This window comes from Caloenas nicobarica, chromosome Z, assembly GCF_036013445.1.
Source record: "Caloenas nicobarica isolate bCalNic1 chromosome Z, bCalNic1.hap1, whole genome shotgun sequence".
In the NCBI taxonomy this organism is placed as follows: Eukaryota; Metazoa; Chordata; class Aves; order Columbiformes; family Columbidae; genus Caloenas; species Caloenas nicobarica.
This window is the reverse complement of record NC_088284.1, coordinates 28375379-28663736: the sequence shown is the minus strand read 5'-3', so window position 1 is coordinate 28663736 and position 288358 is coordinate 28375379. Positions and strand designations below refer to the sequence as shown.

The 288358-nt window shown below is 41.1% G+C and overlaps 1 protein-coding gene and 1 long non-coding RNA gene across 3 annotated transcripts; one reads left to right on the top strand and one right to left on the bottom strand.

Annotated features, from left to right (window-relative positions):
- Positions 1 to 90466: 90466 nt before the first annotated feature.
- On the bottom strand, positions 90467 to 210496 carry ZSWIM6 (zinc finger SWIM-type containing 6). 2 transcript variants are annotated; one of them, XM_065656817.1, is made up of 14 exons: positions 209986 to 210496; positions 141334 to 141690; positions 130463 to 130611; positions 129784 to 129934; positions 115499 to 115678; positions 113746 to 113922; positions 113307 to 113453; positions 110137 to 110283; positions 107753 to 108013; positions 104373 to 104508; positions 99338 to 99495; positions 98646 to 98809; positions 93468 to 93549; positions 90467 to 91342 (listed from the first exon to the last, which is right to left on the bottom strand). In XM_065656817.1, exons 1-14 carry the CDS (start codon positions 210494 to 210496, stop codon positions 90480 to 90482), a joined length of 3483 nt encoding a protein of 1160 aa, XP_065512889.1. In that variant the 3' UTR covers positions 90467 to 90479. The 2 variants fall into 2 exon arrangements, with proteins under 2 accessions (XP_065512889.1, XP_065512890.1); XM_065656818.1 differs by lacking the exon at positions 115499 to 115678.
- Positions 210497 to 211284: 788 nt separating this feature from the next.
- Positions 211285 to 226664, top strand: LOC136002016 (uncharacterized). Its single transcript, XR_010607876.1, has 4 exons — positions 211285 to 211383; positions 222819 to 222944; positions 224992 to 225103; positions 225265 to 226664. It is a non-coding gene; the product is annotated as an uncharacterized LOC136002016 (long non-coding RNA).
- The last annotated feature ends 61694 nt before the right edge of the window (positions 226665 to 288358 follow it).

Sequence of the window (288358 nt, the reverse complement as noted above, 5' to 3'; positions counted from 1 at the left end):
GTCTGTGTTTTCCTTGCCATGCTCACATCACAGTTCCTATGTGGGCACATGTTCCAATCCTGTTATCATTGAATGAGCCATCTGAGATCAGCTTGACAAAGGCGGACAGTGCAGCCCTGGGCCAGGCTAGTGGAAGATACTGGTGATTCTCCATCCTTTCCGGTTTTCAAGACTGCAGTAGAAAAACACTTGGCAGACCTGATTTGGTGCTGGTAAAAGTCCTGCTTTCATCAGAAGGCTGGACTAGATGTCTCAACCAGCATTTCTGTGTATGTAGTATAAGTTAATGATTCATTCACCTTGTGCCATGATACTGGAGAATGCTTTGCAGACGGTTTTTCTGTAATGGTGCTGTTGTCCTTGTGTCTAAGTGGAGCATTATGCAAATTCTTGGAAATTTTTTGAAGCCAAATAATCCATTGTACCACCCACTGGTGGGCACTGTCTTGACTTACTTACTTTGCCATGGTGTGTTCAGCTCAGTGCTAGTTCCAGTTTTGGTCCTGGAACATTTGCTCCGTGAACTGCTGTCAGGTCTTGTCTGAAAGTTTGCCTCCAGAATTCTAAAATTCAGACTCTGGAGCAAACATTTAGCAGGAGAGAAGACACCTGAAAGTTTGCTCCATGAGTGGATAGCATGCCCCTGGAGAGAAGGTAAGCAGCATTCAGCTGGGCATATTTCCCCTGTGCAGTAAATAATACAGTGAACCTGTCACCGGACTCTTCCAAGTTACACTTTTCTTTGATAAATCTAAACTTTATTCTGCAGCAAGCAGAACCCTAAATCACTCCCCTGTTGACAGGATCCCCTGGTGCCCACAGTGTAGAGTACTCTACTTTCCCTCAGCTTCAGGCAGAAGCAGCCAACTACATTTGCCTGACAAATTCTGACTGTCTTGTAAGAGGTTATTTCTTTGCTTGTTCCCTGGAACATAGAATATAGAATAGTTTAGGTTGGAAGGGACCTTCAAAGGTCATCTAGTCCAATATCCTTCAGTGAGCAGGGACACCTGCAACTAGATCAGGTTGCTCAGAGCCCCGTCCAGCCTGGCCTTGAATGTCTCCAGGGACGGGGCATCTCCCACCTCTCTGGGCAACCTGTTCCAGTGTCTCACCACTCTCATCGTAAAAAATTTCTTCCTCACATCTAGCCTGAATCTGCCCTCTTTTAGTTTAAAATGGTTGCCCCTTGTCCTGTTGTAACGTGCCCTGCTAAAACTCTGTCCCCATCTTTCTTATATGTTCTTTTTAAATACTGAAAGGCCACGATAAGGTCTCCCTGGGGCTTTCTCCAGGCTGAACAACCCCAGCTCTCTCAACCTGTACTTACACGAGAGGTGTTCATCCCTCTGATCATTTTTGTGGCCTCCTCTGAGCCCTCTCCAATAGGTCCATGTCTTCCCTGTACTGAGGGCTCCAGAACTGGATGCAGGACTCCAGGTGGGGTCTCACCAGAGCAGAGCAGAGGGGCAGAATCACCTCTCTCCACCTGCTGGCCACACTTCTTCTGATGCAGCCCAAGATACAGTTGGCCTTCTAGGCTGCAAGTGCACATTGCTGGCTCGTGTCCAATCTTTCATCCACCTGTACTCCAAGACTTTCTCTGCAGGGCTGCTCTCAATCCTTTTATCCCCCAGCCTGTATTGATACCAGGAGTTGCCCCACCCCAGGCACAGGACCTTGCACTTGGCCTTGTTGAACCTCACGAGGTTCACATAGGCCCGCTTCTCAAGCTTGTCCAGGTCCCTCTGGATGGAATCCTGTTCCTCAGGTGGATCAGCTGCACCACTGAGCTTGGTGTCATCTGTGAGTTTGCTGAGGGTGCACTCAATCCCAGTGTCTGGCACAATGACCTCAACCCTGCTCAGGAATACTGTTAGCCCCTCCAGCCCAACAGCAAGATTGCCCACTCAGGGTTTAATCATTCATAAGACTTCTGTTTTCTCTCTTTCTTCCTCTTGTCTCTATTTAAAAACATATAAACCATATGCTGAAGAATGTTATGAAAGCAAATACATTTATACAGGGTGCAGGATTTCTCAAATTTATATATGACATAGTTAGCCCTCTTTGCGTTAATTAGCTGAAAGCTATTAAGAACATCAAAAGTCTCAGAAATAAAGCTGCTTGCTGATGATCTGCTACCTCGTTGGTGGTTACAGCTTACAGAGACAGGGAGAAATCCTGTTAAAGCCATCTCCAGCTGTCCTTGTCACATCCAGCATTTTCATGTTCTTTACTGCTCCCTTCTGAGACTCAGGAATTTTTCTGAGGTTCATTTTATAGGTAGTGGCAGGTATCATTCATTGTTTGTTGTGATTTAAACTTTTGTTGTTGTTGTTAGAGGGTTTGGGATTTTTTTCCTATTTAGATGTTGGATTATGTTGTTACAATTAGATCTGAAAATAACTTTGTGACCTTGTTTGGCTTTTCTGGTAGAAATACCTCTTTGTAATGACGTTTTAAGTACTTTATGCTATATTTAATTCAATCAAGTATTTTTGAAATCCTTTTGGTCCTGGACTTTACAGATCTGATCTTGGTGCATCTCACTTTCTAGTTTTTTCCTTACTCACATCACTATCTTTGCTTTTTTTGCCAGTGGGATAACTGCAAGATATTTCTTCTGATTCATTACCTAGCTGAATACCAGGAGTCTCCCTATAACTAGCATACAGTGCATGTTAATAAGACAGTGTATACTAATAGTAGCATTTTTGTACACTGCCCAGCAACCTCTGATGGCAGCCGGACTTTATGAAAACAGCATTATGACTTAGTGAAATGTGTCACCAAGAAAAGGATATGGGTCCACAAGCAGTGAGACTGCAAAGTCCAGAGTTCTTCTGGTTTTTTTTTGCTTACACGAGAAAAGAATTAATTTTGCCTAGTGATGTACTTAGGTCCAGATCAATCCGCTACAGTTTTGAGCAAGCACACTTTCATTATTCCATCATCCATTTTTCTTAAAAAAATATTTTTTAAAGCCTTAAAAGCATAAAGTATCAAGCTGTTGAGATTCTATCAAACAATAAAACACATAGGCCTGACTCATTGCTGATGTCACAGAAATGATCTATGGAATTACATCAGAGATCATCTCAGGTCCTTATGTCATTATGGTGATTACATACTAATTTTAACAGAACTATAATAAAATTGGAAGCAGAAACTATATTTTTATAAAACATAACTTCTTTACACATTTTTTATTAGATGTGTTCTCTAGCTTGCAGTATACTGTAGAATAGTCATTTTATAGATGAGCAAGATGTTCTGCCCAAGCTTGGGCATGTGCTATGTTAACATCCTTTTCTTAATGTTTGCCAACATATTTGCAGCTGTACCTAAGCCTCTTCATTAGAAAAGGAAAAGGTCATATATAAATCAATGAATAATATAACTACTTTGGGGCTTATTTTATTTTTGAAGGCATACTTTAACTGGGAATGTGATAACAAGCACAATATGCGAAAGCATATTGAGATAGTACTTTACCACACGTATTTTAAGGAATGCATGGAGTACTGGAATAGACAAAATGGCATATATGCATATTATGCATACATCATAGTGTCTGTGTATGTATATATAACTACAATTAATTATTTAAAGAAATTGCCGAAATAGTCTCACTTTATGATAGCATGGATTGGTTATTTTAGTTGATAGTGGTTTAAAACAAAACAATGCCCTCAAATAATTCAACTTTAGTCATGGAAGAAGTATTCCAAAATAATTTTCTTTTTTCAGTTGGTAAGGATTAAATAACAAAGTCTGTATTCTTTATTGCTGGTTTCTACTATTAAACCAACTACATATAAGCAGTGCTGATTGCAATATAAAGAATTATTCTCCTGGGTCCTACTTGTATTCATTCTCATTCTACACTTTAAAAACCCATTCATCAATTACTCTGCAGTGGCACCAGAGCTTAGCATGTGCATATTATTTTTCGCTCGTATTACAGTGCAGTCTGCTGGAGAGGAAGAGAGAGACTGTGAGTGTACATACCATGTCTGACTCCCTTGCCATACACACAGCACATGCAGATCTGTGTACACATTCACAGCACATCACACGTAATTGTCGAGAAAGCCTTCACAGGGGGTGGATGTAATAGCCTTCATTCCCCAGTCCCCAAAATCTCTTGTTATGTTTGGAGTCTTAAACCAAAGCAATCTTGTAAATGGCTAGGTGAGCATCAGTGCCAGGAGTTTTTTGATATACAGCATAAGTGAAATGCTGCATAATACAAAATGATGACACTATTAATCCTATAGCACTGATGATTCCCAGCCCCCTCTGCTATTGATACCAACACCATTGTCTCTGGCTTTAAACTTCATCAGTATGCAAACGGAGTGTCACTATGATGGGTGGTAACTTGGTTGGATGCACTTTCTACATTTCTGGCAAATGAGTATAATTATTTTCAGAGCTGCGGGCAACTCATGCATGTTTTATCCTCCATCTGGACCTGCATGGTACACAATAGTGATAAAAGATGATTTCCCCCCTTGGATGTTCATAGGCCATCATTGACACCATCCTGATGAAATGGTCATGTATCCCCTAGCACTTCTATATCTGCCACAGCTTGACAACAAAATTATTTCCCTATAGTACTAAACCACTTCAAATATTCAAGCCCTCTGCGCATATATTTGTGTTTTGAAGCATTCAGCGTTAACGTAATGTGGTAATTTATAAACTGACAAATTAACTATGCAGAAATCTGAGCAGGGCCTTATGAGGTCTGCAAAGTGGCAGAAAAGAAAGCAAAAGCTTTTTGCGCTCTATAGTAATAATCTTATCAAGCTTTGGAGGCAGGCTTTAGTCTCCCATTGTTAGTGATTTTCCCTCCTGGGCTTAGTTACTGTATGCTGAAGCTGAGATGCTTTGAATCAAACTATTGTCATGATTGCAGCTCATGACAAACTGTACCGTCATCACTTGAGCAAAAAGGGGAAATATGCACTTCCATCACTGGCCATTCAAAAGGGAAAGAGATGAAGGCAAAAATCATAAAATATAATTTACCAAAACTAAACAGTCATGTCCACGATAGAAAATAAAGTCTATCAAGGAAGAAGAATCAATGTCTGTAAAGCTGAGATTGCTCACCAGAAGGAAAAGAAGATCAACTTCCTTTGTTTGTTTGTTATGAAATCATTTCAATGATTAAAATCCATCACTGTGATTGCACTCTTTAGTAAGTGCAGGTTGTCTTTACAGGCTTGCCATCGATCCCTAAATAGCCAGACACGAGGATTCGCAGCGCCTCTACCAACCAAGGCAAAGGACGCCCTTCTCACTTTTACTGCAGAAGCCTCATTCTCCTCAAAATAAAGGACTAATTTTGCTGGACCTCTGGGGGAGGATTCAGTGTCTTCTGCCGCCCTGGCTGCCTGGGATGGCCAGGGTGTCCTTGCTGGGTGCAAATGAGTCGGAGGGTGTGGGTGCTGTGCCCCTCGGGGTGTTCCCGCTTTCGCCTGTGCCACCACCCCACACGGGGCCACCGGCACCAGCGCTTCTCAGTGCGGCTGTGCCAGGGTCACCATGGCAACAGTGTAATAGATTTGCCCTTATTCAATCCCAGAGGCCACATTGAAGTGCGATGCAAAATTTGCTGGAGCCTGAATTCCTTTCAAGTCATGGCTCATGTGTCAGGAAACAAGTCAGTGCGCAGACAGCGGTAAACACAGGGACGGAAAGGAAGCTTTACTCTCCTGCGCCATGTGCTCACAGTGACATTCAAACACTGATACCTTTCCAGACCCCATTTCTGTCTCCTTTCCTGGTTATTAATTCACTCATCAGATGGAGGTGGCAGTGGGACATGGGCAGCTGTGGTGGGCAGAGGGCAGCCTGGCAGCCCCCGGTGACCACCCTCTGCCCCTGGCCTCCAGAACCACCATCACCCAGAGGAAAGAAACCCCATCCCCGGGGCACAGAGCATCCCTTGAGGGGCCAGGGCTGTCTCAGTTGCACCCTGGATGCATGGTCAAGAGCAGCTGCTAAGTGAAACCATCCCCTCTGCAAAGTTTGTTTCAGTCATTAGCTAAAGCGCAATGAGTTCGTTAGCAGCTTGCTTGGCCGTGGTAACGAGAATGAAACATCCTGCAGTCCTGATGTCTGCACGCCCTGGCTAGCTATGGGGTTTCTCTACATCACCAGCACAGCTGCGCTCCTTGTCACACCAGGGATATTTCTTTTATTTCGAAGTCTCATGCTAATACAGTTTGTAACACTTCTACAGGCTTGCTCCTCTTTTTTTTCCCCCACAGTTGCTCTGGAGTCAAGGAAGCCATCGCCATGTGGGTGGAGGCCAGCCAGCCCTGACTTGAAGCTGTGGAGGGAAGGAGGCATTCTGAGACAAGAGCAGGTGCTGTTATTGTTGAGACACAAATGCACATGTAAGAAACTTTCCAGTCCTACACCTAGATCTTGCTTACTCATCTCCAGTGTCTTTCCAGACAGGTGCTCCAGGTGCCTTCTGCACCTGCCCCTCAATCATGGGACACACCCCAACAGAAATTTGCCCAGGAGGAAAGCTGAACGCTGGCACGGTGGCAGAGCATCCCATGCTGGTACACCATGCTGTGTTCTCTGTAAACCAACAAGTGACCTGAACACAGCCTCATAGCCCTTCCTAGATGGCTTCTGTTGGGGCTGGACTGCTTGAGGCATTTGCTGGCAAATTGGCAGCCAGGATCTCTGCAGCGACACAGCAGAGCTGGAAGGGACAACTAGCACCTTCCCTATACTCCTTCCAAGACCGCTTGCTTTTTCCACATTTTGCTCAGCTCCTGGCATGCATGGCTATTCTGAGAGCCACACCATTTGCAGGGTGAAGACCCTCTGGCGAAGGACTCACGACGTCTGGCTCACAGTCTGAGGTTGCTCTGCTGGCTGCCATAGGTTTGCCACACTCCTCTCCTCTGGGGCACGTTGGTCACCCTGCAGCAGCCCATCCTGGCCCTCCTCACTCCACTCTGCCCATGGCCAGTGCCCTGAGGTGCAGCAGGCTGCTCCTCACCGATGGCTTCCCAGCAGGGCTTGCATGGAGCACAGAGAGACAGTGAGAGCTTCTGCAACGCAGATTATTCATTTTAAACATGTTTTTATTTCTTTGTATGGAAAGATGGTTTCTTTTCTGTTTTATTTGTCACTTGTCTTCCCTAGCTTGTATGCTGAAATTTGCACTTCATTTTCACTTCAATCCCAGGCAGAGATGTAAGAATGTGAAAAAATAAATCCAACCCTTACACTCCCTGAACCGGGTGATAATGGATTAAACACAATGTATTTTTCCTTATATATTATGGAAATAGTTCTTGCATGTCTGAAGACAGACAGTATTATCTAAAGCACCCTATTCAGACGTGCAAGCTAAGTTGCCTCTGCTGTACTCTGAGCAAACTGGATCGGGCTAATGGTGTTTTGTGTAAATGGGGCACGTGTTAGGTTGAGTGCATTCAGGTCTAGTTACGATTTTTCTTTGCAAGAACCTTTCAGTCTCCAGTTTCCTTGCACAAACGTCACTTGCTCTTTGTATCTAGGGGATGAGGGAAGGTCTAAAGAAGTTCAAGATTTTACAGCTGAATTGAATACTGAGGAAAATGGATACCAAGGTCAGTCTAAGAATAACGAAATTGATTCCGAGGGCAGTGGCACAATGGGAAAGGCCTAGGCTCCAGCAAAACATTTTCCTTATCGTTGTTCTGGTATATAAAAGAATCAGTTGTAATAGAAGGTGACGATGGAGGGAAAATGTTATGGAGACTGAATATAGCAAAATTTTATGGTGATTTATTGTATATGTATTTTGAATGCTCCTATCCTACTGTTCAGCTTCTCTACACAAAACTGCACCGTGACAGACCTTGGTAATGGATTCCTTGAAGCAGACTGCTGCCAGTTCTGGTCATTGATCCAGACATATATGCTGGCTCAGGAGCAAGAGGCTGCATCTACATCCTGCCATGAATATTTTCAGGAGTAAGCTATTTCACGCTTTAGTGTTATTACAGTTTTGAATATGTGTATAATGCAGTACTGTATATCAAACAACTCTCTACATAATACTGCAGATGTGACCCATTCTGTTTCATCTGTGGTACCAAGGAATGGGAGGATAGCAGCACAGAATTAAGAGGTTTTCTATTGTGACTCCCCACTAATTATTACAATATTTTCAAGAGACTAACACAAAGTGCCACATGGAATGTATTTATATTCAGATAGATTTCATATTGTGTTAAAAACAGGCAGCTTCACTTAAATCACATAGATATCTACTATATGCTCAAAAAGTCTCCATATGCAGCAGTCCAGAAGAAATTATGTTGGTTTTTTTTTTTGTCATAGCAAGAGGTTGTGGAGTTTTTCTAACCCATAAGGAAAAACTGAAATAGGTAAGCAGTAGTTTCAGGCATCTGTAGGACAGAAAGCAGTGTCTAAATTTGCACGAGGCACACACAGTCATTTGCAGATCAGCTGATTTCACCTAAACAAACATGGGAACACTTTCAACTAGTTAAAAAGATATTCATGAAGCAGAATGGCTTTTTTTTTAGGAACAGATAGAGCTGCCCAGGCACCAGATCGAAGGTGAATCTAAAAGCAATGTCACCAAACTGGGCAAGGAACCTCCCAGCTCCAATAGGTATTATTTTGCCAGAGCTTCATTCTGCTTGGCTTTGAGTTGGTTGCTTTAAGTTGCACAGAACCACTGTGTTTTGGTGGCTGTTTTCAAGTCACGCAAAAGATTTTTTTTTAAAAGCTCTTATAGAGAAAAGCAATGAGATGTGCTTAATAGGGGCGAGACCAAAAAGCCTGTCTAGAAGTCACTCCAGAAAACTAGAGGATGAGGTTTCATGCAGCAGACCTGAGCCAACAGGAGCGGAGCAGCCTTGCCCGCTGCCAGGCATGGGCTGGGCTGGGGCATCATCTCGTCTCCCACCCCAGAGTCACCCAGAGAGGCCCATGCCCCAGTGGCTGCCACCCACTCCTGACCTCTGCAGCCGTGCTGGATCACAATTGTCTCGCGCTTCTGCAGGGAAAACATCTGCAGCAAAAACCAAAGGCTTTAGGAGCCCTTCCTGCTGTCATGTGAGAGATCCTCTGGGATGAGGAGCTTGCCCGCAGAACCTGTGGGTGGGATGAATCCCTCTCCATGGATCTATATAATCAAACCAGTTTCAGAAGGAAACTATCGATCTTTATTCTTACCCATTCAGAAAACACTTATTGGGCTCAAATAAAGAAAATATAACTTTATTACGTAATTTAAATTCTGTTTGCAGAATTCTTCGGATGGTATCGTTCTCTCAAGGGCCTTTCCTAAATTGATATACCAGTTATACATTGGATATCATATTCTCTGTGAACTAGGTGTTTGCCACAATTTCCAGAATTCCACAAAGTCCAAAGGTTTTCAGTACTGTATAAAAACCCAAAACTCTGTCTTAAAGATAATTGACTTAATTTTTCTGTCCAGCCCTCATTACAGAAAGACTATACCCCTAGACAAGACTGTTTGTGATTACAGAGCACTGCAGAAAACTATTTGCCACTTAGCACTGGATGTTCCTGCACTCTACATCTACTCCTAATTCTGTTCTGAATTCTGCTAAATCTTGTTCAGTTCTGTATGGTGGAAGGGAGTTCTGTAATCTGGCTTATGTGCTGTATGAAAAAGCAATTATTTCATTTTAACATGACACCTTTATCTTAATTAAATATGGCTTTATTAATCTTTCATGCACCTTTTCTGTACCATTTAGTATTTGATGTATTTTCATTGTGTCCCTTTCTTTTGGTGCTTTGTCTGTGGGATCAGCCTGTGCTGGGAAGCTCCAGTGAAGCTGTTTCCAAGGCTGGAGCCACACATGTCCTTTGCACAGGCTCTTGTTCACACGTAGCTCAGTGCTGGTGCTCACTTAGGGGACAGACCTCAGCATCCTATCAACCTTGGGACGCTCCTTGCAGAACAAAACACAGACATGACTGCTGCTGGTCTTTTCCAAACCTCACAGCACAAGAGCCTTTCCAGCCCTGTAAACCTTTCTTGTCTCTGAAGTTGTCCCTGAGTTCATAGAATCATAGAATGTCCTGAGTTGGAAGGCACCCACAAGGATCATTGAGTCCAACTCCTGTCCCTGCATACGAAAACTCCACAGTTCACACCATGTGTCTGAGGGCATTGTCCAGTTTCTTCTTGAACACTGTCAGGCTTGGGGTGGGGAGCCTGTTCCAGTGCTCCACCACCATTTCCGTCACATCTGTTGGGTGGAATGGTGAGAACAGAACACAACCCTCCAGGTGAGAGCACACACTTGATATATATAATTGCATTGTGGTCTCTCATGTGTTATTCTTCAGGCTCTTCATGATGGATTCTTATGCCCTGGTAGGCTTGCTGACTGTTGCTGTTGCTAAGCTAAAGTCTTCATCCATTTGTCCACAGTGATGACTCCCAAGTGACTTTCACACACTTTGGAAAATTATTCTTTGGGTCTATTTTCTTAATATCTGCACCTAATTACTGACATCTCCACACAGCACTATTGGTGAGCACAGAGAATGAACTCTGTTGGGTATTGAATCAGGAAACTCGTTGTGGATTTGCCCTGTAGACATGCCCTTAGCATCTGAAAAATAATGTATGTGTAGGACAGACTGTTCCTCCCTTACAGCTGAAGCAGCAACAGTGAGTCTCACCTGCCAAACTGCTGCCCTGTGTTCATCTTGCTTTTCTCAGCACGGGAATTTCCTCTGAATCTCTTCAGTGTTTGATTAACATTAATTGTGGGTTATTGCAAGAGCTCTAACTCAATTTCCCAGCTTCTTTAGTTTTATTTTAACAAACGGTTTAGGGAATGTTAATTGTACGGTGGGACATGATTCATCTTTTTTATTATTAAATGAAACAAAGTGCCATCCTAAAGAAAATGTCAGTAGTATGAAAGCTTGTGCTCTTTTTATTGTATTTTTAATTCTTGTCCAGAAGCAAAATTTCAATTTCACGCTGAACAAATGTTCTAGGAAAGAAATAGAAAAGGATTTAAGAAAAGTGAGATTTTTTTCCTCTGTAATTTTGATATGTTTAATTTCAACTTTGCCCAAATATTTTTGCTTTAGCAATTTGACTTTTATAGTATATTGTAAATACAAGTAAAATAGTTACCCAAATATTCATGTCATGAAATGAAATTCTAGTTATAATGAAATGTTGCAACGTAATTAAAACTGTAAAGTTCAGATGACTCATTTTGACATTTTCTATAGCAAATCTCATTGAAATTAACACGTTCCTATGAGGCAATGTGATTTAAATAATTTTTCAAACAATTTTTTTAAGCACAAACCTCTTCTATTAAAAACATACTCAAAAGTTTCCAGTGTTAACTTCTGCCATTTCAACAATTTACAGCCTATTCTTCTTTTGTGCCCCTCAGCCAGTTTATGAAGCAGGAGAGGTTTTCCTCTGTGTACTTGGGCACTTGGTTTTTCTTACAGCTTCTCTTGGTGGTCTATACTAAAACCTATTGCAAATCCAAATAATTTTTATCCTCTGTTAATTTATTATTGTATTCTAGGTGATTGGAGAGTCACTGTTTTCCTTTGAAGAAACTATGCTAATTAGACTCCATCACGATCTTTATTCCTTTTTATTGTTTTAATTACAATTCAAACAATTCGAAAACTGTCATACCAGATTTTTCAGGTCATTCACGTTTGAAGGAAAATACAGCATTTTCCATGCATAAATTTTCTGATAAATTTTCCAGTTTCTGTTAGGTTGTGTCATTTCAGTCATTTTGCCTTCAACCCTTCCAGTGCTGCTGGGTGCCTTCTCCTGAGCCAGGTGTGTTGCTCCTTTACAATTTATCACTTTGCTTCAGTGCCAAGTTTTCTGGGACACCTCTACCACCAACAGCACCTCATTCTTAAAATAAAATACATTCTCTGAGCAAGAAAACTACGATTTTCTTTTTTGTAATTATTTTTGTAGAAGCTGGAACAAAAAAAATTTGTTAGACCGATTTTACCTATCCAGATTTCAGATACCATCAGCTTTCGTACATAGAAAGATTGAGCTCTGCTGCTATCTTGTCCAGGACTGTTTTTTGTCATGGTAGGAACACTAATAGCAAATAAGCAGCCTGAGCTTTCTTGGGCTTTTATAGAAACCATGGAAGAGGAGGGGTGAGAAAGATATAAGGGTAATGATAATGTCTTGCAGAAGTTTACAGGTAGCTTCCTCAAAATGTTACACGACATCTTACAGAAAAATATATATTTTTATATATATAAAACAACAAATAGAATGAATACCACAGGATTATATTCAGTTAAGATGGGAAATCACCTAGTCCAGTCTCTTCCAAATTACTGCAATAACCTGACAACTCTACTTTTCTGCTGTGTAAGTACCTGGGCAGTCACAGAGGGATCACATGGGGAGGTGGCAGAAGCAATTGCATATACAGTCCAAATGTCATTTTTTATTAATTTCGTTATTTTATAACTTTAAAAATATGTGCATTCTTACCTATTTGTTAACATTTCTTTGAGAGCAGAACTGAGCTTCATGGGAAGAGGCGTCCTTTGATGAGAAGCAGAGGCCCATCAGGTTAGCTCAAAGAGGGAGCTAAGGTGGGAACACCTGGATGAAGAGGTGACATCACCTCTCTATCCGTTATAACCCAGGAACAAATCCAGCACTGGGCACTGAGTATAAAGACACTGCAGTACACTTGTCTCTGTCCTGATATGACATGGGGTGGGCTCCATCTGTGTTTGCATGGTTGGTTTGGAGCAGCAGTGTTCTTGAGAGGTAAGCAATGCCCAGGCTGTACCCAGTTCAAAGTAAAACCTCTAAAACGCTTATTGTTCTGATTTGGGGCACCAACTGCTTTGATCTATTATCTTCTTGACTTTTTGTTATGTTGACAGAATCAGAAGTGGCTTGAACCAATTTTATTTCAAGAACTGCTCCAGTTTTGTAATCCCATAGTGCCTGCATCCTGGAAAACAACACAAGATTTGGGACTCTCTGCACACTTAGCCTCCTTCTGAATCACTGAGTGTTTAAAATAAGGTGCATGGACCCAAGTCCCAGGTTTTGCAGGGCTACATGAACGAACCATCTTTCTCTTCAGCAGCAGCTGAGTTAAAAAGAATGTGCAAAAATTGAACATTTGCAGCAAAATATGACAGACAAAGCTGTGATACAATGAAAGGGGTGGAATTAAAATCTGAAAGCGGGTACCTCAGATAGAAGTATGAAGGTAAGCAAGAAAAGGTATTTCTTTGAAATGTCTAATACCCATGTTGCTGTAACCCTCACAAGGGCTTCAAATATAAGATCACAGAATCACAGAATGGTTCAGGTTGGAAGGGACCTCTGGAGATCATCTCGTCCAAACCACCTACTAAAGCAGGTTCACCCAGAGCAGATCACACAGGAATGTAGCCGGGTGGGTTTTGAATGTCTCCAGAGAAGGAGACTTCACAACCTCTCTGGGCAGCCTGTTTCAGTGCTCTGTCACTCTCAAGGTAAAGAAGTTTTTCCTCACATTCAGATGGAACCTCCTGTGCTTCACTCTGTGCCTGTTGCCTCTCATCCTATCACGGGGCACCACTGAAAGGAGTCTGGTCTCATCCTCTTGACATCCACCCTTGAAATATTTATAGACATCGATGAGATCCCCTCTCAGCTGTCTTTCTCCAGGCTGAACAGACCCAGCTCTCTCAGTCTCTCCTCTAAGAAAGGTGCTCTAGACCCATAAGAATCTTGGTAGCCTGCCGCTGGACTCCCTCCAGTAGTTTTTTGTCCTTCTTAAACTAAGAAGCCCAGAACTGGACGCAGTACCCCAGATACGGCCTCACCAGGGCAGAGTAGAGGTTGAGGATAACCTCCCTTGACCTGTTGGTCACACTCTTCTTAATGCACCCCAGCATACTGTTGGCCTTCTTGGCCACAAGGGCACACTGTTGACTCATGGTCAACCTGTTGTCAACCAGAACTCCCAAGTCCTTCTCTGCAGTGCTGATTTCCAGCAGGTCCATGCCTAACCTGTGCTGGTGCCTGGGGTTATTCCTCCCCAGGTGCAGGACCCTACACATGCACTTATTGAACTTCATTAGGTTGTTCTCTGCCCAGTCCTCCAGCCTGTCCATGTCTTGGCAAATGGAAGCATATCCTTCTGGTGTATCAACCACTCCTCCCAGTTTGGTATCATCGGCAAACTTGCTGAGGGTGCACTCAGTCTCTTCATCCAGGTCATTGATAAACAGGTTAAACAAGACTGGACCCAGTACTGACCCCTGGGGAACCCCACTAACTACAGGCCTCCAACCAGACTTTGCACTGTTGATCACAACCCTCTGAGCTCTGCCATCCAGCCAGTTTTCCATCCATCTCAGCGTGCATTCATCCAGCCCGCACTTCCTGAACTTACCTATGAGGAGGTTGTGAGAGACAGTGTCAAAAGCCTTTCTGAAGTCAAGGTAGACAACATCCACTCCTTTCCTCTTGTCTACCCAGCCAGTCATGCCATCATAGAAGGCTATCGGGTTTGTCAAACGTGATTTCTTTTTGGTGAACCCATGCTGACTACTCCTGATAATCTTCTTTTCCTCCACATGCTTGGAGATGACATCCATAATGAGCTGTTCCATCACCTTTCCTGGGGTAAAGGTGAGGCTGGCTGGCCTGTAGTTTCCCAGGTCATCCTTCTTGCCCTCTTTGAGGACTGGAGTGATGTTGGCTTTCTTCCAGTCCTCAGGCACCTCTCTTGTTGTCCAAGACCTTTCAAAGATGATGGAGAGTGGCTTTGCAATAACATCTGCCAGCTCTCTCAGCACTTGTGGGTGTGTCCCATTGAGGCCCATGGATTTGTGGATGTTCAGTTTGTGTAAAAAGTCTCTTATCTGATCTTCCTCAACCAAGGGAAAGTCTTCCTTTCTCCAGACTTTCTTTTCTATCTCTAGGGTCTGGGATACCTGAGGGCCAGTTTTAGCAATAAAGATGGAAATGAAGAAAGCGTTCAGTAACTGCCTTCTCTGTATCATCCATCACCAAGGAACCCTCCTCATTCAGCAGCAGACCTACATTTTCCCTAATCTTCCTTTTACTGCTGATGTACTTGAAGAAGCCTTTCTTGTGGTCTTTGACATCCCTGGCCAGATTTGCTTCCAAGTGGAGCTTGACCTTCCTCACAGCATCCTTGCATATGCTAACAGCTTCCTTGTATTCCACCCAGGTGGTCTGTCCCTTTTTCCTCTTTACATAAACATCCTTCTTCCACCTGAGTTTTTGACTGCAGTTCCTTACTCATCGCTGCTGGCCTCTTACTCCCTTTACTTGATTTCTTCCTCATAGGGATGCATCAGTCTTGAACTTGGAGGAATTGATGTTTGAATATTAGCCAGCTCTCTTGGACCCCCTTACCTCCTAGAGACCTATCCTATGCAGTTCTTCCAAGCAGGACCTTGAAGAGGCCAAAGTTCACCCTGCTGAAGTTCACGGTCCAAGATGACCCACCAGTTAAGATCCTGATGTCAGGTGGAAACCAGTTACATGGCTTTAATGGTAAATAAGAGAGTACATAACAAGGACAGGAGCAGACCCATGTTAATTGCCACCTCATGCAGGTGCAAATGAGGAACACTGGATCTGAGTTCTGGCAATCTCCTACCAGTGAAAACTGCCAGTGGCTCATGAGGAGAAGACTGGAGAGCAATCATGTCCTCCACGGGAGCAGAGAAATGTCATCCATTGTCACTCTGACTAATTGCTCTTTTGCCTTCTTCCAAAAAAGCTTTTTTTTTGTCTTCTCCATCTACACTGCTTTGCTAGGATTCAAAAATACTGAAACTATTGAATTAAAGGAAAGATGTTCCTGAGTCTCATTCATTTTTGTGATAGGTCTTTCAGTTTTTCTAGCAGGTGGATTTTTCTGGGCACTGGACATGTCACGGGGTAATTGCTTTGGTGGAAGAATAGACGCAATATCAAGTAGACCAGCAGACTTTGTGGTCTGCAGACTTTGTGTTCTGCACACTCTCTCCTTGAGGATTTATTTCTGCCCATCTGCCCAGACCACAGACTGAGGACCCTGAGAACAGGAGAAGAGTGACTGAAGATTTGCAACCGTTGTATTGTGATAATTGCTCCATAAATAAGCAATCTAAACACGTTTAGCAGGAAAGGCTGTAAACTGCAGTACTTCACAACATTAAAGGAATGCTTCACAATACTAAATTAATTAAAATCCATGGATTACATACACTTGAGGTTATACCTGCCCGTTGTGCACACAAAATCCTCTGGCTTTTACACAGCTGTTGGTAAAACCATTCCTTGGTAATTCCAGTCATCAAGCCTATTTCTCTTGTCTTCACAGGGAATGTTTAGAGTTTCTTTCAATGTAACAAGAATTACTGAATCACCCTTTATCTTGGTAAGAACTTGCCCAACTTAAAATCCTTCTGCATGTTGATTAGTATTAGAGAAAATATTAAATGGTAAACTAAGAAATATACCTTCAAATTAATCATGGACAGCTTTCACTGCATGTTGATTAGTATTAGAGAAAATATTAAATGGTAAACTAAGAAATATACCTTCAAATTAATCATGGACAGCTTTCAGTTATATAACCGGAACAATTTCCAGTCTTTTTTCCATGTTAGTAGTGAACAATCCCTTCAGACGTGACTCAACAGCTAGTCAGTCACATACATTTATATGTTGATACCCATTTATCATCAGCTAATAGCTGCCATTTCCTTGGTGTGCTAATCCATATACATGCAAAAAGATTTTTAAAATGTTATTTTATCAGCCGGTTTTGATGTTGGGGTAATCTTGTCTTTTAAATTTGTTTTCCTAATGTTCTTACATGGTGTTGTCAGTCATAATTTACAATATAAGGTAAAATAAAAATATGTTCAGAAATTTGAGAGTGAGAAGAGAAACAGTAGGGAGGAAGAGAATTTTTTTTTTTTTTTTTTTTTACTTTCAGCTATGCGTTTGCCTAATAAGCCCCAAGACAATCAGGATCTGATGCTCCGAGATGTTTTTGTAGGGCCTGACACAAAGCTTGCTGAAGCTGGTAGAAAGAGCCCAATTCCCTCAGCTCCTGTTTCACTGCACACAGGGCTGGGAAGGTACCAGCCAGGGAAGTCGCAGCTCCTCTCCTCCCATATGCCTGCATTCACTGGAAAAACACAGGAAAGGTGGGAGCACAGAGGAAACTTGGTCTCTTTTATTGCCCTGGGGAAATGCAGAAGACACATATAGTCAGCCTTTGAATGTGGACATACAGGTCTTTTCACCACAAATTCCAGGCATTTCCCTTTTTAATAAATGGAGAGCTATTGCAGAAAGAGGACAGGTTTTTCTTATCTCCCTTTTCCCTCCCTCTGCATTTCCCTCCTCACAGGAAAGCAATAGAGGAAAGGAATTCTCCCTCTCCGCCCCTTTGTTACCCTCCTGCTCCTTCGATTGTCTAATAAACTGATTAGTGTGATGTTCTTTGTGAGATGTGCTGTAACACTGCACCACAAAAGAGTGGGGAATTATTATATGGGGGAAAATATTCATTTTCTTGCTTTGTGTGTTTAATGGTAATAATGATGATGATCTTACATTTCCGTGGTGCCTCTCCTCCCAGAGGACCTCAGCTTGCTTTATAGACCCACACAGACACACCAACCCTATGCAGGGATGGCTTCCTCTCCTATCAAAGCACAGTCATCTTTGTGATGAAGGCAGCAGTGATGCAAAGCATCACACCCCAGGTCTTTAGGACAGAAAACACAGCCTGTCTGGTTCAGCTAGAAACAGCATCTGGGAGGCAGGAGATGTGGAAGGTGAGTGTAGAGAAGACTTCTTGCTGCCAAGACAACCCAGGTTCAGTCACGCAAAACGGCATTACTCTGCAAATAAATATGGTGTGACCCACCTCTGGGAGGAGACAAGGAGATATGCCTCTACACCTAATTGTGTCTGTGTCTCCCACCATGGGACACTAAGTTTTTCTGGGGTACATCACTAGCCATGACAGGACTCACTTGGGGAGGGGAGGAAGCAGCAATGATCAGATAAATTATTGACCACCAAATTTTTGCTCAGCTTTTATTTGGAAAGAAGGGCAGTGTGGGACGGCATCCGAAACTGGAGTAGGATTTTCCAGATGGGAAATTGCTGCTTTCTAGATGTCTGACAGAGGTAATACCAGCCCAGCTGTCACTGCACTGCTGAACATCAGCTGGGGGAGCACAAGGAGGTAATACTGTTAACTGAATTTACCAGAACTCCTCTTCCAGCCAGATCACTTTTTGATGAGGAGGTGGTTGTCACAGGGATCTTTCAGCTCATGAGCAAACCTTTGGAGCCTGGAGAACAGTGAGGTGATTAAGGGCTGCAGGAAATGGCTACAGTAGTAACCTTATTTTACATGTTTATTTTCTTTGGTTTTGCAGCAGATTTTTCTCTAGAGGCAAGCATGGTGTGCTGTGGCTACAGTGGGTGATGAACCTCTTATGTGTCCCAGGCACATCCAGGCTGGCTCCCAGCAAGCCCAGCCAGGTAGTAGGAAAGTCAAGATGGGACAGCATGAAGTTCAGCAGGGGATGTCAAACTAGTCCAGGCAGCAAGTAAAATTTCTGAACAATTAGCAGGCGCTGTGCTTCATGTTGCTGTGATTAGACTGCTGGCATGGCCTTCATTAGCCCCAGACATGCAGCTGGGGCACAGCAATACTGTGTTGTGATGTAAATGCCACGTAGCAGCAAGTTGGTGCCGACAAACTCTTGCTGGCAGGGAGCAGGAGTGTGATAAAAGGGAGAGAGGGACTTGGAAATGATAATTCTGCCCTTCTAACTCCTCCACATCACATCCCTTTCTCCTCTGCAGATAGCTCTGAGCCCCTGCATGGTTTTCTACCTGTCCACAGTCACCCTCTTCTCTCTGCACAGCACCCTGCTCACACAGCCCATTGAGAGCAAGCAAATAACAGCAGGTGAAACAATATAGCTGACTCTGCTTTCACCTCCTTGCACTTTTGGTAATAGTAAATAAAATTACTTCAATATTCTTTTCCTCAACCCACCTGCTGTTTTGTGCCCTGTATGCCAGGATGTGGTTTCTTTTCTGTTTTTATTAGCCCCTAAGTAAGATTTGTTTTATCAAAGGCCATGAACTTGGCTACTGCTATTTAGAGTCAATCAATAGTGGCATATAACCCTCAGGAAAGTGTAATTCTGAAGTGCAGCTGAGGATAAAACTATACAGCCCAGCCTGTTGCCATTTCCCCTCCTACAGAACTGTACAGCTGGGCTGGAGCAGATCTGTGCAGCCGCAGAAAGAGACAAGAAAGTTAAATGCACTATGTCTTGTAGTGTCCTGGAGTCAGCACCTCGTACAAGTCCAGTGTCCTGCACCCCGTTTAACTCCAGGGCCCCTGCTATGCTCTCATACTGGAACCAGTAGACCTTCTGAAGCAGCCCAGGTGCACGGCACGAGCTATAATGAGCAAGATAATAAGCAGTGAAATAATCCCAGCGCCACCCCGCAGCTCCCCAGCCGACCTTGGCTATGTCCTCCCCGCCGCGCAGAGTGCGCAGAGAGAGGCTGTGCAGCACCAAGGCCCGGGTCCCCAACGCCTCTGCCACCAACCACCCCTTGCCTCCCCCGGGGACCAGATGAAAAGCCCGACTGGGGAGTGGGAGGAGAAAGGCCCAGACCATTCGCAAGGAAAGCAGAATTTCTGTGGAAAAGAAAATACTGATCTGCTTCTGTAGTGTCAGAAAGGAGGTAATCCCTCCTCTCTCTTGGTGGGTAGGAGTAAGGTAATCCCACAGAGAAGGGGAAAAATTTCTCCTTGTACTCTGGAAGTGGTTCCCTGGAGATGCTGCGCAGTCATGGTTTTTGAAATTTGGGGCTCAAGATTATTGCAAAGACCTGGTTGGAAAAAGGCAGTATCTTCAAAGATTGGTCTTCACCTGCTGCCAACTGAGCACATGAAGGCATCTGACAAAGCCTCTCCGTGTTAGTTAAGAAGAATGGCATTTACCTGAAATATCGTCCTCCTGGTTACTTACAAAACAGCTCTCAAAAAAACAAAGACTGCAAGGGGAAAATTTTGGACTAAAGATCACTTAACTCTTTCAGCATGCAGCAGATCCACCTCCAGTCTTATAGTTTAGCCACATCCTAGTGGTCCTTCATGAGGACAGAAAAAGTCACCTGCCTAGTCACTGGACAACTCCTTTGTCAATTTTATACTACTAGAGGCCATGGAAGATACAAAATAAACAAAATCCAGGGCTGTTAACAAAACTGTCTCTTGTTTGTTAGCATAATTCTCAGAGCTCACAGAGTGGTGTTTTTTTTTTCTGAAAGTTCAAAAAATAATATTTCTTTTCTTCCTGAAGGAATGTCATGGTTTAACCAAAGCTAGCAATACAACGACAGCCACTCACTCACCCCTCCCCCATCCCTCCTCCCCCCCCAATAGGGGAGAGAATCAAAAGGGAAGGGAGAAACTTGGATCGAGATAAACACAGTTTAATAAAATAACAAAAAACTAAGACATTACTAGTACATATATATATATAAAATAGAAATAAAAGATACTCAAGGCAATTCCTCACGAGCTCTGTCAGCCAGTCCCAGGAAGCCACACCTGGTCCCAAAGCTGATCCCAGAGAGAGAAAAGAGAGGAAAAAGGCAGAAAGGCTCAGAGGCATCTGGAAAATGGCAAAGGGCCGAACTAAATGTCATGCACCAAAAAACTCCCCCGTCTCCAACAAAAATGAGTGAAGAAAAAAAACCAACGCGTGCAAGAGAAAGCGCCTGAGAGAGAGAAAGATCCCCTCTCCTCCTTAAATATAAAGCATGACGCTAATGGGATGGAATACTCTTATTGATCAGTCTGCATGTCAGTCAAGCGCTGCTCCATCTCTGCCCCCCTTCCTCTCTGCCTCACACCTGCGGGCAGAGTGCTCAGAATGTCCTTGGCTCTCAGACCAGAGCAATTAAAAACATTAACTCTGTGTTGGCCTGTTATCTCTTGTTCTCAAACTAAGTCCAAATAATTACCATGTTAGCTAGGAAAAATAAAGGTTTCTAACTGCATGAAGAAAATTAACCCATTTTCAGTCAAACCAGCACAAGGAGGAAACATGGAAATGCCAGATTAAGCCATGGTAAAGCCATGAGAGGCTGAAAAGGCATACCTTTGCTGCAAAGTAGTAGGCAACCTCAGCTATACCAGTGCTTCAGCTCTTGGAGTGACACTGGGCTGAGGCACAGCCTCTGCTGTAAATGTTTTTCTAATGTTTTTTCTCAGAAAATCCTGAAAACTGCCAGTTGTTTGCAAGGTCCAGAGCTGAAAAACAATGTTGCTTCATTGATAGATTTACGTTTGGAGCTTCAATTACTTTCAGATAAAGCAAGTAGTGTATACGACAGAGTGTCCTGTCAAGTAGCAAAGAACTCTTAAGCCCAGAACAAAAAAAAGCGTATACTCTCTGTGTTATTTTTCCCACTTCAAAGTTCTGTATTGACTTTATTAAGCTCTCCCAACACAGACAATTGCAGCAAGCACAGAGGGTGCAATCAGATACACAGGTATTTTACAGGAACATACCTACCACACTCCTTTCTTCCTCCCCACCTCTCTTGTCCTGTGTAGTCTCAGATTTAACAGGTTTTGATGTTTCTTTTTTGTTTGGCACTGGCCGATGGCAGCTCAGTGAGACGGGGCACTCCAAAACTGCCACAGGTGATTGGATTGTGAAACTGGGCAGGCAGGAAAACAAGTGTTTCCTAAAGAAAACAGAGCAGGCACTCATATTTCAAAATGAGTTGAGCATTGATATTGGGAAGAAATTTTTTATTGCATGAGATTGCCACAGGTTTTGCAAATTACTAGGAACCTTGACAACTGGCTATCTTGCATCTAATACATTTTAAATTAAAAATCCAATGTGAAAATGTGCCCTGAAATTAATGACCATTGTATGCCCTGCAGTTTATCTTACCATTTGTAATGCAATAAAGGAGGATCAGATAAACACAGGCATAACCTCTGCCACAACTGATAATGTAAAACATCCCTTGTATCATTTGTCTTTCCTTTAGGCAGTATACAAAAGACATGAAAATGAACAATTCATGCCTAAACAAAGAGGAGCTTGAAAGCAGTGCATGTCAGATGTTTACTCTAGGTCATTATTAGGGGCTGAGTAGATTTGTCTATAAACACAGATTACTTTGTGGGTAGGGAAATGTGAGAGATGAAGTGTTTTCAGAAACAAGACATCTATTTTAAAGGCACAATGTTGCTTTTTCTAGCATGCACAGTAAGTTACAGATAATGTTTTTTTATGGGTTATGAAATGCCGTCTCATGAGCAGTGTAAAACATAATGTGCTGTAGAAAAAAATCCTTTTTCTCTCCACTTTGTGCAAATGCCATTTTTCATTACACAGTAAATCTGAGCTTGCCTGAGATTGAAATGAGATCAGAAGAGCACCCTATGACAGATGGATATGCAAACCTCTGATGTGCTAAAGAAAGATCTAGTTGAGACCACTGGGAGGTGTGAGTTTGGTAGCTTTCCCTTGAATCTAAGTTTGAAACATGGGGTCTTTCAAGAACGTCACATCTTTTTATGTTATCCATTTTAACCATTCTTATTCATTGCTGAGTTTACACCCAGTCCAACCAGAAGCAGCAGAAGAAAAAGGACCTAAACAAACAGAAAGAGCCTGGGGATTTGGTAATGGGTACAGAGCGTGCGTGCCGTAATCATTCTTTTGATTTGTGTTCAGATATGTTTTCTATTTGCCTTGCAAAGAATGCATGCTTTCCCTCTGGATTGCAAATAATGTAAATCTGGATAAAATCATTACAAAGTGCCCTTCAAAACACGAAGCCTGCATTTGAAATGAACATGTGCTAGAAAAGCTGAATATAAGGATTAAAAAAACTTTGGTTGAATGCAGAGAAGCTGGAGCATAGCAAACATCCTGCTGTGGATTTTCTTTATTCTGTCCCTTTCCTGACTTTTCAGTGACTCCTTTAAAGTGAATCACCACCATCTATGAGCATGAAGATGTGGTATCTGTCTAATTAACCAAACAAAGCCAACACACACCAATACAACTCCTCCAGAGAGGAAACCTATTTCCTGGCAGCCCTTGCCGCCTGCTCCCAGGGTCACGGCACGATGTCCTTCCCACACTGCAGTGCTTCCCAGGTCTTCCCAGGTGGCTTTTCCATTCTCCCTGTGGTTCATGCGACTTTTCGCATGAATACCAAGCGAGTCATGTCATGCAGTCACGTTGCTGTAAGTATACAAACAGACTGAAATGCGGTGATTAACATGGTTGCTTGGCAAATATTCGTTACTTCTTGACAGGCATTCTTGCTTAGTGATCTTAGAGCGAATATGAACGTTCCAGTTAAAGGCACGAGAGGCTGAAAGCAGAAGCAGTACTGGTGCCTTCAACATCCTCAAGTGTTGCAGCAAATGCAGGTTGGGTGCACCTCCAAATTGCATGGGCAAACCTTTAATCACAGCTGTTGAACAGGACTTGGCAGTGGCACGTAACTAGCACTAGACAGCAAATAAGTTTTTCCTTCTAAAATTTATTCATTGGGTCTATAAACAACCATTACAACCCTGCTTGCCCTGCTTATGCCTGTGGAAAGAGGGAGACGGGGCATCATGCTTGGAACAGACACCTCAGTGTCATGGTACTTCTGCAAACCCTCCCTCTGTTCAGCTTCCCAGTCCAAACAGCAGAGCCCAAGCCATGTTAGCCATTGTGGGGACCCAGTGGATCGGTTGCTCTGCACAGCTAGTCCCTGGGAAGAGCACAATGAGCCTTCATCCTGGGAGCAGCCCCAGTCTCTTCAGACAGCTGCAAACAGCGTGTCAAGTGTCCCCTGTGCAACAGCTGCTGCCAAGAAGTCCCAGGCTAAGGAAGGCTGGAGATGTTATTAAGCACAGAGGAGGGAAGAGCAGGGTTAATGAGACAGTCCAACTGAGAAATAAAGATGAATGTGCAAGACACTGCACATGGGATATGGCTTGTAAAGGACCCTACCAGCAGCCATGGAAAAAGTATAAGTTTTTAGTCCGTGCCTAGAACTGGATTTTTCGTCTCAAGGGCTTATAGGGAAAGCAGTTTATACAATTTAAAAAGTATTTTCTTCATAGACTCTTTTCTATTGCTTTTGTGATTTAGACAGATACTTGGTCTAGAATAACAGCTTTCTTCCTGAGTTCATTGTCCAGTAAAGTCATTATCCTGTGGCTGTAATATTCAGTCTACTAAATAATTAGTCTACTCAATATCACGGTCATGTCACAAATCCAACTTTATTCTTTCACAACAGGATGCAGTGAGAGGGGAATGTGAGATGAAAACAACAGAGGATGGTGACACATAAAACCTCTTAATCTTTTCTGCTGAGACCTTTCTTATCTTTTGCTTTCCATGGCTCCATCTTTCCTCAGCCTGGGACTCCTCCTTGACTCCTCTACTTGGCTCCTGCACTAAGGCTATCTTGTTTCTCTCTGTCATTTGCTGAAGTACATCTCTTGCTGTCCCTCAAGAACTCACACTTCGGACTGTTTGTTCCTATGCTCACAGTTACCCCTCTGTTAACAGGAGATACACTTGTATATGGATCAGATTATACCTATATGACTGCTAAAACTTGGAGAAAAGGCCTAAACTCTGGATGCCCTGTGTCTTCCTGGTCCATTTTTACCTATAGTGACTCCCCACCCTCCCTCCTGTGGAAATCTCACTGGCCGATGCCTCATTCATGGCTTCCAAATATGATCTTCACCTTACCCGGAGGAAATCTGTCATTGCAGCTGAAATACACATTGAAGAGTGTTGCTTTGGCTCCATCGCAAGTCTCTGAAGCAACCTGGTGGAGGTTGGTGGGAGTGGCAGGGTCTCAGCAGAGGCACAGACAGCCCAGGACACAGCTCCGTCAGAGTTGTGCCAGAGTGGGGATTTATGGTATGCCAAATAAAGACTTCAGGATTTGGTGCCTCATCCAGTTCTCATTAACACGCACTGGTAGTCTCGTCACTTGCTCAGAGAGAAACTGGGCCAAATCTTACACCCTTACAAAGTTATTTAAAGTCTTGTCGCCATCGACATCCATTTGCCGTGCTTTTAAATGTCAAGATTTATAGTTGTTTTCCTTGATGTTATTCAGTAGCTTTCCATGATATATTCCATTTCATACGAAATTAAATTATGCTATTCTATAAGAATGTATATTCTATAGGAACCATTGTCATATTTCCTTCTAATGGAATCAAGTACGAAATTCAATGAGCTTTTAAAATTCTATCTGCTAAAAAATGAGCTAGTAATATGAAATTCCTCCCACATACTCCCACTCTAATGTTTCTCTAAAATCTATTTATCTTAGTCACGACCTTATGAGCATGAACAGAATGTGGCAAACATTTCTCAGCATGAGAATGTGTCTAAACTTTGGAAAAAGTTGTTATAGCTGAAAAGGTACAATTTCCACACAGCATTCAGGTTTTATACTATGATAAAAAATACAGATGCCTGAGAAGATGTTACTTTGTGTTTCAACACTTTATTTGAAATTACTTCTCTGTGTTAGTTTTGATGGAGTACTGCAAGTTACTGAGTGTTCTCAGCCCCCACGGACATTAGTGGAAGCTAAATGTCATCAGGTCTTGTTAGTAGACATTCAGCAACTCACAGGACCAAGCCCTTTACAGAAATAAATAAATTCCAACTGACAAAACTGCTCACTTAGACCAGTTTTCTGCTGATATTGAAGCCAAGGGGAGTTTTTCATTATCTTCAAGGATAAGAGGACAGTGCCTTCAGAAAATGGTCATAAATTAGGAAGGGACATAGAAAAAGAGTGTTCTTAAGTGTGTTTTGGCATTCTTGAGGGAGAAACTGTCAACAATAAACACGCTTAGATGATGATATCATTAAGGATTAATTTGCATCCAAAACAAAAGTTGAACTGCCCACTGAAAAGAAAAAGACTGTCCACAGAAACATTGGACTGTCCCTGTCTATGTTTTGGGACAGATCCAAGAACAATACGTTCTGGAAAAAAGATGATGTGCCAGACAAGTTCACCTCTGGTCAAGCATTCCGTAAACTCTAGAAACGTGTAATATGAGACACCAAAAATATGTCACAGGCATGTTCAGTATTTATGGATGCCATTTAGCAAGCATGAGGTCAGAGGCAATGAACTTGCTACATAATGTTTTTCCATGCTACCACATATGATAAAAATGAACTGACTTTTTTCCACACTAAATGGCAGTATTTATTAAACTACAAACCAACACTGAACCAGGGAATGGTGCCTACTTCTAGTATTACTCTGGAAGGAGAGACAAGTTACAATGCTTCAAATTGAGAAACCTCTCTAAAAGTGCATTTCTTTTTAATTTAAAATCATTACTTTGAAGAGTGTTCCACAGTTGCACGGCCATATAGAAAGTAACATAGTTGACACTCAGTTTGGGGGAGCAATATACTGCGAGAACATTAAAATATTTTCCATTGACTTATGAGTCAGAGAAAGAAATGCAAGTCACGTACCTCTCACTTACCCAAAGTCTGCAGCAGCATGACTCTGCTGAGTTCACTCCAAGATGTCTGTCCAGAGGAGAGGTGTTGGTTATAGATGAGCTGTGAAAGAGTATTTTGAGAGACTTTAGAAAGACTCCTCCTAGGACTGCAGATGTCTCTCCAGACTGAACAATTTGTACTCAGAACTTTGTTTCTGCAGGATAGAAACCTAGAAGTTTACTTCAAAAGCCACCAAACAAGGCCAATCCCTCCTCAGCACCATCCTGAAGTTTAGGTTTCCTTCAGCCGTCCATCATGTTGTACTTGTCATCCTCACGTCAATATCTTTCTTGGAAAAAAAAAAAAGTGTAAGGAAATAAATTTTTATCCCAAATGTTAAGTCACAGCTCAAGATGTCAAGTAGATGTTTCATCCAAGAAAATTTTTACCTCTTCTTTGGATATGGTTTTCAATAAGGTCTTTTTTAAAAAAAAAAATCCATTCTGGATATAGTGTCTGATTTTTCACAGATTTTGTAGGTAGGCTAGACGTGGTGTTAGGAAAATCCATCAAGATTGAGATAAGTAAGGCCAGGGGAGAAGGGAATATCATTAGCCTTAAAAAGGAAATTCTCCTGGGTTTTTTGTGTATGAAGTGGAGGCTGGCACTATGTGATGTCTTTCTCCTCTCTCTCAGCACACAAGTCCAGCAGCCAGCAGCCCATAGGGAGTGTGCAGGATGCACAGCCGTGCACTCTTTTCAGGATGACCTTTCTTATAGCTCAGTCTTTCTGTTCCAGTCCTTCACTAGCTTTCCCAGTGGAAGGCTTTTCCTAGTGTCTCACCTGAACTTAAATTGTTCCAGCTTAAACCTGTCTTGCCTTGATCACCATGGATATGGAAAACAAATAATCACTTTCCACGATTTTGTGTTGCTGTGTTTGTTAGGGTTGATTCCTCCTTCTGTCCTCTACGACATAGGCTAAAATAACCCCAGATGGTTTATTCACTTCCATTCTAGACTCCTGATGAGTTTTAGTGGTCCCCTCTGGACTTTCTACTGTTGATTCACATGTTTTTCAAAAGACATCACCCAACATGGGACTCAGCCCTGCAGCTGTGCAGGCGGTTCAGGCTCACTGGGGCTGGACAGAGTGGAAGGATTTCTCACATGTCTTAAGTTTCTGTTTATACTACTATAACTTTTGCAGGTTTTGCAAGTATTTCCTCATCCTTAGCTCATGATTCACAATGGTGTCATGAAGACCCTGTATTTTGCCAGCTGGTCTCTATCCTATGTTTATTTGATGAAACCTTCCCAAGACTAGTACCTTGCATTTTACATTATTGGCACTCTGCATTTTCAGAGCATCTTCCCCAGCTGTCATGATAATCTTTAATTTTAGTTTTATCTTCCAAATTATCCATGGCCAGTCCCACTGAGATGCCTTTTGAAAATTCAATAAGTGCACTTTATTTCCCCCCATATAGATTCATATTGAAAATATTGAGGGGAACTAGACCAGGACTGACTCCTATGGAACCTCATCACTTGCAATTGTTTTAGTAGTACATCCTGGTTGTTTCTTGTCACCCAGATAATATTGCCCTCATTGCAGAGGCTACCCCTCCTCATCAAGGCCATTCTTACTTATATTAGGAAAAAGTCATATGGAATAGCATGAAAATTTTCCTAAAACCAAAATATTGGATCACTCCTGTTTCTCTCTCTGAAAGCTGCTTACCAAGTGGTGTTAAACTGATTGGCGTTGCTTATTCTTGGCAAATTTATGCTTGCCTCTACTCACATTGTTTTCTCCTAGATGTTTAAAAATGGTTTGTGTTAATTATTTCAGCATTTTCCAGGAACTAAGAATAACCTGAGAGCTCCATAATTCTGAATTACTCTTTATTTTAACCCACTTCATAGATATAGGCACTCTGTTCTTTCCTGGTCTCTGACAACTCACTTTTCCAGAGCAGGCTGTTAACAATACCACTAATAGTGCGGAGACTACATCCAATAGTCCTTGTATTACTCCGTGAATGAAGGTCACCGAGCCCAGAAAGTGTGAAAATATCAGATTTATCTGCAAAAGATAGCTGATTTACCTGCAAACGCCTTGAGCATTTCCTCATGGCAGTTCTTCATAGGGTAAAACCTGGTGGAGTTATATCAGCCAAGAAAAACAGTGTCCTGTGACAGTCAGCATGTGTTTGCTCCTGTGATTGACAAATTGTTCTGCACAGAATCCCTGTAATACTAACACTGTCTGTAGTTTGATTATGATCAACAGATATTGTGATAGGCCTGTGAAAAGTGCTGTTTGATTACTTTTACATGAAGGCAGTACAAAAAAGTCTCTTAATTCAAAGTATCAAAACATGAGCTGAGAAGTTGGCAGATAAATTAGTAGAATATGGTCTTCGCACTCATAAACTTTTGAACTTTCATTGAACTTGTATATTAAGAATAGACAGATTTTCCAAGAGGAAAATTCAGTAGACAACCTACAATTTTTCTTTCACATATTTAAGGAAGATGTTCGATCTGGTAAGGAAATAATAGTAATTTATGTCTTTGACAATTGAGAAGGATCATAGTTCTATACACAGAAAGAAGCAGCCATCACCTGCTCTCTGAGTCATAGTCCTATTAAAGAGTTAGATACCACCTTAACCGAATGAAACCTCAGTAGTTTGGGTTAGGAGACCAACGAAGCTTCCATCTCCCTGTGTAATGAAAACTCACTATCAGCCTCTTGCTGTCTCATTCCTGCCTTAAGATTTGGCACAAAATTATTAAATCCTCCTTCTTCTTCATGCCTTTCTCCTTAAAACAATACAGGCATTTCCCCTTGTGCATGCAGAAGCTCTAGCAGGCTCTAGCAACAGCTGTCCTAATAGTTACTAACCCACCATCTTCAGGGTGGGAAAATTTGCAGTCCTCTGTCCAGCACCCTGCTCTGAACAAACTGGTATAAAGTTTTACGTATAATACATGATGCAGGTGAATTTTTAATTAATGTTGCAGGTGAATTTTTTACTACTGACCCTGCTGTGAAGGAAGACTGAATCCATTAAAAAGCATCATCCACCAGCAGTGCACAGGGCATAAACCGCAAGATTTCCTGACCGTGTTTGTTTCGTCCTACTTAAATTACAGCTCAATGAAATGAGATAAGCAGGAGGACATACATGAAAGACTGATTTGCAGACAAGCCACCGCATTCAGCCACTCAGGGCATGGAGGCCATGCCACTTTGACTCTCATGGAGCAAGCTTAATCCCTTGAAATACGTAAACCATGAGAACTGCAGCTGGGCAGTGATCTTCAGGTGAAAGTGTCACATATAGGCAGTGTGAGCATGGAGCACCTGTTCACTCCATGAAAAACAGCACAGATTCAACAAAAATGGGCTGCCAGGAGTACTGCTTTCCCCACTTCCCTAGGGTCCAGCTCACTTGCAAAACTCAGTGAGGCTAGAAATCTAAAACAAAGTGCTTGCTAACCACCACTCTCCAGACTTTCATTGGAATTTTTGGTGCAAGGAGGCGGTGGATGATCCCACCAGCTCCCAGGCTGGCTACATCAAGACCTTCCCATCTCCACAGAAAGACCATGACCAAGCTCTGCTCCTGCAGCTTCCCCACTTCGTTCCCTCTGATTTGTTGCTCTCTCATGCTTCAAATGTGAGCCTCCTACTCTGGATGCCCTGGTGCTCTGGAGCAGCCTTCCATGCATCTCTTTCTCATCAGAAACATATCCTTTTCCATCGTGGCACTTCTTTCTGGTCCAGTTATTCAGTAATTCCCACCTGTGACCTCAATCCAGACCCTTTCAAAATGGAAATCTCCCACTAACTTAAACAGGCTTCGAATCAGTTCTGCGTTAACTATTTTTAGGATGATGAGCACTGCATTACTTAAAGATATCCTCTCTGACAGCCACTGCCGCTCCACTTTCTCCTGCCCTTATAAATGAAAATTTCTGCAGTTATTTTCTTTACCTTATAGAAGAGAGCATTGCACAGGTTTCTGTGAGGTCAGAGATGTGCGATGATGTTAATCCGGCCAAACACAGATACCTGCAGATGGATTAGCCATCTTAAGGAATCTTAGCAGAGAAAAGAGAGAAGTCAGCACAGCCAACATGGGAGTGCATGTAACCTAAAGCAGATGTGGGGCTGATGAACTGACAGCTTCTGAGATGAAACCCAGCTCTGATGAAGATGCTCCCAAGATGATGATCTTTCAGACAGAGAGTCTTGTGTTGGTCTCCCAAGAGGATCTCTCTGAGTACTGATCTGCCTTTTCCCGGGTATTTTAACTCTAATTTCCAGGACATTATTGTAACTCAGTAATTTGTAAGATATAAAAGAGTGTGTGGCCAGAGAATCCATCTGTTGCAAGATGGCAGACCCAGGGGTATCACACTGCTCCGTCCAGCACAGTAGAAAGGGTTCACAGCTCTGCCACTCCTTGGGAGCTTCTTGTGGAGATCATGTGGTGGAGCAACTTAATGTCCTCTTTGCTGCTGGTCAGGAAACAAGTTGCAAGTTGCACTGAATATTCCCCAACAAATAATTTCCCCGCTGTTAGCTCCGTGGGTAGGAGTCACACTGACGGTACTTTTCCCATTGCTTTTCATGCCATTTGTTTTGCTTCTAGCAGTCTCCTTGCAAGGTTAATGGTTAAAATCACTCGTGCAAGCTGAGGTTTTCCTGTTACAGATAATGTCTTCCTCCTTCGTTCAGTCATGAGTTTTAACTTGGACATACATTTCCTGTCCAATGAAATTTGTTGAAAACGTTCCCATAGGATTGGTTTTTATTGGAAAATGTGGAGTAGTTGGAACCCAAGGCCTCAGCAAGGCTGTGAGTGTATGAGCCACTTGAAATACAACACAAGGGAGAAGTTAAACCCATACATAAAACTCTCACTTCTTCAAAATGAAACAATTTCAGTCCTATCAAAATCAAATGATATACAATGGAGTTGAAATAAAATGTTCTTTCAATTTTTCTTAAATTTCATTTTTGAAGCCAAATCAAACAAAAACATTTGAAATCCCAGCTTTTTCACCTGGTTGCATGTCTGTTATGGTGTTCCCACTTCTTGGGCAGCTGAGAAGGTCTGGCTACTCCCTGCGTGGCAGCTGATGTGCGGAGGTGCTCAGGAACGGCAGGGCAGCAATATCCTGGGCACAAGTGAGATAAATTATTTTATCATCTTGTCTGTAAAGAGATTTGAAGTGAGGCAAGTCTATTAGGTTTGATTTTCCAATATAAAAAATGTTACAGTAAGAGAGTTGTTCACACATGGTATCTGCCTCGTGAAACAGCCCTCACCAAAGACACACTGCAGCCACCCTCTATTACTCCCCTTGTTTTATGTGAGAATTTCTATCTTCTTTCTCCCTCTTCCCCTGCTCTTTCACCTGAGGAAATCAGGATTAAGACATTTCTTTCTGCCTTCTTTAAAGTATCCCAAAACCCCAGACCCAAAAGTCTTTTCCCTTCAACAATATTGGGTACTCCAATTGCAATGTGTACTTTATGTGTAAATTTAAGTGATTAAGTTAAAATTAGTTTCTCCAGGAAGGTGAGGAGCAGTTTGGAAGTAGATCGATAGCACATGAGAAAGTATTGTTAAACTGACAACCTACCTTACTGTGTACTTCTCTGCAAACTTATGCAGAGAAGTTTCAAGACAAGGGTATACTGGAGACAGAGATAATAATGGGATAAAACCAGCATGTGAAATTGTGACAGCAACATTTTTTGTGGAAAATAAATTATAGAACTCAAGCCATTTGGTTCTGACTTGAACTGTGTAGTCATCAGCAGTTTTAGATCACAGCAGAGACTGTCATGAGTGGTTTCATTTCATAACAAAAAGTTGGTGAATCTCTAGCTCTTGGGAGCCAGCAAAGAAGAGACGTGAAAGCAAAGATGTTACTTTTTTTTCTTCTTCTTTTTTTTTTTTTCCTCCAGAAGACAGTTCTAGCTCACTTCTGCAAAACCATAAGCTGTGGCCAGAAATACAGGAGTTTGTGTTCTACCTTAGTTGAGATCAGTGCCTCCTGGAGATGTAGAACACTAAATAAGACACCAGCCACTCACCTGGTTTCCTTTCATAATGCCAAACGAATCTAGGTGAATCAGGCACCGAGCTGGAAGGGTCTTTTTTATTCTCAGCTCTACCTCTAACTGGGCTGAAGACTCTTTGGCAAGTTCTCCAAGTCAGAAATTTCACCTGAAGGGAAGGGCGGCAAGGATCACTGTGTTTAAACGCAGGGGCCAACAGTTAACACATTTAATTGTAATTTATATTAAACCTATGGCATCTGAGAAACACGGAGTACCTCTGAACATTAGATTGTTTATTCAGAAGTTTGAGCATGGATTTATACACCTATGTGGAAGTGCGTACCTCTATCTTCCTATCTGCAAAAGAAGCAGAACGAATGAAATAACCACCACTGTGTGGCAGGCACAGTAGAAGAAAATACTCTACCTAATCTTTCTATGCAGCTAAAAACAAGCTATATAATATTGCTGCCTGAAATAACTGGACTTGCTGGCCTTGGAGCCTTTCCCATTCCTGCATTCTTTAACCAGTCTGAACAGCCTGATGATACTCACCAGAAAAATTCCACATTCCTTATCCTCTGGTTTGGACAAATCCTCATCCTTGCATAGTGCAGTGAATCAAGATGGGCACACACACGTGGAACCCAAACGACTGTGTCCCATTTCACATGCTCCACTGAAGCATATGGAAGATGTGGTACTACAACCCACAATATGTAGCAAAATTATCCAAAATCGAGGGAAGAAAAAGACCTCCCTGGGACTGATTTATCCCACAGCTGAGAAATCCAGTTACAGCAAGGTTTTCTGAAAAACCTCCCTTACCTGCCATATGATTTGCTATTACATATTGCTCTGCATATGCAGAGATATATTTAGCTTAGTTTTTGTAGAACTAGCCTGTCTAGAGCCCTTTTCCCAGTATGGTTTAATGCAACCTGTACAGGGGGCAGTAATTTTTCCCTTATTTAGGGAGTGACAGAAAAGGAGACATGGTATTCTCCAGAAGCCAGGCTGTAGGAAGTGAAATAGCTAGTATGAAAGACAGATCAAGAATGCTCCAACAAAATATATTTTGATCAGAATGCGGGAGACACCTCATGATCTGCTGATTTATGGGATCTCTAGCTGTCTGGCAGGTTCTTGTTCAAGGTCCTGCTCCAGTAAACTTTTTCTTATTTATAGGACTGCAACAGCTCTGATGTGAGAGACTGAGAACAGTATTTGTGATATAGCTTCAGAGATCTGGGAAATCTTTACAAAAATAGTAGTTGTCAGGAGGAAAATAGCACAAATGACACTAGCAAGAAAGAAGTAAAATATCTGCCTTGGATAAGCTTAGAGAGTACAAGGAAAAGCTAAGTGTCTTCAGATCATGTGGCATGATGAACTCTTGCTCAGGAGATGGGCTGAGTCATTACTGTTATCTCTGGGGACTCCTGAGTGAAGGTCCAAAATGATGCAAAATTTGAACAGGGGGAAAAGGGGAGGAGAGGCAGGTCTGCTTGATTTCAGTGTCTGTGAAAAAGACTGTAATGCAAGGTTTATAAAGACATAGGGGTGTTTGATTCAAGCTAGTTTTACATTGCATTAAAGAAGTTTTTGAATATTTTCAAAAAGACCAGAACAGACCTTGACAGCAAAAAGCTAAATGTGTCACAAACTTGTACATTGAGGAAAGCTGTGACTTGGTCATAGCTGCCTGGGTTTGTTTCCATCCCCTCTGTGTTTTTTGTTGGGTCCATGCAGGAAAGCTGCTACACTGGATGACATGCTGGAGAGGAAATCCTCCAGAAAACTCCCCGAGTGCATCAGCGTCAGCCTCCCTGACTCACAGGCATGGGATCGTACACGGGCATCACAGAGCTGCACCACACGGCATACACGTTCAATCAAAGCAACTCATATTTTGAGTGTTAAATATTTAAAACTAGTAACACAGGAACAAGTTGTACCTCATGAATTATTCATAGTAATTTGGTATTTTCAAAAGTGAATATTCGATAAACTGTGACGTGTTTGTGGACTATTTGTAATCAGATGAAAACCATCGATATATTATTCATTACAAAGTATTTGTTCATGTCTAATATTAGGGTATCTGAGCTGTTTACTCACTCCTGAAGCTTCTCTCCACGGTCCTCCCCAATGTCACTTCAGAGAGCCGCACACCTGAGAGAGCCCAGGGCCCGGGTGAACCACGGAGCCATCCCACTCAGCCACCCCTCACCCTTCCCTGCTGCACAGATGTGTGGCACCGGCTGCACCTTCTGCAAATCTGACCTCCTGGGGCTGGCAGTGGTTTGGGAGCAGAAGTGCAGGGTAAATGCACAGTGCAACTTGAGAAGCCAGGAATATGAGAGTAACTCCCTTCCTCGCCCTCCCCTCATCCTCCAAGGACAGAAAGCAGCCCCAGGCCACATCCAGGCTGAGAGGTGAAACAACTGACTCAGTAGTTTTGGGCAGTTCATGGGGTTAGGCTCCCCTGCACGCCAGTGTGTGACTGGCGGTGACACAGGCTGGAGCGGCGGGGCGCCAGTCCTGCTCGCAGCAGCGGAGGGGTACTCAGGTTAGCAGGGCAGTGAAGGAGTCTGTTCCTTTTCCCATTTGGTTATTATCCGTGATTACTCTTCACAGAACCTGCTGGATTCAAAAGAGCAAAATGGAAGTTAATGCACTAATTTTCTGCAAAAATATATTAGCACTTTTTGACCAACACATTACCTCTGCCAAAGCAGGGCTCAAAGTGATCCCCACAGTACACCACACTGTGTGGTGCTGTATACAAGCCCTAAGGGATGGGTGACAACATTTGTCTTTACAGAAGATGCAAGGAATACAGATCTTGCAGAAGGTGCTAGTAAATATATCACATTTTAAAATGCTGGATACTCAGGCCATAGCTCTTCTCAGTTTTGCATTTCAGGAAGTATTTACTTGATATTCATCATTTTTATTCTCATTTAGAGCAAGGAGAGACTGAAGAGAGTGCCTTGGAAGCTGACATTCACCAGGATCTAGGAAGCTGGTTGCTGGCAAAACCTTTCTGTAAATTTGGGGAGTGAACCCCGCTCTTTTTCCTTGTATATTCTATTGTAAGGCACTCGATTCTGTAACTGTCTTTTCTTCTACCAGAGAAGCTGTACATCCTGGCGCCATGCATTACCTACTGTGTGATCAGTAGTGCTTTGTGTGAAATCCAATAATTAAGGCTGAATGAATGCACCTAATTCAAAACTGTTCTCCACGAATGCTGGAGTTGCTTAGGCTCAACACACATAAAATGCTGTAAAGGCTGTACTTCTCCAAATACACATCTCTGTCTCATGGGGCTGTGGGAGAAGAAAACTTCACCACAACAAGTTGGTGTGGGAGCCAGGACATTAGCATGGCTACAGGGAGAGTAAGTAGAGGTTTTGCTACAGGCCATCTAGTAAGCTTTCCTCCCTAATCTACTGGGTCCCATTGAAAGGGATACAATGGGGGCATTCAGGATATTTGACCTGCAGGCATGGAGTAGTCATCAGTCAACCATCTGGGGGTTGTCTCCCACCTCCCTAGCTCTCACCTTTTCTTCCACAGCTGTGGTTGCAGTGGTAGGGGAAGAGCTGGGAACACAGCCAGAGACGAGGAAAGTAGTCTGCTCTCACACCTTTGCCTTCTGGAGGCTCTTATGCACTCCCAGTGCCCAGCATGACTCCAGTCCCAAGGCTGCTCTTGAAGATTGCCTCAGCTGTGGATTTCTTTTTAGCAAATGGATGTTACATACAGAGATGCTCTCAGCAACAACTTAGAATAGTTAGGTGGGGTGTACGATACGTGCAACGTAATGATAAGCAGGTAGCTGCCAACAAACGAATTAAAAGAGCCTGATAAATGCACCCATGTTGAGAAGTATATGACTGTTTCAACCCTAAAGACCAATAGGAAAGAAAGATACCCATTCAGAAATAATGGTGCAGTAGCTGTTCCCTTTCTGAATTAATATTCTCCATCAGAAGCTATACAGACACTGCTCTACTGTTATTTGGTGCCAGCATATGTGTCAAAAGAATGTGGTTGCTGATGAATAGTATTTGTCCTCGATACAAGATTTGAACAGGAATAGATGCAGAAAAGGATGTGAGACATGATGTATTCAGAGGATGACAACTGTGAATTTTGAAGACTGAATGTTAGAAAATACTTTATACAGAAAAAGGCAGATGTCTTAGCCTTGGCATTTCTTTCCATACTAGTATTTTCTAGAAGGATAGGGGGACATATTTAAGAGCTGTATCTGTCTTTTTCAAGGCACTGTCTGTTTTCTGTTTCTATCTCTTAGATCCTATGAGGCAAAGAATAGCTTTGTCTGCTCAGTCGTCTGTCATCATTAAACAAATCATATGAGGACAATACTAATGGCACACAGAAAGAGCTTTCATTTTAATGCAATCAGAACTGAAATTAAACCATTCATGTAAATAAACAAAATACGAGCTGTCTTCAAAATAAAAAACTTATGTATCAGGTCTGCAAATTACAAATGTTTCCAGACTTCCATGCTTTAAATGTAAGTCCTTGTCCAGCACCTCTGGGTGTTTGGGATCTGATACAGGCACTTGGCTGACGAGTGCAGTAGCTAACAATGTCATGAGTTCACTGGCTCTTCGCTGTCACTCCCTGCTGAGCAGCACACCTTGGGGCTGGCAGAAGGAAATGCTTGTCTTAACACACTTCTTTCAGCAGGTCAAGCAAACACAGAGGTACGCACCCTGGAGCAGCCAAGGTAGGAGGACACTGTCTTTCCCACCCACTCTGCTACTGAGAAGCTAACTTCCAGCAAGAAAGCCAAAAGGACAACTGTCTAGTAACTTTCTAGACCTCTGCAGCAATATTTTCCATAGCTTGTCTTTCACAGTTGTAATGCTGTAGATTAATTTCCTAGGTGCCTTTGTTAGAAGATAATGAACCATTATTTATGTCAAGACTATGTGATTTCAAAAGCCAAAGAGATCACCAGAAAACTGAAAAGGTTATATTTTATTTGCACAATTGGTACAATAAGAGAGTAAAATTATCATTTATTTGCCATTTTGATGACAATATTTTTTGAATGTGGCATGGCATAATGATGAGTGTATATTTCGTATAATCTGCCATGTAGCATAGAACGGCAGTCTGCTCTGGGGTGGATTTGAGCCAGCATTCTGCAGAAGCAGTTTAGACAGAAATATTATAATCTGCCTAATGTTATCTAATTATAACCACTTCTGACATCTCTTTTTGTATTAGTAATGCCATTGTGTGACATTTAAGCAAGGAAAAAGACTAAAATTAAGCTGAGCAGTTCTCACCTTGTTGAGCACACAATGATATCTATGATGTGAGAGCTAGAGAATTTATTTATTTATTTATATAACAACTCGCTGAAGAGCCTATTGGATACTCTGTTGGATAGCTCATCTTCTCTAGAGAGGCTGAAACTCATCTGGATATAAGTGTCTGCTTTAAAAGACTTGGAACAGAAGAAAGGCAGGAGAAAGACAATTTCCTCTTCAGGTTTGGACCTGATTAGAAAATCAGGCAAAAAATTTAAAAAATAAAAAAACATGGAGAAAGGAAGTACACAAATAAGAGTGTGAACATTGGTCAGAGAGGCATTACTGTCTGTGAAAGGACTGTATTTGTTTGAACTGCTGGATGGGGATGTTGAGAAACAACTGAGCAGCTTGCAGCTTGTGAAACTTTGACTCATATCAAAGTATCAAGTTCCAAACTTCACCTAGAATAGTATTTGTTGTCAGCTACAGGGTCGCACTTGGAAATGGATGAATATCTCTATAAATCTATTATAGAGATAAACACTACAAGGGATTTATTACTGTTGTGTCATTGACCTCCCAGATGCAGATTAAGAAGTGCAACCACTAATGGTACAGCTTACCTATTCTTGGACGTGATAGCTGACAAATGTCTTACCAAACAACCACCGAAACTACTAAAGATAAAACTATATCAGAAGTAGATTTGGTAGGTATTCAGAATGTTACAGAACAATTGATTAAACTCAGACTGACTGTACGTGAGTATATTTAGTTTAAATAAAATGAAGAGTTAACAAACAAAAACAAGTCTGGAACACAGTCTACTTAAAAAGTGTCACTGTTTGCTGCAGGGTGACAATAAACCGTGGCAGATGCTCTCTGTTAACCCCCCGCCCACCCCACTAAGGAAAGGTAATAGGAGAAAAAGGGGGAGAGACTTGCAAAAGGAAAAAGTTAAAAATGCTTTACTAATGCTACTAATAAACAGAGAAAATAATACAAAATATACAAAACCACTCTCGAATTTCCCAGGGTAGCACAGGGTTGCCCAACGGAGCTGGCGCTGCTCCAACAGCTGCAGGGCAGGCACCCAGGACTCCTGGGCTGGACTACACAGCAAACCAGAACTAGATTCAGGGATGCAGGGTCTGGAACCAGGTCTCAGATCACAGGGATGACAGGCAGGGTCCTCTTCAGATGCCGGCCATGGTCGAAGAGACCAAGACCCTTGTGATCTCCCATTTTTATAGGACGTATGATGTGTATGAGATGGAATATTTAGTTGGTCAATTTTAGTCACCTGTTCTGTCTGCCCCTCCTTGCAAATACACCCCTCTCACTTACGGGACGTGTGAAATTTATCAGCAACCTTGGCTGTCATAGCAATAAGTCCAAGCCTGGGTGTCTTCTGCATACCATTGCTACCATTATCAGCTCCAGAGTAGACAGTGTCTGAAAAATCATGCAGCCAAATTCAGAAAAGTGCAGTTATTAGAAGAACTTAGCTGAAAGGAAAATTCACTAAAAGAGAAACTGGTCTTGTTTTTAACAAAACCAGGACAAAAAGAAAAACTGCAAAACAAACTAAGCAAGTTATTGATGAAGTCTGAAGTGCTGAACAAACTGGACACTTGGAATCCAGGAATATTCTTAAGTAAAAGACACAAAAATTTTTGGAACTGAGAAAAGAGAAAAAAAAATGCTTTGGCCACTTTCAAAAAGCTATTAGGAGTAAGAAAAGAACAACCAAAATAGGAAAAAAACTACTAGGAAAAGCACCTCTAGGAGCTCAAAGTTCAGGTCTAGCTGTAACTTACAAGGAAAATAAAAGTAAACTATGAAAAGTGGATTAGTCATATAAATAACAAGTAAAAAAGAGTGGGAGAGTGGTCTTGCCTTGCAGTTAGAGAAGGGAGAGACTAGGGAAGTATGACTTCAAATTTAAATAGTTTGTTGTAGTTTCAACATAAAGAAGATGTTGAGCAGGGGAGTAAGGATGGCTAATGGAAATGAAGATTTGGGCTTGGAGCTCACCACAGCTGGGATTGAAATAAAACTTAAATCACTTAATGTATTCTAGCTGGGACAGCGTGGAGGTGGGGAGTCAATTGCCACGCAAAGCAGCCACAGACCTGGCACGTGAAATTGCAGGTCCAGGAGCAAAGATTTTTTTAGAAAAAATCTTTCCTGTTAAAGTAATGTTGCATGACTGCAGAGTAGCATACATCGACTGTATTTGAGGACAGAAGAAAAAGGACTTGAACAACAAGACCGTTAGACTCATTTCGGTATTATGAAAGGCTTTAGACACTAGACAGTGCAACAGAAACTTTGGAAAGGTGAATCACAACAGGGCAAATTATTATCCTGTTTTTACTGAAGTATTAGATTTTTCTAAAAATCAGTTTGATTAAATCTAAACTGTATCACAATAAAATGTATTATTTACCTATTATTTAATATTGTGCCACATGACAAACTAGTAGAACGGTGAAACTAGGAGGCAGATTTTAAGATATGCATTAAACTAGCCAAAAGAGAGATAGAGCAACATATCTCTGTGGAAGAGAACTACAGTTGCAGAGATTTACCATAGCAGCCTTTTATCAGTACGTTTCAGAGCAGAATTTATTAACTCTCTTGCATGGCATAGAAAGCAGGGTTGTGGAATTAAGGTCAATCAGAGTATCACAGAGGAAAAGATCTGAAAGAAACTGAGACTGAGACTACAGAACAGGATGAAATTTAAGCACTCAAATGCAAGATCAGGAACTTGGAAATTATACAAATTTCTGCTAAAAACAGGGAGATCATCAGATGGAAATGGTGTAACATGAAAAAGATTAAGACACCCTTATCTCTCTGAGGATGACAATATGCTGCTACTGCTACCACGTGGTCCTGCAAGAAAAGCAAATACAAACCGAGGATGTATAAGAAGCAGCAATGCCATGAGATGAGGCCCTGGGGAGACAACATCCACACACAGTTTTGGCTGCTGTGTTTAAAGGAACACAAGTTAAAACAGAAACAGATATAAGGAAAGACAGCCAGCAGTGCTAGGGAATGGGAGACTCTTTGGGGAGCAGAGGCAAATGCAACTTGTCTAGTTTAGTAAATAAAGGCTAAAATGGACTAGAGCTGCTGCTTATAAGTACTGGGAAAGGAGAGGTGCGATCTAAGCTAAATGATGTGCCAGAAGGAGAGCAAAGAATATCAAATGGCCACAAATACCCACAGGCTGAGAATCTGAGGAGGTGTCTGGCCATCCAAGAAGTGACCTTCTACAATAAACTTCCAGTAGCAATACTGGGAGCAAGAAATCTAACTGACTCTAGGATGGATCAGGATAAACTCATGGAAGTGGTGGTATGAAATATGTTTGTGAGGCCACAGAACTATATTTAGAGTCCCAGAATGTGCCACACAATCTCCCATCTTCCATTGTGAAGGAGAAGCAGAAGCTGAACACAGAGCAGGGTCCTGCCAGATGTCCACACTGTTAACTCCCCATGAACTGATGCACCCACAGTCAGCAGATGGCACCTTCTAGCCTACAGACTACAAAATGTTAATACAAAGAATTTCCATTTTCCAGTTAAAATTAATTTCTTTGTGGAGTTACAGAGCATATTAAAAAGGCTGATTAAGTGTCAGTAATATTTTTTCTGATTTATACCTTCCCAGATTCCCTAACAATGTTTTATGATTGTGTTTACACATCCATGCATGCAAACCCACAAAAACTGTAATTTTTTGCACTGGAGAAAGGGAACTGCTTCAACAAAATTACAGTTTGTTGTGGATACAAACTTTACTGTAATTGATACCGGTCCCCTGATACTTCCCTGTTTAAAGCCCAGGGCATCCTGACCTGGCCCTCACCTTCTGTCAGCCAGCCTGGCTCCCCTTCGCTGCGCTGCAGCTCTGCTGCACATCCCTAGCACAAGGCTGTGTGTTTCTTCCAGTCCAGGACTGGGAAGGCGATGGCTCAGGAGACAGGCAACGTCTCTTTCACAGCCAAAGCACAGATGGGGTTTGATGTGATACCTGCACAGGGTGACAACAAGCATGACAGTCCATGCATACTTACAAGAAGTATCAACTGTCCCACCTTCGGTGACACATTAGTAGAGGTGGAGGATTAAGCAGATGTGGAGTCTGAACCACCAGTCTCCAGAAGTGTTCCACATCACTGCTGAAGCAAATGCACATGCAGAGGTCGCCTTGCACCTGCTCTGCTGCAGACAGAGGTATCTACAGCTATACATTTAGTGCCTTTCCTCAGTTCACTTAAATAATTAAACACCATGTTAGTGCACACAGCATAAAGTAAGACCAACTCCACCACTCCCTTTCCACGTACACAAAACTTTCATTTCTCTCCTGACAGGGAAGTCTCTTGTCATCTAGTTTGATGTAGTTAAATTGACGTATCTTGGTAAATCTTACCTAGCAGCTGACGTTAAACTGGCATGTACTAAAGAGATAATGGCTAGCAATATTGTTTCCTTGATTCCCACAATGACTTATTTAAAAACAGAATAAATATTAACTGATTCTGCAAACCTGCAACTTTCAATTACCAGAGAATTTCTGTACTTTAATTCTTCAAAGAAAAAAATGACGCATAATGCTTCTGAGTGGGGGAATAGTACAGTTTCAATTTTCATATGTTATAGCATTGTAGGGAAAAATCTCATTTCTTCTCGTGTTGTATCTCATCCCAGAACCAATAAATATTTTAAGCATTTAATGCATTTATCAACTCTGTTGTATAAAAAGTACAGAAGAACCTATGCAGTGGTGTCAAAGGCATCTCATGTATTAAGGGAGTCTGTGTAACCTGTTGGGTGCTTCTCCACATTGAAATTTAGCTTTACATCTTATCCATCAACTGAGCTAGAAGTGACAACTGTTCCCTGCTCTCCAAGGTAACTGTGTGCTGGTTTTGCTGGTAGGAATGCAATTCTTTCAGCAGTTAGATGATGTATATTTCCTCGCACTGTGAAATTTCACAGGTTACTCTTATCAAGAAGATACGAGAAAATTATGAAGCATGCAATATCTCATTTAATGATCTAAACTCATCTTTAGTTAAACTGGTCCAGATAACTTGGTCCAGGCAAATTTAGTGTTTACAAATACTGGCCTGCTCCAGTCATTTTATTTTCTTTTCTTCAAGTTTAAGATCTTTAAGAAAGTAACAGAGTTAGACACCTCAGTATGACATTTCATAGGAACAAGCTATCTAATTTATGAACCCACTGAAAAATCCCATTCTGGATTTGTACACTGGAAATTCCTGTATTGAAAAACAAACAAACAAACAACAAAAAAAACACCAACATATTCTTTTTCTTTATATACATGTACAAACAAGCATGTATACAAACTCACAGGCATGGACACACATGAAACAGAATTCAGTATTGTGTTAGATAAATCCACTAGTATCACTATGATGGAAGACATCGTCAGTACAGATGAGGATCACGACGTCACCTCAGAAGTACTAGATTGTCTTGGGGATGACCACAATACAATTAGGATTAGATTTGTAGTCAGAATGAAGGCAATCTGCTGAGACACCAACGACAGGAACCTTGGCCAGAAAATAGAAGGTTACATTGACTGGGGAAAAAAAAAAAAAAAACAACAAAACAACACCACCAGAAAAAAAGTCCTTCGCTATCGGAAAAGCAGGGGTTGAATCTGAACCACCAGCAAGGTACACATCTTTATGAAATGTGGCAGAAAGGAGCTCAATTTATTCAGCAGAGTAAATGAAGTCTAGGAGAGATTGTCATCCATGTTTACAAACAGAAGGATAAGGAATTTTGATTTAAGCAAAGGGACAATGCTGGGCAAGAACATATGTATACATGATTGACAAGAAGAGGTGCAAGACGGAAATAAACAGAGTCTCCCCCAGGGGAGCAAAGTCACTAAACAACCTTCTCATAGGTATAATGGGGGCAAGTAACCAACTATTTAAAGATGGAGATATTTTACAGAAAGATCAACCACACTACAATTCAGGAAAATTATGCAACATTGACAACTGCTATTCAAGAGAGATCTGAGACTTGTATAATAAAGGCATTGTACATGAGGAATGAAGCCGTAAAGATCTGTGAGTAAATTAATAAGACTCTTTATTGTTCTAACCTGAGGAAGATTACATAGAGATTTAATCTTGAGTTTTAGTTTGAAAAAGGTAGTTGGGACTTTCTCATAATTAGATCCTCCTCTATTGAGCACCCTCTGTAACGTCTAGTGATGTCTTTTAGGAGTTGGCTGTTTCATTCGTAGCAATGTTTTACTTTTCCAGCTTCCAGTCAGTCTTCTGTCCAGATGGAACAGGAGAGCTAGGAACTAAAAATCAGCATCTAAACTTTGTTATTTTTAGTTATTATTTTTAAGATCATCCTGTAAGTAGCTTTTCATAGTGTATGTATCAGTTATTAAAACCAGATCTCATTAATTTTAGTCCTTCATTTTTCCTGGTAGTCTATCCGATGACATTTCACTATTAGGAACTGTTTCCATGACTTTGTATGTCCTAAATAGCTCAGACCCATTTCGTTCTTTTTTCCTCTCTTTTATTTTGGATCTAGGATGACTTTCTTGTTACTTAGAGCAATCCCTTGCCTCACACTGTCTAATTCAACACAAGTTCAAAATTCTTGAATTCTTCCATAGCCATTTTTTTGGCCCTGAAGTTCAAAGTTTTGAATGGGACTCCAGACTGGTGAAGGTCCTTCAAGCTGCCCTTGCTGTCATAGCAACCCACCAACTTCATAGAGGAACCAAGTACAATGTGAAAGGTCCCTGCGAGGCCCCATGAGCAGGATGGAGAGGTAACAGGATGGAAATTTTCCACTCTAGCATGCAGAAGGAGAAGCTTGCCCCACTGTCTGGTTTGCATAGGCACTGACACGCCCTCTCGTGCAGTCAAAGTTTGGCAAGCATTCATTATGACATAACAATCCTGCAAAGTGCTGCTTGATTCTTCCTCACTCCTGTGTTTTTCTGTGCTTCTTTCTTCTCTGAGGAATAATTTGTTTTGATTTATTTAATAGGAAGAATCCAGAAGATTTTTAACCTAGGCTTAGCCCAGACTCTGCAACCATTACCAAATTCTTAAATGAACCTGGGCAAAGGTTTTGGGTGCTGTGTCCTGTCACGCTTGACCTCTGTGTGCGCAAGCAACATGCCATCACCCATCTTCAATTTTCACAAAATGAAAACCCAGGAGTGGATAGTAAGAATAGGCAAAAGAAAAAGGAAGAGGAGGCCCTACCTGAAAATATAGTAAAGCTGACTTACTCAGAAGAAATGCAAGAATAGTACAGGCAGCTGAGTAGTTTCTACAGAGACTTCTGTCATTGGCTTTTAATTTTAACCTGCTGCATACTTTTGCTTTTCATGTCCCGAGGCTCTGCAACTAGAAAGTGTCATTTTACTCCAAATATTCAACAGAGATTGGTGAAAAGACCATCATACTAATTGGCTTTACTGGGTCACGTTACACAGTGAAACCCAGGTCACTGGGGACAAAAAACCCTGAAAGATGACCTTTATTTACCTGAATAGGGACTAACATCATAAATGGCAAAATTAGTGTTTAATGTCCAATCTCAAAAGCTATTTAGGAGTGCAGCTGCTCTTTGTACGCAGTCACTGGGAGCCTGCGACAACCTATTTTAGATTATCGGGCCATGGTGCCTTTTTTGCCCCCTGAAGTATCACTTAGTTTATTTTCTCAGGCACAACAAAGAGTGTCTTCTCCACATCTCCTCAGCTCAGGAGCATAACTTCCCCTTCCTCCCGATGTGCTCACTACCGCTTAGACTCTCATGTCATCTCTGCTCCCTGTTGGGGAATGCACAGGAATAAGGGGAAACTGGGCACTGAGGAGGGGTGGCTCTGCTTCCCCAATCAAATGACTACATTGCTGTTATTTTTATATTAATTATACTTGTTTAAGGCACACATAGGTAGAATGACAGGCAGTTCCTTGTTAAAGGGAATTGGAATAAATAATAAACACAACATTATGAAAATAACCCGGGGAAAGAACGAAGCTGCAGGAGCAAATGCAGTGAACTGCTGCCTGCTTCAACCCTTCCTGTCTGTGGAAATCGAATAGCAGAAGGGCTGCAGCTCAGAAAACCCTCCGTCCTCCGGGATCGCAGCAGCGTGCGCGCCGGGGTGGCTCCGGCAGCCGCCCCGTCCCTCGCAGCCCGGCACCGGCTCCCGGCGCCGGCTCCCGGCGCCGCCTCATTAGCGGTACCCTCATTACCCACAAACTCGGCGTTTCCATCTCTCCTTCGCTCCGCGGCAGGAAAGCTTTTTTTTCCGGGATGCGAGACGTGGTCTCCGCTCCCCTCCCGGCAGGGACAGGAGGGAGGAAGGTGGGATTTGGGCTCCCCGGCTGCAGCGGGGTCCCGCCGCACCGCAGCCCGCTCCGCCGGGCACAGCCCTCCCGTCCTCAGCGCCGCCTCCCAGCCCGCCCCGGCACCGTGAAGTTGCTTCGTGCGGAGTCATCATAATCCCCAGGTAAACTCTTGATTTCCTTTTCATCGGGTTTAGGCTGGAAAACAAAACAATCAATTAAAAAAGCAAAACGCAGGAGCTAAACGATATTTATGCCCCTAATTATCTCATTCTAGTGGGTATTTTAGTCCCTGTCTGGTCAGAACATTAATTATCTTCATAAATACAGCAAAAGTTAAATAATAACCACCCAGAGGTACAGAAGCACTGCAATGATCAAGCTTAAATGAACATATAAATTTTATTAATGAATGCTTTATTCAACTCCGTATATTATAAGTCAAAGTCCCAGTTTTCATCTTCTAAGTTTGCAATGAAAAAACTTTAACATCATTGAGGATAATTTTTATTACGTTTAAAACTCCTTTTTTGCCATAATGAGACTGTTATGGGGATGATTTAATGTAGTTTGTCATGAGACACTGCAGCTTGTTAAATAAGTTAATAAATGACTGTGCATTAATCAAAGTGACAAAGCTATGAAGAGCTGAGGATGGCAGACAATTCTGGTGATAGTATTAATTAGTATTTAATTAGAAATTTAGGGGCCATAAATAAAAAAATAATGGGAGAGACACTTACGCAAATTGGTTTGAAAGTGTGTTGGAGCTTTATTTGCGTCAGGAAAAATCCCTTCCCTACCTTCTCTTTTTAATTTTTTTCCACGCTGTACATAGTAGAGTCGCTGTGACATCACATAGATAGCAATGAGCTTTTATCGGTTTTATTTTTTTTTCCAATTATGAGGCTCTGCACTTGAATAGTGTTTTTCACTCTCTGGCTTGAATAGGAGGTGTTTTTTTGAGATGCCTGATTTCTAGATAAGCAAAGAGAAAGAAGAAAAAAAAAAGCCCAAAGAACAATGAAGAGAGAAAAGGAAGGGGATTTCTATTTCTGCCATTTTACTCAAATGTGCGTCACCTTTCTCTAAGGAAGAATTGATGTCACAACAATGCCCCTGCAATTCTCTGTACGCAGCAACCTCTTCCGTTGATGAGCAGGAGCCTCATTCATTATCTCACATTACAGAACAGAAGTAGCATTTATAATTATAGCCTTTTTGTTGTTTCTCCCCACAAGGCGCCCATTTCGAATCAGACAATTCCTGCTAGGAAAAGAGATAATATATCCCTCTTTTACGTATGTCATGCTGTTTTCCAAGGAGCAGACTGTATTTTTAGTTGCATTTATGCAAGAATGTTACCTGCAGTAAAACTGCTTTTTCTCTTCACCAGTCTATCTCTGTCATGGTTCATTTATGTGTGAACATGACTGACTGAAGCCAACATTATCCACAACCGACAAGTGCCAGACCTACAGTTCAATCAGCCCCTTCCTTAAGATAATGCCAAGGGCCAGCTGTTTAAAGTAGTGGAACAATAAAGTGCAGAGAGACAATCAGGGTCAAATTGATCCAATTCCCTGTGTATAAAAGGGATTCTGCCTAATAACACACAGCTCTTTTTGCTCTCCAAACACATTAGACCTTAAACAGGGACCTGGCCTTCAAGGAAATGTGTGACTGACATGAAAATGCTGAAGTTTTAAGGTGGTTTCTTCAGTAATTTTCTTCTAAGGCCTTTCATTAAGAGTATAGTGTAAACCCAAGATAAAATGCACATGGTACCTGGGGTTTTTTGGTTATTTTTAGTGGGATATTTAGACTGAAGAGGCCAGTGATGACATAGAGTTCATTCTCCTTTGTCTTTTGTTTTATATTTGCTTAACAAATAATTTGCATCTGTTAATAACATTAAACCTGAAAAAAAGAATAAGAGGCAGCTCCTTTCAGTGATTCTCCCAATTCCCATTGCCAATATAGTGAACTGAGTTCCTGAATACATTTCTTTATATTAAGTCTCCACAGAACACAGCAGTTAACACAAATATTCCTTCAAAATTACAAGCTGCTTCTGCACTGCAATACGTATCAAGGCTAGAATTTAATACAATATTTTACTGAACTTCCAGAAGATAAAGAGCTGAACAGTAGTCAGTAACAACTCAAGAGAAATTTTGGTACCTTCAAGCATTAAAATACCAAACTTTTGCATATTTCCGTTCTTCCATCCCCTAATTAGTAAGCCCCTGGAGTTGCATCTGAACATCTTTTTTTTTTTTTTTTTGGTGGATGGAGACATATCTACATATTTCTGTAATCAGAGAGGGTTTGGTTGGGGTTTTTTTTGCCTGTCTCTCATTTCCCAGCTACGACCTACTTAACACATTGAATGACCCACAAATATACAAACCCAAAACTAGGAGAATAAGCCTGCTGTGTGGACCACAAGCTGTATGTTGGCTTGTTCTGTGGTAATAGTAGTATTTTTAAAATTTTCTGCTTAACCCAGTAACGAGGATAGCATATTCAGCACTAACTTTGTTTTGCAGGTGCTGGTCTGCTTGGGGGTCTTGCAGCCCTGGCCAATACCCACTGGGGAGTGTGTCCATAGAGCTTGGAGATCTGCAAGCACCTGCCATGACTCCCATCCACTTCAGTTGAATTCAGAAGAGCTGGGTTGTCTTAGCTCTTTTTTTCAGGCTAGCCTTGGCACCGCTCCACACATTCCTAACAAAACCCTGTTTTGTCTGCAGTGTGGCCAAACACAGGTTAATACATAGTGAGGAGCAGAAATGAGATCAAATGAGGATTTGGATGCAGTTTACTGAGCTCCAAATGCCCCTGAAGGTGTTGGGCTGCAACCAACAAGAGGAGGTGTGCTTTGGTGGTAGGGATTCTTAGTAGACATGGCGTTCTGGAAATTTCCCTCACTCTTTTATGGCTTGTTGCATAAGCTTGCATGCTCAATGAGGGTGCTTCCTCTAAAAGATATGTTGGGTTTTTTTGTTTCTTAGTGCACAGGGATTTAACTTCTGTCGTATTCTTGCTCAGCTAATGAAAGGGCTTGTATGACACAGGACTCAGGGCTTGGTCCTGTAGCTCTGCAGGTACTGGGAATATTTCTGTCTCCTAGCCTTAGTGTGGGTCTTTCCATCACAACAAACACCAGAGCATGCAGCCCTCCAGGAGGAAGCACACGGATGGTGGTCACCACTGCTTGTTGGGTGGTAACAAAGACAGTGTGACTATTTTGGACACAGGAAGGCTCTAGGGGGAGGGGGGGCAGTTATGCCAACAGGGAGCATAAATGCACTACTCTGAAAATTTGAAGAAAACCCTTTCTCTCTGTTCATGAAGGAAGGAAACCTCAAGAACTCAGGTCAGCCCTTACAAATATCACCCAGTCAGGAATGTCTGGTGAAAAACAATAATTAGGATAGAAAATATACCTATGCAAGTGAAAAGGATTAACCATTGCAAACACCATCTGAAGTATTTTAATGTCATATTAGCAGAGCCTGATATACTGGAAAAAAGTATTTGCACCAATTGTCTTGGTAATAAAGCATCTAAGCTTTCCTATAAAGCAGCATCAATTTTGAGGACTACACAGAGCACACCACATAAACACAATGCAATACTTACAACTTTTATCAAATTGGATATCCAAAGACTTGCTCTGTACATGTTGTGTACAACATGTACATAGTGCTCTGCACATAGTGCTCTCAGAGAGGTTCCATAATTTAGGACCTGTGCATAGGCACCACACTCTTAGGGAGTCTGTATCTTTGAGTAGGAGACCTTCACGCTACTCTTAATAAGACTAATGATTTCCCAGGTAGAATTTCATTGCATCATTAGTAGGTCTTCTCTAATTAGCTGCAAGAATTAAGTGCTTAACAAATCTAGCCCTATTCCATTTTTTGTGAAGCACTCATTATCAAACAGTGAGCCCACAGCCTATGTCTTTCCAGCAACACCAGGAACAGGAGAAAAATGAAAACAGAGTGCTAAGCTATCCTTAGGATACTACTCAGGCAGTTTGCAGCAGTCATTATATGATACAGTTGCCTTCAAAAGTGGAGAACTGGACATGATGGCAGAGCAAGTACCTCCCAAACCTATATGTTTCTGAATTTATGTTATCAGAACAACTCTAATTATAATACTAGAAAAATTTATCCAGACAAATAAATTATACCTTTCCTGAGCTTTATGTATTTGCCCTGACAGCTAGTAAAAAAATTCTAATTACTCTCAAGTTCCAGAAAAAATTTCAGTATATACTGGAATTCGTTGAGCTTCCATGGTGTTAAAATCGCACTGGAGAACAAATGTCTCATGTACAAGGCATGTAATTGCATATGAAATTGTATGCTCTTCCTTTTAATTTGTTAATACCTGCTTTGATGTGTTTAAATTTCATTTTCATGAGCATTGGAGGATGAAAGCCAAACCTGAAATGCCCAGAAAAAACCTAAAGAAGAACCAAGGTAGTCTCTCAAGTCCTGCACTTTTTTTCCAGGCAAGTGATGGAAACCTATCTGGATTAAAAAAAAAAACAATCCAAACCTGCGTTTCTGCAGCCATTCTAAAGTTTAAGTTAACCAGGGCTCACTAACTTCACCAGGCAGAAGATCTGATACAGTGATCTCCAGGCCTTCAGAGGGAAGGTGGAAACATCACTGTGTTCGCAGCGTGGCTGCCACTTGGGCTGTTCATGTCAGGAGCCAACCTGAGGAGCATTTCAAGATGGGCACCCCTCTGTGCTGTGACGCTGGGGAAACTGAAATGCTCAAAATGGACTGTTTCAGTTCCTCTTGTTAACATTTTTTCATTTTCCATGTTTTAGACAATGAATTCTCATAGCACTTCTTAGGAATTTGTAGAAAGCAAAGTTGGTACATGTGACTCCATGGAAGGAGGAGATGCAGATAGTGGGCATGGACGCAGCAGGACTTTGTCACATACCTAGAGGCTCTGTGTGCCCAGTTACATGTCCCCTTACTCCATTGCACATCCACATATGTGTATATATGGCACAACTCAGAAAAGCCAGCCATTATCTCCCCTTCCAATTGTATATATAGCAATGGGCTAAAGTGGCGTAACACCAGTCACTGCACTGAGCTACTGTGCGTGTTTACTGATTTTGCCTGGTCTGATTATTACTCATGTTGTGAACAAAGTGAACAGTGTTTGAAGGTCAGACAAGAGCACAGAAAGAAGTAACAAAACCACAGAGTCACAAACATCAACTTGCTTTGATAGTTTGCTGATATTAAATTTCTTCACACTATCATGTCATATACACTTTTCCTTACATCTTTTCAGTTTTATTTGTATATGACCCTTTTCTATACTGTTCTTGAACTTGCTGTCCTGTCCCTGAGCATGCACAGAGGTGGAAGAGGGAGTTTGCATCAATTTACCAGGATGACTTTCAGGCTCCTGCTTCTTTCTGTATCACAGCATTCTGCAGCATGCAGCTTAATGCACTGCCAGTTAAGACAGAACATAAAGGAAAACACTGAAAGGGACTGGTGACATCCTGAGTGAAAATGCCTGCTTTGGAATAGAAGAACATTGCTGGAGGGGGCACGAAAAAAACAGGATAGGGAAGGTAGGTTCCAGAAATTACCCCAAATTGCCTTTTCTGGAGGCAGGAGAACTGTTCAAGAGCTTAGTAGTAGTCTGGAGAAAAACAAGTACATTCTGAGAATAAGAAACAATGGATATGGTAAATCTGTTTGCAGCAGCTGGACGGAGGCTTAGGAAGTTGTGGAGTGGGAGCGAAGGTCTCCTACCAGGAGCCCCATGATCTCCACCAATCACACATGCATGGAAAGGGGACTCTGGCACAGTGCAGGCAGCACCATGTGCCAAGGGCAAGTTGGGAGCCCTGCCTGACTCAGCCCTTCCCCTGCATGATGCCATGGCAGGGGAGTTTGATAATGCATACATATAAAATCACTGCGATGATGCATTGTCGACCACTGTTTTAGGGTATGTCCGTGGTGGAGACACCAGTAGCCAAACCTGTGCCTGCAGTGCTGTAAGACTGTCTCTGCCTCCATCCACATGAGCAGCCAGTTTGGAAAGAGGAGAGATTTCCTGAAGCAGATTTGCCATGGCAGTATTTCACATTTCTGAAGGCCTCATTAGTGAGAAATGAGAGAGCAAACTATTAGCCCTTTGAAGACAAATAACGCTTTTCCAAACCACATCAAACAGAGATGGGCTTGAGTAACACTGTTTGCACTTTCTAATTTTGTGTAAACTTCCAAGGTGTCTTGCTCCGGGCCCCTCTATCCTAAAAGGTGGTCAGAAGCCCAGACACTCCCCTTCAGAGAATCACAGAATCATAGAATGTCTTGAGCTGGAAGGGACCCAAAGGATCATCAAGTCCAACTCCTGTCCTTGCATAGGACAACCTCACAGCTCACACCAGGTGTCTTAGGGTGTTGTTACTTCTCGAATACTCTAAGGCTTGGGGCCGTGACACCTCCCTGGGGAGCCTGTTCCAGTGCTCCAGCACTCTCTGGGTGAAGAACCTTTTCCTAATGTCCACGCTAAACCTTCCCTGGCACATCTTCCTGACATTCCATTGGGTTCTGTCATTTTTCACCAGAGAGAAGAGTTTGGCACCTGCCCTTCCTCCTCCCCTTGTGAGGAAGCTGTAGCCACGATATGAGGTCTCCTCTTAGTCTCCTCTTCTCCAGGCTGAACAAACCAAGTGACTTTAGTTGCTCCTCATATGGCTTCCTCTCCAAACCCTTCACCCACTTCACGGCCCTCCTCTGGACACTCTCCAGTAGCTTTATGTCATTTTTATCCAGTGGCTCCCAGAACTGCACCCAGTGCTCCAGCTGAGGCCGCACCAGTGCAGAGCAGAGCGGGACAATCACCTCCCTGCCCGGCTGGCCGTGCTGTGCTGGATGCACCCAGCACACGGTGGCCCTCTTGGCTGCCAGGGCACACTGCTGGCTCATGTTCAACTTTCCGTCAATCAGAACCCCCAGATCCCTCTGTGCAGAGCTGCTTTCCAGCATCTCGTCCCCCAGTCTGTATGTACAGCCAGGGTTGCCGTGTCCCAGGTGCCAAATACAGCACTTGCTCTTGTTGAACTTCATGCATTTGGTGATTGCCCAGTTCTCTAACTTGTCTAGATCGCTCTGCAGGGCCTCTCTGCCCTCGGAAGTGTCAACAGCTTCTCCCAGTTTTGTGTCATCGATGAACTTACTTAGTATTCCCTCCAGTCCTGTGTCCAAGTCATGTATGAAGACATTGAAGAGCACTGGCCCTAAGATGGATCCCTGCAGAACCCCGCTGGTCACTAGTCACCAGCCCGACATAACCCCATTTACTAGAACCCTTTGAGCCCGGCCCGTCAGCCAATTGCTCACCCACTGCACTGTGTGTTTACCCAGCTGTGTGCTGGACATCTTGTCCAGGAGGATACTGTGAGAGACAGTATCAAAGGCTTTACTGAAACCCAAAAAGATCACATTGACAGGCTTCCCTTGGGCAACTAGGTGGATAACCTTGTTGTAGAAAGAAATTAAGTTTGTTAAGCAGGACTTTCCCCTCATGAACCTGTGCCGGCTGGGACCAGTGACTGCACTGTCATTCAAGTGTTTTTCAGTAAGTCCCAGAACAATCTTCTCCACGATTTTGGCAGTCACAGAAGTGAGGGTGACAGGCCTGTAGTTGCCAGGGTCATCCCTGTTGCCCTTCTTGAAGACTGGAACAACGTTTGCCAGCTTCCAGTCAACAGAGACCTCTCCAGATTCCCAGGACTATTGAAAAATCGCGGAGAGAGATCTTGCCGTGATGTCAGCCAGCTCTTTAAACACCCTTGGATGAATCCCATCAGGCCCCATAGACTTGTAGGGATCTAGCTGGAGCAACAAATCCTGCACAAGTTTGGGGTTGATTGGGAGTTTTTCATTCTCACAGCCATGGCTCTCTAGCCCAGGGCTCTGGGAGTCCCAGAGCCCATTTTCAGTGTTGAAAACCAGAGCAAAGAAAGCATTTAACATCTCTTCTCTGTGTGGCGGATGCCTGCAGGGTTGGGGAGATGAGCGAGCTCCCTGTGTCCCCCTGAGCAGCAAATGGGATGGGCTTGGAAATCCCAGAGAAATCTTGGAGGGCTTACCTCAACAAATTTAACTTTTTCTGGAGCAATTGTGATGCTTTTGAGGTTTGGCTTAACTCTGAACTGTTTTATGCACCAGCACTGTGGGACACTGAGCTTACCACGATGCACATGAGAAAGATTTCTCTTCCATGTTTGATATTAAACATCACAACATAGCTACTACCCCTCTCTTCCAGAAGAATGAGTGCAATAGACAAAGCTTATAACCATTTACAACAGCCTAGAGGGTGAGTCATTTCTAAATTTTCAGAAGAAATCAGTGCTTCTTGCAGGATTCCATGTGCTGGCTGGTATTTCATTCAAATACCATACATGTCTGTTGAGAAGGCAGCCACACAAGTGCTACAGAAGAACATACTTTTTCAAAATCTTTCAGAATATTTTGTGTTGGTGAGAGGAATCACTTCACCATCAAGAAAATGCAGGAGGTCTTTCAGTACATTGATGGTCCTGAGACCATCACCAATGCTTTGAATGCTCTGGCAGAGTTTTAACACCACAGACAAGATAAGTAGATTGAGACCTGAATCCATTTCTCTTGTAAGTATTCAAGAGGGCTCATGTTGCCAGGTCATTGTACTAAGGGTCTGAGCCAGATTTGCATCAGTGACCCTGGAAAGCTGATATACACAAAGGGAAAACTTCGGGAAGCACACTTTGGAGCTGTCGGATGTCTTGATCACTGAGCCTAACTGAGTCACAAGTGGATGTTTCACAGACAATACCCAAATAATTCCTCTCTCTTTTGACTCATGGCTGTGTGCTTGCACACATTAACTTTACCCAACCTGTGCAAGGTCAGTCTTGTACCTTTGCTATCACCACAGTAATTCTCTCTCGCTGTCTTGAACGAGTGGTTCACCATGACAAGGGCTGTCACATCCAGACCAGTAAGTGCCTCCTCTCCATGTACAGCTCAGATGAAATACATTACCATGAAGTTACCTGCGGTACTCGGCCCACTGCCACCAGGGTCTGACAGTACCAAGGAAGGAGCTGTATGTCAACTCATAGTTGCACAAGACAATGAGTTTTGGAGGCTTTTTTCTGCAAATGTTGATAAAAAATATAACTTTTCCCCTTGGATAAAATGGGATGGTTATGCATCTGGTTTTAAGTTGGTGTTTTCTTTTAGCTGTAACTCTCTTTTTTTTTCTCTTGACGTTAAACCATTCTGCTTCCCAAGCTATTTACAGAGAGTGGCCATGTCCCTTTCTCTGCCAGCAAAGGCAAGGAGCCGAGAACCCTTCCCCTAGGGCAGGCTCCACTGCCATGGCAGTCCTAGGAGCCTTCCTCTGCCTGACTGCCACCTAAGCACCCTCACTAAACACAGCAAACCAGACCTATACACACATTTTCAGATGGGATCTCTTCAGTGTTGCACCCTCTGGCATGTAGGAGACCTTTTGCTAACTCTAATGATGTCACCTAAGTTTGTACTTTTTTCACAGCTCCATTATATTTATAGCTACTTCATGCTCAGCAGTGGATCTCAGGAATTTCTTCTGTTGCTAGCCAACAACCTTATAGCAGAAATGTTTGTTCCCCAGTGTGTGAGTGACCATTTATATGCTGCAGCAAATTCCATACCTCATCTGTTAGTTCTATTCACAATTTCACCTGGTCCTTCCTCTGAGATCCTCACATCCCCTTAATGCCAGCAGTGCTTCCTACAGCTCCAGCAGCTGACATTGGGATCTCGCTTACCAAGGCTGGCATTTCTCGCTCAGGTCAGTGGCTAAACCTGCCTGCTCGGAGCAGAGTGGGAAGAGGAAGGGACAGAGCTCCTCACAGTGATAAAGCAAAAGTGGAGGCAAGGAAGATCTACTCCTGGAAACTTTTACAGACACTATAAATATGACTCCAGGACCAGCATGCTTAAAGGCCTTCTTCTGCACATAACTTTTTTTTTTTTTAGGTGTTGCTGTATCCTTCAAATAGCAACCTGTGAGGGACAAGGCAGAGCCCTGCCATGCTGGGAGGACAGGGCACAGTTAGCACCAGCTGCACCATCTTGTATCAGCCCTACTTGCACCACCCAGGCTCTCGCTACCTGCCAGCAAACCCCGGTGTCTCTTGCTGCATGCACCCTCAGGACAGAAGCTACATCGGGGGTTGCGATCGGCCACATCCCTAGTGGTGGCTGTACCCCAGGCAGAGTAACCGAGTTGTCATCATCTACCATTTCTGCCCTTGCAGGAAGCGATCTCATGTCAACCTCACACTGCGACAGTTGCCACAGCGGCTTTGGGCAACAACAGGAATCAAATCGAACACAGCGGCTACAGGGGCTTGCATTTGTTGGTCTACGAGGCCTTTGCAGACATAGGCTGATGTTCAGCCTGAACGCCCCAGTGGCAACAGTTCATTCCTCTGCACCTGAACCCCAGCTCCTGTGACCAGCATAAAACAGAGCTTGTGAGACAGACCGAACTTCCCAGGCACCAGATGTGCTTCTCCAAGTCCCACAGCAGCATCAGCCATTCCTGAGACATACATCTGTCATCTTGGAGCAAGTCTTTGTATATGTGGCAAACGGTCATGACGCTGTAATTTCCTTTCTGGGCCCTTGTAGTTATTGTTGTGCATGTCCTGTTTTTCATAATTATGTGATAGCTGGGTCAGTGGGAACCCCAGTCATCAACAGCAGGGCGTAAAACAGCGGGTCTGACACAAAAGGAATACAGTAATGAGATATGTGCATTCAAGGTTTAATTGTTTAGTATTCTTTGTCCAGTGCTCCTGTTATTTTCTTCTGTTGCACAATGGTTGTCTTCACAGAATAGATTAGATTTCCATCAGATAAAAATGGATTAGTCTATAATTAACCACTAAAATGTATATATTATCTCCATATCTACATGTACACAGATACAACAAACCACTTGACAAAAAGGACATGAAGTGCACTGTGTTTGCCACTACATGTCCACTGAAAATACTACAGGAAAATGTATTCCCGTGAACTATGAGTGAAATGAAAGATAATGGCATAGGAAATAAAAACGAACAAAAAATACCTGCTGAGATATGCTAAAAGTAAGGGAATGACACCAGCCAAAACAAAATTCTGAAAGTAAAAACTTATAAAAAAATTTAGACTAAACCTTTACCCCATTGATTTTAGCATGAAAGCCTGAAAAATTGCACCATTAAAACCAAAAAGGCTGTTGTATAGCAAGGCTGACTAGAGGCTCTGTTGCTGTCCTAACTGTGGAGTAGTTGTGTGCGAAATTAAATTGAAAGGACACCCCTGTATCCCATATGCTCCACATATCCAAACTGCTTCCCTGATTATAATTACAGTGCTTGGGAGGAAAAAAAAAGTTGCATAAGGAAAGATAAAAAAAAAAGTTGCATAAGGAAAGATGAAAAAAAATTTTTTCTCTGGGTAATTTTCTCCTGTTGTGTGCGGTTCATTTGAATGATGATGTATTGTGGTTTGTAGCAGAGGATTTTGTGCCTGGAATAATGAATTGCCTCCTAGCATAACATACCTATGTTCACCTTCAGCTTCCATTGAGAAGATGTTAAACACTGTAGTGATATACTGCAGCAGCAAAGAATTTCATATTAATCATATAATGTGATGCCAAAGGCCCCGCTGGCATCATCTGTGACACTGCTGTAGAGCTTCTGAGCTTTTCGTTGTCAGTGTTGATAACTTTTACTGAATTCAAATGTAAGTACTATACATAAATTCCAGATTAAAATATGCCAGGAAATTCTCTCTCTTTTAGAAAAAAGAAAGCTGATATTTAAGTCTTAAACAAGCTATTTTCTTCCTAAGATCTTTGCATACAGTACACAAACAGCTTACCACAGGCTAAACTGCGATGTGAACAGGATGCTGTTGGCTGCTCTGGGTAGCCACCCGTGGGAATGCACTTACTCCAGGGCAGAGTTACACCAGCATCTCTCTCCCCATTCAGGGAAATAGTTGCTCTGCATACACCATGGGCAAGAACATGCTCATAGTCTGTAATCAAGAAACAGCTGATGTCATCTATTGGCACACACAAAATTACTTCACAAGAACTTTGTACTGAAACTGTATTCCAGGCAGAGATTTACCCTGGTGCCAGGGGGCTTTAATTTCTGGGTTTTTTGCTTGTCTATTGCTCCTGCCCTTCCTTCTAGCAGTGTGCTGGTGTTTCCAGTTTGAGACTGCACCTTATTTTTAACTCTCCAGTTTCAGATGCACATGGAATGTGAGCCCAGTACTGGAGACATATGAGGCCCATGCTGTCACAGAGGAGGAAGAGATGGAAAGCGAAGGTACTAACATCTTTCTGGCTGAAGATGTGTGCCACCTGCCCTTGCTCTCACGTCATCCACCATGCAAGGGCACCCCTAGTGTATCATTCAAAACAAGGTGTGCTTGCATCAACACTCGTGCCTTCACAATCTATTCTTATACAGTGTTACGTTAACCTTGGTGTGTCAGTAGGTATCCAGTATACACAGCACAGATTTTAAAAAGCAGAGATGGAGATAAATCACTTGGAGCAGGCACATTCTTCTCTAAGATTGCAGGACGGCTCCTTACAGTTTGGAGCTGAAAAGCACCAAATTATGGGCTTCACACAGGTTCCTGGTGCATTGTTCTGTTTCCACAGACAGGAAATGTTTTTCTAATCTTCATCTCAATTTACTCAAGCTGCTGTTCCCACACTGCCGATAACAAATCTTCGGAAACTAGCACTCTGCAATAACTGCTTTGTAGATTTTCCCCTCCAAACTGCAGGCCTGGACTGTGGTGATGGATGGAAAGATTCCGCCTTAGAAGTGTGCCAGCACGGCAGGATTGTCACTGTCACAATCAGTGCTAAGACCAGCTGCTCGGGCAGACATATGTGGGCAAGGCAGTTTGACAGTAGTTTGATGTGGGTATAGCCAGCAGGATGTTACAGCAACATGGAACTCAACACAGCCAGAAAGCCTGACCGAGAGCCTGGGTAAATGGTGAGGCTCACAGCTAACCTGGTTACAGCTCCTGATTTCTGCAGTCATGCTCCTTGTTTCATCCAATCTAATTTAAATTGGCCAAAGCCAGCACAAATATATTCAAAGCTAGAGGTGAACTGAAGGAATGTCATTACAAAAGAGGTGAGCCCATTCCAAATCTGACAGTGACATTTTTCTGGTGAGAAAAAGGATGATGCTGAGAAAAACTGAGAAAAAAAAAAGTTTTGATTGCTTCAGTTAAAAACAAAAAAAGGCAATAAAATATTGCATTTTTTTGAAGTTTCATTCTTCTTTCCTTTCTTCCCAAGTTATCATAGGTATATTGAACTAGAAGATGGAATATAGTTACAATTGGAGGAAAAGTTTTCTTTGCAACTTTTGCTTTTTAGAAAACAGGTATTTCTCTGTTAATCATTGTGCTGGTTTGACTGAAAATGAGTTCATTTTCTTCATGGAGTTAGAAAACTTTCTTTTTGCTAGCTAGCACGGTCATTATTTGGACCTAGTTTGAGAACAAGAGATAACACAGCAGCACAGAGTTAAAGGTTTTAGTTGTTCTGGTCTGAGAGACAAGGACTCTCTGAGCACTGAGGCAGCGAGAAAGGGGGACAGAGATGGGGCAGAGCTTGACTGACGTCAAGACAGATCAATGAGAGTATTCCATCCCATTAGTGTCATGCTTCATATTTAAGGAGGGTCGCGATCTTCCAGTCTCTCTCTTGCGCACGCATATTCTTTCTTTGTTCTTTTTGTCAGAGCTGGGGAAGTTCTCTTTGGGATGTTTAATTAGGCCTTTTGCCATTTTGCAGAGGCCTCTGAGCCTTTCTGCCTTTTTCCTTCTTTCTCTCTCTGGGATCGGCTGTTGGGACCAAGTGTTGCTTCCTGGGACTGGCTGCTCAGTGTGGATGGAGTTTGTGAGGAATTGCCTTGAGTATCTTTTATTTTATGTTCTATTCCTATTTTATATATATATATTTACTAGTGGTGTATTTTCATTTTGTTATTTTATTAAACTGTGTGTATCTCAATCCAAGTTTCTCTCTTCCCTTTCAATTCTCTCCCCTATTGGGGGGACCAGGGAGGGGGGTGAGTGAGCGGCTATCGTGGTTGTATTGCTAGCTTGGGTTAAGCCACGGCAATCATACACCTTGTTTAGAAGTTTATTTAATTAAAAATCCTTTTGAAAGTGAAATCAGACTATTGGAGGGTTGATATTAAGGATTCCCTACCTGGTGTCACATTCCCATGCTTGTTAACCCTGACCAAATGACCTTCGAAGTTTCATTCAGCAAGCTGAAATGCGTGTAAAATTCTGCTTCGCCTTGAGCTCTGCCAGTTTTCCTCTGTGCTGAAGGTACAAAGAAAGGATAGACTATGCCTTTGTAATTTTCCCTAAATAAACTGTGATAACTTTTGGTTTTCTTCTTTCCCTGAAGCTTCAAATTATTCATCTCTTCTGAAGAGGAACCTAATGCAGAGACTTTGCAAAAGAATACTTTTGGTTATGAAACCAATTTTGGGGATAGAGGGATAAGATATTTTTCTGCACCTCTCTAGAGGACTCATGAGTCATTTCTGGTTTTCTGTAGCGTTCTCAAAGATTGCTGTTGTAGCTCCATTCAGTCCCAGTCTGAGCTGCTCCAAGCAAGGAAACTGCAGAGCTGCTCAGGGTACCACATCTTCCAAGAGGACCTGCTGTCCTCAGTTTTAGTGACAGAGCAGCTGACACCTCTCCAGAACTGGCCATGGGAGCTCTGACCCAAGTTCCTGAGACAACAATAACCTTAGAACCATATGACTGTAGGCAGAAGGTATAGATTTTTCCAAAATCCAAAGCTGTTCACCTCAGACCGCTTTATCCCTCTCTAATAATCCAAACTCCCTTCCCTATAGCTATAGCTCCTCATATAACAATAATTAATATTTTTTGTTATTATTAGTAATAATAATAATAAACACTGGTCAGAACTTTTTCACTACCAAATCCCAAAGGTGGAGGTCACACTTATTCTTTAATGCCACATCAGAATACAATTACCAGACACAGCTGCTTCATCAAGCCACTTTGTGATCAGTTCTTCATTTTGGCATGCCTCTTATAGGCCTGGACATGAAAGATCGCACAGTGACTGCATGGCACTGCAGCCTGTGATGACACACATTCAGATAACAGCCTTGCTCTCTCACAGCAGTAAAAAGTCAGAGATTTGAGGAGGGAAGGTAAAATCAACCAGCTTTTCCCATTCAACTTTGTAGTTCTGGTAAAAACACAACCTGCTCCAGATTTCTAAAGTGTCTTGAATAAAACCTAGCAGCTATACAGCCACAGTACTTTGGAAGTATGTAAGGACTAAAGTAAAATAAAATGTGGTTCATATACCACCACAACATCCCAAAAGTTTGATGGCTTGCACAAAGAGAAACCAGATACTCCAAAACATGATTTCAGATCACCAAAACCTGAGAAAAACAGAACTTCATCAACCTGCCTCTTGTGTTTTTAAAAAAAAATAAAAGCATGTATCAATGTTAAATACCAGCAGATTTTGCAGGCTGAATATCTGAAAGGAAAGCCTTCAGTACAGACCTGGACTTCAGAGCTTTTTGGAAGCAGCAGCTCAGCAGGGTAGTCAATAAGACTTGTAAGTCCATTTACTGCATCTTTTAGATCAATTTCTTTATGACTTCTTGTACAACATTTAAAACCTGTTGAAGTCCCAAGATATTATTCTCCTCTGGTGCCTTTAGAATAAACCTCTCAATCATCAGAAAACACTGTGTATTTTAGCTTCACAGCCATGATGTGTGACTGGTATTTTAAGTGCTATTAAAGCTAAGGATCTGAACCTTGGAAATATAACAGCAAGTAGGTCTTTCACAAGTTCCTTCCTTTCTTTCCATACTATAAGTTTTGGCTTACTTTCAAACGAGTGACTGATTCAATTTCTTGTTACAGTTCTTTCTCCCACTATCAGGTCTTAATTGCAAGCCAGGAACACATTGGCTGTGTGGACAAAATTAAAAATGCAGTCAAAAATCAATAAAAGCATGTGCAACTTTTTACTACAATTTGCTTAGTTGTGTGTGGTTTTATAACAAGTTATGGTATGGCAAAACATTTTCCCATAATATAGTGTAACTATAAATCTGCTGTTATTCCCTACTATCCCTCAGCAACTTTCCTTGGGTTTTGCCTTGCATCCAGTAGGAACATTTTGAAAACAACAGGGAAATTTGACACAACAACTGTAAGGTTTAGCCCCTCTTCTCTAGCTCATAACGTGGGAAATAAAATTCCAAGGTGTTGGTCGTGAGCTATTTTTACCTCAACGGTTCAGGGTTTTTAACCCATATGATTACTTTGGTGGGCATCTTAAGGGAAGAAAGAGTTATCGTTCTGCTCTACTTGAATATGTGTTGCAGCTCAGAATAAAACCACTAAATGTATGCAAAGCTGTCAAATCCCCAAACTGATACTAATAAGTACCTATCTTGCCCACAAGAAGTGAATCAGATGATAACCTGTGTCTTGCCATTACCTCAAGGCTAATCTACACCCAAAGCTCTCAATGCATATGTAATGTGAAGTGGGGGGATAGTCTGGAGTCTGAGTAACCCCAGCTCACCAGCCATGCTGGGACCACCATGTGCTGCAAACCCCAGACCAGTGCCATGGGAGTGCTACTCAGCACCTCCACTGCTTCTCAGCCATCTGTGTTCAGCCCCGGACAAGTCAATGTGGAAAATGAAAACTACTCAGAAGGTAACTCTGCAGTGAAGCTGTAGCCTCTGGGTGAAGCTTGTGTAGTCTGGCAACGGCTTCCTCCCTTTGAAAGATACCTACCACCTACTACAGATTGCTGGACTTGGATTTCTGTCGCTAGTGCACAGTAAATTCAGGTTACACGGACCCACAGGTTTTCTGAACAGCTGCTGCTGTTCTTAACTACAGTTGGGTCAGCTTCTCCTGCTGAACAATGCATTTAATTTTGTCCCTCTTATTATATCTACACACAGATTTTGGTGTTTTCATTATTTAGAATTATTCACTGAATAATGCATGGGAACATCTTGCAGACTGTGTGCTTACTTTTGAATGCTGTGCCATGGTTATTGCTTGCTCACTAGTTGGACTGTGTGATTGGTTGCTGAAGACAAGCAGTATTTTTTCTCCCCAGATCAAGGAGCATTTTCAAGTTGTATGTTTTAAAAATTAGAATAAGAAGTCATGTGCAATTTTTCACCAATACTTCTAACATTTCCAATTCCTTTGCACATTCCTAACAGAATAAATTTTGTGTGCTCACGTGTGCAGTCAATAAAATGTGAAACAAAACTACAAATGTAAATGAATAAATAAAGCCGGCTTTTAGCCTAGTGGGCAGAATGCTTACCTAGGAAATGGGAAATCTCTATTCAGCTTCCTTCTCTGCCTGAAGGCGTTCAGTCAGGTCCCTACAGCTCCCATGGGGCCATCCCTCCACAGCTGAATCCTACAGGTAGAGACAACCCTCCCCCTGCATTTTGAAATTTTCCCTTTCACCAGTCAAAATGATGAGTATTCTAAATCCAGAGGGAGGGGGGAATCCAAACAAAACAAACAAACTAACTAACTAAATAAATAAATAAAACCAGCTCAAGGAAACCTGATTTTATAACTTTGTAGCCCAGCATCTGGTGGGAGAAGGTAGTCCTGACCAGAAGCCCTTTTCCGGAGAACCTCCCTGAACGCAGCAAGAGCAATGGCAGAGGGTAGCACTGGCATGGTGAAAAACACCAGCCAAGCAGAAAGGGCTGCTCAGCCAGCACCAAGGTGGTCGCTGTGCTCTGAGTCCTGAGGGGATGCAGAGCACCCAGGGTACGGCTGTGATTCGGACAGCAGGAGGAGCAGGCATGGAGAAGAACATCTGGCTTCACGTGTCCTGCTGACTGGCTCCAGATTGCTGCCTAGACAGCATTGGGAATTTGGGGGTTACCCTTGGTAGCTGTGTTACCCCTTCCCATCAATTCCACAGGTCTTGCTTTGAAGTCTGAACCACTCTGCTGGGTTTGGACACCTGAATTTTTCAACAGCGCAAGGTCTACATGGGAGGTCCTGAGCAGATGCTCTGAATCTGGCCCCTTGTTTGTAAATTCGTAGAATCATGGAATCATACAACAGTGGGAAGAGGCCTTCAAAGGTCATCTTACTCCAGCCCCCCTGCCATGAGCAGGGACATCTTCAACTAGATCAGGTTGCTCAGAGCCCCATCCAGCCTGGCCTTGAATGTCTCCAGGGATGGGGCATCTGCCACCTCTCTGGGCAACCTCCTCCAGTATTTTACCACCCTCATTGTAAAAAATTTTCTTCCTAATGTCTAGCCCGAATCTCTCCTCTTTTAGTTTAAAACCTTTACCTCTTGTCCTGTTGTAATGCGCCCTTCTAAAAAGTCTATCACCACCCTTCTTATAGGCGTCCTTTAAGTACTGAAAGGCCACAATAAGGTCTCCCTGGAGCCTTCTTTTCTCCAGGCTGAACAACCCCAGTTGTCTCAGCCTGTCCTCACAGGAGAGGTGTTCCATTCCTCTGACCATTTTTGTGGCCTCCTCTGGCCCCTCTCCAACAGGTCCATGTCTTTCCTGTGCTGAGAGCTCCAGAGCTGGACACAGGACTCCAGGTGGGGTCTCACCTGAGCAGAGCAGAGGGGCAGAATCACCTCCGTTGACCTGCTAGCCACACTTCTTTTGATGCAGCCCTGGATATGGTTGGCTTTCTGGGCTGCAAGTGCACACTGCCAGCTCATTCCAGTCTCTCATCCACCAGTACCCCCAACCCCTTCTCCACAGGGCTGCTCTCAATCCCTTCATCCCTCAGCCTGTATTGTTACTGGGGGTTGCCCCAACCCAGGTGCAGGACCTTGCACTTGGCCTTGGTGAACCTCATGAAGTTTGCATGTGCCAACTTCTCAAGCTTGTCCAGGTCCCTCTGGGTGGTGTCCTGTCCCTCAGGTGTGTCAACTGCACCACTCAGCATGGTGTCATCCACAAACTTGCTCAGGGTGCACTCGATAATGTTCAATTATTTCTCTCCCACTGACCCTGGAAATTACTCTCACATGTCACTCTTCACTGCTGGATGGGAGGTGCAGCACATTGCAGGGCATGGGGAAAAGCTAACAGAAACTTTGCTTTCCTCCAGTTCTCTGTGTGCCATGGCCTTGAGAGAGCTGAAGGTACATGGGCAAGGCAAAGGACAGGGAAGGACGTCCAGGGACAGGCCCAAGGAAAGGCATGAGATTGTCCTTCACATTTCCAATGAAAAAGCCAGGTTAACTTTTTGACAGATACCTTTTCAAAGGGAGGGGTAAGGTCTTCCAGGGCTGCCATAGAAACCAACGTGCCAGAGGTGAGGAAAGGCCACGGAGAAGCTGTGAAGGTAGAAGTTTTATAGAGAAGAAGGAGTATAAACAACATCTGATGGGTACGTTTTTAATAAAAAGCAACAAACCAGTGAAATAGGTCAAAAAAAGCCCTGTGCAAGACCCTGTGTTTCTAATAAATGTTATTGATTTTGTAGGTCCAGCGTTTTAGCGTCAAAAAATTATGGTGGTTTCTGCTCTGTAGCCTGTGCTTTGTTACCCAAAATATCCAGCTGTAAGAGACAGTAACATGGGGAGATAGAGACAGATTGAAAAACTTCCTTGCATTTTTTACACCTAGTGTGCCTGGCTCATTTGAACTATAAGATACAACAAGGTGTAAGATTTTTGTGCCTTGAACAACTGAACTCACATACATTTGCCATTGCCTGCCTTCACCTACGGTGTCTATTGAACAAGAAATATTGAAGACGAGGATAACACTGTGCAGCAGAAGATGCTGTCAGAGGAGTGCAGCTACACAGTGAATGGCCCTTGCAGCAAATCCATCCCCCCAGAGATGTTGTCTCAGTCTACCTCCCTCTGTTATTTGGTGTGTTTGTTTTCACAGTCACATCTTTTCTTTGTGGCAGTTACTCCTTCTTTCTGCCACTTTGTCTTACTCCATCCTTTTTTCCTGCCTCGTCTTGTTTTACATCCTTCCTTCTGCACTTTGAGTTTCTCTTCTCCTATTGTCCTTCAGAAGAAAGAGAAGTCTTGTGTAGGGAAAGGCTCGTTTTGTTTCATTTTGCTCTCAGAGCGGATGAGTCGTCCCTTGACCGTGGTGCCCTCCAGCACCCACTCCTCCCTTATCTCCCAAGAGCCAGGAGAATAAGTTGGGTTTCCTCAGTTAAATACACGCTTAACGATATCATCCAGATGTCACAAGGGTTAACTGATATTTGTACAGCCCTAAAAGTGTTGTGTAAGGTGAGCACAGCAATAACCGATCCCCTTCTCCAGGGGTGTTGCTGTAGCCACCCCAGAGTGGCTGCCATGGCCAAGGACCCAGCCCAGGCAAGCAACTCAGCAAAACTGGAAAGCAAGGGGCACAAGAAGCATCCCCAAATGCTCCTCATCTTACCATGGTAACAAAGGAAGAAATCCTTCCCACAGGGAGTGAGAACAGTAGGACAGCCACAACTTCTGCTGGTGAAGCTAGAGTTACCTACTACATATTTCAAGCTCTTTCTGACAATATACAGACTGGGTCCTCCTTCAGCTGAAGGAATCCCACTCAGCCACCTCCCACCTTCCTAGGATGCTCAAATGCATTAGCTTGAGCACGTTCCTCCTGCTTTCTTGGCAGTGAAACCCCTCATGCGTCAGCATGAAGATGCAAGTGCCCATCAAGGCAATTAAGCAGCCTAGATGCTCTCCCACTCAGGGGAAGACACCAATGCTGAGGAGCTGCTTGAGCAGCACACTTTTCTGCCACATCTACTTTGTTTCACATCACTTAGGAAAGTCCTTGAACACAGCCCCTGTAAACAGAGGTGCAGATGCTTTTAAATTGCCGCCTGCGCTTGGTGGCATAACACAAACACGCATTAACGTTCTGAAGTTTGGCCCCTCAAGGCTTGCATTTGAAGACAGCTCCTTGTATATGCCTATTTTCCATCTGTAGCACAAAAAACACAAGCTATTGAGAAGCACAGCCAACAGCAATGTGCACTGAAATTAAAAGAACTTGGAAAGTAAAGCAGCAGGCTCCAGCCTAATAACTGAACACAACACTTGTCGAACGGCAGGCTTCGTTTGGATGCGCTACCTTGGGCCATTTGCTCTGAGAATTAGCATGGCTGGGAGCATTGCCGAGGTAATGATGGTCACCTCCAGGGAAGAGCAACACGCTCACAGCTCCCCTGCACCTGGGCAACGAATTGGAGACTGCTGTGGCAGACCTTACGGGTGGCGGTGTAAAGAGGCGCTCTGGTCCTCTTGTCCACACCTGGCCTGTGCCTAAGGCCACGCCGTCACACTTTGTGCCCCTACCATGCGTGGCTGGGTGCTTGAGGATGTCGCCGATCTACAGCTGACTCAAGCGTCCTCCCTTTCTGAGGATCAGAAAAGTCAAGTGCAACATCACGTCCATTTTCCAGCCCTTGACTCAAAGCAGGTCTTTCCCTCGAGCTGTGTGAATAATGTATTAATTTGGTTTGTTGGTGACACAGATATTATGCATTTTATTATGAGTCAACCTACAACAGTTTATCTGCTTTTTGGCAAGGGAGAATTCACGGTGACCTATAATGTTTAATTTGACTCTAAAACAAGATGTTTAATGTCATTCTTTGGATGAGGGACGAGAACAGTGTCTTTTTCTCAAAATTAGGAAAAAAGGCAGAAGGTGAGTTAAGTAAGCTTACGGTAGATGTTTTAACATGAAACAAACAAAATTGCTTTACAAATCATTTTGCTTCCCAAATTTAATGCAGTTCCCTATTCACTATGAGAAGAAAATGAGTCTTTCTATGATTCATTTTCATATGAAATTCCAAGGGTTTAAAAATATGACTGATTCTGGCAAGTTTCCTATGTTGTTACACAGCTTTATAGCTCAGGTAAGGTGCTCAGTGAGAAAGTCCTGTTCCAGCAAAGGCTTCTGACCATGGGCAGGGAGAGAAATCCCAGGGTGCAGGGTGACCTGGCACAGCATGGTTTGCAGCCTCAGAATAGCACGTGCAATTCTGGACGGGAGTGAGGAGGTGGAAAGAGAAGGAAAGAGAATGGGGAAGTCTGAAGAAACACAGGATGTGCAAGAGGCACTGGCAGAGTGATTCAGTACTATTTTCCAGTAACCATGAAGTTACAGGAGGGGCCATGGGGCAACATCCACAGACAAACTCCAAACTGCTGAAATTTTAAAGCACACGAGGAGTAGTGGGACTAGGGTCATAGATTTGGGGTTGAGTTGTTATCTCTAAGCAGCATGAAGGTTTGAAGGATCCATTAATTCCCTTCCTGCCTTGCTGCCTCAAGGATCCTTATTTCTCCCCTTTTAAGGAGAGATGTTCAACTATATGTGTATCTACACCTTACAAAAAGATGTGATTACGTTAGAAAAAAAATCCAAACCTGTTATAGAAAATTATTAACCATAATAAACACACTACATTATTGCAGTCCATTTAATGGCATACACACAAGCAAGGGATGAGTAGAGGATGCATTCTTGCTTGCCTCACTCCTGGATATGAGGTAAGAGCAGCAGGAGGGTTCCCAGGCTTAGCCAAAGCTACCAAGGTGCCTGAGACAGGCCTGAGGCTGGCTGGTCACTGGGGAGGGTGCACCACAGCTGTCTAGACCATACATGACACTGTAAACACAAGAATGGGGTGTTAGAAATGTGAGCGCTTGGACGGAATTTCAGCAGGAGGCCTAATAGCTGCATCTAGAGAATGTTTCTATCTTCCAGTCCCTCAAAAGCTGCTTTAGCAACACAATACAGTGGGAAAAGGCCACTTGCTGACTAGAAAATAAGTGTCCTCTGAGACTAGGGTAAGGATCTGGTGTAGGACCTCAAGCAAATTACAGGACAGAAATGAAGGATGAAGTTGAAACCGGGGCTACAAATGAATAGAAACACAGTAATGGCAAATAGAGCTATAGTCAGAGGTGTCACCTCTGGGCTGGGCGATTGTGGTTCAGGCTGAGGGAGACTTTTCCTGTTGGCACAGACCAGGAGTACGGCAGTTAGGTGGGTGAAACATGATCACTCCTGCCCCTGAGCCTGCAGGGATATGAGCTGTTTCTCCAAAATGTGTTCCTAAATTCTGTCCTACCTCCTTGACCAAAGTCAAAGCTGATTTTCTAAAGTCCTATTTGCATCACTCTCATTAAGAGATTCCATGCAAGTCATCATGATACAGATCTATGGCCTTAAGTGAAGACTAGAGCAGCCGCAAAATATTTGATGTCGCAGAGGAAAACGTAAGTTTTAGGTAATAAGAAATATTTCTTTATCCTAGATGTTGACAATTTTTCAGTAAAGTAAATAAGAAATTAGCGTGTGAACTAAAGACTAGGAAAAAAGGTGCCAAAAGCAGGTCCTTAAAAAATTGTCATGTTAGTAAATTATCTTTATTTCAAAGCAGTAAGGGGGAAACTACATTATCTGTCTGCCTTTGTGTATAAAGAGTCCTTGTTTGGGATCAATGAATAGGCATGTGCAGCCAACCTTCTGCCAATTGTCTGCAGGTTATTAATTTGGAAGTTGCTGGAAAATTTCAGATTGAGCCTGAACATTCACTCACATTGGACTTTAATGTAACAGCCTAAAGGAAGTGTTGCTCTAAATTTTAAATCACACTGAACTTGATGAAGGGCTTGACACAATCCACAGGAAAAGGTCAGAAAAGCTGTAAATGTTTATTTCAATGAGATTAAACCAGTACTTTCAAGCTTGCTTCTGTACTTCCACCTACGCATTCACTTACAGTCTTTGCAGAACCTTTCTAGTGCATTTCTGTCCTAGGAAAACTTTAGCATACATGCGCCGAAAGGCGATGTATGTGGCATAGGGCCCTGTAAGGGACTGGGGTAGTGAATCTGCAGGCAGCTGCATTGAAATTACTAACTTCATCAGCTCAGTGGCAGAAAAACCAGCTGGGCAAGAAAGAGGAAGCTTGGGCTGATTCAGGAATATTAAGTCCTTTAGCAGGAAGGCTAAGGGCTGGCCTGCTGATGGCAACACATAATGAAAGGTACCTCCACTGCTGAGAGTCTACATAGCTCCACGTAGATCATGTTAAGGGACTGTCCAAAGGGGTGTGCAGCTGGGAAGTCGTCACACTGCACTACAAGTACCTATCATTTGAGGAGGAAAAAAAATCAAAGGAGAAAAACAGACTAGACAAGACAGGCCAAATCATCGTACTTTTCTCACAGAAAAGAGGTGTCAGTATGTGCTGAGGTACTTGTGAAGGGTGCCAGAGACTGCAATGGCAACAGACAAAATAAAAACATTTTATCAACTGTTTGGGCCAGTCAGCTACACACATTGCAAAACACAGATGTGTCTGCCCTGCAGCAGGATTAGGAGAAACTCACTAGGCATTCCTCATCGTCAGATGTGTCTACTCCAGGCTATAAGCAGCATTGTCAAGCTGTGTTGGAACTCTGCTTAAACGGTTGATGATTTCTGTGGCCAAACTGCCAGAGCACGAACTCAGTGCCATGCCCTATGTAGGAATTTGGAACTATTGTGTTTAAAGTCAGCTGACATGTGCACCTTCATTCTTGAAGCTGGCTGCTAAAATTATCTGGCAGAGAGGAAAAAAATGACAGAGGTCTGACAGTAATGTCTAATATTATTAATTATATGTTCTTGCACATACAAAAAATGAGTCATTTTAAAAACAAAGGAACTTTGTGTTCAAAGAGCAAGAAGATGCCACTTCAACTCAAAAAAGCTGAATTTAACCCTGGTTAGTTTGATACAACCATTTTGTAACTGAATGGAGATACTTGACACTGACACGTGGCTCTTGTTCTCCTGCGTTAGATGCCACTTATAGCACTGTTCCTTATTATTTGCTATGTGCACTTTCTTGGTGTTCGAATCACTGAACTGACTTGCACTTTCACTGCTAACTTAATCAGCGTTAGATTTTTCTCCTTCTTACCATGCACAAAGTCTGATCTGCTAACTTTTGTGTGTGTATTGATGATTATTTCCAAGATAAATTCATATCTATGATAATTTAGGGGAAAAGTACTGTCCAATGATAAAATTAAAGAATTTAGATGAACTTTGGTGTTGTCACATAACAGACAGCCACAAACTAGCTCTCCAGCACCTCTAATTTTCATTTGAGCCTGACTATTTACAGTGGCTTGAGGGCTATTTAAAAGACCATAGCAAGCATACTTTGAAAGCATGTGCCCTCTGTTGCTTGGACGCATGACAGGTGATTCCTTGGTTTAGTTTTCTCTATATCCTCTTCGTGTTTCCATCCATGTTCTAATGCATGAAATTCCTAGTCTACAAGGTAAAGCAAAGTGAGTAACCTGCAATGAAGCAGGAGGAGGAAACCATTGAGTGTTCACATCAGAAATGTCAGGTTCTGTAGGATCAAGTCCAAGCACAAATAACTGCATATGTATCATTTGTTAAAGTGATACTGCCTCTCGGGAGTATTTGCTGATTTCCAGTTTAGGAAGTTACACTACTGCTCATTTAGGCTTGCATACAGAAATAATGTTTACAGGTATGATTTGGAAAACATTTATTCAAGTTGGCTCACTACATTTCCATAATGACTACTATATTATATATAATAATGACTTTTTAAAGCCATTGAGTATTTTGTTCCATCCGACCACTTTCTATGCAATGGTTCGGTTTGTACTGGCTACTGAAAGTGAATGATGGCAATATTCTCCCAGGTCAAAGGCAAACCTCATGCAATGCCCACCGTGATCACTGTGAATTAATAGGGCTGTCCTGCTGTGACAAGAGGACCACAAAGCTAAGGTGCTGTAACTAATGTCATTCATCATCTGGGGCATCTCCAGCAAAAAAAGGATGAGTGTAGGGTGAAAGAGAATTTGAATGATTTTTAAATAAAGGTAGGAGGTTTTAGTATTGTGATGCTGGACAAGAATAAAATCTCTCGCCTTCAAAGAATTAATAGTTTTGTATCTCAAGCATTTAAAGCCAAATGTTTGCCAGGATTTTTATCTTAGTCCAAGTATTTACAGTGGCTCTAATGCTGTGTAAAAGACTGTAGCAAGACATCCCCAGGGATTTATATTGCTATTTGGCTTTATACTTCTTTCATCACTTCCAATAAATCATGAACTTCTTCAGATGTGTCAGAGGGCACTCCATTTCCACAACTGCAAATGACAAATTATGAATAATACACATTGCTGACTTTTTTTCCCACCTCAAATTCATATCTAGCTCTTCAGTGACTCCAACTGTTTCATTTGGTCTGTTTTTGCAGATATATCCTACACAATGACTGTGATTCTCTCAGATTTCATGTATGAAGATCATCCTCTTTCAGTACAATATGTGTATGCATTGTATTATATTCAGCCAATTTATTGTAAGTGTGAATTTAGGGCTTCTTCCTTCCCACTTGAACATACAGAAGTATGTGGAAATAAAGGAAGTACTATATGGAAATAATTATTCATTGTTCTGTTGAATTTAGGCACCAAAGTAAATGTGTGAGTAAGCATGTAGCGAGCGTACTTCGTGTAGTCTATGCTGAAGAGCATGACATGGCTCTGGCTTTCCTAGCTAACTAAAGCTAGTGTAAACATGCCTTTAAAAGCTGCAATCACAAATTCTAAAAATTACAACTTATGTTTGTTGTAGCTATAAACAAAATATTTTTGCTCACTCTCCATACTAAAAGAATGTCAATGGAGGAGGTGCTTGCATTTATGGGAGGACTGGCTGGAATAACAGGAGACACATACGTCAACAGAGCCAAAGAAAGCAATTATTAATTCTCTTGCACTCAACAATGGCTATTATTCAAAAATGAGTTTGAAGCCAGTTAGACTCCCCCAGTCCTAATAAAAGTTTCAGCAGCCTACGTTTGCTTTGGTCTTTCTGGGCACAGTTTACATCACCTGTGAATTAGTGTAACAATGCACACCTATATGTTCTTCCAGCCACGCAGTCCCGGATGCCTTGGGAGCTGACTTTATCCACTTCCTACCGTGGCATAAATCCCTTGGGTGAAATCAACCTCCTTTCCCTGCAAGATCCTTGGCTGTTGTATCAGTATGGAGTGGGCACAACACCTGTGACTGACAGAGACACTCCTCTGTCCCATCCTGGAAACTCTTATGAACTGAATGTCATGCTGATGGTTCTCTATTTTAAAATAGGTACTCCTACAATATCGCCTAAGAACTCAACACACTTCAGCAAAGAATGCATGAAATAACGCACAGGCATTCTGCAATCTGTCATTACTCGGTGCAGTACAAATCAGTACAGTCAACCTCTGCTGAGGAGAGACTTGTAGCACAACCCTCATGGTGGTCTTTGGAGAAGAGTAGAGGTACCTGTGCGAATAACTATTTGGAACAGTCTGCACATGGCTTTAACCAGAAAACCTTGTAATCAGAAACGACAACACATGTTTCAGAACGATAGACTTTAAAAAATTTTAACCATCAGACAACGTTCCTCAGCTCCCTGATCATCCAGTCCACACTTCCTCAGTTTAGCTGCGAGGATGCTGTGGGAGCCTGTGTCAAATGCTTTGCTGAAATCAAGACAGGCCACATCCACTGCTTTACTATCATCTATCCACCTGGTTATGTCCTCATATAAGGCTATAAGGTTGGTTAAGCATGACTTCACCTTGGTGAAGCCATGTTGACTTCCCCTAATGACCCTCTTATCCTTGATACGCCTTGAGATGATGCCAAGGATAAATTGTTCCATCACTTTTCCAGGGATGAAGGTGAGGCTGACTGGTCTATAATTACCCGGGTCCTCCTTCTTGCCGTTTTTGAAGACTGGAGTGCCATAACCAGCTTTACTTGTGAGAAATCTGTCAGGAGAGCCTATGATGAAGCCAGTCTCTTTAGCAGCCACGTCAAAGTGCTCTTCTAATGTCACAAACTTCCTGCTGCCTGGAAGGGGCCTGTCAGCACTCAAGCCTGGGAAATTCCCAAAGCTTAAACAGGTCACTGCCCTGACCTACTGCCTTCTGCTGTGTCCTGCAGATTACAGAGGGCTACTCTGGAAAAAACAAATTAAAAAACCCAACCTGATTACTTTTTGCTAATTAAGAAGTCCCTACCAAGCAAACCATAGCATTTGATTATCATCATTTTCAGAAAAGGCTGCTCAATAGCAGTTAATTCACAGAATCACAGAATCACAGAATGTTAGGGATTGGAAGGGACCTCGAAAGATCATCTAGTCCAATCCCCCTGCCAGAGCAGGAACACCTAGGTGAGGTTACACAGGAAGGCGTCCAGGCGGGTTTTGAATGTCTCCAGAGAAGGAGAATTCACAACCTCCCTGGGCAGCCTGTTCCAGTGTTCTGTCACTCTCACTGAGAAGAATTTTCTTCTCACATTTAAGTGGAACCTCTTGTGTTCCAGCTTGAACCCATTACCCCTTGTCTTACTGTTGGTTGTCACTGAGAAGAGCCTGGCTCCATCCTCGTGACACCCACCCTTTATATATTTATAAACATTGATGAGGTCACCCCTCAGTCTCCTCTTCTCCAAGCTAAAGAGACCCAGCTCCCTCAGCCTTTCCTCATAAGGGAGATGCTCCACTCCCTTCATTCCCACAGTCAGCTCTGGTATAAGCCAAGAGGAGCATGCAACTTGCCATAGTTTAGAAAGACAAGATTCAACTTGGTCTTTCTGGATACCAATGTTTTGTGACTATATCCATCATTAGAGCAGTTTCTACAGAGCAGATAAGATCAAAACAAAAGCTCATTGACCCTCTTGCATTTAAAGATGCCATTATCTTTATTATAGAAATCCCTGAATGCATCTTACTTCCCATTACATACTGAAATCCATGTTGCCTCTGACACTCTTAATTCTCTCAAGATCTGAAAGCACTCTCTCTATGGTTATTAATTTTACATGGTATTTTTGAGACAAGTTAATAATAGGATCCAACTCATCCACTGTCCCACTGTTGGGGAACCAAAATGCACAGATGAGAAATCTAGTGCTAATAGTGATGCTATTCAGATAAAGCTGTTTATATCCAGCTGTGTTAGAAAGTTAAACAGCCTGCTGCTCCTGATCTCTCCAGTTTTGTTCTGTGGAAGACAGTAAACAATCCCACAAGTATTACCAACTTATGACTTAATTTTCCTTCCAACTACTATCTAAATAAAATTATTGCAATTTATATCTGAAGTTCACACGCTTCCACACTGATACTATCTGTGCAATGGAGACATAGATGGATTAACCAAAATATACTGAACAGCAGCAGCCATTCTCCTTTCTTGTAAAGGTAGCAGGCTCAGGAAGGAAAGGAGGTGTCAGGGAAATGCCGTGAAGTTTTGAACAGAAGAATTCTTTCTGTGCTGATTCCCATGCCTGCACTGGAGGCACAGGTGATGCAAGGAGACACAGGCCCACCCTGGTGTCTTTAGATACTAGCATAATACAAACATTCACCCTTGCTTGACAAATTCAATTCAGGAATTATTAATTACCACAGGAAGTCACAAAGCCGCTCCCGATGAGTGATTTATTCAGGTAACATAGCCACTGCTGTATTTGTGATTAGCCTAGCACAAACAGTAGGTTTCTCATCATTATTTGTAGTTCTGAAGTTTACTGAAGTAAACTTCCACCATTCACAAAATTACAGACTTTTTTGAAGACGTTGTTGCACAAGTTTTCATTTCTGTTGCCACCTGAGTCACACGCTACAGGTCCCCCTCGGGGTAATATTTTGCTTAAGAACAGGATACATTCAGAGGGATCTGGACCAGCTGGATGGTTGGGCTGAGGCCAGTTGTATGAGGTTTAACAAGGCCAAGTGCCGGGTCCTGCACTTGGGTCACAACAACCCCAGGCAGGCTCGGGGAAGAGTGGCTGGAAAGCTGCCTGGGGGAAAAGGACCTGGGGGTGTTGATTGTCAGTTGGCTGAACATGAGCCAGCAGAGTGCCCAGGCGGCCAAAAAGGCCAACAGCATCTTGGCTTGTGACAGGAATAGTGTGGCCAGCAGGACTAGAGAAGTGATTGTGTCACTGTACTCAACACTGGTGAGGTTACATCTTGAATCCTGTGTTCAGTTTTAGGCCTCTTGTCATAAGAAGGACATGGAGGTGCTGGAGAGAGTGCAGAGGAGGGTGATAAAGCTGGTGAGGGGTCTGGAGCACAAGCCTGATGAGGAGCAGCTGAGGGAACTGGGGCTGTTTAGCCTGGAGAAAAGGAGGCTGAGGGGAGACCTGATCGCTGTCTACAACGGCCTGAAGGGAGGTTGTAGCATGGAGGGTGTTGGTTTCTTCTGCCAAGTAGCAAGTGATAGGACAAGAGGAAATGGCCTCAAGTTGTGCCAGGGGAAGTTTAGATTGGATATTAGGAAACACCTCTTCACAGAAAGGGTTGTCAGGCATTGGAACAGGCTGCCCAGGGAAGTAGTGGAATCACCATACCTGCAGGTGTTTAAAAGGTGTTTAGACGAGGTTCTTACGGACATGGTTTAGTGCTGGAGTTACGTTAGGTTATGGTTGGACTCAATGATCCTGAGGGTCTCTTCCAACTGAAATGACTCTATGATTCTAACCTGAGAAAGCCATCTCTCTCTAGGACAGATGCAGAAGACAGGCAGGTTAGAGGAAAAACTGGATCTTTGGAGAAAAAAATCTGATAAATAAGCTCATGAAGATTCAGGATCCTCAATTAAAAGTTGTGGTGCTCTTCTGCAGAAGAAACCATATTAGATCTATGTGCACAAACTGCAGACTTTCAGGAAGCTGGTGCCTTTGTGGTGGCTGTGTAGGTTACTTCGCAGACTGTGTGCTCTCACCTAACGTTTCCACCAAGGAACTCCTCATGTACATAGATGTAAAACTGTAACTGGAAATACTGCAGCTGAGCCCCTGCCTGGACTGTTAAAAAGACAGACCTGCCAGTGTCATGAGTTGAGGGGACCTGTGTCGGTCCCACTGCGTGTTTGTCCCGTCGTACCAGTCTGCAGCTCACATCCCTGGCCTGATGTTTTGAAGAAAGCTGCTTTGCTCCCCACTCTGCCTGTCAGCTGACATGACACCTATCTGCCATGAACCTTCTGCTGCACTCTGGAAATTAGGAATCACAGAATGTTAGGGATTGGAAGGGACCTCAAAAGGTCATCTAGTCCAATCCCCCTGCCGGAGCAGGAACACCCAGATGAGGTTACACAGGAAGGCGTCCAGGCGGGTTTTGAATGTCTCCAGAGAAGGAGACTCCACAACCTCCCTGGGCAGCCTGCTCCAGTGTTCCGTCACCCTCACTGAGAAGTTTCTTCTCATATTTAAGTGGAACCTCCTGTGTTCCAGTTTGTACCCATTGCCCCTTGTCCTATCATTGGTTGTCACTGAGAAGAGCCTGGCTCCATCCTCATGACACTCACCCTTTACATATTTATAAGTGTAGCTTCTGGGAGATTTGCAGGAGGAATTCGCTCAAGATACAAAAGAAATTTGTGAAATACTGCACCTCCAGTCAATCTTCTGCTTCTATAAGACTGTTTTCTGCTGCCCCAGTTGTAATAACCACTGGTCACACCATGGCTTAGAATACACCCAGTGCAAGCCACTTTGGTTTCACTGTCACAGGAGTTTTTCACCATCTTCCTGCCAGCACCAAGTTGAGTGTTTCACCCCACGGCAACCTGGCCAATTTCTCCTTTCCCTGTGAAAGCGTGGCCCCAGAGTCCGATGATGCAACACCCCCCGCCTTGTCTTTGAGCCTCTTCAGACATACTGCACAATTTTTCACCCTACGGTCAACATAGTTTCATCCCACATGGTTCTCTCAGGGCAGGAGGCCGCAGCAGGCCGCTGGCACACACCGAGAGACTCTGCGCCAGGGTACATTTTGTTCTGTGTGGGACAATAAGGAATCACAACAACAGCCACCAACCACAGCAAAAATGTGCTGTCACTAGACCTCATGCAAGAGAAAGGGAAGACCATGGTAGTGAGCCCCAGGGAAGGCTCCAGCAATGTCCAACAGAGCAGCAGCACCCCCGTGTTTAACACTCCTGCTCCCTGCTTGGGCTGCTTTCCAGGGTGACGATTTTATCCCCAGGACCACAGCTCAATTCCACACCGTGTCCCTGCACTCAGGCTGCAGATCTGCTTTGCAGCAGGCAAGCTTCACGGCCCGAGAGCAGCCCCACGAAGCTGCACAGCTGTGCTGCACAGCTGCCCCGCTCCAGCCCCAAGCTGGTTGCCTGCAGCTGGCAGCAGGGAAGGATCCTCTCCAAAAGCACTCACAAGAGCTTGGGTGAAAGCTGTGAGCCGCACCTAACGCTGAATGGTGTAGCGTGCTTCTGTCTACTGTTTATAGGAAAGTCAGAATCGTGTTAAAATCTGTAAGAAAATGATTAAGCATAAAGTTAATGACAAGGTAGGTGTCTCCTGGGAGGAATTTTAGCAAAAGCAGGAGTTTGGTGATTGCACCCAGTATACAAAAAACTAGAAATGTTGCTCCATATTGGGGTTTATTTCAGGAAATAAAAACTAGGGAAGAAGCTGGAATGCCTTTATGGACTATAACACACACATCAGTAAAATTATATGTTCTGAAAAGGGCTGTGGTTCCCATATTATAGTTGGAAAAGATTTAGATATCAAACATGTTATTTTTCTACATACTGGCACAATCTGAAGCATTAGATATAATCCAGAGCTTCTTAGAAGCCATTGAAGATTCAAATGGTTTGAAGAAAAGAAATGACAAGCTTCACTTCCACCAGAAGCCAGTATATCCTCTTCCAGAACTACAGACATATGTTTTAAAACCTCTATGGGATTTATTATGGTGGTGCCCATCAGCATCAACATATTCAAGGATGTCAGTGTTTCCATTATAAACTCCTATTTTGAAGTGTTTTATAACTCAGTTGTAAACATGTGGCACTTCACAGATACAGACACAATTCAGCTGCTTCTATACCAAGACTTTAAGAAACTGCGCATACACACACACACATATATAGGCAATTGTGGAATCTTAGTCCTTAACACAGCTCTGTAGCTCAAAATGAACTAAACCAAAAGAATAATTTGTCTTCAGCCTCCGACAGAGCTTTTTATTTTCACTGGTTTCCTGTTGTAGCCAGTTATGGTTTGTTTTACAAACCTTAAAAGCGACTGCTGTTACACCATACCCATTTCTCCTGAGGGTTATAATATTACTGTAACAGGAGTTCCACCTAAGTTGGGAGCCTCCCTCACCCTCCCCATGCACATTTCTGCAGCAGGCCTATAATGAGCTATTTGGTAAACAAGTAGCAGTCTGAAAATCTACTTTAGCAGGCGCTTACAAAGGCTACCTTTAAACAGGAGAATTTTTTTTAAACACAAGGCTGCAAAGAGCTTTGATACATTCATAAAATATCAGCAAATAAAACAGAGCTGCCAAGAAAGCCGTTTAAGTTTTATTTTGCACTTGTGTTCCGCTTTTTATTTTAAGCTGTTAAAGAAAAGAAATTAAATTAAAAGCTCTTCCGTTTAAGAAAGCTTGGCTGTTCCTTCCGCAGCCTCCCTAGTGTACTCCCCCATGCCCATTTCTGAATCTCCAGGGACTGCTGTTTCTCCCCAGGCAGAGCAGGATGGCCGCCTCCTGGGACCCACACGTGGAACTTTGCCGCAGGGGTGCAGGCGGGGAGTCACCCCAGCAGCTCTGGGCTGGTGGCCCCAAGGATGATGGACTTTGCATAGACAGACCAGGTCCCGCCAGCTGCTGAAGGAGCAGGCTGTGAACTCCACTGTGCTTCTGAGTCCTCTTTTTAGCAAAGTACTTTAAGGCAGTGAGAAGCACCATTGACCTTATAGGGACTATTCACACACAAACTCAGTTGTCTGCTCCGTTATCTTGCTAATCCAGAGACCTAAGTAAATAAGACTGTTCCAGACTTACATTTGGTCTTCATGTTAGGCATTCCTGAGGTCTGCTGTGGAACTGCTACTTGCCCGGTATATAGCATAAGATTTTGTGGGGGAAAAAAAAGAAAACCAACCCAAAAACTAAACAACACAACAACAACCACCACCACCAGCCAGATATATCTAGTCTTTCAGAATTACAGCTTCCAAAAACCTATGTCTTGTATGTGCTTTCTATAGCATCAAGATGGCTCTGCAGTTGTGCTGCTGATCTTGAAATAAACACAGGAAGCTGAAAAACACCCATTTGGAAAAGCCAGACTTCAAGGACTCGCTGAAGAGGCCAAGGAATATTCTTTATAGCAGAATTCCAGAACTCTACCATTTCTGGATTTAATCACAAATCCATGGTGTGGCAGTTTAATTCCCCACAATCCTTACATAAAGAAATTCACCAGAATTGCTGGAAGGTTGAAACATCTGCAGAAAGCCAAGCACTGCACAAAAGAGTGTTCACTCAAAGGCAGAGCAGCTCACAGATGGGTTCGGATACCCCAACACAGGGAGGCTCTGAGGAAAATCTGTGATCTCTCTCAGCCGCATGCCCTAAATAGGACCAACCCTGCTGCCTGAATCCTCACCATCACATGTGCAGTAGAGAAGCATTCAGTTCCAGGGAAGAAGGAAACAAAGCAATTTATCCACAGCTACCTATGCCCATGGTTTATCAAGCCATGTAGTTGCAGCCAGAAACAAACATGTTGTTTTGTCCCCCTTGCTGTCCTCTGGCTCAGCCATAGTATGTTCTCGCAGGATGTCCATGCTGCTTGGAAAGACTAAAACTACAGACATCAGCTAGCGAGCCAGCCCATTGCATGCACCGGTCCACAAATGTTACACCCAGTTGCAATATCTGAAGAAAAACCTGTTCCTGTGGTTAATAGCCATGTTTGGGCTTGCACACACCCCCTGTCCCCACACCACGAGGTCAGTCTTCATTTGCCCCCGCTGAACACGCTCAGCTGCAAGCACCCACTTGAATAGCAACAAAGACAAAACCCCTGTGAAATTACTGGCAAATTCAGGCCCTGAACTCAGCAGTTGCTAAAGCTCAGCCTTCAGCTCAGAGCTATCAGTGCAGCTGCACTTCCCAAGCACCAGTCCAAACACCAGAAATGTCTTTCACTTTATTTCCCATCAGTAGAAAACAAAGACTCAGGATTGCTGCTGGTAACAGATAACCTAGATGTATTGTTAGTAAAGCAGAATGAGCAACGAGATAGCACATGGAGATTGCCAATGTGGCAAGTGTGCCAGAAATTCACGTTATTCTCCAGTTCAGTAGGACAGACAGGTGCATAAACTAGCATTTTCACACTGGGCTGAATAGAGTCACTTCCATTTTAGTGTATCCAATTAGATCTCACCCACACACCCCCAAACTAAACATATCATCTGGGTACTAAACAACAGGCAACTAAGAGACCAAGTAATCCTGTCTGGTTTGTCTGGACTTTTCTGGGAGTGGAGAACTTGTGCCTTGGCAGCGTATATGCTTAGTGATGCACTCCAAACTCTTGTCAGTAATTACTGTTTTGCTGATTTGATTCTTTCTGTTGGAAGATCAAATGTTGGAAAAATCTTTGCCTTTAACCGAAAAAAAACCCTAAACCCAAAACAAAAAAAAGGCCTGCAATTCCCGAGTAAGTCAGTCATTATGCTCACAAAATGAATGACATTAAACTCTGAATAGCACTGTGTCCCTTCTAATGAGCCACGGCTAGTTCTTCCTCAACTGAGAGGCAGGAACTGACCAGTGTAAGGCTCGGAGTTTTCAGACAAAACAAAACCAAACCCAAACTCTGTTTGCCACATTAAGGTAATGCAGCTTAGCATTAGGAACATAGTATAATACTGTATACACCTGTGAGTGGTGAAATGGAGAATTGCTGATGTATGGAAGAAGTCCTGGATTGTACCAGTGACAGCTGGGAAAATGCAGGCTGTGAGACCAAAGCCAGCGTGCTAGTGCAAGTTAATCTTTCTGATATGGAATAACCTTCCCTTAAAAGACTGAGAGGCTCAGAGCAGCATGAAAACTCTGCAAGTACAGTCTCCCTCTACAATTACCTCTCTGTCAGAAAATGCTGAAGTTTCTTTTTCAGTATTTAGGTATCATCTCACACTAAAATTTCCCTACATGTCTATTAGACTTCCTAGTTGCCCATTATATGATACAGACAGTGTATGAAATACCCCCTAAATGACTACGTAGCAATCAAGCAATGCTGCTTACAACAGACTATCAGAAGTCTTGTAGTGCTTAGCGTTTTTAATTTAGACCCTGGATTCTTGAGAATGGTTGAAGAAGCTCAGCTTTCAAAACCAAAAGTACCTAGACCTCACAGCCTAACACAAGTGGAGACAGCCTCCTCAAGGAAGTAAAAAATACAATGTACCAGAGAACAAAGTCTGCATTGGGTCAGACATTTGCATTGACACAGAGGGGTGGTAGAGCAAAGACACTGAGTAACCGTGCAGAATTACTGCTACTGCTGCATTTACACACCACACAGAAATCAGCCATCTGGCTAGAGAAAAAAGGCTTTTAAACTCAGGAAGCAAAACACCTTCCAACAATACATCCTTACCCTCTCTCCCACCAAAAGCAGCTGGAAAGGGGTGATGGTTGTCACTGCACTGTTGGTAAGAACTGCCTTTTGCAGTTCCGTCTTCGTGGTAAGGCAGGCAGAGCATGACTGAAGAAACTCTTCTGTAACTACATTTGTTCCTTTCCACAAGAAGTTAGCAGGACAATCATGTCTTCCAATTTGGTGGTTATTTGTGGATATTTTTAGTTACTGTACTGATCTACTAAACATGCTTAGAGTGTTAGAGGCACAAAAGAAATAATTTTTTTTTTTTAAACCACGATTTCCTCTCACTGAAGTGAACAACTGCAGTTAAGCATTATACAAAGAGGATCTTGCCAGGAAAGCTTCTCGTGCAATTTTCCCTATTGCAGCCTTAGCCTCCTGAATTGGTTTGCTCCTGCTGCTAAGGGTTCCTTAACATGTAGGCAAGATGACCCAAGCAAGTCCAACCTTTGCCACAGACCCCTCGTTTTCAGAGCGGGGGATGGAGGGCTCCAGTGATACCATTTGTAATGCATCTGATAAGAGATGAGTTGCAGTCTGCTTGACTGTTTCCCTGTGCATTGGAAAAGCTAAACAAAGAAAGAATTACAAATGGCCATTGTGCTGTTTAAGGAGATTCAGGTCATCTGGAATCGGAGGCCACAAACCCCAGATGATTTTTCCTGCCCACTGAACAGGCAGAATTTGGCAATACTTCTCTCGCCACTGTTGTTCTTATAACTAACAGGCTTCCCAAAAGTGTCTGCCAAGATTAGCCTTGATGTAATTCCAGCAACTCCACTAGAGGAATATTTAGCTCTGTCCTTAATCACCCTCATCCATTTTTCGACTTTCCAAAATCCTTCTATGAACAGTTATTTTCCTTTGATTCCTGGGACAACAGACCAAGACTCCTCTGTGGTCATACAAGCAATTCCAAGGTCAGAGTGGCGGGAAGGCAGGCAGTGCTGGTCCTGCCTGCCAGCTGTGGCTGCTGCCTCGGGTCTCAGCTCACCAGCCTCTGCAGCAGGTGTGACTGCACAGCTCACACTTCTCATTCACTGCTCCACACATACTTCCAATACCATGGACCACAGTTACCAAGCAATAGCTCCACTGTTCATTCTACATCATCGGACCACAAGTACACCATCTTCCATGGAAGAATTTTTCAAAATAAAAAGCTCTTGAAATAACATACACAAAAAGATGAAGGCTAAAGAAGAACAAAAGGAAAGTTATAACCATGAAAAGCAGTTGGTACAAAACTCAGTAAAAGCCGACTCACCAGCTGGCTCCTGGGCATTTCATGATTGTGGTACTTTCTAGTCATAATTGCACTCTACAAGAGCTATAGAAATCTGTCAAGGCTAGTTCTCAAAACAACTAGTGCCTTGTAGCCAGTGCATGTTAATAGACATATCTGATCCTATGACCTTGCAGATGTCTGCAAATATAGCAGCTGATGCAATTTTCTTTTCAAGGCAGGTTCTTTTTCCTGCAGCATACGATGCTCTACTCTTACTAACTCTAGGGATACTGATACTACCTGCAAGGATGGATCGCAAACATTTCAGCTGACAGCTAGGTGCTACTTGATGCTGACAGACCAAGGGGTTAGTGGAGGTAACACTCTTGTCCTCCCATGTGCAGTATGCACTGTACACTTCTACAGGGGAGGCAAATCCTAGAACGTCTTCTCTCAAGTAAAGCTACCTGACACCTTGTTTCTCCAATTAAGAACCTTACAAAGCTTTTCATCTCACACTCAGTGTAGTCTGTAACATCCTCAGATCTCTACTACACATTGCATTCTCAGAAGGCAAAGGTTGGACATAACACTTTGTGGTTTGTGCTTCTTCCTTCTCCACTTATCCTTGCAAAGAGTCTGCTTTCAAGGGGACAAGCACTTAAAAGGATGGGAAGATGTTTGCCTATGAACACTTCATACTTTATCTGGAACTACAGAGCAAGGGAATACTTGAGGGCATCATACTTCCCAGTTTTGTAAAGTTATCATCTACATTTTTTTCCCCCAAATTCTATACTGCATTAAAAGCAGATGAATCACCAGGATTTTTGTTTATAAGCAGAAATAGAAAGCTGGATGATTTTTTGAGTAACAGCCTGTATTTTAATCAAATTGAAAGCATCTCAGTGAAATAAAATTTACTTCTAGCACAAATCCGCTCTCTGGAACTACAAATCTAAATTGGCACAACTCAGAAAGCAAAATTTCCTTCCATGTAAGCAGCACCCCAGTTTTGATGCACTTACGTTACTTATATCCACTTATATGAAAAACTTAATTGCTACTAGACAAACCTGAAAGAAAACTGAACTCAAACTAACTTGGCAGAACACTAAAGCATTGTTGAAAAGTGGCTTTCACAGAGAGATTTGAAAGCTTGCAGCACAAAACTTTGTATGGATATACAAAGACAATGATGGAAGATGACCTTTCTATAGAAGAGAATCTTACTAATGCAAAGCACTCAACGGTATCTTCTTGCCTCAAAAATGCTAGGAAGCCAATTTTACTTTCTGCTAGTGAAAAAAAAGAGTCCTCCAGAATTTCATCTGTACTGCAAGAACTGTCAGCTGGTCATCCAAAGCACTGACAGCACCTATTAGCAGATGCATTGCCTTGAAAGAGCTTCATCTGTTCTACTAGACAACCATGGTGAAATGCAGTCCCAGTCTTCTCGTTGCAGCCCTAGCCTCAAAATATTATCTGCAATTTATCTCGAACAATCTAATAAATTCATTGCCATGTACATGCAATCTAGGTTTAACTCCACTGCCATAGCATTAAAACCAAAATATTTTGAAAATAAGACATAAAGTACTCTAAGGGAGGTGGTTTTGGATTTGGGTTTGTTGTGGTTTAAGCCAAGCCAGCAATATAAGCACAACAGCTGCCCTCTCACTGCTCCCCTGGCCCCCACCCCTGAACAGGAGAGAGAATCGAAAGGGAGGGAGAAACTTGTGGACTGAAGTAAACACAGTTTAATAAAATAGCACTGATCTACCACCGCTAATAACAACATATATAAAATGGAAATAGAAAAGATACTCAATGCAGTTCCTCACATCACAAAAAGCCAATCACAAAGAGAGAGGAGAGAAAAAGGCAGAAAGGCCCAGAGGCCTCTGCAAAACGGCAGGATGGCAAAGGCCGAACCAAAGAAACTCCCCAACAGAACTCCGCCTAACAGGTCTCCATTCCGCCTCAAAAAACCCAGCTATAACATCCTGACTCTCCTCAAATATGAAGCACGATGCTAATGGCACAGGATATTCTTATTGATCAGTCTGGATGTCAGTCAAGGCCTGTCCCATCTAGGCCCCCTTCCTCACGCCTGTGGGCAGAGAGCTCAGAATCTCCTTGGCTCCCAGACAATCACAATTAAAAACATTAAGTCTGTCCTGTGGTGTTGTCTTCTTGTTCTCAAACTAAATCCAAACAATGACAGTGCTAGCTACAAAAAGAAAGCTTTCTAACTGCGTGAAGAAAATCAACTCACTTTCAGTCAAACCAGCACACAGTTGCACCTTCAAGTCTGGGTCTCCCATATATGCCTTTCTCTTTTTCATGCTAAAAAGTTGTGCAGTTGTCTCTAATGGGAAAACTGCATGTGGAAATGAAGTGCTGAAACACCGAAAAGTTCAATAAATGTAATATCATTTGAGTAAGGAAAAACCTCCATCTTCTGTTCTGGCTGAATAAAGGAAATCTGAAAACAAACCTATGTGCAGAAGTCAGTTTCTTGGGCTGCAAGGCAGTTTCATAATACAGAAGTAATACCACATCAACTCACCAAATGAGTGAAGATGCAACGGTAACCTATCATACAGAAGATTCATGCTCAGTTCCCTTCACTACTGAATACAAATCCTAGATTTAAAAAAAAGTTCTCATTTAAAGGATTGTTGAAAAGCAGTCAAACACTTCGAGACAATGACAGTGTTGTTCAGCTGTGTAAGTCACATATATGGCTCTGAAGAGAAGGAATTTGAGACAAATGTTGATTAGGCTTCCTTATGCTTCAGAATTAGTTACAATACGTATTTTTAGAAGTTACAGAGATATTTGAACTGTTTTCACCAAAAGAGCCCTCAGGCTTTTTTCATGGAATCCCACTCCCGGGTTCTTCCTACGTCCACAAATCAAAGAGCAGTATATATCTAGACAATATTTACTAGAGAAGTTGGCCAAGCCTCTATTGGTCTGTGAGGACTTTAACACAGTGTGAACTGCACTGCACAGCACCACTAAGGACACAAAAGAGATTTTACTCAGTCATGAAAACAAGTCAAATAAACTTCCATCTGACGTTCTGAAAGAAGAGTAAGCCATTGTGCTCATCAAAAGCAGGTGGCAACCATAGCGATTGCATTTAATTCTACAGCCTGGTCTTAAAATAGGCTTCAGTTTTGCAATCTATGTAATAACCACAATATCCTTAACACTGAATTATTTCTTACAGGAAAAAACCAAAACAAAACCAAACCCCAAAAACAACCAACACGAAACAAACCCACACAAAATAAACGAATCAGACCCCAAGCAAACACTATTACAGAATGGAGTATCCCTCTCGTTCCTTACTGTCTATAGCATTCATCTAGGACAAAGTAACGAAGGAAAAATGTAATGAGGATTGAATACTTGGAAGGGATAGAAATAAAAGAAGCTACAGAAGGTTAGTACTATTCGGTCAGGACAACTCCGCTCTTAGCAAGGCTTGGTTTTATTTCACATGACAAGTTGTACAAAGGTTCTCTCCTCGATCTTCCAGTGACACAAGCCTCTCCGTCGGAATTCACAGGTACACTGGCATCTCTGATAGTTTCTTGCTGCATGCTAATTCTCTTTTCAGCTGAAGACACTAAAAAGAAGAGAGTGAGGGTGTTCAGGTCATGTAGTAAAGTGTGACATCATATAACATTCCAAAGATGATAAAGACGTTGGTAAAGCAGAAGGCTCCTCTTCAATTTTCAACCATGCTGTATCCCATTCTTCACTGAGGGCTGGAAAACTCACACAAGTCCAACTGAGCAAGGACTCTAAAAACGCAGAAATGGTGGCTGTCACCTGGCGAGCAAGAACTCCATGCTGGGTGGTGGTATGAGTTGCATGGCTCAAAATACACAAACTACTTCAGAAAAGCCAATTCAAGAATAGCAAGAACTGTTCTTGTATATATTTGCAGTATATCTCTACTCTCATGGTCACCCAAATAATGCACACAGTGGGAACATACTTCCACACACTCTACCACCCCACCAAGGCAATATGTCAAAACTTACTGTTCACTGTACAGACCACAATCATAGGCAGCATCTGGTCCCTCCTCTGACGGGCCAAGTCTTCTTCCACCAGCAACTGTGAAGACTGCCATTCCTCAGCAGATTTTTGAGGAACAAAGCATTTCTTCCCTGGGCCTGGTGGTCAGAGTGCTCACCACCAGAATGCATTAAAGTTACAAGCTGGAATTTAAGATCTATGAACTATCTCTACTCAATTCTACTCCAGTAACAGATACCATAAAGGACACAGAATCAACTTTCAAAAAACTAATTTTAATCAAAACAAAAAATTGTTGATCATTAACAAGTTTATAAAACAGTGATTTAGTTACATAAATAAATTGATATCAGTGTATCAAATCTTAATTACTTTCAACTTCATGAGCATGTTTACATGGGTGATGAAGTACAACCTTTTTACCTATTATAATAAATAAAATGGAGAGCATGAAATAGTTTTTCTAAACAAAAATACCTACAAACATACCTCTAGCATGTTCTCTAATGAAGGGAACAAGAGACACTGGACAACTTTTGCACCAAAACATAAAAACTGCTTTAAAAAGCACAAGGATACAGAACCATCAGCTAAAGTAAAGACACTATACTGTAACCAAAGTTGGTATTTAATAATATAATGAACAGTTTGGTAGTTAGATCTCCAGTTTGGTTATTTTAAAGCATTAAGACAAGGCAAGATAGAAGGCTGCTTTTGTTTGAGTAATTCTAGAGAAAATAAAATATATTAAAAAAACAAACTGAAAAGTAGAACAGTCATACCTACACAACTTTCTGTCCTGCACAAAGTCAAAATACCTATGCAGAATATATATATATAATATATATATATGTTATTTGTGCACAAAGGTTAGCTTATTATTAGCTCACTGCAAAGGCGTAATGTATCATGTCAATCATTTTGGAAAACATTTTGCGTTTTGTGTCAAAAAGGATATTTCTTTAAGTCTTCTAGGCTAGGAGGCACAAACCCCAGTTCTGGCATACTGTATTCTTAATGCTAAGGCTTGCTGCTCTGGCTGTGTATTTTTTGTTGTCCCTCTTTACTATAGTGCCTGTTACAAGCATGTGTGTATGAGTGTATACATATATATGTATACACGAGTTGTATAAATATATATATATAAAATTTCCCCAATAGGTATCAGTCCAACCATGCAATCCAAAAGGTGGCTCTGCATAGATGCCCAGCATATAGTTCACCACCTGAGCCAACCCTGAAGCAAGGCGCACTTTAGTCCTTCTGATAGGTTTTCTTTTTTGTTTAAAACCAAGCTACTGCAGCTTCAAGTATTTTGCATTACATAGATTTTTTTATAAATTAGTTAATGTTATATTTTTCAATATTCAGACATATACTATAATATATATACAGTACAATAAATGCTCTCATTCTTTTTTTTTGATAAATCCCTGAGAATGTATGTTGACAGTTGCTAAGTTTCCACATGCACAAGCATTGTGTGCCATGCTTCTGGATGAACAGCACTGCAAAGCCACGTGGTCAGCCTTTTAACTATTAGTATTTCATTTGTTGGTTTGTTTAAATATACTGAAATGTAAGGATGAGTTACAAAGGAGTAAAGCTGAATCCATTCGAGGTACTTATCACAGGATGGAGGTGTTTTGTTTGGTTTTTAAAGCCATTGCAATACGTTTGTTTTTGAGGCTGTGAACGTATACAGAAAGAACAGGAGAGCAACGTGGGCTTTTGCCACTTGACAACATATACTCAGTGTAAACCAAACCTTTTTTAACCCCTCTTTCATACAAAACAGAAAAAAGGAAAAAAAAAAAATTAAACACACAAACTTTCACAACATGACAGTTTAGTTCGCAAACTCAGTATAACTATACACATATAATACCGGTGTGGCTCTGTTTCTTTAAGTTAAAAAGGATACAAAGGCAGGCTCAAGTAAAAACAAACCACCCCTCCCACCCCCCCGCCCCCCCCCCCCATTCACACATTTTCATCAACCAAACCGCTCACGAACCAGCATCATCAGTTTCTTTTTGCCTTTGTAGATTTGTTTTAGGTTGTCAATAAACTGTGTAAACTGGATGTGACCATCATGAGCCATTAAGAAGGTCTCTCGGGCCTTGCTGAGGAACTCTATAAACTCACTATAGTGTCGTGGGCTGATGTGAGTGAGACGTGAATGAGTTGTATTAATGTAGGCTCCGATCGTGGCATCCAAGAGTTGCCGTAAAGGGGCTTTGTCCAGTGACATAAGCTTACCAGAGTTCCTCCTTCCATGAAGTCCCACCATGCCAGGAGTGGTCAAAGTACACCTACGCAAAATGTCTGACAGTACTGTTGCACATTTGACACTTTTGACCACCAGAGGTATTATAGCTGCTAGCTCATTTTTCCCAAGGGAGTGGCTGAGCGCACATGCCCACAGAACGTCATTAATGGCAGGGTGTGTGTCCTGATTGTAACTCAGGTTGAGATGCGTCATGGCCAAAGTGGCCAGCTTGTAGGCCCGCATGGGGTAACCACGGTGCTCCATGTATCGTGCTATAGTAAAAAGCTGTGAGTAGCTCATGCCGGTTGTAGCAGCATCTAGAACGATTTGGTAAGCAGTCTCAAAAGCTATGTGATCCTTTTCACATAAGGTCAGTGCAGAGAGGGCACAGTTTTGAGGATCCTTCATGGCACACTGTAGAGCAAGCGTCCTAGCACTGCCGGCCAACTTCTCCTGCTGATGGCAGTCCAGATGCAGACGGACAATGGTGCTGTTGGACATCACTGTTGTAGCAACAATACTAGTGGCTTCTGTTGGAGTGAAAAGTGTAAACCAGTTTTGCATGATACTATCCAGTGCATAAACGCCTGGAGAGAGAAAGAAAGGATTAGCCACAATTGACAAAAACTAGCAGATACAGATGTTCTGCAAGAGATTACACTTGCAGCAAAGTCCTAAGAGATTGCCAGTACATCTAAGGGGATGCACTTCAGCAAGAGCTGCTTAACCAGATAGCATGGGTGAAAACAGACATTTATACAAAGGCTACAGTGTGAACTCTGTAGCAGCCACCCAAAACCAGAGAAGAATAAAAAAAACTGTAAGGTAAGCTTTAATCTCCTGGTGTGACAACTGAACTGTTTTACTTGTTATTTAAGACAATTTGGCTCATTTGGTCTCAACACATCACTCAAGAGCAACCCTTACCTTGAACACTTTCAAAAGGCAATTTTAACTTTAATCACTGTGCATCGCAAGGCACAGCACATGTACAAAGAAATATGAAAGTACGCTAAGTGGCTTTCTTAATAGAACACCACAGCACACTTCGAAAAAAAATCCTAACCCCCACCACCTCCCAACAAGCTTTTTAGATACATCTTGTATCCAATTCATATGCACCTGAACACCAAGATCCTCATTAGGGAAATTCTCTGAGCAATATGAACTACAGGGATTTATCCAAAATAGGTATTTTCTTTAGTATCACTTTATTCCTGGCATGTGCGTTTGTTTGGTAGGGGGGGAAGGGGGAAACCGTGACTAATGGGTTCTATAAATTGAACCTTATAGCCAACTAGAGCGCTCTATTATTGCTAGAGGCAGTTTACACACATCTGTGAGTGCACCTAAACCACACCCAGAGGTCCTCATTTTCTCTGTAGAGCTCTGATGCTTCCCATGCACCTCTTCACTCACATGCAAAAATTCGGTATAGCCAGAGAACACCATATCTTAATTTAAATAAAGAGATTCCTTGCTTTACCAGCATGATTAAGTCTCAAGAGTCCTTTGCATGATATTATAGGTTCTTTATGGGATACTTCCATTAGAATATGTAAACTAATTTAAAGCAGTATTAAACCCAGCATTTTATTTGCCGATATGCAACTGCACAAAATAATACCCAGCACTAATATCTGTAAGATGGCCTCAGTAACAATTATCTTAGCAAAGATATAAAAGCAATAAAACACAAGCATTGCACAAAAATTTGCAGACACAAACCACTTTCTGGCTGAAGGCATACAAAGGCAAGCTGTATTTTCCTATACTACTGACAATATTAGTTTCCCAGATAAGCATAAGGGAAAGAATAAACTAATACAGAGAATAAGCAGCAGTAATCCTCTGAAATTCTGAAACTCAAGAAGCATCTATGCAATACAATCCAAATCAGATGCATGAAAAAGAATAAAATAGGGAAACATGCCTTCCAGAAATACCTTTAGTGACAATTAAAACTGCTCCCTATTGTACATACTTCTATTGTCCCCACTACCACAGCAGCTGATTTTTTTTGGTTACAACTACAGTTTTCAACACATTGATCTTTACTTTCAGATTCTGCATCCTCTTTATGCAGATGTTAAACCTGAATACAGAAGCTAAGGGATGCCTCATCAAGATACACAAGAAATCCATGGCAAAGCCCAGAAATGAACAGAATATCCTGCTGAGTGCACTATTCTCCCTCTCACATTCTAAACTTGCAACCCAGGGGCTTCAATGAGAACCCCTTCATGAGATCCTATCTGCCACACAGTAGGAGGCATCCTCAGCATTTCATTAACCAGTTTTCTGGTTGTTCTTCCCACAGCTGACCAGACATCTCTCTCACCTGCCTTTCAGAGCAAGCAAAATTTTAGCACGTGCGATAGCCCAAAACCACTAGCCTTTTATTTACAGCAGCCTCAAGTTCAAACCCATCATGGAGGTGACTAGGGTTAATCTGCAGGTATTTCCCATGAGGTTATGCACACCCGCACCTTGCAGCGGAAAGAAGTCACACTACATTACTCAACTATTGTCTTGCTTGGTCTGTGTCTTAAAAAAAAAAAACAAAGCAAAACTACTTGTTACTGCCATGTCTTTTCACCAAAGGAATTTTAGAGATGAACAGAAAGTGGGAGACATTGCAGAACCTGCATGTTGACATGCAAGATCAAGCCCTCTAAAATTAGCTAACAAGAGAAGCATCTCAGAACATACCTACTTCTGTTGCACATGTTACCAGCCACCTCACCATTTCCCGCCGTCGCCAATTCAGTGTTGACAGCGTCATCCGCATCACCTATTAAAACAACAGAAACCAAATACCAATTAATCCTATTGCAAACCAAGGCAATATACCAAAAATTATGGATTTTAAGTTACTCAAGGGGTTCAAAACGGCAGCCTCTTGCCCTCTCCATTCTGTTACCTGTTGTTTAGCTGATATGTCAAAAGATTTGAAAAATATTCCTTAGCTCTCTTAGGATAGCATGCAGAGAGTAATTCTGACTAGAGATCCTTCAAGGCTAGAGAAGAAACTGTTTCATCCATGGAGGAAAAGGAAATAACATAAAAGCACCCCCCAAAACAACAAAAAAGCCTAACCAATCATAGAAACTAAATTATATCATGCCTCCTCCCTCTATGCATAGAAGCCTTTAAAGCTCAAACATGTCAACTCTTGTTGGCCAAAATAACGCCTTTAATTTTTCTGCCATCTGCATTTCTTTTCATTGACTTCAACAATAAAGACAGTATAGTGTTATTTGACTGGCTGGTTATTCTGCAAAGATACATCCACAGTTCCAGACATATCCAGGTATTATTAAGAAGTCTACAGTGATGATTTCTCTCTCTGAACAATGAGTCTCTGCAAAGCTCCGTTGTAAAACCATCAGAATCCTAGAAAAAGGACTATAGGCTTTGATATAAGCACTTGTGATTATTGCTTATGTTGTTTCTCAAAACATGGGCAAAGATATTTATTCAGTAAAACAAACATTGCATGGAAATTGCATGTAAAGGCTTGCTTCAGCTACCTGGACAGACCCCACAGATATCTATATGAAAAAAGCAAGTAGCTTTCCCCTTACAGCATCAGCGATCATACTGTGATGTTACTATTTGTAGCGGTTAAATAAAGAGCATAATAGGTCAATCATAGAGCTCTCAGAGATGATCTTTACATATTAAACTCAGTAAATGCACTTACAAAACAGCTTGGAGCCAGGAGCACTTGTAAGAGGGTTCTCAACCCATATCCCATCCCAATCCTGAGGTGACTTCGAAGTGACATGCAACCCTCTGCCATATTTTTTATTCCTGCCACCTCCTTTACCTATGCTATAGATAATTAAGATGGAAAGATGGCTGAGTAGCACAAATGCAGATATGATCTTTAAGAAGTCTAGTTATAAGCAACTATGAGCAGTTCCAAGGTGGCCTCCAAACATTCTCACTTTGAGACCCTGGTGACTGGTTGTACACCATGCAAAGTTACAGGATAAGGCCAGCTTTGTTGGCCTCAGATATTGTGGTATCATTTTAACTAAACAATAATCTAAATGCTAGATTGGAGAATAGCATTCAAAGAAAGCAAACTGATCTGTAAGGAGCAACCCAACACATTCTAAAATACGGCTAAAGCAAATAATGGAACCAGCCTTTGCTTGAAGGCTTTCTGGAAGAAAAACAGGCAGCCCACGCCAAAATGCGCTGGAGTGCAATTATGTGCCCCATTCTGTCCAAAGGGAAGAGGTCTATGTGACTTCCTGTACTGACGCAGACACAAATTGAAGACTAACACTCTTCCAATATCCATGATCAATTTTCAGCTTCCCCCAGGCAGAGTGAATTCAAGAAAAAAATACAGGGTTATGGACTGAATTCTGCTACCAGTCAGGGAGGGAAGTAGAATTAAAAAAAACAAGTGTGAATGATGACTTCTCTGAAAGTCTTCTCTGATGACTTCCCTCACTGTGGCAGCCTCTGTAAAAGGACCGGCAGTCACAAGAGCCTTCAGCACATGCAGTGGGCATTAACAATAGCCCCAGTGTAGACAGTCCTAACTCGAGAACAAAAACAATACCGTATCTAGTTTCTTGACATGGAAAAGTTTCTGGATTAACTATTCTGGAATTAGGTTCCTTTCATTTGATTAAACTGACAAACTGAGAACAAGAGAGAGGCCCTTTACTGATGATAAAAACCTAAGGATTTCAAATAAACCAAGAAAGAGCTGAAGATCATTTATACTGCAGGACATGTAGCCAAAGAACTATTTCACTTCTGCTCAATACATTCTTGAGCTATCTCTTCCTAAAAGGGAGTTCTACATCTGTCCAAGATTTATCCAAGATCTGTGCTATCAATTGAAGAGAGCTCCTCAACAAGTCAGTAAGTCTGAAAATGATGAGAAGTTTCTGGAAATTACATAGCTTATTTGAAAGCCAAGGTCTCTTCCACACAGAATAATCTTGACTTTGTCTTGATGGACCTTTACAAGAATTTCTTAGTTTAGAAGAACAGACGATCTCACCGCCCATAAGTGATACAATAAATGGCCAACCATTAGCTTCTGCACTAAAGCAAAACCTCCTCATCATGCACATTGGAAGGAGGTTTATTTATTCATTCATTCACACGTATTGGGGGAAAGGACACCACTTGCCAAATACGCATTGAGTGATCACCTGCACTAACTTGCTCAGCAGTTCTGCCAGCAGTATCTGTTTGCATGTGTGCAGTAATACTCATTTGTGCTGATGTAGCATACAACAGGCAGACAGAGAAATAGAAGCCCCTCCTGCACATGCAGATCTTACAGCATCTGCACCAGTAAGGTTCTGAAGGACAGAATACGCCTGGGATGCTCCATGCTCATTTGGCCATACTGATGACTCCAGCCAATTTAAAAGACCCTTCCCTCTGCTGAGTCACATAACACATGTTGCTATTGGAAACAGGGAGAAAGAACCCAGGAGTCCATACATTACTGCTCAATCTAGAACAATGTAAGGGGCTTTTCTGTCACAGAGATGCCGGTGACAAGAGTTGTGAAATTGCTCCTATCAGGCCAACTTGTAATTGCTGTACCCGAGGTAGAACAGTGTACCTGCAAAGACACTGCTGTTTAGTTTACCACTGTGGCAGCTGCAAATCCCCCAATGAGATCCAGAGCCTTCAACAGGGCAGTCAATGGCTCTTTAGCATGTTTTGTGTCCCACTGTGCCTGTCCCCACATACACACCTAGGCTGATGTCAAGGTGCTGACAGTCACATCCTCTCCCACCCCAGTGCATGGTGACTCCTCATGTTCACCTCCCCCTGGCTGACAGGGCAGGAGGGGTGGGACCCTTGGTCAACAGACAGGGTGCTCAACAAAGGAGGTTGCCAAGAGAACCTGAGAAGCTTCTAGACCATGCTCATGATGACCACAGCCAGATCTGACCAGGCTATAAAACAGAGCCTCTGCTGAAGACCCCCTTTAAATGGTCTCATCTGAGCAGTGGGACTGTGAACAGAGCTCTCCTCATAGACTGGAACACCATTTAAAGAGAATTCCTGGGTTTGAGTGCCCTTGCCTCCTCTTTGGTAATTTTCCTTCTGGATATATCCTTGAGTGAGTCTTTGCCCCTCTCAGGCAAGTTATTATTCTTCGCTGGGTATCTTAGAGCAAAGGAGGCTTCTAGTTCTGTTTTTTTTTGTGAGTGAATGCATGCACGTTGTGGCTTGTAATTATTCTTGTGTGGTCGTACAACAATAATTTCCTCACCTGGTATGCAAACCTGTGTATTACAGTGTTGCTGGAGTGCGATATAATTTGGGTAAAACCTGTTTCTAGTTGGTTTCTTGGCTAAACTCTTCTGGCTCGTAAAAAGTCTGTTTGGAGCTTGTTGCCTGCCTAATTTGACTTTCGGGGTGCCTCCATGACACCATGTGAGGGGAGAAAAGTTTTCCAGGGCACACAAGTGTCATAGGTAGTCAGATACTAGATAGTGAATACAGAATCTAATTGCCATTAAATCGGGGAGGTAGGGAAGGGGAAAGCAGGAAAAACATTACTGTAGAAATCTACACAGCTGTGAGTTACTATGAGAAAAATAGTATGCACCTTCCTTCTGGAAAGCAAACTACCTTTAAGATTCTTAAAACAGGTTTGTAAGCTTGGGACAAAACAGTGGATAAGTTCTACACCAGTTTGTTCCAAACTCTGGGACTGATGAGAAAGTATGGTTTCACAATGTTTTTTTCACTGCATCTCAATGAAGACACTCTGACAACACTTTCAACCACATACGGATATCCATGAATACAGTGGTATCCAAAATGTGCTGCTACCACTGAATGATACTTGGTGAATGCTTGAGATGACACACAGGTCAATCATAAGGATCTTTCTCTCTCTCAAGTAAACAAACATTTAAGGCAGAAATATACCAAGATGTGGAAAAAAAAAAAAAGCAGATTTCCACAACAACCTTTGGAATATGAAAAGTTAAAAAAGCATATAGAATCTCAGCTTTCTGACTTAAGACTTCAGATTCTAAATGTCTAGAATAGGCAAATAGTACCTTTCTCTGGCACGAGAAGCAACTGGGATAATATCCTTTCCCCACAAGTCTTTGGAGCTTTGTTTACTGATGCAAAGTAATAAATGGTTTTCTGATCTTTGCGTGGTTTTTTTGAAGAACTCCCTGAAGAGGGATGAAGAGATTTATTTTTGTTGAAATGAACTGTGTAAACGCAAAGATTCATCAGTGTAAGGCAATATTACTCCAGACACCTAAAACTTAGCTGTCTCCTTTTAGCTTACGAAGTCTGATCTAAGAGCATGAAAACTGATTTGAGGTTCTTGTACACCTCAAGCAGAGTCTGATGCATCTGACCATCCCACAGCTTGTGGAGTGCAGGATTTTGATGAAGGAAGTGAGAGGGCTGCTCTTGGCCTAGTCTGCCTTAGAAACAGGTCATTATGGTTGACCTTGGCTTTCTCTAGTGATTCAACAAGCACCTACCCAATTTCATTTATGGGAAAGGAAGGGAAGGAATGGCAAGAAACTCCTCAAGTCCATGCAGAAAATATAGTGCATTACTGGCAAGCAGAATAATTTTGCTTTCTAGCCAGTTCTGTGTATACTCCTGAACCCAGTGCACTGGTCCTGTCTCAGCCATGAACAGAAGAGTGCCTTGCAGCCAGTTGCTCCCAGTTCTCTCTTCCACCTGGACGGCACGAACAGGCTGCACAGACCTTGGCCTGTGTTTACCACTCAGTTGTGCAGAATCTAAAAACTCCAGACAGATCCCAAAGAGTGTATGGTCCTTAAAGTGCTATACCCACCAACGCTGCATCCAATTCCTTTCTTCTACTGTAATAATAATGAACTAGGGAAATACCTGAAGGCCCAGCTCCAGAGAAACTTTCAGAAGAGTGATGTCTGGCAAGCTGTCCATAAGTGTTGCTATTTTAAATGCATCTTGGGCAAGTTTGAAGATGTGTGATGAGGAGTGGATATTTTTCTGGATGGATTCTAACACTGTTTCCAGCCTCCGAACATCACCTGCAAGGTGCAAACAGAATCACCAAAACAGAACATGCTCCCAAAACATCTAGAGATGCATTATAATTGTGCCTGCCATTGCCATGCAATAATACAACGTTTCAGTTATACACACTTTGTTTTTAGTATCCTTCCATAATTAAATCACGTATGAAAGAAAGATACCAGACAGCACAAACTCCTCTAGTCCCTGATGGTGTTAGTGCAGTACACGGCCAAAAGTCATCCTGATTTGTGAATTTTACAAGTGATTTGTCCATGCCTGGGTCTCAGTCTATGTTGTGTGTCAGAAGAAGAAAAAGCTGTCTAATCAGCCTCAAATCAAGCTAATCTGGCTACTATCTAGCTAGCTTAACTCCTTTGCTAGTAAATTAAGTGACAGGTTTAATCCGGTTCAGTTTGTTGTACTCATTTCAAGCTCCTATCAGACTGCAATTTGGATTCCTAAACACAAGCTTTATAACCTGTTTACTCCATGCAATATTAAAAGCATACATTTAGTTGAGTACCTAACTGACAGCAATGTACCTTTGGCTGCTGTTAGCATGGTTGATGCCAGCTCACACTGCTGAGATTCAATGTGACTTAGAGTGAACCAGCGGGGATACCGGTTTGGAACAACTGATGCAATGTGGTGCGGGCGGGACACGTCTCCTGAAGGAGCCGTAGATTCCAATACTAGCAACCTGAAATAAGGAAGAAACACTTATTAAATAATTACTACATTAGGCTACTCATGAGCAAAACTAAAGCTGCAAGAACACTTGGCCTTGTTTATGAAATGTGCCCTTTTGACTATAAAGATAAACCACTCATTTTCTTGGAGAATCTTAAAAGTTCATTTGCTAAACTTGTTGACACCAGTGGGCATTTGGAAGAATTCACAGGACAACTAAACCACCCATTAGCCGAGGCAGCAGAGACTTTCTGCATTGTGCATGGAACTAGCTCTTTTCCCTGCCTTGTTTCAGTCTTTGAACCACAGATCTCAAGAAGGAAAGTGAAATTGTTCTCCACTGTACTGAGAACTTGTAAATATTTTTTGGAACATTTGGAACATACTTTCTTCACTTAAAAATGCTTAAAGTAAGGGAGAGGAATATTCAACAAGTCATTTGAATTTTGACTATCCAATAAATTCAGACATATCAAAAAGTACATTTTCTGCTCAAATACGACTGATTTTTAAAGTCCTTAAAACTTCAGCCTACCAACATTTTTTATAATGTACCATAATCTGATGTTAAAGTCCCAAACAGGAGTGACAGAGGAAGTTTCCTTTAAAGTTACTTTTCAGACTCCATTTTCTAATCCTGAAGCAAAAATTTCTTTAAGTATGCGTCAATCTAACAACAGTCTTATCCACCAAGGAGAATTCATACTTCAAAAATTCAAATTAATGTGTGTGTTGTTGATTACTACAACACAAGTGACAGCCCACAAAGACCCAGCTGATGGCCATTACAACACGCTACACATGACCAATACACTAGATAATATATGAATGCCAATGCAAAAAGCAGGAGTGAACAAAAAATCAGCATTTTTATTCAACACAATTAAGCATAGTTTCAGGACATGAACAGTTAATGAGACATCAAATGATAATAACAGACAACATCCAGGAGAAAAGAGTTTCTGGTGCTTGGCTTTTTGATTAGGTTTAATATCTTAGTTCTGTTTCTACCAGCTTTCATACACAAGTGATTTTTTAGCAGGAAGTCATCTGGGAGGTCAAAGGAAATTGGATCTCTTTTGTCAATAAAACTGCAACTACTGAACACTGAAAATGCAATGCAATGTGATTCTCTATGACAGAATATTTCTTATGGTATAAGCTCATTTAAACATAAGTCACAATTTCTTGCACTTAAATGCCTACACTCTTTAAGTAACTGAAGTGCACAGCTTTTTCACAGTAAGTTTTAAGATATCTCCTGCAGTTCAATCAGTGTGGTGTGGGTTTTGAAGCATACGAGAGTATCTTTAAGAATTCCCTGAGAAACGTAATTTTGAATATAAGGAACGGTATCTAGCAGACACATCAACACATGTAAATAAATATAAGCAGGTTAAGTTAACATTTTCAGACACAAGCATGTGCATGCTAATATATAAAAAAAGACTTCCCTTTTGTTTTGTATCAAAAGTCAAATCTCTTCACTACTACCACTGAGACACCTCTTTATATAGCTTTATACACATAAAAATAAAATACATGTAAACTCCTCAGCTGTTTTTTTTTTTCCAACCACAGAAACCGGGGGAGAGATGCCTTATTAGATGGTTTCAATAAACAGTAAAAATCCCAACTACCTAATGCAAAAAGGCATTATTAGGTTATGAATAACAGTAAATAGACAAAGAGCATAAAAGAAAGAGGCTGTGTTGGGAAAATCTTGTCACTTTGAATTTCACTACCAGCTTCTATGTTCCTTTGTTCTGAAAAGAAATGCTGTTGTGAATTGCTGGCTTTCATGCAATTTTGGCAAGACAAGGGAACATCAGAACAAGCACAAGCAGATTTAGCATTCTTCACTTTTCCCCCCCTTCCAAACATCAATTATTTAGCCAGGTTTTAGCAAAGCTACCTTGTGATTAAACATCACCATTAAAGTCTGGCTCCCAAAGCCTGGGTGAAATTGAGGCTTAATAAGGGATTGGCCAAACTAAGCCAAACATTCAAGTTCAGATTCCAAGTGAGCAGTCAACTAGGTCACTGCAGATTCACATTCTCCACAGCTCCCCTCCACACGTTTCAGTGCTGGAAGCAGAGAACTGCAGACAGAAGTGACCATCAAGAATAGCACAACCCCGTCCTTGCAGACCTGAGGTGAATGCATGAAAGGTTTTATGGTCTCAGCTTCCGTTGATTTCATATTGAATATTCCACACATGAAAATAGGATTAAAAAAATTAAGCAGCAACAGCTGATTTTGATTACAGAGAGGCAAACTACTCCAGAGCTGCTATCATGGGTCATCGACTCATGTAGACTGACTCTAAACACTTGTCTGGAGAGCAACTAGCTGAGGTCTAGGGAAGTTAACTTCTTTAATAAATGTTGAAGTGAAGAAATATGTTCCACTTCTAAAATCCTGAGCAATCACACAGATTTCTATGCAGCACCTTTACTAATTTCCACATGAAATTTTTGTCTTTGCCACGGCCATGGAAGAAAAGATGCTCCAAGTTTTTCCTCTTCTGATCCATTCAACTTCACAACTATGAGACAGACATTCAATTTTCACGTTTGCTTTCTTCTTTCCCACTCAAGGCAGTATTAAGTTAGTTTTTCCATTTGCTTTGTATCAGGAATCCTTTATACACTGAACTACAACTTTGGTGCGAATGCAAAGAATAACCAACCTTCTTCAGGAGAATTTGAAAAGCACTGAGGAATGTAGACAGGCATGGAATAGGAAGTGTCTAAATCTGCCATCACCACAATTCAAGGTAGTAGTCCACATTTCTGGAGAGTGCCAAATGATTATTGTTTAGAACTGAACTCTCATCTTCCTTATGAAGTGATGACAAAAGGGCTATGGAGAACAGCCCTGGTTATGCTGATGTCTCCTGCGATTCTACCAGTTGGAAACAAACAGATAACTCTTTCTTATACTGGTCTGTTTGAGAAGTAACTTTGGCTGAGATGACAGCTTCATGCCAAAAGATGGCTGGAGATGCCCATGACTAAACTGAGATTTTGCCATGTGGATTTTTCAGTGTCTTGTTTTTCCAGGAGAGAAAGGAAACTTCCAGCAAATAAGTTTTCAGTTATGACTGCTTTCTGGGGAAAGCCCAAATCCTTGTTCAAAAGGAACGGCATGCAGCCGTCGTGTTCACTGAGGTGTTCAGTGCACTGTGCAAAGCTGCTGATAGATGTCTATTCCAGCCTTTCAGCATGGCTTCAGTAGTTTAGTTTCGGGAAGAAAACACCACACAATCAATCTCTGAGAGACACTTTAAGGTAGTGACTGAAAATAAATACAAGGACACAAGTCTACTTTATAAAATTGACCTTTTTTTCCCTGAAAAAAAAAAGCCCCCAAAAAACGAACCAACCAAACTCACCCACCACATTTTGTGCTATCTTGCTGATCTGATATGACCAGGATTATTGATGGATGTAACTTGTGATAAAAGGAGTGTACTTACATGGCTCAGATACCTTTCTGATCATACATTTTAATGTTCTCAATAGTTCATCAGTAATGCCCTTTTGTGTTCTCAATCTGTTTCCCAAAACGCTAGTTATGAGCAGTGAGTATGCAAGGTCATTCTTCCTATTTCTTGGATGCCTTCCTTAACATCCAGTACTAAACAATCTTGAAGGCAAATAAAAAACAGGCTAAGCAGACCTTTGGAAAACAGGCTAAGCAGACCTTTGGAAAACAGGCTAAGCAGACCTTTGGAAAACAGGCTAAGCAGACCTTTGGCCTGACCCGATAGTAGCTATGTTTTGTTCTCGTGCATGCCATCCTGTTTAGTCCTTTAAACACAGAACTATTTTCTCCCCATTCAGCTCTTTGGTGAAACTAGCTCTAGAACACGCACCTCCAAAATGCTAAGATCCAGCCTGTCTGATGAAGCTAAATACTACTTACATGGATAGTGTGTCCTCCAATCACTGTGCAATCATTCTCGATAATAATTAATCTGGGACTTGATTGCTCTTAGTATTCAGTTGTGGCTGTTCTTTGTCAACCATCAACTACAAGGTTCTTGATAGCAACTAGACAGTCCAGATGGGACCAGTTTCTTCCCTGCATTGTATGTGGACAACAGATTTATCACTGATCATTTAGACTCTTGAAACTTCCTTCAGAAGGCTTTTATTAACTGCCATTACCAATCTGGACTGCTCTGAGATAAAGCTAGCACACACTGAGCACTTCCTGAGAAACATCTTTTTCCTGATTACTGAAGACAAATGGGATGCCAGTCAATTTTTTTTTTTTGCTATATGACATACTCCATTTAAATCCCAATATTCACCCAGAAGTGGGCAAGACTGCTTCATTATGAAGCACAAGAAAAAAGTACTGGCTCAGACCACACCATATGGTTTCAAATTTATCATTGAGAGTTAATTTATCAAGAAAGCCAGTGGAACAAACAGTCCTACTGAACAGGCTAAGCAGAAGATGATCCTGAGACTGCTGGTGAGATGCCTCTTTCCTCACTCCCTTCCCACTACCATCACACATACACACAACCACATGAGTGAGGGAATGCAGGTGCTAAAGCGGTCATTATCTAACAAAACCGCATGCCTGAAGAGTGGGATTCTGTAACAGAAAGATTTGTAACAGAGAATGCTGGTTTACAGTCGTAGATAAACAGTAATCGAACATTTATAAATTATTATATTGTAGTTACTATAGACACCGATTGCTTTTAAAGACAACAGAACCTAAATAACTTCTCCTTAAAGGGAAGGATGCTTCTTTCAGGAGAAAAAAAAAAAGAAAAAAAGAAAAAGTAGGTCTTGAATACCAAGCTTTTTCCTCTTTTCCCAGCTGCTACATGTGATTTTTCTGGACAACTCATGAATACGTACCGCATGGCTCTCAGTGCAGTTTTGTATGCCAATTCAGCATCATGAGGTAGGAGAGAGGTAAAAAGATACTTGGCAAATGTGTGCATTGGAACGCTCTCTCGATGGATGACTTCACCTAAACCACTATATGGTCCAGCTGCGGGAAAGAGAAAGAATTTCAGCCTTTATATACTGCTAAAATCCAATTTCTAGACCTTTAAAAACATTGACTATACCTTCAGGTAGAATTAGTATTAAGAAAGAGAATTTGCTGTGCAAAAGGTAAAGTTATATTGCTCTTTTCTGTGAAACATATTACAAATATATCATATATGTATTACATAATATGTCACAATGAATTACAAGTATATTAAATACCATATATTGAGATAACCAGACTATAGTACTAAGCAAACTACCGATGCATATACAAAGGAATGAATGGTTCCAGTGCTCCATAGGGCTCATTCAGCAAGTGTATATATTATGCAAAAGTAGAAAGTGATAATCCTAGCTTTGCCTCCATGTAGTTATATCGTGCACATGAATGCCTATGCAGTCTGCTGCTGTGTGACTGCTTTATCACAAATCCACCATGAAAAAAGAAGAGTGGTTACAGTGGAAAAATGCATATCTTAAATTGAAGTTACATGACCAATCACTATAGCAGCAGATGAACCCTATCAACGTCTCACCTGACATTAGGCATTTAAATAAACCTTTGGTCTGGACTTGGTCTCCAGAGAAGACTAGGTCAGATCTTGCAACAAAACTGGTTTTGTTAGTCCGTTATAGCCACAGGGTCTTAAAAATCGTATTTGTTCTGGGAAAATTATTCCCATTGTTAGGGCAATGGATTTTGTTTGTACTCAGTGCAGCCAGTTCAACTTCATAACAGCAGTGTCAAGGTTGATAACAAAGAAGTTAAATACAACTATTTCCTTGCTGAGTTCTGAATGTTCACCATGCATATGAATCCCATTTTTACATTTTTCCTGCAACCTTAAGACTGTCATTCCTGTTAAAAGGAAAACTGTGTCAAACAGTTTTTGACTTCAGTGACTAGAAGTTCAGGCATTAAATGTTTGCATTAAATGTTGCAAGACACAGAATAGAGATCTTACATTAAGGATTACTGCACTACTATTGCACAGATAGCAGACAGCAGTCCTAGAAGTTACTACTACTACTTCTACTAGAGACTCCAACCCCCACGACACTTGGATGATGGATGAATGATCATATGAGCACACTTCTTTGCTGCAGAGTTACATGTCATTCGAACAGCTTCCAGCAGTGGTTCAAACTAACATGGCAAACTTTACACTGAAGCAGACAAGGAGAGCAAACAAGGAGAAACAGCCAGGCTGTTTCAGCAATGTTTTCCTTACTGGTGGCTTAGCACAACATGCAAAGATAAAAATCACTAGGCACGAAAAAATTCTGAGCTCTATAGGTGGGCATTTCTGAAGACTGGGGCTGATTACAAAGGAAATGACAATGAAGATTTACTAGTTGACAGTGTGTCTCATAATCATTTAAAATGAAGTTGAAAGCCATTCAAAACTGGCTGGCATTGCTTCAATGAAAGAAGCCATTTCATGTACGTTTGCCAGTTGGTGGTCCAGTCAGAAACTCAGTTAGGACACAAAGAATACATGACAAAGCATTTATAGGAAAATATATTCTGCTGTTAACTTTGCAGTGAGGCAAAAAAATTAAAACGGTTCTTGCAAAACAGTCTTAGGTTCCACTTTCCCACACACTCAAATGGTAGCTACATACAGCATGCACTAATCTGCAGTAACAGCATGGAAATCAGCTTAATATTGGATTAAGCTTTCTTTATTATATCTACAGGACTTTAACTATAAAAACACAATTGATATGATTAGCATCTTGAATCACTGCACAGTTTTTCTTCCATGTGAGCCATTAGTTTCTGCCTAGCCTAGAGTAAACTGAAGCTATCACAGGAAAGAGATTTCTCAGCACACAGTAATGCAAGACCATTGCTGCACACCACACACCACAGCAATTCTGCAGGCAGTTCTATTAGCAGATTTCCTGCTATGATCACTTGTTTGCTACTTTAAGAAAACATTAAGACAATTTCAGTGATCAATTAGTAAAATAGAATTTTCAGAGAACACTTGAGAGAAATCCTGCCTTTTCCACATAAAATGTCCTTACCAGTAAACAGATGCAGCAAATTGATTTTATAATCCATAGGATGCCTGTATAGTGGTTAATAGCTGGATCCAGCAAGCAACTGTTCTTGTCCAAAGGCCATAAAGCAGCAGTATAGCCACACCATAATGGAAACTCTCCCCATGATGTGGCTTGTCTGCAGTTTCAAATGGCACCATCAGTAGGTATCAAAGTCTTTAGGGATCTGGGCAAAAATAGCGACTCAAAGCTGAGAACCCTAAACAAGATATTGCATCTCTTCCATTAAAGGGGAAATTTTAAAAAGATAAATGTCTTACAGAAAGAAAGCAAAACCTGACTGTTGTGTAACAGCCTTCACAACTTATCCAGAGCAGTAACCACACTCCCCACCATCCCGTGGGCAAGCACTCAAAGCCTGGACCATCCCTTTGGCTAACTGGTTCAATCTAAAATTTTTTCTTTCATTTCCAAAAGGAAAAACCAGAAAGAACCCTCAGAACCCATGAGACTACTCTCTGAACATGAAGCTTAAGCGCTACATGTTACGTCTTTTTAAAAGCTAGGGCAAAAATATGTGCTTTTTTATACAGATTTTATTGCAGCCATCAGCTAATTCCCAAAGACAAATTGTCTTAGTCAAAATTTAGTCACAAGATCAGGCCTTAAGCCTCAATATTTGACCACTTATTTCTATTTTCACATATAATACAAACTTCAGAAGCAAGTCATTTTCTTAATTGCTACAAATAAAATATTACATTTCTATCCCACTAATTCTAAGTGAATTTTCTGAGCGCTTCACTTGGGAACAGAGGTAAATATCTTCATATGTTTACAAAGCTGGCAGTCTCTTTTTCAGTTTACAAGGAACACTTAGAATTTTGCTACCTGAGAACTGTTGATGATAACTGATGTCTATATAATTTAATTGTGAGCCTAGGTTGTACAATAAGGATAGTGGGACTATGACAAGCAACAAATCTAAAGAACAAAATGTAATAAAAATTAAAACAAAAGGCTTACAGGTTAATAGATGCTTTATGTCTAAAGTCACATGATATCTGAAGTATGTTTGATTTTCGTAAGAGATGGAAAACAACATTTTGCTGGAGTTCTACATCAAAAAACCACTGGAAGTATGTAAGGCAGTTTCCACTGGAATACTAATTGTGTGTGCCTGTGTAAATGAAGACAGTTTAAAGAAGCAGTTAGCATCTATATTGAGCTACCTTCTAATAGGAAGACTGCTTGTTTTCGAAAAATCTTCACCAGAGTATCATCCAATTCAATTTCCTGTAGCTTAGAAATGAGCTGCTCCTCATTTCGACAAACCTTCTCTTGTGCATACAAGCCATCTGGCATTATTCGTTGCTGTCCCAGCCCTATCAACGCTACTTCCACAGCCAGTGTTAAATAAGATTCCCCTTCTTCTAAGAACTTGTGTGCAGGCAGGTGCTGGTACTCCAGAGATTTGCATTGCCCCATGTTCTCTGTAAGGGGTGACAGAAAGAACAACAGATCAGCAAAACATTCTAACCCATAATATGCCTATAATGCCACATTTACAAATGCACCCTCTGTCAGTATACATTTTTTAAAAACAATTTGAATTACTACTGTAATGTCAATATCCAGTGATCCAATCTAAAATTCCACATGGCAGAAATCCATCCAATTCCACATGGCAAAAATACACAAAACAATTAGGTTTCAGATAATCCACTCAAATAAAACTTTTCATTTTTAAACTGCACGATTTAGAGAAAGGCAGTTTCTCCAGCTTTGTGTTAATAAGGCCAAAATTGGAAGATCCATTTCAATTTTTTTTCCCCACAAGCTATTAGGACTCTGCAAATACAACAGGCCTGGCAACTCCACAACTTTAAGGCACCCTCTGTTTGCTAGCACTCTTTTTAGTTTTTTTTTATTGTTACAGTTAAATTTATGATAAAAATATACATTATTAACACTATAAGTCCTATTTTTAGTAAAAATTACATGTAAATTCCACACAGACCAAGCCATATATTGTTCTAAAGAGTACTACCAATTCATTTGGCACTTCACAGACATATCACATGACAAAACTCTATTCAAACCTGTAGCAGTTTACAGTCTAATTTGGGAATAAAAAGTTATAATCGACAGATGTAAGCAGATGGCCAACTACAGCAAATGAGAAGGCTGAATGTATTTGGTCAATTGCATATGCATGTGTAGGAGGAAGTTACTTTTCAACACACTGGTTTCATTTCATGGGGCTGTGATTTTTTTTTGGTTTTTGTTTGGTTTGGTTTAGGGTTTTTTGTATGTGTGTATTTTTTTTTTTGTAATTGCAAAGAATCTGATCTCCAATTTCTTTTAATTAAAACTTCTTCTAGAATTGGTAGATGTGAGATTGGAAATTTATTGAAGAAAATCTAATTGAATAATGTGAGTTTTGAAGCAAAGCCCCAAGAAGATTGCAGATGTTCACATGAAAGAGCTGCAAGCAGAGGGATGAATCCAGTTTCTGTCTACACAGGTGGTGATAAGAAGCTATCACAGAGGTAGAAAAAGACTGAGCATAAGGAATTAATCAGTTAAACTCCTGGGAAGCAAATACTGAAATTAAAATGGCCATACACATCCTATCCTAAACCACACTACTTTCGAAATCATATCATTTACCAACTACGTATGCCATCAATTTGAAGTATTACGTAACTTGCAGCTAAGAAGTTCAATAACATCCTGGGCTGCACTAGAAGTGCTGCTAGCAGGTCAACGGAGCTGACTCTTCCTCTGCTTAGCACTGGTGAGCCCACACCTGGAGTGCTGTGTGCAGCTGTGGGCTCCCCAGTACATGGACATACTGGAGCAGGTCCAGTGTGGGGCCACAAAGATGATCAAAGGATTACAGCATCTCTCATATAATGAGAGTGAGACGGGGGGGTTATTTAGCCTGGAAAAGAGAAGGCTCAGGAGGATCTTACCAAAATGTATAAATATCTGATGGGAGATTGTAAAGAAGACAGTGCCAGACTCTTCTCAGTGGTATCCTGTGACAGGACAAGAGGTAATTGGCACAAACTGAAATACAGGAAATTTCATCTGAGCATAAGAAAATACTTTTTTTATTGTGAGAGTGGTTGAACACTCCAAGAGCTTGCACAGAGAGGTGGTACAGTGTTCATTCTTGGAGTTATTCAAAACCCAACTGGACATAGTCCTGGGCAACCGGCTCTAGGTGACCCCGCTCTGAGCAGATCAGCTGAACTAGATGATCTCCATATGTGCCTTTCAACCTCAAAAGTTCTGTGATTCCGTGCGACTTCTCAGAAAGAGGACAGAGCAATGTATGTGGAAAGGCCTGCTGCTATAAAGTCTTATTTGGTTTTATTTCAAGTGTGAAATATGGAATTGTCTTCAAGAATGAGTAACTGGTAATTTTTAAGTGCTTTAACACTTTACCTTAAACATTTTCTCTCCCTTGTGTTTTCTTAAGGAAAGCTAATATGAGTTCTTACACTATAAGAACATTGGCTTTGAAGCTGATTCACAAAGACAAAATAGAAAAATGCCTCCAGTGAATGAAGATGTATAGAAGATTGCTCCCTTTGCTTGGCCTTACCCATGAAGTCTGAGAATCCATGGAAGCTCTCATCATCCACCCTGCAGGCTTCCATCAGGCTACTGAAGAGAGTGCCAATGGGGTCCAAAGGATGTCCCACCCAACCTTCAAGATTTGTTATTGAGGTTACTCCTCTGTGGAGAAGTTCTGTGACAGAAAAGAGGGAGTGAGAGTGAGCACATTAGCTCCTCAAAACAATTATAAAAGTAAAACTGATTAAAATGCCCTCAGTACAGAATTCGGAGTATTTCCAGTAACTTCTGCTAAGAAGGAAAAAACAGTACCTTTCAGGGTAAATTAATTGTCCTTTGGAAATATGTTGAAAGAGAAAAAAAAAAAAAAAAAGAAAAAGAACGAAGGCCAAACAGCATTTTGAGCACTAGCAAATATTATGGGTCAAAAATTTCAATCACAGTATCTTTTGAAATCTCTTACTTGATATGAGTAACTCTTCTAAAAACGTCTGCTGAAAAATTACAGCAGACTTTTTGTAAAATATTCACAACTGTTTCTTCACTCAAAAAGATGTAGTACCATTTTTACATTTTAAGTTAATCTGATGGCTCTGAAGTAAATGAAAATATTCTAAAATTTGTTCTGTTTTTATAAATAAAATACAAGGTTATCTTGCATCTAAATATTTATTGAAGTAATAAGCTCAGGATGACAGCTCCTTTAAAAAAATATGTTTAAATGACATATACAAGAAAAAGTTGTCCTTTAAGTGGAGCAAGTACGTTTTTTGCCATTCTAAAATTTCAGTCAACAAATACCTTCATGAATACTTTGTTTTGTAGTCCCCACCCATCATTCAGTTAGAATGTGGAATAATTGTTTAGCAGAGTGAAATGAAGGAATTGTTGTTGTGGTAACATTTTAAGAGATTCCCCAGATACCTTTTTTTTTTTTTACTAAGTCTTATTTCAACAGCTCCCCTTTGACTCCAACTCCTAACTTTTTTCCTCCTAGACACATACACACAACTGAACTATGAGATGTCAGATGCATTATGGGTGACACCATTTAAAAACTGTATACAAGCCATTATGGATGCTCCGTTTCTCTGCCTCTTACACACTAGCTTGGACTAGCCTCCGCTCTGTCTTGTTCACAAAGTGCCATCATTCGTATTAACCATATGTATTATCACAGAGCTCTAAAATCCTGCTTCTTGCCTATTTAAATGTGTAGAGCTACAAAATGAAACACAGCCACGCTGTTGAACTTTCTTTGGTTTTGTTTTTGTGTTTGTTTGGTTTAGTTTTTTAATTGGTTTTTTGGTTGTGGTTTTTTTTTTTTTTTTAAGAATCCACTGATATGCAATATAAAAAACAAACAAGTAAATCATTGTGTTACTAACAAATAGCATGTGCTAGAGACAACAGGCAGAAGCAAGTAATATTACCAAAAAGGATTAATCACATTATTACTGACTCATTTGTTTAATCTATTGTGCCTACTGATGAGCTGCACTCGTATCATGCCAAACAAAGGCTTCAGTCCTCCAGTCACGTAGACATTTAACTTTAAATCATGCAAGTGGTTACACAGATATCAGATCAGTCACATGAATAAAAGTTAAGTAGAAGCATGTGGTGTTTGCTGAACTAAAACCTAAAGCTGAGCTGTAGCTGCAGAATTCATCTGCTCATAGACAAGATCAACACAGTTTGTGGTATTTAATGAGTATTCTTTTAAAATTCCACACGTAAGATGAAAAAAAAAATGGAAAAAAGTGGTGAGTGACAACATAGAAACAACAAACTCATTTGTTTCAGGGCAGGCTAGATAGCATTTCATACACTCCATTCTTTATTTATAATAGCAGAATATTAGTTGACAGCTACAGAAACTACTCACAGGGAAAGGAACTTATCAGAAGTATTGAGTGTCCAGATACTGCATTAGCAGCTGGGAACGGAAAGAAGCAGTACTGCGGCCAGCTGACTTGCAGCAGACCCTTCACACCTGCCAGTGGTACCTACACACACACACAATGACACAGGTCCCTCCCTTCTTGACTCCCCAGTCTGAGAAGCTAAAAAAGCTGCAAAGGCTTTAAGGGAATGCTTGTTAAGAATAGATACATTACATGATAAGAAGACTTAGCAAATTCTCCTAAGTAGTAATACAAAATGCTCTTAAGTTTTGTCAGAATCTAGGATCCACAACAGTGCTCAAACCTTTCTTGGGTATCATGAAAAAAAAAAAATTAAAAAAATGGAGGCACACAGGAACTACCAGCTATTTTTTTTTCAGTAAGGTGTCTACCTTATCTTCCAAACACTTATTTCTGGAAAAATATCTGTACACACACGAAAAATTCGCACATATGACTTCACATTGGTATTCTTGCCTACAATGCATGAGAATGCACATAGTTAAGAGTAGCAAAGAAGATTTAAAAGAAAATGTGAATTAAGGGATTCTTGTAGCAGCTAAGAAAGCAATTCCAGTTTTTCCATGTGCATTCTTCAAACACATCAGCCATCCCCTTCTTCTGCTGCTTCTTCAAACTAACGACAAAGTTCAGTGTACAATTATTTTGGGTAGCAAGGATCACATGGCACAGAAACTGTATCTAAAGGAAAGTGTTCCTTCAAAAACACAGGGGCAGTGCTCAGAGGAACACCATGGAACGTTTTATAAAAAAACATGTTTCAAAAGCACACAAAGAAGCAATTCACCTCTATTCAGAAACACTAAAATGTTAAGCACTATAAGAGACTCTTTTGGAACAAACTGCCCAATTTGATGAATTTCCATAGCACAGACTTTGCCTCGTTGCCCTCAATGTCAACTTCAGGTTTCCACCTCAGAAATACACAGTTCAGCTAAATTATATGTCAGAGAAAAATATTATTTTAAACACCTGACATGCCAAATGCAAAGCTCTGTTTAAAAGCCTGTAAATTACACAGGGTGAATATTTTTACTGTGTAACCAAAAACCTCGATTGGGATGAAAGCTCCATCACGCCAGACATATTGCAGAAGGCAGAAAGCCTCTGACATCTAGAATGTGACATTACCACTATGATTGTTTGGACCAAAGAGTTAAAGTCACCTCTTTCGTTTTAGTTTCAAAACCGATTTTCTCATGCAAAGTTCCAGTCTGGTGTTACTGTCACCTCTGCATGTCCTTTGCCCTTCTCTCTTCCCCACATTTACCTTTCTTCTGAGCCCGGAACATTTCCAGCTGTTTCTGCTGCTGCCTTCTTAGGGTATTAACAATAGCTATTGCTAGCCTCAGTGCTTCTCGTGGGTATCCATGAGATCGTAATGCATCCACCCTCGCACAGGCTGTAGGAACATGTTCTAAAATGGAGAAAATAATTGAGGAATAGCAATGCTTCCATGTCTGCAATGGTCTGTTTTGCTAGGTTACTCAAAAGGGCTTTTTTTATTTGGCTGGTTGGTTCGGTTTGTTTTTGTTTTTAAAACTATGCAAGGACGCTTAAGGACTACTTCTGAGCCAGCATTTCAAGGGAGCCTCTGTTCTTTTTGCCAGGCTTTTCATTCATCTCCCCACCATCCCCCAAAAAATAATGCCATAGAAAATGAACAAAGCAGCAAGTCATGAAAATGTCTTTCCGGTTTAGCCACTTACCATGCCAGAGGGGCCACCCATGAGAGTCGAAGAGTGAGTTTTCAGTGTCGTCATGGTAACAGTAGTTGGTGTACAGGTCACTGCTGATAATGTGCTGTAAGTGGCTGTCCTGCCAGTGCAGATCACACGCCTCAATGGCTCGAGTGAACACCGTCCGATGTGGCCTGTTCGGTGAATCTGTCATTTTCACAAGTTCAGAAAGCTACATCAGCTTTTACTCATTCACATGAGAATCAGTCATTCACAGTATTCTTGTCTTCTGCCTATTCACCAATCCCCAGACGAGGGCAGCCTGCCTTGCACCCCTCTGCACCGAGCAGCCCGCAGATGACATTTCGCATCTTATTGCAATCCAACAGTTTGGATGAAGTGTGTGCCGTTCACTTTGCATTCAGAGAGATGTACAAACCAGCACAGCTGATGCTAAACAGGACTTTGCATAGAGATCAGCTAGAGATGAAGGACATTCAACAGGACATACGGAACTCCCCTAACAACAAACTAGAAAGTATGGCGCACAGCTACTCAAATATCCCCAGCTTCTCTCCTCCTCAGACCCAGAGCTGCCAGGATGAGGGATGGATAATCATCACATGAAACATTTTCAGGTTTTCTCTTTCAGAAGTGATATTAACTTTGAACAGTTGTATAATTTGTCATAAACATATACAAATATGGTAAAGAAAGTGAGGTACTGAGGCCATGGGACTGACAAAATCCTTACTGGACATCTTCCTATGGCAAAATCACTCTGTTGACACAGCACTGTCTACGATTGTTGAGATGCCATGTCAGAGTTACCACTAGCCTGCCCAGGTTGGGCTAAACATCACAAGATACAGAAAGCAAAACACCTCTGTAGGGAGTTACATGCTGAATGAACTTCTGTCCCCAGCTAGCTGTGAGATCTAAAAATGAACCAAGTCTATTTCCTTCAGAGGTAAACTTCCCAGAAAAAGAAACAAGGAAAACCCCATCTAAGTCCAAATCTGCCACCTCCCAAGCACTTGATTTTAACTTTATCAAAATTACATTAAATACATATAAAAAACCTGAGGGTTTTGAGGATTATGAAGTGTTTTTTCTGAGATAAATATCCCACATCTTCTCCAGTTATTAGCAAAGTAGCCATCTTTGCTTGAAGGGGACTGAATAAGGCTTCTGTCAGATTTGATAATAGCATTTTTAGATTAGAAAGCATGACATCAAGTAAGAAGTGACACCTCCTCCAAGACAGCAGTGTTGCTTCTGCAACCCCCCCACACCTGGCAATGCAGACTGCACATACAGAGCACATCCCACAAATAGCTGCTTTGGTTTCTCACACACGAGTTTAATGCAGTTGCAATATATCTCTCTTTAAATAGGTATCAAAGGCTTTGTAACTGCAAACAAAACAAAAAAAACCCAGCACCAGAAGGAATACAAGATCATAGGCAAGCAAAGAAACAATAGGCTTTTACATTACATATTTCCAGGACACTCAATTTTCATTCAACACATTTAGAAGGACCAAGTGAAACATTAGAAGACCTAACTAAACACAAATACTTGAACACATTGTGGCCCCAGCACAAAAACCCCACCTATTCATCCTTTCTGCAAGGATAGTATTAGTGAAAATAAGTTTGGCTGGTCAATCCTCAACAAGAAAGTTCCTTGTCCCAGAAAGGAATGCTGAATTCTGCAGGCTAAAGTATATAAGATAGAGGTTATAATACATGTTGCAGTCAGTGCATATGTTTAGGCTCACCTTGGTTAGCATTTGCACCCTGAGGCAAAGCATTGGTTAAATTGGGCAGCTCGTTTCCATGGTTTCCATCTTCCCAGGGACAAACATCCACACTGTTCCATTTTTTCAGCTGTTTTAGCCAACTGGCCTTCTGCTCCAACTTGCAGTGGGGATTTAAGACTATACACATCCACAGAGCACCTGATTTTAAAAAAATTGCTAAATTATGTTTTCTATTAAAAAAGCAGCAGCCAATGACTAATTGCAAACTTCTATATTGTAACACTTTTTCTGCTCTCAAAAGCTACACTGCTTGCTTCCCAGCTACACCTAATAGCAGGCAGACTGAGCTCCCAACACAGGATCTTTGACCTGGCATAGCCTATCTGAAGCTGTTGAAAGACAGTACCAAGCCAGCCTTCTCAATTAAAAGGCATTAAGTGTATTAGAAAATCCAGAGTTCACAATGTATGATCAGACAAACATCAGTCAAAAGCAAACAGGAATTCCCATAAAGTTACAGCAAGAAATGACCAAAGTTTTTATTCTAATTTTTGTACCGGAAGCAAATGTTGTTTTCTATGAACAAGAACTATGTATCTTCCAGTATCACATTACAGGAACCAAAGTAGTGCATTAGTATGACATGTGTTTTGTAAACATATACTTCTAAACTTGGAACCCAGCTAACTTATATAACTCATTCCCAAACATACCTGGGTCTCAGAGATCCAGTAAACACTGGTTTTATACAGTCTAATGGTAATAAAATATTTTTACTGCAATTACTTCTGTAATTTGGTTACACTGAAAATTTGTTTGACATTTTCTGTTTACGGAGCTTGAAGGAAAACTAATCTGTGCTGACATTTCACACATACCATCACTTTGGAACCTGCTCCCTGAGACTATAGAGCAGGGCAGACATACATACATCAGCGTCTCTAGCAACGATTTTCAAATGGAAACATTTTTCTCTAAATCAGCAGTCTCTTCAGTGTGAACTTCAACAGAAGCATGAAGGCATCTGAAAGTACTGTTTAGCAACAGTTCATTTGCTTATTAAGAACATGCCTTGTATATTACAAGAGATACCGAAAATATGCTTGAACTATGCAATCTTCATGAAAGGCTGAAAAAAAACCACACCTGGTTGTTCTAGCATAATAAAATTCTCACATTCAAGTATTCTTTTGCTAACTAAGAATGCAAAATAGATATGCAGAGCACAGGCAATCACATTACATTCATTCCTCAAGTAACTTGGTCTGTCAGTATCCCACAACACAGGAGCCAGTGGAAACAGCCTGATCCTTAAGGTTGCAAATCCCCTGCTATTCAGATCAATATAGAGTGGGGAAGTAATATTAAAGAAATCTGAAAACTACAGTGTATGATATGGCAGACTGCAAAACACCAGAGAGAGACACTACTCTACTGCAGATTATTATTGCACAGTAGTTAAATGCTGTACAGCAGGTGGTTTTTTTGTTTTGGTTTGTTTTTGTCATGGTGGTCCGTCCCCTGCTCCCCCTCCCCCCACCCCAGTGTCTGAAACTTACTATAGGAGTGACTAAGGACAACGATACTATTTCTAAAAACTTATTTTAAAATTAAATCAGATTACATTCTTTAGACACGCTCATCACACTTCACTCTCTGAACAGAGTCAAATTATAACTGGTTCTTATTATTAAGCATTAATGCATTCAGCACTGCCCAAGACAGAATGACTGTATTTCTTGCAATCTGCAGAACAAAACAGAAGATGAGGCATATTGGAAAGCCTTGGAGAATAGTTAACTTGGGCTTGCTTATTTATTTTCAAAATTAAGTATCATTTGAGGGCACTAAGGAGACACCGTACCTCTCAGCATCTAAAAAAAAAATAAAAATAAGACAATGTTATACTTCGTTAACCAGATTCCCAGTGTTTTCAGACTCGAACCAAAGCAGAGTGGAATACCACATTTCGTAAGTATCTCAATCATTCAGCAAGGCGGAAGACACACTACTGGTTATACCATGCCCCTTCTTTTTCCACATCTCAGAAACGACACTAGAGGCAAAGGAATTCGCTTGCCTCTTCAGAAGCTCCGGTCTACGTGCAGTACATCTAAGAGGCAGGAGAGGCAAGAGATACCCTGACGTAACAAAATCCTTTAAAAACTTTTGTTTAAAGAGGGAAACTATGTCAAGCATAACTACATTGTTAGCAGAAATCGGTCTCAGAAATCCAGGCTATTTTTATGCAAACGAAGCAAACAGGCAAGTGTATTTCTAGTAAACCCCACACAAACCACTTAAAATTTCAATAAAGTCCAAGTGCACCCTTCTCCTACTGACTTCAGGGCAAGCTGCGTGCACATCTGAGATCTCGCTCTGCTTTCACAGCTGCCCGGCTCCTTGCAGGAGGAGGAGTGAGAGACAAAACTCCCCCACCAGAAAAGAAGGGAACAGAAAGAGCCTCAGGCTCAGCTCCTGTAGCACTACAAAAGCCACCATCTGGGAAAAGGATGCATAATGCCACTGACCCCCCCACTCTTCAGCTTATTTGGGTTTCTAGGGTTTTCAACTGGGTTTTTTCCTTCCCCCCCCCACCTCTTTCCGGGCCCCCCTCAATGTTTGTGCATTTGGTGGTACTCATATTTCTTTCTCCTCCTGCTCCCTAAGCGCCTTCCCCCTCCCCTGACATCTGCTCCATACTGGCTCTTTCAATTCACTGGTTCCTGCCCTGCTCCTAGCACTGAGAAGTCTGAGGAAAATGTTCTGTTGTGCCCAGATTTTTACCATGTGCCAACTGGAAGGAACCTGGAGGGTATTCTTTCTATTTCACTCTGATGCTGCTCAGTGGAAGGCCCCCTGAGCTGGCCCTTAACTGTCACCACCAGACTGAAGGCTTACATTGGCCACAAAGAAGATTCTCTATTTTTTGCCCAATGGCTCCTATACTGGGAAACTGCTGATGCTTACCCCTTGCTACAGATATGGCTCATGGAAAAACGAAGGGCAGCCACTTGCAATTTGTGGGAAAAGTATCTGAATCCATTTCCAGTGACTTCAGCCTGGAAACTACTGTTGGCAACAGTCTATACTCAAAAGAAGTTTCCCAAAATACATTCCTGGCATTCTCAAATTTACCTGTTTGACTAGATTTTATCATGTCACCAATACCACCTGCAAAAAATGAGCAAATGACTCATTAAATAACAAACAAATAACAACAAAGCAGATAATGTGTTTGTGTTTATATGCTCTATTTTTCTCTCTAACACAGCGCTTTCTTCTTCCTGTCTCCTGTTCCCCTGGCGCCAGATGTCTTTTCATACAGGTTCTCTGCAGGCTGACACATCTTTCCGCCTGAACTACAGGCTACTAAACCAAAACTAAAGTTCTGGTTTGGATTCCTTGATTGTGACCTACAGCTTTCCAATATAAAACTCCTCACAGCACAGTGGCAAAATGATCACAATCCAATATACAAAAAATTTTCCCCCAGAAGATAATTGGAAAATAAGACATGCTGCAACTGCAATTTGATATTAACTTCACAAGGGAATGAATATTAGAACTGTCATATTGCAGTTAAGAATTGCCTATTTTGGTTCAACACTAATTCTTCTGACCTGGAAAAAGTCAGCTTTACTAAAACAGACCTTCAATTCAGACAGCCCTCCTTTTGAAAACGTATGGCTGTCATTCATCTTCAGTGTGCCTCATACCACCACCACAAAAAAAAAGGGGGGGGGGTTACATTACTACTTTACACAATCATGCCTTCATACAGGGGAAGATTTTCTGGTTTTCAGTAGATATCCATACCCTTGAATTCACAAGGAGAAAGGGACAGCATGCCTTTACACTGATTAGGATTTATACATGCTAACTGAAAAACATTAAGAAGTATTCAGTCACTGTAAAAGTAGGTGTTGTAATAATTACACAACCTGTGTATGCGTGTATTCATGAAGCCAAAGGAGGTGCAAGGAACATACAAAGACTCTCCCAAGAGATTAAGCACTTTCATAAATCCCATTATATTTTTCTCTTGCTCCAGTAAATGAGAAGGTGGTGATGGAAACAGTTTTATTCAAGGGCTAGGACACTGACCATGACTGAAGAGCCAGTGAACAACTCTGCTTGACTGATTACAGTCTTCTCAAGAAATCTGCTTCTCCTAGAAATATTATGCTACTCTATTAGGGCTGCTGTATAGCTAAGCTTGGGTCCGCATTTCCACATTTACAATACCTGTGTAATCAATGGCTAAAACTTAGCCTTTGCTTTTTTTTTTTTAATACGCTTAAGATCAATCTATTCATTTGCAAAATTAAAATATGCAAGAAATAGAAGCACATCTACTGTGAAATGTTCTTTGGTCTTCCCCTTAATAAGCATCTCTTTCTTAAAAAATAAAACACCATAACCTACCAGGTAAGTAGCACTTGATCATTTCAAAGAAAACGGAGCCAGGTAATCAAGATCATTCCCTCTGTGCAGCAGATAAATCAGTTTCAGCACTTGCTGCATACTTGCCACTGTGCCCCATTTGAGCATAATCAATTCTATTACAAAAGCATCATTTTCCAGCATTTGAAGTGCCAGAAAATAAACAATACTAGGAGACAGTCCCCTTTAAAGTAGAAGTGTCAGCAAAAGATGTTGAAGTGGTTTACATCTGGTTTTTAAACACACATCCGCTTACACTGAGACACCCACTAGGAAACCTCAAAGAAGGTAGTGTATGGTATTTATTGCTTCTCAAACAGAAAGACAAGTGCCTTCAGAATGACTGGCAAAGCCACCTCCTTCCTCCAGGCATGGAGAGATCTCCATTAGAACAAAGCATAATCAGAAGTCCCACTGGAGAATGCTCCAATTAAACAGTTGCTTTTATGGAACAGTGAAGATAGGCAAAGCATTTCAGTGCTGTTCTTGATAAGAACCCCAAGGAAAAGTACTCCCAGCACTCAGTTGGATCCAAGTTGCAATTTTATTCATAAAACCAATTCCTTAACGCATTATGGTTTCTCTGTGCAGTCTTCAGAAAAAACAAGATTTCTATAGGTGCTGTGTTGGAGAACAGAATGCTTCATTTTGCTCTAATTCATTCTATTACTGAATTAAACTTTGATGTATTGGTCTTGACAAGTGCTTCATGCTGATTGTATTGTGTATGATAGTATAATCACTCCCCATGCATTTCACACTAGCTGGCTGATTAATGCAATAGATTACCTGCAGCACTGATGGCAAGAGGGAATCATTGCCCTTCTGCATGCTAAACTCCAAATACACATTAGGGGAGTGGAGATGTAACCCAGGGACAAAAAAAAAGCCTAATCCCTTAAGTTTCCCTTTCTCTCTTGCTGCATACTGCAGCTCCATGGGTTAAAGGCACATCTGTATTTGGCTGAAAGGGAATAAGTATTTAAATATTGAGATTCTATTCTAAGTTATCACCAACTATATTCTCTGATCTCTGTGTGTCAAGTAACAAACCACTCCTGCTGTCCTCTTCCTACATTTTCAACTTCTAGTACAACAGAAAAAGGAACCAAGCAAGCACTCTGTCATTTTGCATAAGGCCATTGTTCTGGGTTAAGTCTTTTTGAGTTTGTTTTAAAAACTGCTGCATCTTTACAGGCACTCTACCATTTGACCAAAGGGTTTCACATAACAACAGAAATCTGCTTGAAAGGAGCAATTTACAAGATCATAGCCCAAGACTACAATCCAAGAGAGCACTTAGGATTTGTCACATGTCCATCAGATGCCCCTCTATGCACCTATAGTACCCCTACAACCTAATCACCACAACAAACATGAGCTATTAGTCTACAAAGCTAGAGGAAAGTGTAGAGCAGCTGCTAATGAATCTCACGGATGAACTTCCCTAATATTCACAAACCCACTCATTTGTTAAAGAATAAATTGAAGATAAAAGCACTGCTAATACTAGCACAAATAGTAGAAAACCACTCCCTTATGAGTATCTTAATACGTTTCTTCACAATTTTAAGTAGTTGTCGATATTTACAGCTAGGTGGTGAACACAAAGTATGCTCCTCCTCAAAAGAGGGATCAGATATTTTATCAAATATTTTAACTGGTTATACACTCTCAGCAGTCACAGTCTATTTTCAGAGACTTTGATTTTCAGAAAATTTAATGTGACTACTAACTGTAAACACACTAACATATCTCTATTTTAATTTATCACTGAGATGAATGAATTTCTCTCACAGCTAATTTTTTTAGGAAGATGTAAAACCAGAAAGTTTGATAAATTCTTCAAACAAACAAGGTATTAAACAAGATATTCATAAAGAGATGAAAATACCTCTCAATTTAAAAAAAAAAGTGGAGCAAGTGCAAACACTCCCTTGCATAGTAGAAGTTCATTAAAAAGTATTATTGCCACAAATATGCTCACAGAATGTAAATAACCCACTGTAACTGGCCAGAAGAACACATTCTGATTGTCTAGTCTTAATTCTTTCCTACTCTAAGATTTCCTGAGTTACTTTAGTCTTCCAGTCCAAAAGTGATTGTTGCGTTTTTACAAAAACAGCATACTTCAATACTAGCACAGCTCCTGGTTAGCTGGCCTACTGCCTGGCTACCACAACTCAAAATTCTAAGCTTATTTCTAGTTTTCTAGTTACATTTGTCTGGATCCAATTACAATTTTCAGCTAACTTCCGTTTGTTTGGCAGAAGTGTCTTTCCTATCCTTTTTTAAGTCTATATAGGTATCTTAAATTATGCAGGCTTTCCTTCATCTTGCTTTGACAGACAAGCAGACTGACACCTCTAACTTTACTTTTCCAATTTCAGATATTTTTCCAGTATCTATTCAAGACATAAAACTGGAAAATATCACAAGGCCAGGTTGTTGGACCATAGTAAAACTCAAAGAAATCAGTGAAGATTCAGCAATTCCTCTCCATAAATCTGTTACTTCTCTCTAGTTTTGGTATTTAGTAGAAGTGGTATTGAAAAATTAAATGGCTGCTTAACATTACTGAATTATTAAAAATAAAGAGGGGAAGGAAAAAAATGCTAAGTATCAGCTTGGGCTCCTCGTAAAACTCTGCCCTTGATTTTGGCAGTCACAATTAAACAGTTAGGGCCATAATGAGTTTTGTAACAGCTCCAATACAGAACAATTTTTAGGACATTTATAAGTAAATCAGTTCAACTTCAGAATAAAAACTTCAAAACCGTTTTAACGTGGGTACTTCAAGAGATTTGGCTCCTGCTGTAAAACTACTTTCAATCCAAGTGAACTAAATGGAAACCCAAACTTTCTGTACTGCATTAAAAATAAGGGCTTCAAGCTATGCTTATAAACTAATTTCACTATTATTTGTCAAATCTGATATATGCAATTTAATCACAGGAAAGAATCATCTATTTGAAAATAGCTCCCACTTACTGTTATACTTTAGCCTTATACACTCTCATTTCAAATACCATTATGGCACATGTCAATAATGAAGGAGGAAGGAAATCATCCTCAGAAGATGGACAGAACCCATCTTCACAGAACTGCAGCCTGGCTTCATTCACTGGGGAAATGAGGGTGACAGCAACAACTGAGACACTCCAGGGCCACGACAGCAATTTATTTAAGTTGTCATCCATAACTCAGGCCTTAAAGCAGCAAAATTGGTTTGTGATGCTAACTCAGAGGTACTGTTAATTTAGTGACTCCAACAGCACAAAGCATTCCAATACACTGACATACACCAACAGCTTATTCTGCGAAACAGCAGATGTAACTTTAAGTGCATCAACTGAAAGCACATGCGTTTATCAATTAAGCAAAGACAGTTTACTGGATATGATACAGTTGAAGACACAAATGTGTAAGGTATCACTCTACTTAGAAGTCCCATGATGAAAGACCAAGGGAAATGGTGCAAAGCATGGTGCATCCCACTTCCTTTGAAACATGGGTATTCTTACAGCTTTCACTTCAAGGCCAGAATTGTAATATGTGCAACTGATTAAACTTAGAAATTTGAAGTTAACTTTACTTTTTACAGGTGCAGGGCATTGGCACTCTCCTTAGCTTTAGAGCAGAACATGATGCAACTAGAACCTGGGGCACTCAAAGAAATCATGAAAATACAGACATAAGCTTAGCACTCAAATTTGAAACTTAGAGCCTCGCTTACCATTTTTGAAGTACCATAAAAGATGGGCAAAAATGAATGTTTCTGCTGCATAGCTGATCCTAAAAAGACATTATACAAAGTATGCAGCTCCAGAAAAATGGCATCGGAGAACAAAAATTGTAATGAATGCTTAACTTTAGTGATTCTTTTTCATGGCAGCCCTGAAGTAGTCATCAAATCTGACATCAGGAAGGAATTTCTCTAGGGGTGTATTGGCAACAACCCCAGCTGCTTTTGTCCTTTTTCCCCTCCACTTATGTACTAAGCAGAGATAATCTGTTTAGAACAGCTGGCATGACCCATTCATGTAAGTTTGTATCTCTAAATACAAACTGAAGGAGTGCTTGAGATAGAAATATAGATAGAGAATAGCTTCATTTAGTTAAATTTACAAGAATCTAACTTGGTATTTTCTAGAGATGAATATACACTTTTATCAGAAAAATTCAGAGTGGTTTCCAAATCAGAAAAGGATTATTTAACATTCAATCATTAGTTTGCTCACGGCAATATAGTAATTAAATCTCCCTTAATTAATCTATAATGATTCCCTGCCAAAACTCAAGATTTAGAATTAAGTTTTAGATGAGGAGCAAAGTGTTACTAATCAAAATTTAGGCAAGATCCTTCAGGAAATATATTGTACTATTTCGCTACATTACATGACCTTGTAAAATGATACCTTAGTTTTAAATTAAGACAAAAAAGTATCACTCTAACGCAGAAAGCAGCCAAAATATCAGCAAATGTGAACTCAACGTAGACCATCAGGCCGCTCCAACATTTAAACAGCTATCCACAACAAGGCAAACTGCTAGTGAAACACTACCAAGACTAAGGCTACTAGAACTACTAAGGCAAAGACATGTTACTCTGCTCACGAAATACCTTTACGATAACAACCCATTTACCATGCGTAACAGAAAGGATTCTAAGGATATCACTCAGGAAAGCTCTATACCATGAGTAAGAGTCATGGCAATACCATGACAGGTTCCTACATTTAAAACCTTTAGGTACCAACAAGCGTTTGAGGTAGACAAGAGAAACGTATGGACTAAAATGCAGAGACTGCCCAGCTACCTTTTAAGTTCTCCTCAACGTTGTAAAATAACAGGACCTACAGAGACCAGGATGAGCATGATGCAAACCCAGAGCACATTCACCAATTTTATCCACTGCCCTGCCTTGAAAGAGCTCTTTGGACACACCCTCTTCCTCATGACACAGCCATCTTATTTTTGTTCCACAAGAAACTAATCCTTGACTTAAGAAAAACCAGCCTTCCTCCCACTTAAACAGTGCTTATATATGAAAATGGAGGAAATCTACTGGAAAAGTTTGTTTTGAAATATGCAAATTATGTGAAGTGCCTACATCAGGACGGCAAGCAAGAGCATATAAATACACTGAAAATGGTAGTTCACAAAAAAAAAAAAAATAATCTGATCCTGTAATCTACGTGTTGACAAACTGTTGGGCTCCATCACTCTACCAGGCACTAGATACTTGAGATTCTTCTACTTGACTGCTTTCATCAGATTAAGCATCTGGGATTTAATTTAACAGTTTCAGCTTTATTAAGCTGTCACAAGAGCAGCCCCGCTTTGATAACAGTAGCTGCTCCAATTATGGCTTGGTTTAGGGTTGACAAGTATAATGATTCATTCGTGGCACATGAGAAGTAATAAAAGGTTGTTTTGCATTACAGCTTTAAAAATGTGGGCACTTTTTTCATTTAATTTGTCACTTAGCTTTTGCTAAGAGGACATTTAAATTGCAGTAAAAGGCAAATGGGGCTTTTAGTTTAAATGTAATCCCCATATTTAAATTATCTGTAATGGCGCCGTGTTCGAGTGGGAACAGTATTGTTTCACAGTGGGCCCTGATGGTGACATGTGACATTTGTATTCAGGTCCTGTATTATCCATGTGGCTAAAGGGCTTCCAATTTCATTTCACAGCCAGAAGCCTACAGAAAACACCAATTAACTTGCAGATCCCATTCACCGACAAAACTCAGCCTCTTCTCGATGTCTGGCATCTTCTGGCAGCGCTCAACATTTAATTCCAAAGTAGAGCCTCACAGCCATCATGATCCCTGGGCTGGGGCACAAAGTCAAATTTTCCCTTTTTTTTTTCTTAAGGAAATATTTTCACTTTCATAGATAACAAGTAACTTTTACTTAATTTTTGATGGATGAATTATTGCTGTAAGATTGTATGGTCCATTTTTCCCTCTAGAACTACAAAGGCGGCTAACTGACCTTTTCTTCAAATCAGAGATCTCAGCTCAACAGGCATCAGCAGATATATACTGTGAATTTCCATATCCCCCTGTTTTACTGATGTAATTTAATTAAAAATGCAAACCAAGGGGCTTCAGATAATTAATCATTCTGATACACTGAAGTCTTCAACCATGGTCACCAACAGTTAAACACCTGAAGATCAGCATGTGAAATGTACCTAGTGAGAAACTATTTAAACAGCAACACGTGAAGAATTCTAACTCCATTCTAAACTCTGGAAAACATGTTCATGTATTATTGTGGCTAGTTGGAAGCATTTACCAGTGTGTCACTAAGTTCCATCTAAATTCTTCTAGTACAAGAAGTACTATATTATATTAGCAAGGCCTTATAGCTTTGACCTATAACCTTGATCTTTCCAATACTACACCTCTGGAGTTCTATAAGTAGCATTTAGCTCAACCCATTGTTTGATGTACAATACAGGAATCCCCTAATTATTATTGTCTTTTTCCTGATCTAAAGGCTTTAAAAAACCAACTAGCTAGTTATGTGTAAGGCGTCTTGTTAACTTGAGGCTTTTGAATCATATATTGCTTACAGAATTAGGACTTTGTATTAGAAAATTGCTAGGTTCATACTTAGATGTGAAGTATTTGTTTTTCAGTGGTGGTGGTTTTTTGTTTTGTGTTTGTTTTGTGGGATTTTTGTTTGTTTTGTTTTGTTTTAAAATCAGCTCCTTCAAACATTCAAATTCAATCTGTCTTCTTCTGAAGTCAACAATTTACCATAAACTTCAGCAGGAATTCTGATCAGAGCCCAGCATGTCCTTCCAGTACCCTTCCCAATGCCAGGCAGGAAGCATCAGTTAAGTTCTAATGAAAGGCTCAAGTGACCCAGTCAAAGACCAAAGCTGAAGTTTTTTAAAGTAACTTAAAAACCTGTGCCAAGATGGAACTGACAAAGTGGCCATATGCCTAGCAGTTGGCAGACAGCATACCAGGATAAGCAAGCAAGCCTTTGCTAAGCAGAGTCTGTATTTAGATACTTTTTATGTCCTAAAATTCTCCATAATGACAATGTTCAATTGCTACCTACCTGTGAAAGAAATTATATCATAGATAAAACATTGTTTTTAAACACATACATATATGCCATTCCCAGATTACTCTGACCAGATGGATTGAAAAAAATCAAGTATGCAAAGGCCTGTCTCACTCCCTTTATTGACATTTTATTTCTCTGACATCCTAGAAGATGACAAGACAGGAAACCAACATTATTTTAGAACATAATAATAATATTGCCGCCCTAAACACAATGTCTGAGTTCTCTGCCACTACTGGCACAGATTTTATGTTGCCAGGGTCATCCTGCTCTTCCTTCTGCAGCTTGCTGTTGTAACTCTGGTCTCCCTTAAAATCTCCTTCAACTTTTGCATTGTCACATTTTTTACAGATGCACGTTTCGCCTGGAAAAAGTTTTGTGTTTGAGTGAAACTCAAGGTGAAATCCAAGCAAAAACATGGCAGCAGCTTGTAACTCTCACACAGGGTAAGAGTCAAGCTAGAGAGAGTTATCTAATTAACAGCAATTTTGAGGGAACTTTCTAAGCACCAGTGGAAGGAATCCTACAGGTTTGGGGAAGAAATAGATATTTAGCAACATAAACATGAGCTGGAGGTGGAAGAAACAAGTTCTAGCCTTATCCTACTACACACCTGAAGTGACTGAGAAGTATTTGCAACTGAAACCACGGTACACAATATATTTTGACACTGTTATAGGTGGCAAAATGGTTCAGGACTGAAACAACAGCAAATACAGCAGCTGAAGTGGTGAGGCTGGAGGTTGCACTGTGGTTTTTGGGGATCGGCATCTATAATTCTGATTAAACAGGGGTAAACAAATAAATTCAATTAATCTAAAATATTGCTTATTTGATGTCACAGGCAGAGAGATTCCACCTCCTCTATCTTCAGATAGATGCTGACAAGAAAATGATGTTAATATGAAACTGATGAAGCAAGAAAATTCAACAAAACCTTTCAGGTTTATTGACAGCATGTGGCAAAACTGCTACAGGTAACAGATGGAGAACACATTCTGCCTCTGCCACCACCTACCAGCTGAACCCACACAAGTAACAAAGCATGAGACCCTCCAGTTTTCAGTACGGTGGGATACAATTTTGCTGCATACATGTCCAGCTAAGCACGTGCCCCGCTTGGCAAAAACTGCTATTCTCCAAAAAGACAAGGCATCATAAAAACAGCATACTAAAATAGTTATTACACTTGAAGACAAAGCAGTTATATCCACACTCTCTTCAGCAGAGATTTGCCTGCTCTAATATTAAGGCTTTCCACCACAGAAGTCTATACTATCAAGAGCTAGTGCTTTATTAGCCCAATGCTTCATTTACAGTGAACATAACTTACAATAAACAGGTTTATATCCAGTCTTAGCCCCACCAGTCAACACACAATCAATCATGGTCATCTTTAACCTTTAACAGTGGAAAACTTAAGTTTTGCTTTTGATGTTTCGTTTCTAAATGAAGAGTATAATTCTTGCTTAGATTTAATTTGATGTAGTTTGATTTTGGACCTTTAGAATGTATCACGAGCATTATGGTTTTTGATTCTCTTCTCTGCAGTGTTTACATAATGTCCCATAGGGCATCATCTGTTAGGTTTTTTGTTTGCTATTTAATATTTATATGTTCCATGCCACATAAGTCAGGCATAGCAATATTGATCAGAACATATCTCAAGACAGATTGCTTTCAGTCTACACTTGACATGTCTTTCCAGATTGAGTGAGAGTAGAGGTAACTACTCCAAACTCCATTAACCACAAAGTGATTCCATTTAGGCTGTGTGTCTTCAGCTTGCTTTGAGACAGCATCCAAAACCTTACTACAGCTAAGACATACACATTAATTGCACATATGCACAACAAATTACCTTTTAGAAAACCAAATTAGATTTGTCACTGTATTTTAAATAATTCAGGTTGTCTTTTATCACCTTTACCTTCTACACACACACCAATTGGTTAGTAGTTTGTTCCAGTACCTTACACCTAGAAAAGCAATGCTTGTGTTACTTAATATTCTTTCCACTCATCTACCCACCTTTAAAATACTGGTGACATTTACATTCAGGTTGTTTTGACTTTCCTCTCTCTACCACAAACTCCTATAGATTTTAGAACTACCGCTTCAGAAGTTCTCAAAGTATGTCAGCAAGTTTCTGGAACACTGTAGAGCAAGTGTACTCAGACCTTACCAGTTTAAATATTCCTTTCCCATTTCAGTCTCTGTTCCTCCCTCTGTTGTACAACCAAGTCACTTATCTGGTCACAACTGACCTTTCCTGTATAGCAGTGTTCATTGTTTTAGCCCTCTGTTATTTGATTTCCTTCCCTGCTCAGTAATGGACTTCTATTTTCTTTTGATGGTATCTTCTTATACTGTTAATTAATATTGTCTTTTTGCTTCTGTTTCTCTCTAGTTGTGAATCAATTTCTTTCTTAGCCTTTCCACTAGTGGCTTATATACTTACCCTCAGTTGTGTAGCTACATTTCTGCTTTTTGCTTAATTCTTTTTAGATCCTCAGCCATTTACAACCTGTTGCAATTGTACTTGTTTCATACCATGCTTCCCCTCCTCCAATGGCAATTGTCTGATGCTATAGATCAGAAATTCAATTTCACCCAACCTTAACTAAAGAAGTGAAACTGCAGAAAACTCTAACCTGCTTTATCTAGTACCACAATAAATTTTCTCTCCACTCCAAACATGCAATTGTTTCTTCATCATTATACATATGAACACCTAGATGATTTTGAAGTCTGTGCATTTACCCAGTTCATCCCAGAGCTGTCTATACTTGTCAGTCATTGTAGTTCCTTGTTGTCTCCAAAGCAACAGACGAGGGTCAGCCATGAACTGTTCTGTTATCAACGTCAACATGCGAGCTCCATTTGAATCTCTCATCTTTAGCATCTCTCGCACCTAGGAAACAAGTCTTTTAATACAAACTTGAAAAAAAGAAAGAAATCACAATACAGACAATATGCTGAAGAGTTAAACATTTCATCTCTGTTAAATAAAAAATGTAACTTATAGATCTGATGTGAAATTTTCAAGTTGGAAAAAAAAACCAGTCTGCCTTCCTAACAGTTTTTTGCTTCAGTATCCCATTGCAATTCTTCAAAGACACTTCTTCAACAAGTAATCCACAGTTCTATTATGCAACCTGCTGCAAAATTAATTTCTACAGGTTTCTCCAGCATTTTGGGGGTGAGAAAGAAAAGAACAACAAAGCTGCGGACAGTTGAAATGTTTCTTCATATCCTTATACTGATCTCAAGACACATCACATTGTATTCCATTGCTGTACAACTCATTATTATGTTGCCATTGTGTTCCCAAGGCTTTGTCCTGTTTTAGAACGGGTCTTCGAGTAAGACTCGAACAAGTACAGACTGGCTCGGGGATGGTGAATGAGAAAAAAAGGAAGGTTTAGAGTACTCAACACACCTTTGCAAAGAGCAAATTGAGCTGCTTCCCTGATCCGTGGTATCCACCCTGGGAGAGGAAGATTTTAACCTGTTCTTGGACCTGTTCCTCATCCAAATGCCAGCAGTTTTCGTCATCTATGCTAGCACCTGCTGTTGGGTCAGGAGCACCTGTAAACAGCAAGAAAAGAAATAATCATGTTTTACACAAAGAAGAGAAGTTCAAGGGGCCAGGGGAAAGGAATACTGCAGAGGTTTTTGTATGTGTTTTGTCCTGGTTTGGACGTCTTGGCTTTAATCTAAATATTCTTTAAAAAAGACTTAAATTTCTCCTCAGTAGTCATAAGCACTTTGAAATGACAGCCTATGAAAAGGTATTTAACTAAAAATATTTTATAATAGAACATTAAAGTCAAGGTGAGGTTTCTTTCCTCCCATCTCAGCAGCTATGCTAGAATGCTTCTACACCGAAAATGAGACTTTCCATAATATTTCTACAACTGTGATGTTAAAAACACTCTCCTCAAAACATCTGTGTAGTTCTTGTAACTTCAGCAATCTTGCTCAGGTTTAAGTGACTGCTCGTGAGTGCTGCTACTGATGAACATGAGGAAAATCATCACCTTGTTGCCTCTGAGCTGTGACAGATGGTTCTGCAAAGCTAAACAAAGAAAAAAAAAATCCCCAAACAAATCCAAAGTCTTAAAACACTAAAGGCATTTCCGTCACAAATAAGATTTACCGCTGTGTGAGACTATGGTGCTTCTAAAGGAGCATTTTTACATAGGCAATGTCAGCACAGAGACAATTCAGATCAAGTCTACCTGAATTAGCCTAGTGTGGACTGAAGTGACTAGATTTACATCAGGCAGTGCTTTGGCCACAGGTTGTACTAATTCAAGTTTTGCAGTTGAGATCAGTGATTTTCCACTGGTGGCCTCTTCTAAAGGCTAACAAAATTAGTGCACCATCTAGCAATCTCTGTTTTTCTGAAGAAGCCTGCATCTCCACTGGGTATTTTTTCAAGAGGTATTCCAACTGAAAAGGCTGAAAAGCATTTATCTGGACAGTCAGGGAAACAACTCAAGTAGTGCATCACCATACCAGATGTAAGGTATTTTAAGCATGGCCAAGACTCAAGTTAGCATTTTGATTCGGGGCTCATCACAACTGTGTAATCAGGAATAGTGTGGCCAGCAGGACTAGGGAAGTGATCATCCCCCTGCACTCGGTGTTGGTGAGGCTACACGTCAAATCCTGTGTTCAGTTTTGGGCCTCTCACTACAGGAAAGATGTTGAGGTACTGGAGAGAGTTCAGAGAAAGACAACAAAGCCAGTGAGGGGCCTGGAGCACAAGTCTGATGAGGAGCAGCTGAGGGAACAGGGGCTGTTCAGTCTGGAGGAAAGGAGGCTGAGGGGAGACCTTATCGCTGTCTACAACTGCCTGGAAGGAGGTTGTAGCACGGAGGGTGTTGGTCGCTTCTCCCAAGTAGCAAGTGATTGGACAAGAGGAAAGGGCCTCAAGTTGTGCTATTAGGAAACACCTCTTCACAGAAAGGGTTGTCAGGCATTGGAACAGGCTGCCCAGAGACGCGGTTGAGTCACCATCCCTGGAGGTGTTTAAGACATGTGTAGATGAGGTTCTTAGGGACATGGTTTAGAGGTGGACTTCGCAGCACTAGGTTAATAGTTAGACTCAACCTTAAAGGTCTTTTCCAATCAAGATGATTCTATGAATCTAACTCTGTTAAGTTTTGAGCGGATGTTAGATATTTAATCACATTACACAATCTGTCACTTAAATCCAAGTCCCTATTAGCTCTTAGACAAAAAAAACCCAAACACAAAACAACACCACCACCAAAAAAACCCACATACACACACAAAAAACAAAACCAAAAAACACCAAACAAACAAACCCAAAACAACAAAACAAAAACCACACAACAGGGAAGGAAAATTACACAGTCAGATTTGTAAAAACTCACTTTTTCAAAGAAGTACTGAGAACTCGTAAAACAAAGATAGCTACAACTCTTCAGATGTGTAGGAAGTAAACATTGATTCAAGCCTTCCTTTCACAACTTCAGCTCTACCATGTTGGTGAAGTTTTTAAGCAGTCACAGGGAATGCTGGAATCTTCATTCAATGAAAATACAACCAGAAGTTTTAAAGGGTCAGAGGGATGTCTTGTCTACTAGTTGCTGAGTAAAATACAAAAATAATCTTCCATCTCAGCAACTTCCTAAACTGCCTCCAACTTCAGAGCCTACAGATGGGAACACGGCACTGCTGTATATTTAACATACATATACGCACACATACATATTTAGATTAATAGGAAATTGTGTCTTCAAAGATGCGAATGAACTCTCCTGCCTTCCACAGGAACCAGCACCGTTTCTCAGAAGACAGGAGTCAAGCCCAAGACAGTACCAAAATAAAGGAATGGAAAACCCTCTTCTGTGTGGTCTTCCATGTTTTAAGGGGCTTTCGTATCAGTCAGTCACATGAAATACATACCGGTAAGTCTTCAGTTGCAAAGAACAAGATAAAAAGGAAAATCAAGCCACATGAGAACAAGCAGTGCAGCTGTTGCACAGACCCAAGTTTGCAGTATGACCTTGGAATTAGTTTAAATATTTCATTGCTCTGAAACACAGATAAAAGACCTGTGAAAGGAAACCATATAAAAGCACCAACTTACAAAATTCACTTATATTTATCTCTCACTTCAATGGAGAGTTATGTTTAAATAATCTTGGTATGGCTACTTTTAGGTTGAATTAAAAATAGCCCAAGATTCCTCGGCCAGGCTTCCCTATTTAGGAAAAACACAGAATTCCTTCCGTAACTGTTTACATTTTATCAAAAGCTCATCGCTCAGTTTGTGCTAGAAGGTTAAATTTCAACACAGCTACTGCAGATTCTTTAACAACAGGGCTCCTTAACACAAACAAGGGGTGCCCGCTGCCTTGGCTAGCAGAATTGCCCCCACCGAGGCCTCTTCTCCCAGCATGATCCCAAATACACCTTCCCCAGGGGCTCAGCATCACTATACTTACACCAGCATTATTTTCAAGGCAGTAGGCTGGAACACTGTAAAAGCTGAAGACATCAAGCTGAGGGTCATCTCTACAATGCCCTTCAGCACAGTACTACAGATACATCTGACTTGGAGGGATTTTTCCTTACAAGACCTTATACAGGCTACACACAGGATGATCAAAATTTTTAATCGGGATGTATAAAGAAGTTTCAGTATACATGTCACTAGCATCAACTGCACTTGTAATTCACTGATCTTTCAGTACTATTGGCAGTCTTCATCAATAGCACAGACTAAAAGAGCATGGAGATGGCATGTCGGATCAGGCATGAGTCCAAACCACCTTCCCACCATGGCAGCAGCCAGAGATCCTAGTGGTGGTGCTGGGGAAGGCTCAGCTTCCACTGCCCATGTCGCTCTTGTTTTAGTGTTGAGACATGACCATTTCCATGTCTCTCAACCAGGCACTTCTCAAGATCACTACGTTCACTTACAGTCAGGAGGACACTCACTGATCTAGCCTGTTTCCGCTCCCACTCAAAGAAAGACTACACTTGGGCAACAGACGGGATTTCTACACTGCCCCTTCTGAAAATGTGGGACTGGGTGAGTAGATGAGAAACTACCTGAGCAAGCAAGGGGATGAAACTGCCTTAGGAGCTGGGAGGTGCAGCTCTGTCAGTAGCCACAGGAAGGCTCACACTCAACCCCAGGTGGAGCTACAGGTCCCACACCAAAGTGGTGGCTTCTGTCGGGGTGCAGCACAGCCTCGGACGGACACCATGGGGCTGTGGCATGGCAGATGGATGGTTTGGTTTGCCTGACAAGAGGAACAGGGGCTGCCCAGAATTTAATCTCTGCAGTGCTGTTTGGTACCAAGACCAAATCCGATTCCCCACTTGTGAACTGGGGATAAACATTGCTCAAGTGCTTTACAGGGGTGTCATGAGGATAAATTAGTTCACATTCAAACTATGAAAGTGAAAAGCACTGTATAATTATATTAAATATTAAAACCTGTAATTAAACTGTGACGGTTTGTAGACACTAACATATTAATCTCCCTCCCTCCAGCCTCTGACATTTTTAACTTCTGTCATGACTGGTCTTTGAAATAGATTTCAAGTCATGTACTTAAAATTAAATACAATACAGTATTTATACTCAGTATTATAGATACAGCCATACATACTTACTCATGCTATTTTACTAAAATTACTAAATTGCAATCTTCACAATCAAAGGAGGAATATTGTACACAACTGTTTGTAACACTGAACACCCAAATAAAAATTTGAATGCAGGGTAACAGCCTTTTATATTTATGGTCACAGCAGGTTGTATGTTAAATATAATCAACTCCCAAGTTCTAAGAAGCAGAAGCATTAAAAAAAAAAAAAAGCACTCTGATCATTTATATAGCAATATTAAGTGCTGCTGCTTTCAAAATGAGCAACCACATTCAAGAAAAGGTGTTGTATATGCGGAATTTAACCTTGAATAATAAGTAAAGCAAGGAGCATTGACCAAAAAAGGTAAAGGACTGTCTACATTGCACACTACTCCCTTGCAGATCAACAGTGAAATGTGGTTAAAACAACAGAAAGAAGTCTTCAAGGCAAACTGCTTCCCTGATCCTTATTTCTGAAGTATCACAAGAGTTGTTTTAATCTTCACATGAAACCATGACAGATTACTCATAGCCATACCAAACTTTTTTGAACTTCATTTTATAAAAAATCTTAAAGTATAAAATGAACTGTAAATCAGTAAATTTTATTAAGTGTCATCCCATGACAGCATTAAGGAAAAGATATAGAAAAATGACAAATAAAAAGCATGATTTACTGAGTAGTATGCAAAGATTGAATGGTCCCAGCTAGAAACCAATACTGCTGTACACTGATTCACAACAGAATAGTAACGGATTTTATAAACGTTAGTGTGCTCAGAATTATTCTAAACAATAATTACATAAATGATCATAAAATTAACGATTAAAAAATATTTTAATGTCTTTTATTCCCCAAATGATTCGAAGTTTAGACATAAATCACTTAATCTCGTACTTAATTTCAGAACTTCTGGGTGGAATGTAACACCTGTTCGGCAGCACACAGCATCAAAGAAAAACACCAATTGATAACAACAGAAAATATAAAGACAGGACAGGCTATGTCAAGTTGCTGAGGAAAGTTAAACTCCCAACGAGATTGTCCCAAAAAATTATTTCCCTTCCATGTGCAAACATAGTAAAATGCATGCTTATTATTTTCTGACAATACTTAACCTTTTCCTGCTAAAATCTAGTTCTCACAAACATTACATTGCAAGGAGTTTCAAGGTCTACTTGCACATGGCAGATAAAAGAACTTCTTTATCAGTATTAGCTAGCATGCATTATTTTGATTTATTTTTACTTTTTGTGTCTCAAAACAAAATCTCACTGTTTATTTTACATATAGTAATTTTTATTTTAATGTTCCATGTGTCTGAAAAAACTTTCCTAAAGAATATGAGGTTGATTAATTATTTTTTCATGCTATTTTGCAGCTATCAATCTTTCATTCTATCTTACATTGTACTACTTACTTACTTCTACTTGTGTTTCTGAAATTTCTCTAGTTCTGGCTAGTCTTGTTACTTCCTTTTGAAATCCGGTTCACCAAACAACTCTCATACTAAGAATTAGAGCACTTCACTTCCATCCTTCTTGAGAGGAAACTCAGCTGCCATTTCCTACATTATTCTTCTGCATCTAGTCTCTCAATCAATTTTGCCAGTTCAAACATGGCTGTATGAAAGATTCCATCATTTTTTTAATAATGCATATTCTTTAACATTAAATATTCCCCTTTCTAGTAGATTGGCAATACATCGTATTCTGTTGTTCAGGCCTATCCCACCCTACAATTTTCCACTAAAATCTCCATCATTTCAGTAAAATACGTTAATCATACTAACACATATTTATCTGTACCTCCAGGTTGCCGTTTGGAATTTACAATGCATAGGAACAGCACTAGATATCCTGAAACCATCTTGTAAAGCAATTTTTTTGATAGATGTTTCCTTCTTTAATATCTCTACCACCACTCCTAATAAACATCACAGATTAACGTTTGCAGAGGATGTGCCTAGATCTGTGCAGACAAACACAGAGACACCTACCCAGGCACCTCTGCTTCTGGAGAGACAAATGTACTTGAACTGCTTTCTCCTAGGTCCTCCCTCTTATATTTGAGTTCATCTGCATGTGGTTTTTGTACTTGCAAGTTACTTGTATTGTGAGTCAAAGAATGACAAGAAGTCTGGAGAAATCCGTACAGTTCCTCCCAGAATAGATATTTCAACAGCAGCACTGAACACCCAGGTAAGAAACAGTGCAGCTTAAAAGGTAAAAATGAAATTGGTTTTCTAGGCTGTCCCTATACCCATAAAAAGCAGACACTTTTTCACTATGCACATAATAACAAATCAACGCTAATGTGAGATTAATATGTAAACAGACCTTCCCTCCTCTTCCTCCCTCCTGCATCTTGCAGTTCCCTTCCTATTTCCACTCAAATTCTCAAGAACACAGCTTGATCTTCCAAACAACTTAAGTAGAAGTTTCATCCCTAAGAGAAAATAGATCTAAGATGACGAACTCAGCTGCTAATCTGTCATTCTGACCATTCTCTCTCTAGAGTTACACACCTGGCAGCTTCCTCTGCTACAATAGTCAAAAAAAAAAAAATCAACAGGGAAGAAAAAAGCCTTGGCTAAGCAGGATCCTAATCTACATCCAGGCTGCTCAAATCAAAACAGTGCAGATGTCAGGGTATCAGTATGAACACCTACACCTGTCTTCAGTACAGAAGATCAGACCCCACAGATATCCAGTTTTGAAATCACCAGGAGTATGTACAGCTGTAGCAGTGTGACATGACAAAACCAGAACACATCTTCTCAAATTTAGGAGGTACTTTTGTGCTCTAAAACCATGCAAACCCCTCTTCTAATATAATCACCACCAAGTAGAAATTAGCATGGCAAATACAGAAGAGGGTTCCCAATAAATCACTCAGCTCTTCTGAAGAAGTTAGTAAAGAGACAACACATTCCTGTACTTCTAACAGCATCCTCTTATTTTTTCGTGCACTAAGGTTTACTTATGAAGCAAGAAAGGCTATTGCTTTGTTCACATCCACCAAGGAACTCAAAGGGATTTGTCATTTTTAAACTTATGTCACAGAATGTTAGGGATTGGAAGGGACCTCAAAAGATCATCTAGTTCAATCCCTCTGCCAGAGCAGGAACACCTAGAGGAGGTTACACAGGAAGGTGTCCAGGCGGGTTTTGAATGTCTCCAGAGAAGGAGAATCCACAACCCCCCTGGGCAGCCTGTTCCAGTGTTCTGTCACCCTCACTGAGAAGAAGTTTCTGCTCATATATAAGTGGAACCCTTGTCTTACTGTTGGTTGTCACTGAGAAGAGCCTTGCTCCATCCTCATGACACTCACCCTTTATATATTTATAAACATTAATGAGGTCACCCCTCAGTCTCCTCCTCCAAGCTAGAGACCCAGCTCCCTCAGCCTTTCCTCATAAGGGAGATGCTCCACTCCATCATCTTCGTGGCTCTGCGCTGGACTCTCTCCAGCAGTTCCCTGTCCTTCTTGAACTAAGGGACCCAGAACTGGACACAATATTCCAGATGAGGTCTCACGAGGGCAGAGTAGAGGGGAAGGAGAACCTCTCTCAACCTACTAACCACGCCTCTTCTAATACAGCCCAGGATGCCATTGGCCTTCCTGGCCACAAGGGCACAGTGCTGGCTCATGGTCACCAGTGTAGTCACTTCACTAGTTCCCCCAGTAACGTCCTTCTCAAGGAAGGTGGCCAAAGCCGCCAATGATGCATAAGACAATTTTGAGCAAATGAACAATTATCCAATTCACCTTTTGTGAAAGGAAAGTACTAAAGAGTTGTTCCATCTCCCTAGCCAAGTCAACGAGACCGCTGTGGTCCAAGCTCGTCAAAGTCCCAGATCATTCTTATGTACAAATAAATAGCATTCAAGAGCTGATTTCTTTGGCCTATTGCTGGAAATATAAGAAAACTAGAACCAGTACAGCCACAATGAGAGAAAGAAGGTTTTATATAAAATAACTCTGACATTAAAACACCTCTAGGTAACATTGAAAATAATTTCCTCATCCAACTCCAGATTCAGGACTTCCCTTTGATCAAAGCTGTTTCTGGTGTTTCTGTGACAGGCCTTCTCTTACTTTTATGAGCAAGATTTTTAAGTTTTTCCTCTTAATTATCCTGTGCCATTAAGCAGTGCTCAATATAACTCCTCTTCAAACACTGGTTTAGTGAGGTTAAGCTGTTCAAAGCAAGAGGTCTACAACACAGTTTTGTATTACAAACTTAACATGTGCAGCACAAAAGATATGATGTAGTGAATGGTGATCTCGTGTTCACCAGCCTATGCTATTAGAACCAGAGACAGATTTCTTTTGGTTAGAATCACATAATGTCCTGAGTTGCAAAGGACCCACAAGGATCATCAAGTCCAACTCCTGTCCCTGCATGTGACAACTCCACAGTTCACACCATGTGTCTGAGGGTTTTGTCCAGTCTCTTCTTGAACACTGTCAGGCTTCGGGTTACCTTTATTATTTTTAAGGAATCTGATTAAAGATAACAGAACTACAGCATGAATCTCAGAAGAACACTTACTTGCTACGTAAGAGAAACTTAATTTTCCCTTAAAAGAACACTGTAATTTTTCATCATTCTAAACATTACCAAAAAAAAAAATCTGACCATAGTTTCATGGGAGTCTGAGAGGAAAAGCAGGAGACTACAGTTCTTCTTTTGAAACCCATGTTTCTTTGGTAATAGCAGTTTATTTTCTTTTGCTCCCTGGATTTTCTGCTTCAGTTTTTGGTATTTCATTAAGAAATACCAACAGTCAATAAAGACATACTGCAATCTCATTTACTAGGAAAACAGCAACATGTGTAAGAAACATTTTAGTTTTGTGGATATTTTTAAACTACCCTACTCAAATTCATTGTGACACTTCATAATTGATCAGCAACTTAGCTTTTTGTTTCCTGTTCTTTTTCCTATTTGGGCTGTGATACAAACATCAAATATCTCTCTAAAAATACCTTAAATACTAATGAGTAATGAGATATTTTGACAATAAGGAAATAGCTGACAAAGACCAACATGTCTATGATTAGTATAATTACAGAAAATGTTGATCAAGTTAAGCACTCTCTGCAATAGCTTGTCGTTTCTCTTACATTAGCCATAATATGGCTAATACAGCCATATACAGTCATCATCTGTCCTTCCATTCCCACCCCTGCCTTCCCCTTTTCTAATCACCCTTGACTGTTTGAACGTTCTGTGCCACATTCATATTCACCATCATTCTTCCTTCCCCTTAATTCCTTATGTTCAGGCTGTTACCAATTCTCACGCAATACATGCCTTCAGCTTGTGACATCTGAGCATCTTCCTCTATTGCTTAATGTCCTGCATCTGCTTTAGCTTCCCTTTCTTTCCACCATCACCAGGCAGCTCTGTCAATCAATCACCTTCTCATTACATTCAATAACAACTAGAGCAACCACCATGCCTCTGGCCACATCCCCCCAGTCTCCAAAGCCAAAGAACACTGCTCCCAAAATTCACCTTCTTGTAGCACCACCTGCCTGGGCCTGCCACGGTCACTGCACCCTTAGGAGAGGAACTAGGCTGCAGATGAGTCCTGTTATTGGAAAGACTCGCTTGTTTTGTTCTGCCCACACTGTATTTAACAAACACATGTTTTTCTTTCTCTAATATTAAGCAGCTTGATGGTGTTTGTAGTGTAAATTCCTTGGAATAGTGGTCATCCCTCTTAAATATTTAACACACAAGAATTGTTCCTGTCAATGAACAAACAAACAAGAAATTTTTAGATATTTAGATAACTTATTCTTCTCCTCTAAGTTGCCATTACGCTTACAGCTCTGGTCACCTTAGAGGACATTTCTATCAGGTGACCTTACAGGAACACAAGACTCTATTAAACCAGCTGGGGCACCTCAAACCCACAATTACCCTCTTGCAGTTCAGCAGGGTCCACAGAAAAGCCACCTTAGAAGCCTCAAGTCACACCCAGCATCCTCAAACAAAGACAAGATATTCAGTACAAGAAACTGAGAGCCATTAAAACCATGTGCAGCAGAAAGAGCTGGAAAGATCAAGACCTTTGCTGATGCTGTCGGCTGCTGTAGCACTAACAGGAAAAGGCATTGAAATACACAGGTTTTATATTTCGCCTGACTTCATACAGAAATCAAATCCCAAAGGATAAAGTATATCTAATGAATGAAAAAAAGATTTAATACCTAGTTGCTTTCATGCTTTGCCATTAAAACAAAATTACACAATCAAAATGTCAGAAGATTAGGTCAAAAACAACAAAATGATAAAAAGATGCCGTTGGTAAGCTGGCAAGGTAGTTCCTTTAAGCAACGTGGCTGTACAAAGAACACCACTACTCAGTTTTTCATAGTTGGAAAATACAAGCGAGAAGCAAATCAGGCCACATATTAACAGTGCTGGAGACATACAGCTCATTGCTTATGAATTCTTTTCTCTTTCCAAAAGACTATTGCTTTCCAAATATCTTAAAGCAAAGGTTCAATAACACAATCCTCCATAGTAAACACCATAGAATCACAGAATAATTCAGGCTGGAAGAGACTTCAGCAGGTCACGCTCCCGAACGTCATAAAAAAGCACAAAACCAGACGGAATGAAGCAAAAGGAAGAACAAGTATCAAACTCACCATGGACTTGATTGATTTCTGAATTCTGAGAAAGAATTTCATCTGCTAATTTTTGAGCAGTTGGCAAAACTTCTGTGTGGTGCACTGTGATCAAATACTGTACAAATTTTTGTAGTTGGTCTCTGTTCATTTGAAAGAGTGTCTCTGAAATGGGAAGATGCAGTTTGACCTGATCTGGCTTGCGGATCCGGTATAAAGAGAGTGCCACAACATGGGCACAGTAAAATATGTCCTTGTTTCCACAGCTGCAGGTCACTGAGGTAATCTTGCAACGATCAAAGCTGATAGCTACATTGCAAACAGTTTCTGGCTCCGATTGCATTGCAGGCTCTGTCACTGTGCCACTCAAGTGGAAACCTGTGTGGGGCAAAAAAGAGAACTTATTAAATAAAATACTATACCTCATTATCAGTAACCTTTCGCTAATAAAGTCAAGTCATCATCTGTTTCTGAGAAACGGTATATTTTAACTGGCTTTAATAACAAATATGATTAATCCCTTCTTTCATATGTATCCTTCCCATCTACAACAAAAATGGGGGTAAAAAGCTAGTTTACAAACCCTCTTCGCTATTCCATCACATTTGTAAGAGTTTAATGGTAAGAAAAACATTTATTTGGTAAATGATAGCTGCAGAAGCCAAGCTGCATCTGATTAAGACCAAAGTGAAACTCCCAGTATCTCACCAAGTTGGTATCGATTTTCTAAAGCCCACACCGGAGAGCCTGCAGCACCTATCAGCAAATTTAACCATTCTCTCAATAAGTAAGAGGGAAGTACTGCACTCTAGTGGCATGAACCCAGGTCCTAGTCTCAACTCTGCCACTGACTCACTGAGACAAGTCAATCTTTGGTTTCAACTCTCCCACCGCTCAGCTCGTGTTAAAGCCCACCTTCACCCAAGCAATCCAGTAGCATGGCTATGTTTCTGTAGCTCTTTGGAGACAAACTGCTGAAGCTACCTATACACAGGATATCAAATTTGTCATACTGAATGAGACATGTGTGCACTGTTTCAGAAGTCTGCATTATGGTCCTGTTTTCCATTTGGTGTGATAAAGTACAAGGCAAAAGAGCAAGATTTTCTTGTATACCACAAGAAAGAGGTTCACTTCAGCAAAGATGCCAGTAGTTGACACAGCACCCTGTTGAACCAAGGTCTATAACTCTGAAGATCATACCTAAACCCAACATGAAGGCCCAGTTTTGGTTCTCAGCATCACTGAACAGAATAATTTGGGTGTTTCTTTTGGATTTTACTTAAGCTTGACATTGATTTTAGCTCAAGCATTAGGTCAGAAGCACAGATACAGGGGAATACAAGTAAATTTCATATGCTGTACCAGTATTAAACTTGAATCAACAGTGCATATAAAATCTGGGATAGACACTAAGTAAGATGTTATACATTAACTATTTATAATGGAAATAATAAAAACCCACACTCTCCCAAAGTTCAAAACTGATTTAGCGTTCATGAAATTCCAGAAAAGTTTATTGTTGGAAGCAGTACAACATAGAAGTTAGGTGGAAAAAAGAAATATATACATAGCTCTAGTTCGAAATATTATCTCTCATTGTTTTAAAAAAGCTCTTTGAGTTACAGGAAACAAAGAGGAAAAATCTGTCATTTTTTCCATTTGTATACGCTGTGCATTTCATGGCAGGTTGTACAGTCAGCATCACTCTTCTGGTTGCATTCAACTGCAGTACTCTGATATTCTGACTTGAAGGTCATATGCACACACTAACCTCAACTTTGCAAGAGGATGTCTACCAGTTCAAGTAGCTAAGAGCCGGAGCTGAAGAGTCAGTAAGCTGCAAAGTGCACAGAGAGGAAGGGGTGTGGACGAAAAGCCCAGGAGCATGTGGCATTCTTGGTTTTGTCTCCACTCAACACTTGCAGAGAAGAGGAGGGGAATTGCTCATCACATCTTGAGCTCCTCCCTCTGCCTTTCCCTTTAGCTTTCAAGTAGTCTTGTCATGCTCCTGCAAGTGCCTTCTCTCAAAAAGAGAGGTTTTGTTAAAACTTAACCTGAAATAAATTGAGCTGGCTAACTCCCAGTAAGTGAAAGCTGGATTGGTGGTCCCAAAGAAACCACATGTGAGATTTTTCTTTTTAATATCACTTTCCTATGAAGCATACGTATGAGCTGAGGAAAAGCCTAACACTTGAACACTGAAAGCACCTGATCTCACCCCTTCCTACTTTCAGTAAGCACCTGAACTCTTATTAATTCAAATAGAAAAAGGCCCAATGAAGGATTTTTTTTTTTTTTTTTTTAAAAAAAGCCCAACAAGCTACTGCAACAATATTACCACATTTGTCAGTATATAATTCAGGCATTCAGAAAGTTAAATTCTTCCTGGAAAGATGAATGTCTCCAGAAATATTAAGAATTAAGAGCGGGCCTGCCTTTAAGTTCCTACACAGTTCAGATATAAACACAGCTCATGGCTCCCCCTCTTTCTACACTGAGAATTTTTGAGAATTCATTTTACAATCATTACTGTTTATAAACATGGATACTGGACTGAACAATTTCAGCACTAATACAGTCTAGATACCTAACCTACCCTTCTTAAATTACAGAGAGTTTAAACAACATCAGCTGCCTTTGCAGGCTAAAATGTGTAAGCTCTGTATTAACTATGCCACAATGATGTACTATGCCTGGTAATTATGAAACACTCTTTTCCTCCTCTTTTTCTGTGTTTTTAAAGAGTGGAACTTTTGTTAGTAAATATGACCCTTAAAAAGGTTTCAACACACCAGTGAAAACAATTCAGAAGATTTCAGCTCATAATTTAACCTACCAGACATCAAATGCCATGTTCTCCACTGCCCGCAACAGTGTAGAATACTCAACAGCAAGGGCTGTTCCCCTCCTACAGACACAGCCTCAGTCTTTTTTGACCTAACCATATAACGCTCTCCAAATAAAGTACAAAATGTTACTAGCAGGTAAAGAAATTCATGCACTGTGCTTAGCTAGAAAGCTTTCACTGGCAGTAATTTGTACCTTTCCGAGGAGACGGTAAACACTCCTAGAAGGCGGCAATCACCATGCAAGGACTTGAGAATAATGACATTTCACTAACAGATCCAAAAGATCAGAAAAAGTCTCTTAAGCTAAAAGTTGCATGCCCTCACTCCAAACAGGTAGTTCCCTTCAAAGGGAAAATGCCTCTTTTAGTCAAAGTTAGAAACTTTTTCTGGAAATATTTATCCATTGAAAAAAACCTCAAGAACACTAATGTTCCACTTTTAAACTAAAAAAAATTGTTTGTTATTATGTAAAGACAACAAAAGAGTTGCAGGCAGAAAAGCCTGTGTTCACTACAGAAGCTATTTATAGAGCAGGCATGTTTCACCTTTTCCCTTCAGCTGCTGCAGTTCGAAATGTTTTACTGTTTTCAAACCAGCACGTGATCAGTAATTCAAGCTCTGCTGACATTTTCAATGTGCAGAGGCTTTGCATTCTGAAAAAATGTGTTTAGAAAAGCAGTTGGAGCACTAAAGCAATGGATCAAATGAAACTCTACCAAGTGATTTTGCTTCTGTTTAACACTCACCTCAAACACACCGCAAAAATTATTTAACAGCCAAAAAAAACCACCACACCATGTTTTCAGCTGCCATACTTTTGGAAGGAGACTGTGCCAAAGTGCCATCAGGAGGAAAGCATTAAGTAGTCAGTGAATTTTACTAAGTAATTTTTGCCAAAATCTGTTTGACAGCATCCAATCCATTAACTGAAAACATTCTGGGACTGTAAAACTGCCTGATAAATGAAAATTCGCATTACTACAAAGTAGTATTTGCCAGCACAAGTATATACACTTGTCATTAAAAATAAATACTTTAGAATAAAACAAAAGAAACTTCAAACTGCAAGGCACTAAAGAGAAATGATGGTGGCATGCTGAGAAGCAGCAGCAGCAGCTTGGCTTTTAGTTACTTAAGTCAAAAACAAATTTTGAAATAGTGAGTTCCACTAATCCAATGGGATAAGCAGCAAAGTTACTGCACTTCGGAAGCATCCTAAATGACATCTCACAAGATTAATTCATTTCTACCGTCACACGCTGTTACAAAGCATCTTCCTTCATATGCCCAAGTCCAAAGATTAGTTTTAAAAATATACAGACCAAAATGAACAAAAATCATCAGAACAACAAGCCATGTAAAATGCTGGGGGGCAGGAATTACCCTGAAATTATATAGTGTTGTGGTTCGAGGAAATAAGACAAGAGTACAACAAAATTTTTAAGTTGACTATAACCAGTAATTCAACCCAAAATTTTAGACTGTTTGTTTCTTTTCTCTTAGTAATTTATAACTCCAAATTCTAAGATGCTCCTGGAAAAAATAAAAGAAATTAAATATAAACTTCTCATTTAAGAGGAGCTACAACGATGTGATTCAGTCAACAATACAAACTGTTATTGAGTGAACTAGATCTGAAAAAAAAAATCTCTTAATAAACTTCTTCACTGCCTATTTAAAAATACCAATAATATGACATCAAAACAAACACATCACCAGGTTAAAAATAGCAAGCTGTTCTTATGAACATACAATAACAGCACTTTAACAAAATGTGTTAAATGTAAACCTGCATTGCATATATTAAAAATATATCTCTGCTGTCAAGAGTTTCAATGGTTACAAAAAGACCCCACTTTATGTGCACACTTGCAATTGAAAGCTTTGATTGAAATGCAACCGTGTATCACCACTGGGTATTGTTCATCCTTTACAAAAAATATAAAAGTGTCATAACTGGATTACAGAAATACCCTAAAGCTTTGAATAGCTTTCTGCCACATACCTTTTAAGAATACCATGCCTGGCTCATCCACTATGCACAAATTATCCTAAAATTAGGAAATACGCTACCAATTTTATTTGGAGAATGGATGTGTTCCTTAATATTGATCCACTATCCCTTTTTCCAAGTAGTTTACAAGAAACACATGAGCTGTTTTACATTCAAAGGAAACCAGCAGGTGAGGTTACTTATAGAGGAAAATAATGGAAGAGCTTGTTCTGGGAGTTGAGGAGTCTTCAGCATGCAAGACCTATGTGGGTAACCTCCCCCTCCATAACTTTACTTTGGTAACCAGAATCATAACCTCTATCTTTAACTGTCATTTAGATTAACTTGCACACCTACCAGCTAAGATTTATTCAGACTACTATATTACCTGGCAAACACATGATCACTAACTAAAGTGAAAAACACTTCTGTTTCATCTTGCCTACTAAATGACAACTAGAACTGCTTATGGAAAGTAGTTTCCAAATATGCCCATTAGCTGTTTTTTCATAACTTAGATCAGTGGTTGCATTTTTTCCCAACACAAAAAAGTGTCTAAACCATGTTTACCTCATGCAAATTTTGCCTTTTAAGAAGTGGTTTTCCTTTAAGATAACAAAGTGGTATCCTACCTCCAATTTTGTCTGAACTTTGGAACACTCTAAAAACAGACCAACAACACACTTCGAAATTATTATTAAGTCAAAACTTTGCGTGCCACCACTCAGCCTGAAGCTAATGTTAACAGCCAACTTATAAACCAGAGAAAACATTGATTTAAAATGGAAAATACTCACCAAGTATGTTAAACATGCTGGTACAAAGGTAATGAGGAGTAGGGAAAAAAAAGATTAACTAACACAAGCAGCACATAAGATATTTACTGTATGTGATGAATGCACAGGTTAGAGATAAGCCTGTGCTTTGAGAGCACTGCCACCTAGAAGAAAATTGGTATGACCACCGCACCCAAACAGTAACAGAGGAACTGCCACAACCAACCACCCAGGTTCCATCACTCCCTTTCATAAAGGCAATACTCAAGATTTGATATTTCAGGAGTTTTGCAAGCAAGAGAGAGAGTGGAAGTAGCATTAAATAACTCCATGCACACACTCCAGTGACAACTCCAAAGTTCACTACTGCAAGCAGACATCCAAGAACATGCACACTGTAACAGTGCCAAGCACTAGTGACTTCAACAGCAAGATTTGTCCCAACACTGTGAATTCAACAGTTGCATTTTAAAAAAATCCAGAACTTCCTTTAGCAGCCCAAACCTTCAAGTCTGAGAATGGTTCAACTATTATTAATACATTCATTAGACAAAGGCTTCCACTGTCCCTTCAAGCCAAACTGATCAGAAAAAGCAGCGACTTATCGCTGTGGTCCAAGCAGGGTCATGGATAACTGTAGATGGGATACATCCATCCAGACTAAAGAGTCTAAACATCCATCTTCCCTAAAGAGATGGAAAGGCTGTTCAAACAGCAAATAACACAGCAAAATGCCTTCCCCTGCCCAACCGCCATGTAAGATCTGGACTGTTTTAAGACAGATGCAGACTGCAGCAGCTCATGCTGTCTGGAGGTGGAGGCATTGAACAAACATGCACCCCATGAGCATGGCCTCAAGGTCCCTCAAGGTTTCGCTGCTGCCCCTGTGGTTAAACAACTTGCAAATTACTTCACGAAAACCCCATACAAACTGCAGAATGATGTTCTCATCAGCACTGCTCATAGCCTTGGATCACATCTCTGCAAAACCTGGAAGTTGTCTGCATTCCAACTCAATATGGATATAATCAGCCCCATTTTGGGTGTTTGTAGCATGAGCTTTGTGAGCAAAGCAAAAGCAGCAACATCTTGGTGTAAACAAGGGATACGTTAAAAATATGCCTTCTAGACAGCAGTAACATAGAATTCTACCTCTAGCACAGTGGTGCTTGAATTGTAATCTAGGATGCTATGGCAAGTGATGCTTATGGCTCACAAAAGAGAGGGAGAAGTCTCTTCAATTAAAGGCTTAACATTCACTAGCAGTGTGAACACTAACTGACTCCTGTCAGGGCAAGAAGGCTAGCAATCCATGGCTGCAGGCTACTATCCATCAGGTATACAACCCAAGCCTTTTTGTTGCTGCTGAGCTGCTTTTTGTTGTTGGCGGTGGTTTTGTTTGGTTTTTAAAAAAGAGCATCAGTGTACAACATACTTTGCTCCTCTATGCTAAGAGTTTAACAGCTCCTCAGTACAACATATCATAAGAGCAGCACTAAACAAAATAAAAAAAAAAATCTCAGTGTGAGCCTGGAAACCCTGAAGCTGACACGTAGAAAAGTACAGCTTGCTTTGAGACACCAGCAGACAGGGGATTTATTTGTATATGTGACAACTTTTCTAATAATATACCCCACGGAGATCATGTGACAGTTATGAAAAAAAAATCAAGACCACTGAAGAAATGGTAAGTTTTGCAGAATGTAGGTAAATTAACGTTTTATGATTTATGACACATGGAATAGAGTAAGCCTCAAATTTTTGAGGTAGACTTAATAGGCTATCTGAGCTGAGGGAAAGGGAGCTGGGGGTCCTGGTGGACAGCAGGATGACCATGAGCCAGCACTGTGCCCTTGTGGCCAAGAAGGCCAATGGCATCCTGGGCTGTATTAGAAGGGGGGTGGTTAGCAGGTCGAGAGAGGTTCTCCTTCCCCTCTACTCTGCCCTGGTGAGACCTCATCTGGAATATTGTGTCCAGTTCTGGGCCCCTCAGTTGAAGAAGGACAGGGAACTGCTGGAGAGAGTCCAGCGCAGGGCAATGAAGATGATGAAGGGAGTGGAGCATCTCCCTTATGAGGAAAGGCTAAGGGACCTGGGTCTCTTTAGTTTGGAGAAGAGGAGACTGAGGGGTGACCTCATGAATGTTTATAAAGATGTAAAGGGTGAGTGTCACGAGGATGGAGCCAGGCTCTTCTCAGTGACAACTAATGATAAGACAAGAGGCAATGAGTTCAAACTGGAACACAGGAGGTTCCACTTAAATATGAGCAGAAACTTCTTCTCAGTGAGGGTAACAGAGCACTGGAACAGGCTGCTTAGGGAGGTTGTGGAGTCTCCTTCTCTGGAGACATTCAAAACCCACGTGGACACATTCCTGTGTAAACTCATCTAGGTGTTCCTGCTGCAGTGGGGGGACTGGACTAGACGATCTTTTGAGGTCCCTTCCGATCCATAACATTCTGTGATTCTGTGAAACTAGCTGTAGCCATTATACAGCAGCTCACTGCAGCAAAAGTCTGAATTAGGAGTCGTTAAAACTACCCTGGTGCTGCAGAGTAACTGGAAGTAAATTCAAAACAAAGGGTAAGGGGAAGGAGGGGAAGGGTAATTAATACCCAAGAGAGCAGCTAGAAGTGGAGCTACTCCAAAATAATTGAGCTTTTAACTAACCACACTGCCCAGACCATCCAGTTAACGTACGCTAAAATGTCTATACATGAACTGTAATGGAATATAAATGTAGGCCAGCATGAGGCTCAAGTTTACATTCACGCATAACAAAGGCTGGAAACATGAGAGATTACTAATCTACATTTAAATTTTGGTAAACAAACCTTCACTGTGCTAGTGAACTTCACAGGTCCTTGTTTTTTGCAAAGGGAATGGACTGAGACAGCAGGATGGGCAGTCTGCAATGATTTGCATTCTGGGAATATGCTGATGGTGACCAAGAGCAAGGACTAATTACAACCTGTCTTCAGAGGATCAGTGCAATGACATCTGTTGGTAGCTTTTGAGGAGGAATTTGCTTGTCTATGGTGAGCAGAAGCTGGCATTGCTCCTGGAAGAAGCAGGCAGCAGAGATTCATCACATAGCCCAGAGTATCTATTTCACAAGATGATGCCTTTTCAGCTTTTACTGCTACTTAGTTTTTGCATCATAACATTTGCACGGAGAAATTACGCATACTTGCTACAGCAGAAGTAAATTTCACAAATGCGAAAGTGACTGCAAGGGAAGAAGAGCAACAAAACCAAGCAGACTCAAAGTTAAACCTCTTGCTTTCATTACAATAACATTAAGGCAATACAACAAGAAATAGGCTGCTCTTACATTTATGAAAGTAAATATTTAGAGACCATCAGTTGTTTTAAGAAACAGATGCCTTGCCTGTCAAACAGCTATAATATGGTCATTTTTAGAGTTACTATTTACATTCTTATTGCTAAAATTTTCCATATTATATGCCTAGAGTTAAAGGTTTACCTTCAACTAAGAATCATCTGCCTCCATGAAAAGGACAGAACAGAAATTAAATCATCTGAGACTGAAGAAAACCTCCAGCAAGACCTGATCATTTTTAAGAGAGAGAAAGGGAGGAAGAACCCAATCAAACCATTTATTTTGGGGTTGGTTTTTTTGTTTGTTTGTTTTTCAAAGTTTCCCTCCACAAGCCCAACCACATGTCTGCTCTTTTCACACTCTTTATTGCTGCTACCACATGCCTTTTGCTTATGTCACACAGGCTGTATCAGCTTCACTTTATCATTTCAAGTTAGGGTTCAACTTCAGCTTAATTGGTACAGTGCCTCTGTAAGGCTCCAACATTGCTCTGCTTTTACAAATAAAGTGTGATTAACAGTGGTTGTCTATGTGGCTTTTTGAGGACAAACTGAATTAAACTGTTATAACATAGGCCACAGAACAGCACAGAGCTTCATCAGAAGATGGGTGAAAGCAAGAAGCAAAAACCTTTAAAAACTATATCCTGCTTGACTTATAACATCGTTTTATCATCAGGATAAACTGCTTTCTCGTCCTCTTGATAAGTGGTTGAACAAACTCTCACTGTATTTTTAATGGGAAGTGGATAAAATCCCAGAAAAGAAGACAACAATCACTGATATAAACTTGGGAAAATATTTTCAAAATATTAGAAATTTACTCCTTCCTGAAAAGAATGTCTGGATTACCACAGCCATACTTAGAGTTTGGGAAAACCCATCACAGGTGTCTGAAACACAGTCATCCTGCAGTAAGAGGTATTCAGGTCATTCCAACAACACAAAACATTTAACTGATTGAGTAATTTAAGACTGCACTCAAACTGGTTAAGTTTAAGATAATATAATTTTGAAATTAAACTGCCTTTCCATCAGGAAATGGTATACTTGGCCTAGAAGAGGAAATTGCCACTCCCATTTCCATTACTAGTTGTGGAATAAAACATTTTATTTGTTTAAAAAGGGAAGAAAAAAAAGAAGATATCAATGATGCACGTATGCCAAATGAATAATGGCATTAAAACTCTGAGAAAGTAACGGAGACCCTTTCATTATGGCCATGATTCTGTTCTTCCACTTGTATACTAAATATTCAAAAAGACCTAATTCTTGGCATTTACAAAAATGTGTTATTGCTTTAATTTTTTAATAAATACTTGTGTATTACTGCAAGAGTCATGACGTTCACTGAATTCCTGTTCTATTCATAATCAAAGTGGAACTGAAAAGAGAAGATTTTTAAGTGTAGAAACAACAGTTACTACGTAGGACATAGGGAGGGGCTCAGTTCATTTTGGACTGTAGATTTTACAGGATGAATGTTTTCAGCCGCTTCTTCTGATCACCATAGCACTATAAGGGATTCCAGCAAAAATAATTAAGTACGATGTAGTATTTCCTGACAAAGCAGCAAAGAAAAAGCCACTGAAACCATAATGTTGAAAGAGTTCCAGGATGAAAGTCTGAAAAACCACCAAGATCACAAGTGAGTCACCCTTGCATCACTGAAGCCAACATCAGTAGAAGTACCTTTTTTCCAGCTGTTCAGGGCGAACTGCAATGGAGCCCCACATGCAGACTGGAATCCCAAGGAACAATACAATAATACAATGTAATAACAATATAAGCATTTAAAAAAAGGGTCATGCAAAGGTCACTTATATTATACATCGGAATATCCTTGATAACACTGGCACGCAGCCTAAACCCACACAATGAGCAGACATACTGTATGAAATGAGGTTCTTGTGGTTCAGTTTTTCCATACTGTTTCTAGGCTAGATCCTAATTCACTTCTTGCTTTTCCAATTATTAGTCAATTAAATCAAATCAATATACAGAGGTAGTGGCTAGTGTACCTCATCAAACCTGGCTGGTAAGAGTTGCCATACTATTACTCCACCATATAGACAGGCACCATGTCTTTCCAGACATGGGATGCAGAATGAATAGGCTTTGTGTAAGAGAAGCAGTTCCAAAGGCACAATTTGGAGTATAAGCTGCTCACATATCTTTTTATATTTATAAAATATAAACATCTGTTAGTTCAAATAAAAATACACATGTTCACACGCCCTACTTCGTTGGCATCTCTGATTTGTGGTAGCTGTGTGTACAGCAAGCACTTGGAATAAGTAAGAGTAAGTTGATACATGTGGGGAAACCTGGTGTATGTTCTTCTACTACCTAAGCCAATGCTAGCACATTCAGAGCACTCAGCTGCTCCTCAAACAAATGCAGTTAAGATTAATTTCCAGTCTTCTTAAAGAGGTAATTTAGGAGCCCACCCCTTCCTCTAAAACCATACGCTAATTCTCCTTGATTCTAGATAGTACTTTAGTATAACATGATATCTAAGCCTTTATTAACATGCACAGAGTTGAACAATAAAATGCAAAAATGATATTTTTCTTTTTTGAAATTCATGCCTCATACCCACAAAAATCAAAACTTTCCAGAAAACACCACAGACAGAAATAGTGAAAACTTTGGAAAGGCAGGGGAAGGAAGAGAAAAAAACCTGAACAACTAAGGAAGCAAAACTTCCAGGGTAAATTAAAGAAAACAAATAATCTAAGGAAGGAGGACAAGTTATACAACTAAACACAAGCTAATTTGTCATTTAGATTTATTAAGCAAGTTAGCAGAATTCAGCATGCTGTGGTTTGGCCTCCAGACCAGATTTTATGGTACATAAGCTGTTATGAAGACCCCAACAAAAAGCACTTCTGTTAACATATAACATTTCTAGCTTTCACTGACAAGCCAAGGAACACCTTACCACTATCCTTTGACAGAAGGAAACAATTGCAAAACCACCATCATTTATTTCACTTTTACAGTGGACTGTGGGGAAATATAAAACAAGGAGACAGAGACAAAAACCTCAAGGATGGCAAGTCTCTGTCTACCAGTGAGCCAAGCAACAAGTGCTTTCAAGAAATTATAAAGTAACTTTCTCCCTTCTAGATCCCTGCATTCTCTTGCCATTTATTTTTGGGCTTCAGCTTCTGACAACCTATCTACACTACAACTATTAGCGTTTGTGATAAGCTTGTGGAAGTGTGGTTAATGCCTCGTTTTGTTAGCTTTTGTTGCTTACTAAAATAGTCGAGGGTTAGGCTTGCTGACGAACATGAAACCCAACCCACAAGACTAAGCATATTGCTGTCTAATTTTATGACTTAAGGTTGTTTGTCAATGCTTCGTATCTGAAAACTAGCCATTGGTCTTGTAGTAGTACTAAATCTCCTTTTTAATGTAGATCTCACACTTATTGGTCTTCTTTTTGTGATAAGAAGGTTCTCTGCCTACGCTCCTAACTTTTAGTGCAACCTACATAAATGTGAGGGAAAAAAAAAGGAGACCATTACAAGTTCTTGAAGAAAAAGCACATGTTTATACGAACTCTGAAGCAAATGGAGGTAAAGATGAAGAATGCCCTTTGCTGGAAGAAAAGCTGAACAGGAATCATGCCTCTTAATATCAGGGTTGTCGACATTATTACCAATGGTTAAAAATTGTTTTCTGGCTTAAATTCAGTGACATGCTGGATTATTACATCATACCATTGTCACTTGACTAAGGTTGTGTCATCACAGTGCACTTACATAGCAAGACAGAGACAAGATTACATGTGAACTAGTTTTCAGTATTGCCAATGACACTCAGATCAAGATATTGCTAGTATTTGAAGTAGTTCTCTAGATCACAATATAAAAGACAGAAACAGAACAGAGTTCTGTTTTGTATCTAGCCTCTGTTACAATGATGAAAATCCATAAACTGAAAACTGGGCCTTTCAACACCGTCAATATCCTAGATCTCATCAAAATAAAATACTTCAAAGTCAGGCCCCTTGCATAGAAGGCCATTGATTTTTTCTTTATACTTTAAACAGTTCAAGAGAATCTCAAAGTATCTAGAAAAAAATTCTCTCAGTCTTTTCCCCTTGTGCTGGTTTGACTGAAAATGAGTTAATTTTCCTTCATGCAGTTAGAAATCTGTCTTTTTTGTAGCTAGCACAGTCATTGTTCGTATTTCGTCTGAGAACAAGACGACAACACCCTGGGACAGAGTTAATGTTTAAAATTGTGGTTGTCTGGGAGCCAAGGCCAAGGTGGTTGTATTGCTAGCTCAGTTTAAACCCAACATGCCTGCAACAACATCCCCGTCCCCTTCCACAAATCTCCCCCGCTCTGTCTCAGCAGACTAACTTGAAGGAAGCAGCTAGGTACTAGGCCAGAATCATCCACTTTTTAAAATCAAAATGACTCCCTCAAAAAATCCATCCATACTCTCTTCAGTCAAATGGGAAGGGAAAGAACTGTTTAACTAGAATCATGCTTCCAGAAGGCTGACTATGATTTAGGTTTTTTTTTATTTATTGAGAAAGGGTTTAAACAGATCATTCATGATACCAAGGTGAACTAGGCTATGTAGCAAGGATTACTATTCCCTACATCTGTTTTTTGCTATTTAGTCAAACAGGAGGCTTCCTCCTCTGATAGGAGTCAGACAGATACTGGAGCTGCAAACATTATCAGCTGTTTCCTTAGAAATCTGCTCTTCGTCTCTGCAGTCTGAATCTCTGGATAAGAGTGTGACAGATGCCAACATGATACCTCCTGCCCTTCTTCAAATTCTCCAAGAAAGTCTCAGAAGTTCAGATTCACAGACCTAGCTTGGTCCTAACAAGCAATGATGATGTTTTAAGGTTAAATGGGGCCACTGTTCTATGTAAGTATTTGAACAGACAACTATTTTCAAAATACTTTCAAAACACAGAATAATATCAGTAACAAACCCGGAATACCCAAAGCTCATCAGACCCTGCTTACTCGGCAAACAAAAGTTTCTCAACAAGAAAACTCCTAACTCTCACCTCTTACAAGACAATGCCCATGAGAGGAGCAAGTGCCAGATTCAGTTGCTAGCTGAATCTTTCAGTCTGTGACATACATTAATTGGATCAAGCAGCGTCCTCACATGTTCTGAAAGATGGATGAGTAAAAACATTGTTCACCCTTTCAGTGCCAGTTCTCATGTATGCTTTTGCTTCTTATTTCATCTGTTGGTTGTACCTCCCCAAAAAAAGTGAAAGAGACACCTACCACCTCAGAAGAGGCACCAAAACCTATTACCATCTCATCCCTGCAACGTGCACTTCACATGCCTGCTGGCTTGTTTGTAGCACTAACTCCTTAGTCTGAATACGAAGTAACAGATGAGCATCCCTCTTTACCAAATCACTCCCAAGAGCTCAGAAATGCTGCTCCATTAACAGCGTATCTCAGCACATCCTGCTGGTTTTGGTTGCTGGAACACTCTACCCCTCCCTGATGCCCTCCAGTCTCTTGTGGACTATAGAGCTAGAATTAGCTATTCATTACATGTGAAGGAGTCTCACATAGAGCAGCACCCTGCTGCTAAAGGCTGCTACTTTACATGGCAATTTCAGAACTACAGCATCTGCTACCTTACTAATACGTATATTTAATGCCATTGCATAATGTGCAGAATTATACGTTGTTCATTGCCTGTTTGTTCAGATATTACGTGCTCGTAAGTAGCATTACTCCCTTTGAAAAACATTGTACTTTTTATTAGGCCTTCTCCCTGGTGTTCGTTGTAATAGAGCCCCAAATGAACAGCTCACAGATTATTCTAGACCAAAAATCCCCAGGACTCAAGGTATGATAACCAAACGTGACAAGCTCCTGGTCTGCCACTATTAATATAACTTAGTTTATTTCCTGAGTCTCACTCCCCAGTCTATAGTTATACATTGTTTTGGTAAGAAGGGAAGTGGAAAGGGAATAGCACCTCAATAGCTGGTGGGAAAAATATTCCAGCCTACTCTTGCCCCTGGAAATGTGAATATTTGTATTAGAGCAGTGGTCTTTGCAACAGATTTTATTCTTTCTGCTACAGGACACTAGAAGCCATAATATTTAGTTTCATTACATAAAATTATTAATCATTTTGTTCACAATAGCAAACGATCTTAGAGGAAAGAAATCAAAGCTTTCAACTAGAGAAAGATGGCTTTTGGAATCAAGTATTGAACCAACACACCTAAGATGATTCATGTCCTTCAGGGAAGACTTCGATATTCTCCTATGTCAAATGTCTTCTTAAGACAGTGCCACCAATCCTCCCTACATCTAACTCAGGGAAAAGTGATTATCAACATGGTCATTCCAGGTGACAAAATGATTGGTCATCTACCCTGGAAGGCAGTGAGCACCAGCACGTGTGGTTCCCAGCTCAGATTTCAACTCGAATTATGTACGTCCAAAGCAGCCCAAGTAAAGCTAAGGAATGTATTCTGCATTACTGAAGTGATACTCTCTGGGAAACACTACTTTAAACCTGCTTTGGAGCAAGTGATAATCTGTTCTCTGTTGGAGGGTGCATGTAATGCAAAGCAAAGGAGATTCCAATATACTTCGCTAAAAGCTTTACCTCAACTAGACACTCAGGATTATGCAGGAAGACATTTGCTCTAGAGTTAGTTTTCAGATCATTTTGACATTAGGAAGATTTGGGGCTATGGCAACACTGAAGTACCCCCTCAGGCTGCTTTAGGTTGTTAGGAACACAACCCCAACTGGTCCATTCTCCTTGTTGCAAGCTACAAAAAGATCTACAGATGAGAAAGAAACAGCAGAGACAATCTTTGTTGGCCAAACGGAGCCTCAATCCAGTCTCTTATCTGCTGTGATCATGTGATCGTCAAATAACCCATTGTTTCAACATGAAAGGATGCCCAAGGCTTTCCTATCCCTCCTTCCTTTCTACACAGTACACAAGCCTCATTCCTGAGGACCAAAGATCTCCAGTGGACTGGGCCTTTCTGCTCACCCAACACATAGGCGTAGGCTGCTCTGATGCTCAACCCAAACACCACCCTGTGAATTCTGTAAAGCAGAGCATCACTGCACTGTCTGACAGCTTAGAGAAATCAGAGGGCTGAAGTAGGCTGCTGCCTGCTATGCATCACTGATCAGAGTATGGACCGCAGATCCTGAGAAGACTGCACCAAGGAAGAATGGCAAAAGGAAAGACCAATGTCTCCCCCTGTCGCATGCACACAGAGTTTGTATACAACCAAAACAACAAGAAAATTGTCAGTTTATCTTCTCTGTTTTGGATCTGCTTTAGACATTCTACAAAGCAACAAGAAGAATATTTTTTTTTCCTGTGCTATTATGGGAATATACAAAGTTTATCTTTTTAAAGCAGTAAGCCCTTCAAACACCACATCAGTGTCTCTCAAGATGATGAGGCAATGGTGACCCTCTCAGGAATGACAGTCACAACTATTAAATCTATAAAGCATAGGAGGGCAAGCAGAGTCATTTCTCAAATGAACCATGCCAGATTCAGAAGAAAGGAAAAAAAAACAACACAAAACACACACGCACCAAAAACCACAACACTGAAAACGCTCACTATTTCTTCCACCATAAACATATTTAACAAACACAACCCTCTTGTAGTACACTTGGAAATAAACAATCTGAATACCAAAATTCTGAAGTAGAACAACAATTTTTCTAAAAAAGGTTAATATGTATTTCTTTTTTTACTCATCTACATAAAATTGGGGAGTAAAATATAGAACTGTTATATTTTGGGTTTGCAAATTTAACATGCTTTTAAAATATTCTTGCCAGAGATAAACTGGCCAGAAAAAAAAGCTCATTTTCTTTTTAAGGGTAAGCATGTCACAGTCCACACATTTTGTTTTGAAAGGTGATGTTTGCTTTTTGCATGAGAGGGCAATACAAATTCCAAACCTTCTAGACCATGAAAAACAAAAGACAGCTGAAGAAACCACATTTTCAAGCAGGGTAATACTTCATTTCTGGAAAAAGCTAAACAGAGAAAATAAATTGTCTGGGTTGTCTGGGATATTAAGGGAAGCAACCTTTGTATTCTCTCGTCCAGTTTGTCTTCCAAATAAGTGAACACTGGAAAAGTCACAAGAATTCTATTTCAGGTGTGTTTCAGGAATTTTGTTTTTAATCTAGCTGTCCCTGCAACCTTACTGTTTACCACATTTGGATGGGGAATTTTTACAGGAACTCATTTTTATAGTCAAAAGATTTCTGAGGACATTTGTAGGATCTATTCCTAAAATGAAATGGTCATTCAGTAAAGGAAGAAATAATGACCTTAAAGATTTTCCACAATCCAATCAACCCAAAATGAATACTATTTGGAGGTATTCTTTCAAAGTTAATATTGAAATCAGGAGTAAAACTTACTGAAAACAAACTACTTAACCCTTTTTTTCCTTGCTTAATTACCTGTTATGCAAGAAAAAAAAAAATGCCTTAATAGCAAGAGACCAACATTCGTTTAGATTCAAATGTCCTGGCCTGGAGTTCTCCAATAAGAGAACACTTTTCTTGAAAGTAAAGAAACTTCCCTTCTTAGTGTTCTTTAAGGGTAATGAGGAGACAGAAAACTACTGTAATCTCAGTAAGTACCTGTCCCTCCAAGGATCTAATGAAGTTTGTTTCGCTTTGTTTTCCCCAGGACTCCAAAGGCCCTGCTGTAAGAAAGACACTCACTCCTATATTTGGATGCTGCACACCACTGACCACCTCTTCAAAGGCCTGAGAAAAAGCTTCCAACACACCAGAAGTAGTTTGCTAATGTTTGCAGTACTACAGTATTATTTAAATTCATAATTCACAAAAATAATATGCATTGGCGTGGGGGGGATCAGTTTCTCCTTTTATCCTGTATTGCACAGAGTCACACTGAGAAAAGCAGTGAAGGCACAAGTGCAATGGCAAGAGTGGGCTAAGCCACAGCAAGGCTGACTGCTAACCTAAAGAACGTACGTGCGACACCCAACCTCTCCCAGCCCCACAGCAAACTCAGGCTGCAGTTGCCAAAAACTGCATCCTATTTACAGCAGTCTGAGAAGCACAAGTTTATATGTAAAAAGCCTGCAGGGTAAACTGACCCCCTCAGATGAGAAGGATGTGTAACACCAGCAGAAGGTGAACTGCAAATGGAGGAAGGAACAGAGCCCATGCTACTGCTCACAGAGGAGCAAGGAATACAACCTGTGAGTAATGTCTGCTCCGAGGAAGCGCAGTGCATGAGAAACAGGCAGTCTAGACAGGATGGGGGGTAGGGGGGAGTGTCCGGCTTGTTTGCTTCAGCTGTTTCACAATGCAGACTTTTGCCACATCAAAAGCAGGGGAGGGAGGGGAAGAGGCAGGCACCCTTGCAGGAAGACCTACCCCATTTTTAATAAGGAGAGATGTCTGCCACCATTTATTGATGATACTTACTACATGTCTTAGAAAAGATTATTTTGCCACTTAATAGCTCAAGGATCATATTTTCCCATAGCTGTGTCACCAAGAGCTGGATTCTATTAATTATCTCCCAATAAATTTGATGGTGGCTAAGTTGATGCTAAGAATCTTCCAGCCTAGTCTATAGCCAAGTTTTAGAAACTAGGTAAAACTGCTAAACTGACTATTTTTATGCACCATGTTAAACAATTACCCAAGAGATTAAAAATATTACAAGAACAGCAGAGTACTTCGGGCATCCATACCCTGCAAGAAAACTATTATTCTTCCTTCAACAGCAGTTCTCCTGTCATACAGCTGCTAGCCAAATGTACTATGGTTGAACCTTTCAAGTAGGAGGATGGAATGGAGTACGAGTGAAGAAGGGACCTGTTAGAAAAATTAAGCCTTCATGAAACTAGAACTTATTTGACACATAGTATTTAACAGTTGTTTAAAATATGCATAACTGGGTTTGGAATAGTTATCTTGATTTAGAGCAGGAGCACATCTGTTTATGTGTAAGTAAATACTGTCTGACAGTAACTTGGATCATCTATGAGAAAGAATCAACTGCAAGTTTAATAAGCATTATTTGTATACTGCATAATAGTCTATTTGTTCTTTCAAACCACTGCAGTGATAACACATTTAAATCCTTCCACTGTGTACTAAATCTAAGGTACCTAGGCAAAGCACAGCATATTCCAGTTGGATGCTTCCCAAACCATATCACTCAACTTTTTAAATATTACGGCCATCTAGCTACTAGGCTTTGTTTACCAAAACAGTAGCTGTACACATTTATACAGCAGCTGTAGTAAAAAAAAAAAAAGTAATACCATTTGATTTAGTTACAATTAACATTACAAAAATGGAGAACTGTTTTATCAAGCCAGTTACCATTGTACCTAGAAAAATCAAATATCTATAGTTTTGTAGTTTTGTTTTCTTTCCCATTTCAGTGCTTTAATGTCCTTCAATGACTCATTTCCCATCTACACTGTGATAAAATACAAGGAATTTGTTCATTAAAGTCTCTTTGTTGGAATGTTTTGTTATTTGTTTGTGCTTAATGAGCAGTATGGAAAGTTGTTTTAAAACTAAGGGTGGTGGGTTGTTCGGCTGGAGAGGCGTGTCAAGGTTATTGCTAAGTCACAACCACGACCACCTAGCAACAGAAGACACATGCGCAGGAGGGACGACCGGAGGATATAAAAACTGAAAGAACCCGCCACGTGTTGCGCGCCACTGCCACTATTAAGGGGGGCCGCCCAGCGCTGTCTTTGCTTATTGCAGCCTGCTTCTATTTGGCAATAAAACCTTAATTGTTTAAGTTAATTGGAGTCGAAATTTATTACAATTTGGTGCCGTGACTCGGATAAAGGAATTTCTAGTGGAAACTCCTATGAGGGGAGCATCCCGCTTCTCTTTCTAAGCGGCCCTTGCAGGAGCCTTCCACTGAATCCTTTACCGACGAACACTTCAAATTTGCAATAAGCAAAGTAAAGACTGGTAATTTCATTAATGAGCAGTAGTCTCATTAATGAAGGACGTCCCGTAAACTTTGTGCACGAAGACCCGAGTGAAGACACAGGAAGCGTGAGTATAGGCCGGGTATCCAGTCGGTTGGGGCTGGGATTCCTGAGATACAGAGGCTGAGACGTCCAATTGCGGACGAAGCGAGTGCGGACCCTCCAGTAGTGCAGTTCTCGTAGCCCGCGAGGGAGCGAGTCACGAACGAGGGGAGCGTTTGTGTGTGTGTGTGAGGGTATCTCAGACCATGGGACAGAAGAAGAGCAGGCCTTCTGTTTCCATGGTGGGGGAGCCACAGGGAAAGCTGCCCTCCATTCCCCCAGATAGTCCATTAGGATTAATGATTAAGCATTGGGAAGATTACCCTTCTAGGCAGGGTAAGAACAAAACAAAAGTGATATATTATTGTATGGAAGTTTGGGGTGGTAAGGGAATACGCAGATATCATCTTTATTGGCCAGGTTTTGGGTCATTTGAAGACTGGGTTTGTCAGGCCCTGAACATTTATTTAATTCAAAAGAACCATTCAGTCAGGAAGAAAGCGAATATGCACTACTATGGATAAGATCAGAAACTAGGACTAACTTATATCCGTTAAAAGAAAAGGGGGGTGAAGTGTGTGACTGCCAAGAAGAGAAAAAGAAAGAAAGGCGGCAAGTGGAGATTCCAATAACACCTCCACCTTATGTGCCACCACCACCACCTCCCGTACCAGTTCCCGACATACCCCCTTCAGCACCGATCCCAGAAAGTTTAGGAGATAATCAACCCATAGGACCAATCACCCGTAGTAAAGTAAAACAATCACAAAGTCAGCTTTACCCGCTGCGAGAAATCGCGATGGGAGGACCACAGGCTGGAATGGGATACATGGCAGTTCCCCTTAATTCCAGAGATGTCAGGGACTTTAAAAAAGAAATGGGAAGCTTGTTAGAGGACCCATTAGGGGTAGCAGAGCGAGTTGACCAATTCTTGGGGCCCAATATCTATACGTGGGATGAACTGCAGTCGATAATAGGAATACTATTTACTGCAGAGGAGAGGGGGATGATTCGAAGGGCCGGTATGCAAATTTGGGACGCACAGCACCAGCAAGGTCCTGCAGCCGATATCAAATGGCCGCTACAAAGACCTGATTGGAACAATCAAGATCCAATACATAGGGGTCATATGGAGGATTTGCGAACTATAGTGATCCAAGGTATTAGAGCCCGTTCCAAGAGGTCAAAATATTGGTATTTAGCGAATACCAAAAGAAAGAAGAAACACCCACGGAGTGGTTAGAGAGGCTCAGGAAAAGCTCACAATTGTATTCAGGAGTAGATCCTAGTACCCCCGTGGGGGAAGCGTTATTAAAAACACAATTTGTAGCTAAGTCTTGGACAGATATTAGAAAGAAGCTAGAAAAATTGGAAGATTGGCAAAATTGGGGTTTAGATGAGCTACTGAGAGAAGCTCAGAAAGCATACGTTAGAAAGGAGGATAAGAGAGAGCGAAGAACCGCACGAATGATGGTTGCGGCAGTTAGAGAGGGTACAGCTCAGCAGGGGTGGAAACCTGCAAGATGGGGAGCACCCCCGAGGAAAGAGTTTAATCCAAAACCAGGAGATCCTAGTGATGGGGTTATAGTAAAACGAGGTGAACCAGTGGAATGTTTCTATTGTGGGAAGAAGGGACGTATAAAGCGAGATTGCAGGAAAAAGAAAGTGGATGAGAGAATGCTCAAAGCAGAATAGGGGTGTCAGAAGCTCTTCTTGCTGGGGACCCAAAAAGGAACAGAGCCCTTGATAAAATTAAAAGTGGGACCCCAGCAACAAGAAATTGAATTATAATCGGGGCAAAAAGGGGAGCTATTTCGGGTCCCTGTTATAAAAGACATAATCATTGAAATAGACATTAAGATGGGAGTGGGAGATTTGCTTTTAGTTCCTGAGGCCAAAAATAATCTTTTGGGGAGATTTAATAATTGAATTAGGCATTAATTTAGAAGTAATAGGAGGAAAAATTCGAATAAAACTATGCCCTCTCAGAGTAGAGGATGAGGATAAAATCAATCCTGAAGTGTGGCACCCTTTAAGGTAGAAATCTCTAGTCCAGATGTACCTATTCGTGTAAAGCAATATCCAACATCTGAGGAAGGCCGAAGGGGACTAAAACCAGAAATAGAAAGATTATTAGAAAAAAAAAAAAGGGGTACTTAAATCATGTATGTCTTCCTTTAATACCCCCATTTTACCTGTAAGGAAAAGATGGGAAATGGAGGTTAGTACACGATCTAAGAGAGACAAATAAGACGACAGTTAGCCAATTCCCTGTGGTGGCAAACCCACATATTCTTCTAAATAGATTAAGGTCCGAATGATCGGTGGTATAGTGGTTAGCGTAGCTGCCTTAGAAGAACTAAAAACAAAAGATGTCCTAGCCACGGATATGCAAGCCTGCACGTATGCAATAACACAGAAAAGGAAAAATTAATAAAATTGGGAGCAAAGCAACGGGGTGAGCAATGGAAACTAAAAGATGGAAGAGAAATAATGCCAAAAGTAACTGCAGCCAATATAATGAACAAGCTGCACAGTATTACACATAGGGGAACACAGGCACTAGCTGATCAATTTGCATACTAAATATGCTTGTATAGGGACATATAAAATAGCTAAAACTGTTGTTGAAGGGTGTCTAATATGTCAGAAAGTGAATAAACAGCAGTTAAGAACATGGATTCCTGGTGGTAGAGAGCTAGCACACCGTCCCTTTTCAAAAATAAAAATTGATTTTACAAAGCTACCAAAAATCAGATGATACCGTCATTTGTTAGTATTAATAGAGACAGATTTTGGGCCATTTGATTTAGAAATGCCTCACGATCACCCAAAAATAAGTGATCCTAAGATGCAAAATTATTTAGTACAGTTATTAAAACAGAGAAAATATCTCTGGGAGAAAGGACTAGTAACACAACACCCGCCCTTAGATATGAAAATATATAATCTAGAGCCAGGAGATAAAGTGCTTATAAAAACATGGAAGGAAACATCACTAACCCCTCGATGGGAGGGACCTTATGTTTTCTTACTTACTACAGAACCGCCGAAAGGGGATGGACACACACCAGCCGAGTTAAAGGCCTGGTCAAGACTGGTGCATGGACCGCGGAACCTACAGAAGATCCCTTAAAAATTAAATTACGAAGGCAGTAGATGGACTTATCAAATGGTATCGTGCAAGTATAGAATAACAATCAGCCTGTTATCTGTGCATATCCCCCCTTTTGCGAAGACTTTAGGGTCAAATGCATAAATACAAATTGTAATTGTTATCCTTTGTATGTTTCAAATGTATATTGTGCCATAAAGATTGACGGTTGCATTGTGCAGGAGGTATTTCCCCTAGAGGAAAATGTAATTGACCTTATGATAAGGAACGAAAGATCACAGACCAAATACTAAAACTTGAGGTACGCATGCTGCAGAGCCACTATAAGGGGAGTACCATATCACTCTCCGATAATCAAAAACCATAACTGGGAAGCACATAAACAGAGGTGTAAAAAGTAAAAACACTCAGGGTCTCTTGAAGACTATTCTTGCTGTCGAGAAGATGGTTTACCCCATGGCTCGAAGCAACCGAGTCGACGGGCAAGGCAGAAGAATAAAAAGCAGTAGAGACAAAAACCTGAGTGGGATTACACCAACGTGCTGGCCGAGCTACCAAAATGTTAAGCAGCAAGCCCAAAAATTGACAGAAATAAAAAAAGGAATAAGGGAAAGCCGAAAACAATGCAACCCAAACTGGTACACTTCTTTAACGTTATTATTGTTGTTAGGTTATGGAGAAACTGCACATAGACCATATAGATGGAGCTTAATAAGGTTTGAAGATCAGCAAATTATAGCCCAAGAAACTGTAGTGGGGAACCCCAGCTTTAAGGCAACACTGTGCCAACTGGTACCCATAAACCCATGTTTAGACTACATAGATTTTTACTGTTGCCCTAGTTCAAACTCAGGAAAAGGGTACTGTAACCATCCTAGCTCGTATTACTGTGCTTATTGGGGATGCGAAACGATAGCGTCAGGGTGGGCCCCAGGGGGAGGAAAAGTTAAGTTTCTATCTGTAGAAAGGGGACCCTGTAAATGTGTTCCTCCTAAAAAGGATTGGAGCGGTGGGATTATATCACTTGGAAATTGCCAATATATATATATTAATGTATCTAACCCTACAGATCCCGCCTGGTTATTAGGAAAAATGTGGGGAATAAGATACTGAGAACCTGGGAAAGATAGGGGAGGTCTTACCTTTATAAAGAAAGAAATAGCAGAACAAACTTCTCAAGCAATAGGTCCCAATGCAGTGATTACAGGGGATTTGAAAGCGAGAGAAACATCTGAGACCCCCAATATAACCGAAAGTCAAATAATTGCCAATAACTCTAATATAGATGCATTTACTCAATTAGATGAAGTCAATTCCAACTCTTTATGGACTTTATTAGATATGAGTTACCGGGTAATTAATAAAACATCCCCGAATCTAACAACAGAATGTTGGTTATGCTTTAATGCCAAACCACCATATTTTGAAGCTATCGGAATTGTTAACAGACCACAATTTGCCAATGGGTTAAACCCTGAAGCCTGTAAATGGGAAAACAACACTCAAGGGATATCGCTGCAACAAGTATGACGGCAGGGAAGATGCATAGGTCGAATACCCCCTGAAAAACGGCATTTGTGCGTAAATAATGAGACTCTTAGATCTAAGAAACTTAGAGGATGGGTGATACCAGTTGACAATGCTAAATGGATATGTTCAAAAACAAGACTTACCTCCTGTGTGTCTATGAATTATCTAGAGACTGTAAAAGAATTTTGTATACAAGTAGTAATAATTCCCAAAATCACGTACCATCCAAAGGAATATGGATATCAATTAAAGACTATCCTTTCACATCGACTAATAAAAAGAGAACCCATAACTGCCTTGACTTTAGGAGCCATAATAGCTCTTAGCACAGCAGGTGCAGGAGTCGGAATTGCTTCTTTGGTAAGACAAAAATCAGGAATTTACTGCATTAAGACTAGCTGTTGATGAGGACCTTTTAAAGATAGAACAATTCATTACCGCCTTAGAGAAATCGGTCAGATCATTGTCAGAAGTGGTATTGCAAAATCAACAGAGAGTAGACTTATTATTCCTTAAAGGAGGCGGCCTTTGTGCAGCTTTAAAAGAAGAGTGTTGTGTATATGCAGATCATACGGGTTTAGTAAGAGACACCAAGAGTAAGTTGCGGGAAAATATAGAAAAGCGAAAGAAAGAATATGAATCTCAGAGTTGGTATGAAGCTTGGTTCAAACAATCACCTTGGCTCACAACTCTTCTTTCTACCATAGCAGGACCATTAATTCTTTTAACATTAGTTTTAATGTTTGGGCCGTGTATTTTTAATAAAGTAATAGCTGTTGTTAAGAGTAGGTTAGAGGCGGCACATTTATTACTGATTAAAGCCAAATGTGAACAATTGACAGGTCGAGATGATACTGAGTTACTTGTTCTGAGTAGCCAAGAATTACAACGCTTTAATGAACAAATTAAGTAGAAAAAGGGGGGAGTTGTGATAAAATACAAGGAATTTGTTCATTAAAGTCTCTTTGTTGGAATGTTTTGTTATTTGTTTGTGCTTAATGAGCAGTATGGAAAGTTGTTTTAAAACTAAGGGTGGTGGGTTGTTCGGCTGGAGAGGCGTGTCAAGGTTATTGCAAAGTCACAACCACGACCACCTAGCAACAGAAGACACATGCGCAGGAGGGACGACCGGAGGATATAAAAACTGAAAGAACCCGCCACGTGTTGCGCGCCACTGCCACTATTAAGGGGGGCTGCTCAGCGCTGTCTTTGCTTATTGCAGCCTGCTTCTATTTGGCAATAAAACCTTAATTGTTTAAGTTAATTGGAGTTGAAATTTATTACATACACTGATACCAAGAACAGTGACCAAAGAATATGTCAAGAGCAAAATAAGTAGTCTTGCTTGTATTATCTGTAATTACCTTCTGGATAAGCACTGGTGCTAGGAAAGTATGACACAGATATGCTGTTTGTACTAGTACCTCAGGTTGTTCTTAGGGTACAGAGCAAATCATACAAGCCTCTCAAAGAGGCCCCAAACCCAAGCTGTTCAGAGGCTGCAAGCTCTGATAAATTCCAGGGACTCTTCCCAGTGTCTGGGCCACACTAAACAAAATAAATATTTCAATCATGACTAATCTGAAACAATGCAAAATGAAAGCTGGGGAAGTTTGGGAAGCAGTGGGAATATTGAAATGGGAAAAGATCCTGTAGGGGTTTTTCCTATTCCTAATTACAGTACACTGTATTAATCAGGTCTGGAAACCACAAGCCCAAGGCTCTTTGTGACTGAGTTGTCATGGCAGCACAAAACACACTCAAGGCCAAGCAGGTGAAGAAGCATTTCCAGCAGACTACTGTGTGGATATCTTAGAGGTGTATGGCATATCGTGGAATTCCTATATTTCAAAAAAGGCTCGGAGAGCAGATAAACCTTGGCTGGATAAGTGTCAGTGACAGTGTAATTACAGCAGAGGGTTTTTTTAAGTTCTGCTGTGCTTCAAGCCTTGCTAAAGCCCCATCCAGATATTTATTCATTTCAGTACTCAAATAACCAAACATGAAAGAATCTATCAGTTGCTTAAAATACGCACAACTAGAATTGTAGTAATTGTACCAGTTTAAAGCAAAAGCACATGTGTGTTTGTGTGCAAGAAAATACAGTCTGACAGCAATTTGGATCAACTACCAGAATCAACTTCAAACTTAATAAACTATGGGATAATTAACAAGCGTTGTTCGTACTTATGTCAGTATGCTGAGCTATGTGCTGTTGGCCCAAGTTCTCTACTAGTAACTCTGTACAAGTTTGGTACACACATATGCATTCCTCATGGCAGCCACAGCTTGTTCCTGGATCTGAATGAAGACTGCAAACTGATGAAGTGCTTTACAGTACAGAACAGCTCTGCAGGCTGATTTTGCAGACACTACAGTAGAAAATAACTGTCTGTTCTCATCTAGAGAGCAGAATTTTGTGTCTTACAGTTTGTTCACATGTCAACGTTTTAGAAAGAATCCAGAATTTTTTTAAGCAATAATGAGGCTTTTACTTTTGTTTCTCCTCTCTGCAGTCAGATAATGCTAGCCCTTGTAAGAAGTGATATATTCCAATCCACTGTGCCTGACACAGCTACAGCATCTGGCCAAGTTTTAGCCTGAGCTGACTTGAGTGCTTTATATAAGATTTCAGGCCATAAAAGCAGCTTCCTCTTGCTAGGGATAAAAACAAAAATAAAATTTTAAAACCAAAACATATATACACATGACTCATAAGCAATCAAAAAACCCAACACCACACAATTATGTGAGAAAATCATGTGACAACAACATGGAAAACAGGGAGTCTATTATCGTAAAATATCTTCATGAATGGATCCTGAAGTGTCAGGAAAGTTACCGTTAGGATTTATATATGAAGCATTACTAGGCCAAAAAGAGAAACCAAAAAAGGTATTTTTCTTCCTGTTTAATACAAAACAGCTTTGAGAAGATCATCTAAAAAGGAAAGCTGAAGGAACCACATTAGCTTTCCTCAAATATTTTGATAACATGCTGCATTTTTCATCCCTAAGATAAAATAAACCCTAACAAAAAAGATTAAAGTAACCAATTATTAATGAACAGTAATAACATGATCCTGAAATTTTATAATACTGTGCAGCTGCTGAGTATTTGAAGACTAGCAGTGCCTGCCTGCCTCCTCTCATCAAGCTGGGCAATCTATGGCAGGTTTGTGCTTTATATAAATAAAGCCAATATAGGTTATAGAGCAGAACATTCCAGGTAAATCTCTGAGCAGATAAGTAATAGAAACATTACAGGACATCTTTCCATTTATAAAGCTTGAACAAATTCAAGAATTACATATTCCTTCTTTGGATGAAGATCAATGAGTGAGCAGAGATTAAAAAATATAGTTCAGACAAAATTGCAAGATACAAGAACTGCAACACCAGATTACTACTCTAATTGTACTTAGGTCCTAGACAAAAAGTTTACTAATGTCGTGGTTGCTTCAGGAACGTGTCACTCCAAGAGAGCAATTGCAGAAACTACAAGCACAGCTAGCAGAGAAGAACAGTATTGAAGTACAAATTTTAGTTTAACTTCTTTTTGGAAAGAGGTAGAAAAAAGAACACATTACTTTGTATAAAGCCATTCATTTTTGATATTGCCTTTTATCTTCCACCCTGACCTTTTATGTGTTCCTTTTATCTGGTAAATCTGATAATGACAAAGAGTTTGCACTGATGCATTAAGTTTTTTTCCTGTTTGTAGAGTATATACTTACACACAGTTCCAGTCTCAATAAAATCCCTAGGAGCTAGAAAAAGACTTATATTTACTTCGAAAATCTCACCTCCAAGGTAGATACAGCAATCTAAACACTTAAACGCAAGGTTTCAAGAAGTGGTGGTGGTTTTATTTCTCTCCATCCCACTTCCCACCCCCACTCTTCAGTTTTGTGACAACAAGAAATCTCCTTTTAATCCTCCCCTCAGCTTCTGACCCACACCTAACTGCTTTCCCAGTGCTAAGTAATACCAGCTGGGGTAGCTATGGATGAAAGCCTTATTCCCTTGCCCCGGGCTTCAGGAGCTGAGGTCCACAGTTCAATTTGCACAAGTTGTCTAGATCCCATCACCATCTCCTCCCATGATGCAGGCACATCTAAATTCAAATATAGCACAGGCCAAAGTTTAATTTAATGTTGTTGAGAAGAGGGAGGCAGAATTGTTTTGAAATTCTCCCTGAAAAGCAGCCTGTTGTATTAGAACAAAGCAGCTTGTTTCTATCGTTCCTTTGTTTGACAAGTTTGGGCTGGTTAGAAAGGTCATTTATGCCTCAAAGCATCAAATTAACATTTGAGGACATGAATTTTAAAAATGGCTATTTGCTTCTTCTCTCTGAATTGCAAATGATTTTTTTCTTAAAAGAAGACAGACATAGCTAGACCCCAAAAGGAAAAAGAGCCTTTTCTTCCAGCAAACTAGGCATTGATTTTATGTTTATATCAGCACAAGCTGACTGCATCTTAATTAAACCTCACAAATTAAGCAGGTAGTTTAAATGATGCTAAACAAGAATATTGTTTAATTACTGAAGAAACACTTTTTGGCATATCATATACAACGTTCTCCCTCTCCTACACATAAACAAGCTCCAACACTCACAACATGAAATCCCCACTAACAGCAAAGAGCTTCCAAGCATGCTTTGCACTGACTTGCAATTGTTAACACAATATTGCTCATCTTGCTAGTCCTGATTTTAGTAAACTATGTCTCTACTCATAACACAATTATTTTTAAGTGTTAGCATTTTTAAAATTAATAAACAAAGCCTATGTGCTTTTAAACTAGGTAACCATAAGTATTTGGGACTTGGTTCTCTAATTTTAGGCCTTCCACTCCCTACCTGTGAAAGCACCTGTGCTTTTCATTAGTTTCACAACTAGCATCAGTTTAACTAAGAATTGCCTTTCTGTTAAAAAGCTAACAAACTTAAAGATGTTCACAAAACCACAAATGTTCTTCAAAAACAGTTATTCCAAACATGTACAGTTTGAGCAAAAGCTCATACCTAGTCATTTGCTTTCTCCAGCTCTCCAAAATCTGGTCATCTGTGTTGCATTCATTTTCCCCCACTAGTAGACAGAAGCAAGAAGACAAAATGCAGATAATGTTCCCCACCCCATGGAGGTCTACTGGCTAAAGACACTCTAGTTTAGGCAGTAATTCCCAAACAATAGCACCAACAGCTCAACTCCAGAAGACTATACGACAGCAGCTGGCAAAGCCAGTGCCAACTATAGTAAGTTGCTTCAAAGAGATGGGGCATCAGGAGGAGCCCAAAGCAGGACACAGGTTGTTTATATTGGCAACCTCCCTGGGAAACATCCCCACTTGCCAAAAAGAATCATGCAGAATTCACTGGGGACTGTTTTTTAACTCTCCATTCAATGGGAAATTTGTATTTACAGAAAACAAGACACATTCACTATAAAAACTTTTTAAGAATTGTCCAAAACACTTCAGCCAAAAAGAAGAATCTCCTTTCTGCTCTTGCACAGGCAGAACCATTCCAGACTCACCATCCCTGACAGCTCAAGTTATCTACTATCAAATGTAACAATTAACTTCCAGCCAGGGCAAGACTCACACAAATTCAGACACTTCACTGTATCTTCAACAGATACTGCTTACTTAAATATCAGCTGGATAGCATACAGTCTCACAGAGTAATCTGTAGCAGCAAAAGTACTGCCTAGATGTTGCTAGGCACTAGTTCGTAGTAAATACAATTGTAAATTGCTAGTACAAAAACAGCTGTTGTTTTGAAGGCAGCAAAAAAATTCAGACAACACACCCTTACCCAAGACAGAGAAGTCAAAATTTTCTTCATGTTTCCACCTGTTGATATGCAAAGTATCTCATTGCTTTACACCAAAACAGAGAAAAGATCAGTGAGCAAAGAAAAAAAACAACCTGCATAAATGTGCTTATAAAAATGCTGCTTTGTCACTTTCCTGTAATTGTTATTTGTGTTATTTGTTGAAACAGAAAAGAAAGAGTATTAGTACAGAGTTACACACAGAAGTTACTTCCCAGCTCAGGGGAATTATTCTTTTAGAGTTTGCATTTATCAGCATGAAAAGCCAAGTACTGTATTTTTACATTACAAATTTTGCAGCTAGTAAGCTTTTAAAGAAACTCTTATTCAAACCACCATGTTATTCCAGACAGGGAAGAGCGACTATGTCAAAACTTGTGAATCCTTTCTCTTATTTTTAATTTCAGTTAGATTTACAACAACACGTCAATTATAAGGGTCTGTGCAGCAACTGTCGCTTCAAAGAGCATACTTCGAAATAACCTCAAGAGAAAAAGTTTCCAAAATTTCACGAAGTCAGCAAAAACCAAGCCTGTACTCTTGTACTCTGCTCCTACAGATACAGCAAATCTCAAAGCACTGGAAAAATGCAGATGACTCAGTATCTTAATGTACTATTACAGTATCTCTGTGACATAAGTACCACACTGTGTTACAAGAATTTGTCAGCTAGCACAAAAGAGCCCTGTATGTTTCAAGGCTAGAACAAGGTTACACCATGTGTCAGGGAAAATAATTATCCACACTTGAGCCATAAGAAGCAGTTAACAAAGAGAATGAAAAATCTCTTCAACCAAATCCTAACTGAGCAGGATCCAGTTTTTCCTAACTATGAGCCTCCTACTAGCACAGGCCAGACACATCCAAGCCATGCCAACTGGTGTCCTGCTTTTGGTATGCAGACAACAGATACATTCAGCACAATGAGCTGTGCCATTTCCACCCTTAAGTTAAGAAAATGCTGTTCAAATTTTGCAGAACAACATAAGAGAGTGGAAGATGGTCAAATCAAAATTCAAAAAGATACAGGAGTTCAAAGTTAACAAAACACTTTCTCCAGGGACTGAAAAGACATTTTAACAAAAGTTTTAAGAAAAGGCTCCATCTGTACATTTAGCTACAGTCCCTTGTGGATATAGTTATTTTACTGTTATTAGAAGCATTAAGACAAACATGTAAATAACTGTTATTGGTCAAGCCAGCCAGCCATCCAGAGTGAAGCCTACTCTGTGTAGAGGAGCATTTGATGTGGGGTTCCCAGAGACATGAACATTCAAAGCCTCCTTGCTACTGCTCAGCTGAGGCACCTGCAGCCCTGGACAAAAGGCACCAACTACACTGTCACTATGGCTCACATGCTGGTGTAGGGACAACACGGGATGCTGGACAGACTTGAAGCAAAAGCTGCCAAGTGTCTGGGGAAGCAGAGACAGAAAAGGAAGTGATGTGCAGCAAATGGGATGGGACAGAAAGGTTGTTTGTCATTTCTACCATGTCCAAATTCCACCAAGGCAAGCATGAAGCAAGATTTTCATTCTCCCGATTCATCAAACCAGAGGGGAGAGGGAAAACAACGAACCAAACAACAACAAACCAACAGCAAAAAAAACTCCTCAGCCTTTTAAAACTAGATGAGCACTTCCATCTCCATCCCATGACAACTTGCATATTCACCTTCTGTAAAGAGTTCTGCTCAGAATCACTAGACCTGCCTTTTGCTGCACTTAAAAAACAATTATTTTTTGCTAGTCATAGTACTCAGGAAACTAGTTCTGTTGAGTGTTTTTTCTTACCCAATCAAATGCTGCCTAATTTATTATTCCTAATATATCCACCAGCTGTGAGAGGACTGTGCTCACAGCTCTCTGGCTGCAGGAGTTCACCAGATGAGCAGTCCTCAAAGACAGACCTAGTGGAGGAAAGGAAGGAAAGAAAAAATGATGTTTTAATCACAGTCCTTCCTAGAGTACTTACTGTAGAAACTCCATGTGACATTTACTTCTTTTCTAGATGCATTAACTAAAAGGCAGGCATGGACATGTTGCATTTCAAGTTTCTTTCATTATTAAAACTCAATACAAGGATGCAAATTTAGCCCAAGTACCCCTTTGCCCAAATAGTCAATACAGGGGGGAAAAAAAAAAGAAAAAACCAAAAAACACACCAACACAAAACACATACACAAAAAAAAACCCAAACCAAACCACAAACACCACCAAAAAAAAAACCACCAACAAAAATAACAAACAAAAAAACCCCACCAAAAAAAACCCAACACCCCACACCAAACCAAACACACACCAAAACACAACAAGGCACTTAATACTCTGTCAGGGAAAGGAGGATCACCCAGTGAAAGCAGCTAGTATACACATAGCATTTATTAGAATTTTGATCTCTTTGACTATTACTCTTTGCCCATTAGCAGAGGGACACAACTTCTATAATTGAAAAAGAGTAGCTATTACACTGTTTTAGCTTCTGTAGAAGCATTTTGGTGTTTTGATCCTGCATGCTTACACTAACATTGTACTGAATTGCTAACACTACATCCATATAGATGGACAAGATCTGTGCAAGACCCGACCATCAGCTGGTGGAGCACAAAGGTAAAACAACGTGCCACTCAGGTACAGGTACTGCAGCACCGCTCTATAGCTCCATTGATTTCAAAATTACAGTAAATGCCATGCTGCACAGGATTTCTTAGTGGATACATTACTGGGTATGTCGCCCTCCAGTTTACAGGGGAAGGGCCTCTCTCCCTGAACTGCTGCTAGGTTTCTTTCGTTATGAATCATGATTATGAGAGACTTTGAGGTACAAGAGCAAGGAGAACTGCACCTTGAAAAAACAGGCTCCGAAAAAGAGAAGTGAAACAGCATATATGATGAACACTATCTACCACAGCACCAATGAAAACCAACCACACAACCAAGACTGCTTCTGCCACGCTAATTCATAAATTTAATCAAAAAAAGAAAAATGCACACTTAGTTTAATAAAATACACAACCTTAAAGTTTAATCCATCTCCACACATCAAATTAAACCTCTGACAGAAAATTTCAGAAGCAAACAATAAGTTAAGCTTTATGTGGTATCTATTCCTTGCAGAAATGCAGACCTTTGAGTCTCTCATGGCTCAAACCCAGTATACAAATTTTCTATTCAATACACAGCAATATTTAGGAAGCCTGAAAGCTTCAGACTCCTTTTTTATATGGTCTATGCTGTATTTAACTAGACTTAGTCATTTTATAGCAAAAGAGGTAATCCCAGAATGTGCTCACTGGAATTAGAGGTGTAAAACTAGTCTGATTCACAGAGGGAACCCAGAGGCTTCCTTGTAGTCATGCTACTGTAATACTGCTGCCTGGATGTCCCAGACAGAACTTGAGGCACCACTGTGGTATGCACTGTCCAGGAGCAGACGTGAAATTTAATAATAATCTCCAACAGACAAGACAGGAAAAGGACAGTGGAGAAAGCAATACACACAAGCAGAGTGACTCACCCAGAGTCATGCAGCACCTCAGTAATACAAAACAAATTCACTTCTTCTGACTCCTAAAGCCCCAACCACTGACTAGGTTATGTCTCAAATAAATTTTAAGAGGTGTTTTCCATACTAGTACATCCGGTCTTTTTTGGCTCCACTTCAGACTTGGCCCCAATACCATCTGACAATGAATTTCATTAACTAGTCCTGCCTTGCACAAACAAGTTCTTTTTAACAGTTTCAAAATTGTTATCTCTAGCCTGCTGACTGTTCTCTTATTTGTCTTCTTTAAGAACAGGTAACTATACTGATGCCACCTCCATCTGCAATATCATCCACCAGAAATGAAGTGAGAGAATGAGGAGAAAAGGGCTTCTCTTGAGATTCTTTGCCATCTCCCCTCTCCTTCATAAAACTACTAGTTTCATTTCGTCATGTGTTCATATTTAAACTCCAAATGGAGTCCTGCAACCTCTATCGCTAATTTACAATAGGATTAGATGGTTTTATACAAGACTTAGTGACAAGTGCACATTGAGTAGAGACCTGTGATAAGGAACACTACTAGTAAATCTGCAAAATTTCTGGGGCAAAGACTAGAAGCAACAAGACTGGTTACAGGAGGAAAGGTAGCCCAAAAAAGTGAACTAAAAAAGCCAAGGAAGCAGCTTCAAAGAAGGTGCCTGGACCTGCTTAGCAAGTATCCAGGCAGCCTAGAACCCTCTGCAACCAAGAGTTCTCCCAAAATCCTTTAAAAAAGGAAACATTTAAATAATGCTCCATTTACCTATATTGCCGGTAAGGCTGATATTGGAACATGTTTTCTGTCACTCTTCTGCAGCCTGCATATTTTCCAGATACGTTCATTTTTTGTATTTGTTTTGTAACCATCCAGATCCATAGATTTGCACTCAATCTGGTTATAGAGCTGAAGAGAGCATCACCATGTTATTTTTATTAATTTTTATCTGAAAGCTTAACACCTTGCCACCCTCAAAATACTTTTCTACAGAAGTTTCCCCCTAGTTTAAGAAATTGGTGGGGGGGAGGGGGTTGGGGGCAAGGTTGGTTTTTTTTTTTTTTTTTTTTTCAGTTAAACTGCAACTTCGCGTTTATGGAGCGAGACAAGCGGCTGTAAGCGGCGGGGGTGGGGGGGCGCAGGACCGCGGGGAGGACAGCCCGGGAGGACAGCCCGGGAGGGAGCAGGGCGGCGCAGAGCCGGCCCGCAGCCCCCGCCCGCCCGGCCCGCAGCTGAACCGCCCGCCCTGACGTCAGCTGGCGGCGGCGGCCGCATTCCTCAACAGTTCAGACGAGCCCGCTGGTGGGAAGCTTAGAAAGCCCTCAGCTGTAGCGAAGAAAGCAAAGGCTTGGCCGAGAGCCAGACTACTGAGCTCAGCATTTTGTAATGCACTTCCTTTTTACTTAACAGCTTGCATAATGCCTCGGCCCCTTCCACCTTTAACCCCTTATTCACCCGCACCCCGAAATCGGGTTTACAGCTGCAGCGCTTTCTCACCAGCAAACAACTCTCTCTCAGAAACATTGGAAACAAGCAGAGAGGCCGCCACGACCAGGGAGTTATGTCGTGTTTATTCCTCAAAACTTCATGCCAGAAAAAGAGGAACGCACCCCATGTACCCCAAAGCAGATGCAAACGGGGCAGTAACATTCACAGCAAGATCACCTTGATTTCCTCTGGTTCTATCCAAGTACGTGTGTTGACAGTCAAGAGACGGTACTCGAAACAGCTCTGATTTTAATACATGATACTTGTACACGAATCCTGAAAGTGCCACTTCTCACACAGATCGACTCCTACAAGCAGAGGCAGGGGCTGGCTGTGGGGCATAGAGTGAGCACGCGAAGGTGCTGGCCCCCCAGTTCAGACTCCAAACAAGCAGATCTAAAAACAGAGGTGGTGAGGAGACCAAGAACAGCTGTGTTAACAGCCTGCTACATAGGCTATGCAAATAATTTCCAATAATCTCTACAAATCCGAAGAAAATGGAGGAAGCTTTCTGAAGGTCACGTAACTTCAGTTTCCACTTCTCATTCACATAGCACTACTACTTGTGAGAGCACACCGTTCCAGTTCTAAAGCTGTGAAGACAGCACAGTGTAGTAAAGGCCTTCCCACCACCCCACCCACACTGTTTTGTGACTCTCTGAAGACAACAACCTATTTTTAGATTTCTGTACCCAGACTATAGCTCCATTACAGCCATGGGACTACCACTGCTCCCCCTCCAAACATACACCAGTTGTTTTGCAATTAATACCAAGAATAATGACAAACAAAGAAAGCTTCACTATCCCTGAACTTTTTTTAAAAAGAGTTTAAGAGTGAAGTTAAATGCAAGAGCTCAATCTAGTTAAACACAGTAAAGTGCAAGTGCCAAGAACAGCATGGAACAAATTCCCAGATAAAGCACACTCACGGTCCACCATTTTGTAATGTTCCTTCAAAGATGCCTACTCTACACCATCAAGTTTAGCTCTGGTTTTCTTAGCATGTGCCATACAAAAGATACTCTCCCAGAAAATAAGAGGTTTTGTCCCTGTAGGTGAATATCTACCCAGTACATGCTGCCTCACCCAGCAAGGGGCACTCATTTTAAAATAGTTATCACCTTCAGAAGTATTGGTATGAAATTCTTTGATTTTGACTGTCAGCATCACCCCAGTACCACAGCATTAGAGATACTGCAAACCTGAATCAAATAATCTGAGATTTGTCATAGTAAAGTTAGAGATAGTTTTTAATTCAGCTACCAAGTAGATTGCTCATAATGTGCAACTGCCACACAGAAAATTTTTTACAGAAAGCAGGAAAGCATTTTGCAGACATCTAGTTTTGATCAGCTGTTTCCAGATCACCACTACCATTTACAACGTAAGTAATCATATTCTTGTACACACGTCTGATGACCAAGTCCAAAGAAGAAAACATCTACTGCCTGAAGAGGGGCAAGCATCATGTTGGCAATACCTCATACATTCAGTTACCTTTTTGTTAAATGACAAACCAGGTTTCCTAAAATGGATGCTCATGTTCTTAATCAGAAAAACAAGTTCTGATTTCTAAAGTTCCACACCTGAAAACAAAACAAAATGATAGCCATCTCATCTACCATTACTCAGAACAGTACATTGCTCAGGGACAGCTAAAAGCAAAACAAAAGGTTTGACTTCTGAATGATAAGTTTTTCACACTACATTTTTATTTGAAAGATAGATCATGGTTTCAACCTGTGCTCCTAAATTGAATGAGTGGGTAGGATGGGAGAAAAAGGATGCCTCTTCTCTCACATTCCCTCCATACCACCTATGCAGTCTCAAGCACAGTTTCAAGGAAAGTCCCTTTTTCAGTCTTCTATAACCACCAGCATTAGGAAGTATAGAAGCTCCAGTTGTCAAGGCTCCAGAGCTGATGCTTTACAATGTTATAATGCCATAACACACGTGGCACATACAATTTTAACAGACAGCATACAGGATTTCAAATATTAACAAATACGTAACATTTCTACAATTCCTTTCATATTAAGTTTTATAAATCTTGCACAGATTGCATTGTGGTGGCAAACTGGACAAATTGAAAAATTAACTACGATAAGTAAAAGCATTTTATCTGAATGCATAAGTGACACCAGTATCTAAATGCATGGAATAAATCAGTTCAACACCTTCAAAGCACAAGGGTGCTTATTTGAAAAAGAGTTCCCCATAGGTACTATAACCACTACAAGATACATATTTTAAGGCAAGATTTTATCTGCATATACAGCAAAAAACTCAAGCGCACTAGGGGATGATTTAATACTTGCTGTGGGGGCCATAACTTTTCGTTTTCTTGATGTTTACAAATTTGGTCTCTGCTTCAAACATGCAAGCTCTGTATTTCTTTGACATTTTATAGATAACTGAGTTGGAAAAGATCTGTTGCTATATCTGATCTATTGGATCATTGCAGTGTACAATTCTCATAAAGACATTAATCTTTCTGAAACACTCTTAACAATACCAATTCCACAAACTGACTAAAATGTTCCACTGCATAACTGACAGCAGTGTTAATGGGATTTCAGTTATTTAGCTTCCTCCTTCCTAGTTTTAGTTTTTCATTTGTGGTACTTGTGTGAAATATTAAAAATAGATCTCCATGAGCCTTACCTGCTTCTTCTTCTGTCCTAGTAACAGCCCTAAATCACCTTTGATGATAGAACACAAGCTGAGAAACATTTAGTACATCTCAGTTTTAGCCACTACAAAGTGTTACAAAATTAACAATTACTTTCACATGTAGAAGTGGACAGACATTCTGAATTCAGATTTAACTTTCCACCATGTTTCTAACACTTCCTCAGGGTGATTCCAGGTAGCTCTCTCATTGAAAACCATGTCCTTTGGGTGGTTTTTACCATATCATAATCGCAATTATCTCAGTAGTCCTCAAAAGAAAATATATCATCAACGCAAAAGCCAACCACATCATGTGCTGTTTCTGGCTCCTCTTGACAATTCAAAAACAGGAAAATGACTGATGGTCTACAGGCCATTATGACCCCAGAAGCATTTAGTATCACCAGGTTTATGTTTCACTAGTAGCCTAGCATTTGAAAAAGCTGAACATCTCAATACAAGCATGGGCAGCTGCTGCTACCTTCCAAAGTCTTCCTAGAATAATATCAATCTTAAATTTCTCAAGGTTTTCTACTTGCCACTGGGCTTCTCTCATTTAAAACAGCAAAGTTTCATTTGTGTCTGCATTTTAGCCTTCAGATTATTTTTAAGCTTGTCTTTTCAGTAGCAGAGAACAGTTTGAAGACTGCAAACCCCTCAGCCTGACAAGAGGCAAATAACTATGGAATTTCAAAATTATCTCCTAGGGGTTTTATTATTATTTTTAAGCCTTTTTATTTCAGAAGTTGTTAATCATGATTTTTGAACACTTCACTCGACAATTACACAACACTGTAATTATGTACCTATTTAGCTTGTGAAACCACACGTTCACATCTTTGTTCTCACTCACTCTTCCCCTTCCCTTTTTTTTTTTGCTACACCCTTTTGCATCATAATTTAAGAATGAACTTTTCAGAGCTAGGACTGGTAATGTGAGTTTACACAGTATCTAGCACAAAGATGACAAAATATAAACACCATACAGTAGGGTATAAGTGAGTAAGTGCAGAGGTGATGGGGAAGAACTAGAGTGGCAGCGTACACAAGCTCTGAAGAAATCCTTCTGTCATCTATGGACATCTCTACCAAATCAAAGATCGTACTGTATAAACTCTAAACAAATCACTCATTCTTTGTAAGGCTGATAAGAATTATTATAAAAAGCTTTAAACCTTAACAGTACAAAAGAAAATCCAGAGAACAAAAATTTCTGTACCACAGAACAAGGAAGTAAAGGGAAGCAAAAGGACAATTTAGCATAAAGATCATACGGGTAAAATTTCCATTTCAAGAGAAAAGCTAAGGTGGATTTTATACCCAATATGCATCTTTATTTTTATTGCAGATAAATATAAATTACTAGCTTTGCAACTATTTTTAAAAACAAACTCCAGAGTTAAACTGTGCCCTTTTTAAAGTTGGCAACTCTTCACAAGTTCTATTTAAGAGCAAACTGAACTCTTGTGTTTCATTTATGCAGACTAAGACATGGTTTTCTCCTGTAAGCTCTTTGCTTTAAAAAGATCTCATTCTTGGTTATCTATACAAACCCATATTTCACTCATTAAAGGCCTAGAAAAAAGGGAGTTTCAAATTACCTTACCTTGTCCCTTACCTATCTTTACCATTTGTACTGCAATGGAGAGTGAAGTGCACAGATAGTAAGCAATTTCAAGCAGTTGTTAATACCTTGCATTGTGTGTGTCAGTGCAACTTTGAGCATCAGGATATTTCATGAACTCTACAGCAAAGACCTAAGGAACAACAGATGCTGCAGAGGGAACAACTCTCCTTCCATTTTCTCAGCCAACCGGGACATACTTCAGGAAGCAGGGCAGCATACATTCCTTTCTTTCAATCAGTAAAGACAGGAGTAGGAAGAAGCTTGCCCACTGAGGCTGTTACACAGCCTTTTTTACATGTAGAGCTACATCAGACAAAGCAAACCCTTGAAAGAGTCACCTGGGGGAAAGGGACAATTTGCTGTCAGGTATTTTTCTTCCTTAGTTTTAGGTGCAGGGGATGGTTATCCTTTCCTCCTTCCATCTTGTTTTTCAGAAAAACTTCTTCAGCAGACAGCCCAGATGTAATTTAACAACTGGCTAGGAGAAACTAGAAAAGCCAGATACAAAGGGGACTCTCTGCTACTCCTTGGACAAAGATTTTTCTCCCTTAGCATAAGCACAGATCAGAAGAAAGGTGGTAATAAAAATATTCCATTGATGGCCTATGGTTAGGACTGGAAAATCCATAGCACCTCAGGCTAACATACATACACCCATGACCTCATATGTGTCACTTTCAGCACTAGGGAAGCAACACAAGCTGCAGAAGACTGCACCAGACACTGACACTCATTTTTGCTCCCTACTCAGTCCTCTGAAATTTCACCAAAACTCCTCTCGGCGTTCTTATGACTTGAACTGAATCAAGGAACAGACCCAGCCAGGACAAAAAAAATAAACCATCTTTCACTGGGTAAGTTCCATGACCCACATCACCACACCAGGCCACACACAAAACAAAAACCCCACTGCTGCTGGCACAAGTAAAGGAATATGGTAAAGACAGAAAGAAGCAGCTGAGAGCAACTCCAGCTCATATTGGCATTGCAAGAAGTGTATGTGAATCCACAACCTAAATCACTTAAGTGTGCATTGAGTTTCCCTACAGGCGACAGCACATGGCAAAATGTACTTGCAAACATTTAACCTATTTTAGGAATTATTTTAAGAGGTCTTTACTAGTTTAAAATGTAAATTTCAAAGTAAAACTGTCTAAACCAAAAACACAAAACAGCAAACAGCTTCCATGCAAAGCCAGTAGGTAAAAACACACACCAGTAACACTTGTTCCCTCCCCACTGCACCTTCAAATTGTGAAAAAACCCACAACATACACATCACTTACTTTTGCAAACCTGACATGAAAACATCAGACATGAAAACATCACTACTTTAGCTTACATGACACCACAGCATGAACACTTGTGAAAGTTTCAGACTGCTTCATAGGCACCCTCAATACTGGAAATTGCGTGGGGTCCAGTTTTGTGTAAAAAACACAAGTTCCAACATTTGTGTTTCATTATGAGATGGTTCAGGGTATATACTGCTAGTTACTCTCTTTCAGAATAGTTTTGCGAACCTCTAGCAAGGTTTAAGCCTGTTTTCTTGAAATGTCAAGCTCCTACAAGATGAGGCATGAACCCTGCTTATACAACACGCTGGAGTTCCACAGAGAGCTGTTCTAGTTCAAACTACAAACTTTCCTGTACTTTCTGCCCACAATATAGCATTCATAATAAAATGCAACAATCTGCAGGAAGCATCATCAGCTAATTAGAAACACAATTCTAGCACATGAAGGAGTGTCATCACAGGGTTAAAAAAACCATAAATACAACGGCAGTATAATAGGATGCTCCAGCATTAACAGTCCTTACAACCATGTATTGGACAACAGAAATCATCATACAAAGAAGGAACTTCAGATACCTAAACATAGATCATAAGCTGCTGGCCAATTATCTGTTCAAAATAGGCTCTTCTGAAGAATCACTCCTTCTTATTGACATTTTAATGGATCAGAAAAAATTGGAAACATTCCTGCCATGCATCAACACAGAAAAGCCAATTGTTAATACTGTTGTATTGCTGAGACAAAACATTAAATGAAATGAACAAACAGGATTGCCGAGTGCATTGAAACATAGCAGTATAACTGTTCTAGAGCAAAATTAAGAGGCATTAGTGACTCAAAGCTACCCCAACAAATGCCAAAAAATTGGGTAATATCACATCTACTATGCAAGAAAAGCAACTATTATAAAAAAATTATAATAATAATAATTAAGACCTTAGTAAAAATGCCAAACTTGAAGGAGGTTTAAACATCATAGCAACAACACTGCCTACAGCAGTAATGTTCATGATTAGTAACAGGGCCTCCAGGCCCTAATTCTATTTACAGAATGCTCGGGGGGGAGAGGGAGGGAGTAATTTTTAGTGTACCAGGATACAAGATTTTGCCCCCAGGTTAAAGATAGGACAAAAAAAAGCACAAACACACACACAATGAAGGACTGTCCTAGCTAATGACAACAGCACTGAGGTCCCAGGAAGTTTGATCCAGATTGCGTTTGTAAAGGGGGAGTCTCTCCGAGAAGATGAGGGTGAAAGTTAAAACAGATTAGCAGACACCTAACCTCTTAGTAGGCTCCTGGAAACTTGCCAACAGACAAAACAGAAATTGGCCTTGCAAAACTGAGATATAGCTGACTAGGTCATCTTCTCCAAAGATTTTGTGGAAGAAAATAGTCCCCAGGGAGTACCTGTTTTCTCAGAAGGCAACTTTGTTGGAGAAGTCTCCTAATTTTAATACAAAGAATTTAGCAACAACGTAATACAAACATTTACACTGAGTTTCCTTCTTGTTGCTCCTAAATAAAATTCTCTACTTCAAACCCTTTTATTTCATTGCTGTTCCTTCAGGGAACGTAACTTTTAAAAATTATCTTTACAAAGAGCAGCCTTTCAAGTCTTTTAATTAGGTAGTGGTGGTTACCTCAGATTTTATCTGAAAACCTGATACCATACTTAATCACCATGCAAAGGCATAAATTATAACACGCAGGCCAAAGCTATGCCAAAACTCCTACTGAGAATTCACTCCATGTCTCATGTTCCAAGGAAGCTGGCTTTTGATGGAAGGGACAACCTTATTATAATAATTACAGTAGAGGGTGAAGACAAGAATGGTTTACAGGTAAAACCAAAGTATTTAACTAACTGCTGTCACAGATTTGATTGCAGCAACATCTACTTCTGAGCTAGAAAATAATTCTCAAAGTTACATTATCTTCTCCCTCCAGAATGGTGCTGGTCAGAAAATGTCACTTCCCTTTTTTGTCAAATGAAACTAACTCGGTAGAATCTACTGATGTACTTGCAAGCCACTTTCTCCTGTTGCTTTGCTGGCCCTGCAAGGAATGAGAGACTGAGAAGGAAATATGGCATCAGCCTAGTTGCCTCACAAGACATGGTCTAATCTCTGGACAAAATAACAACTTCTTAACCTAAAGACACTGAAGAAAAGACAGAGTCTCTGTGCCAGCAAGCAGAAGCACATCTGCTCACCAAAGCCTGAACCTCATTTGTGTTCCCAAAATTTTAGGCAAGACAGTTTAGCCAAATCTGCCATCTTAATTACCAAGAGAAGGATCTGATGCACAAATAGCCAGAGCCAGACTGTGGTTTGCCTGCTTACCACCTCTGCTGATGAGAATTCTTCTGTCACTGTCATCTTGACAAAACAGATCAGAAAACTAAATAAGATGTGTGGAATTTCTAAAGAGGATCCCAAACATGCCAGTGTCATCTCAGTCATACAGCTCTCCAGTGACAGTGACAGGGGAACTGTGGAGTCAGAGGACCTGAACAGAAGGAGCCAAGATGAGTTTTATTAGTTCCCAATTTCCCTGTCGGTAAAAAATAAAACTCAAACAAAACTAAAAACCCTACCCACTTATTTGCACGAACAGCCCTGCCAAATCAAGTTACTTAGACCCAAATAACTTTGCCTTTTGGACTGAAATCATCCATTTGCCTCATTTGGTTAGGTATTTGAATTCAAACCCATCAACATGCTCTTCAGTCCATAATTTCCATTCCTGTGTCACTTCACTGTGGGTTTGTAAAACCCCGAATTCTCCCTAACTAAATCTTACTTGGAAGAATCTAATTTACTTTAGCTCCCTTGTACTCAAACAGACATTTTCTTAACAATTTCAGTGACTGGATTACAATAATTTTAAACAAGGTGCAAGGCAAAGTTTTAGTGGGGATAGCATGGGTGAAATGAATACTTCACTAGACATGTTCATGGCATGGAGGGAATGTAAATGAGCAAAGCTCACTTGTCACTGATGTCATCATTATGAGTCCTCTGGCTGTACTTGAGATACCTTCCTGTGTCTGGCATGATCCTAAACATTTTAAATTTTTACGCAGCCACACATCTTCAATGATCCATTACACAGTATGTTAACTTATCTTTAATCACCATGAAATCTTCTGTATTATATTCAAGGCAAATTCCATGTCTTTTTCTATAACTTATTTTTTAACATCATCTTAAAAGCAACAGTAGTATTTCTGCAATGTATTCTAAACAAAGCACTTTGAGTCAACCATATAATCTGTACCATGACCTTTTCCTGCGTGTTTATCTCCACCTGCTGCAAGATGTCCTCAAAAGTATGTAGGAAGGCTAGAGCTTTACAGATTGTAAATCAGCTAAGGTCCACCTAAATGAATACACACAACATGAAGAGAGTATTTGACAATTAGGTTGTGGCTATGACTTCATTCTTACACATCCAGAGGCAAGGGCTGAAAATGCTTGAGGTTTTCCATCAAGTGTTCAAAGACATAAGCAGATCTTCACCATTGGGAGGGAGAGGAAAAAAAAAAAGAAAAAAAAAAAAAGGAAGGAGTAGGAAGTTATTCCTAAATACCCCTAAGAAAGATCATTTTAGAACACAAGAATTTGCAAAGGGAACAATGTATTAGAATTCTACTGAGAAGGAGTCAAGCACATAGAGTTAAAAGCCAAAGATTTCTTACTTGTTTCCAGAATGTTTTCTTGCTTCCTTAAACATCAATAAAGCTGTATCTTCAACTGCACTTCAAATTTTCGTCTGAGGGCTAAAACTTTACATGGTGGTATCTGTATCTTAATCTATTTTATCGCTTACTTTCCAGTCTTCCATCCATACACCAGCTTTCTATCCAAACCATAGCCTACCTATATTTCTCAAGTGTAATAAAAAAACCAAGAACATAATGACAACTACAATAAAATCTTTCTGGTTTTGTTGTCATTTTGTTTGTTTGGGGTTTTTGTTGTGGTTTTTTTTTTTTTAAATATTTTTATTCTTTTCCTGTGTGTGTGTTTTTGTTGTTTTATTTTGGTTTGTTTTTTAAGTCTCTCCTGCACTACTTATCTTCCATAAATACAAGTGACTTCTCAAACAGCATGAAAGAGGGAGCAGAGTGGAATATGGATCAGTTTCTACCACTCCATTTTAAAATGAGCTTCTGAGTTAAACTGCAAACAGAAAACTCCACTTCTTTTTGGTGAAGGTAAAAAAAGCCATCAGTACACACTTGCTATTTAGTTACCCCTTCACCTGCATGAAAATGCTTATTTGGTAAGTCTTACTGTACACAGAAAAGTCACATAGACTGTGGAAACTGAGAGTCTCTAACTTTTGGGAAAATATTTTTTCTTAAAAGAACATTAAATAATGTCACTTCAAATGTAATTTTGCAGCTGTTTTCCTTGCCTGTCACTTTCTCTAACTGTAATAAACTGAACCTATAAAAATATAACACTTGTTAAGGACAAATAATCATCGTCTTGAAAACTACTTCACTTTCACAGCATTACCTGGTCCACACTAAAACATCTTTGCCACTTGACCAGAAAGTAGCCACTCAGATGTATTTTGCAATTAAAATTTTTAAGTATCACCTAGTTGTAGCAGACTCATCATAAGATTTATTTACATTCTGGAAGAGTCAGAAAGAGCTATCTTGATATTTGTTGGTGGGAGGGAAACCAGGAGGGGAAAGAAAGGGCAAGGAACAGATCCTGACAGATCGCTACCTCCACCTACACCACCGCTTCCATTTCAGCTGAGGCTAGTAATAAAACCAGAAGGTTACACTACTGCAGAGCTCTCTGATGACCTCCTACTAAAAGCACTTATTAAAAGTTGCAGCAGTTTTCTATTGCATGCAGAACAGAAGATACAATAACCAAAATTTCTTCAAGAGATATCCTAAATTCCTCTTTACCCAGTGCCTTGCCCTATTCAGGATGACCTGGAGGAACTGGAAAAGGAGGGAAAGAGGGGCAATCCAGGTAAACATTACATTAGCACCCTCATGCCCCAAGAGACCTGAGAACCAAAGCAGCAGCAGGTCACCTGAAACCAAGTTCTGTTAAGCAGAAATCCAAGCAAATCATAGAAACAGCTATAACAAATTAACACTGGTTAGCAAACAATATGCTAACAGAAAATATGCAATCCATTAAATAATTCTGTAGCTCTTCCCAAATAAAAGCTGCACCACTTCCAACCCCTGTCCACTAAGAGAGTGGCATTAATGCTGGTGTTACAAATTCAAGCTTGAACTATTCCCTCTTTGAGTAATGAATGAAATTGTTCCAATTGCACAGGCAGGGCAAATGAGGAGTTGTGATGGCTTTGTAAGCAAGTGTTTTTATTTCACTGCTGTTTGGGGTTAAGGGTAGCTTGAAGCTCTGAAACCAGGAAAAGTTAAAACACAGATCAAGTTCCAATGCACTACCTGCCATGCAAGCCTCTGGTCAGTGACATTCAGCTCTGCAGTAATACAAGCTGTATCTGTACTGCTGCAAAGAAAATGCAACATTATCTTCCATCAACAGCCAGAAAAGAAATTTTGTTTATGTGGCCAGGTATTTGTATTGTGTAATGTATTGTGCTGTGGGCCAACCAACTGGAAAGCAGCTTTGCAGAAGAGAACCTGGGAGTCTTTGCAAACACCAAGTTCAACAGGAGCCCTTGTGGCAAAGGTGGCTAGTGGCACCCTGGGCTGCTGAAAGAGGAGTGCTGCCAGCAGGTTGAGGGAAGTGGTCCTCCCCCTTGCTCAGCACATGGCTGTCAATATTCTTCAATCATGAATGAGAGGTCAAAATCCCAGAAACAGAATTAGTTTTCTCTTTGTATTAACTCTGCCAAAAATCTAGACTAAAGAGTTTCAGTTCTCAGCTAGCCACTCAGAAAACCACCAAAAACCACACACACACACCAAGTAGATAGTAGGCCTAAGCTATATTGATAATGGTCCAAAAATTCTAAAGCTTAAATTCAGCTGCTAGCGAACACACAATTTAAAGTGCTTAATGCCTGCTGAAAGATTTGAAAAGCTCAAAAGAAAACGGGCTGTGTTGTTTCTGTTTAAGAATCTCTTGTTAAAACTCATTCTTCATGGAGCAGTTATTTCTTGAAAGAAACCAGTGAGGACCTAGTTTGTTGTTTTGTTTTTTAAAGACATTTTAGTGCCAACAAACAAACATCTACTAAGTGATCAGTTGTGTAACTACTTTTGAGCTATACACTTGTCCAGACTTGGGTATAAAGTATTCTACAAATTTGACTCCAGCCACTTCTGTTTCCAGTGAAAATTAGGTTTAAGTTCTGCCATCACTTAATCAGCTTTCAATAGGTTCCACATTAGCAGTATATGCCTCACAGCACATGTAATTCATGTGAGCTCAATTTAAGAGTCATCAGCACCCTACAAGCAGATGTTCTTCAACTGCACGTTAGCACCAGGAACATCCAATAACACTCTGTGAAGATACATGTCATAGTATAACGCAGCCCCACTTTTCTACAGAGGCAATCAAGTTTTTAAACAGCAGACAAAAATTAAACTATTAACTTTTAATTAGCCTTATTGCATACAGCTCTTTACAGGATGAACCACATTTCTAGAACTGCAGATGATCTTCAAAATGGTTTAAGACTCTGTACACAAAGTTTCAAAACCAAAACCCACAATAAATTCAGTAAGAACAGATCTAAGCATCATACTACAAAAGAAACCAACCAAGCTTTCAAATTACTTAAGAAAAAAACTATAACAGTGAGGGTCTTGGACAAGAGACTCATCCCACTATTCAACAGATGAAGAACACAGTACAAAACAAATATTTGGAGAGGGGGCCAGGAAAACAGGAAAAGGAACATCTTGATACCAGTATCTAGGCAAAGGGAACTCAAAATGATTTATTGAGCTTCAGTAACTCTGCTCTCCATAACCCAAAAGATGCCTTCAACAGCTGACAAAGAGCTTGCCACAAATGAGATTTTAAAAAAAAAAGCGTCAATTCTACAACACAGATGAGTAATTTTGGCTTGGTGGGACAGAGTGATTGCCATCCACAATCCTTCTATGCCAGAGTCAGTTCAGCTTTATCTCTAATATAGGATAAAATTTTGAATAGCATAATTCACTATATCATTTAGCGCTGAGAGTGCTGTGTTTCGATAACCCTATATATAATAAGTCAGTGAACTGTTCTAACTCCATGGTTTTCAAATATGCACTATGCCCTTTTAAAAAAAGAACCGTAAAGTCTGACACATTGCATCTTATCCTCTGTAAAGCAGCCTAAGCATTTAAGTCTGCTGTAACTAAGATCAATGCCTACTACATGCAAGACATGGAACTTAGAACCACAACGTTCTTAAGATTTTGACTGGCACAAAACTCAAAAAGATTAAAAATGTACTTCAACTAATATAGTATAATAACTTATTCTAATTAGTGAATCTAAATATTTTCATTTTCAATATTCAGTATCAGTTAAAGCTCCCAAAGAAATGTTGAACATGAAAATGTTATTTCGTTTGCAATCACGTAACTCTGCTAGGTTCAAGCCTCTTTCTTAGAGGAAGCCTCCTGAAGTGTTCAATAGCGCACATTTTTAAAATAGGTAGCATGTCGCATTAGAAATGGTCTTCACATTAAAGAAGTAGTTTCTGCTGTGGGTTTTAGACTGGTAGATTCATAAGAGTTTATAAACTGAAGTACAAAAACATCTGTTTGCCAATTATGAAGGCTGTAATAAAGCCTTTTTTTTGTTTTGCTCTTCAAGGCAAAGCAATTTACTCTCAGCAAACGAACAAGATTAATTGGGTAACATTGCCTTGCTCCATTTGTGCAAGAGCTTATGTCATTTAGCCTGTACATTGCAACTGTGCTGCTCTCTTGTTATCATGCTGTTGCACTCAAGTTCCTCCTCTTTGTGCCTGGAGAACCTGATTTGATTTCTGCCAGCACAGCCCTCCCTCAACCCAGTCACATATATTAGTAGCCACTACCCTTCAAAGTGGAACATGCATTTCTCCCTAAGAAAGTTCCCTCTGAGCATTGCTGTCGATTTAGTGTTAAACAGCAGAATAAACAAACATATCAGCAGAATAAACAAACAACTCAAGAGTTAAAGCAGTTACAGAGCTAGATCAAGGGTTTGTGGTGATGGTTTAGATATAAAGAAAAATAAGAGGGAGATGAGTAGCATTCCTTTAACGTTATCTAAGTAATAACACATATGCAAATCAAGAGGTACTATGGCTCCGGAAAGAGCATTACAAAAGCAAGCACATCAAAATACTGGTTTAAAACATCAGGGACTGCTTATTTTGAATGAGTATTTCCATAACACTCCATGATAATGCTGAATTCAGGAAAACCCAAGAGCTCCAGGACCTACAGGGCTTATTTATTTAATCTCCTTTAACCCCAGTGACCCCCTCACAGAATCACAGAATGTTAGGGATTGGAAGGGACCTCGAAAGATCATCTAGTCCAATCCCCCTGCCAGAGCAGGAACACCTAGGTGAGGTTACACAGGAAGGCGTCCAGGCGGGTTTTGAATGTCTCCAGAGAAGGAGAATCCACAACCCCCCTGGGCAGCCTGTTCCAGTGTTCCGTCACCCTCACTGAGAAGTTTCTTCTCACATTTAAGTGGAACCTCTTGTGTTCCAGCTTGAACCCATTACCCCTTGTCTTACTGTTGGTTATCACCGAGAAGAGCCTGGCTCCATCCTCGTGACACCCACCCTTTATATATTTATAAACATTGATGAGGTCACCCCTCAGTCTCCTCTTCTCCAAGCTAAAGAGACCCAGCTCCCTCAGCCTTTCCTCATAAGGGAGATGCTCCACTCCCTTCATCATCTTTGTGGCCCTGCGCTGGACTCTCTCCAGCAGTTCCCTGTCCTTCTTGAACTGAGGGGCCCAGAACTGGACACAATATTCCAGATGCGGTCTCACCAGGGCAGAGTAGAGGGGAAGGATTCCTCACAAGACAAATCACACCACTTTTGCAAGCACTTCCTTCCTTCTATTTTAACAGAATTATTCTCTGTGCATTACAGCATTTTTCACAATCCAAAAAGCAGCATACAAAAGCATACAGTTTTATTCACTAAATATTAACATCCTTAAAGACAATAAGACAAAAATAAATCTTTGCTCTTCAGTAACACCACAATTGGGGGAATTACGTTTCCAGTTATGTTTCTGATTTGCACTCATGTGCCAGCTGCCTTTACATTTGTGCTTCTGCAGAAAAAAAAGCCTTTTCCTCCCTACTAAAGGTCTTTGTTCTAACCAGAAGGCAGTTCACCTTAACTCTGAAAGCCTGAGTTTTCATCAGCTGTTCACACAAACAGATGTGGATATATGGAAAACCTATTACCACTGGAAGAAAAGGAAAGCTGGCAAGTAGTTTGTGTTTACGATGGAAGAAAATGTCCAAAACACAGAAGTATTCCAATATATTCTAAGAGGTTTGGTTTTTTTTCCCCTCCTTCTCACACCTATTTTGTATGAGCCTGTGTAATTAGTCTGTGTATACAGCATGATAAACATAATCAAACAGAGTGGCAAAAATAGGCTATCCCCCTGCTAAGTGCTAATGTGAAAGCATTAGCAAGAGGAGCAGCACATAGGGTTAATTACGGTTTTCCTAAAGGTCCTGTTCCTGCTTTAAGTGAAACACCAGGTGGGCTGACATAAATCTAACACGGTAGATGTAGATCAATTCTGAATGCTGTCAAAGAAAAAAAAATTATTCTACCTTTCCAGGTACACTCAAGAATTTCATAACTTCCAGCGAACTAGTTAAAAGCCACAGATTCCCCTCACCTGCTATGTTTTTCCTGTCTAAAACAACCTGCAAATTATGGTACAGTTCCCAGTTTGATATTTTATTTCAGGTATAAACTTCAAATGATGACAAAGATATCGCACGTGCATACTTTATCCCGTCTTCTGAGGAAATACTATTTTTTTTTCCTAAACGACCAACTTCAGTGAAGCTATTCCAACTTTCAGCTGAGATTTCTCTTTTGTGTTCTGTTCACTCTCTTCATATGCACCAAATTAAAGCAGGCTTAATCAAGATGCGCCAAATTGTATTCAGAATAACCAGAATGCAAAAAAGATACTAAAAAGTTTACAATCATCAGTCCTGTTCTTCAGGTTTTCAGCACTTAGGAGTTGAAGGATTTCAAAAGGTTCACAACCATTGCATCTAATGAGGTCAATGTCACATTCTGCTTACAAATAGGTGGTCTAAGCCTCAGCTGTCTCTTGGTGACACACAGTATGGGGTTCAGATTTGCTTTTTTCCTTCTCATCACTACTATGTGGCAGGGGGAGGAAGAAAAGGAAATTAACTGAAACCATCATGAAGCTCAATGAGAAGGACAGTGTAGACCTGTCTATTCACCAAAATTCATCATTCAGTGTAGATTCTTCCTTGTTTTAAGCATGCCAGTATTTCCAAAACTGACACACTGCTTTTAATTTCTCAATTTGCTAAGAATTCACAATGGTCTAAGTCAGGAATAGCCACGCCTACCTAAAAGCAAGTTTCATACACTTGATTTGAGTGAACAATGTTCTGAGGCCTCCCAATAGCAAAGGTTCCAACCATGATGCACAAAACATCTTCTATTTGCTTTATTTCCTGGTATTTCTTTCTTAGGAAGATAACTATTAAAGGGCACCTTTTAAAGATTCAGACTAGTCAATTTTGTGCCTGTTGTTTCTGCCCAAGTGTTCTGAGCTAAAACAGATCCAGCACTTGCATCCAGAATCTGTACCAGATTCAACTTGATGGAAGCCTATCAAATTGTAGTCATTACCACTTAAAAGAATGAATTCTTTTGGCAATTGGTAACCTAAAGATATGTAAATCTTTTCAGTTTTAGGTCAGTCCATTCCTCTAACAAAGATAAAAGTGACGTGTAAAATACCTAATCAGAAACCACAGAGACTACTGACCTTGCAGCTTTAGACATTCTGATGCCTGTACAATTAGTTGAGTCTTGTTTTAACACGTATCTCGAGACTGTTGGATAAAGTGTCCTTTAGCTGAAGGTTGCTTATTATATGCTAAAATGATTATGTAACCAATATGCAAATATGTAACCAATTGGCTCTTTAGGACCACCCTGAGAATGCGAATGTGGTGACAAGGTTTTGTATTTGATGGCTGTTACTTTTCTTTTTGTGTGTGCTGGCTTTATTCCAGCATCCAGACTTGTTCAACTCTGTAATAAACAATATCTCATCTCTGTGTGCTGAATTTGGCTCATTTACATGCACAATGGGGAAGAACAACCTTGGTTTTGGGACAACAACAACAACAAAGTATCACTGTGCACATTCTAGATGCATTTAGCACAACTTCTGTGGTAAAAGTAATTTCATGAGTTCCAGCTTCTAGTTTGCACACAATTTTATCTTTAAAGGTGGATATATTTAAAGATACTACCGGATGAACTAAACCTGCCATCTGCACAGCATAACTGACAGGAACTCTGGCCCAAATTCAAATAGCACCAGAGTGGATAAAACTACACAAACAATTTTAGTAGTAGTAGTAACCTGAATCCAGTATGACTTCTTCCTCATATCTTCAAAATTTAAAATCCAAGAGTTGCCTTAGACTTCTCTATTAGGTCAAACAACACGCATAACTTCACACCTACTGCAGCAACAAAAACTATATAAAGGCATAGCTGGTAGCACATTCATTGCTCCATGGAAATTGCCCTGTGGACAGTCTCCCAACAGTGACTGGAAAGCAACCCATAGGACTTTATCCCTTGGTGGAAAGCGGTCAGCTGTCTTTCAGGAAGGTGCAAGATAAAGGTCTGAAGAGAGGAAATTACAGCAAACAGCTGACGTGCAGCAGCTTCTGGCCATGCAACCACAGGCAGCATCCTCACCTCCAACTGGTGTGAAGATATTTACGTAATGCTTCTGGAGGGTTTTGGCAAGGATGGCAAGAGCAAGTCAGGATTCTTGAACCAGTTTTTCAAAATCCTGAACCTGTGAGCAAATTTGTATGCAAAGAGCTAAGTACATTCTTCTGGTTTTTGGTGGCAGACTGTTTTTCACTCAGCCCCAGAGCTGTGACGAAAACATCCACTCTGAGCTCTCTGTTCCATTAAGAAACATCAATCACAATAAGTTGGGCAGGTTTCAGGAGGCTCACTTAACTGTAGCACACAAAAATCCCAGGTTTTTAACCCTCTTAAGTGTCTTTCCAATAAAATAATGCTTTTTCACTGAGGAAAGGAAAAGGTTTCCCCAGATTAAAGACACACCATACTCAGTTATAAATAAAACGCAAGTTAAAATACTTTTTCTAGACTAACATGAATCTCTGTCACAATCTCAGATTTGTGCAAATACAGTAATTAAAGAACGCCCATCCACCCACAGCAGATGAAATAACTTAAGAATTTTATGGAGGTAAAGCAAGCCTACAAGCACTGCTCCTTTCCTCTTCCCTCCACTTAGGTCCTGTAAGCCTTCATCCTTCCTGGGATAGTTCTTACCCTGAATATAACTTAGCCAGGCTTCAAAACTGAACAGTTTTGTTTTATTTGTCTGTGTTTAAAGAACCTCTTGCATTACTCATGGGCATTGTTCCTTTTCTTATTTGTTAGCTTCATGTGAGCAACAGCGCTGCATGTAGCTCAATACCCTGTTCTGAAGAGCCAGTTTCCCCTGATTGTACTTGTCTTCAAAATAGCAAAGAGGAAATAGGGGGAGAGGTGGAGGGGTTAAAAGGCAGACAGCCGGGAAACCACAGTAATTGGTATAAAATTGAAGGACTGATACACCTGCTCTTCACTCTACTACATGAACAAGAGTTCAAGCTGGTACTTCTTTAACAAACCTGGCTTGCAGAAATCAGTCAGCTTACAGAACTATCACATCAAACACCTGTGATAAGCCTAAAATATGATTTGACAGAAAGGAGGCATATAATTTTATAAGACTAGCAGAAGTACAGCAATGGAGCAGGAAAGAAACCAGACTAAGTTAACTTCACTCTCCTCAAATAAGAAATACTTAGTTTAGGAGCCTGGATAAGCATGTACAATAAACAGCACCTGCAAAGATTATGAAGGAAACTAGATGCTTCAATTAGGGTTAGAGGTCATGCAGGCTCCCTTCCAGCAGGAGACAACCAAGAAAGGTAAAGTACCCTGCTTAAGCTCTGTACAACTTAAAGACCCAGTCTCTCACTCATGCATGCCTTAAAAAGTCTGACAGCCACAATTATCCAGGCAGACCTGTAAAGGGTCTCTAGGAAGTGAGCAACCCAGATCAACCCTTCCGCACCAAAGCGGGCTTCCGTTGGAAAAAAAAAGCTAGTAATAAGCTTTAATCAACTCCAGTGTAAGCACTTGAGAAAGTCAAAGCATCTTCTCCCAGACAGGCCTCCACAAAGTCTCTTTATGACAAAGGGAAGTAATTTCTGCCCTGAAAATGGACTCATCTGCACTGTGAAGTGTGCAACAGGGCTTCCAATGCATTTCTTCCCTCCGCCAGTGATGGGCAAGCTGAGTTCTGCATTAGTTCAGTCCACGTGGACTAGATCACACCTTTGAGCTCTGGAAACAGATCGTTCCACTAAATATGCCTCACTTACTGGAGCAGCTGTCTGTCACTTAGCTTCCATATTAACCAAGTTATACAAAAGCACCAGCATTCCACTCAATTGCTGTTCTACTTGGGGAAGCAGTAATGATACTGGAACTCCACAAAGCTGAGACTCCCAGTGAGGTCCATATCAAAAGTACCCAGTTTACAAGCAATAGGGGTTCTTCCCCCCGCTATGTGCCCGCCCTACAAACTCGGACTGAGATCTCCAAGTCATGCTCCATCATTTCCTTCTCAGGCATTACTACCAGTAATAAAGACCGTGCAAAACAACTGAAGTCTCTGCTACACCACCATGACCCTTTAGCCTCCAGTGAGACTGGTGAGCGGAAACAGATCAAAGTTCAAGCAGCGAAGAGGAGACTCCAGCTCATTCTTCGCTTTGTTGGTTCAGCAGGCCTAACAAGACGAAAAGCTGTGAATGCTTACATTAGCAATAGAAGTCAAACCTATGAATGAAAATAAACATAGAACACATTATTTGGTCACCAAATATAATAAGCAGAAAAATTGCCTCCAATATCTATCTTATGAATAGGTATGCTGAAGCTCAGCATCATCCCAGAAGAAGAGGAAAGATACAAACTTTGAAGGCAAAAAGCACCTTTTGTGTGACAGCTGCACCAATATAGCGAGAAGTGAACATGTACAATTGGAGTAAATAGTTAGGCATTTCCCCCTTCTTGTACTTTTGAAGTAAATATTATTTGTCCTTCTTTCAATCACTGGTGGAGTGTGGAAGGAGTACTCGTCACTTGCCCAAGGTATTTTAACACAGAAAAACACAGTGGATGGAGAGATGCGGAAGACCACTCACTCACACAGGCCCAACACACAACCTGGGCTCAGGAAAGGTCCATGCTGCTGTCTCTGGAACAAACAGGCCATCTTTGGCCACAGGTGAATTCCCAAGCACAGCAGTCACCTCCTTTCCCCAGGTATCAGTCAGGGCTTCATGATAACTTTAAGCTAGTCTAAGTGTGAATGACAGAAAAACTCTGCCCTTCTCCGGGCCCCCCTCTTGCAATCTCATCTCCCTTGAATCAACAGTAGCATTTTCTTGGCCAATAAACCAGGTAAAACTCACCCAGCAAGATCTGAATTCATAAATCAGGCCAGTCCTCTGGCTCACCATGCAGTTCTACAAGCCCTGGCACAAGCTGCAACCTTGAGGAGAGCTGCAGTGTCCCTTTGACAGCAGTCTGCATTTAAGCCAGCCTAAAGCAACCACGTAACTTCAGGGTGGATAACACACAATGGTCTCCACAGTGGGTGAAGTTTTCAAATGACAAACACAAAAAACCTTTCCAAAATACAAGTTAAAACAAAAATTGCACGTTGCTGTGCTTATAAGAGTTACACAATGAGGCACAGAGCAGTAAATGAGTCACAACACAGCAAATGAGTCAGTTATTTCATTTACCATATTCATGACTGGAGTGTTTCACAATGGAAAACATCTCATAGGCTTGTTTCATAGTCCATTCTTGGAGGAGTTCACTAAGTGACAAGAGGGAGCAATTCTGCTGGAATGGTCTTTTGGAGAAGGACTCCTGCACTCACAACCATGCAGTGCTGCTGCACCAGCAGCTTTCTGCAGGGCAGCAGGTTTGGTCAATCAGGAATGTGCCCACTCCCTAGAAAAAGGGAGGGGCAAGAGTGATAACGCTGCTAAATTGTAACTGAAAATACAGTTTCAGCTTCTCTCAGAGCAAAGTTTATGGCCTTTCTCAGGCAACCTAAGGTTACCTGCCTTAGATAGATACCAGGCTGTTACTTTAGCTTTAAATCCATATTTACAAGGACCATAGACTACCAGTCTCAGCTTTTAATCACCACGCCACCTTTACAACACAAGCCGGATTTTGTAGGCCAGTACAAGAGCCTCTGAAGAGCTGACGGGCACAGCTTAAGCTAATGGACGTCCTGTACTGCTGCAGTAGTATGCCCATGTCAGGGCTAGTGAGCTGTAACCATCACGCTGGGCACTGCTATTAGGGTCCTACAGCACATGTTGCTAACAAACCTCAAAACAGCTCCCTGCTCCCAAACACATTCAGTCCTGCAGAAAACCAAACTGACTAAAGGCCCTAAGAAGGCCTGTGGAAAAGGAGCTGCTCATTACCAAGAGCAGGGTGTGAGGGCACTGAGCTCTGCAGGAGATGAGCCCAAAGGTCCCTCCAGCCTGTGCAGAACATGCTGCTGGTGAATTACACTACTTGTACCCAGCTAGTGATGGAAGATTAAACTGCAGGCTACCTCTGCAGCAGTCCTGCCTCTAGCCTACCCTATAAACATACCCTTCCCACTCTACTTCTGGCACTTCAAACCAGCATCAGCTGCAATATGGGTGGATCTGCTATGATTTTCTGTCTTATTTGCTCACACCACACTCCTCCACCTCCAGGCTCAGGACATTCACTTCCTCAACAAGGCTGAACTGTTCCTCCCAGGCTGCCTGGTCCAAAACACAGCTCCAGATAACCCCACCATGCCTACTAATCAAACTACATGTGTGCTAAGCTAATATACAGACTGCTTTTTGCACTCTTATGCTCCTGACTCCCCTGCCTGTTTCACCCATTAATTTTTGCCTGAGGTGTTTATATCACAACATCACCTGTCCCACATCACCATCTTCTTGCTCCCACAGCCAAGTCATTGAGTATGTCAAGGCTCTTGCCTGGAATATGGTTCTGCCATTGGAGATCTATTCTTGATGTGTTTCAGGACTCCTTAACCTTTCAGTGCTTCTATGAGTTGATGATTCCTCTCCCAGAACTTTTGACCTTTACTGGCTTTTGTGGTTCTCCTTTCCCTTCCTAAAATCACAGCTTAGTGTATCATCGCACAGTCATCCTCCTCTGCTTCCTCCTTTCAGTAGATGTTTCTCAACACTTTATCTCTACTTCTCAACTTCCTTTTGTTATTCAAGGAGGGAGGGGAAGATGGACCTCATAACAGGCAGGATTCACTGAAGTGCATGCCCATGATTCACATTTCTTTCCATTCATCCAGTCTAACATTGCACTAGCTATCATTTCACACTTTGCGTAATCAGGAAGTAGTAGCTTTGATCTTACTGCCACCTTGCTCCTTTCAAGCTTGCTCTTCATGCTGGGAGTATTCAGTGTTCTGACCACATCAGCACCCTTCCTTGTCCCCCTGTACCTATACAAGTTCTTCCTTTTAAACCAACAAAACTTTGGATCTCTTAGCTACTGAGATTACAATGCTCACATTTGTTCTACATTTCTATTCTTTATCTTTTTACCCTACCAACATCAGGTTTGTCTTCCACATGGCCACTAATCCACAGACAAAACTTCTCCAATCCTTCTGATCACCACTGTAGCAATTCAGGCAGTTCTCTTCCTCTTCCACTTCCCTACTTCCTACCTTTGTCTAAAGAAGTGCCTAATAAAGCTGTGCATTACTCTTCAGCAAATTCCTGTCTTTCCTCACTGCACCCCCCATCCTTATTCCCAGATCAGCACAATATACAGCCCTGGGAAAAAAAAGAAAACCTGCTGTTCACAAGTCTGGGTACCATAAATACTAACTACTGTGGGAAAAACAAGATAAGAACACACGTCTTATCATTTTGCAATAAACATTGCTTTCAAATTAAGTCATTTATTGTCTGTTGAGGAGAATGAAACCATAACTTTACCATGGCTTATAGTAAAATAAATTCAGTCATATTCTGTGATCTTATCAATGCATATTTAACTCTATGAATAAATCTGTTTCAAACAGCTGTGCAAAAATGAAGTGGGTTTGTTTTACCACTGTAATGGTGGAGCCTCCAGCATGACTCAATAGAAATAGCTTCTGATAAAGTACAGTCCAACATATATCCTTCAAACAAAGTCAACACTTTCTGAAAAGCAGTTTCCTTTGTGCATCAGATACATCTTACTTATAAAATTGAAACTGGGATGTAAGGTTGGAAAAAGAGAGTTGAGAGAACACCCACTTCATACCTTAAACATATTTTACAGTTTAAAAAGCTAGAGGAAGGCTAAGTTATAGTTTGCGAACCTCTTTTCCATTTTGAAAGCTTTGTTTCATTTTGTAGGAAAGAATCTACAGCTTCTATGCCTTCACTAATAGCCCTTGAAAGTAGACCATATAGAGGAAGCAGTCATTTGGACTATATCCTCCTTAAATACACCTCTTCAGGGATCTGCTGAGGTCTTTGACCTTTGCCTTATCTCAGGCGTCACCACTTCCCCACCTCTCTTCCTAGCCTCTCATCTATAAAGGTCAATTCAGCATTTTACTACCTCTCTTCTCTTCAAGTACATCTTAATAAGCCAAACTCCTGTTTACTCCTAAACACTTCTCCACTGCTACCAAACAGCCACTTATATTTATCATCTACATAACCACCTAGAAATCAAGCCTGTAAATTATTGCCAGGATGTAGTTTGCTCACTGAAAACTGCCAGTAAAACTATATGCTATGCTGCTTCTAAAACTTTTAAGTAGCACTAATCAAGTTATTCTCAGCTTCCTTATCTCATGAGACTGCCACGGTATCTGCTACATCAAGTCCAATTCCTAGTCACTGCCTACAATTCATGCATTGGTAGCATATTTAGCTGAAGGCACCTCTATTAATTAATGCACTTAGATTCGACCAGGAAAGCCATGTGATGTCTCTCTCATGTACCATGGCTTGCAACAAAAGCTAAAAACCAGCTACACATTCTATGTCATCCTCATTCCCCTGCTCTATAAGAGGTAAAAATTGAAGTTTCATGCCTCCGTGTAATACAGCTACACTAAATCCAGACAGAGATATGCAATACAATGGACTTGATATTTTGTCCCCAAGACACTAATTGTAGTCATTTTGCAAGGTTTCAGTTTACAACCTAAATCAATGGAGCAACTGAGACTCATTTCGCATGTATAACAGCAGCAGCACAGCCAGTTGTCCCAGTCATCATTGCTCATAACATAGTATTTCTGAATAAAAGCATTCAAGGTTTCCTTCCTTTAGCTAATACATTAAACAATTCATTTAGACTATCGATTTTTTCCTGTTCTTGAACCTAATATCAACAGACTCAGCCTATTGTCTTGAAGAAGCACAAGCCATGCTTGATGTGGTCACTGAAGCAAGCTTTGTATATATGCAAACACATGCTTTACTAAGACTACTTTCTACCCTTCCAAAGCAGACCATTGTATTCCACACACAGAAGAAGCAAAGTAAGTATTTCATTGAGGCAACTACTGTGCAAGTAATCAATAGCTTACTGTAAGGTTCTCTGCTCAACCTAGCTGATTTGCTCACGTTTTCCAAAAGATTCCAGGAAGATTACCCATAGACATACTAGTTAACAAATTCTTAACATAGACATTTTATCTGCTGTCCTTTCATAGCAAAAGCTGCAGATGAGTAGCAAAACCACTAAGCATATGAAACCCTGAAGACCACACTATCTGTATTTATTTATACTTTCCATAAATGTACGATGAATCCTATCATGAATCACTTAATATGGAATGATGCTCTATAACCTTTAAGTCAGTCAAAACCAAACCTGAATGTAGAAATAAATACTGATAATAAAGCTCACCAGCTGCTCTTGACAAGGGTAAGCTAGGAGCTGATGTGCTGAAGAGAGTTTGTGCTGCCACTATGCCTTGCACACATAGCAGAACATTACTATGCAGAGAGAAGGCAGGCCACTAGTATAAAATAAGAAAGAGTCAAACTTTAAGCATAAGGAAACAAATCCAAGAGAGGCAGTGCTGGTAAAAGTCTTTAACAAAATCTTGTCTTCTAGCACAAGTTTAAAAATACAAAAATAATTAGAATACATGCAAACTTGATCCTCTACTACAGATTGCCTCACACTTTATAAAACAGTCTATCCAATTGTAAGTGCCTCAATGTTCTAATGTTCTTTATTTCATTAGTCATCATAAATTAAACATTGCAGTCAGCTGCACACTTCCTGCGCTGTATCTGCATTACTACTGGCTGTCAGTAACCAGTTAGCAGTTAAACTTGGCATGCATACAACAAAGTATCTCATTTCTTAGAAGTCATACAGCTATGCAACATTTGATTTTCCCAGCCTTTAAAATGACCATTTGAATACAATTAACTGTTGTCAAAAAAGGCACAGTAAATATATATTAACACCTACTTCTGTGAAATTTCTTCCTATTATGCCATTTTTCGCTCACTTACTTTTCCAACATTCTCATAACGTGTTGAAGGTCTGACGCCAATTAACAATGAAAGATGGCTTAAGTAAACAGGCAGATTGTTAAACACAGCAGGACAAAAGGTAAGTCACCTAAATTTTTAGCACATGAATTCATTAAATGAACTTCCGATTTATCTGATCAGCTAGCTGTACTGGTATAGATTTAAACTTGCTGACAGGTTTTACTGCATCCTACCAATTAACGTCAGACCTTCTCAGCCATTGACCATGCATTTCCAAAGCAAATATTTCCAGATATTTCAAGGCTGTCAAATGCATTCACTTGCAAGAAGGAGGACAGAGTTAGAGTAAAAAATAATGAAAAAAAAAAATTAAGGTTTCCTTTTTAAAGCAGGTGACAGTGCACATCACAATTACCTTAAAATACACTTTAAACATTGTTAAAGAGTCCCCTTTCACAATTCGTTTTTTGTCCTTCAGCAGGGTTTAGTAAGTGTTGGTAAAAAGCACACAGTAAGAGACACTTCAGCCTATACCGAATTGTGTCAAACCAGAAAAAAGTCTTTCATGCAACCGCTCAGCTCCAACAGCAGGCCTTTTATCAGTTCTGATTTAACCACAAAGGAATTCTCTATACTGTAGTTACTATTAGAAGGCTACGCTCCTCTGGTCTGTTTGCACATTTGCAAAATTAAGTCAGAAAATACTATTTTAAGACAGTGACTTACATCACAAGTTTTCTAGACATCCTATTCTTCAGTAGCGAGGCAGGGGCAATGAAGACTAGATGCACATTGCTGCTTTGTCAAAGGACAGCAGGGCAACACACCATAAGCGCATCACCATAAGTCATGGTAATTGGCATGTAGCTAGAAGGAGAATGCAAACCAGCATACAGTACCAGCTGATATCGCTGGTGATCCAGGTCACAGAAGGTTATGAAGCCGTATCAAGGGCTGCACACAACTCCAGCTGAAAGAAGCATTTTATATAGGTAGTCTTACATAGTAAATCGAGAGGAGAAACTGGAAGTTCAAGGAGACAGATCTCCCAGAACAACAAGTGCAGTTGTTGGACAGTACTCAAGTATTCACATGCTGTCAGGCTGACTGCATTCCAGGCAATCAGAATTCACATTAAATCTGTACCCTTGTTGCACATGAAAGCTTTCTAAAATTTCAAATTAGTTCCTGTCACAGACAGCATATTCATAAATTAGGATAGTTTTTGTCAGTTAAAGTAATGTGGTCTTTTTATTTTTTTAAAGATGCAGCAAATTCTCCCATCTAATCCCCAAAGAAAACCAGCTACAGAGAAAGCAAGCTGAGGGATGTCAGCTGCATTGCTATACTACCATAGCTTTGCATTCATATTTTGTTACACTGCTACAAAACTACACAATTTGTCTTGACACAACAACTAGTTTACCTAGATAGCAGGTGACACTAAAATTGAAGCCATGCATGAATATCTTAGAGCATGCCATCTAATATATTTTATCCTTCACCAGTAAAAACTGCATGTGATAATATACTCCTTTTCACTCAAGTAAGTTATATTTTTTTTATTAGAACTTTACCAGAATCTTATGTAAAGGTTCAATTTTAGCAGGTTCATTTAAAAAAGTAAATGATATGGCAAAATGCAGCAACTAGCAACTGATTTTTAGGGAAACCTGTTTGTCCTATGCTGACTCCTAAATAGTTCCAGCCTATCCTCGCACACAGATTTTGCTTTTAATTAATTGTTCATCTCTGAAAGTTAAAGTACAGGGAGAGAGAGAATGCACAGGCATCAATTGCTGGCATGACAACTGGCTCAAATTCAAGAATTGCTACATACCAAAACATCTGATCAGATACAGAGATTGAATCACTTTCTAAAACAGAAAGCAAGCTTTGAAAATGAAAATTGTTCTTTTGGAAGTGAGGAAAGCCTTGAAGTTAAGGGAAAAATGAAACATGAAAACCGACCTAAAACAAACAATGAAAAATTTTGTTAGGTCAACCCAATATAAAACTTCTCTATAAAAGAAGATTCTTTGTTCTAAAAACTGTGACAAGAACTGATTTACATTCATTTTCTCCTTAAAAAATAAAATCTAGAGCAGTATTGACATTGTCCTATTACATTTATCCCACTACTCATAGTTACATCGATAGTATAGACTTTTATTTTCATATCTTGAAATCACTCTAAAATGTTTACTTTCTCTTGAAATCCAGATTAGGTGCTTTTAGAAAGACTGAAAAAAGGTAAGAGCCAGTTTACAAAATTTTCCACATTTAGTGATGTGGTCCTGAAGGAAAGCTTTTATTCCTTTTTTTCCCCCTCTTTTTTTTTTTTAGTGTTTTCAAAGAAATTATTCAAGGTCAAGGATAGTACATCTGAGCATACATGCACACACAATGAAAATAGCCTGTGCATTCCCTAATTAACGCATTGCATTCCAAATCTAACAAGGCAACCGGCATGCATTCACATGTTTCACTTTCAGGGAGAAATACTTTTAAGTTTACTTGTTTCTGTAGTTAAACTTGGAAATACTGGTAGTTATTTCTTCAAGCTAACTGAAACTAGAATCAATGAAGAGATTTTCACAAGACTTCAGTAATCTTGGAACTAAGTCAAAAAAAGTCCAGCAAAAAGTCAGACATTGTTTGTTTACCCCCCTACCACATTATTGTATTAACAAATTCTGCATTACTTGTTTTAGTCATACATTCCTAACCAAACCCCAGCATCGGGCTGACTGCGGAAGGAACCACACTTGTTGCTTCAGTATGTCAGCAGATAAACTTATCCTTCTCAAACAGACAGAGTTTAACACAACCTTTTCCCCTTGGAAAAAGGTCACTGCATGTATCAGGACAGGACACCAAGAAGACAATGCAAAACACTGTGTGTGCATCTCCAAAAATTACAGCCCTCATTTTGTCACACAACTTAGTATTAATTGCGTTAAATAAACACTTTTTTACTAAATCCATGTGTCCTACAGGTTTCATCAACGATTTGATATATATTACATGCAACAGTGAAGATCATCGTGTCTGCTAAAAGACACATTTCAACTCGCAGCAGAAAAACGTTTGTGCCAGTTTTGCTAATAAAACACTTGGTGTGGTTTTATCAACAGAAGGGTGTTTCACATTATACTGTTGGCATTAAAACAACTAAACCTTGAAAGAAACTATATTTGTTTTACTTGCTCCACAATTTCATATTAGTTTGACTAAAGATGGGTAGAAAGAACAAAAAAATATTAATTAGAATTATTATCCACTAAAAAGATCTGAAATTTGCTGAGTACAATACACATTCCATCAGAATTACATTCAGCAGTTACCAACACAGTCTTGTAAAGCTGTTGTTTCTTCTTCCTGGTGAAAAAAATAGCTCTTCCTGGTTTTGAAAGCAATCACCAACTTTTAGCTCATATTAAAAATAGATAAATAAATAAATAAATAAAAAGGGGGAGGAATAATCAGCTGTAAGAATAGATGATAAAAGTACCTCTGAGTTAGAAGATAAATATTTCTCATTAGAAGAAAATTGGGGGGAAAAAAACGTCTAACTTAATTTAAGAATCAATAAAAGAAACATCTAGGGAGCTCCAACTATTATGTCACATTTGAGAAATATGACTTTGTTGTTTTTTCTGTAAAAGTATTTTGGTTACATCCCTCTGATCACATATCATGGAGAGGCTTCAGAAAAGCGAGTCTGCAGCTCCACACTGATGATGCTGTTCAGCTGAGCCCTCTTCCACAGACAAGGCAGTTTTCTAGCTCACAATATTAACATTAAATTCTAGACCTGTGGTAAGTGCCAGTCAATTCATTCTTTACATTATTTTCCTTCCCTAGGAGTTTCTTCCCTCCAACTCACTTCGTTGCCATTCATACCTAAGAGGCATGACTACTGTGACTACAAACCCTCATGCTGCCATGGAAAGGGCTGTAACACCTTAAAGGAAGACCTGTATGAGCAAGCAGGGTCTACACAAAGACAAACTGACCTCAAATTACAGACATACAAGGATACTCTAGGAGTACTTATATAACATATCAAAAAAACCCCACTTCAAGTACTTAGAACGAGGACAAAGGTACAGCAGGAAAGCCAAGCTTTATAACACTACTGCAAAGGCGGCCTCCATCTTTCCCCAAGCAAGAAGAGCTACACCAGCAGAGACACAGGATTTTTTTAATTCTCCTAGAATAGCTGCATTAAGGGCTCTCTCCAGGTCAGCTGTGCTATTGAGGGATCACACCTCTTCCTAACCTTGACAGTCAGAGCTGTGACGACAACACAGTACTGTATACTAATTCAGGACTAACCTCAGAAACCAAATAGTCACTTCACCATCTAAAACTGTCTGCTGGCTCCTGGCATCTTCACAAATTTGGCCAAAAGAAACACAGTCAATTTCTAATTTTCCTTCAAGATTGTTGTATTTACTCACAAAGTGTTTTCATGTTTAGACTAATTTTTACTAAAAATAGTTGGTTTCAAATAAATGAAAAGCATGTATGATAGAAAAGCTCTGTTTTACACAGTTAAAAAGTTTTGCATTAGGAGACCACATTCTGTATTTTTTTTTAAATAAACTGAAAAGAAAACCCTTCTCATTCAACTGAAACACATCAAAAAGCTACAAAAACATCAATAAATCAGATGCAAATGGAATTTTGAAGCAAACTTCTTTGGTGAAAAAATCTTTCAAAATTAAGTGATGCTAGTTATTATGCTGGGACAATGTCATTCCACTTCGAAATAGGCTAGCAGAAACTGTACTGATTATTATGAACATTTTTAGTGCATACCACGAACGTGTCATCTTCCTTTTATTTAGAATTCTCTTTTTGTTACACTCATAAGATGAAGCTGAGGTTCTACAAAGCAGGATGACATGAGGATTTTTAGCAGAGCACGGACACAAGGTTTTTGAAATTCTCCTGCTTGAAATAAGTTACCATGATAAAGTTGTCTGACTGTTCATTCAGGGCTAGACTGAAAAAAAGAAAAAGTAAAATTCAGAAGCAAGTGGTTCCATTTAACTACCACTGAACTGAAATTTATATGTCTCCCTCAGAAATCAAATCCTGCATTCCCTGTTTATAGTAATACTTACTGTTACAAGTAAGGCTGTTGGAACTGATACGTAATAAAATGTACTTTGTCCACTAACTGCACTTTTCCATAGTACAATAGTAAACGTTTACAGAGTTTCCATTACTCATACTGCAAAGAACATAAGTCCACATTTATATGCTCACTAAACACGCACTTACATACACTCAATGTTAAGTTTTCCTCAATGCTACATATTCAGTCATATTATATGGAACCAATTCCATTCTCCACCCAATATAACTCACTCCAGTTGAATTGGCTTTAACAGTTGCACCTTTCTGCTTCACAAGGAATATCTAGACAGCAAGAGCCAGCCCTAATGACACAGCTACCTACCCAAATTACACAAGAACTTTCCTACAGCAGGACCCGGCTTACCCAAGTGCTCCACAACACCCTTGCCAGACAAGCCAAAGGCTCTGTCAGAACAACTGACATGTTTCATATCATCAGTTTCCACTACTATTTTTGCACAGCCTTCCAAAGGAGGCTCACATAAGGTTGGGGGGGAAAAAAAGCCACAAACACAAATGTATTTTCAGCAGTAGGTATAGCATTTGTTTGGAATGCATTTAAGGGCTCCAGAAGCAGCAGTCAACACTTCAGTTGTATTTATGCATATTTTCTTTCTTCACATTGACCCTTGCCAACATTACTCAGTGCCCATCCTCCCCCTTTTGAAGCCATACAAAAAGTTACTTTTTTTCTTTCACAACTACTCACTGAAGCCTATTCCACTGCTGAAAGCAAGTGAAGCAAAGCCCACGCTGGGTGTCTGTCTCCTAGAGAAGATTGCATCTTTTATTTATCGCCCCTTGGCTTTATTTTCACAGTGAATTCCTGGCTTAAATGTAATCAGCCAAGAAACCCTCCCTATGTGCACTCCTGTCATTCCTCATCGCTTGCAAGCAGAATCAAGTGCAAGCGAAAGCAGGAAAAAAAAAATCTCAACGTTGCCAACCAAACTAAAAAAGCCCTACTTCTGGTTTTGCCAGTCCTGATGAACCCCAGATCTCCTTCAGACCTTTGGAAAAAGAAAGCCAGAAGATGAAACTTATAAGAGTTAATTAGATTAAAAAAAAAAAAAGGCAAAAAATAGAGTGAACTGCCCCTAGGCAGAAGGGCAGGGCACTGAGCCTAGGAGCAGGGACACGGCTTCCCTTCGGGGAAAAAAACTGATGCCACACTTGCAAGCTGCCCAAGTCAAACCCGCAGCGGGCAGGGCCCAGTGTTTTTGACGGGGCGAGGAGTGGGGGGAAACCCGGCGTCTCCCCCAACCCCGAGCCGCTGACGCTAACAAAAGGCAAGCAGCAGCCTCTTTTGTCTGGCTTCCCCTTTTCAGGGGAGGAGAAGGGGAAGCGACAGAAAACTGGGGGGGCGGGGGGGAAATAATAAAAGACACAAACATGAAAATGAGAACAAAGTGGCCGGGTCGCACAAAGAGCATCACTCACCGGCAAGGAGGGCTGCCTGCCGAGAAGAAGCTCCCGTCCACTCACGGGGAAGCCTTTCCCTGGCAGACAGTCCCCCCAAAAGTGGGGGGGTACCCACCTCTGCAGCCCTTTAAACGCAGGCAGGCAGGAGTTAACCAGGGGAGCCCGCAGCGGGTGAAGAGCAGCGGCAAGCGGCGGGGCTGGGGGGGAGGAAGAGGGGGGGGGGGGGGGGGGGGTATTGTTCCAAGAGGAGGAAGCGCACCACTCCCCCCCCGCCCCCCCCGCCCTATCACGAAGCGGCTCATCCCAAAGCAAACCCCCGCCATACCCCCCAGGCGGGGCGGATCGCGCCCCCTCCCTCCGGCTCGCCGTCGCTGCCCTAGAAATGCCTTTGTTCGCAGATCCTCCCATCCTCCCCCCGCCCCGCACACCCGCTGCCGGGGTCTCGCACTGCTTTTATGTCTTTATTTTGGACGGCGACGCATCCCGCCCGCTCCCCCCCCAGCCCGCCCCCGCTCCTTCCCCCGCCGGCCGCCCTTCTGCTGATTCATTTCCACCGGCGGTCCCCCCGGGATGGGGGGGCGGCATCTCCTCACTATTGTGGCTCAGGGTAAGGCGATGACCCGGATTACCGGGGGTGGGCGCTGGGAGGGGGCAGAGCCAAACGGGATTACACGGACTGAATTACCGGGAGCGGGCACGGCGCGGTGCCGGGGAAGGCGGGGGGGAGTTAAAGGGACAGGCGGGGCGGGCGGCCCGCCCGGCGGCGGGGGTCGCGGCCGTGTCACGGAGCGAGGGAGTTACTCCGTGTCCCTGCTGCGAAGGGGAGGAGACCGGCGGAAGAAGTTGCCGACCGCATTACAGCTGAGGAGCGAAGGGCTCGTACGGGCCGGGCCGCCGGGGGCAGCTCCCCCGCCCGCGCTGCCGGACCCCGCCAGGAGCTGCCGGGGGAGGCTCCGGCTGCCGGAGCCGCGGAGGGAGGGCCGGCGGGAGGCGGCTCCCCGGATGGCAGGCGTGTGACACGCAGGGGGAGCCCCGCGGCGGGGGAGGCCTGCGGCGCCCTGCCCCGGTGGCGGCGGCCCGGCTTCGGAGCGCGGCCCCGGTCGGTGACTCACCGACTTGCAGGACGTTATCGACGCAGCCGCCGTCGAGCAGAGCGATGCCCCTGCGGAAGGGCAGGCGGTTCTCGTCGGCGGCAGCGGCGGCGTCCGCGGCCCCGCCGGGCGCCGTGGCGGCCCCCCCGGGGGCGGCGGTGGGGTCCTCGGCGCCGGTGTTGAAGGAGGAGTACATGCAGATCTCCCTCTCGCTGCGGGGGAAGGACCAGTAGACGATCCTGCGCTGCACCGGCTCCGGAATCCGCTCGAACCGTTCCTCCACCCGCTGGAAGGGCCACTTCTCCGCCACCTTGCGAGCCGCGATGTCCAGCAGGGACTCGGGGCTCTGGGTCTTGCCGAGCGGCAGCAGCCCCAGAGCGGCAGCGGCAGCTGCGGAGGAGGGTCCGGCGCAGAGCACCCCGCTGCCGGGTCCGGCGCCGCCCGCCCGCTGGCCCGGCCTGCACCCCGAGCCATAGCCGGGTCTGCAGCAGAGGCGCTTGGCGGCGGGGGGGAGCTGACCGCGCTCCGCCATGATCGCGCCGCTTCTAAGCAGACAGCGGAAGTGGCTGTACCCTATAAACGGCTCCAGGAAGGCAACGGACGGCCGCGAGCCCCCGCGGGACACGCCCCCTCTACCCTAATATGGCGGCGGGGGCGGTGTCGGACGCCTCGCCAACGGCGGGGGGCGGGGCTCTATGCAAATCAGCGCCACAAACGTAAATAGAAAGGCCCGAGGAGGGCCCGTTCCGCGCGCCGACGGGAGGCGGGGGGGGCGGGGGGAGGGGCGGGCTGGCTGGCTGGCGCGCGCGCCTGCACCCCCCGCTGATGTCACGCGCGCAAACCCGGGCGCGCCTCTCGCGCGTGGTGGGAAAAGGGGGCGTGGCCGGCGGCGCCCCTCTCTGCCTCCATATAGGGAATGGAATGCGGGGGCGGGGCCGCCGCGGCCTCAACCCGGTCACCGCTGCTGGGAAAGCCGGCGGACGGGGAGAACTGCGCCTCACAGCCCGAAAATACGGTAACGGCGGAAGCGGACGTCCCCGGAAAGGCGAGGGAGTCTCGGCGGGTAGGTAGGAAGGGCTCACACGGGGGAAAAGGCCCGGGCTCCTGTCTCAGAGGCTGGCTGAAAGGGGACAGCCTCCTCTGGAGCAGGAAACGGAGTGAGTACCCCCACGCAGCAAGCCCTTGAGGTACCTCAGCGAGGCTCGCCTCAATTTTTTTTTTTTTGTTCCCTCTATTAGTGGCACTACGGTAGCCGGGTCCGCGGGTGGCCCGGCGCGTGCAGGCCCCGCGGGTGGCGCGCGCGGCGGGCGGGTTCGCAGCCCGGTGCGAGGGCCCGGCGGCCGGTTCGCCCCGCGGATGCTCCGGCCTGGAACCGCTCCGGCCGCCCGAGGGGAAGGGGCTCGGCGCCACAGACCCGCGGTGAGTCACCTGGGCGCGTTGTGCTCGCCTTGGTGTCGGCGAAAAGGCCGGCGTTGGCCATCTGTCCCGGTTAATGTTTAGCGAGCGGTGCGGTTGCAGGAGAGCGTAAACCCGTAAGGATTATCTTTATTTTTTTGTATTCGCATGAAAAAACATACCGTTACGGGAACGTACCGAGTCCTCAAGTTAAGTGGCCTTCCTTAAAAAAAAAAAAAAAAAAAAAGGAAAAGAAGAGAAAATGAACGACAGTGCCAGGCTGTGGATGTCGAGCTCCTGCACAGCGCCGGGTAAATACCGAACAAATACCAAACGCTACCTCTGCTTCTAGCAGGGAGTTCTGGCCCGAATTACAGCCACGCTGCGAATGTGAAATATTATGAAATAATCAGAGCTAGCAAATAGAGCCAACGCTATCTTTCCTGTGGAGAGAGACTTTGGTGTATCGTTCGAGAACAATCGACGTTTTTTTACCGTTAAATCTTCTGGAACTTTAGCTTGCAAGTGGCATTTTTGGCGACTCACAGCTGAGTGAGTACGTGTTCACCTGGCTTGGAGTTGGCGATGAACAGCGCTCGCTCGCATGCGGTGCAGAAGCCGTAATTTGGGTGCCCAGTGGCCTCGTTGGCGCGGGCTGGTTCGCCCAGGCTGGTTCGCCCAGCTGTACCACATTTTACATGGTGCAATGCAGGTCTTGGGCTGGGAGGTCTGCAGGCGGGAGGTGTTTTTTTTCAGGGAATGCAGCGAAAGAATGTCAAGTGTGCCAGGCGTTAAGATCTGGGAAGTGCAAATAACATCACATTGACTCGAAACTTCACATCTGCTTTTTCTTTCAACCATGACCCCAATAGCTTATTTTCTGAACAGGGGGTTGAAGAGCTTTGCAGAAACTGCATTTTTCTATTAAAAATGGATGGGAAATGAAATTGCATCAGAGTTGCTGGCTTTAATTTTTAAGAAAGATCAGCAGAAACCTAAAGATGGTTTAGAATATGCAAGTACTGACCTTTTTATATGCTAGTAAACGTAGACAGTAGCAATGATGTGAAATTTCATTCAGGATTTTTTTACGTCTAGGTATATAATTTTTTCTTTTTCTGCTGTCACTAGCTTATACAAAGAAAATGACTAACACTTTTTAACCAAGGAGTTTAAACTGCAGGCTATAGATGGGGCCTGAACTATGTTCTGCATAGTTTATTTTTTTCATATACTACAAATTGTTTCTTCTTTGGGATCGTAAAAGCTACCCTCTGGGTAAGAAATTAGTTTAAACTGATGCCTGTTCTTCTGAGTGTAGACCACACAAAACCATTACTCTCAAGGTGCCAGTTTCTTAAGTCCACAAATACCCTGCTGACATATTAACTGGCTTCTTCCTTGTTTTAGGCATGTATTTTACATGTGATCTACTGGATTTATAAACTTAACTGCAACTAAATTTTGGAGGTGTTAGGAAGCCTGAATGCTACAGGCCAGAGATGAGGATGTAGTACTTTCTTTTACCATTTATATGGTATTGATTTCAGTATTTCTGAGAGCAGAGAAATGGAATACATAGAAGGTTAAAAAAAGAACTTCATGATTACATGTGTATGAGAGCAGAGGAAAATTATATTTAATTTTTTGCCCCATCACTTACTCTTTGTGAATAATTGTACACATCTCAAAGCAATTTTTCTTCTCTGTTGTTCTAGTGCTATTTCTGTTTTAAACAAGTGTCGAGCAAGTCAGTAAAAATGCTCTTCTAAATTGGGTAATAGCTGTTCTTTACCAGGTCTTAGCCACCTGCTGCAATAAAAATAACACACTAATGCTACCGGAAGAATTCTTCCCATCATAGTAAAGAAGCTTTACAGTAAAAATTGAGAAACAAGAAGAGCGAGAGGAATGCCAATAAACAATAAAACATCCATAATAAGCAGAAGTAGCCCATGTGACAGTTATCTCAACTTAGTCGTTCTTCTGCCTTTTCAGATCTGGCAGAAATTATTAAATTTTCTTAAGAAATCCCAGAGAAAAGCAGGTGGAAAATCCCATAGACCCACCTCTTTCATCCATCTACCACTCAGCAGGAATAGCTACTTCCCATTAGGTCTATGAATATTAATAGCTACACTGGATGCTGGTGAAGCTTTTTTATTTCTGGGCTAGGGAGCACACAAAGAGGTAATGGCATCTTTGCTCTTGACTTTCTGCCATGAGCACCAGGTATGCTTCTCCTTGGGCTCCCTCTGCACTGATGTGGCACCATAACAACTTGCAAATTATCATCAGAGGCTGAAGTTCCTTTGTCCTGCCAGTTTTACTCCTTGAGTTCCTTTAACGTTCTGAAAGGAAGTGGGAAGGTGTGTTAACACCAGGGAAGAAATTAAAATGTATTAAAGCCATACCTGAGCTCTATTGTATTTTCTAGTTAGTTTTTCTTTCAGTGGATCTTCTTCTTGTGGAAAGACCTTGCTAGGCTGAGATTTGATTTCATCTTTTTCTGCCTCATGATTTTGGGAGGTCCAGAGCTACACAGAGAGGAAGTAATGGCTGCAGAACAGCAACCTTAACTTGGTTAACTTCCTGGTGTAATCAAAGGCTCTTCTATAAGCTACTTGGAAAAAGACCTGTGGCCGCCACTCAGTGACATTCCTTCTTAGCAATGTTTCAAAGCATTAGGCCACTCGAAGTCATTCTTGTAGATTCCAGTAAAACATACAGGGCTTGAGCATTCTACCAGTTGTGCTAGTTTAAAAGAAAGATCACATACAACTGCTCAGTTGTCTTTGTAAGAAGCAAACAATCGTCTAAATGTAGAAAAATGGATGGCAGACAACCTAATGCTGGCCAACAGAAGTTGCCCTGGTGATTAAAACTTATCTGGAAAGATGAGACTTGGCATTCCTCTATTGAAACTGAACAAGAATCTGGATTTATGCGCTGCATAAAATATTTCTAATCACTGGGAGGACAGGGGGTCAGAGGAGAAGAGGAGGAAACTTGGCAAGGGAAGCTAGAGGGTTCTCAGAGTTAGAGCTATAAGAAAAAAAAAAGATTGCTTGAGGTGACAGCACTAAAATAATCAAATACAAGACAGACTGATGAGCCTACTGAAACAGCTAAATTTACAATGCTAAACCAATTCTTTCTTATCCTGTTTCTCTAAGCCTTTTTATATAGCTAGGTACTTTACTTCTTGTAAGAAAGACAGAGATTTTACAGATGCCAAATGCATTCTAACACATCATTTGAAAGCTTGAAAAACACTGCTGTAAAAGGTAGTGAATATCACTGCACTTTAAAATGTAGTAACTCTGGAAATTGAAATACAGGAAAAAATAGACAGTAGTCATGAGTGGTGGTGAAGTTATGTTAAGATGGGTCAATGAAGAAGATAGTGTTATTGGTCAGTATCTTTGGTTTTACAATGTTTTCTTAAAATAGTTTCCTTCATTTTGTTCAGAAACTATCTTTAAGGAGTTAAAAAAAAGAACATTTGCCTTTTACTAGCCTTTTAAATTAAATACTCTAGGATAAATATTGCCAGCTCTTTAAAGTCTCTCTACTAAAATGAAAATAAACCAGCAGCACTGAATGAGCCTTTTCAAAGTGTAGGTTTTTATTATAATTAAATTCCATGATGGTGATTCCAAAACTAGAGTGAGAGACTAGAAGCTAGAAGCATCTAGGAAAATGTACTTAAAAGACGAAGCATGCTTTACCAGTATTCTAGAATAATGAAAAGAGACAAACATCTTAATTTGTGCTAAATCCTCTTGACATTCATTTCTGTGTCCTGTGGCTTGATACTTGACGTATGAAGTCATTCTGAGATGGACTGAAGGGGAGGGCATTGTGTGCACCAGAGTCCCAGAGCCGTGTGAATTAATGCTGCTCTGTATTTCCTCAAGGAATGAGCACATTCAGTTTACATTTATTGAGAATAGACCTTGGGAATGAATTATTTCTTCCTTATAAGGAGCCTCGTGTTGGGATATCTGTTGGAACAGTTTAGCTCACTACGAAGTTACTGGGGATAAAAGCATCACTGTTACAAGTAAAATGATAGTGTGCAAGTGACTTCTTAAAATTAAGCATGTTGAACTGATTTAGAGGGTTCAGAATTTCAAAGTCTTAGAACAGAGGAGTTAGAGTGTCTCACCTTTCTTCAGAGTTTTAATTTTTTCTCTAACCATTTACAAAAAGTCAAAAGCAGAAAATCCTGTCTGTGAGAGGACTCCAGATTTAACATCACTGTGGGTTTGTTTTGACCTTCTATAGAAGCATTGCAGAATTCATGAACATTCAAAGTAAAACCAGTGTTATTCCTCTTACAAGTGTTAGTAAACTTTATTTTTAAAGGTTTGTATTTTTCTGATATCAAAATAAAAGTAAACTTGATGAAAACTTCAGGTTTTATAATTACTTTCTTGTAGGTATTTCTCTCCTTGCTTCAAGTTCGTTCACTTAATCGAGGTAAAGTAGTTAAAAAAAAAAAAAAAAAAAGGAAAAAGATTCCTCAAAGCTTTATCCTCTTCTGATCAGATGTCCTCCACCTAAAATGTGATAGGGCAAAATGCCAGCAATCACTCTACCAGAATGTGTAGAAACACCTCAGCACTTGTAAGGTATAGAAAGTGAAGTGGACTGATGGTCTAAAAGGAAACATGATGGTACTGCCTTCTCGAGGATAAGTACCTTCCACTAACAAACTTCCTTTTTATCTACTCCGGCTTCCTCGCTTTAAACTGCACTTTCTTTTATACTGCCCTGCTTTCAACCAAATAACTACCTTACTGCAGCAGGCAACATAATAATTCTTGGGCAGAAACTCTTCATGGTGAAGGGCATGCAGACCTCTACCAGCTAATGTCAGGAACAAAAGGCATTGCTTATCCAGATTTTCACCTGTGGCAAAGAAAGAGAAACACCATATACTAAAATTCTCAGAAGTGCATTTTTCAGGATGCTAAGTGCTGATAGGGTGGCTTTAAAGGAAGGAGAAATAAAAAAAAATACAATTAAAAAACATTTTTAAACAAACAAACCAACCCCAAAACAACAACAACAAAAAACAATCAAACAAACATTTCAAGAAGTCTGAGTCTGGATTCGTGATTCATGATGGCAAGAGAGTTGTACTTACAAGGCAACAGGCTAAATATTCCAAAAACCGAAGCTCTTGCTCGTGTGCAATAGAGGTGTGGTGCCTATCAGTAGGACTCTTGCTGTGGTGGTGCCTCCTTGTCCCCACCAGCACAGCCAAGACAACAGGGCAAGGAAAAGGCAAGTGTAGCTAACGGGCCAGCAATTGTTTCGGATATTTGCCAGTCTTCTGTGAAGTTCTCTGCTTTATAAATTATAACTGAAGACCCACAGAAAGTATGGAGACAGAGAAAAGGCAGAGATAGCTAAGCAACACTTAAATGGTTTCCATTTAAATAACTAGCATTCTTTCAAAAAGGTCGAGTGCAATGTCTGCTTCCCTTAACTTGGTCACTGGTGATTACATTTTGCATGCTGAGGAAACTGAGCTGGACTTTAAGATTTTTTTTATTAACAGCCTATTTAAAATTTGATTCATACTGTACTTTAATTCTTAGTTTATGAGTATTTGAACAATATTGCAAACCTGCCTCCAGCTTTGCTGGGACTGAAACACCCAGTCAGGACTTACGGACAACTCTTCTTAAGTTGTATCAGAGACAAACTTACAAGGCAGTGCTCTAAATACGAGGGCTTCTGTGTAGTTTGGACACCCTATGAAATTAGAGACAGAGATTTTTATGTATGGCAGAAAATTTATGCTGTGCCATCTGGTTAAGCCTCTTTTGGTCAAAGAGGACTGTGCACTGAGGAATAATTAGTAAAGAACTCATGCAAGAGTATAACATTTTGGGGAGTTTTTTTCACTTTTTGTTGCTGTTTTTCCACACAGATTTTATCTTCTATTTGTATCTATATAGCAGTATTTGGTGTCAACTCTGTCCTTAAGCAAAGTGCCATTTAGGTACTTTCGCAGGTCAGATTCAACTAAGTAAAACTTAAGCATTTCTCCCAGAGCTTTAGAAAGTATTTGGAATTTTGTAGCCCAAGTGCTAGTTAGACTGATGTGTATGTGTTTTACCAAGTTATCACTACAACGCTGAGTGACTGAGCTGTGGAATACTGCATCTGTTTTGAGCAGTCAGCTTTCAAATTTTAACACAGCTTATCGATTTATATCTTGGGTGATGTTGATATACTTTCATCTCTATTTCATACCCCAACTGTAAGTATTTTCATTGTCTGTTTGCCTGTTTCTGTCCCTTCTTTCTCGTTCCCATCTTCTTTTGACCATACTTTGGCGCTGCCTGTTCACTGTGCACTATACTGTTCTGCCCCATAAACTTTGCATCCACTTACCTACCTTCTTCCTATCCTTCATGTATTGCAGTTTTGGAAATTGTACCAGAGCTAGTATCTTGAGCTAAGCCTTGTAATCAAATTCAGAAGATAGAGGTCAGCTATCGTTAGAGCTCTGCAGTAAACTTTTTTTGAGAAACCAGTACTTCTATTTCAGTAGCTTCAAAGGTCTCGCTGGAATCCCTGTTTTGGAGCAGGGATTTAGGGTTTTTTTCTTTCTACTGGTCCGTCACTAGACAACATCTAACTTTTGAAGTTGCTCTGAATAGAAAGGGAAGGCATTCTTCTTTTTCCTCTTTTGTGCTCCAGGGATTAAGATGAGCAGAGAGACATGCCGCTGCTGGGCTTCGACACTTGGAATAATAGTGGCACAATATACTCTTATATTTCCAGAAAGTTAGTGCTCTGAGCCTCTTCCAGGGGGAGTATTAGGAGTTGCAAGAATTTGGCAGTTTTACTACTGAAAAGAAAGGGACACCTTAATACGTATCCATGCTGCTCTGCTTCAATACATTAGGCAGGACTCATGGGGCAGCTGTCCTATGGCTAGACACTGTCCTCTGCTGGGCTGTACCGGGGCCCTCCAGAAGGAACAGATACAGGCACTGTGCGTGGTGGGGTTCCAGTGCTGCAGGAGATCCCATGTCAGATACTGTAACTGTGAGCTTAGGCAGATGTCACCATCAGTCATCCTGTGGATGATGTGATCCATGAGCAGGAGGAGTAGAAGTCTATTCTGGTGTGTTCATGTAAAATACATTTTTAGTGCTTAAAAAAATGGATCCTCTGGGCGGGGACAGATCTCTACGGAGCCTCTGAATTCACCCAGTTGAAGTGAAGGTCTGATGCTCTGGTTGGACCAAGATGGAAGAATCTCTCCAATAGCCCAACTCAGAACTGCTTCCCAGTTAGTACTTTTAATATGTGCTTCTCAGAGCTTTGTTACTGACAGCACAAAAGTCAGCTTGCTCTTCTATGGTTTCAGTGCGTCTGAGCAGCAGCAGCAGCAAAGCCTGAGCACGGTTTTCACTGTGCCCAGGCCAGTAGTGCAAGCACCAAGGCTCCCCATATAGACACTTGGACAACCAGTACTGAGTCGGTTTGCATTCTACTCTGACCCTTCAATTTATCTCTGCAAACATAAAAGCCTTGATTCTTGTTTTTTAAAACAAAAGATTACTGGCTGCAGTTGAACGGCTGCTTTTGAAGTTGCCTAGAAAATATGAAATCACTAGGATATGATTCAGGAATGGAGGAACTGAGGAAGAGAAGGGCAGAACTAATGCGAGTAAGATTTGAAGGATGAATGTGTAAATGAGTCCCTTGCCAACTCCACCCTCTAAATGGCATTTACTGCCTGGGAAATTGGATCCACCCTGAACCAATTCAAGCGTCAGGAAAATCCTCCTAAAATAGCTCTGGGCCTTGCAAAAGTTGCAGTTTCCTCTCCCAATAATTGATGCTGTGGTGACAATCTCCATCTGGTACTCATGAGTCGCAGTCACCACATCTGCTAAGGGAGGGAAGGCAACTTTTTCCCTTTGCTCAGAATCTCTTGCCTTGTCTGCAATGATGACCCTAGCAGTGAAAAATCGCTTGCTAAGTTTGAACACTTCTTAAAAGGGATGGTGTCCCCTATACTGGCAACTTGGAAATGAGACTGCAATCTCTGCTTACTCAGATTTTAAGCGTAAATGAAGAGGAACCACTTTAACAGTACCTGGGGATTGGTCTGAGTTGCACTATTGCCGTCAACTGTGGGTTTATTTTATGCTGTTTACTAAATGGAGAGTATAACCATGGCAACATTCATGACATGCTCCTTATGGATCTGCCAACACGAGCCTGAAATTAGCATGCAGGAGACAAGTGTTTGAAAGTAGCTTGAGAACTGAAAAATCAGATTTCAGACTACAGTCCAGATGAGAGTACACTTCAGTGTCTGCAGAGTGAACATTATGCAACATTTACTACTTTGGCTTTTGCTGATCTCAGCAAGAGTATTTGTGGTATCTTTTGTATAGATCTTACCTTGATGAGTGAAAGCTTAATGCTATAAATACTAATAGTTAGTGGTCATTCTGCCCAGCCCCATAACAGCCTCAATTTTGTAGAAAGTATACTTAAAAATACAAATACTACTAGCCAAAGATAGTTAAAATATTTTTGCAAGTTTACTTGAAAAAAAAAAAATAATGACCATTCGTAGACAAGATGGATGTTCTGCTGTCTGCATATAGATAAGAAAGGTGCGGGGTCGAGAGGAATAAGGAGGGTAATATAAAAGGAAGTTCTGTATCTGCTTTAATCCTTTCCTGTTCCAGGTATAAACTGTTGATAAACTTGATCTAATACATATTTTTTATTGTTGCATGTTGTGATGTTCTTGCAGAAATCTTTTATATAAGAAGTCATGGTCTGACAGAATGAAGGTGAATTTAATAATACCTTGCTGCTTCATGTCTCTTCACAGGTCACTTCTTTCTGAAAGGATCAGTGTGAACATAACTACACCTTTCTCATTGAGTCATACCAGCTGTTGCAAGTAATGCTGAACAAAAGTGATTCCCTGGTTACTCTTTTCTTTTATCTGTGGTTACTTACCTTCATGGTTTTTGTTTAAGTCAGTTTCTTCTTTGTGCATCTGTCACATAGCAGGAAGGACATGATTCTGTAAGCAAGCTTCACAAGTCATTTGGGAGATGTGTAGGAAAATATAGAACTGCTTTTAACTAACTTTTGAAGGCTGGCTAGATTTTAAGCTGATTCTGCCCTTTCAACAGATGCACAGAACAGTGACTGCTCTTTATTGCCTCAACACACCATCTTGGGATAACACATCAGCCAGTCTGATGGAATATGTTATGTGGAGTTACTACTTCCCATGAGTCGGTGCTGCAAATGGCAATTACGTCTGCAAAGAACACAACATCATTCATGTGCCTTGCTGCCCTCATCATTGGAGCTGGTACAATTTGGGATCACAGAATGTTAGGGAATGGAAGGGACCTCAAAAGATCGTCTAGTCCAATCCCCCTGCCGGAGCAGGAACACCCAGATGAGGTTACACAGGAAGGTGTCCAGGCAGGTTTTGAATGTCTCCAGAGAATGAGACTCCACAACCTCCCTGGGCAGCCTGTTCCAGTGTTCTGTCACCCTCACTGTGAAGAAGTTCCTTCTCATATTTAAGTGGAACCTCCTGTGTTCCAGTTTGTACCCATTGCCCCTTGTCCTATCATTTGTTGTCACTGACAAGAGCCAAGAGTCACTGAGAAGATCCCGAGAGCGATGGTTATGTTAGTCCTAAGAATCATATAGAACTACAGAAAGGATGGAAGTGTTGCTAGTAAAACACAAAAGACTGAATAATTAAATAGTTTTCTATGTTTGAAGCATACAGGTAAACCCTAAACTTCTATAATTTTGCAAGGTGAGAAAACACATCCTATTCCAAGCAGTCACTCAGGAATTATTAGCCATCAAAGCTATGTTTAAAGGGACACATTCAGATAACTTTAATTCAGTGTTTATATTTAAACTGACCAAAGAGCTATCTGTATTGCTACTGTTTGTTTTCAATAAATTTGAAACTGGGAAAGACAATCCAGAGGATTTGATGAAGTTAAAAGCACTGGAAGTAAAAAGGGCATATAGGACAGTTGAGATTGTTATTGGCTAGCATCCATGTAGTCAAAAAATGTATAACCAATATGTTAGCTATTAAAGGAAATCAGTAGAACTAACGTTGGTCAATACAGGTATATGAAAAGCAGATCTGACCACAGTTTTATTAAATAACACGCTTGATAAAAATTATGATGTTTACACAACAGTAATTTTTATGTAATACCCAGACTTCTTCTAAACATTTTGACTTACCACTGCATGACACTTTTTATATGTCATGCTAATTTAATCCATGTGACACGTTAATTAATAGAATATTGGTTGACAGCCAAAACCAAAATAGTAAATGGAGGATTCTAACTGAGCCAGTATATTCATATTAGGTTTATTTTAGGAATTGCTTTTGGTCATATGTTATTTAATGTTTGTTTTAAATGGCATAAAAGATTGTGTAAAATTATTGATACTCATAGATGACCCAAAAGATTGGGGGTGTAGTAAGTAGCAAAGATAAGTCATTGATGCAGTCCTGATAACTTTATTAAATAAGTTGGGTGCAAGCAGACAGTGTTTTCTGTCTAACTATTAAGTAATACATCTGTGAACAGTGAAAGCAGGCTGCTGTTTTTACTTGTACATTTGGTCTGCACGCCAAATACCAGAGCTCAAGAACAGACAAGAAACTCAGTTGTGGGGCCATTGAAGGTCAGTTCAGCAAGGTGTTCTCCGAAAAAAAAAAAAAAAAAAAAATCCCTGGTAAAAACAGCCTTCTGTTTTAGGAGTGCCTAAGGCTTCAATTTGTTTTCCTGGGTTTCCTTGTAGATCATAGCTCTGATCATCTCTAAAGCCATCAGTTACGTTACATGCTTACGCAACTTTATTTTGGCATCTCAGAGTAATGCTAAAATATCCCCATGCTATAGATTGACTCTGCTTTTGAACCTTCAGCCAGTCTTTTAAAATGTGTTATACCACAGATGCATCATGACTGTTACCCTTTCTCTGCCTTGCATAGCCTTTTCACATGAATTTATAATTGTGGTCATCCAAGACTACCACTATCATCTAATCATCAGCAAGTTTGCAGACTGTGTTTTTCCCCTATGAAGACAATCCCCATGACAGATGATCTTTTAGCTCTCTAACTGGCCCAGCTATTGCAAGGCAGCCTTAACTAGTGGGACTCAACAAAAACGTATGTCTTATTCTTTCTGTGCGTTCATTCCTCGTGTCTCCCGCCTTCACTGCTATCAAGACGTACAGCTTACAAAATTGCACCAGATCATTTCTGAACAAGTCTATTGGTACAGATGTAACAAAAGAGGGAATGAAATTGTGTCTGCAGATAATTCCCATAGTCTTAATATTCAGTCACATTATGGCAAAGTTAATGCTACTGTTGCCTTTTTCATCTTCAGGAATTTGTCTTTTGCTGGACCCAAGAAGAACTGAAAATGCTGGTTGGAATTTTTATTCTGTTAATGAGTTTTTATTTGGGGATTTGGAGGAAGAATGAAGAAGTGCAGAGAGATTTGTCAAGGAAGGTAACAATGAGTGAACTCTTTAATATGATGTTTTGGTCAAAATACCTCATGTAATTCTTGGCTATACAAAGAGAAATCTCTAGTGACTACATAGGCAATACTAGCTCTATGTTTGGCACTGAAACAATTTTTGCTGGAACTTGCTTTGTCCAGTTTAGGATTCAAGAAGACAGTTGGTGGACAGAAAAGGTTGAGTGAAGAGCCAGAAAACTCATTGGTTGAAGTGGTGTGATAAAGGGAAGTTTTTCTGTTTGGTTTATCAAACAGAAAGATGTATTGACTGGAGTCCAAAAGTATCTGCAGTGAAACAGAAACTTAATACCTGCCTTTTCCATCTAGCTGACAGAGACATAACAGGATCCAATTGCTGGATGTTGAAGCTCAAAAATTCAGACTAGAACCAAGTGGTACAATTTTCCCTGAATAGTGAGCAGTTATCCATTGGAACAGTTTGATGAAAATTATAATGGCTTTTCCATCTCTAGGAGTTTTAACCTCAAGGGAGATCTTAAGAGACGTATTCTAGGTGAACCAGCAGTAGTTCAGGAATTGTCAGGAACTTCTATGACAAAACAAATCAGCCCAGATGGTCATAGTGGATGTTCTAGCCTTATCTCTGATGGGGACCAAGGTGGCTTTGATTCTTCCTTCAGCTCTGCTGTGGGCTTACTTCATGATCCAGTTTTTTGTCTATGGATGCTAACATTTGTACTGGAGCTTCAGTGCAGCTGCAGCCTTTTAAGAAACGGCATAATCATCTGTAAATAGTATCGTGTGGTAAGGGATCCAGACTGCATAAAAACCTGTTCTAAAGATGTCCGCAGATGATAGGCAGCCACATGTGGAATTTTAGGACTCCTTTTCCGTGTTTATACTGGTTTCTGAGCCACAGTCTAGTGAATTAACAGTATACCTGATGATTCTGTGCTACTCTATGAAGGTGGAATACTGGTTTGGAGTAACGGTTTTAGCTGATGTATTATCTCTTATATGATTTTAAATGCACCAGGGATATGTCCATATTGACATTTGATTTTTTAGCTTGTCCAAAACTTGCAACTTGTGTTTGGGCTCTTGACTGTAAAGTGATACTTAGTCCTTCAAATAAAAAGTGCGGAAGTAATCAGTAACATTAGCTTATCATTATATACAGCAAACTAATTCCCTCTTTGTGCATAGAAAACTAAAATGATACCCTTGCTTGGCTGAAAACCTCCTTTCTGCAAGCGATAAAAAATGCAAATATCCCTTACAATGACTACTTCAGCCTTCTTGCAGCTTGGGGCAAAACCGCATTGGCAGAAGGACAATGTATTGTCTCTGATAGCTATGAAGCCTCTCTGAACTCAACCTGAATATGAACTTATACAAAAGGGATCTCTGTGCAGTGAGAAGAACTTGAAAACAAAGCATAATTATGTAAGAAATTTAAAATAAGCTAGGGAGCATGTTTCAGTGAGATCAGCATTCCAAGTAGTCCCTAACAACTGGATATTTCTATCTCTGTTGCCACTCATTTTTCTTTATGACTGATCATCTGAATTTTTCTGTTAAATGTCCTCCAAGCTGAAAACTTTTACCTCACAGCAATCCTTCTAAACAGCCTTTTGGTGCAAAGTTGACCTATGCAAGTCTCCCAACTTCTTCAATTACTTTGATACTGGTAAGGAAGGGATGTGTTTAAAAAAATTTTTTTTAAAAGCCTCACAAAGGACCCTGTGTTTTCCTGTCCTGTGTTGAAGAAGCTAATAAATTGCATGATCTCAAGAAATCAGGACAAGGAAGAGCCACAGTAGTGTCATGGAAGTAGTAGGTACCACTGGTCACCTCCTCATTGCAGCACTGACCAGGAAGGAGCGGTGCTATTTATTATAATAATTGCTGCCCTTGGGATCAGTAGCTCCAGGGCTTAGCCTCTATTCAGATGAAGGCAGTTTCTCACTAAGTTCCTAAACAGTATTTTACTGCTGAGGAGATTCTTTATTATCTTTTAGGGTAGTTTTTATCTTTTACGTTCTCATCAGACTGCGTTGTATGTTCTTTGTAGTTTCACTGGTCACCGCTCATTGAGGAGTACATGTGATGTGTCACTCCTTCCCCATCCATCCTTGGATCAGATAGCTGTTTGATTGTACTTAAAGTATTCTGGAAATCCACAGGTAAGCAAAGCATCACATTTCTACGTAGGCCTTATGTCACATACCTGAACCTCTCAGATGCATGGTCCTGATTCCATGCCTTGGGAATTCCAGTTTCGGATTGAGTGCTTTTAAGAATCATGTTTAACTGTGAATCTTTTTGTGTCCCCTCTATGGTAAAGACTCTGCCTGGCAACTTTCACTGAGACAGGAGGTTCCAAAGTACAACTGTCATGAAACGATGGCTTAGTCCCTCAGACCTCCACAGTTAATTTTTGCCTTCTCCTAGTGGAGTCTTGTGCCTCAGATGCTGTTGTTTGTATTGCAATGAAGTCACAAGGAGAGATCTTGGAAAGCAGCACAGCATTTGCTGGTCTACGCACACTTGACCATCGTTTCCCCCTTTCTCATGGGCATCTGAAGAAATAAGTTTTGATCTGTGGCTGTGGGGAAAGGAGGACAGAGAATGTTTTGCCTCCTTTCTCCAGTTTTTCTTTCTGTCTTTGCATTGAAGGAGGTTTCTCTTCTGAAAGAGCCTAAGTCTTTTAGACTTCTAGTAAGATTTTCCGGGGATACATACCAGGCTGATGTCAAAGTGCTGTGATAGCAGTCAGTTGTTTGTAGCAGCACTGTAATTGCTCTTCCAAGCTGAAAGTACACCTGGCTGAGGTACTCCTGAAGGCTGTTTCGGCTGCATAGATATAAGCTTGTCTCTGCTACAAAATGGTGAGTCTAATCTGCACTTTAAATTTCAGTGAAATCATATCCACAAACTGGCAGGCATTCCCCAGACTATCAAACTTCACTTTTAACATATGAGCTGACTGACACAGTCAGATCAAATGATTTTCCAGACTTTTTGCTCTATCCACTAGGCAGCATTTCTCATTTAAGTTTCCTGTAGTGAGGCTGTATCTCCAATGATAGCTTAGATTCTCATCTGGTGTAAATTATCATAGTTCCAGCCAGCTTCAAGGGATTTGATAATTTATGCCATCTGAAGTTTTACATCTGAAAACTCTAATAAAAAGCAGCTGCTACTTTCTTCAACTAATCTGAAAAATGGTAAGTGCCTAGTATGTGTCTGAGTCTAGCTATCTTAATACCTGTTAATCGTCTGCCAGCAGACCACTGCATGCTGGAGAATTAAAGTGCTTTGTCCTGAATGTGAGTAACTGGTATTGCGTCCTGTATTTTATCAAAAATGAAAGTTGAACAGAGACTGACCTAATCCTTGACAGCAACTTTCCTGGGAGACCTGAAAGCCAACATTCACTTGGCAAAGCCTTTTGAGTTTGGCTCTGCTAGAAGCTAGTCAAATCTTTATACTGACCATGAACATTATATGTATTATGCATATGCAATATTTTAGAGCAGTTACTTAGGTTTGTCAATTCAATGTCATTTAGTTTTGATTTCTGTATTCATCTTCAAGCCATATGAGCACTACTTGATGTGTGATATCAATTTGACCTTGTAAAGAATATGAGTTGCACAGATATAAAATTTATATCAAGAATATGGGAGGAACTTGTGAAGTGTTTCAGAGAAAATATGGTCTCTGGCCTATTCCAGAGTGCAATACTAGAAATAAAGTACCTATCACTATATGTTCAAAGAAAATGTGTCTTCTTTATTTACAGTTCTTGATTTAACTCTTCACACAGAACAAATCATCATTTTTATGTGACTAGAGTATGTTATGCAATTTTGCCTGTAAATAGCTATTTTTGCCATAAAGCATGAAATTTTACCTGTTTTTTAAGATTTATATACAATTGTGCTCTTTCTTTTGGTAATGACAAGGAGTAGCTATAAACACCGTTTTTATAAATCAGAGGCAGTCCTGGTTCAAGCATACTCCAGGACTGCTACCCAGAGAGGACACTTTTAGTGAATGACAGAAGTTTCTGTCCATGCTCAAAAAAAAAATCCTTAATAGGTCAGCAAGAAAAAGAATAAACTGGTCTGACTGTCTTTACATCTTGCAAAGACATTACAATCATCTAGACCTAAAAGTAACCTTTCCTGATATGCATAAATAGAAGCATTGATAAATGACAGAATGCTGGATTTTAGGAGATGAACTTTTTTTTCCTGCCAGCTGAAGGTCATCTTTTACATCTCTAGGGCTGGTTGCTTCATGTTTTCTCCGCATAATCCCCTTTGTTTGATACCTTACTACATACTTAAGGAAATCTCTAGCTAGTACTAACCCTTGAACCCTACAATTGTGGTTGCGTTGGGCGACGGCAGGGGAAGTATTTTTGCTTTTTCTTCCATTGCCACATTTTCTTAGAAATGTGTAATCAATAATGAGTTATGAACCACCAACCTAAAGAAACTAGGTATTTACAATCCCAGACTGGGAGAGATGCTTTAGCAATGTGTCAGGTTCTACTACAGTCATGGGACTTGTTAGGGGGATCCTGAGTGGGTTGCTTGGGACAATAGCTGTAGCTGCATCACCAAACAGAGCCTACTACATGCAAAAGGAACAAATTCACCCTTCGGAGGGCTTTTGGAGGTGCAAACAGAAGCATGACAAAAATTACCCAGCTGACCCTAGGTGAATTAAAACACCATCAAGCGCAGCCAAATTGTCCTTGTCTGTAGGTTGGTGGCAAAACTTAAGCAAGGATCTCCCCAGACTTCTCTTTTCTTTCATTTTCTCAGCCTCTCAGTGTCTTTACCCTCACTGCTGTTCTACCACTGTCCACATGTTTGGGTGACTCCATCTTACTACAGAGGGATGACATCCTCTGCCCATCCCAAACTGCAGCTGCTTTCTAGCTCTTACACTCCTCATCTTCCTGCCATCTTGTTCCCATGCAGTGCCTGTGTGTGTGAAGTAATTGCTAAGGGTGAGAGACAGGGCAACAAATAAATGTATGGAGATCATCATCTCAGTGAGCCTGCAGGAAGCCTGAGGTGTGGCTGAACTAGTCTGGTAATGTTCTGCCCTTTGGCACTACTTTATGTGTGCTCAGGGGAAATAATCAGTAGTGCAGTCATTTTTACATTTAGCATGTACAGATAATTTGTGAGTACAATAAATATTTTGTTTATGCAGCGCATATGTTTTAGTACAGCTTTACCCACTTACGAGAAATGGCTCTACTCTGCATGTGCTTCAAACTGTGCTGCTTTTTGCAATGCCACTATGTATAGATAAATAGTGTATGTTATGTGTTGGACACAAATATGGCAACGCTTTCCATTTTTTTACATACTGACAAATTGATTTGATTTGCAGCTAACCAAAACCTGGTCTTAATTATGGATATTCAGTTTTGTGTTTGCTAGAACGAATAAACAGCATCTTATGTCAGAGATGAGTTTGGATGATAAAATAGAAAACAAGATGCATTACCTGCAGCTTCTCCTCAGGTCTAGCCAAAGGATGCCGCCAGAGCCCACACAGCAAGGACGGACCTTGGCAGCTGGGCAGGAGGGCACTTGGGAGGAATCTGCAGAGACAGGGAAGGAAGTCAGCCTGAGATCCTCCCACAGAGCCAGTTTTGCAGCCTGTCCTGCCTTTTTTTTGGTTTTTTAATTTAAACTCTATAAACTGGGATGTAATAAATCACTTCTTGTTTTGCAATTCCCATCAACAGTCTTTTGAAAATTTAACGCAAATCTTTTACTAAGGGGAACTGGTAGGATTTTCCCTTCAGCTGTGAGAGATTGTTCAAGGCCTCATTCAGGCCAGTAATGGAAATAAAAAAGCTTGGAAAGGGTTACAGGCCAAGGCCAAGCTGCCAGTGAGGGCCTCTGGCTAACTACAGGCCAGGAGGAGAGGACAGAGCCCTTGTCCACTTTTCTACCTGTCTTCTCCTTTTCTGATCACTTCCACGTTTCTCTACGTGTCCTCTGATTTACTGGATTTTTTTTTGTTTGTTTTCCTTGCCACCCGACATCCCAATCTACCTGGTCTGTCTGCTGCAGCTACAGAGCCTTATTCCTACCCCATTCTATTCAATTCTATTCAATTCTATTCAATTCTATTCAATGCTGCCTTAAGAAAAACTGAGAAATAATAACAAAACACGCAGTCTTTCTCGATTTCCTTGTGATCCTGTTCTTCCCGTGTTCTGCCATGCTCACCAGTGCTGTTGGTGCAGCTACACCTAGAGACTAGAACGACACCAGCTGCCTCCATGACATTAGCTGCCTGAGGAAGGTGGTAGAGCTGCCTGTCGATCACCACCTCACTTCTAGTTTGAGCAGACCCTAACACAGACTCCAAATGCCGCAGGTGTTTTGGTGAACGGTTTAGAACTCAAAAGGTCTGAAAATAGACCGTCCTTTCTCTCTTCTAAGTAGCAGTGCCATTTAAAAAAAAAAAAAAAAAACATTAAAAAAATAAATAAATCCTCTCAGCCTAAACAGCATGTGAACCTTGGGCAGTAAGGACTAGAGACTGCCATGTAAGTGAAGAGAAGGAGACCAAACCCAACTTCACAAGACCACAGCAGCTGTAATAACTCTGTCCACACCACTTGTTGTGTATCCAGTAGAACAAGCAACCCAAAGCTTTCCTCAACCTTGGGTCCTGCTGCCATCAGTAACATATACTGTATGACCTAAAATGTCGTCACTACAGTTGAGGACAGGGTATGATATGAAACCTACCTTATAATAAGAAGCAAAGTTTCATTGAGAATTTTAAATTATAGGAAAAACAATTTTCTGAATAAAAAAGATTTGCCTCATGGAAGGTTTTTATTCTTATTCAGTAATAACACAGGATGTAGCGTACTCTAGCTGCACAGTACATCTACCTATCCAGAATCAGACCCAGCACAGGCAAATGCAGACACCCTCTTCATAAGGGAAATGCATCCATGAGGTAGTGCAGCTTTGGTACAGCAGCATGGACCTTCATATACAATGAGAACATCCACACCTTCCTTTGTATATGGATGTGAATGCACTTATCACTCATAAAATTTCAAACTTTATGGAAATCCTGCTTACACAGAAGAGCTTTTTGCTCCCACTCACCTCGTAGGAGTGAACTCCAACTGCGCAAGTCTTTTTTGTATAAGGCATTTCCCTTGATGAGTTTTCTATTTGATATCCTTTTGATTTCACAATGTATTTTTTTCTTCTCATATTCTGAAATAGTAAATAAAAGTAGTTTATTTCTTTCTTTTTCATGTTTTTTTATACTGTACACAAATTTCTGTTGTATCTCCGATCTGCCTCCCTCCAAACATTGAATTGTTTTCTGTCTTTTCACCCCCAAGCAATGGATACTAATAATTTCCAGAACCTCTGTATTTTTATCAGGCTTTTAAAATCTTGGTAGATGTTGGATTTTTACTTCTTTTATTTTAAGTGAGGATACTCATAAGAAAGCATGAAAATCTTCCATGCAATATACGATCAGTACTTACTGCTAGCCCTTACCTAGTTTACATTTTTATTAAGATTCATCTGACTTCAAGCAGGCACAATTAAAGGCTGTAGCAGGAGAAATCAAGCTGAATTGACCTCTACACTATTTTTTTAATCAATTTTAAAGCATATTTGCAAGTATTAAGATAGTTTGTGTGAGACTAGCAGAATAAATAATAAATATATTAAGAACATCAAAATAATTTTAATTGTTAAATGTTTTCAATTAGAAGTCAGAATTGTCTAAGACATTCTCTCATGCAAGAATATGAGGGCTGACTGATAACACCTCTTTTCGTCCACATAATACCACAGATTTGCATGCACACATAAATTTGTGTAGTTGTAGTCTTCCTTGCTAACATTTAGCAATGCATATATATACATCTGAATCAGTATAATAACTGAACACATTTTGAAGAGGTAACAGTATTTCATTTGAATTTAAATGCCTTGTTTTGAATAAGCAGTTATGTTACGGAGCTAAATCAGTCATCTTAACAACAAAGAGCAGTATGCTGGTGAATTATGTATGTTATCTGCATTTTCTGCCTGCTGATAATTGACAGGTATCATCGCACCTTCTACAAACTTCCTGTAATTATATGCCACATATTAAACACTGGCTTACATGTAATGGTCCTCCCTCCACACATAAATACACAAAATGTTTTTATGTTTTATTTAAAGCTTACAGTATTCTTACATTTTCTGTTCCCCTCACTCTGGTTTCCAAGCTGCTTTGCCACTCAACCCATTCAACAATGTTAAATTAATAAGATTTCCTCAGTGTTAATTTGTCAGAGTCACTCATTAAAGTGTTCATTCTGTCCTTTGTTTTATTTTTTTTAAATTAGTTAGGATAAACCAATACTGAAGAAAATTTATCTTGTAATTCTCTAAGATAAATTACCTGCTGTTTGGATACTTGCAGTAAAACAGATGTCTCAGTCTTTGATATCAAGTTCCTGTCTTTACTGACAGATGTATTTTCATCATTATGTAGCAGTTTTAGGTAGTAACAGATTAAGAAACCTAGTGTCTTAACAGAGGTGATTAAATAGCTAGTTCCTTCTTGGTAGTATGCATTTCATTCAGACTAACTCTGACATAACAAGGATACATTAATTGGGTAGGTCTGCAACTGGACTCAATAGATGTAATGCTTACTGATTAAATTGAACCACAACTGGGTATCTTAGCACATGATTCAGAATTACTTTTAATTCAGTGTTCTCTTCCTTGGAAGGAAATTAATTTTGCTGAGAATTATTTTAATAAACCTGTTATAATAAAGCTGTAATTAGAAAGGAATTGTTTTAGTTACCTTGAAGGGCTTTTTAGTTATATTACCTTAAATACCCAAATTTATATTTTAATCTAAAATCCTACATTCAGTAAATGATATGCCTGGTATATGTAAAAAAGCACCACTAGTATATGCTGTAGAAGAGTTCCTCACTATCATTGCACCCTTGACAGTATTCACAGTCAGAGAAAGTACATGAGACAAAGCCCCAGCAATTACAGAAAGTAATTGTGCAGAAAGAAAATTAGATAAACATCTCTTTTGTTCCCATTAATTTAGACTTGATTTGTCAGCTTGTTCAGAAACCAAAGCTTATATTCTTATTCTGTATCATTGACTGAGTTGGTTCTGAGGCTCGTACCTTAATGATACAAGTGATCTGATATGCTGGTTCTCAACGAATTAGAATAAACTATTAAATATATTTATAAAGCCCCTTTCATCAAGAAACACTTCAGCTTACAAAATATGATACCCTGGGACTCTGATAGAAGGTGACAGCCTCTGAGCAGTCAGTGATGGCAAAGGAAAGGTAATGTACTACCTTTAGTACTACCTACTAGTACTAATGTACTACTAATGTACTACTAATGTACCACCAGCTAGTAACATCCCTGCTCTTTTCTGAACAGAAAGACAAAATTTTAGGATGGGGAAAAAATAACACTATTTTTTGTCTAAGGCATGAATTTTGCAAAGACGATGATCTCCATACATTTGTTTGTTGCCCTGTCTCTCACCCTTAGCAATTACTTCACACACACAGGCACTGCATGGGAACAAGATGGCAGGAAGATGAGGAGTGTAAGAGCTAGAAAGCAGCTGCAGTTTGGGATGGGCAGAGGATGTCATCCCTCTGTAGTAAGATGGAGTCACCCAAACATGTGGACAGTGGTAGAACAGCAGTGAGGGTAAAGACACTGAGAGGCTGAGAAAATGAAAGAAAAGAGAAGTCTGGGGAGATCCTTGCTTAAGTTTTGCCACCAACCTACAGACAAGGACAATTTGGCTGCGCTTGATGGTGTTTTAATTCACCTAGGGTCAGCTGGGTAATTTTTGTCATGCTTCTGTTTGCACCTCCAAAAGCCCTCCGAAGGGTGAATTTGTTCCTTTTGCATGTAGTAGGCTCTGTTTGGTGATGCAGCTACAGCTATTGTCCCAAGCAACCCACTCAGGATCCCCCTAACAAGTCCCATGACTGTAGTAGAACCTGACACATTGCTAAAGCATCTCTCCCAGTCTGGGATTGTAAATACCTAGTTTCTTTCATCTGTGTGTAGGACCTGTCCGGCTTGAGAGCTCTAAACACCAGAGTGCTGATAAACAAGGTAAAAAGCAGAGTGCAGATCTTCTAGCAGTTGTTGGCAAATTCTGATATGAACAATCATCAATAACTGTACATAAATCCAGTTTTCAGAGGCTTAGCATTCAGCTGAAGTAAAATCAAAATTCACAGGGACATGCAGAGACACTCTGCTATCACCCTGAGTGCTAATTTCTCTATTTCTACCCCGGTGTTGAGGCCCTCTAGCTGATTCTGCAGAAAAAAAATTTGCCTGAACTTTTTTTAGATGTGCCTTCAGGATGAAAGTTATGAGAAACTGCAGCCACGATTGAGATAGAAATGATCACGCTTTCACTCCAATTTTTATTTTACATTTCCACCAGTGCTTCTGAAAGAGGTTTTGTTTTCTAGCTGCTGCTCATCCAGCCTAGCCTGAAGTAACACAGATGTCTCCCAGAAGGCTATCAGGTTCAGCAGAAGATTCCCAGATGATCTCACATGGATCTGCACCACAGGAGGAACTGGGGACAGTGAGCAGGCTGAGGTGCTTGGGGTACAGGAGCCATCCAGGGGCAGAGTGTCCTGGTGACGTACAGCAACCACTCTCAGAGAGGAAGTGGCAAATCGAAGATATTTCCATATGTTGGCTTATTTAGCCTCCTAAAATGAAGGTTAGGAGAGGGTTGGATTACTTTTGATAAAAACAAAATGTAAATGTTCTCCACTCTGTACCCTTGTAAAGAACAGTCAAACAAACATTCAAAACAAAACAGACTGTGTTCCCTTTTCATCTTTTAATGGTCTCACCTGTCAATCTGCTTAGCATAGCCTTATTTGTTTAGGGCTAAATAATACACCACTTTCTTCACAGAAGTGGTAAATATGTAGGCAAAAATCTTATGAAATTAACAGGACTACTCCTTTAATTAAGTGGTTCAGGATGGTACCTAGGCAAAGAATGTTTCTTGTTTGAACATTCACATCAAAAGTGCTTACATAAGGGCTTATTATTACGTCAGAGCAGCATTATCTGATCTTTTTTGGTGGAGGTGGACCCCATTACCTCCTATTGGGGCACTCACAGGCTCCAGCTCCCCAGCTTTCCATTATAATGTGGTCAGAAGAGAGAGCATTACGTACCCCTCCTACCACAGGAACAGACCTGGCACATCATGGGCCGAGACAGATGCATTCCCAAGCACGTAGTGGAGGAAGATGCACAGAGCCCTTGGGATGGGGGTGAAATGGCTGCCAGGGCAATCCCCTGGCCCCACTGAGGGGAAGGGGAGCAGTGTGTAGCAATCGAGGGTCTTCTGTGGGGCTGGGCAGCACCAGCAAGCCCTAAGCAAGCATCCCCATCCTGGATGTGTTTCAGTTTTGGTCGTGGATTGCAAGCTACAGGGTTATGGAGATGCAGGCTCGCTGATCAGCCTCCAAGAAGGCAGTAAATGAAGGAGGCACACTGCCAGCATCCAGATGCTGTGTTTAAACTAAGCATTCCCATGCAGGTGAGCTGCAGCTGGAGAGAATGGCCCTCTGCTCCACGGACCCACGCCCAGGGTCCCCATGCTGTCCTCTCAGCCACAAGGAGCTTCTGGCAGGGCTTACACCTATATCATTTTGTCGGTAAGCCTTCAAAGGGTGAACTGAAAACACACTGGCCTATACTTGCCCCTAGAGAACAAGCACATCATTTCTGCTTATTTTGGCACTTGAGTCTACCAACAAAAAAATCCCACTGTGGCAAAACAGGCTGTCATTCTCATAGCAAGCTGACTTGATTAATACAGTTGCAAAGCTTGTTTTGCAATTCAAACCTTGTCACACCAAATCCAAAATGATTTTCCTGGATAAATCCAATTACAATGTAAATACTGAATCAGAACGTATTTTCTGTAATTACCAAGCAATTCTGTAAAAAAGACTCTTAAAGTAGGCTAAGTTGCCTGTCTTGCCATGCCAGCCCTTCTTGTCCCCCCAGGGGCACCTTTCTGGAGCAGTGCCGTGCTTGGCAGAAGAGGTGGGAGGTCACCCTGCATGTGCAAAGCCCCCAGATTCGGGCTGGCTTGCAAGTGGCAGTGCTCCACTCAGCCCTAGTACTGCTCTGGTGGGAGAAAGGATTCCTGACAAGCTGGTGCCTAATGGAAGTGGACAACGCTGCTATCCTCTGTTTTTCATTTGAAGTCCTCGTCTAGCTGGATACGCTTCTGTCAGATCAGTCCAGGCATTGGCAGGCTTTGCTTTGCATTGTTACAAAGACAGCAATATTTTAAATTATGATAGTCATTTGTTGTATGCTTCTATTTCATTTAAAAAAAAGAAACCAAATAAACATTTTTTATCTTTGTAAAAATGTCCATAGGCAACATTGGAAATTTCCTCTTCCTGTAAAGCTGGCAGACATATCATCAGCATTACTAAGTCTAAGAAGCTTGAAGACAAAATGCCAAATTTTTTTAACAACTGCATTTTTGATCAGCTGGCAACCTTGATGTCTACAGTAGCTTTGGGTTTGTACGGTCTGATTTTTAAGTGAGTGGCAGTGTGAAGGGCTTAAATAATTCATAACAGCCCCCTCAGTTTTGTGTTACTATATTCACCAATTAAAATAATGGGGTACCAGGCCAAGGTGAGGGTCTCACAAATAACAGCTGCTGTGAACAGTCCTTCCCAAACAACTGGCTTGTGTGCAAAAGTGAGTATGTGTTCATCACAGCAGGTGGAAACATTTTTGTGGAAAGCTTTTTTCCATCTAGAAGTAACAGTTGTTTGAATGTTTCCCAGGAATGTCACAGTTTTGACAACACCACCACCACAGAAATGTGAACAGCATCCCTGGGCCAGGGCAGATTTTGCAGGAGGAGAAGGACGGGGCTGCCCCCACAACAGTCAGATGCATCAGGAGAAAAAGGATTTTCCCGTCTCCCTGGCCAATGTCCCGACCACAGAGCCAAGCTCTGTACTTCTTGCTTTCCTGCTAGGGATACTTTACTTTAGAGAAATAATCAGGAGCTGTCAGGACTGGGCTGCGGGAAAGAGGCTCCAGCCGTTCACCGTGGCCTTGCAGGCAGGAGCTGGGGCTGAAGCCCCCACAGGCAACTGGAGATTCCAGTGCCTCTGCAGAACTGGCCTCCGCGGGATCATTTCACCTCTCTTTTTCCTCCTTTTATTGGAAAATGCAGTTTCACACTTTCTCTTCAAGATGCGAAAGGAATTATTTCATGCCAATATAGAAATAAAAGACATTTTAGATTTTATCATGGACAAAGTTGTTCTTTTCCAACCAGACTCAACAGGAAAAAAAATCCAATTACATGTGAATAACAAGGCTGAGGACTTTCTGGAATTCTCCAAGGCAAGACCAGCTCCCCATCACATTTTTAGTGCTATATTTCACTTCAACAAAAAAAAAAAAAAAAAAAAAAGAAGGAAAGAAAGAAAAGGAAACAAGCTTCCTATCTCCAAAATGTTTTCATCCACACCAATAAATGTCCTTGTGCTGATGATGCTTAGACTAGGAATTTATGTATCATTATATTTCAAAGATGCACTTTAAGTACTTACGTGTTACAGCTTCCTGAGTAATACAGACTGTACTTGTCTAGAGCTGTTTCTACAGCACATTTTTTCAACACTCATTTACTCTGTACTTGCCTCAAGATAATTTGTGGGAAATTTCATGAGAAGTGCATATGCTGTGCTTTTTACAAGATATTATCAGAATCAAAACAAAAATTCCTTAAATAAATATACAATCTCTCTATGCCAGTTTTGTGTACCACTTCTGGTTCTATACCATGCACAAGTTGCACATTTCTGTTTCATCAGTATCTGTCATATTAATAAAATGATAGTGTTAAGAGACAGTATATATTTGCAAGTATGGAAAATCAGGCTAAAATACTATGACATAGACATGAAAAATGGAGAAAAACATTTAATAAAACCAGGAGATCATTAAAAGCATCAAATCAGTTACTGTATTTCCTTACTTTTGATATAATGAACTAAACAGTGTCCCATAAGGCAACAGAGGAAAAGAATGTGCTTCATTGACACATTTTGGGTTTACTGTTAGTTTTAATGTTAGAAAGGGTGAAAGAAGAACGATGAGGTGAATTTAACAATTATAATGATGAAAAAATACTGCTGTTCTGAAAAGAAGAATGATGACGTTCTCATCAGTGAGAATCTGCAAGTGAAACCAGTCTGCTCTCACCATTCAAGCCAGATGGAGATGGGACACAGCAGTACATTTACGAACAGCAGCAAGGCAAGTTTAACATCATTTTAGTTTCTCTTTTAGAACCTCAAGATCTCAAAGCACAGCATTAGTATTTAAAGAATCCATTCAGTTTTAGCTGGAAGAAGTGTAGAGACCCAAAGCACTAGTTTAGGACTTTGCCCAACAAGTATAAAAAGGCTAAACATGGTGCAGATGGAAAAAAGCTGACTGCAATGTAACCCATCCCTGGTCCTGCAGTGGGGTGGGCACCAAGGAGAAATCAACATTCTGGGACAGAAGACCATGAGCAGAAACCCTCAGGGCAGTGTGAATTTGCACAAGCCATCCAGTGAAGGCAAAGACTGAATCTCATACTGCAGCTGACTGAGGTGGAACCAGCACTGCCCCGTCCATCTGTCTGTTACACACCTCCCGCAGTGCCAGCGCTTGCCCATCACGCCTCCCTGCACGCTGGCTGCCGTGCAACCAGCCGAACAACTGGCCTGCACCTCCAGCACTCACAGGGTCAGTCCCAGAGCTACACTGGTATCAGGACATTAATAAAATGAACAAGCAAGTCAGATGCATATCACAGCCATCCTAAGTACCTTTTAAACGGAGCACGCGGAACAGTTTAATTTCAGCCTTACTTCAAACTGCGCTAAAGGCTCGAGAAACTTTGCACAGATACACTGAAAGATTTGCTGGAAATATTCAGGTTCTGGCAGGGCCAATTGAGAGTTTTGAACGTTGAGTAATGCAAACAAATCATAACTGAACCTGTAACAACAGTGACTGAAGTTGTAACAGATACTACATAACTGTGCCAACTGATAGCAACTAAGCAGGTGAGAAGGTTCCTGTCTGCTGTGCAAACCCTTCTCAAACTGTTTTCCCCTTACTTTTCCCCTTCACCCTCCTTTTACTAAAAGCTGTTACACCGTGCAATAAATACAGAACATCTATAGGGTAGGAGCTAGAATTTTGGTGTTTATTTGTGCAGTCTATGATGTTCAAATTTGATTTTGACCCAGGTTCTATAACACGTTCTGTTATACTACAAAACACTATAATGACATGATAGATGAGAATGGTTTGAGTAAGGGCAGCAGGATGTAGCCAGTGCACCAGGATGGCCTCCATCTTTGCTTTGACCTCCTGGTATGAAAAGATAGAATCACAGAATCATATGCTTGGAAAAGACCCTTAATATCATCAAGTCCAACCGTTAACCTAACACTACCAAGTCCACCACTAAGCCATGTCCCTAAGCATCACATTTCTATGTCTTTTGAGTATGTCCAGGGCTGGTGACTCAACCACTTCCCTGGGCAACCTGTTCCAGTCCTTCACAACCCTTTCCATGAAGAAATGTTTCCTAATATCCAATCTGAACAACCTGAGGTCATTTGCTCTCATCCTATTGCTTGTTACTTGGGAGAAGAGACCAACACCCTTCATGCTACAACCTCCTTTCAGGTAGTTGTAGAGGGTGATAAGGTCTCCCTTCAGCCTCCTTTTCTCCAGGCTAAACAGCCGCAGTTCCCTCAACTGCTCCTCATAAGACTTGTTCTCCAGACCCCTCACCAGTTCTCTGAACTCCCTCCAGCACCTCAATGTCTTTCTCGTAGTGAGGGGCCCAAAACTGAGCGTAGGATTCAAGGTGTGGTCTCACCAGTGCTGAGTACAGGGGGACAATCACTTCCCTGGTCCTGCTGGCCACACTATTCTTGATGCACGCCAGGATGCTGTTGGCCCTTTTGGCCACCTGGGCACTCTGCTGGCTCTTATTCAGCCAGCTGTCAATCAACACCCCCAGGTCCTTTTCCACCAGGCAGCCTTCCAGCCACTCTTCCCCAAGCCTGCCTGGGGTTGTTGTGACCCAAGTGCAGGAGCCAGCACTTGGCCTTGTTGAACCTCATACAATTTGCCTCAGCCCAACCATCCAGCTGGTCCAGATCCCTCTGTATGGCCTTCCTACCCTCCAGCAGATCAACACTCCCACCCAATTTGGTGTCGTCTGCAAATTTACTAAGGGTGCACTCAATCCCCTCGTCCAGATCATTGATGAAGAGATTAAACAGAACTGGCCCCAATACAGAGCCCTGGGGAACACCACTCGTGACTGGCCACCTACTGGATTTTGCTCTATTCACCACAACTCTTTGGGCCCAGACATCCAGCCAGTTCTTTACCCCGTGAAGAGTGTACCCATCCAAGTCATGAGCTGCCAGCTCCTCCAGGAGAATGCTGTTGGAAATGGTGTCAAAGGCTTTAGTAAAAGTCTAGGTAGACATCATCCACGGCCTTTCACTCATCCACTAAGCTGGTCACCTTGTTGTAGAAGGACATCAGGTTGCTCAAGCAGATCTGTAAACTGGTGCAAAATAATCATCCTTATGCAATAAAAGCATCTTCCTTCTCCTTTTGGTTAGATATTTTTAGAATAACACTCCTTACATAAAAAAATAAAATATATAAATATATAGTATAAAACTAGCACTGTGGAGGTGAGGAAAGTGATTCTTTAGTAGTTAAAAACAACAAAAACAACTTAAATCATCCCAGAATTTAAATTCTTACCAATTTCAGTACTTCCTTCTTTGCTTGCACTGCAGACACTGATGCTACTAAGCAGTAGTACCCATTTAGGATCAAGTATGCTCGTCTTATGTGTCATAAGCACCATCTTCTCATATTGCAACTTAATTAGAAAAGCTAGTATACTCCATCTTAAGAGGAAAAATAATTGTTTGCTTATTTCTGCATCACTGAAGTATGAGACCCAGCCTAAATACTCCTTTAATAAATACATTGCTTAAATATAGTTGTTCTGGCCTGAATCATATTAACACATCATGCATTCATCAAGGGGAAATAATGTTTGACCAACCTGATAGCCTTCTATGATGGCACGATTGGCTGGGTAGACAAGAAGAGAGCAGTGGATGTTGTCTACCTTGACTTCAGAAAGGCTTTTGACACCGTCTCTCACAGCCTCCTCATAGGTAAGTTCAGGAAGTGCGGGCTGGATGAATGCACACTGAGATGGATGGAGAACTGGCTGGATGGCAGAGCTCAGAGGGTTGTGATCAACGGTGCAGAGTCTGGTTGGAGGCCTGTAGTTAGTGGGGTTCCCCAGGGGTCAGAACTGGGTCCAGTCTTGTTCAACCTGTTCATCAATGGCCTGGATGAAGAGACTTGAGTGCACCCTCAGCAAGTCTGCTGATGATGCCAAGCTGAGAGGATGGGATGATAAACCAGAAGGCTGTGCTGTCATTCAGTGAGACCTGGACAGGCTGGAGAGTTGGGCAGAGAGGAATCTAATGACATTCAACAAGGGCAAATGTAGGATCCTGTACCTGGAGAGGAACAAACCCAGGCACCAGTACAAGTTGGGGATTGACCTGCTGGAAAGCAGCATTGTGAAGAGGGACCTGGGAGTTCTGTTTGACAGCAGGTTGACCAGGAGCAAGTAATGTGCCCTTGTGGCCAAGAAGGCCAATGGTATCCCGGGGTGCATTAGGAAAATTGTGACCAGCAGGTTGAGAGAGGTTATCCTCCCTCTCTACTCTGCCCTGGTGAGGCCACATCTGGAGTACTGTGTCCAGTTCTGGGGTCCACAGTTTAAGAATGAACATGAATTGCTGGAGGGAGTCCAGCAGAGAGCTACGAAGATGATGAGGGGTCTGGAGCATCTTTCTTATGAAGAGAGGCTGAGAGAGCTGAGTCTGTTCAGCCTGGAGAAAAGAAGGCTGAGAGGGGATCTTATCAATTTTTATAAATATTTCAAGGGTGGGTGTCAAAATGAAGGGACCAGACTCTTTTCAGTGGTGCGTGATGACAGGATGAGGGTCAATGGGTACAGACTGAAGCATAGGAGGTTCCATCTGAATATGAGGAGAAATTTCTTTACTGTGAGGGTGCCAGAGACCTGGAACAGGCTGCCTAGAGAAGTTGTGGAGTCTCCTTCTCTGGAGACATTCAAAACCCTCCTATATGCAATACTGTGCAATCTGCTCTAGGTGAACCTACTTCAGCAGGTAGATTGGACTAGATGATCTCCAGAGGTCCCTTCCAAACCCAACCATGCTGTGATTCTGTGATTGTATTATTCTGTGAGTCTGTGGTTTGTGGGTGTCCAGTTCACCTAGATGATCTCTAACTTGATCCTCCTCAACCAAAGGAAAGTCTTCCTTTCTCCAGACTTTCCCTCCTACCTCTAGGGTCTGGGATTCCTGAGGGCTGGTTTTAGCAGTAAAGACGTAAGCAAAGAAGGCATTCAGTAACTCTGCCTTCTCTGTATCACTCTTCGCCAGGGAACGTTCCTCATTCAGCAGCAGACCTATATTTTCCCTAACCTTCCTTTTACTGCTGATGTACTTGAAGAAGCCCTTCTTCTTGTCCTTGACAGTCCTGCCCAGATTTAATTCCAAGTGGAGCTTGGCCTTCCTCACCGCATCCCTGCACACTCTAACAGCCACCTTATATTCCTCCCAGGTGGCCTGTCCCTTTTTCCACTTTACATAAACATCCTTCTTCCACCTGAGTGTTGACAGGAGTTCCTTACTTATCCAAGCTGGCTTCCTACTCCCTTTACTTGATCTCTTGCTCATAGGAACACATCGGTCTTGAGCTTGGAGGAAGTGAATTAACTCCATCCTAGCCAAAAGCAACACACACTCCCAGAAAATAACTGCAGTTGGGGTGGCCTCTCTGAAAAGACTTCCACCTAATTTTAACCCCAGGTTTATGCCACAGTAAGTGATGTTGGCCAATGCTAATTTAGTGTCACCAATAATGGCAGCAATGTTCATATCACAGAAAAGAGGCCTTGAATGATGATTCAATATTTCCATTTACAATGTTTTCAAAATTATTTTCAGCAGCATTTTACCTGTTTGAATGCATTGTTTTACATCTCTCTAGAGCTGCATCAATAAAGACCTAATGTTCTACCTCTATAAATGCCCCTCAGATGTTGAAAAAAACCGTATATCACCAATAGTGAACTTTTAATGTTCTCTCTTGTCACCGGTTCACTCTCACTCCAGCCAACATTAATCTCAGTTACTCTCTTGACACTGTTCTGTTACAAGGCTTAAAGTGTGCCTGCTACTTCACTGTGTAGGGACAGATAAAAAAGAGACTAAGTGGAAGAATTATAGCTCTGTAGTGAAAATAAGCACAGCCTTGGATGCAGGCAAAGCCAGGACCAGCAGATACACACACAGTCACACTGCAGAAGGTGGCTTATGCAGCTGGGCTCATGCTGAGCTCCTTTGCACGATCAGCACCAAAGCATTCACAACTCTTCCCGAGTTTCATGTTTTACTTAATTTCTCAGTTCTTGCTTTGTTTGTTTGTTTGTTTTGGTTTGGTTTTTTGGGGGGGGAGCTTTTTTTTTTTTAGAATTCAGCAACAAAACTTCAAGGTGGGAAATGGGAGACCCCACAGGAACTGTGAGGTTGTCACAGAAACTAGAAAAGTGACTAGAGTGGGTACATGTGCAACGGAGGGAGGCTGCAGAGCTGTGGGAGCTGGTGGAGCAGCCGGGGAGGGAGCAAAGAGAAAATCTCCAGCAGGGAAACCATGGCAAGGGAGATGAGTGGAGAGCAACAAAGGGGAGAAGGAGAGGTAACATGAAGCAGGCAGATCTAGAAACCATTTGGTCTCAGAAGTGCTCCAACACCCTCACTAAGATAAGCAGAATGGTTCAGATGGCTGACTATACACCTAGGAACGCCAAATGTATTCTCACCATATGGTACACACAGTCCCAAGGAAAGCCTACAGTAGTACATTATTACCTTCTCCCTGTAAAACACACAACATGCACAATGACAATATTGCACCCTGAAGTTGGAGAATGTTTATATTAATATTTGGTCTCTCAATCCCAACATTACTTTTACTTCATGTACTATACATTCAAACACATCTAAGGAAAGTTAACCAAACCACTGCAACTTACTGAAAAGTCATATTCTCAGGTTAGATCATCAGGGTGCTGTTAGAAAACTAGAAATGTGTTAAAAATGCATTCAAACTTAATTAGTTATGGTATTCCTTTTATAAAGGACAAACCTCAGATTGATGCGCTTACATAAAAATACCAAACATGACATCTCTTTACATTTTTCTTTTTAAAAAATATCCTCTTAAATGTGTTTCTTTTATCCCATCACTTGACATAGTTAGCAAACACTGGCAGGCAGTATGCTTTGCTGTAGCTTATTTCCCTTAAGGAAAAAAAAATTATCAAGGCCACTCATGTCTAACAGGGTCTTTTTTACAAAAGTAGTTTTCAGGAATGAAGCTGTTCTTTCATCCCATGTTCTTCCTGCTTTTCCTGCTGTGAATGTTCTTCCAAATGGTTAGGCTGGCTCTGCTCAGTGTATTATTTGTTATCCCAGGTCTCTCCATGAATAATAGACAACAGAGTGTAAAGTGCATAGGTTGCAAAGTGACTCCTCTTCCTTTATTAGTTACAGATGCAAGCAAGAAAACTCTTCCATATTAAAGCCTATACCTTCAGCAGAGCTGTTCCCATAAAACTTCCTCTGAATCTTAGGCATGAAGGTCAACTATTGACGACAAAATATTAAAGCGAAGTCCAAACACGAAAGAAATTCAGTTTCCTGGTCCAGCCAGCTCAGCATCACTGTCTTTAGGAGGCAGAACTTCTTCTTTAACAAACCTGAGCAGATCCCCTTCTTGGAAGCCACCTTCTGCATATCTCTCCAGGTGAGAGGGTAGATACATTCTACCCTTCATGAGTTTGGCAGAAAGGCTCTCTGATTAGCCACTAAAGGAAGATCTCTTGACTGAGAACAGGCTTTTTTCCTTCTGTAACTGGCTAGTTACATACATAACTCTCTGTGCAGAGTGGATACCTCACACATGGTGATAACTATTTCTACCCGGTATTGTATCCCTGCAGTCTCTTCACAAGGTAAGCCCAAAGTTATGTCTACCAGCACCAACCAAACAGGAAAAAACAGCATCTGACAGCCCATTAAATTATGTGATAAAACAGTCATAGGATTTTACATGCAAATAAACTTAATCAAGTGTATTATTGCTAATGTACGTCCTCTGACATCTAAACCACACCTCCTGAAAACTTTTCTATGAAAGTCATGAAACTAAAAAGAAAACCCACAAAACTTGTACTGACTTGCCTTTGGGACCATCTAACACCTTCAGCCACAGTCCCTTGCCCACAGGAACTCTTGTTATAGCCCTGGTTGAGTTCCTTTCTCTGAGTAGTCACAGAACTTATGTATTGGATCCACCTTTTAGATCTTGTTTACTTTTAAGCCAGCTCAGTTCTGGGGCTCTCTTTGCAGCCTGGATTAGAGCCATGTGTGCTGCCTTGCCCAATACGTAGGAAACATAAACTGCTTGAGAGCATAGCAGCCAGTGTGTAGTTTTTGTACCACTTTTGAGGAACATGAAAGTGTGTCCACATAATTAAGGAAACCATATCACAGTCAGTCTTATTCAGTTCCTACATCTCATGTTTGCCTATTTTATCTCTTAAAAAATAATTATTACTACAAGTTCTATTCACTAGCATATTTGGTTTGTTTTACCAAACCTGTTTTTCTTGTTACAATAGCATGAGCTCCCTCAACTATTTAATATAATAAAGAAAAAAAAACAGTAACTCTGCAAGTACGACTGTGCACACATTCCAAGGCTGTGATAATATCACAACTCATGAGAGCTTTGCTTTTTTAAGAGAGTATCATTTTGTCAGAACAACTGCGTGTGGGTTAAAAATTAGTTTTGTAGGGTTTTTTGGACACAGCTTTTGATTCCCTTGCCTGTGTCTTTAAGATAGGAAGGAAGTTTCCTAATGTCGAATGCTGCATCTCAATATGTGACTAACTACACCAGAGACAAGCAGTGCTACCACTGATGAGAAGAACAAGTTCTGAGAATGAACATTTCCAGGATCACTCCAGAGTGTGCTTTTTGACAGCCTGATGGTATTTAAACTGCTTATTCCAGAAACTTACTTCCCAAAGTTCCTTTACTAGGTGACTTGATGTGACTGTGTTTCACTTGATTAAAGATCTTCCATTTGGTTTCCAATACAGTTTGGAGCAAGGAAATTTGGCCCACTGATGCAGACCTCCAAGGTGCAGCTCTCCTGGCTTGCACTACTGATGGATTTCCAAAATAACTGTACATCCTAACTCATCCTAAGGTCTCTTGCATACCTGATGAATCAAGAGATATATTTCAGTGGTTTTACCTCTGCCGAATACATTCAGGACAGTACTTCCAAGGTCTAGTATTTGTTTAAATTGATGAGGCCTTATTTGAGGTTGTGTTTCAAAAGTATATAACACTTCAGTGTTTTTTTTCTCCTTTCCTTCCTGGCCTTTGCACACTACGTATTTTTGTCTGCTTTCCCTGATTGCTATTGCATGCCAACTAACTTATTTCTGTGGCACAGAATATACCCCATCTGTCACAAGCATTTTTTAACAGAGTCTAAGCTGAATGTTGAATGAAGCCATGCCTTATATAGAGGAGTTTTAATTATTATTCGGTCTGTGGAAGAGGGGAGTAGGGCCAGGATGAGGAGGACTGGATTGTCAGGAAGATAGCTGGAGGGAATCAGAATATATCATTACCTAAGGGAGAGGTGTCCTCAGTCTTCATCTACTTTAATTCTCTCACCAGACACATCAAATGAAAGTGCTGTAGGGCTTAAAAAAATTGGGGCAAAGCTGGGGCAGTGGGTGGCTGATAATGACAGCCTGTCTAAATGTCTGAGTGGCAGACAAGTGGAGAGAAAGAAGTTTGTGGTATGGGCTAGCTAAGGTGGAGTGACAATGTATTTGGTTTTTATCTGCTTTCTTTCCTGAGCAGAATTTGGCAGCTGGTTAAGTTGGCCAGCTCTACATGAGCTTCACAATGCTGTTTATTAAGTTTTTTACTAAGAAAATTGAAATTGGGTAATAATCTCAGCTTGCCCATAACTGATTGTTATTGCATGGAGCACAAGAATGAATGACTTGAGCGACTCTTGCTTCATTGGCAGAAGCAAGAGGCAGACAGTCGACTTTCTTTCCACACCTCCTACAATGGATCCAAGTTACCAGTTCACTACAGATTGAATGACTCAAGGTAAAGGAGAAGCTCTTCAGGAGGGGATGTAACTGCTGTTCTGCCAGTCTCTCCTTCCCATGAAAAAACATGTCTATTCCATGTCTGTGTCACTGTTAACACATGGAAAACTATTTCCTACTCCCTAGGCAAATCTGACATCTCTTCCTCTACTCATTCAGTTCCAGTGGCACGTGCATATTTACTTGGCACCATAGCCACAGGTAACCTGCAAAACCCCAACTGATCCCGCCCTGAGCCCTGTGAGGCCAGAAGGTGCAGGTTCACCCAGCACAGCCAGGAGCCCTGGCACTTCCCCCTGGTTCTCATGGGAGATGATGTGTCTCAGCAGCCCAGGACTTCCCTGCCCAGACTTGGGGACTACAATGAGCTGACAAGTGAGGGGAATAGTGCTGCACCATCACTTTAGCATAGAAGACAATTCCTGACTTAAAAAGCTTTTCCATTTCCAGTGAAAGAGAGCAGACAGAAAGGTGAGGAATGTGCACATGGAAGGGTGGAGTATTTAAAAGTTAGGCTTTTAGCTGGGGTAGTCACAAGCCTCCACCTAGAGACAAAGGAGAGAAACAGGCACTTCCAGAGACACATTCATGCCATCTGAGACATATCTAAAGACAGCGCCCATGGCAGGTGATTTGTCCCACCCAGCACTTTCTCCACAGACTAGAGAAGAAGCGTAGACTGGGTATCTAAACTTCAGATGACAAAAATTACGTCAGATTAATTCAACGCAATATAGATAAAAATAAACATAGGCGTGAGAGTTTCCTTTGGATACCATCCCCCAGCTATTCTTCTACAAAATTAATGTTGTTGATTTTTTTCTTTTTTAATGTTAGATATTATCTGAAGCCTAATATTTATTTAGGAGTGAAACAGGCCAAACCAGCTATTATAGATCTGCCTGTTGATTACCAGCAGCTCTGTTAACACATAAGATAACTAATGCACCATTCCCATCCTGTGCCATGGGAGCCTTTTAGTCAAAGTCTATCCCAGATATCACAGAGCCCATGACATCTCAGAGGAAAATTCTCAAAGGTTTCTCTCTTCCACTCTCTTCTGTTTAAGCAAACAAGGAATTGCTCAGATGTAAAGGTGGCTGGCCATATATAAATATACAGTATATAGTATATGGACTCTTTGAAATTAACTACCACTCCAGATTTCCAAATTACTTATCTGTGAGTCAGAATCAGAATCCGCAAGTAATTCCTCACCAACAAACTGTTTGTAAAAAGCTCACCACCAGTAGTTCTAATTTCTGCTCTCCTGGTTACACATCAGGTGACAATGCTTCTATTCCCTGAATAGATGCAAGAACACACACAGACTAAGATCTCCATTTCCTTCCTGGTCTAGGACCATAATGAATTAATGTCATGCAAAGACCAAAAGGCAAAACAAAGAGCAAAATGACATATCCTTCCCTGAATGCCTTGCAGTCTTAATATAAAAAAAAAGAGACAATAAGCAGGCACAGTACAAGAAAAACAGCGGTAATAGACAGCTTGTCAGGCAGTACACGTTGCACATCTACAGCCTGCTTTATTCAGGCCTCTGCAAACTTCATGGAAGAAAAGAGCTTGGTGGAGACAAGCTGGCATTCTGCAAAGGCTTGCAGCAGGCTCCAGAGCACCAGGGCAACATGGGTTTTCTCAATGGCAAACATGAAGTTCTCTGCTCCTTCAGAGGAAGGAGAACGTTCAGCAGAGTGATTAGAAAATAACACTGTCAATTCTCAGCAAAGCATACAATTTGAAACATATCCTTTCCTTGGCAGCACTATTGCCCAGCTTTGTCAGTTCCCCACTCAGCTGCCTTCCACAAATCGCGATCCAAGGTGCCAAATTTCCAGCATACCCATGGATCAGATTTGGATGTTAGAAATGCCATTGGGTGCCTACAACTCAAGAACGATGACCTTCAGCATTATAGTGTCCAAGTCTCTTTTTGGCTGTGGACCAAAGACACTGAAGGGCCTCATAGCAAGAGAAATAGAGAGGCTGTTCACATACTTTTTAGCTAGCAATACGACATCTCTTTCTAGGCTGTCTCAGATAATGTCCTGCCAGTTTTCAATATGCAGAACACTGGATGGTGAGTATCCCCCTTTCTAAAGAAAAGAAAAAAGACTCAGGTTTTACAACAACATCCATAGGGAAGGTGCTGTGTTAAGAACAAGGATCAAAGGTATACAGAATTCAAACAAGCCATACTGCTTGGCTGCTTGAAGGTAGAGGGGCCCAAGATAGTTGGTTAACATTCAGGGACTGCTTCCACCAAGCTCAAGATCAGTGCATCCTGACATGTGGGAAGTCAAGGAAGGGAGCCAGGAGACCTGCGTGGTTAAACAGGGAACTGCTGGGCAAACTCAAGTGGAAAAGGAGAGTTTATAAATCATGGAAGGAGGGGCTGGCCACTTGGGAAGAATATAAGGCTGTTGTTAAAGGATGTAGGGAGGCAACTAGGAAAGCTAAGGCCTCCTTAGAGTTAAACCTGGCGAGAGGGGTCAAGGACAACAGAAAGAGCTTCTTCAAATACATGGCAGATAAAACTAACACCAGATGCAACGTAGGCCCACTGATGAATGAAGTGAGTGCCCTGGTGACAGAAGATACAGAGAAGGCAGAATTACTGAATGCCTTCTTTGTCTCTGTCGACTCTGCCGGAGGCTGTCCTGAGGAGCCCCGTACCCCTGAGGCCCCAGAGGAAGGCAGGGCAATGGAGGAGTCTGCCTTAGTTGATGAGGACTGGGTTAGGGAGCATTTAAGCAATCTGGACATCCACAAATCCATGGGTCCAGATTGGATGCACCCGCGGGTGCTGAGGGAGCTGGCTGAAGTCATTGCTAGGCCACTCTCCATCATCTTTGTCAAGTCTTGGGAAACGGGACAGGTGCCTGAGGACTGGAGGAAAGCAAATGTCACTCCGGTCTTCAAAAAGGGCAAGAAGGAGTACCCGGGTAACTATAGACAGGTCAGCCTCACCTCCATCCCTGGGAAAGTGATGGAACACCTTATCCTTGGTGCCATCTTAAGACATATCAAGGATAAGAGGGTCATCAGGGACAGTCAACATGGCTTCACCAAGGGGAAGTCGTGCTTGACCAACCTCATAGCCTTTTATGAAGACATAACAAGGTGGATTGATGAGGGCAGAGCAGTGGATGTGGTCTACCTTGCCTTCAGCAAAGCATTTGACACTGTCTCCCACAGCATCCTCACGGCTAAACTGAAGAAGTGTGGACTGGACGATCGGGTTGTGAGGTGGACTGCAAGCTGGCTGAAGGAGAGAAGCCAGAGAGTCATGGTCAATGGGGCGGAGTCTGGTTGGAGGTCTGTATCTAGTGGAGTCCCTCAAGGGTCGGTACTGGGACCAGTACTATTCAATATATCCACCAACGACTTGGATGAGGGAATTGAGTGTACTATCAGCAAGTTTGCTGATGACACCAAGCTGGGAGGAGTGGTTGACACGCCAGAGGGCTGTGCTGCCATCCAGCGAGATCTGGACAGGCTGGAGAGTTGGGCGGGGAAAAATTTAATGAAATATAACAAGGGAAAACGTAGAGTCTTACATCTGGGCAGGAACAACCCTAGGTTCCAGTATAGGTTGGGGAATGACCTATCAGAGAGCAGTGTAGGGGAAAGGGACCTGGGGGTCCTGGTGGACAGCAGGATGACCATGAGCCAGCACTGTGCCTTTGTGGCCAAGAAGGCCAATGGCATCCTGGGGTGTATTAGAAGAGGAGTGGTTAGTAGGTCGAGAGAGGTTCTCCTTCCCGTCTACTCTGCCCTGGTGAGACCTCATCTGGAATATTGTGTCCAGTTCTGGGCCCCTCAGTTCAAGAAGGAAAGGGAACTGCTGGAGAGAGTCCAGCGCAGGGCAACGAAGATGATTAAGGGAGTGGAGCATCTCCCTTATGAGGAAAGGCTGAGGGAGCTGGGTCTCTTTAGCTTGGAGAAGAGGAGACTGAGGGGTGACCTCATTAATGTTTATAAATATAGAAAGGGTGGGTGTCACGAGGATGGAGCAAGGCTCTTCTTGGTGACAACCAATGACAGGACAAGGGGTAATGGGTTCAAGCTGGAACACAAGAGGTTCCACTTAAATTTAAGAAGAAACTTCTTCTCAGGGAGGGTAACAACACTGGAAGCTAACAAAAAGGCCACAAATATCTTGTTCATATTCAAACAAACATTTGTACAGCTGCTCATTCTCTTACTCTGTCTTTAGGTGTATATTGTTCAGCAGTAACATCTATTTGTGATTGATTTATTTATTTATTTACATGCTTGGATTTAGATCTTGCAGGGGTCCATATTGCCCAGCTCAAGGCAAAAGCAAGGAAAACATGAGATTGTGCTTAAATTAGAACTTGTAAGCCAGCCACAGAGTGGGAAAGGATCTGACATGAAGTTACTTTGTTCTGTCGTTCTTTCCCAAATGGAGAAAACTTTTAAGTCAGCAAACCCATGCTGCATCCACAGTAACTGGATGCAAATTATACTATCAGTTTCCAAAGTGAGAAAATATGTTTTCAAGAGAACCACAATGCACATGGCCATGCATTAGTCTAGGTCCCAAATAAGTTCGATATTAAGGAACCCACCAACAGGTCGTGGTGGTGCCATCTTTTCTAGACTTCAGTTTGTCAAGGAAGGTTGGACCATATGATTCTTGTGGTCACTTCCAACCTGGAATTCCATGATGATGATGATGATGACTTTGATGACCTGGGAGTGGCTGCTGGCACTCACTGTGTCTGATGGGAGTTGCATCCTTCTGTCTCAGTCTATCACCCTGTAAAGGTGGTGCTTGATCAGCCACTGCATCTGTGACAGTGTGACCCAGAGCCACTGTTCAGGGCAGGATACACTGTATTGCATCTTAGCCTCAGTCTCTGAGGGACTTCCACATTGCTCATCCTTGCTGCCTTTTGTCTTTGCAGGGGAATGAAACACATATTCTAGTAATTAAAAAAATACATTCTTAGAACATTGATATCTGCAATTTTCATCCCACATTGCACTGCCAAAATGTGCAGAGCCAGTCGTCTTCGTTAAAAAGAAGACTTAGAGACTCAGAAAAACATATAGTTTTCTGAAGCCATAGACCAAAGTTTGCAAGATGAGAACATTTCAGGGCACATATACTATCTTATTCAGGAATGAGAAAACTCTGCTTTATCCTGTTGTTCTTTGGTTTGCATAGGATAAACATTCCAGACTGATACACATCATACAAAGGCTCATTTCTGGCTTAGGGAACTAGAGACTGTATTGTGTTTTGTTTGGTCCTAGACCTGCAAACAAAATATTTCAGCTGAGGATATTACTAATTTTCTGAGCAACAACAAAAAGAATTTGCACTCCAAAAATTGCATTCAGGTATATTCCTCTTAATCGCAAGAAGTGTAGGTACTCAGTCTTGCACTGCACTGTGCTCCCTCGTCCTTCGTGCTGCCACTGGAGTTTGCTGGGCTGCTCTGTCAGCCAGGGTACGGTACTGACATGTCTTATAATAAATCCTTCTTGCTGCCTTTTCTGTCAGAGTACACAGACTTAGCGATGAGCCTCTTCACATTCTGGAGGTTTTCAATGAAAGGATGATTCATTCACTGGCTGCTGGCCTTCAGCCCTGGATTGGGTCATCCATTTGGGCCATATTCTGCCCTTGGGCATGGCCTAACGTGGTCACACAATGCCTTCAGTGGCAATCCTGACCACTGAGCTGAGAGCACAATTTAGTTGTTAAAGCTGACACAAAGCCTGATGCAAAGTCTTTCCTTTGTTCTTTGTTATCTCAGAAAGAATTTCAGCCTCTCTTGCAGCTGTTATTTTTATCCAACAATAACAACACTTTTGTGGTCTTCACAAAAAAAATATCTGCCAAAAGCCTCTGCTTAAAATAGCACTGTACAGCATTTAAAGTATCATTTTTCTTGTATTACTACTTTTAGGCATCAAGCTTAACTCCACGGGTTGCTTTTTATGTGTTGATTTAGGTAGCTGCATTTCCTGTTGCAGGGATGAAAATAACATGCTTATTTTTTAAAACTACTCTTCAACTTCCAGTGGACAAAACTGTTTCCCAAATAGCACAGGACTACACACTAATTCCATTTCTGGTATTGAAGAATATTTTACTGTACAAGTTTTCCTAATGAATCAGTGAAACTATCTGTGGAATAAGGCACCATCTGGGAATAGTGAGGTTACTGACATTTAACCCTTCATTACAGAAGTGCCTCTGTAACTGTAGGCATGAACCAAACCAAATACTTTGCATAGGATAAGGCCAACAAAATACATAAACAAATGAGCAAACAACCAATAAATCCTCCCTCATGATTAACTGCATGTGCTTACATTTATATATATATATATATATATATCTATATCTTGGATTAGTATTTTCCAGATATAATATTTTGGACATTCTCACAGCATATGCTGTTGGCGTGTGTATCTGTGACCAGCCATTCAGTGTATACCTGAATTTGACAAGGAGTCCCCCAAGAGGTTTTTTTTTTCACTCATGATGATATGCCTCAGATTTTGAAGAAGTAGAGATTTTATACTCAAGTAAAAATTTCCTGCATGAAAAGTAACTCTGTAGGAAACAGAAGATTAGTTCTTACATTTCAAAAGAGCTTTGGGACTATTACAAAGCTCTTCAAGTGCAAGTCAGATTCATTGCCCATCTTATTAGGCAACTGCTTACTACATACACTTCAGCTGGTGGGCTTTTGCTTAAGATGAGTAGAAAGTGTGATGTACAGTGAGGAGCATGGGAGTCCTTTGCTTTAGTAGTCACCCATCTGCCCTGTCCTGAAAGTGTTCTTTTCATTCAAGGATGTTTCAGGGGATGAAAAGATACTGACTTTATTTTTGATGGTCAGGATGACAATTTGGGTTTTTTCTCTCTGAAAAAAAAACATTCTGGGAACAAGATTAAGCTCATGGTACATAGGCTTATGTTTAGAGAACATGACATTTTCCACTACAAAAGTGTGGACAAAACCAGAAACACTTTTGCAAAAATACTTAATGGATACCATAGAAAAACGAAGTTGTAATTGTCATAGTGAGAAGAGACTGATAAAATATCTTGACATTTAAATAAAAAACCACTTTATGAGTGCATTTTTCTTTCTGTGCTTCTAAATCTGCCCTGCCTCTTCCCTTTTGGACACCTGGGCTGTAACCTATTCAAGACAAGAAGAATGTGTATTACGATTCAGGATGAACTGTATTCATAGTAATTAACAATGGAACAGAAAGGTAGCATTGAAGGGAGAGATTTCCTCAGTGGGATGTGTCTTTAGTAGGAACTGTATGTTTCACTTCAGAAGAACCATTATACAGAGAAAGATGAGAGCAAGCCTGGCATCTGGCACTAAACCCTGGGTGCAGAAGACAGGCAGTTCTGCTGCAAAGAGCTCCATGTTGTGCAGCCTGTCAAAGCAGCTTTTACTACATGGATCAGGAAAGGAAGTGCAACAGTGAAGACTGTATATTAATAACCCAAGTGCCAGTTAAGACTTGGTTATAATAAAGGCAGATAGCCCCTCAGTTCACCTGGCTGCAATAAAAACTAGGCATCCCATCCAAACCAGTCATCTTGACTCTTCCCTTGTTTTCAGTGGTGAGAGAAAGACACTCCAGAGGGTGATTTATCCTTCTTCTTATGGGTGCATGCCCTGGATAACATCACTCACCTTCTAAAAGAAACTTTGAATACAATCAGGTTACAATCTTAACACTTTGTCTCTTCTAGAGCTTTTAGCAATTTCCAATCAAAAATGACAGCACGACCACCATGGTGGAAGCATCTGTGAGAATGCTGAAGGAAAACAACATTTTTGGCTACTTCTCATGTGAACCTTCTTCGGGATGTTGTAGGTAACGCGATAACGCAAATGTCGGTGGTTCCCAGAGCCCAATCTGTACTCACATTCCCTCTCTGACCAGCCAAAGGCAGCTGTGCTGGCAAGAGGAACAGCAAGCTATTTTTGCCACACAGCATGAAAGGGCACAATGACAACTCTCCAGCTAGCTCCAGAAATTAACATTCTCCATTAACAGAGTGGATGGCAACACAACAGACACAGCAAATTTGCCAAAGAATTCATTATAGTGGATTACCGTGGTGTGGATTGCAGTGCTGTATAATGATCCCTTTGTTAGGTGTAAGCTCCACAACCCTAGATGAGAGGTTTGATCGAATGTTTCATCGTTTTAAAATTTCATCCAAAGATGAGATTGCAATACAGATGAAAATATTGCCTTCTGTTTCAAAAAAAGCATCTAACTCTTAATAGAAGGGGCATATTGCCTTCTTTGCCATCAATACATAGGAGCTGCACTGTGAGAGAATTCCTAGTGAGGTTCTTTTTGTATACACCAACCATATTTTCTTCTTAGATGTATCTATTAACCTGGTTTTGCTCCACTGAAGTCAGTGAAATAATTCCAGCTTTTCACTGATGCAGGGGACATCAGAGTCTGCTGGCTGTGACATTAGCCTTCAGATTGCCTGTTCAAGCAAGTCCCACATCATCAAGTGGGGCTTTTTTGTACAGAACAAACTGCACTACAGAGAGGGGGAGGTGGGTTTGCAGTTAAAGCTCCAGCATTGGTTTAAGGCTTCTTTGTGCTACTGTTTAGGAGATTTGAGGGATAAACAGCTCTACTAAGCCTGTAGCTCTGGATGACTCTGACTGGGGCAGGCTTTGTTGTTCCTTTTTGTGAACAGTGTGTGAGCATAGAGGGTGCAACCTGCTGGCAGAACAGAGATCCCTCCACACTGTACCCAAACACAAAACTAAGAGCTGCCCCAAATGAAGAACACAGTCAGTGTCTGGACTACAAAAACCTCTCCAGAGAACCTAATTCTATTCTGTTGTGTAACCTAAACCTGCAATATAAATGCAAAGCAAGCAGTTTAGTGTAAACATGTCTTTACCTAAGTACATATCTGGGTATGGCTCAGTTTTAATACACCATTGATATAATGACCAATAAGAAATAAAAACTGGTACCTGATGACCCCATAATTTCAGAGATGCTATAATCAGAACAAGAAAGGTTATTTGGAGAGCTTCAAAGAATCTTTCCAATTCCAGCATCAGATCTCTTGCTAATATCTTAGTTCCTCCTCTGAATAATAATGCTGAAGCTTGATTAGTTAATCAATAAGACATGATACAGGGTATGGTTATCATAAGATAATCATACCCTGGAGCATTTTGAGGCATGAGCCTTATGCCTCTAATCAGATTGGGGTGAGATTATCTTTTGATAACCACACCCTTGGGGATTGGCTCATTTCTATTATGAGAAAATTTTATGGTTGGGGAAAATGTGTATTTCTGCTGTAGAAAAATGGAAATGGTAGTTTAGAATCAGCAGCCATTTCTCCCAAGCTGAAAAATCAGATTTCCTTTTGGAATGCTCCAGGGGAATTCCTCATTATCCATGCTATTTTAAGGCAAAACCAATTTCTAAACAGGTGACACGCTTGGGAGTTAGTTTTAACCTACCATACATATCAATACAGTTACTTATATATTGATATATATGTATATACATGCACCAAAGAGGCAAGCAGGAAAAAAAAAGTCCAGTGACAAGTTTGCTGTAGAGATGCAAAACAAAGGAAGGTATTGCTTTGTTTTCTTTAACATACAAACAAACAAGGCTGGCTGATTAGGTTTTGTTTATGATGTCATATACGCTACACATCAGCTCTGCATTTAGTTTTTGTCTGCAGTTTCCTAGTATGGAATTGCAGTGTCAACAAAAGTTCCATTTTACAGGAAAAAATAAAATAACACATTGCACTGAACCAGGAAATAAGCTTTTCAAATTACACTGATTAGAAGTAACAATCATACTTGCCTATGTATGTTGAAAGTGTACACATACACTTTATAAACAAACTCACTGTAGACACTTTTAGATATTTTGGAAGTGCTTTCTTTGAGTGTTCGTGAGAAGCATTAATAAAAGAGTCTCAAATTTGCAATTAAAGGTGATTGCAAAAAGAAATTTTTAGATGTTTATGAACAAATATCTGAATGAAATGTGTGTGCACATGGTCCATCCATGATCAGTAGTGATGGAATTCAATTGCTTCACTGAATAAGAGTAATGTTAATAATAGAACCTCAAATAACACTAATTTCAGGGCGTCACATTTAAACGAGTATTTTTTATCACTGGATCTCACCTCTGTGTTTCCCCCCACCCTGCTCTTGCAGACTGGGAAAGAAAGGCACAAAGAGATGAAATAACTAGTCCCAATTTACCCCAGGCCCCAAAGACAGAGCCAGAAGCAGACTCATAGTCTCTGTGGGGAGCAAATTTCTACACTGCTACATGCCTGAGAGGGCCCAGTCACTAAACTGAGCCCATATTGGGCTCTTGTTTGGCCTGCTCAGCTGAAAAAGTTCTGCTGGTGAGAATACATAAACTGCCTTTTTGGGTAACCACTGAATATGAGACACTGCAGAAAGCAGAGAGCACAGGAGGTGAGCTGTGACCTTTTGAAGAAGATCCAGCTGATAAGCCTCCAAACGAAAGAGAAGGTGTGGCAAAGCAACAGCTGCTTCACAGCCATGTTCCTACTTCCACCATGTTCTTTGTGCTCACCTCTATCCTTTCTGCTGGTTACCATTTTTCTAAACTTTATCTACATTTCATAGGTATGTGTGGTTCTTCTTCCGTAAAATGAAGGAATATATTTTTAGAAGGGGATTTTTCTTGCTGTTGCCTTCAGTACACACACCTTTCCCACCTGTTTGCTGCCATTATTCTTAGCCATATTTGTCTGTACAATCCAATAGAATGAGATTTTTTGATCACTTAGAGAACAGAACAACTATTAAAACTATCTTAACTAACTCAAGACCTTTCATTTATCTACTGGGGCAACACTTTGTTCCTACATATTTCAAAATGGAGCTATTTCCTTCGTTCTGGTATTGGTGACTAGAGAAGGACTCATGGGAGAGATGATGGTAAGTGACTGTCTTGGCCACAGTGATCGTGAAATGATTGTATTTGAAATCTTCAGTGTAATGAGAAAAAAGGACAGTAGAGTTGCTACCCTGGACTTCAGGAGAGTAAATGTGAAGCTATTCAGCGAGCTGCTTGGCAGAGTAGCCTGGAAATTTGCTTTCGAGGACTCAAGAGTCCACAAGTGCTGGTCAGTCTTTAAGAAGCAGCTTTTAGAAGCACAGGAGCAGGCAAATTGACTGTGTCAAAAGTCAAGCAAACGGGGCAGAAAACCAGCTTAGCTGAACAGGGAACTCTCCTTGGAGCTTCAAGAGGAAAAAGAAATTATATGATGCCTGCAAGAGAGATCAGGCTTTGCAGGAAGGTTACAGAGCAGTGGGTCATGTGCGAAGGGACAAGACATGAAAGGCCAAACTCTGTTACAGTTGGAACTGGCAAGTGTTCTGTCAGACAACAAGAACAGCTTTTTAAGAATGTTAGTAGAAGAGGTCTAAAATACATTAGAGTGATACTTGTTGAAGATGGTCATCTGACTAATAGGGGTGAAAAAACAGTGAAGGTGGTCAATGCACTTTTTGCCTCAGCCTTTAATAATACTGATAGACCTTGGGCTGCCCGGTCCCATGAATTGGAGGACCACAGATGTGGGAATGGTGATTCCCTATTTGTGGACACTGATATTGTAAGGGACCAGCTGTACCAGCTGAATGTTCTCAAGTCCATGGGGCCTGGTGGGATTCATCCCAGAGTAATGAAGGAGCTAGTGAGTGTCATGGCAGGACCCCTCTCAATCATCTCCCAAAGGTCTTGGAAGTCTGTGGACATCCCCGCTGACTGACAGCTGGCCAATGTTATTCCAGTTGACAAACAGGGCATGAGGGAAGACCCAGGAAACTACAGACCTGTCAGCCTAACCTCAGTTTCTGGAACAATTATGGAGAAGATTATACCAGGTACTATTGAAAGGCATTGAAAGAACAGTGCAATCATCAGGCACAGTCAACATGGGTTCACAAAGAGAAAGTCCTGTTTAACCAATTGGATTCCCTTCTATGATAAGTTCACCCCTCTAGTGGGTGAAAGGAAGGCAGTGGTTGTTGTTTTTCTGGATTTTAGAAAGGTTTTTGATACCGTCCCTCACAGCATCCTTCTGGACAAGCTGTCCAGCTGTGGGATGAGCAGGTTCACAGTGTGCTGGGTGAAGAACTGGCTGAAGGGCAGGACTCAAAGTGTTGTAGTGAATGGGGCTACATCTAGCTGGTGACCAGTCACCAGTGCTGTTCCTCAGGGTTCAAGTCTGGGATCAGTCCTGTTCAATTTATTAATGATCTGGATGCAGGAGTTGAATGCACCATTAGCAAGTTTGCTGATGATACCAAACTGGGAGGTGGTGTTGACTCTCTTGAGGGACAAAGAGGCCTTGCAGAGAGATCTAGATAGACTGAAGCATGGGGAAATGGTGAATGGGATGAAATTTAACAAGTCAAAATGCCAGATTCTGCACCTAGGACAGAGTAATGCAGGGCACAAGTATAAAGTGGGAGAGGACTGGCTGGAGAGCAGCCGTGCAGAAAGAGATCTGGAGATGCTAGCTGGACACTAAGCTCGACATGAGTCAGCAGTGTGTCCTGGCAGTCAAGAGGACAGCTGCATCTTGGGGGGCATCAAACACGGTATAACCAGCTGACGCACGGAGAATGACCTTACAACCTGAAGATTGTAAAGCAGGTATGTTTATTTCAGTGCTGGACACACGGGGAAATAATTTTCACCAAAGACGTGTGCAAATTTCCAGTAGCTGTGAGCTTAGTTAAATACTGTAAAGTGTCACATATTCACGAAAGTTCTAGGAACACCTACACATATTCATAGCCTGTCTCCGAGAAGGCGGTTCTTATTACAATGAGTTCTGGGAAATCATTTCCATAGTCTCCACCTTTGGCCCCTCTTGGTTGCACCTGCGCAGTGATCGTGGACTGGGGTCATCCTCTCTGTACACGTTCACCTCTGGCCTGGTGTGATGAATTGTCTGGGACTCAGACTGCTGAGTTGGTTAGAACTGGTGTATCTCCTGTCCTGTGTCCAAGTTTTGGTTATCTAATCCACCCAAGGATGCACCAAGGATGCACCAAGATTTTGTCTCCCTGCAAGGCCTGTAAAGTCGTCAATAAAATTTTGTTTCTCTTATACAAGGCTAAGCAAAGCTAGGCAATTGTAATGTGGGTTAAGGGTTCTAAGTGTTGTGGGTTAAGGGTTTGCTCTCTAAGCGTTAGCTCCTTAAGTGTTAGTTCTTTAAGTATTGATTAATCCAGTGTTAATTAGTTAATTCCCTGTATCACAGCCAATCAAAAGAGGTGACCGTCCCACTGTATTCAGCATTGGAGCAGCCTCACCCTAAGCACTGTGTGCAGGTCTGGGCCCCACAACTTGAGAAAGATGTGAAGGTACTCAAATGCTTTCAGAAGAAGGCAACAAAGCTGGTGAAAGGGCTGGAAGGAATGTCCTGTGAGAAGTGGCTGAGGACTCTGGGCTTGTCTAGGTTGGAAACAAGGAGGCTGAGGGGTGACCTCACTGGTCTCTGCAGCTTCCTGAGAAGGCAACATGGAGAGGAAGGTGCTGAGCTCTTCTCCCTGGGATACAGTGACAGGACACATGGGAATGGTTCAGAGCTGCACCAGGGGAGGTTTGGACTGGACGTTAGGAAGTATTTATCTACCAAGATGGTGGTGAAACACTGGAACAGGTTTCCTCTCCTCTCCTCTCCTCTCCTCTCCTCTCCTCTCCTCTCCTCTCCTCTCCTCTCCTCTCCTCTCCTCTCCTCTTTTTCCCATTTCTATTCTGTTTTTCTTCTGATCTTACTGCAGACTTAAGTAAATGTAATGCTACTGAAATTGCTGGAATATGTGGAAACCCATAAATACAAGATGAATAGGATTTAACTCCAAAGGGGTATAAGCTGCAGGATCAGGTCTCATACTTAGATGCTTAAAAGAACCCCTCAGACTTAATGAAAAAAAATCTTGTAGGATCCAAGTAGTCAAAATAATCTTTTTTTTCTGTCTTATAGCACTGAGCTGTGAGCTTGTGTGTGATTTTTGTCCCATCCCATGGTTAGTCACAATAATCTTTTTTTTCTGTCTTACAGCACTGAGCTGTGAGCTTGTGTGTGATTTTTGTCCCATCCCATGGTTAGTCACACACCAGTAGAAGGAAGTGTGCAGCATAATTTTTAATAGTTCAGATTGTTCTGTATCATTGCCCTGAACATACTCACAAGTACATCACGGATTAAAAGTTGTCATGGGCTTAACATTTAAACAACACAGCATGTGTGTGTGTGGTTGGAGCACGTGTTGACAGTATAACTCTGACTAGTCTTACACGATGCCCTTAAACTGCATAGGCTTTAGTCATGCAGTTGAGTCTTCCAGCTCTAATTTCTGAAACATCTTTCAGAATCAATTTACATAAGTAATCCCAAAATGTGAGTGAGTGCCGTTTTGCTTTTCCCTACAGGCATATTATTGCAACAGAGGCCAGTGGGGGGGTTTGCATCTGAAGGGCATCAGACTGTCACAAGGCAGCATTCCTTCTGTCCCAAACTCCCAATGACTTTGACGAAGCTTGGAATGTATCAAGTGATCTAAGAACTTCTATTTATATGGTGATTTAAAAAGCCCTACTTGATAGTTTGCGTCAGCTGCTGTTTATTGTATAAATAAATTGGGGTTTTTTTAATTGGTAGGTCTTTGTAATTGCAACACAGCTGGAAGATCACAGTTCTAAAATAGAAAATTAGATACATATGTCCATGGTGATCTTTTGAAGATGATCATAAGCTAATCATAGACTGTCCAAAAGCCCACCAAAGTCAGTGAGAATATTTCCGTTGCATGCAAGGAGAGAACTGTAATACCTGACAAATTAGGTATTACACTGAAGACGTACAACGGAAGCTCAGCTCATCCTGAAGAAAGGCCAATATGCACATCGTTACTCCGCATGAGTTGTGACAGACATATGGACTAACCTACTAGGATGCTCCCACAAAGCTTTGTAGCTTACACCAGGAACCAGCCTCTGCATGGCCACCTTGCACATCCACCCACAAATTGTTCATGGCCCAGGCTCCTGAAACTGCTCTGCATTCTCCATTTCAGCTCCTACTACTCCCTGAAGCAGAAAATGGTTAAGACTGCCTGCAGTAGCTCTGTCCTGGCAATATTTCTGAATTGCCATTGTACTGGCTGCTGGTGTTGTAAATGGACAAGGTTGTAATGGAGCCAAATACAGGCCATATGTTGTCAAATTAGCTAAATAAACTTGGATTTAAAAAAGCAAAGATGGCAAAGGGATTGTCTTTGACATGAATGCCGAAGTGGTATTTGGCATTTTTTAGCCCTGAGTCCTTTTTTCTTTTTATTATTATTATTACAGCATGAATCCTATTATTATTTATTTTTAATTCTTTGTTGACTGTAATACCAGAAAAATCAAAAATAGCTTGCACTTGTTTGCTAGCTTTGTTTTGGTAAATATTGCAACAACTCTTTTTAAGGGGAATGATATAATGAGATCCTGCTTTCTGCATTTTGGTGTCTTAATCATGCATGATTCCAACATAAATTTGGGGATTACTAATTATTTATTAGCATGTGCTCCATCTAGTGATGGGCTGGCTTTGTAACAGCAGAGCAAGCGTGCTGAATATAGCCACATCAGCATGGAATACCTGTTTTTTACAAACCACTAATGGATTTAAAAGTAAACTAGAAATAAAAGGTCATCTCATGCAGCAAAACAGTCTCAGAAACATTCCACAAACTAATAACCAGCATCTCTTTCATAACAAAGCTGCACATCTAAACTTGGTATGTATGCAATATAGGTAACAGAAATGTACATTAATATAATGAGGGAGGAGTAGTCTTAGTTATTGGTAGCAATAAGCGTACTTTGACCATGTGCCATCAAAAGAATTATTGGAAACTTTGATTTATCAAAAACAATGTGAACATTTTAAATGTCATTAAAACATTTACAATGCCTAGATGAATCTCTAGGACAATAACAACATTCTTTCTCTGGAAAATAGTGCATCTCCAAAAGAAAAGCATATGAGAGGGAGAAGGAAGAAAAATCTAAATATAAAATAAGTTGTATAAGCAAAACAGTAATGCTCACAGGTGCCATGAACATTTAACTACTGAAAATTTCCTGATTATCTGCATAAGAAATGTATGCCAAAGCATGCCTACTCCAAATTCTTGCCAGTAAAGTCTTATTAGACCTTGCACAATTACAATCTAATATAGTAATTAAATATGTGTGTGAGAGAAATAAAACACATTTTTGTAAACACTACGGTGCATTTATCAGTGTAGTCATTTTCTAAACCATCAAATTGGCTATTCAGATGTGGGATTTTTCATCGAAATAACACACTGGAATGTCCCCTAAAATAATTTTTGTCTATTAGATAAATGATACATAGAACAAACATAAGCATGCGACTTAAAAGGTTATAAAGATTTCTATCTAGCCTCTATGGATACCTAAAAACACTAAGGGTATCAGAAAAACGAAGGAAAAAACACAAGCTTAAGGGGTAAGACTATCATTTTGTCCTTAAGTCTTTCTCTGAATTACATGGTGTCAGCTTATACTGGGTGTTTCATACTTCTGCTTACATGAATACTTCAGTATTATGTACCTGTCTTTCTTAAATATTAAACACTAGTCAATTTTTGCTTCCCTAACAGCCATTTGCAGTGTGAAAGCAGATCCTTCTTTCCTGCTGTGTTCTCAGTAAACATCAAACAATCATTTTACTTGCCTTCACAGCGTGTCTTCAAAGTGTAGCTTTTTCAATATGATCTTGCACTTGTATGGAATTTCCCTCCTCAAGGAAAAGCGTTTCTTCTTTTTAATTTCAGGATGTAATTCCTTTCTAGGGATTTGTCCTATTTCTTATAAACTGGTTTTGGTGGCATTGTTTTTGTGGCATAGTAATGGTCGTTCACCCAACTCAAAGGATAAAATGTAATGTATCTTCCTAGTTTTGTTAACATCAGAAATAATTTCAGATCTTGCTTATTAAAACCCAACAAAACAAAAAACCCCTCAAGCCATGTTACCATGAATGCAGAGTAACATTGGCAGCAAGGTAAAGAATTCATGATAAGGTGGAACTCAATTATAGATAAAGAAAACATCCTGAATTTTACAGCAGCCTGTATTTGTCAGCGCTGGTGAAATGAAATATACCCTGCTATTTCTTTTGGCTTTTTTGAAATGACACACTTGAAAAGAGTCTACCCTGAGTCTCTGCCACTGTTAGAATCATTAAAGGCAGGAAGGGACCTTCTGAGATCAACAAATCTATGCCCTTTGCTCAAGCAGACCATGCTACAGCAGGTTGCCCAGGACCATGTCCAGTTGGGTTTTGAGTGTCTTCACAGATGGAAAATCCACAACATTTCTGGGCAACAGTTTCAGTGCTTGTGCCATGGTTTAACCCTGGCTGGCAATTAAGCCCCATGCAGCTGCTCACTTACTCCCCTCCGGTGGGATGGAGGAGAGAACTGGAAAGGTAAAAATGAGAAAACTTATGGGTTAAGATAAAGGCAGTTTAACGGGTAAGGCAAAAGCTGTGCATACAAGTGAAGCAAAACAAGGAACCAATTCACCACTTCCCATGGGCAGGCAGGTGTTCAGCCATCTCCAGGACAGCCGGGCTCCATCATGCGTAACAGTGACTTGGGAAGACAAACGCCATCACTCCGATTGTCCCCCCTTTCCTTTTTCTTCCCCCAGCTTTACATACTGAGCATGATATCATATGGTATGGAATATCCCTGGAGTAAGTTGGGATCAGCTGTCCCAGCTGTGTCCCCTCCCAACTTCTTGTGCACCCCCAGTCCACTCACTGGTGGGGTGAGAACCAGAAAAGGCCTTGACTTTGTGTAACCACTGCTCAGCAATAACTAAAACATCCCTGTTTTCATCACTGTTTTAATCACAAATCCAAAACACAGCCCCATACCTGCTACTATAAAGAAAATTAATTATGTCCCAGACAGAATCATCACAGTTTGACAGCAAAAAGTTTTCTTGCATTCAGGTGGAATTTCATGTGTTTCAATGTGTGCCCATTGCCTCTTGTTCTGTCACTGGGTGCCACTGAGAAGAGTCTAGTTCCCTCTTCCTCATTCTCTCCTGCCAGGTATTTAGACATATTGGTAAGATTCCCCCTGATTCCTGCTGTTCGCTGGGACAGACAAATCTGTGTAAAACATCAAGAATCTGCCGCTACAGAAAAGTACCGTGTGATCTCTAACTGCCAACTGCAAAACTATCTGACCAGAAATGTTAATTTCTCTGTAACAGTTAACTGAAATGACAGAAATACTGCTTTCTATAGAGCTGCACTGTTCTATCAGAACTTGCCCACGTTTTCTGATTCAGATGAGAAAGTCTTGACAATTTAGCTTTGAGTTGTGCATGCTATGAGAACAGATGTGCTTCCACAAATAAGTTTTCCATCCTTTCACCAGAACACATCCGTATGACAGGCTTAATTTGGGCATTTTTTCTGGGCCTAGCTAACCTGAATGCAAACCCTACTGCTGCAGCTTTCAGGATGCACTTTATTTCTGAATTTCAAAAACATATTCAGAGTACAGGTGTCTATCCTGAGCTATTGAAGGGTCTGCATGTAAATATGAGAAAACTGGCCTGTCTCAACAACCAGTCATTCTCAGGAGCCATTCTGTATAGCTGGTCAACAAGTGACAGTGGCTCCTGATCAGACAGAAGTGTATTAGGAGCTGGACTAGACAAGCACTCTTCCATTTCAAAGTCGGTGGCTGCTACATAAAGGAGAGCATTTGTCAGCTCCTGCTGTAGATATTTTTCTATCAATACAGAAAACTGATGTTACAGATAAAATTCTGACACAATTGGATTTAAATTCCCAAAGGCATTTAAGATATAAAATCACTATGACTAAAATGAGAATAAAAAATAATCCCGAAGGCTAAAAATTTAGGAAGTCAAAGGTAAATAGTCAGTTCTGCTGTGTGGCATCTGTCCCCCATGCACTTCCACAGCATACTGGTTGAACACATCTGGTTGGCTATCAAAAACTTGTAGTTTCTTATAAGGTTTCTATTGAAGGTTGTTTTGGTTTTGGTTTGACTGTTTGTTTGATAGTTTGTTTGATTTTTGTTACACTTTCCACGCAGGGGGAAATATCAGAGGAATTTCATTCTTCAAAGCAAGTAATTTGACTGGAATGCAGGGTGGTGTCCCCTCAGAGAGAAGATGATGAGCAATAAACTTTTATCACCTTGCTAATTTTTTTAATCAAGACTTTTCATCAAGTTTAAATGCCCCCCCTAGTTCTTGCACAAGATTTGTAAACACTTATGATGAAGACATTACTAAGTTGACTTCTAGGTTAAGTTCCTGAATGAGAGAAAAACAGATTGCTAATATCGATTTTTGCTCAATATTCCTTCCAGTAGCCCTCCCCAATGCATGGAATCCCAATCTACTGCAGTTAGTGGGAAAGCTACACTAGCTTCAATCAGCAGGATTCTGCTCAGCCACTCTTAAATACTTTATAGCAGACATCCAATACTGTGAAGTCTACATGCCCACACTGTGCAACTTATTAACAACTTCATGGTTTTGATCTCAGGGGAGCTTATCACATGTTAATCATTGCCCCAAGACCAGTGAAATCACTGAACACATATGATAATACTTCATTTTAAACTTATAAAAAAAAAATAAAGAATGCTTTTGTCCTAGTGAAATGGACACATAGCTAGTAACTCAAGAAATAGATGGGAAAGAGCATGTGATGTATCTCCTGTTTCAGCATTCCTTGGTAGTTCTGATGTTTGCCATTATCAGGAGTGGTGTACTTGTCTAGGAATCCAGGGCAACATTTGCCATTCTTTGCTCATGATTACAGTGTGTTGTGTATTTTCCACAAAATTAAAAATAAAACAAAACACAAAATCACAGTAAAACTGGGTGGGAACTACAACCCTCAGTGCAGCTGTCATTGGCAAAACTGATTTCATCTCCATTTGCAGCTGCCTCTGCGGGGTTTAGATCAGGCACTTTCACAGAAAGGAACTATTTTTTGATGGCTGGAGTTAAGGACCCCCAGGACTGTGAATACACTAGTTTTGGTCCACAAAATCACATAGATAATTAAACCCCATCACTTATGATTGACAGAAAGAATCTGAATTCACCAGCCTCAGCTATGAAAGATACAAGAGTACCAAATTTAATTCCACTTTAAAAAATAGGTTGTTCTATAATGTGTAATGTAATCATAGATAATGTACTTTGTCTCTGAAACCTCATTTAAAACGCAATCGTTATTCCCAAAGCTATTTTTTAGATCACCTAACAAAGGCTTATTAGTATATTAGCAAAAGTATGGCGCTCCAGTATATAAAATGTCGCTCCAAAAACTTTCCACCTGAGTCTGGTTATTCATGTACTCCAGTTGATAACAAATCGGTTATTTTTAATGAAATCATTTATAGTCATACTTTATCACTGAGAATGCAGGAAAGGCAAATACTTCCTTCTAAAAATTTCTTTCCACTCTTCTCTTTAAAGTGCTAAAGGTTGAAATGCAGGGAATAAAATGTGTCTCATTTGGGTGGTACTCAAGAGTTTACTCCTCATTGGATCAGCTCAGAGGACAGCCTGGGCCTACTGATGTTTTTCTTTTTCTGTAATGTACTTAGGAATCAAAATCAGAAATTATAAATGTCTTAGAACAAAAAAAATCTTATTTGAGACTAATACAATGCAATAAAGTCCTATATTAGCCAAGCACGCTTTTGAAGTCACTGAGATAACTTAAGCACTCAGATCTACATAGATGAATTCTGCTGAAGCTGGGCTTTGAGCAGAAAAGTTTGGTCCAGAGAATACCCTGGATTCTGCTCTCTTTGGCCTGCTAACTCTTGGAGCCTTGGATCAAGCAATAGATTTTAGCAATCAGAATCAGATTTAGGCATAACTGAGGTGTTTTAAGATCCTATCTATGATGCGACCCTTCATCCACACAGTGGCCATTTCATAAATTAGGCTCACAGCCTTTGGGCTTTAGAGTCCCATAAGTACTATCTGACTTGTGACTGCTGCCACCAGACCAGACAAGCCCTTTACAATCACCACAGGACCTAGAAACTTGGAGAGTGTCACATAAGCCCTGCTCAGCAAATGTTCTCCAAGCACACCTAACTGAAGCTGACAGAATGAGATCTTTCACAAAATGCAATTGCATTTGTTAGCCTTTTCAGACCCTGTTCCTGGTGGCAGAGTGGCAGAAGTAACTTATCTATCCAACTTAATTCCTAGAGCATTTATCTGAAGTGGGAAATCCAAGTTCAGATCCTTCTTCATCCACAGTGAGTTCAAGCCCACAAATCTCCCTTCACAGAAGACAATCCAAATACCCAATATACAGGCTGCAAAGCCAACGTAAGCACAGAAGCAAGATCTACTGGACAGCAGAACAGTACGCAAAGAGAATGATTCTGCAGTGCCTAGTGGCTCTCTGGCTTCCTCTTGCCAAAAAGTATCAGAATCAACTTGTGTTTCTCCTCCAGTTACAATCTCCAAACATATTTGGACAGGAAGGAGTAAAACAAACACAAGCGCAGGATTCATTTTAAGGCCCACAATACTCACACTATTATCACTACACAGGCATGTGTCTTTGTAAATTCTATGATTTTATCACCAAAACAATCCTAAATGTCTATTCTATCAAAGAAATTTCTAGATGGCTAGCTAGTCAGCTTACTTCTGTCTTTTAGTTTCTGGCATATGCATGTCACATTCACAAACACAGCTCTGCCTACTTTCATGCTAGAAAATATACAAAACCCATAGACAAGGAATCAATTATGCTGTAAAATGGAACAAGACCTTAGAGATTCTGAGGGAACGATGGCAGTACTGATATTAATGAGGGCTGCAAGTGCCTTTGTTGCTCTAGTAAAGCACACAATGTACCAGCTCTATAGATATTATGTTCTGACTTATCAACACAGAACAGCACAGAAACAAACAAAAAAACCCCAACAGTGATCTGTCTTTGCTGAGGAGCACAAGAGGAGAGCTTTGTGGAAGGAAGGGATTTTAAAGATGGATTTAAAGTCAATAAAGAAGAGCACACTGGGCATACCAAGTAGGAACCAGAAGTAAGGGAGATGGACATTACATTCTCCCCATATATGTGCATCTGAGACTAACTGCTGCTAAACAGAGTCAAGGGCAAAACGCCACGGAAGAATACAGGTACTTGGGAACATACCAAGGATAAAAGCTTGAAGATTTATGATAAGAAAATTACTGTGGTTTAATTAAACACTTCTGAAGGCCATATTCTTAACCATTACACTGTTAATAAAACACCAGGTGCAAATAATTTTAGGGACACAATGAGTCACAAAGTATGTGGGAGATGGCAGGGTCTAGCATGAGCATTACTGCACAGGAAGCATGGCTGAGAGGCAGGAGGCAGCAGATCTATTTCAGACCGTGCCACTGGCTTGTTTCTTAACTGAGTGAATCACAAAGATTCAAATATTCAAAAGCAGCTTCTAATTCCAGATGCGTTGCCTTAGACCCTGAGTCTGTCTTTTCAAAAGTGCTGGACACCTGCAGCTCTCTTTGCAGTCAGATGGGATATTCTCTGGATGAAGTCATAAATATCTGAAACCAAGCTCTGAATAACGAAGACTGAGGTTTCATGTTATGGCAAAACTGATCGGCCAGCTAGCTGCTGGTAAAAGAGCTGCCCTGCTCCCACCTGATTCTCCCACGAGCTGCTTTTGCTTTTCTTGGGATAGGTCAAACCTCACAGAGCCAGGGGCTAAACTGGCAGAAATACTTACTTGTGGGGGTTTGCATATTTTTGCATCAGTTTCTTGAGTCATCCTCCTTTGTGGCCTCACAAGCACTGAAGTAGTACAGGAGAGCATGGAGGCAGAAAGGAGGAGTTAGGATTTACCCTGAGACTGCCATGTTTCAAGGCTAATTTTGAACCCATGTTTCTTATTCTCACCATTCATTTGTTTAAGTCTCACCATTTGTAAAATAGAGATGGGGACAAGTTATTTATGACTACACTAGTGCAAATGGGGAAGTACAAAGACTAAAAGCAACTCTATATAAACACAAATCTTAACTAAATTGTTCTTGTCCTCATGCTTCTTTAACAACTCTGCTCACTATATCCCTTTCTCATCATTCACACCTCCCTCCTTATTAATGTTGTTGAACACATGTATTTGTTTCAATTCAAATTTAATTGAAATACACCCACTGTATAGAAATTTTCAATCAATCCTGTATGTTGAAACAAGGCCTATCACTTTTAGTTTCACAGAATCGCAGAATCACAGAATGTTAGGGATTGGAAGAGACCTCAAAAGATCATCTAGTCCATTCCCCCTGCCAGAGCAGGAACAACCAGATGAGGTTATACAGGAAGGTGTCCAGGCGGGTTTTGAATGTCTCCAGAGAAGGAGACTCCACAACCTCCCTGGGCAGCCTGTTGCAGTCCTCTGGCACCCTCATCATGAAGAAGTTTCTTCTCATATTTAAGTGGAACCTCTTGTATTCCAGTTTGTACCCATCGCCCCCTTGTCTTATCATTGGTTGCCACTGAGAAGAGCCTGGCTCCATCCCCTTGACACTCAGCCTTTACATATTTATAAACATTAATGCGGTCACCCCTCAGTCTCCTCTCCTCCAAGCTAAAGAGACCCAGCTCCCTCAGCCTTTCCTCATAAGGGAGATGCTCCACTCCCTTCATCATCTTTGTGGCCCTGCGCTGGACTCTCTCCAGCAGTTCCCTGTCCTTCTTCAACTGAGGGGCCCAGAACTGGACACAATATTCCAGATGAGGTCTCACCAGGGCAGAGTAGAGGGGAAGGAGAACCTCTCTTGACCTACTAACCACTCCCCTTCTAATACACCCCAGGATGCCATTGGCCTTCCTGGCCACAAGGGCACAGTGCTGGCTCATGGTCATCCTGCTGTCCACCAGGACCCCAGGTCTCTTTCCCCTACGCTGCTCTTCAACAGGTTGTTCCCCAACTTATACTGGAACCTGAAGTTGATCCTGCCCAAATGCAAGACTCTACACTTGCTCTTGTTATATTTCATTAAATTTTTCCCTGCCCAACTCTCCAGCCTGTCCAGATCTCGCTGGATGGCAGCACAGCCCTCTGGCGTGTCAGCCACTCCTCCCAGCTTGGGGTCATCAGCAAACTTGCTGACAGTGCACTCTATTCCCTCATCCAAGTCGTTGATGAATATATTGAATAGTACTGGTCCCAGTACCAACTGTTGAGGCACTCCACTAGTACAGGCCTACAGCTAGACTCTGTCCCATTGATCATGACTCTCTGGCTTCTTTCTTTCAGCCAGTTCACAGCCCACCTCACTACCCAATCATCCAGACCACACTCCCTCAGTTTAGCTGTGAGGATGTTGTGGGAATCTGTGTCAAATGCTTTACTGAACTCAAGATAGACCACATCCACTGCTTTACCATCATCTATCCACCTGGATATGTCCTCATAAAAGTCTATAAGGTTGGCTAAGCATGACTTCCCCTTGGTGAAACCATGTTGACTGCCCCTAATAAGCATCTTATCCTTGATATGCCTTGAGATGGCACCAAGGATAAGATGTTCCATCACCTTTCCAGGGATGTAGGTGAGGCTGACTGGTCTATAGTTACCCGGGTCCTCCTTCTTGCCCTTTTTGAAGACTGGAGTGACATTTGCTTTCCTGCAGTTCTCGGGCACCTCTCCCGCTCCCCACAACTTAGCAAAGATGATGGAGAGTGGCCTAGCAACGACTTCAGCCAGCTCCCTCAGCACCTGCGGGTGCATCCCATCAGGAACCATGGATTTATGGATGTCCAGATTGCTTAATTGGTCCTAACCCAGTACTCATCAACCAACACAGATTCCTCCATTGTCCTGCCTCTCTCTGGGGCCTCAGGGGTACGGGGCTCCTCAGTACAGCCTCCGGCAGAGTAGACAGAGACAAAGAAGGCATTCAGTAACTCTGCCTTCTCTGTATCTTCTGTCACCAGGGCACTCACCCCATTCATCAGTGGGCCTACATTGCCTCTGGTGTTAGTTTTATCTGCCATGTATTTGAAGAAGCTCTTTCTGTTGCCCTTGACCCCTCTCACCAGGTTTAACTCTAAGGAGGCCTTAGCTTTCCTAGTTGCCTCCCTACATCCTTTAACAACAGCCTTATATTCTTCCCAAGTGGCCAGCCCCTCCTTCCATGATTTATAAACTCTCCTCTTCCACTTGAGTTTGCCCAGCAGTTCCTTGTATAACCACACAGGTCTCCTGGCTCCCTTCCTTGACTTCCCACGTGTCGGGATGCTCTTATTTTGAGCTTGGAAGACGCAGTCTCTGAATGCTAACCAACTGTCTTGGGCCCCTTTACCTTCAAGTACCCTTTCCCATGGGATTTCCCCTTGCAATTGCTTGAAAAGTCCAAAGTTGGCCCTACTGAAGTCCAGGGCTGCAATTCTGCTTGCTATTCTGTTCCTGCCACATGAGATCCTGAACTCCACCATCTCATAGCCGCTGCAGCCAAGGCAGCCCTCAGCCTTTACTGCTTCAGCCAGACTCTCCTTGTTAGTGAGAATGAGATCCAGCAGCGCTTCTCTCCTAGTTGGCTCATCCACCATTTGCATCAGGAAGTTATTGTCATCAATGCACTGGAGGAACCTCCTGCACTGTGGATGGCTGGCTGAGTAGTCCTTCCTGCAAACATCAGGGTAGTTAAAATCCCCCATGACAACCAGGTCCTGTAACTGAGAGGCTGCTCTCAGCTGCCCGTAGAAGGCCTCGTCAGCTTCCTCACCCTGATCTGGTGGCCTGTAATAGACACCCACAACAGTATCACCCCTGCCAGCCTGCCCCTTGGTTCTCACCCACAGACTCTCAACTCGCTCCTCATCCACCCCTGGACAGTACTCAATACCTCATAGTTGCTCTCTCACGTAAAGAGCAACTCCACCACCTCACGTTGCTGGCTTGTCTTTCCTGAGAAGGACAGAGCCATCCGTGATCACATTCCAGCCATGTGAGCTGTCCCACCATGTCTGTGTAATTGCCACCAGATCATAATCTCCTGACCGAACACAGGTTTCTAACTTCTCCTGCTTATTCCCCATGCTGCGTGCGTTGGTGTACAGGCACTTCAGGGAGCGAGCTGAGCACACCGATTTCGCCCTAGGGGGATGGGAGGCCTCCCAGTGTTCATCAATTCTACAGTGCTGCCCCACTGGTGCAAGCCCAGCTACAGCCCCATCCCCCTTCGAATCTAGTTTAAAGCTCTCCAAATGAGCCCTGCTAATTCCTGCCCCAGCACCCTTTTGACCCTGTGAGATGAACCTTTCCCATGTATCACTGTCTGGACTGGCGTCTTAATAAACAGCCATTATCAAAGAATCCAAAGCCCTGCCTGTAGCACCAGTCTTGTAGCCAATCATTTATGGACTGAATTCTTCTATTCCATCCCACCCCATGTTGTCACCCAAGAATGGAAGGAGAAAAGAGAAAATCACTTGCGCCCCAGAGTCTTTCACCAACCACCCCAAGGCCTTGAAATCTTCCTTCATTCCCCTCAGACTACAGGATGCAGCTTCCTCCCCACCTGTCTGGAAGATCAGCAGGGGGTAGTAATCTGTCAAGTGCACCAGGCTGGGAGGTGCCCTGGTGATATCCCTGATCCGGGCTTCAGGTACTGCACACTTCCCTATGATGAGGGTCAGCTCTGCATATCAGGTCCTCTGTCCCTCTCAGAAGGGAATTGCCTACTATAATTACCTTTCTTTCTTCCTTATCAGAGGCAGTCTTGAGGTGTGGAGTCAGCTCCCTCTTCCTATGTGACCTTGCAGGCGGGCCTTGCACCACGTCCTCATCTACCTCTCCTTCAAGATCCAGGGCCCCAAACCTATTACAGGGGGGCACCTGGGGAAGCAAAGCAGGTAGGGAGGGATGTTGTCTGTGACGCCGAACTGGAACTTGCTTCCAACCCTCCTCACCTTTTTGGTCCTCTGTCTCTGCCCGACAGCGACAGGGCAGGGGCTGTCCCAGGTCTCCCCACTCTGCCCGACAGAGCGGGGGGTCCATCACATTTTGGGGGGTATCTCCCTGGGGCCTTTCTGGTTGGCACGCCAGGGAGTTACTCCACCAGTCAATCTTCTCACACTCCCTGATGGTCCTCAGTCCTTCGACCTCCTCCTTAAGTTCCACCACCATGCCTAGCAGATCTTGCACCTGCTCACACCTCCCGCAGGTGGAATGCTGCCTCCCTCCCCCAGCAGCAGCAGGCTCTGGCACTCCCTGCAGCCAGAGACCTGAACAGCCACAGTTCAGGGCAGGCCCTCTGTCTGGGTCGCCACAGTCTTTCTGTGACAAGATCTCTGTCTGGAGGGGACCATGGTAAGCTGCAGTCTAGGACACTGCCAATGGGTGAGATGGTCTAACAAGGAAGGGGTGACAACCTCTGCACCCTGCTGCACGAGCTACCGCACCCGCTGCTGCAGCACAGGGTGGGTGGTACTCACACGCTTCACACGCTGGTCGCACCTTCCAGCACCTGGTGGGCAGCTGGAGCTTCGCTCCAGTTGTGCTGCTGCTCCTTGTACCCTGAAACAGCACTTCTCAATCAGTGCCCCTTGTCGGAGCCCAACAGGAGTTGCTGCTTCCCGCTCATCAGCTTGGGAGGAAAAGGCTTGTGGCTGGGTAGCTGCTGCTCCGCCAGTGCCACTGCACAACAGCCAGCTTTTCGGGGAGACTACTGCTTCAGATACTAGTGACTTCCCAGCTATACTGAAGAAGGCAGCACGATCTTTGGCACCTGTGTCTAGTGAAGCCAAGATTTCACCCATTGTCTGTATGCAGTAGCAGCACACTGAGGCTCAGGATTCTCAGGCTAACCCATAAAAGGTTGTTACCTGCCCCTAAGTTAACTTAGGAGATGTTGTAGATAAAGACGACCTGTTATTTCACCATGACATCCCCATGGAGATAGATATGTCAGTTAGCATGGCAGTGAGAAAAGGAGGGTAGATGTTAAACATGAAATCATATTTACAGCTAACAGCTGCTGAAATATACGGTTTCTTTTTTTTGCCATACATTTCAGAATGAAAGACTACCTGAAGAAGAACACAAGAAGCACCAAGCTACATTTGACACCAACTAATTATAAAAAATCCACATGAACTTAGCTTTTACCTTCCACATAAACAGAGAGTCTCATTATGCAGCTCTGATAACGGCAATAGCAGTAACCAATTCAGTCATATTAATTTTGCTTCTAAATACAACAACTATTTTATAAGCAGATTTATTGAATGAAACACAAACTACGACCAATAATTAAATCCAGTGCTATGTGGTTATACTCCCATAACCTTCCTATAATCTGATAATATGAATAAAATATGGGCCCTGCTCCCAAACATATACCAATATCCCAAAATTAATGCTTTATATATAACTGGTTGTACTTGGCTATTATTAAAGATTAATATCTAAATATTATTCTGAACATTGATAATGTGATGTGCAACCCTATTAGGGCATCATTAGGAGCATCTAGTTGAAATCACAGCAATTATTTATGTACCGAGTACAGTGCATTCAGCAACAATAACCTTCATCACCTGAAAGTGGCCTGCATCAGTCACACGTCTAGAATTATTCCACATCCAAAAGAAAGCTGAGAAATTAAATTAATAAAGTAGTAGGACTGTAGGCAGAGAAGAACCAGCTTTCTATAGGCAAGAAAGCTGCACAAATACAAGGCAGCTTGTGCTGTGAAAAATTAGCCTATAAATAGAAGTGCAGTATGTTATAAAATAAACATGGAGAAACAGAAAAAAAAACTCTAACAGGTGGTTTTCTTTGTGTGCTCACTGCTGGATTCAAAATTGTATTTTTGTGCATGGAAAGAAATGTACAAACAGTATCAACGATTTCAGAGACAGCTTTTTTAGTGCTTCCTGTTCAATATGACTTTTTAAAAAAGTATATAAAAAGGCATAATGCAATACTTTTCTTAAAAATAAGGGGAAAAAATCTTGCAACCCGTCTGTTTACAACTGGTTTATTACACTTGAGCAATGAAATAGAAACTACTTAATACCTGGAATATACACACAGTTCTGTAGAAACGCATCATCCCTTTGGCTAAATGTTGAACAACTAATTTTATAATTCCTTAGCCATTTATTCGGCACTTGGAAATGTCATTCTGTGGACAAAGTAGACTATGCTCCACATTAGCTGCACTAAGCAAACAGTTGTTCAAAGTAAATATTAACGTAACTTCATTTAATGCAGGAGAGAATGTCCATTTGCATCGGTTTATTTTCTTTAAAATGCTGAAGTATCACACTTGTGAACACAGGAAGACATCTATATCCATTAAGCATAAATCAGACCAAGTCCCAAAATGGAGGTCCACAGCACCAATTGATCCAGCACTCACTGAAATTAATAGATGTCCTTCCACTGACTTTTAAGTGCCTGAATCATATGGTTAGTCACCATTGCATGATTTTAAAACCACAAATAAATGGGTAGGTTGTTCTTATAAAAACATATGATCATATTTTAATCACTAAAGTGGAATTCTCTTTACCAATCTTTACTCGTGCTCAACAGAAAATAGGGATTAGGTTTTCTAAAAGTAAACATCTTGCATGTCCAAACATGGCTTAAATAGAAAAGTTGTTGCATGCATAAAGAAAGATAAGAGTTTTGTCAGGATCTCATATGCTTACCTCTTAACATTTTAATTCCGTGTTAGGTAAGATGACTGCAACCAAGCTTAATGAATACAACAAAGAGCTATTTTTAGTCCAGTTTAGGACAGCAGAAACAAAGTCAGTTTCTTTTTATTTTTTTTCTTATGAATAAGTAAAAACATGGCACAGCAGAACAAAAATTAATCACGGTTTACTACGAAAGGTGAGAGCTATCCCATGCAGTCCACTTGTATCCAGCCCCAGGAGATGTCCACAAAATCTTAGACATTTATGCATGCAAGCACCAAACAAAATGAAAATGAAAACAGTTATTTTCAAAGCCTAAAGGAAATATGTGATTTTGTTATATAAGCATTATAGACACTGGGAACAAGAATTACTTACAGCAACATCTCGCTGGGCTACCTCAGGGATATTCTGAGGCAAACTGCTGACTTCCAAAAAAAAAGACTCAAGCACCTACAGAAATACTTGAAAAGCATTACACAGTGTACAGAAATACTTCCTCCATGTGGAGCACAGCAGCTCCTATGCACAGGCTTTGGACCTATGTGCTTCCTTGCTTTTAGACAAGAGGCTGAGTGAGAAGGTAGAAGATATGACAGTCTCAGAGAGATTCTCAAAAATGTTGCCAGCTTATCTGTTAATTTCTGCCTTTTAACTTCTACAGTGCTCACACCTAACACAAAGAATTTCATAAATGATGCACATACACACTTTCTGTGAAATAAATATGGGAAGAGTGAGAGCAAGCCAGAGCTCAAGTGCCCTGTGCGTCCCAGTTTGCAGCTGTGGGGTCATTCATCACTTTTGCAATTCTCTTCTGCAGGTCACAACAGCACAGGGAGGCCCGTGAGGGGCCTGAATAATGGAAGTGGGACTCATGAAGGAGTTGTACTGCTAGAGCCAGAGTGATAAGAAAAGCAATTTGACCGGCACCCTGATGCTCCTTTAGCTGGTAAAGGCCTTGCCATGTGCACTGCTTCATAGATACGCGTGAGAGCACAAATCCCACCTCCTCATCATATGACTCCAAGGAGATTCTGTTGCCAGGATGCTGCAGCATTCTCTACCTGATTTTATTGTTATGTTGGACAGCACTGACTTGAGAGATCAGACTATTCTCCTTTATGTGATGTGCAATAACTTAAATTCATATAGATGTTTATACACACAATGTTGCTATTAATAAAACTGTTTTTATTAGAAGAAAACTAAGATGTCTATTTTTATATCATAAATTTGTACTTCCTTATTGGTATTTTTTCTATAGACAAAGATGTTAACCAAGCATGCATGTCAAAAATTGCCATACGATCTCAATACAAACACTTTTAATTTCCAAATGTAATGAAAAGATCGTCTTGTGTATTTACAAAGGCTCTCCTGGATGTTACTTTCTGGTTTATAAATTGCTTTCAAAGCTGTTTCGGCAATACCAAGTAGTTCATGATACAATCCATTAAGCACGATGTCATTCTGGAAAGTGGCAGGCAAAGAAAATATCAAAATTTATACTTAAACACAAAACATAGAAACATAAAATTGTCTTTCTTTCTGAAGGCAAGGAGAGAATCTGTTACACTAAATATTTATACAGTGTGAAAAGAAAGCCTAGGATAGTCTTGAAAACTATACAGGCCAAATTCATTTTACATTGGAGGAAAAATGTCTACTACATGCCATTCTCTTTGCTGTGAGACTGCTATACCAGTTTTCAAGGTATCCAGTTTGAAGAGCATGTGTGCTTGAGGCACCCATGTATGATTCTGGAGTGATGAAGAGGAGTCATGTAATTTCTAGGTGGGAGGGCTATTATGATACAGCATGAGAAGAAGGAGGAGAGGAGCAACACATACAGCTGGGATTAACTGAACTGTATGTAGATGTTTATGGATGATCTACTCATATTAAGTCCCTTTGACATTACCGCAGAAACAAATAGGCATCTCTAGGGTTACTCTTCATCTTATCCCAAACTGAACACCTGAGTTGGGTCAGATAAATTTCACCCTTAAATTGGCACTTCTTTCTAGCAGCTGTGATGAGGTATTGGGGCTCAGTTGTGGCAGGTAAGCAAGACAAATCCTTTCACCAACACTTGTTAGAGATGTAGCTGAATTAGAAGCAGAGAAAAAAAAAAAATCCAGTGCATGAAGTAGAGGAAGAGACATGTATAAAAGCATCCAGGAAAGGGATCTGATTCTGGGTGAGGAAGGGAGAGGAGAGTATTAGGGACAGAACGGTTCTTTCTTTCTGGACGGGGTCTCATCCTTAGCTGGCGGGATACAGTTCCAGGAGCTCGAGAGAGAAGACCATGCAGATAAAATGCTTAACAGTGTGCACAGTGTAAATGAGTGGAGTTGATCACTCAGAGCACAGCTGTTTCCCAGCGCAGCACCCAAATGCAAGTGATTGTTTCCCAGCTTTCCGTAGAAGAAAAAGATGTTGTGGACTCCTGCTTGAGCAGACTTCTCTGACATCCACAATATTTCTGATAGCACCATTCATTTGCTTGGAACAGCTGAAAATTGACGTAGTAGATATCATGATGCTTAGCAGAGCCAATTCAAATGGTAGTTTCTAGAAGCTTTTCACTCTGGTTTACATGAAAGGCTTGGTGGGTGACACTACAACCTAGGTCTGTCCTAAGGATTGGCAGCTGTTGGAGACAGATCTTGCTGATGTGCTCTTAAGTCTAGAGATAACCCATGGGCCAAAATTTGAAAATCTTGATTTACAGTAAAATTGCTCTGTATTATTCTTACTATCCAAGAGAATCATATCCTATTTCTTCCCCAAAAGGATCTGGATCCAGAAGGCCTGATATGATTCTGCTGTATGGCAGACAAATTCCATGACTCAGTTACTGATGATGTAGGTGGACACTACAGACAAATTTAACAGCCAGCTGCTACCAACACTGGCAGTTCTTTCTACCCACTGCACTTTTCCCATGCCGTGGCAGGTGGAAATGTGTGTGTCTGAAGGACTTCTCTGACTTAAAGAAAGAGAATCAGTGGTGTGTGCATGGGAGAATGCTGGCACACAGGTCCTGTGCCTTCACCTGGGCTGGCATTTGCCTACATAGCAGCGAAAAGGGCAAGAGAGCTAGACTGACATGAAAATAAACAGTTAATTTGACAAACGTTTGTCAAACAACTGAGTAGCCATGGCAGCATAAAATTTCTTAGTGTTCAAGGCAAAATTGAGCTTTGTTGCCTTTAATTCACTTTGGAGCAAACAATGTAAACAGGAAAACCTGTTTACACAATATGAGTGTCCATAAATGGACTTACTCTGTAATGCTTATCCCACTTTATTTTACACTAACAGTGACAAACAGATTACTTCCAGGTTTCCAGCTGTTTTGTTGGTAAAAATCTGGTGGCAATCTAATCTAGGAAAGGAGGTCTTTTAGCTTCCACTAAGGATTTTACAAATAAAAATAACTTTGACTCACTGGTAGTAGTGGTACGTGGTCTTTCATATGGAAGAATGCACAGCTAATAAAAAGATGAAAAATGAAATTCAGTATACCTTCTTTAAATTGACCTAAATAAAAACTGTCCCAAATTTTACTCCTCTCAATTCCTGCTTAATGCAAATTGTATTTGCCATAAATCCAGGTAATTGTTTAGTTTGTAAAGGTTTATGTAAAAGTGGAAATTCTACATTCTAACTATATCTATTAGGGAAGGGGAAATGGGTGTAAGAAATGTGACACCACAATCAAGTCCACAAAGAAGCCTGTATCTCCCACAGTCTCCGCACACATCGGCAGTATTGGATCAACATACAGGGCAAACACTTGGCTCTTACCACTGCATTATCTGCTCTACAAAGAGTAAATCTCAGGCAAATAACAGAAAATGCCACGGTCTCTCTGAGATGGGCACTTCATGGTTTTACATAGACTCCTATTTTGTTTAGAATTCTTCTCTTTAAATTGCTAAACATGGAGTTTAACTAGCTATATTTAATAAGCAGAAAACTTTCTCGTATTAAATATACATTCTCTGTGAAGAAATAATTCTGTTTAAAGAGAAAAATCTTCTAGCCTTCAGAATTACAGCTGCTAACCAATACTTAGACAAAGGAACTACATATTCTTTATTTTCTTCTTTATATTTCTTGTATGTTATCACAACAGTTAGATAGCTGTGGTCCAAAAGCAAAGCCCCAAATCAGAGGCGTTCCAAACTCTTTGGGAGTTCAGGAATAAGAGAGTACTCCCCGTGTGAGGCCCTAAGGTCTGGAATCTGATTCTGTCTTTGGTCTACTAGTCCCCGGATTTAGAAACATTCCAGGCATGCTACATAGTCCCTCTTATCTTGCAGGCGTTCAAAGAGGATGAGGCCTGAGAGATGGAAGGGCTGGAAATACAAAGAACAATGTAGGTGGGGTTTCATAACACTGCTCCCTAGAGTGTCCTTATTTTTTGTGGGAAAATACGTAAATAGGAGCATTCACAGTTGGAAATTCTGATGAACTGAAGTATTTACTGAAACCTTGTAGGCTTTCAGTATGCTAAATGCTGAAATGTACGTAGAGCTGTGGGCCATTATACATGTCTTTTTCTTGTTCCACAACAAAAACAGTGTGAAGAAACTATGCAGTATAATTGAGTCCCAAATAACCTCACTTACTAAATAATACACAAACATGCAAGATATAGCTAGGGGCATGCTGCCGCTCTGACTGGTTTCTGCTATTAAAAGGTTCACAAGTGATTTAAAGAGACACTAACATATCCTTATACACTAAGAAATCAAATTGGTGCTGCAGAAATCAAATCAATAAATAAAAAGAAATGTAGACTGTAAAAGGAAATAATTCCACTCTGTTGTCCATTATTTTTTTATGAGAAAAAGTAAAATGCAATGGTTGAAGGAATTTTGGTCAATAATATTCTTAAACAGCACAATTCATAACTGAGAAAGATTCATACAATAATGCTAGAATAATACTGAAGTGGTCTGAAAACTGAAGTGGTTTGAGCTATATCTAGTTTCAGCACTCAGTGAGGTTATTTAATGCATTGCATTTATACTATAATTGTTAACCAAACAAGTAATAAATAACTATATACGAATCTCCCTTCAAACTAAAACCAAAAGCAAAAAAACCCTTTAACATAAGTACAATAAGACTAACAACAAAGACAACCATATCCACATTATGGTCCCTTTGTATCACTCAGACAAAATACAAGGGCATTAAAGCAGACATAAATGTAAATATGATTAGGCCCATCTTAATGCAGCCTTGGTATAACTAAGAATTGCATTTATAGAATCAAGTTCCCTCTTATTTTTCCACGTTCTTCACAGGCATTAAATATAATTCTTCTGGTGTTCACATAGCATAATCCCAAGTGCCTTTAAAGACAGCAAGTGATACACATTACTGTTAAGTATTCCTTTATATTACACGAATGTACAACACATATCCCCAAATATAGTATGACAGAACACTATTCTGTGTGTTTATATATATACATGTATGTGTACAAATATATGTGTACAAATATATGTGTACATATACATACATTTATATGCATATATATTGATATATCTGGATGGCTTATTACAGACAACAGTGCAGTTCAGTTTTGGCTGCATCATATTACATTTCGGTACCTGATGTTTTGGTATTATGCAATTCAATGCCTTATCAGGGTGTAAAAGTGCCAAATTACAGAAGAAACATCTCTGAAAATAAGTTTTAAATTTCCTACCTTTTGCATCACTAAAGTTAGTGTTAACAATAGATCACTGCACACCATTATATAGCATTCTCACTATAGACTGCGCAGTTAGCAGAGAAGTGGGGCCATGGGAGAACTCCTGGCTCAGCTGCAGTCAAAGAAGTTTCTGAATTGAACACCAAATATATAATAAGTGCAATCAAGATCAAAGTGCAACCTGCCTACAAGAAAACATTTCAGAGGTGGTAAACGAAGTGATTCACTCTCATGCAGAAGGTAAATGCCAAAATCTCACATTCTTTTCCATAGTTACTGACCACATTAGTGAATTGGCCAACATTTCAAAGAACCAAAGAACAGATAGTAAAAAAATATTTTTAAAGGATCATCACACTGATACCATTTCATGAAATCATTACATTATTACATTCGCATTTACTATATTGTGTTCAATATATTTTTAAAGCATCCTCAACTTAGGGTGAAAGATGCTAAACACAGCGTAAGAGACAACCATGTAGCACAACGGGTCATTTAGATTTTATTTATAATGCAGATTCTTTGTGGTGAACTTCTGCACTGTCTAGAATTGGTAGAAAGCCATAGTCTTGTTAAAAGTTGTTTCCAGGGAACCGACTGCAATCAGGACTGAGGATTCCTGAGGAAACAGAATTATTTGGGTGTGGTTTATCAGCACCTCTCAGGAAGGACATATACAATGTATATGTAGAATTTGTACTTGGAGGATATCCAAACACATGTTACTAATTTCTCTCCAAGGGGCAAGTAACGAGTAAGGCCCCAACTTCTACCACATGGCAGTAAAATGAAGATATTTAGCTTACACAATTTTTTCCAGCTGTGATTTACAGAAATGTTTGTAAATTAATATAGGCATTTCCTTTGAAAGAAGCAACAAACCTAACATTGTGGCAGCCCAACCCTGTTACACTAAAGCTGGTTTATACTTCTCTGTCACTACCAGGATGTTAAGGAGAGCAAAGAACATCTGAGACTTTCTCCCATGCAGTCAGCCACTGCTAGCATTACGGGATCGAATCCAAATCCCTGATACAGGGGGTTGGGATACAACTATTCAGTGTTTTTTGAGGACAGTGCAGTGCAAGGAAGTCCTCCTGTAGGTGTTTTACCTGCCTTTGTCACACATATTTTTTTTCAATTTATTAGCTCCCTGAGGCAGAGGCACTTGCCCAACACGCAAATTCAGCATAGGCAATCATCTCCAAACAACTCAAACGGCCCTCTCCTCTGCCTTCATTTTTTTTTTTTTCTTCTGCAGATCCTCCACTGGTGCAAAATCAAGTAGCAGCTTCCAAAAAGCCAAACAATTCAGTACTTACCTCTCCTAGACTGATGTAAACAATGGTTTCGTAGGTATAAATTTGCATTGTGCTTCTCACCGTCATTTCTGTGAGCTTGATTCTCCTTCCAATTAAGCCAATGGGAAATTTGACACCAACATCAGCAAGACAGAACTGGTCCAGCACTCATGAGTATCCTTCACCTAACAAAGAAGTCTGAGGGCTGTTCTTTCCCCTGCTGGAGTGGGCAATGCAATTATTGGGGCAGTTTGTGGGAACCACCAGAACCCACAGGTCTTTCTGTTCTCCATACCAAAATGGAGAGAGCAAAATTTCCAGCGGAAATGTTTGAGTAGTTAGAAAAACAGAACAAGCAAAGAGCAGTTAAACTTCAGAGTATAAACACGCTTGTTTGGTTAAAAATGTTTTAAGAATGAAAACGAGGGGCCTAGCCTCTCCCTTCCCTGAAAAGGACTGTGACTAATGTGAAAAATGTTCTTGAATCAGAACACGAAAAAGTGTGCCCTCTGTTTTTTGGAATACTTCCCTGATGTTTTTGATGAAGTGAAAGCTTTCCTTGGAGACAACACATTGCCTCCTGTAATGTATGCATGATGAGAGCAGGGAGGAAAAGGCTTCCCTTTTGAGAAGCAAATTGGAGGAAAAAGCATAAAATTGAAGGAGAGAAATTAAGAAAATTGAAGAAATAGTCCTAGATATGCAGGTGTTTCTTTGTTAATCACAGTTTACTGGCAAGTCTCAGAATCAAGAACATTGTGTCACGTTAGGCTGAAATGTGTGTAATGAAACGTCTCGAAATGTAGGTGATTCAGTATTCATGTGCTATAAAGGTTAGGCTGAATTGTAGTGTTCAACCACATTATGAAACAGTTCCCTTCAAAAAGGACACCAGAGCCATTGGCGTTCTCCAGCAAACATTATATACTGTGTAAAATAACACAACAAATACCTTGGGAAGATGTGACAGAGAACATGAACACCTACCTCATAATCCAAGCTAGAGGAAATACAGTATTGCTGGGAAATAAAAAGAAACAGAAACGCAAAAACATCCTGTGCCTTAGTTTGGAGGATCATTATGCAGTGTAAAATACTATTGACTAAGACTCTTTCAAAAACAATAGTGATAAAATTACATTTTCTAATTGGAAGTAAAAACTAAGTATAGGAGGCAAAAATTTTCTTAAGGTGTCACCATCAACTGGCATTCATTGTTGCTGGAAGCACCTGTTTCAATTAAATAGAATATTAATTAAACATTAAGTATAGGAAATCCTCTGTGACAACTTTTCTACCTCCTGTTTGATTCTGGCAATGAGATTTCTTCAAAATAGCCTCTTTGTAGAATCATTCTTTCCCTGGAAAGGGTCCTTTTGAGATATGTAAACTTGACCTATCCTTTTATAAGTAAGTGCATGCAAATATTAAGCCACAAACAAGATTGTTCTCCAGATGTAGATCATAAATATTTACTGAACATTTCAACAGTTCCTGGACAAGTTCCTTTATTAGAAGAGAATATAATAAAAATTCTTGGTTATCCTTAACTCTGCTGGCTATAAGCTTGTCCTCCTGTACTTCCTTCTCTCACAACCTTTCTGCAATTCCTACATTCTGCTTTAGAATATGAATTATTGTTTGTTTTTCCCTTTCTTTATAATTATTATTTCTGAATAAGATGTTTTAGTTTTCCCTCTAAATGGGTTTTTTAGACTATGCCATTTACTTTTTGATTCTGGGACATCTAGTAAAATCTTCTTTTAAAATTTCCAATAATCATTCTTTTTCTGTTCTTTTAAAAGTTATTTAGCTTTCAATAATTTACAGCATTTTTAATGAAAGAAGAAGACATGAACCACAGATTTAGGAAAGGTGTATATCACCCAACACAGTTTTTGAGAAAAAGACTCTTTTTTTAAAGCAAAAGAAATGTTGTAAGCAAAAGAAATTGCTTACAAAATAAGGTTTATTGCAGCTAAAGAACTGGTAGATGACAACAGTTACTGTTGAAAAATAATATGTAAGAGTTTCTAGAAGAACTTATTAGTCTTGAGAAGTGCTTTTTCTAATTCTTTATTAATAAGCCTTCTATAAAAAGTAATGTGTTGATGACTAAGTTGGATATCTGGAGTGTTTTGTCCAGTTCAAAGCTCCCCTGTACAAGAGAGACAAGGAGACCAAAGCAAGTCCAGCAGCTGTCAACAAAGATGATTAAGGGCTTGGAGCATCTGCCATATGAAGAAAGGGTGAAAGAGCTGAGACTTTTTAGCCTGGAGAAGAGAAGGTTCAGAGGGATCTTATCAATTTGTACAAATACCTGATCTTTAAGGGAGGAGAGGGGCACAAAGAAGATGGAGTCTGACTCTTCCCAGTTATCATAGAATCACAGAATTTCCTGAGTTGGAAAGAACCCACAAGAATCAACGAGTCCAAATCCTGTCTCTGCACAGGACAACCCCAAAATGCACACCACGTGTCTGAGGGTGTTGTCCAGTCCTTTCTTGAACACTGTCAGGCTTGGGGCTGTGACACCTCCCTGGGGAGCCTGTTCCAGTGCTTCACCACCCTCTGGGTGAAGAAACTTTTCCTAATGTCCAACTTAAACCTCTCCTGGCACATCTTCCTGACATTCCCTCGGGTTCTGTCATTGGTCGCCAGAAAGAAGAGATCAGCACCTGCCCCTCCTGCTCCCCTCGTGAGGAACCTGTAGCCATGACGAGGTCTCCTCTCAGTCTCCTCTTCTCCGAGCTGAACAAACCAAGTGGCTTTAGCCGCTCCTCATATGGCTTCGTCTCCAAACCTTTCGCCAACTTCATAGCCCTCTTCTGTACACTTTCCAGTAGCTTAATATCCTTTTTATCCAGTGGTTCCCAGAACTGCACCCAGTGCTCCAGGTGAGGCCGTGCCAGTGCAGAGCAGAGCGGGACAATCCCCTCCCTGCCCGGCTGGCCATGCTGTGCTGGATGCACCCAGCACACGGTGGCCCTCTTGGCTACCAGGGCACACTGCTGGCTCATGTTCAACTTTCCGTCAATCAGAACCCCCAGATCCCTCTGTGCAGAGCTGCTTTCCAGCATCTCGTCCCCCAGTCTGTATGTACAGCCAGGGTTGCCGTGTCCCAGGTGCCAAATACAGCACTTGCTCTTGTTGAACTTCATGCTGTTGGTGACTGCCCAATTCTCCAACTTGTCCAGATCCCTCTGCAGGGCCTCTCTGCCCTTGAGAGTGCCAACAGCTCCTCTCAGTTTTGTGTCATCAGTGATCTTAGCTAGTATTCCCTCAAGTCCTTTGTCCAAGCCATGTATGAAGACATTGAAGAGCACTGGCCCTAAGATGGATCCCTGCAGAACCCCGCTGGTGACTGGTCGCCAGCCTGACATAACCCCATTTACTAGAACCCTTTGAGCCCAGCCCGTCAGCCAATTGCTCACCCACTGCACTGCGTGTTTATCCAGCTGTGTGCTGGACATCTTGTCCAGGAGGATACTGTGAGAGACAGTATCAAAGGCTTTACTGAAACCCAAAAAGATCACATTGACAGGCTTCCATTGGTCAACGAGGTGGGTAACCTTGTTGTAGAAAGAAATTAAGTTTGTTAAGCAGGACTTACCCCTCATGAACCTGTGCCGGCTGGGATCAATGACTGCACTGTCATTCAAGTGTTTTTCAACAACTCCCAGAATAATCTTCTCCGTGATTTTGGCAGTTACAGAAGTGAGGCTGACAGGCCTGTAGTTGCCAGGGTCACCCCTGTTGCCCTTCTTGTAGACTGAGACGTTTGCCAGCTTCCAGTCAACAGAGACCTCTCCAGATTCCCAGGACCATTGAAAAATCACGGAGAGAGATCTTGCTGTGATGTCAGCCAGCTCTTTAAGTATCCTTGGATGAATCCCATCAAGCCCCATTCACTTACAGTGATCTAGCTGGAGCAACAAATCCTGCACAAGTTTGGGGTTGACTGAGAGTTTTTCATTCTCACAGCCATGGTTCTCTAGCCCAGGGCTATGGGGCCCCCAGAGCCCATCTTTGGTGTTGAAGACTGAGATGAAAAAAGCATTAAATGTCTCAGCATTGTCTACGTCCCTGTTTATGGGGTGACCACGCTCATCAAGTAATGGGCCAATGTTATATTTCTGGCTTACCTTTTGCCATTAACATATTTTTAAAAGCTGTTTTTATTGTCCCTCACATTACTGGCCAGCTTCAACTCTGAGCTTTGGCCAAACAAATTTCCTCTCTATAGTGGTGAGCAGCATCTCTGTAGTCCTCTCATGACATCTGACCTTGCTTCCACTGACCACATACTTTCTTTTTTTGCCTTAGCTTGAGAAGAAGATCCCTGCTCAGCCAAGCCACAGCTTTTTGCCTTGCCTACTTGACTTTCAATACTTTGGAATTGCCTGCTCCAGTGCTTTTAGGAGGTGGTCCTTAAAAAGTGACCAACACTGATGGAACCCAGCACCTTCAAAAGCTTCTTCCCAGAGGACCTTACTAAGTAGGTCTCTGAGAAATCTAGTCTCCTATTCTCATATCCAGAGATGAGGTCTTGCTGGCAGTTATTCTCCTGTTATCTTAGATTTTAAATCTGAATGCTTCATTGTCACTGTGGCCAAGGGAGCCACCAATCACCACTTCACCCATGAGACATCTCTGTTAGTGAGCAGCAAATTTAGGAAGGCACCTTTCCTGGTCAGTTCCCTTAGTACCTGTACCAAGAAGTTTTCATCCAGATAGTTTAGGAAACTTCTGGACCTGTTTGTACCAGCGGTATGATATTCCCAGTTGACATCTGGCAAGTTGAAGTCCCCCATAAGGACAGCGGCAGATGACTTAGAGGCTTCCCTTAGTTCCTTAAAGAATAACTCATCCATGTCATCATCCTGGCTGGGTCACCTACAGTAGACACCCACGACGACATTCACTTTACTTGTCTGACCGTTAATCCTTACCCAGAGG

Bases quoted from the DNA above. Each gene is read 5' to 3' on its own strand.
- ZSWIM6 (XM_065656817.1), bottom strand. From the start codon at position 210,496: ATGGCGGAGCGCGGTCAGCTCCCCCCCGCCGCCAAGCGCCTCTGCTGC. The intron at 113,454-113,745 runs GTAAGTGGCTAA...TCTCCATTTTAG, and splicing joins TGGGTGGCCCCTCTGGCATG to AACATGTTCCTACAGCCTGT. The intron at 108,014-110,136 runs GTAAGGCCAAGC...CACCCCTTACAG, and splicing joins TGGATTCTCAGACTTCATGG to AGAACATGGGGCAATGCAAA.